This window comes from Poecilia mexicana, unplaced genomic scaffold (assembly GCF_051168715.1).
Source record: "Poecilia mexicana isolate PSO_F unplaced genomic scaffold, ASM5116871v1 scaffold_1, whole genome shotgun sequence".
Lineage (NCBI taxonomy): Eukaryota > Metazoa > Chordata > Actinopteri > Cyprinodontiformes > Poeciliidae > Poecilia > Poecilia mexicana.
In genome coordinates, this window is record NW_028263370.1 from 13,102,565 (window position 1) to 13,308,362 (window position 205,798).

General features: G+C 39.0%; 1 protein-coding gene across 2 annotated transcripts; it reads right to left on the reverse strand.

Annotated features, from left to right (window-relative positions):
* Positions 1-37,106: 37,106 nt before the first annotated feature.
* Positions 37,107-198,760, reverse strand: adgrl3.1 (adhesion G protein-coupled receptor L3.1). Of its 2 annotated transcripts, XM_014984400.2 has the most exons (25): positions 198,199-198,760; positions 176,579-176,659; positions 156,090-156,255; positions 148,831-149,044; positions 129,794-129,903; positions 120,104-120,118; positions 117,958-118,746; positions 96,134-96,544; positions 94,542-94,645; positions 92,888-93,073; positions 81,078-81,261; positions 73,008-73,130; positions 72,147-72,352; positions 67,225-67,401; positions 66,039-66,248; positions 62,842-63,062; positions 58,704-58,770; positions 57,520-57,611; positions 52,083-52,251; positions 49,728-49,907; positions 48,057-48,150; positions 43,603-43,731; positions 41,433-41,450; positions 40,593-40,895; positions 37,107-39,680 (listed from the first exon to the last, which is right to left on the reverse strand). In XM_014984400.2, exons 3-25 carry the CDS (start codon positions 156,247-156,249, stop codon positions 39,040-39,042), a joined length of 4,803 nt encoding a protein of 1,600 aa, XP_014839886.1. In that variant the 5' UTR covers positions 156,250-156,255; positions 176,579-176,659; positions 198,199-198,760; the 3' UTR covers positions 37,107-39,039. The 2 variants fall into 2 exon arrangements, with proteins under 2 accessions (XP_014839886.1, XP_087860985.1); XM_088004859.1 differs by lacking the exons at positions 41,433-41,450; positions 43,603-43,731; positions 120,104-120,118; ... (3 more) ...; positions 176,579-176,659; positions 198,199-198,760 and having other exon boundaries at positions 117,958-118,781.
* Between the last annotated feature and the right edge of the window lie 7,038 nt (positions 198,761-205,798).

Sequence of the window (205,798 nt, forward strand, 5' to 3'; positions counted from 1 at the left end):
AGTAAGTGAGCATTGATACAGAGGACATTCAGAGGAAAGAGTGGTCAGACCATTTTGTCTCGTTGATAACAAATCAAACTAAATGTTTCTAGCTTTAGGTCACCTACAATTACCAAATATTTTTGTATTTGCTGCATGTCATGACAATAAGATATAAATATCTTATTGTCTTATTTAAAAAAAAAAAAAAATATATATATATATATATATATATATATATATATATATATATATATATATATATATATTTTTTTTTTTATTTATTTATTTTTTTTATTGCTATTACATCCATTGCTTAAATACTCTAAGATTACTACTAAGCCTTTAAAGCCTTGCAAAAGCCATGGCACTGGCTTTGCAAGGCAAGTACAAATTTTAGGGGCCTGAATGTACCTGAAGATGTCACATTCATGTCTTCAAGCAGTTATACCCAAGTGTAAGCCCCACTGCACTGCCAGCCATCATGGTGTTTTGGGTGGAGGCAGGAGAGTCTCATTCTTCACAGTGAAAAGAGGACGGAGATGTGTTCTGTGTCTCAGCAATGGACCGGATTTGGTGTTACCACATGCTTATCAATCCTAAATTATAATTAAAAGACTTTATGAAGACTCTGTGTAAAGCTCATAGTCGTAAGTGTCATTATCTATAATGAAATGAGTCCTGTTACAAAACTGACTGGAAGGCCGCTCAGAGAAGAAGAAGCCATTACCCAGATGTAAAATAATAGCAAGAGTACAGTTCACAAATCTACTTTTTTATGAAGATATGTGATATGAAAAAAATAAATAAATGTAACGGTGTGGTGATAATGTCCACCATTAGATTTAGAAAAAATGGGGACGCATCATGTCATGGAGGTGTTTTGCTGACAAATTGAAAAAGATGCGATCATGAGGAAAGAACATTGTGGAACATATTAAGACATTGGCCTGAAAGTTAAAGCTCAGAAATCTGTATATGAACTTTAAAATTTGAAGAAAGTTCTAAGAATATATCACTCTCATTACATTGATATTGAGCATCAGAAAGAAGAAATAATTTTGTTTATCCTAACTGATCTAAAACAGGAAAGCACCCATCGCCTGAAGGGTTGAACAGTGTTTTTCACGAGATGTTGCTTGAGACGTTGTTTTACAAATTAAGACTGCTTTAAACTTCAAAATCATTCTCACTGGCCTCTCTCCTGTGTTCCTTGATCTCCATTCACTTATATGACCTTCAAAGAAGACACAGGTGGCCTATTAATTAGATAACTATTAAAAGTAATCGTTTGCTATATAAGGATTTTATTTAGACGTGCAAGAGCATAGCAAGTTGATATTCTCCTCCTTCCACTTCACACTATAGCATAAGCACTCTACAGTAATGTATCACATTAAAATGTCTATAGAATACATGGAAAAGTAGCAGACTTCAAGGTGTATGAATACACTTGCCAGACCCTGTAGAATTGACTTCCAAGGAAACAAACTGACAATTATGTTCCTTCAGTAACTTGGCCATCAAGGTAAGGGCGGCTTCTAGAAAATATGTAAAACTAAATAAGTATTAACCTTATGAAACTCAGTGAATGCAGGCTGATTTGCTTTGATGTGTTCACACAGGCCAAGGAGGTTTCTTTCCACATTTAGTTATTGTCGCAGCCCTGTTAGCAGCTAATCACTCTGTATTCAAGGCCAATGGTTACTGATGTGAAATAACATCCCATTGTGCAGGTCAGCTGTTGGGTGGTTGTCAAAGTCAGCCTTCAACAGAGGGTGCTCCGGCTGACTTTGAACACGCTGTGCATGCTTATTACATTTAATTACACTTTTGTAGTGAAAGAGTTTTGATGCATTTTGCCTTATGTTGTCCCTGAAACTCAAACAGAACAGAAATGAGTCATGGAAATCAATTATTCCTTTAATCATACAATCATTAATTATTCTCACTAGGCCTCCATTCACCCTGAATGTCCTGAAACCCAAGGAAAATCTGATCACTGCTGATGCTGTTTGATTGTGTGGTTTTCACAATAACCCACTGGGCATGTGTCCAAGTTCCTGAAAAAAAAAGAATAACTTTTTGAATGCTTCAATGGGATTTTCTAAACTTCAAGAGACATTAAAATTAATTATTTTTTACAACAAAAACAATGGGCTAAAGACCACATTTTTAACCTTTACTTTTAAACTGTATTCAGGCTTGTAGCTTACCATAGTTGCATTTTATTCCTTTATCTGACTAAAACCAAGAAATAAGCCACCAAAGAAAAAAAAAAAAAGCAAGTACAAGGCAGCCAGGAAAGGAGCGAGAAGTTGCTAGAAGTTGCTGACCTGCACCTTTCCCAGAGATTTAAAAGTGCTCTGTGCTGAACTCACTGTGCCTGTAATTGCCAGTGGTGAGTGACCACTTCTGATCAAAAACTGCAATTCAAACACCCTAAGACCCTGGCAACATGCAGGTTAGCAACTTTTGTACTCTGATGTGCACAGCCACAAGTGACTTTCATCGTTTTATTCATTAGAGCTTTAAGTCTTGTCTGGCACGGATCATGATAGATATAAAAATGTTTGTAGACTTTTGGAAATGTCAGTGTAAAAGAAAGGTCGACATTATCTACAATATACACACGTTGAGCAGAATTTAGTAGTTGCACTAATGTACAAAATGTTAACTAAGTGATCATTTTGTCTGATTCAGAATATGATTAAGTTTTCTCATAGCTTCTCTCTACTATGCATAAATTACCTGTAGTCCTTTTATAGATAATTAATGACCATTCAGTCAGGAACACAGAAAAAAAAAATCTGGTAACACTTTATTTGAAGGGGGTTGAATAAGACTGTCATGACACTGTCATAAACATGACATAACACCTGTCATGAACATGAATAAGCCTTCATGAATATTTATGACTGTTGTCATAAAGCGTCATTCGGTAAATTATGACACTTTTAATACAAAGTTGACATGATTCAAAATGTCTTTGTTATGACAACTTGACATTAACCAGGAAATCATTACTGTTTTAAACTTTGCCTTTAATAACATAAAGTTACCTAATTTTTAAAGTGCAATCAGTAATACTTTTATAACAAATTTATATCAGTAATGATTTCTTGGTTAATGTCAAGTTGTCATAACAAAGATATTTTGAATAATGTCAACTATGTATTAAAAGTGTCATAATTTACCGAATGACGCTTTATGACAACAGTCATAAATATTCATGAAGGCTTATTGATGTTCATGACAGTGTTATGTCAGTCTTATTCAACCCCCTTCAAATAAAGTGTTACCAAAAATCTTTTTAATACTTTCAATTAAAGATAGATAGAAACTGGAATTATATAACATCACCAAGTCAAAGGTTTACAATCACCCTAAATTGAGAACTGGCCACAAAATTCTAATTTCTTATAAATATAATTGTACTGTTGGAGAAACAGTTGCTTTTGTGCACAAAGGTGAATTAGTGCTTGGTTACTGTCTGCCCCAGATTGATGTGCAGATCAACAGCCACACAAAAGAGATTAGCTTTGCATGTGATGTAGCAAGTAAATCACAATTTGCATTATTTCATAGTAATTTTATTAAACATGCATGAGAACTTGAATAACAAAACAATGTCCTGTATCTGTTTCTTATCGATTCAGAAATGTACACATGCACAACCTGAAGCATGACTATAGAGACCTTATCTGTACGATAATAATATGGGGTACTGTAGATGATTGCAAGAGCATGAAAAGGCATGTCAGGGGATGGATTTATATGGACTGAAGCCTATCATAATTGCAGGCCTTGCAGACAGTCCCAAAACCACAGAAGCATTTATGATGAGTTGCTCTGAAAGCTTCTGCATCTATAGGCAAGAAATGCTTTGTGTCTTCTGTGCCCGATCTCTCATTGACATGACAGGAACTGAATCATCATCATTAAAGCACACAAAACAAACTTAGTGTATGTCAAATAGTGCCTTGTGTTTTTAAGAGGCTTCGTGCACATTTTTCATATTAAAATTCCATACTCTTTCAAGATTAATATTTCCAGTGTTCTCTGTGTTTTTCTGTGTAGTTTTATAGACTAAAACATTAAATGATTTACAAGAAATTTATCTCACATATTTCTACAGTGGCTTGAAAGGACCTACAAAGAAAACCGGATGCATGGACAGACGGAAGATGGCAGCTATGTGGAATTCATCAGTTTTTGATTGAGCAGTAATTTGTCTAAACTGATTCAAGTTATTTCTTATTCAATCGTCTTCACTTTTGTAAATTATTGCAGATAGTGATGAGCACACTTACACTAATCTACAAATATTGGAGCTAATATTTTGTTTAGCACTTTTAACTCACTTTGAAAACATTTAAATTAACTTCCCCTACAGCTTTAATTTACTTGGTTGTTTTGTAAGCTTTTCAGCTGAGTACAGTTCAAGTTTTGGTTATCAACTATTACAAGTTTTCACATTTATACTCATGCTCTTATTTTGAAGTGGGCGAAGACTGTTTGCTCAGCGGCTCCACTTACTCTCCTTACATTATACACCTATGGTGCAGAGCAGCAAATGACTTTTGATTCCTTTTCAGAAGCCTTCCCATAGTCAGTTAGACAAAATCAGCAACAAAGTTAGCAATAATAAACAACTGTAAAACTGAAACCTTGCATGAAAGGTTTGTTTTAAAGAACATCTTCCTTCAGTGAAATCACGCAGAAAGGTGTGCAAGACAGAAAGTTATCCTGTTTAGAGCAAAATACTATTCTGTAACGCGTCATTGACATAGGCATCAACATGATTGAATTTAGCTCTTTAGTGCCCTAGCATTAGCGTCCAGTAAATACTCGGTTTTGTATAGCACTTTAGTTTTATTGGACCTAATGTTTATGATTAGTATTTTAGGGTTAGAACAACTAACTTTTTAAATTGCATCACTGATTACAACAAGCATTCATTAAATATAAAGACATATTTCCACAAAGTTGAACAATAAAGTTATTCTAAGTGGAGAGAATCAAATGAACACAACTGCCAACACACACACACACACGCACGCACGCACGCACGCACGCACGCACGCACGCACGCACGCACGCACGCACGCACGCACGCACTCTCTCTGTCTCTCTTTCTCTCTCTCTCTCGCTCTACCCTCACTCCCTCAAATCCCTAACACACACACACACACGCACACACGTACACACACACACTGTCATGCTTGCCACAAATGCTACAAGCGTTTCTCAGTGAGGAAACTGGGACAAACTGTTCTGGAAAGGGAAAACCTCTATGCTCAAAGAGCAAATCTAACTGTTTGGCAGCCAACGAAGCGAACACACAGGCTAGCATGTGCACTAGAGTGCAAAGAAACACACACATACACACATATAGGTATTATAGGGCAGCAGACCACAGAGGCAGATGTAGAGTGGATGACATCGCCATGTAGAGAAGCTTTCTCTGTGTGCCCACGCTGGTTCCAGAGAAATAGAGGGCAAAATGGTTGAATTTGGCATAAGCTCTTAAGATCCAGAGGTAAACAGAATCTTTGCCCATGAAGTAAAATAGTGACCCAAAGCACTGAGGATGAGCAGGAAAGGGGAAAGTTTAAAAGGAAGTGAGATGAGATAAAATGGAATGTTCTAAAGATAGAAAGACATGATTTAGAAGTAGTAAAAGGGATAAGAATTGGGGTAGAGGAGGTGCAACGGTAGGAAAACAAGCCAAAGCAGAAAGCAAAAAGAAAAGAAAAGAAACATAAGAACAAAGGGCTTTCATAGTCTTATTTTTTTGTACTTTCATTTAATCTTTCTTTCTATGTCTTTCCGCCACTGCTGCTCTCATGGGAACTAAGTTAGGAGTTGTTTGAGCTGCTTGGAAGTGCAGCGAGTGTTTACCAATTTTGTGTGTGTGTGTGTGTGTGTGTGTGTATGCGTACCCATGAATGTGTGTGGGAGGTGGTAAACTGAGCAGGTGTACGTGGAGCCAAAGAGCAAGGATGATCACTGAGTCAACTATCGGCGCGTTTCGTGCGTGTGGTTGAGCACATTCTGTGTGAGCGTGTTTGCATGCAGGATGGTGAAAGAGAGGAAGGGTAATAAAACAGCCAACCTAAAGGGATTTGTCAGGAGAAATAGCACAGAGTAAATCATGCTTAATGTGAAAAAAAAAGGAAAAGAGAAGAACTTCAACTCCAATGTGCACACACGCACACCTGCACAAATACGGCAGAGGATTATGTTGATTTTTGTAAATTCCAGAGGGCACTCACTGATGCAATTATGCTGCTGATTGTTGCACGGTTCGAGGGGGAAAAAAAAAGTGGCTCTTGACAACTGAAAACATTGCACCGCTTACTTTTGATGTTTGGATCTTCACCTTGCTTAAACCCCTACACTGTTCCAACCACCATTCAGGTGTGTTCATGTGTGTCTTTTCACAAAAAAAAAACAAAAAAAACAAAACAAAAACAAAGCTTTAATTAGCACGAGAGAGCATATAGAATCAATCGGCACTGTTGTCATGGAGAAACTTGAGCCAGAGGTCATGTCAAGAAAGAATCTTAACTCCTTTTAGAAACGAGGAAGTCATTTTCACCATTGTGGATTCATTATCATACGACTGGGACGGGAACGCACAATTTGTCAAAAACTATTGCATATTAGTTGTCACCCAGATCATTACTTTAATGAGGTATAGTGTGGGTGCAGCTTCTCTTTTTCTCACCATTATTTACCAAGCATCACTTCACTCCCACTACTTCTCTTCTTCATCAAATATACCCTTCTTTGGTTAAAATACCTACACTTTCCATGAAAGGTTGTTTCTTCATTCCTTGTGCAAACACCAGCTCACTAACAAAACAAAATGGGAAAATATTGCAAAGCAATGCTGCATCTTGTGTTTATTCTTCAAAACTGTTTTCCTATTTGTTTTTTCCATGCAACCCTATACACTAAAGTAATTTTGTTTGAGCCTTGTACAGTACAAGCAATGATATTCATAAAATTTTGACTTTTGACCTGACAAAGGTCCAAGTAAGATCGAAAGGTTGTCAAAAAATACAGTGGAGTTCAAGAGTGTGGGCTTCTCTCGATGCACTTTTTTTTTTTTTTTTTTTTTTTACATTGTAGGTAACTATGGGGTGAATCAATAAAATACATTTTAAAAACTCAAAGTGCAATTTTACAATCACATGGCATGTCAATCAAAAATGTTGATTTGCGGTTGACCAATCAGCTGAAAGAGAGGATGTTTACTGTCAGCTAGAAACTCATGTGCAAGCAAGCCGGGTAACTTGAGATCTGTAAAAAGATGTTAACCAAAAATATTTATAACTTGTGTAATTATTTATGCAAATTACATGGATATATAAAACTGAGACATCCATTGGTCTTTCAATGCCATCTACAGGCTTGAATTACTTAATCTGATGTTGCAAAACAGCTTTTACTTTCGTGCCTTTCATCCTGTATGGACATGAGCTTACATCTGGCAGAAGAGTGATCTGCAAATGTTGCCCTGTGGAGTTTCTATACATCTTTACCAATGATTTCTGCTCCTCTTGCTGGCCACTTAGCTGCTCTCTGTGTTGGATTGTGTTGGGAGTTTCATGATGTTTGGCTTTCAAGGAGCGTTGCGAGGCAGCCGCACTTTCACTCCCACAGACCAACAGTGAGCAAGATGAGATGAGGATGCTGTGTTTCTCTGGGCTGAAAGGGATTTGACCAAATACTTGCATCATTCCATACAGATTTAAGAGTTTGTCTAAAAGAATCTGCTTTCAAAGCTCTCCGCATTCCCTCGTTCTGATTTGTAGTGGGAACTTGTTGGGCTAAAGTTAAATAAAAAAAAAAATAAGGAGCCCATCAGTACAAATAAAGCAACAAGGACTCCTTTATTAAATGCTGAAATTGATTGGGAATTAATTTCACTTCTGTGGGTCTGACGATCCATCAGAATGTTTTTTTTTTTTTTTTTTGCTGTTGTATGTGAATCTCATGCAGGTACATCACTGTTGTCCCACCGTCACCCAGAAATATTTAATTCATTTACATTCCATAATTATAATGAACCAGACAGGACCTGAAAATTCAGCCAAACACAGAGCATATTTTGAAAAGGTTCATCTTAAATGCGAGTCAGAAAAACTCCTCAAGAGCACCCCAGAAACTCCTGAAAGAAAGAGGACAGGTTAGTAGGTGTTAAAAACTCTAATCTAATTTTCAAAATCAAAGTTTTTAGGACTGGAATAAGGTTTTTGATCCAGGCAGAATACTCCTTCAGGAATTTATCAGCAGATGTAGGTGAGGAGCACATATTTTCTGTCAGAATCAGGGTTGTGGGTGTGTGAGAAGTGAGGGGATCAGTATTACCAAAGTCTAATATTAGTGAAATGTATTTTTAAGAAATATTTTTAAAAACTAGATTTGGTAAATAATTATTTCTCTAGCAAAAGAAAAATCCACTTTCTGCTTAACTTCATCAGAATAGGGCATGTTGTTAAGAAGCATATCTGCATTTGCTGGATTAAAAAAAAACAACAATGCAATGATGCCAAAACATATTTGCTCTTTTTATCAATACAATGTTCAGTATTAAAATGTTTATTTTTCAGTCAAATGAAATCCTAAAAGTGTTTTTATTGGCAGAGCATCTTAAATCAAGTTGTGTTCTGTAAATGAAATGATGCAGTCTTTGTATTGAAATGCTACTGTGACAGAGACAGAGAGAGACAACGAAGCAAAAGAGCAAAATCAACTCAAAACAGGATATTGGGGGAGATTTTATGATCCGTGGAGATAGAAGGTAAAATATCCGCTCTTCATGCATTTCTTGCAGCTTGGAAAAGGTCTTCAGCTTGCAGCCCGATAAAGAGGAGAAGAAGAACATCCTTCTTTCTTTAACTATGCTGTCTCTGGTCTGTAAGGCCACCTCTTATGCTTTTTGAAAGTTTGAAATTCATTTAGTAACGCTAATTAAAATGTAAGATTTAAATCTGATTCTCCTGATGCAGATGATTTAATAAGATGCATTTTGCCATGGGGTTCTGAAACACCTTGGGATGGAATAAAAACATATTTTTAAACGTTATTGGACAGATATGCTTCTACTTTATCGTTTTCTAATTCATTAAAACATGACCCTGGCTGTTAGGGTCACCCTTAAAAACAAACTCCAAGCAAGATCTTTACAAATGGCACATCGACAAACTTAATTACCCAACCTTCAAAGCCAATGATTAATATCAGCTTTACTATCTTTATTTAAGAAAAAGATTGCTGGTCTGGTAAGTCTAATGTCTGAGTTTTCATAATTTCAATTTCTTGCTTTAAGAAGCATTCTAATTATTGTAAAATGAGAACATTTTATTATTTATGTGAAAAACATTAACATGGCTAACATACAGGAAAGAAGGAATTATCTGTCACTTGCTCCCCACACAGTTTTTTTTTTTTTTTTGTATATTTAGTTGTCTAGTCAATACGGACAGCAAGGGAAGCACTGTAAGAATATTGCGTCATAACAAAGCTGACTGATGAGAGTGGAGTTATTATTTGTAACTTACGATTAGTCTCTAACCTAAAGGGCTGCTTCTGTTTTGTAGGGATTCTGGAATACTTTTGTCTATCACAAGTTCAAAACCTACATATCTAGGTAGGTCAGGCATCACCTTGATTATTCTAAGATGAGCAGAGACTCAGATTTTGGAAACTGTCCTGTTTTTGAAAACACACACAAAAAACAGTATATTAATAACGCCAACACAAAAAGGGATTACACCTTTTCATGAACATAAAATAAAGGTAAAATGTGTTTAAAAAATGTCAATTGCAGACTTGCAATTGACATCTCTTTGTTTGTTTATTTTTATTATTATTTTTACTTCAAATGGCGTAATTGTTTTGCAACAATAAGGCTGTGCTATAAATCATGCTATCAGTGCTCCGTCATATTTTTCTAACTATACGTTGACACTGTTAGGTAGGATAAAAACAACAGCAAAGAACACACTCAGGTTTTTAAACCCATTGAATAAAGGGCTGGTGTACCTCTCTGGTCACGGTGCAGCAAATATCTACCTGGAAATGATTAGAAAAGGTATCATATCCAGGGAAAACTGTGTAAGGTTCACATGTGACAGATGGGATGTGGGTGTTAGGATCTCAGCTTATGTGGTGCTTCTCTGAATGCTTAAACTGTAGGCGTTCAGTCGTTCTTACCTGAATCCTCTCGCTGTACCGACCTTCCCTTCTTCTCTCTTTAACGACGCGGTAAATATATGTGGCATAGTACGGCTAATTCACAGTGGGAGGAAGAGTGTGCTACTATGTGGGTGTGAGAGGGATGGATCTAAAAGACAGAGCATGAAACAAAAAAGTCTTAAACACATCAGATGAAAAACAGAGGGGAGCAATGAATTGTTTGAGACTTGGACATGTTTTAGTTATATCTACACTATTGTTTGTAGCATTTTTTTTTTATGTTTCAGTAAATAAAAACAAAAGTTTAACTGAACTTTTTTCACTTCATTCCACAGAGAATTTTTCTCTTTTTCATTTTACATTAAATTTTTTTATATTGCACAATGTCTTGAAGCAAGAAGATCCTGGTTTGTTTTCATAGAACAGAGTTTTAGTTTTATATCTAGTCATAATAAACATTCATTATACTGTCATAGTACACTGAACTGATAAATATTTCTTTTCATTACAACAATTATTTTTTTACATTTTAAGAAGATAAATTAAGATTCTGTCTTTATTCAAAGTCTTAAAAAGATATTTGTTGTGAACTACCCGGACACGATTACTACAAAAAGAGCCTGGTGAGTAGAATTCAGTGTTTCTACATTAAGACTTCAATCATCTATCACCGCAGTAATATCCCTTGAGTCCTATAAAATTCGAAATGTCTGCAAGAACTGGATTCTTAATTAATGTCATGCCATTAAGATGTGTGGGAAGCCAGCATGGAGTCAGCTAACAAAACAGAAGGAGGTCTGTACAATGCAGCAAATTCTCTTTGGGTCTAAAAATACAGAAACCAGGTGGAAAAACCGAGACACACTCAAATTTACAAACCATTCAAAGCAGCGATATTGTAGGTAAAAGAGGGAACTTGATCTGTTTTTCATTCTTTACATAAACAGCAACATGAATTAAATTTATACCTGGTTATTTGGATCATTTAACATCTAGAGAATAGATTAAAAAAAAAAAAAACATGCAGTCCAAAATCCCCTTCACATCACACAATGTCTTGAGCCAAGTGGAATTTAATGTCTAATCAACCAACATTACCAGTTTTGCTCCAGTGTGAAGATTACCCAAATACTCTCCTATGTACATCACATCCTGAAACATTATGCTAGGGATCTTCTCTACTCCGTATGCTTAATGGACTTTAAGCATTTCACTTCCGTGTGCTAGATCTCAGCCCCCAAGGATCTGTGGTATGTAGGTGTGACTTTCTCAGTTCTAAGTTGTTGCTGACCTGTGTTGGTGGACTCTCCTACTTCAGGTGGGACATGGGCTGAGTTTGTTGGCAGACAGTCTGAGGTCTTCAAAATTCAAATATTGAAGATATGGGTATTTTTGGATTGGACTTTTACACATTGATTTGGATTAGTTAACAGCATTGAATTTAACACTTTAAAACCAGAACCTGTGTTGCCCGTTTCTGGTGCAAAACGCAGGCAGGAAGCAGAGCTACAGCACAAAACGAGTGACTGATAGCAGACTCACAGCACGAAGGTCGAAGGTTGACATAAACTTAAATACATGAAGGGCAAAAATAATTCTCGTTCAAGCTATTTATCTTCTTGTCATTCATTTAAAATAACATCCACATAAGATTTAGTGGAGTGACCTAATCTGAGGTGGTTTATTATATTTGTCTGAGCAGAATAACTGGTAAAAAATGTTTTGCATTATTATTTTATTATTCCATTAGATGGTTGCAGTAATACATGTCAGGCATACCGTTGTCCCCCTTTTAGAAGCTGTAACTGTAACAGCCAAACATCATGTAACATGTAATCTGCCACGTGTGTAAAAATGCGGAAATGTTACAATACCCTGAAATAAATGCATAGAAATCTGAGAAAAGTGCAGATTGTCATTTGTGTTTCAAATGTCCTGCGTGTGGCATTTCTATGTCTGGCAGTTTGGCAAGCATAGCTTTTAATTTCCATGAGTTATTTCAGTTTTAGAAGTGCATGGCTTCAGATAAGCGGAGTAAATCTAGATCTTGCTGTCCAAATTCAGCCTGGCATGTTTTTGGCAGTTTTGTCTTCCAGGGTCCCCCATCATTTCAGCAGAAGTGGCAATATATGCAGTGATATAAATGGCAGCAGAGTTAAAGTATTCTTTGTGTGTTGGATGTGAAATGAGTGGCCAGAGTAAAAACGAATGAGTTGCCAGATGGACACTGGAGAAGATGAGGCTTTAAGAAGTTCAAAGATAGACTCTGTGTAGCTTCCTCGTAAACAATTTGTTTTCACATTCCTTTCCAGCACTGCTGTGTTTACACCACAGGAACTGAGAAACTTTAAAAACACACGTAGCTTTGCTGCCGGCCCTAGATCGGCAGCAAATTTCATCAACAGCTCAGCTTTTCCCTCTTATCGACTTGTCTTTGATTTTTGTCCCAATTACTGACTTTTGCTCCGATAATGTGCAGCATTTATTTATTTTTCATACCAGCCAACACTTCCTGTGTCTGCATTATGCCAGAAATAATGCCCACTTATAAAAACATTCATTATCTAACACTCCTATCCTTCCAGGGCTGCCCGTTGGGCAGTTTATACCCTGGACATTTTGCCAGTCCATCACAGGATATAAAGACATGTTAAGTCAAAGTCGTCTTATTTGTTCAAGCACGTGTTTCTTCATTCATGCCAAAGTATTCACATCCTTTGAACTTTACTACATTTTTTCACATTACTGCAACAAATTTCAACGAGATTTCATGTTAATAACATAAACTGTTGGATGATTTTGAAGTGGGAGAAAACTAATACATTGATTCTTCTTGCAGAAAATCTGGTGTGCTTTTGCATTTGCCCATTTTTACTCTGGTTTAAGAAACCACCCTGTTTCCTCAGGGCCCGCTGTTCTGAAGGTGTCCTTGAGACACAGACACACACCTAAAACAACTGAACTTTTAGCTCTAGGGCCTAGACTAGAGCCTGAACCTCAATGGTTGGTTCAGGTAGTTTGTTTTTTTTTTTTTTTCTGCATACAAACTGTTTTCTGTGATGATACTGAATGTGAATGTAAATGCTTTTCATTTTCAAAGCATGCCAGTAAAAAAAACAAGTTATTTTACTGGCGTCACTGATGAAAAAGAAAAAAGGTAGGCTGCTCCCTGAAACACCTGAAGCAATATCATTCTTTTTAATGCCACTTTACAATCTCCTTTCCTCTGTCTTATATATATATATATATATATATATATATATATATATATATATATATATATATATATATATATATATATATATATATATATATACCCAGATACCCTGCCGGAATAATTAGCTGGCCAATGGAAGAGATAAAGGCCACGGACGTTAAGACTCGGAAGCTGCTAACCATGCATGGAGGGTTCCACCCCAAATCCAGCACCCTGAGACTGTACACAAGCCGTAAGGAAGGAGGCAGAGGACTAGTGAGTGTGAGAGCCACTGTCCAGGATGAAACATCCAAGATCCATAAATACATCAAGGACAAAGCCTCCATGGACGATGTGCTCAGCGAATGTCTCAGACAATGGGGAACAGAGGACGAGGTGCTGGAGGAACCATCATGGGAAGACAAGCCCCTACATGGGATGTACCACCGACAAATAACTGAAGTGGCTGATATCAGGAAATCCTACCAATGGCTGGAGAAAGCTGGACTCAAGGACAGCACAGAGGCCCTCATCCTGGCCGCCCAGGAACAGGCACTAAACACCAGAGCAATAGAGGCTCAGATCTACCACACCAGACAAGACCCAAGGTGTAGGTTGTGCAAGGAGGCCTCTGAGACAGTCCAGCACATAACAGCAGGGTGCAAGATGCTGGCAGGGAAAGCATACATGGAACGACATAACCAAGTGGCGGGCATAGTGTACAGGAACATCTGTGCCGAATATGGACTGGAAGCCCCGAGGTCAAAGTGGGGAACACCCCCAAAGGTGGTGGAGAATGACCGAGCTAAGATCCTGTGGGACTTCCAGATCCAGACAGACAAGATGGTAATGGCGAACCAACCGGACATTGTGGTGGTGGATAAAGAACAGAGGAAAGCCGTTGTGGTGGATGTAGCAATACCAAGTGACCACAACATCAGGAAAAAGGAGCATGAGAAACTGGAGAAATACAAGGGCCTCAGAGAGGAACTGGAGAAGGCCTGGAAGGTGAAGACCACAGTGGTGCCTGTGGTCATAGGGGCCCTCGGGGCAGTCACCCCCAAACTGGAGCAGTGGCTCAAACAGATCCCAGGAACAACATCAGACATCTCAGTCCAGAAATGTGCAGTTCTAGGCACAGCCAAGATACTGCGCAGAACCCTCAAGCTCCCAGGCCTCTGGTAGAGGACCCGAGCTCAGAGAGGATGAAACAGACCACCCGCGGAGGGTGAGAAGGGAATTTTTTTTTTTTTTATATATATATATATACAGCAGCTCATAAGCAAGGAAAAGATAAAACGTGAGGACAGAACTCGAGGGACAGAGGTGGATAACGCAATGAGGGGGATTACAGGAAAGTGGGAAAGGAGAAAGATTAAAAAGATGGGAATTGGCGTGGTGCGAGTGGGTAGGAGATGAGAGAAATGGGCTGTAATGATCGCTCGCTGCTTGTCTCCCACCAACGGTGAGCAGATGTTGGACCCACAGGCTTCCACCAACATGGAGCCCCTAAAGCTAGTGCTGAAGCAGAGGCACCTAAACATCCTCCCGCTGTCCACATGCCATTTTCATATACATGTGCACGCCTATGGACATCAGAGAATGGACATGAACAAAATACTTAAAAGGTATAAGTTTTTAGCTATAGTAGTGGCTGCTGTAAAATCACCAATCAGATTGTCAATTAAGTTTTATGGCTTTAAATTACTCTCAAAAAGATTGACAAAGCTTAGAGCAAGATTTCTATATGTGCAATAAGATCCACAAGTGTACAACAACATTTGTAAGTGCACAAATGTGTATGGCACAATGAATAAATGCATATGTCAGCATTCAAATTTACAGGTTTCAAAACAGCACAAGCAATAATACACTATGCATACAAATTGGCAAAGCCATGTGCACAAATTGAGGAGACTAACTTGTACCACTTGACTACACCAAGAATAACAAATGAGTATTACATAAACCGGCCATTAGCAATGCTTAAAACATGATAATCATTATATCCTATTATTTACATGAGTTAAAAATAACCTGATACCTTTCGAAAATAATTAATCTGCATCACTGTAAATTAGAGTAAAACTGTATATGTGCCCTGAACACTGATTATTTATTGAGCCATTTATTTAATTCTGCATTTACTTTTAATTCTGTCAGCTCAGGCCCTCAATTCTCTCTTTACAATTATATCTTTCCTACTTAAAGTGCCTCAAAGCATTGCTAAACTCTCATCTGACTTTGTAATCCCAATATTGCATATCTTCTCGTCCACTGATCTAAAGGTATCTTTACTCTCCTATTTAATTCTTTACTCTTAATCATTTAAAATCCTAGTCCACTTGCAGACTGGTATTAAATAACCAAACAAGCAAACATGCATGCAACGGCAATGCACATGATCAACGACCCTCTTGCTATGTGCAAACAGTGCTGACAGCCTAAGCCACTCTGCAGCCTATATTGAAAACAGGATAACTTTTAGGTTGCCATGAGTTTTAGTGATAAAATTCTACAAGCACAGAAGCAGCTCTGCAAAGACGCAGTATGAGAGTAAGTCCTCTGTAGTGTGTTTGAGTAAATCTTTGACTTTTATTTGACTCCAAAAGAACTTGATAAAATTGAAAATGGAAAAAATAATAATAATAATATTTTTTTTTTTAAGTTGTGAAGTTTCAGGCTCTGGTTTCATAATCCAAGGACACGAGCTAATATATTTAAAAAAAAGTAGTAAACCCTTCAATCCCCTCCACACAGACACTCATCCTTGTACTTCTTTCCAAACTGAGAACTTTGAATTGACTTCCAGCGGGTCTTCAAAACATAGCATTTGTTGGAAAAATGGCCCTTGCAATGTGCCAAATACAAGGCCACACAAACACACACATAGACATGCACACTCAGACAGCAGGGGCATTGGGTTGATGAACATGTGGCAGCAGATGAGAGACCACAAGAGTCTGTGATAAATATTTGAGGCTTAGCGCAGCAGATCTTTGAGCCATCAGTCAGTCTGCAGATTCTGGGCTCACACTATGAACTTGTGTAGCTGTTGTGTATTTATGTTTGTGTGTACCTATTTATGATATTGCTTTGGATGCATGTGTTTCAGGCTGTCTATGAGTGGGATGGAGACACATTTTCAAATGACAGTTTTCTTATTTTAAATGCTACTTTCACAATTGTGCAAGCAGACTTTGTTCATAACTGACTCAATTTACTAGTTTCTCTAAGCACAATTTTCACTAAGCTTTTTGTTTTTGCTTTTTCTTTTTTTTTTTTTACATTTAAGTTTTCTTTATGAAATACATTTTATGTTAAGGTCAAAAAGCTGCTTTGTGGAATGTAAAGTAAAGCCAGTGTTTAATTGCTGTATAAGCAGTCCAAATGAAATCCTCCATGAAAGCTGTTGTCCACCTGTGCTAACTCATTAAATACACAAACAGAAAAATGACTCGCATAAATGGATGGAACATTAGATATACTGATACAGCCCAGCTGTTACAGCCTGGACCGCATATGTGCTCTGCCTTCATGCGTTATGTTACCATTCTGAGGTTTTTACTCTTTGGCACTCTCTCTTCCTCTCTATCATAACACAAGAGGACTTAAACATAAGTACTTTTATAATGCAAAAAAAAAAAAAAAAAAAAAAAAGAGTAAGAATACATAGCAACAATTACGGTCTCCCATAAGCTTAAAGGCAGGAAACACATATATTTCCACATATAAAATTCCTACTTCAAAAGCAATATATCGCAAACTGTAACTTTTTATTTCAAGATGTTTTGTATTTTTACCATTGTAATATGTTTGTTGACATCTGGTGACAATGACTAGCCAAATGTGATTTTGCCTAATTTCACTTTCAGTTAAAAACATTCATCAGGAGCGTTCAACATAGCGTCACGTGAGCAAGAGTTATTTTATTATTAGGTCATTGCTCAGATTATTGGACTGCAGTTGTGTCAGTTCTGGGCACAAGTGTGTTTTCCATGACATGTTAGAGGTGTGGCGCTCAGGATGGATTCTTTAATGCCCAAAATAAATGTGTGACTGCCTGGCTTAACCGGCTGTAACAAACTGTGTTTACTACAGAGTCAGATGCATAGCAGGGCGATGCCAGATGGTTATTTTCCTATGCCACTGAAATAAAAGGCAGACACACATCAGCAGGATGGAGGTGATAAAATATTTAATGGCTTCTGAAGTTTAGTAAGACTACTCTGAATGTGGTCAATCTTGCTGCTATCCGTCGCTTTTCAGCAGTCGTGACCAAAAGAATAATTTGTGAAAGATTATGTTAGGGTGTGTTAACAATCACATTTAAAACCCAGATTTAAACTTTTTAAAAAGATATCCCTTATTTTAGTCATGTCCGTTTTTATCAAACGATGGACACACGTTTAAATTTACAGTATCTCCTGCTTCTTTAACTGGCCTTACATTGGTGACCAAATGATAAATCAAAAAAATATTGTATGTTTGCACTCAATTTGAAATGAGATATAACCTAATTCTTTGAAAATTTATACCGATGGCTTCACAATTCTCTACATCTAATCTATTTTTCATTCTTTTTCTATTTGACAATAGGTGTTATTATTCTGCTGGCTGACCATGTGAAGTTTCCGTTAGACATGTACATGTATCTATTTTTAAAAACTGAATGAGAAATCTTTTGCAATTTGGCAACAACTTTAACTATCGCACCGCTATGCTACACCCAGGACAACACATTCTGTTAGCTTTTTGCCCTTGTCCTAAAATTAGGCAACATAGCTGTTCCTGGAGCCTTTTCCTAGTATTACAGTGTTTTGTTAAGCCTTAGGGCCTACAAGGCTTTTTGAAGCTCACCCAAGGTGCAGCTCAGCAACTTTTTAAAAGACGCATACAAACAGTTGCCAGAACCAAATAGCCTCACCTAGGAATTATAGGAAGCCTAAGAGTCATAACGAAGCAAAAACAAATCGTTTCCAGTTTTTGACAGACAGAACTATGAGGCATAGCTACACTGTTACTTTTAGTCCCAGTGTTTTTGCAGTAGAGGAAGTTTCATGAAGTATGAGAGGGGTTGTTTTTTTTACCTGTAATTTACTGACCACACACTCCCAGAAGAGTTGAAAAATAGGTTATTTAAAGACCTGAATGAGTTTATTGGCGTTTCTTGTCTGAGGAAGAGGCGGAGGACGAAAGAGGCATTAGCTCAGAGATGAGAAACTCCTTTATACATATGAGAATAAAATCCAAAGCAAACTTGCTTTATCCTTGTCTTTCAGGTCTGGAGGTCAAACAGCGGGGATTTCATTTCTACGTGGTGCAGAGGAAGGAGAGCGGGCGGGCAGGTTAGATGCGGATGAGTAAGCTGATAGTAGTGGTCCAGCTGAGGCAGGGCAGTCAATTGAGGGTCTATGAAGGCAGAAGGAGTTCAACAGTCTAGAGAAACAGAGAGTCAACCTACTGACTATATTGATTCACGTCTGGAGAGCAGTCAGAGCTCATCAGGAGATAAAGGAGTTATGAGGAAGTATGATGGGAGTTTCCCAGTCCATTGGGCCCAGGGGATCTTCATTCCCACAACTTTATCCATAAAATGGAAGAAGATATTGACTTGTTGTACAAATAACTGTTTTTGTCTCTGTTGACAATGATTATGAGGAACACCTAGTGCAGGGGTCTTCAATATTTGCAATCCATTTTTGCCCTCAGTCTAGCCACATAAAACTAATTTAAGACTCGTTACATGACATTTTAAAAAGGTCAACTTAAATATTGTTTAATACAATCAGGTCAATATATTTCAAAAATGTATTGTCATTTTTTAAAGAATCATTATTATTCATCTATTTTAAGGTTTTAAAAGATAGTAAAACAAACTTTTGAAAAACAAGCATAGATACATTTTCTTCTATTGGATGTTTGTTATTTTTGTGGAAACTGATGTAGAAAAAGTACAGTTTTCAACAAAATGACAAGAGCATTACGTTTCACTTATACGGTGGAGTCCATGGAATAGCAGAACTTGTTCTAGAACCAGGTCTTGTAGAGAATCAAGAAAGCTAGAGCTCGTGTCCTCTCTTGAACATGTCTCCTTTTTCCTAGCAATGCTTTATAATACATCTTTCATCGCTACCCTTGCTTAACAGTCTCTTTTCAGTCGGTCAAGTGATTAACTGTAGGATAATGTCCTTGGGTAACACTGTGCAATTCCTGACCAAAGTTTAAACCCCCACTGACAGATCCGACTGTAAAAACTGCATCCATGTGTGCATGAGACAGAGGGGAAATTGGGGTTCTTTATCCCTGAGTTTTGATAAGGGGACTAATGGAGCATGCGGTTGCCGTGGAAACATTTATTTGAACAGTACAACAACCTCCATTCCTCCACGCAACATATGCAGCCTACCCCCCTGACAAGCCACCCTCCCTGTTGTATAAGTGGGTACTTCACGCATCAGTGATTTGTAAAGAGGCAGTGGATGCAAAATGGAGAGTCTTTGGAGGCCACAGCAAGCATACTGGTTATAATCCTCTTCCTGCATGGGTTGAACATCCACAACATATACTAGTGACAGGAGGAGAGTGAGGCAAAGCAACAATTCATCAAAACATGCACAGTTATTGATGCAGAGAAGCTTACAATACCCTCCCAACTTCTCCGCACACACACAGAAACTTGGCTGAATTTCATGCTGTGAGCATGTCGGCAAATTTTTTAATATTGCATGGTGAATTGTGACTTATACATTCGAATGGTTCTTAAATTGCATTTAAATTTCAGATTAGTTGCTAAGTGAAAAATGTGTTGTCTCGGTAGCTTACTATAATGTCTTCATGTTTACTTTAGAGAGTCTCAGGGCATCTTGATTCCACTGGATTCCACAAGGGCAACAAAATATGCATCCCGTTTTTACACACATGCCTTTTTTGTTTTTAAAGATGAAATGGTTTTTGGAGAGCAACGGGCAATGCAGAGTCACTGCGTGTTTACGTGCGTATGTGGGATATCTTTTTGCCTATAACCTCAGTGGAAATTAATTACCAGTGTTTCAATTAGGCACATTCATCAAAGCAGATCATCATGCTAGCAAAGATTTATTCTAATGTCTAATGATGCCTCTTCAATTTCCTGTGTCAACGCCAACATTTACAGAACTCCTTCTCACACAAATATCTGTAGATTATTGTCAATAAAGTCGACTGCACCAGCTCAGCCCACATGCTCTATTCAAATAACTGTGATCCGTGCAAATAACGACAGGCAGATACATGACGACTCGAGCTTGTAAATGTTTGTTCCTCGGAATTGAGGCACACATTGCTGTCGTTAGGCCGAGACATTCAAGGCTGCGATCTTAGATGTTTTCGTAATAACCCCAGATCTCATCGAATCAGAAATTACAAATCTGCTCAAATTATCTGCATAAGAAATTACAAAAATTTAGTTTTTTTATTAAGAAAAAAAAAACAGGTTATGTTCTACTTTGCAGGCTCGTGCAAGAAACTGCTAGGAATTGATGTTAGAGACTGTTAGCTCCATTGTCACAGATTTCAGGATTCACTTTTTAGGTCAAACATGGGCAGGGGAGCTGGAGAGGCTGGAGAAGAAGATGCCTCCTGATGCTGCTGTAATAGAGTTCAGGGTTCTTTTGCAGAATGAAAAAGTCTGGAATTTGATCTTGGGTAGTATGGAATAAAATTATATCACAGTGGAAAAATCTTACTCTGCCATGTTATCCAGATGCATTCAGTGCATTAAATACAAGCACTGTGGTTGTGCATTGCCCCCAGCTCTGGAAAGTGACACCATGTCTCTGATCACACATGAACTGAAAAGCTGCTGGGATGTCTTGGCTTTGTACTTCATCACACTTGTTCTGCAACTGGGCAAGACCCTTTCACATCATAATGGTTATGGGTTTATCACTGCCTGAGACCCATCAGGAATGTCACACAGACAGTGACAATGGCTTCAGCCAACCTTCAGGTCATTTCTAGGTGTTTTAAACATGCATGTATCACAGAACTGTCTAAAATAAACTTTAGGAATGGCTTTGAAACTCATTGATGAAAATGATTTAGATTTCGTTGTTGACTTTCTTTAGATGGGTTAAAATGATGCTTTTTAGATCTTTTAGTGCTTCTTATAGGGAAGGTTCTATTTAATTATTTTCTTAACCACAGTTGAATGAAAGAGGTGCCTGTTTTTTTAGGTTAGGGTTGGTTCTGATGGCTTTTCTATTACTTTAAAAGTAAAATCCATGTTTTAACCCATTCACTGTCATGAGGGCACTGGTCCTAAATGTGTCTGCTTTCTGTCCACAGACGGTTTCCTTGTCTGAGATTAAGATTTGTTTGATGGTTTTACACATTTAACTATGATTTTTTTTTTTTTTTAAACAAACCTTTTCACAGGTTTGTATGTACAAAGCTGCACCCTCGAAGGCAGAGATAGTTCCACACAGCCATTTTGCAACACTCCAGGTATGTTTTTGATGCAGTGTTAATGTTATAACACTTTGTAAAGTTAAAACAGTCAATTTTACATAATACTGGCCTTTTGTGGGGACTATTTGTAAAAGCTGTTTCATATTTTCATTTCCGTTCATCAGACTCTGGATGATTTCCTTTCTAGAAATGTTGCTGCTGTCTCTTAGAAAGACTTGCCACAGACACCTTTCATGTTACAGATCCTCCTCCGTCTCCATCACAGCTGTTTCTGTAATTTGTCACAGTCTCTGCTTGTTCACTCAAGTACTTTTCATACTTCCACAGCTATTTTCACTTCTCAGAGTTCTTCCTTCCATACTTTGGTTGGAGCATTTCAATGTTCTGTCTTTTTCTTTTTCTAACCCATCATAAACAGTTGTCTTCTTCTCAATTTCAGCTTTTTTTTTTAAGTGTGAGCTGCAGTTTCAGTTGCTCCAAATCATATCTTAAAGTGTTTTTCTCCTTCTGGTCCTTACATGTTCTGGGTCCTCTGGCAGAATCTTTGCCTGAGACCGAGTATCAATACCTACACTTATTTCAAGATGTTGCTCTTCTAAAGTGCTCTCAGCTTTCTCCCTCATTTTCCTTTCATCTGTACATTCAGACTCATGCTGTGAAGCCCTTTTGGTTCACATATAAGTGCATCACCTGCATTTTAGAAATTTGTGCAGTGAGACTCTATTTCTTCCATCAGTATATTTTCTGGTTTTCAAGTGCTAAGATCTTCTCACCTTTTAAATTTAAGATGTCATTATGCCAACTCTGAGATTTCTGCAAGTGTACCAGGCATGTCACAGCTTCTTTATGCATAAAAGCTGGATGGAGTCCTCTTGTTTTAACCCATTATGGTTTGAAATTATTGACAATTATTTACACACACACACACACACATATGATATTTTGCTAGTATTGGATTTGACTCCCTACTGATTTGAAACACAGAGGAATTGTCTTCTGTCCATCCATGATGTTCATCAGTTTTGGGCCGATAACATCCCTGTTATGCTATGTTGAGATCTGCCAACTGTCAACTCACTGATATTTTCAAGGAAATAATTTTAGACTATTTAAATTCAAGTGTCTGAGCAATATGTGGCCTCAGTTTCCTGTTCTTAGCTGACATGAGTGACATCAGTTGTGTTTTCTGCTCTGCTATCCCATGTATACTGTATTCAGGAGGTGGTGCTGCATACCTAGATTGCAATGAGTGGTAGTATAATTATTAATCATAACTATATCCTCAAACCTATCTGCCTCTTCATCTCTTACAATCTTACAATATCTGCTCATTGGATGCTATGATATGATATTTTATAGACTATTTAAATAAAAGACAGTTTTTCATAGACTGTTGAAGAATTGGTCTGGGGGTAGTCCAAAACATTAGCAGTGTACAATTATTTGAATTAGAATATTTTATGTGCTACAGTACGTGTGCATGCCTCAAAATCTCAACATCACCTCTGCAACCAAATCTCTGACATAGATTGTTCTAAAACTACTGAGCTAAACTCACTGTTTTCTTCTGGTTGTTGTATCAGTATTCATTGTGTTCACTGACTGATGTGAGCCGAATCTCCTGTACCTGCATTTGTGGTGCTGTAGGTACATTTCTTTTCCCATGAAAATTTCTTTTACATTTCAAAATATTTCTCAACCTTTTTAGTTTAAATGCATCAGGATAAGAGCAACAACTTTGTTGAGGTTAAACATACAAAGGTTTTGCTTTTTACAATTCATACTAAAACAAAAACAAGTGTTTGCCAATTAACTATCATTAATAACAAAGATCAAAACATGCACTGGTTCATTCATTTTGGTAAATCTGACAATCCTGCTGCGAGGAATCCTCATATAAAAAGAACGTTAAAAGAATATTGCAAAACGAAATACACAAACTATACAACAATTACCTTTTAGTCAAACAAGCTGCTGTTAAAGCCCACCTCTGCAGCTCGCTATGTTTTACCATTGAGCACAGTGGGCGCATTGTTGCCATAAAAAAAAGCTTGAAAAAGAAAAGTAAAAGAATTTTCTCATTGAAAGTCAACGTTTTAGACAAAGAGCTCGTAGACAGCTAAGACTCTGGAAATTTCATTAAATAAAAGACATTTTTCTAAATCCAATCACCTGCTTAGCGCTGTTATAAACTTGCACTAACCAGATCTACCTTGTCTTCGACCTTTCAACCTGACTCACTAAAAGCAGTTCTGTCTCAGTTTGATGAATTTGGGACTCATAAAACAGAATGAAAACCTTAAAAATATTAACCACTCAACCTTGTACCCAAGCCCTCAACATTCACAGCTTAATAAAAGGTTTTATTCACAAGCTTGGATAAGCTAACAAGTAGAGCAGCAACGAAAGAGCGAGAGAGGCGGGGGAAAAAAAATAATACGTCTGAATTTCCTCAGAAGGTTTCTCTCTGAGCCAAGATGTTGTGTAGCCATAGCAACTGGCACTCAGCATCTCCTGGAGGGAATGAGAAGGGGATTCATGATTCATATCCAAACAACAGCCCAAGACTCCAAATATACTGAGGTAAACTGCCACCCCCAGACAGTCAAGCTGACAGCTGTGAGGAGGACGGGCAGAGCAGAAAACAAATAAACAAAAACAATCACATCCATCCTCCACATTCTTCGAGCTAGCCACATGACTTGGTCATTGTTCTCCATTTGTCTCTTGTGATTGCAGCCAGGTTTATTTTTCCTTCAGGACAAGCAATAAGTTTGTCTCGCCACTCAGACAAAAAAACAAAAAAAACAAAACAAATTCAGAAAGGGCTTTCCCTAATGGGCTACTTGTATCTCTACTTGTGAGCACAACTGCAATGATGCTGTATCAAAGAGAGATACGACGTAATCCCGAAGACAGCGTGAGCAACAACAGGACTTGGTTTTATGTTCTTGTATAAAATATAAGTAAATACAACTTGCAATTAAAGCTGCAAGTAACGTTGAAAATCCCTGACAACTTCAGCACTTCCACTGCAGTGTGTTTACGCCCTGGCTCGCCGCATACGCCTGCTTATCCAGTTTGCGTGTCACATGCTGCGGTCTCCAAAATGGCAACTAATTTGACGTAAAGTGGAAGAAAACAGACGCATACTAAAAATGATAAACATTTGGATAGACCTTGGAATCACTTTCAGAGCAAAGGCCTAAAAAAAAAGGAATATTATTTCAATGTAGGTAATATTTTTCCCGCTAAAAGCTTTATGGAAAGGTCAATAGCCCTATTTATACCATTCGCGAAGATTTAAGACCACCATATTCACTGCCAATGGAATCACAGTAAAGCAGATGGGAACTACTCGTAAACTGTACTTAGCAGACAGGGCAGTGGTGTTCTGTACCACAACGCCTGTGGTCCGGATCTACATTTCGAAAAGTCCCGCTGTTCTTGGAGTAAAATTGCAGCCGGGTATTTCTTGCCTCATTTTGGAAAGCAGCTACAATCAAGAGCCTGCTTGCTGGGTTCACTGTAAGGCAGCTGTTGTTCATCACCAATTGCGAGAAAAAAAAAAAAAAAAAAAAAAAGAAATACAAAACAAAACAACCAAGAAAGAAAGCTGAGGGATGGGCCCTCAGAGATACACCACATTTGGCTGTGGTCCTGCGTGGAGAGAAAGCAGAGAAAGATGGTGCTATTCTTCCATCCTGTTAGTCTCATGTTTTTTTTTTTTTTGTGTCTGCACATCATTCACACCTTGCTTCCCTCATCAGGCTTTTTCTGCTTTCTCTGCTTCTGCTCCTCTCGTTCCACAGTGTTACAAAAATTCATTGGATAACACCAGCAACTGTTTTTTTTTTCTTCTCTCTTTCCATTAGTGTGGTTGCGAGTGAGAGGTTTAAACTAAAATGCATTTGGTTCCTGATTCCTTTGTCTGCTCTAATGCAGATGTGCTCACGTGTAATCTATTTTCAAAGGGACAATGCCAGCAACAAGGTCATGGTTCTGCTATATCTGATGTAGCACAACATGACAGGAAAAGAGTATCTGATGCAAATTTTAACTACTTTAGGTAATCCAGAACTGAGGTAAGATTAACTTGGTGGATTTCCATCTCATCACGTTTTAAATCAGTTCCCGTTATGAAATGATTAACTTTGACAAGTTATTCCAACATATTTGATGTTTCTGCTGGCAATGTCTATTTATATTTCTTAATAAGCTTTGCAGAATATTTCCTGGAGAACAATTTAAGTAGAACAGAAGCTTAGATCACCAGAACTTTTATTTAACCTTCACACTTTAGTCTGATGCTGTGAACACATCAAGAACAAACTTGACAAGGGCAATGCGTGGGTGTGTGTGGGTGTTTTGTCAAAGTTTGTTCTTAGCTGTTTTTTTAGAATGTCCTCCGACGCCATTTTATAATTGGAACTTAGCTGTAGAGAACCACTTGCCTCAGAAATGATGTAAATGTCTCTGTTTGCCTGTGTTTTACTAATTCAAATTTCTATTGTGTGTAACTCCAATATATACCAACAAGTCAAATACGTTTATGGTTAAACAAAATTGCAGCAGCAGTGTTCTAAGCAATACAAAAATTGAAGGCAACAGGAAAATGTTAAATCACTAATAAAGATATCAACAGTGTGAAAAAGAATCAAATACAAGAAAAATAAATGGCAAAATTAAAGAGAATAAATTAATTAGTAGTCACATTCCAGGCAGAATAGAACAGAATAGAATAGAATAGAATAGAATAGAACATTTTTTTAAGTTACAGCTTTGAATCTTTGCATTATGTTTAATGTCAGATACTACATGACAGTAATATCTAAAATTCTGGGGCATGAACTTTACATTTAGCATTACTTTCAAAGCTACACTGATCAGGCCTTTAGTGGGTAGTTTTCCTGTTTTCTCTTGAGATCTGCTCTGTCAGTTTCGAATAAAATAATAAAAAAATTCTATAGGCTATGACACATGCACACTTTTTAATGGATACATAAAATTAGGTGCTGTGGGTTCTCTAACAAGTGGTAGTTTTGAATTCAGCTAAAAATGATTGCAAATGTTTCAAAGCATGTGTTCCTAACCTTTAAATGATTTTTGTAAGACATGCTGCATACTATTTATTCATGTGTGTGCAGCTGTACATTTGGTAGTTTTGTATTCACAAACGCCTAACCTGAAATGAGCTGAAGCAGAAGTTACATTGATTTACGTACTGCAGACATTTGAAGAAATCCTCAGTGGCAGCTTATTAGCCTATAACGGGACTCCAGACCAACTGGTTACAATGGTTCATCCACTGTAACCAGTTCTAACCAGCTCAAAACGCAAATTTGTAAGAAGCCAGACTGTCAACTTCATGCCTCTTACATGAAGTCTGAGAAGCCTGTTACAAGTTAAACAGCCAAAGGGAGAACTCTGAAAAGTGCATACATCCTGCTAAATGTTAACTGACTTAGCATTGCCTGCAGGCAGACTGATTATAGGCGACAGGTGAGGTGAAGGATTTACCTCACTTAGCATTATTTCTTTCTACATGTCACAGAGAGAGAAAAACAGCTATATGGAGTAAAGATATTTCAGCTGGTCAGTTTGATTAGAGCAGTATTTTTATTTGTTGACAGCAATAAGAAAGACTATAAAAATGTCATAGGCACAATATGCACAGACGGCCTAGATTATTTTTAGAGATACCAACCTTTATAAATTGTACACAGGAATTAATTTGCTTAGTCTCATATGCATGGTAAATTCGTCTCCTTACAGAATGGTGGTACCTTCTATTCCTGTCTGAACTTGGAAAAACCTAGAAGGAGATCGACATTTTTGCTTCTTTATTATTAGGCACTATCCTTCCATACAAGTGAGTCTTGGGGAACCTGCATAACATCATCTTTTACACCACTTCCCTCCATCATTGACCACAGGGAGAAAGTCAGAAATAGTTTCTCTGTAAAGTCTCACTTTAGTAACGGAGAAAGTCATTACAGGAACATTACTGTCTGGGTTTAAAATTCATTAAAGCGTCTTGCTACAGCAAAATGTTCGTGGGTGTCATGAGGGCTGACAGTACACCTTTCCACTTGCGCTGCCTTTGCTCCTGTGTGGACAAGCTGAATTATTAATTGAAAGTACTTCTCTGTTTCATCTGTTCCTCCTATTTGGTCTCTGGAATTATGACTGATTTTCGCATTTGGTTCAGTTTAATCAATTCTTTTGCAAGTGAAATGGGATCACTTTAAAAAGAACCATAAGCATCCCTTTGGGAAAGTAATTTGACATTGGACTGGCCTACTGTACAGGCAACCCCCCCCCAACAGCACACTGGCAGCAACCCAACGCCTATCTGTCAAATGCGCTGGTGACTAGCTCTCTCGCTTTCCCCAGCCATCGAGGAGATAGTTTAAATGTCAGTGTTTTTGGGCTCCTAATGTGTTCCTAAAATAACATCTACATGGATGAGTCGCCCCTGAAAAGGCACACTACAGAAAAGGCGTGCTGAATCTGACTCACAGCAGAGGCAGCAGAATCCATGCCATCCCAAAGCCAATTAAACATGCATGGGGGTGTATGCAACCTCAAAAAGGGAAGCGAGGGCACGGACGGATGGATGGATGGACGTACTGATGGGAGGAGTTGTCCATTCCTCCCACCTCGCAGCTCCCTCTGTTTCATTCCTGAGCTGAGGCTTGTTGCTTCCCTTTTTGCCGATTGTGGTGAATTATTCACGGTGACCTGTGTTTACCTTTTAAGTGTTTTTCTTCCACGGGGCGCTCACATGGAAAATTGAGGTGAAGAGACAATGCCTAAGCTGTGCTGTCTCACATGGACCAGACACAGATGGGTTGGCGTGGGCCTCGCTTTGTTTATGTGCGCTAGCAGCGGTCAGCGGAGGTCGTCCTTTTGCAGTTTAAACTATTTCTACACCGTCAGAAAAAAGTTAATGTGACTTAGAAACCTCAGTCTCGCAGCACATTAGAATTGTTGTGACTCCATCTCTATTTTATAGCGGTATATTCTTGCTCTGAAAGTTCAAACTTTATTTAATAAGTTAAATAAAGTCTTACTCTGCAAATGACATAATAACTCAATGTAAGGTTTAAAAAGAAAAGTAAGGTTTCAAAGCCAGTAACATCTATCGTATTTCTCCTGGGGTTGAGGTCAAAAAGGCAGGGGGTCGGAGCAGAGTGCCCTGTCTTGTTTTGGTGCACTCCTGCAGAACTCACTTTTTTTCTTTTACAAGAAAGGAAGTGTGTCCTTCAAAAAGTTAAGAGTTGGAAAGTAAAGTTGGTATCCTCAAAATCTAAAGCATTCTTTTGACTGCTTTTCTTGTGGCATTGTTTCTCAGTAATATGCCATTTAAATTTCATAACAGTCTACGGCAAATCCACATATTTATACTTTTTTTTTTTTTACCAAATAACCAAAAAAGTTTAGTATTTGCTTTTGTGATGGTCTTCAGTTTGTGCAGAAGGTTTGTTGGGATCCCAAATAGAAACAGAAATGTTATGGACGCCTTTCTGAGAGGTCCTTATTTTGCTTCATGTCGTATGGTTAAAAGAAACTGGCCTCTGTGTCACAAATTACTATTTAGAAGCTCCTACAAACTCCTGACTTCCTTCTTGTAGTTAAATTTTTTTTTAATGATTCAATCACATTTTCTAAAGAGTTGTCAATAACAGTGTGACTGGTGAGCTTGTTAAAAAAAACTATTTAACAATATTTCTTATAGATTTTCCCTCTGCGCAAATTAAATGTTGGACTTTTTCTAAAAAAAAATAGATAAATAAATAAAAATTGTGTATTTACTGTGTGTTAATGTTGAATTAACACCCTGGGAACTTAAATAGATTACATGCCTGTTGTACAAAATAATATCACAAGTGATCTTTGGTTGTAATAAGCTCTTATTAACTTTTTTTTCTAAAAACATGCATCAGATTATCTGATGACTACATTAACTCTAGTGCATTTGGTTGTCTGTATCTTTGCTGGCCTTCTAATGAACTGATGAATTTGAAAAGTGTACCCCGCCTTTCGCCTAATGACTGCTGGAATCGGATTCAGAAGAAATGTGCTCCAAACCAGGACGGATCTGAAGGGATGCGGAAATAGACCTGTTTTCCATGGCGCTCAACTGTGCAGAAGAAGGAAATGAGATGGAAACATTGAACTGTCGTACTTTAAATGGATGGGCTGGTTTTTTAACATTAAGCAGATTCACAGTTCGCCTTAAATGTCACACTTCCCTTCATTAACAGACGCCACATTGTTCGCCAGTTTCAAGATGGAGGATGCTTATTTCCATGTCATTTGCTCCTAGTCAATGGTAAAATCCAATCCAGAGGCGGAAATTAACATTTTCTTTTGCCAACTACAGTAGCTGGAGGAAGAAATATAAACTGGCTACTTGACTTTTTTGTTTCTTCTTCTTTTTTCTTTTTTTAAGGCAACTTGTTTCAGTCAGTTGGATATAATATCTGTCTTTTGTTATAAACCTGTCATGTGTGGTGGTTGAGAGGTGGTGAGGAGAGACGCAGAGACCCAGGGTGTGAAAGAAATGATGGATTTAATGAAGAGAGCTCAGACAGTCCAATACAGGCGGCACGGCAGAGAGTTAGCACACAGCTAATTACCGGTAGCAACTGAAAGAACAACGGACTGAAAACGAGAGTGGAACCAACACAGGACTTAACAGTACGACTGTGGTGGCAAGCAGACAAAAGACATACGACATATGTTTGACAAGGACCCGACAAGAGACAGAGACAACAGGTGGACTTAAATACACAGGGAGGGTAATCAAGGGAATGAGACACACCTGGGAACAATCAAGGGCTGAGAGGACAACACAGAGACTCAGGGAAACAGGACTAAACACAGTAAATCCCAAAATAACTATACAGAAAAACACGGTTCATGACAAAAACAAACTGAATTTTACTGAAAAACCTTATATTTAACTATCCTTAACAGATAGTGTAAAAAGAAAAAAATACAATGTATTTGCATAAATGTGAATGTCTAAATATGCATCCACAGCATTTCGGTTTATTTAACATGATACCTAAGAGTTTTTCATTAGTTATTTTATGGTGATCATAAAAATATATATATAAATAAATATTGGTAATAATTTATGCATTGATTTTATATTACTCCCTGTTTACAATGACTGCTATTCTAAGAAAAAAAATAAAAATAAAATAAAAAATCACAATCGTGTGCTGATCATTTTCAATTCTTATTTCTCACATAAGCTGCTTCATTTTGGTTGAAATCTCAAAATACCTGCTATCATTCACATTTTCCTGCTTTCAATGTCGAAAAGTAAAATCACTCTGAACAGAAAATTTATAAATTTAATTGCTTTTGCTTTTTTCAGCCACCTTTAAAACACTTCCAGGATGGTGTTTATCTTTAATAAAATTCTCAATTAAAAAAAAATATATCAGCAGCTGACATAACATCTGACTCATGTAAAGTAAAGTTAACATCTTTGCCATTATTTTAGGGGTTTACCTCTGCTATGACTTGAGAGAAAAGTCATAGCATACAGAAAGCATAGAGCTGCTGCTTCGGTCTTCTCCTCTTCATTGCTGTAGTGGAAAGCCCACCCATCCAAAAACAATAAAATCTATTAGTTTAGGTCGTTAGGGGATTGTTATGTATATAGTGGAGGAACAGACATTGTCACAGTCACATCCCCAAAAAGACACACAACAGCCAGAGAGCTGTCACAATGAAAATGCTGTGAAGCACTTTTCTGCATGAAGCATAAAACGTTTCCCTCTGAAGGAGTTAATCTTCACGCTGTCTTGAATGGAGCTCAGTTAAACAATGCCAGGAAGAGCTGAACTGAGTTCAACTTCATCATGTTCAAAAAAGCCTCATTAAGTTCCAAGTCCTCAAATAAATGAGCTTCCTTTATGAATGAGCGCATGTGAATGTGCAACACCGTGGAATGTGTAATGGGACAAAAAAAAAGTGTCAGAAGTGTTAAGTGCTTTATGCTGGCAACTTTTACTGTGTTTTATATGTATGGGAGCCGTATCGGATTGTAACGAAAACACAAGCTTATCCAGCTGGAATTCCATTTTGTTTTACTTCTAACTGACCTGGAAAATCTGACTTCCAATTACAAGTAGAATGCACCTCATTATTCAAGACCAATGATGGTGTTCTTTAAGGAGAGGCAACACCAAGATGTACTGGTGTTGAAACTAAACCTTATTCTTAGTTTGAATCAGAAATCTGACGCTGTGGTTTGTAGCCTGACCTAATTTACAGCACATTCTTAAATTCATCTTTATTTGGCCAGTTGCAGAAGCTAATTTCTAACCCTAACGTGATCCAATAGCAGGTTACACCCATCGTACAGGACTTGGTAAATAACACATAAACTGTCAATCCGCTTTTGCTTCACTCTCTGTGGGCTTCAACAAAATCTCGCAGTTATGATGAACTTTGAGATGCAATTAAAGCCTTCGAAAACATGTAAAAGATCTGTTTGCAAAAAAAAAAAAAAGTATGCATATTCATCTGAGAACTCATGAATGTCCTAAAGAGTACTTAGAAACTTCTTCTAAAGTGTATTCTGTGACATCCTGACGTTTTTTTTTTTTTTTCATCTTCTTCTCTTTGCCATGTCTCAAGTTTGGAAAATTGAAGCAACACTTCTGAATCTGTGCACTTCATAAAAGATTAGATTTTTTTTGTACTTTCTACTCTAGCTTTTTCCAAATGAAATTCACCGCATTTGAATTCCACAGGCTTGAAGAAATTATGAATTAATCATAAACAAACACAATAAACAGACTGATTCCCTTCAATTTAAAATCCTGCACATCATCGCATCCCCTCTGCCTTTGGTCTTTGAGCTGAGTGTGAGAGACATGTCACCTTGTAAGACATAACTGAATGCCTTCCCTTGAAGCAGCGAAACAGAGAGAGCAGGAAGATAACACAGCCAGGCAGCACTAACCGATCAGAGCACTCCTGCAGAGATATGACCCACATAGCCCAGCGCTCATTTAATCAGGCTGCTTCTGGCGGAGGAAAGAGCGAGCAGGAGGGAGGTGTGAATGTTAGGTGGCTTCACTTGGTTTCAAAGAAAAATATCTTTATAGAAACTTCATTTTCTACTTCCTTCCTTCCATCTAATTTTTTTTTTTTTTACCGTATTTTTTGTTCCCTACTAGTTCTCATTTTCCTAACTCCTGTTGCATTGTTATGTTCTTCAAATTTCCTCTGCATAAACTGAATCGGTGATCAAAGCAAATGAAAGATGGCAAAATTCCAGATACTGTCCAAGTGAGTGATGGTGTAGCTAGAAGTAAAAGGTGGGATGGATGGAGGTTTTTTGTTTGTTTGTTTTAATGCAGGGATGAAAACATATTTTCATTTTATTTAAACCAGTTTTGTAGAAATTCAGTTAGACGGTATAGAAATTCAAACTGGACATTTACACATGTTGTAATGAAAGGCGCAAAAAATTCTGTGTCTGACATAAAATTAGCCTAAACCTTTACTGATTTATGTCCGTTAGGATTTCCGCGACTATTTCTGTTTCATAAAATAGATGAACCTCCACGTCCCACTCCCCTATTGCTAAGGCAAGACGCCATAGAGATGCTTCCTTGTGTGACACCATGTAAAACACCATGCAAGACATCAGGAAACAAAATTGTGTACCTCCATATGTCTGTTTCATCCCTAGATGTAACTTCCACACGCCTACAGGTGTCAATCTGTTTAATCAATTATACAAAAGTATAATTACCACGGGAATGTCTAGCCATCACAGCATCCGTGAAGGAGACGAGTCTGGGGGCTGAGAGATAAGTGTGTTTTGGTGTAAAATGCTTGAATCAACCCTGGAGCAACGAAAAACACCTGGTGAACAAGCTAGCTCAATCGTCACTAGCCAAAGTGAAAATGTTCCATCCTTGAAATGTACTGAAAGGCCGCTCAACAAAGAAGGAGCTATTACTCCGAATGCAAAATATGTACCATGATGCAAGAGGGACTGGTGTGTTTTGCAATCATAAGGAGTATAGAAATATTTAATAAACATCTCGAGGTATCGCCTAGATTAGCTTTAAGTTTCTTGGTTTTTCATATGTATTCATGTCCTTTTCATGGTGTCTGTGTATGGAGAAGGCCCAAAGTGGAAGTGGAATCCAGGGGGTGAATAATGAAATAGTCTTAATTAAAGAAATCCAGAAACAATTTACAAAAATGTGGGATGAATACACAGAGAGCTACAGAAACCAGGTGACATGAAGCGAACAAGAGGAACCAGCAAGGAGTGAGAGACAGAGAGAGGTGGTGGAGTACTGGTGGAACAATGGACCGGGACTGATTGCTAATTGAGTGCAGCTGTATGGGGAGAGCAGAAGCAGGCTGAGGAAGAGAGACAGAAATGACACAGAAACAAATTTAAGTAAGAGTAACCAAACACAAGAAATTAAATAACATGGTCTCACCAAAATAACTAAAACGAGCGTGGTCACATCAATACGTTGCTTGCCAACTGCCATAAAAAAATTGAAGAAGGACTAAAATGAGAATGATCTGGTCAGAGAATAAGTAAGGACAACAGACAACAAATAAACCAAACTAAAAACCCAGAAAAACACTAAACAACCCAAGATCCTAACATTTTCAGATCTTGGTGACAGTCTTCAGTTATAGTTCTTTGTATAACTTAGTTCTTAAAAAAATATTTTATTTTGCTTATTTCCCTGTTGTTTAGTTCAGGATCAGATTATGTTGTTATCTCTAGCATGTAGTAGTAGCTTTTCCCTGCTCTTTGATTTTTGTCCGTTTTTGGTTTTGTGTATTTTGCTAAGTTAGAGTAATTTTTCAACAACCTGCCTCCTCTCTACACAATCCTGTGACTTAAAAGGTTCTTCCAAATGGACGATCACTTTAAACATAGCACAAACAAATAATTTATAAAGTGACTAAAAGAAAATGTAGATCTCAGTGCAGTAGAACATTTTTTTTGCAGAACTGAAGAGTTGTGTGCGAGTAAGGGTGGCAACAAATGGGCCAAAATTCCAGAAAACTATTGTGACATTTCGACATCTGAAGCATTTTGTCGAAATAAAACAGTTTAACCAGCAATTTGACCAAATTCTGCAGAAATGTCCAGCTGTGAGTTTAAAAAATGAAACCAAAATCCAAAAAAGTGATTTATTTTTTGTGTAATTTGGAAAATAAAAAGGAGGATCTTGGTAATCACCATCTAATGACCCAAGATTGGAAATGTTTAGCTTGATTTACTGTCTCACAGTAAGAAAAGAAGGTTATGTGTCTTTTTGCACGATGTGTGTGAGTATCTGGTTTCATTTAGATGTCAAAAGAATACCCATACAATTTTTTACAATTTGCTACAATACAATGAGAGCACTGTTTGTAATTCGCTTAACAAGTTGACAGCAGTGTCAGCAAAAAAATGGAAAGTGTATTTTCAGTTAATGTTTAAGTATCATTAAGGAATGTTTTGTTACATAAAGCACTCAATGATGCAGAGCCACGAAAGCTTGACGTTAAAAACACATTTTGAATGAACTTTCCCTCAATAATTATCAGACTTAGATAATATGAGTCTATCACTGTTTAACAGTTAAATTAGCTTTGTTTACCCTGTCAGAGAATTTTACTGTTATCTTTGAAAGTATATTTTCCATTTTCTAATTTACCCAAAGATATTACAAAATGTTTTTTTTAAAGGACAAGACAGCTGAATCTTTTAATCAAGTTTTCTCTTCTATCTCCCCTTGTATGTAAACTTTTGATTTTGATGACGTAATACATGCATTTCTGACATATTCTCTCATTACAGTGGCATTTAGCAAATAGAAATAAATGTGGCAGTTCAAACTGTTCTAGTACAGGACATGTTTGGTCTGATGTAACAAAAGTGTGTGTTTCTCTTTTCTTCTTTTTTTTTTTGGTGTATGTAAACTTCTGATTTCAAGTGTATGCGTGACCAAACCACTCTTTCCTCAAAAATCCTGGTATGCAGAAAAAAACCTGTTGAGGTTAATGGAAACATGGTTTCTCTGCAAGAAGGATTATGACTCAATCAGAGTCTTAGTATCAAGGGAGAAAGATACTGAAAGCCGAGGGATTAGAAACCAACACTGTTCAAGCCACGGTTACAACAAATTGCTATAGAATTAGTCAGCAGTCAGACCATCAAGGTGACCAGAAGTTTTGTGGTTTAATTTTTTTATTTTTTGTATTTTTGTTTTGTCTGCATACAGTTTCTTACAGCAAAAGAGACAGTTATTTTTTATTTATTTATTTGTTTTTGCTTTATTAAATTAAATAATAAATGACTGCGGTCCAGTGGTGTGTTACCATTTACACCTGCAGGTGACAATCAGGACTAAATCTGGCTCTGGAGTTTGAGTGTCATCAGACAGACATTGTCTTAGAAAAAATACATTTTGAGAGATTTCTGTAGTGCTGTTACAGCCTCGTGAGTAAAACATTACTATTATCTGTAGAAAAAAATTACTTTCAGGTGCTTCCATTCACTGCCACCATGCAAATATGAAGCAGGTTGGTGTGAAAGTAATTGGGGGAGGAGGGGAAACTGAAATCATGATGCATCTGAGCAGCAAAGCTGGTCAGAATCAGAGACCCGACTCTGTGGCAGACTAGCTCTCCACAGAGTTCTTATAAATATCTTGGCAGTTCATTAAAGTTTGCAAGCTAAATGTTTCATAACTTCCTCATCACATAAATTGCTCCCATAAAAGTAAAGTCTTCAAGAACTCGCATAGAAGCAAGAAGCCTCTACTTTTGTCCTGGGTGGCCACCATGCGTCATGCACCAAAGTTCAAATGCTTTTGTACAACTCTGGAAAGCACTTTGTGAATTTATTTCATCATATGTAAATCGTTTATAAATAGATGTCATACAATGCAAATCTGCCGCATGCATATATACCTCTAGGACTGCAAAATGCTACTAGAATAAGTTGCTTAATCTGATTATGTCTTGCCATGAGGAACGCTCATTTAAGGCACTCAAAAGATTTTGAGATATATAGGCTGTTTATATAAGCTACAAGCTGGGAGAGAGTAGCAATATATTTAAAAAGCACACCGCAAAATACTTACAGCTTTGACTCATGATGGTCATGGAAAAAAAAACAAAAAAAACAAACACTGATGGGTTTCTGTAATGTTTGAAATTAAAATCTAAATAAACGATAAAAGGACCCCAGACACAGAGAAACTCAAAGCTATGTCAGTAATTTATTTGTTGGCAAACAACTTTCACTGTTACAACAAATATTAGTTATGAGATCATTCAACTTGGAACCCATACAAAAAGAATAAATAATTATCAGTAATATTGTAATAATAATCATGATCGTAATAACTTAAAAAGAAACAAACAAACCCCAAAAAAACAAACAAACAAACAAACCCAGTGCCGCATTAAATCCGTTCTTCCCTGAAGCCAGCCTCCTTCCTTCTGAGCTTGTTTAGCCTTCTTTATAAACCAATAAACAGATAAATAAATAATTTCTTTTCTGGGGCAGAAATGAAGGGGGTTTGTGGGATTCATGTGCAAGCTACACTTCATACACATACGATTTCCCCTCCCCCTTTTTAATTAGTAAACATCGGCTTTCTGGGACTTTGGAAGGAGCCGTCGTGTGCATGGTCCAGTTGGAATCGTGGCACCTCACCTGTACTTTTACGGTAGCTCAGACAACGGCAGCTTTTATCCATTTTAAAGCAGGGCAACAATGTATGTCGGTTAAAAAAAACTTGGCAATAGAAATGACATATTTCATAAAGCATCCTAGTGTTACTATCGCGGTCTGTTAGGTCCATCTTTGTACTTCTAATCCGAGCTCCTCCACCCAGCAACGCAGCTCCCCTAAAAGGTACCTCCTCCTCCTTTATCACTTCATTGTCTCCATCCAGTTTTACATCTACACAGTGGTAAAGCATACAGTAAAAATTGATTTGCAAAAAATGTGACAGTGCCGTTGCTATAAAAAAAAAACAAAAAAAAAAAACAAAAACAGAATGTCATGTGCGTAGGGTAAATGCATATTAATTGAGGAGTGCTTTGTCGTATTTACGAAAGAATGACACGAAAAGATTGTTCCTTGCTCCTTCTGAGGTCAGTCCGTGACCAGAATATATTTCATTGTGACACTTAGGAACAGTCCCAGAGACACAAAGTTTGCAACGTAAAATCCAAAAATAAAAGACTTGCAACATTTGTATCTTTTATTTTATTCTGTACAATACATAAACAGCTTCTGGTTTCTCACAATCCTTCTGATGATGAAAAACCTTTACAGAAGAGCGAAGAATCGATGAAACCCTATATCCACCCCCCCAACTCCCCCCCTTTGTTCATTCATTTGTAATATTATAATCCGTCTTTGTTTTCTGTAGCCACTACGGCTCGCAGGAATGTTACACCAGCCCGTACGCAACTCCAGTTTTAGCAGATTTGAACAGGAAGAGAGAGTTTGGAACGTTGTGATATGGGCGCAGCTGGACTGCCAGAATGATATGGGTTTTGTCGTGGACGATCATTAGTGAGGGCATATATAATACATCCTTCACTTGACTGGCAGGATCGTGACGCCTCTTTGGGGAAAGTTTATCAGTGAAGGTCCTGCTCTACCCTCTCGGAATAAGAGTTTTGACAGAGAGACAGACACACAGACAGACACGCAGCTCCAATATAACCAGGGCTCGTGCCAACGTAGAGGTGTCAGTGGAAACTATTTGCTAGGATCTGCTAGAGGTCCATACCGGGGGTGGGGGGGATCTTGCGGGGCTACAATCAGTCCAAGTTTCCAAATTAAAGTCACAGATACATAATTGCAGAACCTACCCCCTCCCCGTTCCGGGTTGAACTTTCCATTCCTGCTCGATGCTCGCAGATTGTCTTTGGGACTCACCCTTTTCAGTTCGCACCATTTATGGCAACACGTTTTCTCATTTGACCAGTTTTTTTTTTCTTTTTTTTTGACCAGTGATTCCTCAGCCATATTGTCAGAAACAATTGTCGTGTCACACAGTGTATGAATCCAGGGTTAGGTCGGCTCCGTCTGTCAGTCGGCAACACAGAATGATATCACTTGAACTTTGAAAGAGTCAAACTGGGTTTAGGAGGGATAAAGGACTCAGCTGGCTCTATAGACTGGTGACCAGATGAGAAGGGTCCACTGGCGGCTCCTCTGGAGACGAATCGGACTCCTCCTTGCTCCCGGACACCATATACCCGTCGCTTCCCCCGCGGCCCATGTGGTAGTAGTTCTGCAGCTCGTGAAGGTGATTCCTGGAGCCTAAGTTGGGCATGCTCTTATAGTAAACGTCATCCAGCTCTGGAGCCGTGGCACTCTTACAGGGCTGGAGCTCCCCAGAGCTGTCCTCCTCTCCATCCGTCAGCCCGTTCATCTGCCCGTCGGGGAGGTCCGTCAAAACCGGCATGCTCGTGTAGAGCGAGTCTCTGTGGTTCGGCGAATGCGTGTGCTCGTCGGTGTGCTCATTGGTCAGCAGGGGGAAGAAGCTCTCGCTGGGCTCCTGGGCAATGCGCCGCTGCCGGGAGAAGCTGTGAGGAGGAGGCGGAGGGGGCGGGTGGCTGTCTGGTGGGGGGGGCCGCGGCGGCAGGAGGGGCGCGTTGGACTCCTCTCGGATGATCTCCAAACCCAGGTTCTCCTCGTGCGGGAAGGCGGCGGGGTTGTCCAGCACTATTGGACTGTTGTCCTCTTTACTGCTGCCCACACAGCCACTCACTCCACTGCTGGAGCTGCTGCTTCCCCCGGCCATGCTCCCTGAAAGAGCAGGAAGAAAAATACACTTTTAAAATCTACTGAAAGTCAGCCTGTTATAGAAAGATATAATGAAATGTTAAGAGATGGCTCAATAATTTCCACTTTGAAATAAATATCTTTTTGACTTACAGCCACATATTTCTGCAATGTAATCTCCTCCGTTATAGTGTGTGTGTGTGTGTACATTTCTGTTTGAACAGTTGGCATTGAATTTATTTTAATATTTTTGTAAAAAATTGCAACAGGTTGCATACTATCCTTTCTTTTTCCACTCGGCTTTCAGTGAAACCGCAGGATTTAAATTAAAAAAAGCAAATAAATTTTAAAAAAATCATACATTGTGATTTCCAGATTTTTTTAATTATGTATCTCACAGTGGACATGCACCTAAGATGAAAACTTCAGACCCCCTCCATGATTTCTAAGTGAGAGAAGTTGCAAAATTGCAAAAAAAAAATAAAAAATTCAAGTACTTATTTTCCTCGCTGTAACTATCATTTTGCAATTATTTCAGTTGCTAGGTACAACACATCAAAGTTAATGCTTGATGTGTTGAATAAAATGAAGGGTGCTTAGAGCTGTGCAATGTTTAAATATCTAAAAACAGTTTTAAACAAATCTTACCAATAAATGAAGGAGATTCATACATGGTGAAGACGGAGAAACTGAAGCTGCTCCGAACTACAGCTAATTTTGAAATATTCCATTAGCCTGTAACTGAAAGTGGGGTTTCCAGTTTTGCTTTAAACATTTGTGTTTTTGAATAACGTTTGGGCAGGAGAAAGATTCTATAAATGTTGTGTTGCTGGGTTTCAGAAGCTTCTGGGCTCTGAGGAGAGCAAAACCTAAAACAGTGGGTCCCTCACAACTGCAAAAAAAAAAAAAAAAAAAAAAAAATGAAACCACAGTTACCTCCGTTGGCCATATTGCTGTTGACCAGCTTGTTCATCAGGTTGTGACTGCGCTCAGTGGTGGCTCTCTCGTGGTTGTTGAGATAAGGGGGGATGTAGTTGGACGTCAGCTCCTTGAGGATCTTCTTCTCCAAGGTCGTCTCCTTGTGGTTGCTGTGGGTGCCGTAGCCGCCGCTTCGATCCAGGATCTGAACGCAGTCGCTCAAGTACTCGCTGCTGGCCATGCTGAAGTTGTTGGGATGGTTACCGTTAAGAGGGAGCGTATCCATGACACTCGCGTCTCTGGCATTGTTCAGGATGCCCTCTGAGGAGGAAAGAATAAAAAAAAAAAAAAAAGACGTGTTAGAATTTATAAATAAAATGAAAAAAGAACCCCGATCGCTTGAATGCTTCAAGTATTCATGTATTCATGTCTGAGAAGCTTCACAAGTCATTTTAGCAGTTAAAGTGAGCTCTTCGTGTAAAACAAGTTAAAAAGTCAGAGCTTTACTGCAATATCCAAAAATGTTTTCATTGTATATTTAATGGGGGAAAAAAAATGCTAAATATACTTCAGATGCAATGCATCTCAGTAACAATGCTGAAATAAATATATGCATTAAATGCATATTTTAAACTAATTGTATTTTCAAAGGTAAATAGGCTTCCTGTAGATTTCTATGAAAATAATCCAAATGACCAATGAGTGTGAAAAGATGTAATGAGTCTTTTGAAAAAGAAAAAAAAAAAAAACATTGTGAAGAATTATGTACATAATGTTTTTCTTAAGACAGCTCTAAAAGCATCAAAAGGGAATAAACAAAGTTACTGCTTAAGAGTTCAGCAGTAGTTCATAACGTACTTGTGTCCCGGTAAGGTGCTAATGGACGGCATGAGGGGGAAGAGAGGAAAGAAACAAATGTGTGAGTCAATTTAACAAGAGCAATAGTTCAAAATGAGATGTTTGTTTGATTGTCAATTCTGTAGTATTCCCTAATATTTGACTGGCTGCTTTCAAAAAGGTTAACCTTTGTTCACACAGATAAAAACATTAAAACAAACAAACAAAAAAACATCACAAAAGTGACAGTTAAAACTGAAACAATTGCATAAATGTACATGAGCCTGACACAAAGCATGCAAAGCAACATTCACAGCAAAAATCTGCAATAACAAAACATGCACACAAAAATCAAGGATACATCACGAAATATAAAGTGATATTTCTTCTTTCTGTTTTATCTTCCATTAAGTTATAATTGAGTTCTGTGTCTCTTATCTGCAGAGGATAAAGGTCAGAGTCATCTTAGTTTTGAGCCTCAGAGTTAAAGCTAATTGCTTATTAAAGCAGGGCCAATTCAAGAGTGAATATATTACTATCCAGAACAATGAACACCCAGAACTCATCCTGTGGTTTTGAGACACGTTTTTACTCATTACGTTTGCATGAGAGGTGTTGATGTTGCTACTATTGTTTTAAACAAAGTACATCTTTCTTGCTTTTTTCAGGGTCCATAAAGTTCCAACAGCAGGACAAATACAAAACATTAGATTATAGCAGGAAGTGCTTCTTGCACTGTCAGGAGTTGTTTGGTCTCTGACTACATTAAAAAGCTATGTAAATCAATCTGGCTCTACGTGACAGTAATTACCATCTAAAACTAATTTCCGCTACTGTCACCAGAGGTGGCAGCAACAGCCATAATGCATTCTGCCAGAGCTGCCAATGCGTCTTTTACGTCACTGTGGGGGGAATTTTGGCCAACTCTTCTTTTCTGGAATCGTTTTCATTCAGTCGCATTGGAGAAATTTAAAACATGGTTGATAGAGATCATGTCGCTCACATTAAAAATATAAAGAAAACTTTGTGTTTCAAGATGCTGACGACCCGAACTGGTATCTTTCTTCATGATGAATGACAAACTCTGACTTTGTTCTGCTCTGTTTTTTTTTTTTTTTGCAGGAACTCTTGTATGAGTCGTTGATACGCTCTTGAAGTAGGTTTGGGTGCCCGGCCACTCGGTGAAGAGTTTTCCACGCTTGTGCTTTTTTCAGTAGAAAAATCTGGCTGTTGCTATGGTTCACTGGAGTGCTAAAGACTTAGAAATCTCTTTGTAATCCGTTCCAGACAGATGGATGTTGACCTTGTTTTTTATTTTTTTATGGTGGTAAGAGACAGGGCATTAAGACCATGCTTTAATGCCTTGAAGGATGTTTTTTTTTTTTATTATTATTTCACATAAATTCTTTTAAGTGGATAAATTATTATCTTTTATTTGTTTTTATTTTGCATTCCTACTACTTTGAACATCATTTTAAAGATGCAGCTCGGACAAAAATGTCTCATAATTTGTGGTGTTGTGATTTTAGCCTACTTTATATTCTGAGATTGTTTTTATTTGTTTGAAAAAAAATCATTTAATAAGGGAGGAAACTGCATTTTCACAAAGAGCCAGATTGATTTAGATAACTCTGTCCACCTGAAAAAAAACGTATCATCTTTTGGAAACTGCTTCCTGTGTTTCTTTGTTATTTTCGTCTGATATTGAAATATGTTTGAAGATCTGAAACATTTAGATGCAACAAAAAAATATGTCCTGGGCAAAACTTTCTAACAGTACTGTAGTTTGGCTGAGAGAAAGAAAATGATAAACAACCATCTAAAAAAAAAAAAAAAAAAAAAAGCATACAATTCAGAAAATGTTTTACTTGGGGAGGATTTGCTCTTGAACCTTCTCATTCAATTATTCTACTTCGTACAGTCAATCTTAGTGTCCCTGTTTAAGACCTCTAGCAGCTTCTAAAAGATAATGTCAGTCTGCAACTACATTGGTGAAGTCACACAATCACAATTACACAGCATACATGCAAGTAAGTTGCAGTGCCATTCTTCAGCTCACATCAGAACCATAAGTCAGGTACTTAAACGCTTTTAAATAAGATAGCCATGCAGGAAAAAAAGAAAATAGGTATAAAAAACTGTAACAGAACTTTTAAAAGTTGAACATTCATAATAGGAACATTAGGCACACCTTGGGTGTTGTACATGCCCACGGCTGGGTTGTTATAGACTGCCGAGTCCCCCAGGAGAGTGTTATAAGGATTGTTAGTACCATGGGGACGAAGGAGAGCATTAGTTATAAGATGATTAGCCATGGCTCCTGGTACAGGCAGATAGAGAAAGAGAGAGGAAGAGCAACAGCCAAGGCAAGAGAAAAAGGAGGAGAGAGGAAAAGCAACAGCCAAGTCAAGAGAGAAAAAAAAAAGAGAGAGAGAAAAGCAGTCGAGTAAAAAAAAAACGAAGCAGAGTGGAAGACAGAGGTTAAAGGACAGAGCGTGTAGCCGTTGCAGAGTGGAAGTGAGCAAGAGGAGGAGGAGGGAAAAAAGAAGGGAAAAGTGAGATGGAGAGCGAGTGTGTGTTTGGAAGAAAGAGGGAGAGAAGAGGACACGTGAATCAAACGAGCAAACACTGTTTAGGGAGAAAGCCGAGAAAAAGCTTGACAAGTCATTCTTGCAGCCGATGCGTACAGGCTGAGTGAGGAGAGGGGATGGGAGACAGAGAGACAACGAGAGCGTGGCAGAGCTCAGAGCAGGCTGTGCTGCAGTTCAACACGCTTCAGCAGAGACGCATAAATACACCATAGCTAATGGACAAAAGGGTCACAAAAAATGTGCTATTTTTTATTTTTTTCCCCTCTGCTGCGAGACAAATCATGTATACATTAAGACACTGCATTTCTAAAAAATAACACAGAATACAAATGATCTGGACAGGCCGAATCAATTTCTTTTCATGCTGAACAACAACTGGCTCGCAAGCTCAGCCCGTAAGTGAGTGTTTGTCTTACGGCTAACAGAGACACTAAAACATCTAAATGATTTTTATATAAATCTCTGGCATGACAGAAGAATGTTTATCTCACCAGTGTTTGCATTAGTGAGTGCTGAGGTTGTTTGTATTTAATCTGCTGCAAGCATCACAGAGATTTTAATATTCTTGTTCCTCAGCTTGTGTTTTTTAAGATCTCTGACTGCTGAAGGTGGAGGCTGGTTGGGTTTTTGCTGTGACTGAATGCAGGATCAAATAAATTTCAACTGTTTTATCTTAAGTATAGCATATACTATATCATAGCTAACTTTAACCCATAGGGCTACTCTGCTTTGATCAATATTTCATTGGAACAAAACATTTTTGGGGGCATGGTAGAGCTTTAAAAACCCTCTCTTTTACCTAACTTTTTTCAAACAGCTTATTTTGTCAATATAATACAATAATATTTTTACCCCTATGGTAATATAGAATTTTTGTGCGTAATGGTAATGAGTAAATCCTGATCTAAAAACAGAGGGAAAAAGTAAAAACGATGCAAAGATAAAAGTAAAGTAACATGACCAACAACATTCAAGAAGTTCAACTCTCTGTGTCAAAAAGGACATCAAATCCTACTGACTTGTAGATTTTTTTTGTACTGGGGGAATCAAAATGATCCTGGCCTGAAAATGGCAGAAAGGCTCAAAGGAGTGCAGCAAAAATTTCTCTGTTTTACTTTATAACGGCTTAAATATCTGTCTGTTACGGAACATGCTGGATTTGACGTTTGGAGGGTTGTATCAAGTCAGTGAACAAGCTAAATTATCCCTATAATGTACCCTATAAATTAGCTCTGTATGCATTTCCTGGAGAAATGAACCATGTAGAAAATCATCCATACAGCCTGGACTCACAGCTGTCACAGATGACGGGTTCAAAAACGGTTCCAAAGAATTTCCTAGTCTGAAAAAACTTGATTCAGACTATTTCAAGACAGTTCATGGAAGAGACTTCGAGTGACTTAAACAACGCAGGCGAGATACAAAAAAAAAAAAAAAATTTTTCCCTTTCTGCTGTCTCTTTCTATACAATAATCTATGTTGCGTGCGGTCGCACATTATTTGTCAATTTACACGTTACCTCGGTGACGCAATTATCTTTGCTTGGATTTATGCTGTCTTCATCCGCAACCGCTGCCATTACTCAAACATATTTGATTGGAAAAATTCACACATCTCCAGGGAATAATCACGTTGTTATTAAGAACTACTTCTTCCTTTCGGTAATACTGTTGTCCTAATGTTATCAGATGAAGCGAGTATCCAAATGTAACAACTAAAAAGAGTTCTCGCGTCATGCAGCCGCAAATTTCGACGGACTGAAATAATTGAAAGTGATTCCACCTTCGCTCATTGTGTCACCCTTTCTAGTCATTTGGAAATGTTCTGGCTGAGCAGCTCCGTCCACCGCACTTTAAAAGAGTGAGAGCAGAAAGGAGGTGTGAGTTTCCTAAGCCCAGCCTCACTAAGTGCGTGATAATTCAAGTGCTGACACGCACCGTGCCTGCTTTAGTATCCATCTGTCATGCTAACAGCTTATTAGTGGCCTGAAGAAAGCGAGGGCCACCCCTCAACTTGGAGACTAACAAATGGCAGAGTGTGTTTCCAGTGAGTGTGTGCGTGTCAGACTGTCTGGTCATTTAGGTGTCTACGGCCTCATTACACTAGCCCTAAGCTGGTTGTGCTTATGGATTTTGCTACTATGGTCCATTATAGTGTCCTAGGCTGGAGTGAAGGAAACAGACAGCTCTGAAATGTCAGTGATACTTTCAGCTGCATGAGCTAAACCTTTGTGGAAAAGCTTTCTAATTATACTACTCCTAATTGAATACAATCAGCTTATCTAAATAACTAGATTTACCTAAGTGTACTGTAATTATTCATTTGCATATTGCTGCTGTGTAAACTACATAATAATGTCTTTAAAACGCTGAACGTTTCACAGACCAACACAGAGTAATGTAAATACATTTTTCTTTCACAAATGAAACTTTCTTGCAAATAAAAATAATAAAAAAATGGAGGTAAACATTTGTTTTCTATCCTCCAACACTCCCAATACCCCACAAAATAAAATCTAGTGCAAGGGTTTATCCACAAAAGTCGCCGAATCAATTCCCATCATCAAAAAAGGAAAGTGAGCGGCACAACTGCAACTCTACCAGCGCATGAATGTAACTTCGATTAGATTAGCATAAATATGCATTAGAACAAAAAGTCCAGAACCTAAATGCGAATTAGAATTTGTGGCAAGACATCACAATTGATGTTCAGGGCACTCATAGTGCAATCTGAGGTGACAAATACACAGGGAGAAGGTAGAGGAACACCCCAACAGACCTGCAGCTATAATTGCACCCCGTTAAAGGGTTGGCTCAGAGCAGATGAAAACAAATGCATGCTCCTTTTGTGAGTTTTTACCCACCCTTCTCCTTCCCATATATATATATATATATATATATATATATATATATATATATATATATATATATATATATATATATATATATATATATATATATATGGACGAATATGGACTGGAAGCCCCGAGGTCAAAGTGGGGAACACCCCCAAAGGTGGTGGAGAATGACCGAGCTAAGATCCTGTGGGACTTCCAGATCCAAACAGACAAGATGGTAATGGCGAACCAACCGGACATTGTGGTGGTGGATAAAGAACAGAGGAAAGCCGTTGTGGTGGATGTAGCAATACCAAGTGACCACAACATCAGGAAAAAGGAGCATGAGAAACTGGAGAAATACCAGGGCCTCAGAGAGGAACTGGAGAAGGCCTGGAAGGTGAAGACCACAGTGGTGCCTGTGGTCATAGGGGCCCTCGGGGCAGTCACCCCCAAACTGGAGCAGTGGCTCAAACAGATCCCAGGAACAACATCAGACATCTCAGTCCAGAAATGTGCAGTTCTAGGCACAGCCAAGATACTGCGCAGAACCCTCAAGCTCCCAGGCCTCTGGTAGAGGACCCGAGCTCAGAGGATGAAAGAGACCACCCGCGGAGGGTGAGAGGGGAATTTTTTTTTTATATATATATATATATATATATATATATATATATATATATATATATATATATATATATATATAATTTTTTTTTTTTTTTCCCCTGTACTTCATAATTATACATTACTTTGTGTTGGTCTATCACATTAATTCAGAAATTAAGACTTCTGTAGGGCACTGAACATTTAGTTATCAAGAGACAACCAATAGCAAGAAACACACACAAACTTTTTTTTTTCAATATTGCTTTACCGCACATCGTCCTTTTCGATGCAGATACCCCCTCCCCCCCAACTCCCTGCAGTACTAGCTTGCCACTCTAAAGGGTTGCAAATTGGCTGGTGTTCTATTTTTGACAGGAGGCTGCCCCTTTTTCTTTTCTTCCTGCAAACCACCCACAGAAGCTGCATTAAAAACAGGAAGTGATATTTACACCTTATTCTCTTCATCATCTTCGCTTCAAGGATACAATAATCAGAAGTTTGGACTCCCACCACTTTGCTAAATGACAGCTTATGCAGCCTCCAACCCCCCTGCTATTAGTAAAGTAGATGTAGTGACAGTGATGTGGAAGCAAATGGTAGGTATCCCGTGGTTACCTCTGTTGAGCGTGGCAGAGCTGTTGATGTCTCCAGTGATGAAGGAGGACTCCTGTTTCCTCACAGTGTCGTTCCACATCCGTCTGATGCGACTCTACACGTGGGAGAAACGAAGGGAGAGAGAAAGTGTTGGGGGACCGGGGTGAGGGCGGCGGGGCACGGGGGCAAAGGCAAGAGCGAAAAAACAGAAAGCAATTGTGACAGAGGGAGGGAGGGAGCGAGTGAGGGGGACGGGGCCAAGTGAAGGGAGGAAAGAAAGGATGACAGAAAGGGGAAGAAATCGGGTGAGAAAAGTGGAATATGATGTGCAAAACAAGGGCAGGAGAGGCAGTAAAGAAAAAAACAAAAAACAAAGCAAGAACCAACAAGAAAGGGACAAAAAGTCATGCATCAGTCTTGTTTTCACTCTGTAAACCTGAATGTCAGCAACAATGTCCATGTTGGGCGGGGTTTGGGTTATCTCACTTTCAAGCCAAAAGAAAATTCCCATTCAAAATCAGATGTTAGAATGAATTACGTTAAGATGCACAGTGTTTGGCAAAACTATTCACAGATCTTCTGAGATCTCCTGCTTTTATGACTTTACCACAACAAATTTTAAATGTGTTTTGGGATTTTAAATGGCACAAGAACCCAAAGTAATTGCATAATTGGGATAGTGGAAGGAAAATGCTAAGTAAAAAAAAAAAAAAAAAAAAAAAAAACATTTAGAAATAGCAAAAGTATAGTGAATTATTTGAATTTAGGTTCTTGTTGTCTGACAGCCCAAGATAAAAATCCAGTGCAACTAATTGTTAATAAGATCCACATGTGTATAAAGTAACCTCTGCATAAATCCTGTGAAGGCCTTGAAAGCTTTCCTTGCAACATCAGTGAACAAACAGAATAATAAAAACCAAGGAACACAACATTCAGGCCAAACATAACACTGTGGACAATTTAAAGTAGGCCAGGTTATAAAACAATATCTCAAGTTTTGGCTATCTCAGAGGACAGTTTAATCCATCATCAACAAAAGCATGTTGCGCAAATTCACATAAAGTACAAAGACATGGCTGTCCACCTAAACTGCCAGGTTCCACAAGGAAAACAGAAATCAGAGAAGCGGCAAAGAGACCTATGTTAAGTCTGCAGGATCTGCACAGATCCACAGTTCAGGAGGGAAAATCTGCCGCCAGTATTTTTCTCCATACACTTAAAAAAATCTGGCTTTGATTGAAACGTGGCAAGAACACATTGAAAGAACATTGTAAGAATAAATAATACCCTGAACACAACATTCCAACCAAGACACATGGTGGTGGCAGCACCATGTGGCGGGGGAATACTGATGGGAAGGGAAATGACGGTATTCCTGGAGGCAAAGCTGTCGGTCGCCACATAACAGTTTTCAATTCCGGTAGAGCCAGCAATCTGGTTGTAAAAAGTGTTAACTTTGGGGAGAAAGAAAAAGAAAAATCTTCCACTTTGCAATTCTCCACTCTTTTGTCCTAGTCTGTCACATAAAATAGCATTAAAATAAACTGAAGTTTGTGTATGAAATGTCATGAGAGGTGAGAAAGTTTAAGCGGTATCAATAGTTTTGCAGAGCTCTGTGCAGTGACATTCTTTTGACGATTTGAAAGTGAAAAACGACAGACCCAAACCCCTCATGGCGCGCTCCCGCCTCACCTGCGAGTCTGCTGTGCTGTAGCGTCCAGGTGTGCAGGCAGGTAAGCTCACCTGTGAGCCTGTGGAGTAGCGGCCTGGGGTCCGTGAGGTGGTGGTCTTACTGGAGGAGGAGATGGACGTCTCCACGCTCTTGCCGCTGCAGCAGTGAGTACGCAGACATTTGCCGTACTCTTTGCGCACCTAAGCACAAATGAATTGGGAATTCAGCAAAGTGAAAAAAAAATAAAAATAATTAAACTGACTGAAGTATGTAAAATGTTCCTCATTGAGGAAATTTTTTTTTTTCTTCTGACAAAGTAGGGTAAAATAAACACTTCTTTTACTCCTACTCCCTGAGTAAACGTTCAACCCATAAAAAGCAGACATTAAAAGATTAAATTCATAAACTTTTCTCTGCTAACGCTAACCCTAAAAAAAAATAAAAATAAAAAATAAAGCCACGTATCCAACCGAAAAGGAGACTTTCCTTGGAGAGCCGTTTGATGCATTTGTACACACAGAGCATCTGCACTTAGATCCCAATCAAGTTAGAACAAATAAAGCCGTAATTGATTTTTAACAAGCTTGTTGGACTGGCAGACGTGTCTTGCCACATGCTCTGTTTGAACAGCTGTGTGCCGAGTTGCTCCATGCATCTTGGAAGAAACTGAATTGGGCTGGGGCCAAAGAAAACCTCAGCACAGCTCTGAGGACATTCTCTCTGGATAGCTGATCCCATATCCCGTGTACATGTGCTTGTGGATATATATATATATATATATATATATATATATATATATATATATATAGTGTATGTGCATAAAAATCCGATGTCTTGATGTCTTAGCTCTGTCTAGAAGTTGCATGTAACTTAAGAAAAAAACAGCTAACAACTTTCAACAGTCCTTTAGGTCATTCAAACTGAAAGTATAAAGGAGGTTCGCTTTTGAAGATAAAAGGAGAGATAGAAGTTAATTTGAGCAAAGTAAAATATAAAAAAAATCAGTGTGCAACTGTTACAACTGCAGCTCAGACATCAAAGCATTATCAAAAAAAAAAAAAAAAAAGAAAAAAAATATATATATATATATGCATTTTGATATGTCTTTCTATGACTAAAGTTTAAGGTTTTGGGTTATGACTTTGTGCTGTAAAGTCATGGTCAATAGTCAGTGTGTGTTTACTGTGACTTGATTTAACTCTAAATTTGTAAAAAAAAATTTATCAGATAAAATTCAGTTGCAAATTTTTAAGTTTCTGAAAAAAAAAACAAAAAAAAAACTAACTTGCTCTGTGTGTTAAGCTGCTTATGCAAATGTTTCCTAGATTTCCAGGTTAGAGAACACGGAAACATTTCTCCGTAGAGCAGGAGAAACGTTGACCGGTGATCCAGGAGCAGTTTGGCGGTGTGTTTTCCAAGCACCGTGTCAACAGGTAAAAGTTGATTAAGTTGCTCAGGGATCAACGCACTGAATCTTTGGGTACAAATCCATTCTAAATCTTTTTTTTCTAAGCTAACTTTTAATAAATTAGATTCATTTCTCAATAATTTTTTTTTTAGTTTCTCATTTTAAAGCAAGCATCGTTAGCTGCATTAAAACACAATATCAGCTTAGTAATGAAAACTTAATTCAACTTGTAAAACAGAAAACAGAATTTTCAATGGCATTTGCCTCACCTTGGAATGAGATTGCCATGAAAACATGAAAATAATCAAACTGCCAAACCTTGACTGGAATATTTGATACTATTTACAGATCCTTGAAAGCTTCAGACCTTTACTCTATTTACAAAAACAAAATTAAATTGGATATGTTTTGCAAAAAAAAAAAAAAAAAAAAATATTGATTAAAATCTGGTCTTGTCTCTTTGCTCTGGACTCAGTTTTGTACAGTCATATTCAATAAATTCAAATAGGCGAGGTCAGTTTGTCAGATTGAAAGGTACCTTTTGAATATAACATTTCACTTTTCATTAAGCCCACATTTCATTTTTGAATTAAATGTGTGTTTTTTTTTTTAATGGGCTGATGTGAAATTTTGATTTTAAATGTCATGTTTTCATTACCGGCAAGAGAAAAAATAATCATGATTTACAGAAACAAAGCTTTCAAACATCCATCTGTGTGTAATTAATCTCTATAATGTGTTACACATAGTGATAAAGTTCCTTGAAGAGGTCTGCATTTGGTCTTATTCCTATTTGCAATAGAATGTCTGCACAGAAACTCCTGACAGAACATTTTCACTACACTGAAGCAGTGCAGTTTATGAAAAAAATAATTTAAAAAAAGAGTTTCTCAATGTAAAAACTTTTGGCCACGACTGTACTATATATGTTCACTTCTGTCAAACATTCCCTCTCCCGCCAACTCACCTTCTTCTGAAGGATGCAGTGGAAGATGAAGATGAACATGCCCTGCAGGGAGTTAAAAATGGTAAAGAGGTAGGCCATGATCACGGTGCTCTCGTTGATGTACATAAGGCCGAACGCCCAGGTCAGGCCCAGCAGACATAGCAGGGCGATGGCGCCGATCACCCACGACCTGCACAGGAAAGGGAAGCCATTGGAAATGAGCCATTCTCCATCAGCTGTAGTTGTGCTCCTCACGACTAAGACTCAGACTCGCAAAACTTTGCCTGCTCTCTGCATCAGAAAAACCAGTCAGCTGAGGCTGACGCATGTGGGATCAGGAGAGAGGGGGTCAGAGTGGGGTCGCGGGGAGCCATGACACTGTGGGAGAGGGATGGAGGAACAGTGGGAGTTTAACTTAAAAGAGTTACACCCTTACAAGTCAGAGTGGATTTCTTCGTTTAGATATCATCTCAGGAGAGGGAAGGAGGGTAAAAAGGCAGATTACATCAACCGCTGCTGTCAAAAACACTAAGTATTTTACGCTGTACTTTCAGCGCGTTGCAGCCAAACTCCACCAGTCTGAATACATGTCAGAAGGTTAAAGAACACTACTTTTAATGGGGTCCAGAGCTCTGCCTGTTCGACGCAGTTCACTTTCCAAAGAAGAGCTCCCAAGGCTGTAAACTTTTATTTTAAATAAAGGCTACAAACGAATGAGTCACAGGCCAAATGTCATAGAAATGCGGTCATGCCGAGGCACATCCAGGCAGGTGCTCGCATAAGTGTGTGTCTGTGTCTGTGCGAATGTGATTGGCTTCACGGGGCAGTAAGTAGAGGGACATTACAGCCATTACAAATGACATTTCCCTCCAAAGGTCAAACTTTTGGGTCCGCCGCAGCCGAGAAGATGACTGTTAATTTGATTGGCTGACTGGGCAGTGATCACCTCTAATGCGAGGGATAGAGGCAAAGGGAAGCGGCGGGGGTGGAGGTGCGGGGGGGACAACATGTGGAGGAAGATATTAGAAGAGCTATGAGGAAGGAAGGGAGACAGAGGAGGAGAGTAAGTGAGTGAGACCGAGGTGATTGATTCGATGTTGCCCTCTGTGGCACCATTCAGGCGAGACAGAACCTCCAATAAAGCTCGCCTGATGACCCTCTTCAATAACGGCTGCACTCATCTCTCTCTTTTATCCCACCGTTTCACCTCTTCCTCCAAATCCCTCTTGAATTACTGTTTCTCTCTCATAGCCGTTGCCCCAAATTCACATGCCAACACTGTTAACACACAGTGCCTTGCAAAAATATTCATTCCCCTGTATTTTATTGGGACCTGGTGTAAAACGGAACAAGAAAAAGTTAGTATATTATGCTTGTGAAGTGGGAGGAAAAAGATAAGATCAACTAATGATGGATGTGAACATCATTTTTATTTATTTATTTATTTTTTTTGTCTTGCCGCAGATTTTCAGTTTGATTTATGTTGGGATATTTTAATCTATTTATATGCATTGATCTTAACTATTGCATGGTATCACTGGCTCCATGTTTAGGGTCATTGTTCTGTTTCAACATTAACTTCCATCTCAACTTTTTGGAGTCTCATAACAGATTTCATTTCCGGATTTTCCTCTGTTTATTTCCATCCATCTTCCCATCAACAGTAAGCAGCCTCCCTGCTGGAAAAAAAAGAGTCCTCACAGTTTAATGCTTCCACTACTGTTATTTCACAGTAGGGTGAATGTTTTTGAGATAATTTGTGTTCCTCTACATACCAGCTTCCATGCCAAGAAATTTAGATTTGGTTTCATGTGACCAGATTACCTTCTTCTATGTTTCCCAAATGGCTTTTGGTAAATTCTAGGTAGGAGAATTTGCAGCTTTGAATGATCAATGACTTTCTAATTACCACTTTTCTCTAAAGGAAAGGTTTGTGGATTGCAGGGCTAATGGTGTTTTAGTCAACATATTCTCTCAACTGAGTTATGGATAAATGCCAGCTCATGCAGTGTTACACCTATGATAGCTTTTGGCTACTTCTCTGATTTATACTCTTTCCATCTTCTGATTCAAAAGTGCTAAGCATAATTTTCAAAGCTTGTAATAAAGTTTTACAACCTAATCCTGCCTTAAACATCTAAGTGTAAAACTTGACTGGTTTATTAAGTCCCTTCATCTTTATGAAGCTATTTGTCAGGCCTGAACTTGCTATTGCAAATGGTTATTGCAATTTGACTGTGTCCAATATGAGTATTGCACATAACTGACTGAACTATTTGTAAATATGAATGAATGAAGCAACACCCGATTCAGACTCCCTACGCCACGTAGTTATTTTGTTTACAACCTTTATAATGAAACAGTTTTGTTGAGATGGAAGCAATAATTATTTTCTTTCTTTCTTTTTTTTTCCACATCAGTTAGCTAGATTGCTCACTGTCTGGGGTCAAAGTTTGCATTAAACTCAAAGCAGAAAGACGTTACCACTGATTAGTGAAATGTTTCTTTATAACTCACAAGCTATATTATTCTAAAGTCTTTCTAACATCTTGCAGTCCAGATGGTTGTTAAATACTGTTCTCTAAGAAACCCTTCGACCCTTCAAAGAACAAGATGTTGAAGCTCTTGGTGATACTATTTAAGGATGTCCAGGTAAAGGGGACCGAATACAAATGATTGTAACACTTTTCATATTTTCACTCCATGTAATTAAGTCAGTATTGTATTTCTTTGCACAACTATGCCAGGTTAAATCCCAAGAACAATTATTGAAAATTGTAGTTGTGACAAAATGTGAAAACTTTTGCAAGGCATCATATTTCATCAGATGAAGTCAAATATTTGTATACTAGAACCTAATAAATCATAAATGAAGTTTATAAGGTATTTTGAATAGTTTGTTCAATCAAATAAAACAAAAACAAAATGTCTCACTTGAAAGACGCCTTACCAGAATCAATCCACAACAAAGATAACTGAGGGTGGCGTGAGATTAAAGAGACAAAGAAAACAAAGTGAAGAAAAATAAATTGAAGGTAAAAAGAAGAAATAAAAAACAGAAATTATGATGGTGATTAAAAGGGGGTAATAAATACTGAAATAATATAAAAAAGATATGACATAATGAAGCGAAAGATGATTTCACACAATTTAGACAGTTTTCACCATGACAGACAGACCAGGCTACGGAAAAACACAACACAAAAGTACAACATTTAAATTAACTGATTTCTTTTCTTAGTCATTTATCACATTGTACCCGTATTGCACGCAAAGATAAGCAGATAGTTTTCAATAACTTTTTGCTAAGCGTTTAACATAACACAGATTTCATAAAAGAATTCACTGAACTTCAGTAAAGACAAGTCATTTAGTGATTTATATTATTATCTGTCCAGAGCTCAGGCAGGCTTGTTAGCTTCTAGTTAAAATCCAGGTTGAATTACATTGAAGTTTGAACTTGAATTAAGAAATTGCAGAATAACAGGTTGGTACAGCCTCTGTAGAAACAAAACCCTCGACATGAGTTATGCAGTGTAAAGGAAAAACATAAACTCCTGGAAATATAAAATATGTTTCATTTAGACTTGGTACAAAACGTTGATCTGAGATGTACAACAGTCAGCCAGAAGCTATTTAGTAAAGCATTTAAAACCCCCCCAAAACAAAACGAATTCCCTTTTGTCACAAAATGTGATAAAGTTTCATTATTTCAAGAGTTAATCCAATTTTCTTGTGAAATTCTTCAAGAAATTGGAAATTCTTCAGACAGTTTGGACAGTCGAGATCAAATGGACGATCAGTTATAGAGCCACATTTGATGTAGAAATCAAAGACAAGATGTCTGCAGAAGCAACTTATACCCGCTGTAAAGCACAGTGGTGGAAGGGTGAGAATTGTGGCTTGTTTTGGAACCACAGGACTTTTATAAATTTCTGCAGCATAAAAGCCTCGAGTCTCTTTTCAACATGACTGTATATCCTTTCCGGTTCATGTGCTTTTACTGCAAAATGCACAGTTCACAAGGTTTAACTCCAGTGCACTTACGTAGACACGTTTGTAGCCGATTACTTGTTACCAGTCTAATTTAACAAAAACTAAATCTGAACGTTTGCTGCTCAGAGCCCTTATCTGGAGTATGTCCTCTAACTTTATCGAATTTCTACAGCCACGTAGGGTTACTGACTGCTACTGAGAGTGCTGTGCATTATATGCAGGTGGCCAGCACTTGTAACTTCATTAATTAGTCTTCACCTAAGCGGCAGACACAGCCTGGTGAGGGTCCTGAGGGTAAATGACACACTGTGTTTGTCCTCCGCTCAGACAGGTAAGCTGTCAAACATAGCCTCACACTCTCCCTGTTAAATATTTGTTGAACACAGCTTAGGTGGTTCTGAGCTTCATTACATCACAGAGGTAAAGACATGTTCACGCAACACTTTGTTTTACATGAATATTTCCAAGAACAAAAGGACTGTACTTGATTTAGAACATCAGTCAGAAGTTAGTGACAGATTTTCAGTTTTTTTTTTCCCCAGCCAATACCGAATCCAGCTGACTGTAATTTCACTTTAAGAAATACACAAATAAATAAATAAAAAAATAAAAAAGCATTCTAAATACTTTTGTGTCTTCTTTCTGCCAAAAGATTATGAATTATTAATATTGTGAAGAGCAACTGATTTCTGTGTGTGGGAGAAAGCATTTGCTATAATACGTTTAAAATTTTCAGAGACAGAAACAGTTGACATATTACTGTCCTACATGAGTGTTTAACACAGTCGGCATTAAATGAATCAGAAGTCCGGTTTTTAACAGTCGGACTTTTTTTTTGACAGTCGTTTTCCTTTTTAGTTCATTTCAAAATCTGTAATTGAAGTAAAGACAGAGAATGTAATCAAACTAATAAGGTTATTCTACTGGCAAGTTATGTTTTTGTTCCAATTTTATTTAGTGAAACAAAAAGAAATCGATATATAGTCTTTTTTCAATGTGCTACAAAGAGAACAGGTGATTAAACTTAAATATTTTACGCTAAGTGTTCACAAGAACTCAAGTTAATTTTACTCAACTTAATTTATTAAGTTTAATTCAATTACTTGTGACCAGTTAATACTTTTTTTTTTTTAAGTTGGAGCTCCATTATCTTTTTTTAGCGTGGGCAAGATAACTCAACGGACGTAAACATAATAAATTGCTCACACATTCAGCTGTGCCAAACAAACCATACACCTCCACCCTTTCATTACCCAACCCCACTCTAATTCCAAATGAAACCAAACACTAGAGCGGCATCAAACCTCTTTGCCAAGCAAACAGCCACACCCTGAGTCTATTCCCCAAAATGTCAAACTCCTTTCTCAGCATAAATTTATCCACCCCTGCATAATCCATCCCTGCTTTCAGCATAAGCCCTGCTGTGTAGAGGCAGACTGGTACGAGCAGGAAAAAAACTTACTTGATGTTGTCCAGACACCCGGAGTCTGGCTTGAGGATGGCCGTATGATGGAACATCTTATAAAGGGCGATGCCGAGGAAGATTACATTCAGCTGCAAAACACAGAAATCCAGGCGAGCATGTTAAGATCCTCCACAGTGACGAGACTAATTAAAAGACGCAATGTCAAAGGAGCAACTTACAACTCCAAACCAGCGCACATCATTTCATTTCCCTTCCAGCTGTAATTGGCTTGGGGAACACAATTTCAGCACACAATCAACCCACCTTTGTGTGCTCAAAAATACAGCAACTGGAGCTTGAGGGATAATACAGCAGTCATTACATCACTTAATGATCACTGTAACAATAGAAGCACAATTCTCGTAGATGGTGTGTTTTCGATTGGCCCGCTAATGTGTAGATGGGCTGCTTTAACGATGACTGCCTGGGCCGCTGCGCCACGGTCTCGGAGGCTGTCACCAATCAGATCAGGTCATAACGGTGTCATTTTCACCCGGGCTCTGCTCTTATTGCTGCTCTGACTAGATCGGCGGGAGACTGTCTGACATTTCTAACCTGACTAAAAAAAAAAAAATAAAAAAAAAGGGCGACTGGGCAACTGGACATGTATCCCATCGTTTCATTCTGTTTATATCAAATACAGTGTTTTATGTGTTGGATCACCTCACTCTATCTCTGTCTCTGTTTAAGTTATTCAAGTGGAATGTCTCCTCTCATAATAGTTTGCCGACTGCTGAGACTCATTCGGCGTTGTTCCTGTGGGAGAGCTGGGAACTATCTGGCAGCTCATGTTCAACTGGCATTACAGTCAAGCAGTTGGGTCAGGAGAGAAAAAAAAAAAACATCTCCTAGACGAAAAAGTAAATGCCTAATAACATCTTAACTTTGCCGAGTTATTATCATAATCTGTGTAACGTGCAGTGATTTGTGCTCTGTGTCCCCTCCAGAGATTTCCAGCTTGTAGGAATGTGTGCCTCCGTCAGAGCTAATCCGTGAATGGGAATTATTAAGTTGACACAAAGTTCCCTCCGCTTACTCTAACACTGCTGAGGAGCTCAGGCAAACCTTGTGTTGGATTAACAAACACCTTAATGTAGCCCTTGGCTCCTGCACCAGTATGCCACAGCCTCTCTCAAAGTGAACCCGGTGCCGTTTAAAGCTCGCATGCTTCGATATCTTACCATGATGATGAGAGTAGCGGGTCCTATGAAGCTCCAAATGAAGTATGTATCCAGGCGGAGCCAGCACCTGGAGGCAGGAACAAAGAAGACGTCATGCAGGGGAAACATAGCAGCTAACAGATGCATGAGCCATAACAAGAAATATTGGAGGGTAATAAAAGGACTAACATTTTAATCGAGTCTGTTTATCAATGCAGAGTGACCATTTTTAAAGGCTGAAAAGATATTAAAAATGTGGATATATTTGGTAGTCAAGTGAGTTGTAGATATCCTGGACATGTTCTGTTTAGGCTAACGAGCGTAAACAAAATGATGGAAAAAAAAACAAAACTTGAACTCATGATATCAATGTTAATAGCTCATGTTCACCAATTATTGTAAACAATTTTGCATGTGCAAAAGTCTGTAGCATTCATCTTTTTTACAAAGTCATTTGTTTTGTATGTGTGTTACTAAAGTGTCTCTTTGAGTTAAAGTGTCCTTCAGTCACCATTCGGCCTATTTAACCTCAATGTTCAAGGACGTGTGTTGCTATATGGGCACTGTACAAATATATAAATACAGCATAGCTTTGTCTTTCTAAATGTGTAGCTCTTGATTGAACAAAACACAATGTGTTCTCACACATTGATGTCATTACTGCAACTTCCCAAAATCCAACATTAGATAGATTACTTCATCCATACATAATCAATCAAATGAAGACGATTTTCGGCCTGAATCTGTGTATTCAGGCATTTCTGATTGAGTAATGGACTATGTAATCTTTAGCAGTTTCTTTTATATTTATGTGGGAAATAAAGTGTCAAGAAAATATATTTGGACTTTGAAAGCTTCCTCCATTACTGCTTTGGTGTCACCCATAAATACATCATATTATAAAGCACATTTTAATAGTAGACCCACAATAACTAAGAGCTGTTTTAAAAAGTCCATATTTTTTAGGGAACAACACATTCCAAATTATACTGGTCCTTTGTAAGTTCGTTAGCTATTTTACTTAGGGGTAGCATGGTTTTCATAGATTTTTTTTTCTCCTTTTGTAAATCCAGTAAAATTTTTGTGTCCAAAGTTTAAGTCAGCATAAAACAGAACAGTTAGAACCTACCAAATTTTAATGAAGTAATTGAAATCAAGTAATTTGAATAAGCATATTCCAAAAAGAAAAAAAAAGTTTCCTTTTTTTTAAGTTGGTAAACATCAACACTTTGCTATCAAATATCCAGCCCAAATAAAATGGACTGTAAATGTCAGAGCTTAAATTCTGTTTGTTTTACTAGTGTAAGCAACAAAACAAAATCGACCCCTGTCCCAGATGGCTGCAGACTGACAAAGAGTCGCTGCCACAGCCACCAGGGAGAGAACAGAAGACACAAAGTAGCCATACAGCAGCTGAAAAATGGGAGGACAAAGAATGGAAGTGGGTGAAAATAAAAGAAATAAGAGAAGTGCTACAGGTAGGAAGAAAATAGATGACGCACACATCTCAAAAATACATCACACACACAGATGGGGAGACGGCACGGGATGAGTACCTGTGATTTATAAACCTTTACTTCCCCCTCAGGGCTCAGATATATGACATTGCAACATACTGCAGCTGCTAAAATGTGACACAACTCAATTCATTTGAATACTGAGTTACTGATGTGGACCTCGCAAGGCTATTTATAGAGTCTGGGAATGGCTCTGAAGTTAAAGTGGAGAGCAGAGGCACGCAAACGGACACGCAAGATTTGCACGCAAACACAAAACCTGCATGAAAATACCGACACACCCTGCAATTTCTGACACTGAGGTTAGCTGCGCTGGCAAAAGATATACTGCTGTATGCTAAGGCACATCAATCCGAAAACATTTTCACTCATAAATCGCAGCAAGCAGGGGAGGAGAGGAGGGGGGGGGGGCAAGAAAATGTCCCACAGTGCCCTCCGCTGAGGTCAGGCCCAGCTGCTTGCAGAGAAAGATGGCGGCAAAATGGCCAACTGATTCATGACCAGCTGCTTTTGAATTATTAATCTTTCAATTTCCAACACATTAGTGAGCCCTCCATTATGGGTCCCTGACTGAGTCACAGAACCCTCCATTAGGGCTCCTTTGCCAAGTTAGAGCCACCGTTCATTATGGGATGTGAACGAGGGAGGGAGGGCGGGAGGGGACATATTCAGGAGTGACACAGCAGGAGTGATGTGTGATGTTTTCACATGTTTTGGTCTCAGTGTGTTAATGCTAAAAATGATAAGTGGTGTCATTTTCAAAGCTGGAGTGATAAATGAGTGATTAAAGTTGCTGCTTTCAAAGGAAAAGCGATTTCCAGTGAAAATAGTTCTGTCAGTCGCTTTTCAGTTCGGCGAGGGCCGACAGGCGCGGAGCTATTAAAAAGATATTTGGGTACAGTTTTACCAAAAACTACTAAGATCAAACCTTTAACGACACCTGATATTTCTATGACGCTCGGCTTCATTCTTCTAACGCACGCCGTGCCATTTATCTTTTCTTCGTTTCTCTTTTCAAACCTGCCGTCTCAAGTTTTCCACAATGCTTCGCTACCTAATGGGATGCAGTGAGATTATTCATCCAGAACTTGGCATTCAGACTCTCATTCTTTAATGATCACTCTGCAATGAAATATTGATCTAAGTGGCCTGTGAATTGGTGTAGCTTGATCGTTAAGCACAGCTAAATTCAGCCCCTCCCTTGTCTTTCGCTTTCTACGAGGCGATGCGGTGTCTGAGCCACAATAGGTCCCAGATGGAACAATAAATGTGAACATTTGGGCCAGTGAATCTTTTAAAGGTTATATACCTTGCAATATTTCAATATTTTAATTGTACTTGAGGGAAGATATTTTTTTTTTCTGCTAATACCAGTTGTTAAATTCCAACATTCACTTTGTTAATGTCCTGTTTAAATTTCAAACAGCCACAGAACGAGGGACAGCTAATGAGTACGTATACTTTTCCAAATGTAGCCTTATTACATCATTGAAACTTTAATATACTTTGTTGGGATTTTATGTAACTTTTATCTGGAAAGAGTTTGGCGTAATGATCGACCAACCAAGATGAGAAAGATCACCTGAACTGACCGGTGTCACCTGGGCTGGACTCTCTTGTGGTGTCTGACAGCTGTTGTGTGTTGGTCAGCTATTTCATTTTGGTTAATGGATAAAAATGGAAATACTGTCAAGTTTGTCAACATTTCTCACCGTCTCCCAGCAGTTCTGCACCGCAGTTTCTCATGAAGAATAAAATGTCTTGGCCAGAATGAAGTTTTATCTTGTTCTTGCAACCATGAATGAACCTACGAACGTTTTGCCTTCTGTACGCACCAGCATTTATCTGACCTGCAGCTGTTTTTAAGATGGTTCTACAGATTTTTCTTTAAAACAAACAAACAAAAAAAACTTCCACTTACCAATAATGAACGACTTTGCATTGGTCTACCACATAGTATTCACAGATTTTGGACGGGACACTCAAGTGAATCTGGGTATAGCCTTCGTAGTTTTTTTTTGTTGTTGTTGTTGTTGCTTACTTTGCATATGCTTCATATGAATGAGATGCATGCTGTTGTCTAGGAGTCCTGCAGCGTCTGAGGTCGAAGGTGTCAACCATACGTCAATACACGACCTTGTGCTTTTTAAGCACATCCTCATCCCCACCACTGGGTGCCCCCGCAGCAGAGGCCAGCCACATTTCGACACAGTCGATTGCAAACCAGAATGGACGTGTACACAGGCTAACAGTCCACTCTATCACCCCCTTTTCAATGCTTTCATTCGCACACTTAAGCCACACTTCTTTTGCTCCCTCCTTCTATCCTGCCTGCTAAATCCTTCCATATTCACACATTTTCGCTGTTGCGCTCACGCAGGCACTCTGTGGTGCATTCTCTGCTGCTCGTCCCCGTACTCCTCTCCTCTTCTTCATCCTTCTCAGCTTCTCTCCCCTCTCAGCCTCTCTGTATCGACTCTTGAGAAGTGCCAAAGCTTGTTGAGTCCACTGTGGCAGTCGCAGCCAAAATGACAGCAGGCACTCCAGCCTCAGCCCTCACTTCCCTCCCCCTTCCGTCCTCCTTGCCCCATCCATCCATTCTCCGCTTCACACCTCGCATTCTTCACCCCCACACTACTTACACTCGGTCAGTGCCGTAGCTCCTGTAGTCCACGGCGGCCGAGACGGCCACTATGACAGCTGGCACGCCGTACCCTGCCAGGTAGAAGTACTTAGTCCTGGAGTGTTCGCTCTCAAACACCTCCACCAGCATGATGTAGAGCTGCACCCCTTCCAAGAACATCCAGGTGAAGGCTGCCAAGAAGAAGAAATGTAGCAAGGCCGCAAAGACTGCACAGACAATCTGGTGAGAGAGAAAGAGAAGACTTGAATTATACTTGGAGTGGAAATACACACAGAAATATTTAAGCTGGTGGACGCCTGCACTGATTAGTTGGAGAGCAGAAAAATATACTGCAGGCGATAAGGATATGAGTCCGATTTAGAGCAGTAATTTATCATATTCACAAAAGGAAGAACATTTTTAGGGATGAAATTTTTTGCTGGCAGGGATACGGTGCCCTGCAAAAGTACGAATTCAACGTTTTCACATTCTGCTATGTTCCGACCACAAACGCGAGTGTGCTTTTGATGGGATTTCATGTGACAAATCAACACAACGCTGTGTGTAATTGTCGAATGAAAACAAAAAGGACACATGCTGTTCAGTTTTTTTTTCTCTTTTCTTTTTTTTTTTCAAATACGAATCTGAAAAGATTTCTTCTCCCCTCCTTAGTAAATACTTTGCTAAACCATCTTTCCATGTGTCAATAGCCAAAAGTCTGCTGGATATATTTTTAACAGCTTTGTACATATAAATGCTAAAATTTCAGCTCCATCTCACTCAGACTGGACTGGAAATCTCAGTAAAGAAAAGTCTCTTCACCGAACGATGCCGACAAGACATGTTTCACCATAGATGAAAATATTATCTCATTCTGCTTTGCAAAATAGCTCAAGCTTAGTCAGATTGTATGGATTGCTTCTTTAAACAATTCTTAATCCTGACAGATCTTAGCTTTATTCAGGTCTGAGCTTTGATTCGGTCGTTCTAACCAATGGGTTTCAAGCAAAACCTTTAATTGTAGTTCACACTTCACTTGCTGTCTACAACCTAAGAGGATACGTGAGAAAAGATACAAGAGAAATGTGCATTCACAGCTGCAGCCTGTGCTGATTGACCACATTCCAGACAAAGGTAGCAAAGCTTTTTCATCAAGAACCGACAAAAAAAGAAAAAAAAAAAATAGACATGAGCCGGGTTGGCAGCACTGACTTTTAGTCTATGACAAATATGGGTACAAAAGAGAAAAAGAAATTGCAGCAAAGTGACTCAGCGACTTTGAACTGAAGTAATAAAGCACAAGTAGGCTTGTCAAAATCCAAACTTGAGTAATTTCAGTTTGAATACTCTGTAGTTGGATTAATATGCAGGTTGAATTGCTGTACTGAAGGTGAAGAGTTCAGTTCAATTTGGTATATGATCAAATCAGCATACATGTTCAGCACTTGTCATAAGGAAAAGGGTTAAATGTAAAAAAAAGATGTTCTTTTTTTTTTTACAATAGAAACATACAAAACACCTAATCATGAACACATCTTTGTTTCCTTTACTTTATAAAACAGAACAAAATATCTGCATCTTCTGACCTAAGGGGTCTGACATGCACCAAAGTATAAAGTAAATCAGAAAAAAATGGTTTGTGTGTCCATTTGGGCAATAACTAATCCATCATGACAATGACCACTGTCAGAAATAACATTAAGAAAAGGCCTTTGAAATCTCTACAAAATGGAACTGCTTCCCACTGTTTTGATAGAGAAAGGTCAAGTGTGAAGGATTAGTTTTTATATACATCCAAAGCTTATTTTATAATAAGTGAACTTTTGCATTACATTCAAAATGAATCCGAGTGTTATTCAAATGTTATCAAGTAGTGTTTAATATCAGACTTGATCCCATAAAAGAGGAGTTGTGAAAATATTATACATCATGGGAAGATTTAATAGTATTACAGACTTATCTACTAAAAATACACAATGGTACAAAAAATAAAAATAAAAATTCAATAGCAATTGCAAACTTGAGTTTGGCTTTGCTCGGTCTCAGTAGTCCTTGACTGTAGCGGCTTGCAAAGAATAAACTTTTCAAGGTGCCACTGACAAATATTAACAATCAACACCTGAGAAAAAAAAAGTATTTTTTTTATTTTTTATTTTTAAAGTGCACTTTTATTTCACCTTGTGTTTCATACAGGCTTAATCTGCTCTTCAGCAGTGACGCATGTACTGGGACCTATTTTTTTAAAGTACGGTGCCGCTCTGGAATGAACGGTCAGTCGTGGGGTCACGTTTACAAAAATGTGCAGCGAGTGGCTCTTAGTTTTTGGGAAATGGTTTATTTAATGTTGTCTGCACGGTTAACAGGATAATGCAGTAAGAGAGAACGAGACTGCGGCTCCTTCAGCCTCAGGGAGAAGGTGACAAATGAAGACTGAAACACAGCAATGACATCACCCAAGCCAGCACATAAGCTTTAATAGATTATGAGGCAGGTCTGTGTAAAGAGCACTGTGTGTTGTAAATCATTTCTGTGATTGCTGAGAATGGATTTCAAACAGGCAAATTAAAGCCCTCGGCCTGCACATATTTATCATGGGTGAATTAGCTCGCCGTGTAAAGCACAACAGCTTAACTCTATCTAGGTCCTCAATGCTTTTATGAATTAGCTGGAAATTGTTGTACAACCAATCTGTCGTTATGTTTTCTTAAAAAAGGAAACCAAAGGGATTTTTGGGGGGAAGAACCACTACAGTAAATCCATCAGTTGGTAATGAGAGAAAAGGAAGCCGCCATGAGAAATGTTTGTTTATGATTATTTGATACTCAGGAGATCTAAGAAATGTGCTAATATCTATTATGAAACCAATGTCACGGTGCCAGTCAGATCTGTTGGCATCACTGTCGACGGCAGCTTGTGTCAATGGCACTTCAGAGTAAAACACATCTGCAGGAACGCTACTTATCAACTGACAAGCTTTTCACATTTTACTCCAAAGTTTTAGTCTGACCCTATAGCTGCCAATAATGCATTTATATGAAACCTAAAGGTTTTGGAAAGAATAAAAAGACATAATTTGAACCTTTAAGCAAAATATAAAGTCTACTTTTGTTTTATTTTCCTCTTTTATGTTCTTGTTAAGGAACAGAGGTCCTGAGCCTTTGGCCAAACAAATAATACGGACGTCCACACGCATAATAACAAGCACAAACTTCTTACTGGCTGATCGGCCTTGTTGATCCCGACCAGAAACAGTGACTCGGCAATGAACAGGCTGATGCAGAGGTTCTTGTGGATGGTGTTGCGGTCGCTCTGCAGGCCTCTGAAGAAGCAGAATGTGAAGATGCAGATCAGGAGGCAAACGAGCGACAACAGGATCCCGACCCACGTGATGACGTCCAGGAGCATGTCGTGCATGCTGTCTGCTTTCTGTGAGCAAAAGCAAAACAAGACAAGCCAGAGGGGGTGGGGGGGGAAAGATAATTTAATAACACGTAAACACACAGCCAGTATAACTATGTTTAACCTTGGTTTACTGGAAACACACGCGGGTCATGTTCTTGTAAGACCAGACACGCACTGACAGAGCGCCACCACCAGCCCTGGCCGGTGATCTGGTTCTGGCCGCGTGTCACCGAGCGTTCAGGGCCGCAGCGTTACGCCGCGCTGCACAGGTGTGCTAGCTCTATCCATCAGTGTCCTGCGAGCTGGCAGGCAGAGCAATGTTCACCGTAACATTGCAGTGATGGATCTACTGCTCAAAACCTCACACAGTGTTCCACAAAGGCCTGCCAAGCCAGCTCTGACCATGACCTCTTTAGATGTAACACACATCCGCGTCCCCACGGGGACAGAACCGGTGTCGCACTTGATCCGAAGCTGTGTGAAAAGAAGCACAACCTTATTGTAACAAAAGACGTAGGTGAAAAGCGCTTATTCCGGACTGGACGGGTCAGTAATGCTTTTATCCAACACCCACTACGGCTCACGGATATCAAAATAAATGCTCTCATCTTCTAATCAAATATCACTTTTACAGCAAAATGCGATCTGGAGCTTTGTTCCGGGTCTCCTGCACTAAACCAGAACTCTGAGATCCTATTGTCAGTATTACATAATATTTTGTCAGTCCAATGTCATCAACAGGCTTAACAAATCAATTTTAAAAATATTCTCTGCCAAGACAGACAGACCGACAGGCACTGAAGAGATCCAATCTGCAAAACACAGGTGGCCCGTGTCTTCTCCTCCTTTGTTCTTCCCAATCTTTTAACCAGCTGGCCAGCTGTTCGTTACGAAATGATGAATAACTGACCTCTCGGTACCCTCCCCCCTCTGCCGTAACTGGCTGGCGAAGCAAAAGAAAAAAAAAAAAGAAAAAAATAAAACTAAAGAGCATACGTACCTTGACCTCCACGTGAGCCATGAGTACTGCAAAACTGGTGAGGTGGGTGCAGGAGCAGCTGGTGTGTGTGCGGTTGGTGGCGAGCAGTCGGCAGTCCTGCGTAGACCAGAATCCCGTCATGGTGCGCTTGGAGTAGCTCCAGAAAGAGCAGTTGGGATTGAAATTCTTCTCTGACTGCTGAAGGAAAAAACAACAACAAAAAAACAAAAACAAATAGAGATTGTGATCAAGAGAAATCCAAAAACAGACAACAAGAAGACGAGAGAGGTGGGGGTGGTGCAGCATGGCCAGGAAAATAGTATAACACTAAGATGAAAAATGTTCCCTTCTTGCTGATTTCTTCTACTTTTTCTTTTATTTTGTTAGACTAGCCACACCCAGCCTTAATTATTGCCAGACCCGTAGAAGCAAGACATGACTCCAACAGAACCTATGTGACAACAAGGAGAACGTTAAAAGGCCTTAAAAAGAAATACATCACTCTCTGATCTGAAGTCTAAATCTTCTATCTCTCTGGAAATGGTTACAAAGCCATTACCAAGGCTTCATGCAAGACACAATGAAAGCAATTTTAAACAAATGGAGAAAATATGAAACAGTGTTGAGCCTTAGTCACAAGTGCCTGGTGTGCCAAATCACACAAAAGACCCCAGAAGCATTTCTAAAGCAGCCATGTTTCTTCTCAGCTAAGGTCAACGCTCAGAGATCAACAATCGAGCACAAAAAGCCATCCATAGTAGGGGTCTGAGGTATAAACCACTGCTTACCAAAACCAACCCATGACCACAACTGTTAAAAGAAAACATTTTGAAGATCGTATTTTTGAAAACAATTCTGTGGACAGGACCAAGTCAGACTTGTTTATTGTGACATTAATATTTATTTGAGACTCTGAAAGACTCGAGTGAGCAAAAATTAGAAAAGCAAAAGCAAAGGAAATCTGTGTATGTAGGTGGCTGGAGAGCGCGAGGACGCGGCGGAAGAAACCGGAGGAGGAATTACACAGCGAGTCACACGCACACAGCAACATGACAACAAACAGAAGAGACAGAATGCAAAAGTGCAGCAACAAATAAACAGAGCGCCATGGCAGGAGGTGACAGCCCTGCAGCCGCTGTCATTGTGCGCCGTTCTGCGGCGCAGGAGCGGCTTGTGTTGTGTAAACTGACGACGTGTTTGTTAGGCCTATAAAGTTGCTCTCGGAAAGAGCAAGTGAGGAGTCTGCTGCTGCCAACAAGCTGGGTCACCAACTGGACACACATTTGCTTGTTGAATGAGAAGCACATAATGAAACCCTGGTGCAGACCATCATCACCGAGACAATATGGACTTCAGTCTGTTAGAGTGGAAGAATCTTCTTTTCTCATCCGGAGAGTGTCAAACACAGTTGGAGTGAAACAAAAGAACTTGAAAATGTATAGCCTAACACTCATTCAAGAATTAGAAACTGCTTTTATTGTCCCACAGCAGGTGTTTGTGTGTGTGTGTGTGTGTGTGTGTGTGTGTGTGTGTGTGTGTGTGTGTGTGTGTGTGTGTGTGTGTGTGTGTGTGTGCGTGCGTGCGTGTGAGGAGAGGAGGGGGAATTCAGCTGTAACAATGGCATCTGATTCATAGCTTAAGAGCAAAGTTATTCTCACCAATTCTTTTTTAAGAATATACTTAAGTATAAGTCCATGTTTCACGACAGAATGCAAAGTTCAGTCATGTGCAAAAATTTTCCATGTTGGTTTCACCTGACAACCTACTTCCACGTAATTTATTGTGACCTCTAGTTGTGGGGAAAAGCTGGATTTTTACATCTTTCTTCAACCAATCTGTTGGGTTTTTAGATATGGGTGACAGAGCACTTGTCCAGGGTGACATCAGGGGTGAGAAGCCTTTTTAAAAGCCTATTTTAAAAAATGCCCTTTTACCTCTCAGTTAAATAAAGTCAGTATTGCACTTTTTGCATGGGTAATTTGTGGGAAATTTGCACTCTCCTTTATTGAGTAGACACATCTCATTTGCTGGTGACATTACAGGAAGCAGGTTACCCGACTGGGTTTACTCAGTGTGACAATCACACAAGAACCATAATTAGTTGTAATAATGCTTCTTTCAAGTGATTCTCCAACAAGAGCTGTGGTTCCCTGCAGCTCCTCCAGAGCTTTTAGCTCTTTTCTAATTAATGCTCTTCTAGTCCAGCCCGTCATGTAATCCACTATCTTTTTATTTTCAAATAAAGGATCGACCAATGTGAAATGATAACAAGTTGGGATGTTGTTTCATAACATAACACTGGTTGGATATCTCCATAGCTACAACCCACTGTTGTGCTAGTTGGTCTTCATTGTTTTGGACTCTATAAGGCCTCAGAAGGCATTTGATTTTACTGGATTGCATTTGGATTTATCAGAATAAATCTGTGCTGAGAAAAATGAGTAAAAGTTTAAGTGGTATGAAATGTTTTGGGATGCATTCCCAAAACATTTACCACACATTAGCAAAGAAAAACATGACGTTTAAGTGTTGTTTCTCTCTGGCATAACAGCACAATGCAAAACACACACACACAAAAAAAGGAGTAGAGTTTCACAAATTAATTTTTCTGCTGTCGTATGTAAAGGAGCCTGGTGGGCACGCTATAGAGGACAAAATATAAAGGACATACTCTAGCATAAATGCATAAATAAATGAAATATCTAACTGAAGTTTGTCCTCTCCTCTGTTAAATTCACACTCATACAAGCATTTTGCATATAAGATTGTCTAATCTGGGGGGACAATTTAGAGGGGTGATATTATTGAAGCAAAAGAGTATCACTACATCCACTTTTAAAAACTTTGCAAAAAATTTCCAAAGATGATCGGAGCCTTCGTAAAGTTTCGGCTGGTGAAATCCTTGCAGTGGAAATAATTGCAGTCTGTGAACACAAAGGCATCTGAAGGCACCGCAGACACTTGCGACGCATTCCCTCGCTCCTCTTATCACCTCACCGAGCAGATTCATAACACCTGGATATACAGAGTGTGTAAGTTCTGAAAATAATATATATATATATATATATATATATATATATATATATATATATATATATATATATATATATAAAAACAAGTTTGAGATGGCACTGCATAGTCATTATGCTCCATGCTCCAAATACAGGTCCTATTAATAATAATGCACAGCTAGCTTGTTCCCCCAACTGTATCAAGCATCATGTTACTATTTTCTAATTTGTGTGAGGGAAATCACTGATTGTTGTGATAATCTCTGCATGTTGTGAAGAAATATCTGGAAACAAAAGCCTAAAAATAACGTTTCAGTAACTCTCGCGTATAATGCCAGCTGACTGAGGTAAATTAAGAATGGGGTTTTATGGAAATTTCCAAGTTTCCTACTCTATGAACGTCTACATTTCAGTGTCAAAACTTTTTCAAGACGTAAAATGTGAGTGCCTCACTCACAGTTTGAGTTTGAGATGGGGGGGAGACGCACACATGAGGATGAGCCACATGTTTTTGATTCTGCTCTTCTTGAGGGAAGAATTTATGAGTAATGGCTCTTTATTTCAAAGAAAAATAACTAATTTGTTAAAACAAAGAAGCACAATCTAATAGGGATGAAATAGAAAAATGTTAAAAAGTCACATCTGTAAAACTGTTAAAATTTTCCTCCCATGCCGTTGAATTTTATTGAGATGCCAGACAAAGCTGGACTGACTGGATGATTCTCAAGCTCGTGGAACCACTGCTGTGCACTGCTGGTCAGCTGGTTAATTTATTCCAATCCAATTCAATCCAGCCAGAGAACTGACTTAAATCTGATGAAGGGAACTAAAGATTAGGGTGATGGCAAGCAGAGTTGTTGCTCTTCACTTTAGATAAATTGTCAACAAACCAGTGGCAACATTGAAATTGCTGGTCAACAATTTTAAGGTTTGATTTATGTAATGCCAGTAAAGATTTTTCCATTTATCACTCAGAAGCGTAAATATAGCTAAAATCTATTTTTGGCTACAAAATGTAAATGAAAATAAATCATGTCTGGTTGTTCAAAAAAAAAAGAAAAAAAAAAAGCTGATGCACCTTTTGCCCGATTTTATTATCTCAGAAAGATTAAGAATTATTAGCCTTAGGATAAATAAAGAGAAAATAAGCACACTGTTTTATAAAAGACCAAAAATAATATAAAATATCTAAAAGACAAATGAATAACCTCAATTAGTGTTACAAGCTTTACAGAGGAAATAGGTGGTGTTTAAAAAAAAAACACCAGGAGATGAGATGAGGAGGATTTAATGTCTGACGACAGCTGGTTTTATAGCTTCGGTGCTGCCACAGCAAAAGTCTGATCCCCTGTTCGCTTCAGTCTCGTCTTGGGAACGGCTAGAAGCTCCCGATCAGCAGACATTAATGATCATAAAGGAGGGCTGGGTGTGTGAAGCATGTTACAGAGGCAGGATATTGAAGTTCTTTTACATTAAATAGATTTTTGAAAGGAAGTCTACAAATTTACTGAAATCACACAGGAAGCCAGTGATTGTGATAAGTCCAGTGAGTTCCTGGAAAACTCACTGGAGCTGAAAATATAAACTGTTTACAAACAACAACAACAGCAAAAAAAAAAACCACACACTTGGAAGCAGCCAACCTTGAATAACTGACTATTTTTTATTCAGGTAGCAGTTATCTTAAAAAATATATTGCAAACTCTAGTGATGAAAATCCATTGTTGGGAAATAAGAAACGCAGTGTTCCTGCTGAGATAACCAGGCAAAAAACAGAAAGAAAGAAAGAAAAAAAAACTTTTCTTTCTCTTTGTGCAAAACAACTGCAGGAAAGTATATTTGATGTGACAGCCCTTCAAGGCTTGTTCTCTTCAGATACCTTTTTTTTTTTTTTTTTTTTTTTTTAATTCTGCTGATAAAGCCCCCACTTACCTGCAGGTGTTGGACAGTGAACACGACGGGCTCAGAAAGGTACACCTTATTGCTCTCCTTGTTAATCGACGCTGTGATGACCGGAGAGTTCACGATAACGGAGTAATTTGGATAGACCGCCTCGCTGCTCAGTCTGACGCTGGCATTCTCCGTCGGCAGGTAGGAACCTAAGTTCCTGTACAGCACAAAAGCCATCCTGATCTCACCTATGAGAGAAGAGATGGACAAGATGCTCTCAATATATGTAAAAAAAAAAAAAAAAAAAAAAACACTGGATGGAACCATTTAGTGGCGTTTTTTTTTTTTTTTTTAATAGATGTGCATAGATAGTGCAACACAGTTGCATTATCTATGCACATCTATGGCATAAGCACCACCACTGTAGAGTTTCAAAGATGTAAAAAATGTTTGAAAAAAGAGCAAAAACACACAAGTGGACATATTTAAGATAATTCTCACCATCTGCCTTATATGCTAAATTAACCATGACATGCTGTTTTAGGGAGGGGTTACTTATTAGTGCTGTGAAATTTCCCAGCATATTTCCTGTTTTTTTGTCTCTGTTAAGTGTTTCAGTCCTCAAATTTTAACAACAAATAAAGATAATCACTAGGTTGATCTACAAAACTCTTCTTCCCTTCACAAATGAACATAGCGCATAGAACTAAAGCGTATTGACTTTTTTTCACCAAAAAAAAAGGAAAAAAACAAAAAAAGCAAGCATGCACTTTTAAACATTTATGGTAAACAGTGAATGTGTTTACAAAAGAAACCAATGATACTCAGTTAAGCAGATGTTGAGAAGGGTCACAGATGCCCCAGCAAGAATTAGAGAGAGAGTCCATGAAACTTGTCTTGTACCGTTTCTGCCGTGCTGCTTCAGAGTGCTGGCTGACAGCTGGATGGCATTTCCATGTTGCTCTGACTGAGGAAACGTCAGATCTGCAAGGTTTCCATCCGTGCTGAGCCTGGCTACCTCCAGCTCTGAAAAAAAAACAACAACAAAAAAAAAAATAACATACACCTTAATGTCAAATCACTGCTTTACACATGACATCATCTTTGCTCTACAGTCTCTTGTAGCAAGCATGTTTTCTCACAAAGTGCTTCAAAGTAGAACACAGGCTTGAATCCTCGAGCAGTTTCCAACTTTTTCTAAAGAGCTAAATAAAAAAAATAAAAAATGCTGACATACTTTAAAGAGAAATAATGAGAAATTTTATACTTCAAACTGAAGCCCGTGTCTCCAAGCAACTGGTCTGACACATTGAGGTAGATTACCCTGCCTCTCTTGTACTGTCGGAATCTAATTTCACAATTCTAGTTCGTTAGCACATTCCTGATTACAACCGTGTAAAGTGTTAGATAAAGTTTCTAATTAAGGACTAATTATACCTTTGGTGTATTGCTATCTTGTGCTTCTGAGTGATTTGGTGATTTAGCCTGCTGCTTTTTATGGTGAAAACAGCCCTCTCAGATCGAGTAAACAACATGGCGACAAGTCAGATAAAAAACAAGAGTGCCTGGATGAGAAGCTAAAAACGGGTAAGAAGTGCTGGGGGGAGGTTGGAAATAAAAAAAAGAGAGGAGAGGAGAGGAGAGGAGAGAGCAGTCAGAGAAGCAGAATGGATGAGATGGGAAATGAGAGGATGCGTTGAAAGGAGAGGACTGGAGTGGAGACAGATGGAAAAAGACTATAATGTTTTGCAGAGTTTAATAGATGGGGCTCAGAGGAAAGAGATACCGAGGTGCAGAGGAGAGAAAATGGAGGCAGACATAAATACAGACAGTGATGCACAGAGAAAGAAAGACACACAGGTGACGTGTCTGTAACTCACACTTTCACCGAACCAAACCACCAACAATACGGTGCCATGCAAAAGCATTCCTGGATGTATTTTGTTATTTTTTTGTGATTTTATGTGACAGATCAACACAAAACAATGCAACATTTTAAAGAGGAAGGAAAAAGGATGCATAGTCTTCTACTCTTCGCACATGAACATATAATTCTGTGAAATGACTTGGGAACTGAGACTATTTGGAAGAAGATACTTTGATTTGATTAGAGCCAAATATACTTTTATGGCTAAAACAAAACAAAACAAAAAAAACAACCCCTAAGCTCACGATCTCCACTATAATAAATGATGGTGGCAGCATCATGAAGTGAGAAAGCTTTTCTTTAGAAAGAACAGATAAGGTGATTTGAGTTGAAAGGAAGATGCATACAACTACATAAAGGTTCATTTTTAAAATATGAAACCTCTAAAAGATTGCAAAGAAACTGAGAATGGTGCATAGATTCACTTTCAATCAGGACAAAAACATACAGCCACAACTACAATGAAAAGCTGTACCCTGACACCCCAAAATAAAAGTCAATGTAAGTGATATGAAAAAAATATTTGTACGTGTGTGTGGTGGCGAGACCTTTGCGTTGCTGTTCACAGTCTTATTGATACTGAACTATTATGCAAAGACAGTAAGAAGTGCACAGCTAGTAGACATGCACCCAACAGGAAAGACAAAACATGGACAAATTATTGATTCATGGGCCTGAAGACAAATGGATGACACACTTTTCAGATTAGAATTTTATTTGTAAAGAAAAGATTGAAACCATGTATCCTTAAAGTTATGCTTTACATTGTGTTAGCTTGTAATATAAATCTAAAACAAAGTTGGCTGTTCTAACGTGAAAATAATTCCAGGGGGTGTGAATACTTTTGCAAGGTATTGCAGGTGCAAGCAAACACTCTCACATGCACCGTTCCCCACGGCCAAACTGATCGGCGGGGTATCGAAACATGCTGGGTCTAATCTAATTAAAACATCCATGTCATGACAATCCTCCTCCTTAGAAACACACTTGTTCATTATCGTTATCACACACGCACGGGCTGTTACCGCTGTGTTATCCCTTCAAAATCACTGTTTTGCTTCTAATAATAACACTATTTATCTGTCTGCCTTGTACCGTGCCTCAGTCACAATCTCACACAATAATATCACTTACAGTTGTTGCAGCAGAATCTCTAAATTGCGTCAAATAATTTATTCTTGTCACTCACTCTCATCTAAAGGGCTTGTTAGGAAAAGAAAGGAGGATGGGGAATGTGGCGGGGGATGAGCTTAAAAAGTGTAAGGGAAGACGGAGGCACAAGTGAGGAAGAAGGAAGGGAGGTGCAAAGATGACAGGCGGTTTGGGGCTGATTATGAATAGAGGGGGAGAGATAATCATGGAGGATCTTCCCACTGGATTAGCTGGAAGGGAAGATTAACAACACAAAAAAAAGGAAGAATGTGGAGATGATTTTTACCCTCCCCGCAGCCCACCAAAAAAAGGCATATTCTTGTTTGAAGTTCATGCAGTAGCCTACATTTTGATGAGTATTTATGTAACAATATTTATGCGGTGCATTTGGGGAAAAAAAAATTGGCGGAGATGGGTTGCAGGAATTATATAAGTTAAAATTAGGTATGGAAGTAAACTGCTGGACAGAGCTGCTGCACTTAAAAGGACGGTGCAGGAATTTTAGCATTAAAGCACCACAGTTTTATCGTGTCATTTTAACAAAACATAAAACTAATAATAATAAAAAAGAAATAATTAGGATGTGTGAAATTGCATGTTTTGTACCCGTCTAGAGTTTTAGGGTTGCCATTTTAATTCATTCCTTCTTTAACAGATAACGGTGTAGTCAAATCTGCGTGTATATTTGAGCTTAGATTAAAACAACACGAATCATTTATATATTAAAACACAAAAATTAAAGCAATGTGTTTAAGTTAGTCTTAACAGTAGCTATAACTGAAGATGCTTAATGGACACAACATCATATTTTTTTCTACTCTACAAATCAACAACCCGGAAAGCAGATTTTTAGCTTGTGAATTAGTTGTTTTCACTAACTCACTGAGGAAGCTAATTAACTAATGAAGTTAATATTATTAACCCTTCCACTGTCTTTAGAGATGACATACCCACGAGCTTTTAACTATAGCGTAGTTTGGTGGCGTTGCAATGACCTCGAGTGGACTTTTACAAAGGTTTTTTTGTGTGTGTGGTTTTGGGAACTGACGGTCTGACGGGACACTCCCGGCTGTCTGACTGTGACATCTGCCGTGCTCCTCCTGTGCGACACACCAAGACAGCGGCCTGAGTTAGTTGTTTATTTTACTGCAAGTCATGCCAACCAGACTGTAGCTGATATAAGTTTCACGAAAGTGTTACCTTAACTACATAATTTTTCAAAGCGCCGAATGTGTTTTTTATAAGATGGTAGATAGTTCGGATGTTTGACCTTGTGGAGTCATATTTAAAGTTGTGAAACGGGAGCTCTTTTCTTCAGTTTAATTCAGTTAGTTTACATAACACCAATTAACAACAAATGTTTTCTCAAGGGAGTTTATCATGCAAACGGATACAATTTCATACAGAAAAATAAATTTTCTGTATCAGTCTCAGAGAGAGGCTACATAAGGCACTCTGCGTTATCTCTGGCATTTCATGAAAAACGGTTAAAAACTAAAGAAATAGAAATGTTTTGTTCCCAAAATGGGTAAAGTGTCGTACCCTGAATGTAGCTTTCCATGAAGTGATATTTTGCCCTAAAAAATTCAGATGGTTAATCAAAGATTGTTTGTCTTTTTTTTTTTTATTTGCCCATGACAATAAAAAAAAAAAAAAAAAAAATGCAGACCCACTGCCACGTACTTCCAGTTCCTGTATAAATCAACATCAGTTTATGTCTATATCACCACTCAATAGGAATGTGGCAAACCTTTAAAGGTCTATTAAATGTGTTCACATAAATCTCTGAGAGTTTTCAGATTGGAGTTGTTTGAAGACGCCTCTTGGACTAGTGGCTAGCTGCATGCAGCCCCTTAGACCAACTAATCTGGATTTATACGAAATGAAGATGGCAAGAGAGTTATCTGCTGTAGGTAAGATATTAACAGTCAATAACATTTTCACAGATCCTCACTTCAAAGTGCCCAGACTCTTCCTTTAGCACTAATCAAGAATTTGACAAAGTCACGTAGTAAAGGACAAACTTTGTGGAATCTTATCTGTCTGAACAGTTCGTCTCTGACTGCAGTAATGTAATCACCATGCTGTGTGACTTAAATAGCTGTAATATCATTGCTTACTGATGTAAAAGTGAGCCAGAAAAAAAGGCCTCAGAGCATCATTTGACATTCAACTGCCACCATCACCCTCAAGCATGCACTCATCCAGTCTTCTTCTTCTCTTATCATCTTCATTTTCCTCTCTTCTCCTGCTCCTCCTTCGTAGCTTTTCATCTGTGACTGAGTAGCGCATAAGCACTCTGAATTCTAGTAATAGGGGATGATGTGAAGGAAGTTTTTAAAAAATATCAAATCACATTGGAAGTAAATATGAAGATAACTAGGAGGGGGGATCTAAGTGGGTGCGAGTTGCTGGTCTGGGCTCAGATGAAATGAAGACTCCCAGATATATCGTCTCCTAAAGGCATGAAAAACAAAGAGGAAGCAAAACTCTGTTGTGCCGCAGCCCAGTAATGACATGATCGGGCGAGAAAAGAGATTAGGGAAGAAGAAGAACAGAAAAAAAGAAAAGTGGTGTGCACAATGCCTTAATAACAAGCTTTGTTCTCCTTTGTCAATTCCGCCTACGAGCAGAGGGCAGAAAATATGGAAATAAATAAATAAAAATGATTGTCTCCAGCAAAATAAGCATGCCAGCCTCAAGGCCAATATTTTTCCTTCATTTTGTTAGATAAGTATCTCAGTGGGTTTGACCCTTTAAAACATCTTGATACTGACCTCCGTCTTGACAGCTTTGCATATTTACTCCTCGTAATAAAGCAAAGCATGGAAACCTTTAAAGAGGCGATGAAAAGCATTTTGGAATTTTTTTTCCCCTCTCCCTCAGCTTGCTGCATGACTTGTTGTGCATGTAAACAGGTCTACTGAATTACAAAGCTTGAGATCCAAAAGGGAGGGGAGTTAGTATCTCTTTTTACTCACATACCTCCGACATTATGTTTTACGTCTTATGGCACAACAGCTAAAATTTAATACATTCCACGTGGAATTTATTTGACAGACCAAAACGAAGAAGAAGTGCAAGGTGCAAAACCTCCATAAACCTTAACTTCTCCTCATAAAGCTTTCTCCATTTCTGCCTGTTAGATTACTAATTAAGTAAATCTGTGAACGCAGTCGGCTGAATGTATTAAGGCGTATCACAGCGAAAGGTTTGCATACAAATACACGCAATGCCATTTACATTTTATTTGTAAGTAAATATTGAATAGCAATCATTTTCTTTCCACTTTCCAATGATGTGCTACTGTCTGATGTCCACGTTAAACTCCCAGCAAAACACGTTAAAGTTTGAGTTTACATCATAACAAAACGGGAGAAGCTTCACTACCTTTGCAGGACATTGTAAGTCATCATGAATCAACTCTAAAACAGCCAGTTTAGCATGAATGTCTGAAAGAAATGACTATGTACCTTGCAATCAATCAGCAGATCAATAAGGGCCGACTGGGCCGCTAAGGCTTTGAGGAGACTGCTAAAAACAGCATTTCACAAAAATGATCTGCAATAATGCACAGGATGGTGATTTTTTTAATTTTTTGAAAGGAAACGCATTTAAATCAATTTTTGCTGACTTCTAAAACAGTAACCAAATACCTGAAAGTACCATCATTTATTACAAAGTGGCGTATTATACATATGTAAATGTATCATTTTCAAATTATTTTCAAATTAATTTCTGTGACAAACACATTCACACTTCTGACTTTGAAGGGCCATGTTAGAATGTTGCTGGTTGCATTAATTGATAATTAAAGGTAAGATTGAAAGCTGCAGCATCAGATTTGCAGAAATAATTTTATATTTACTGAGTACTGATTTTGTTTACTGCACATTGTTGCACACCTGATTATGTTAATGTACTGTAATTTACAGTAGAAATATTAATGCCTGCAATTTTAAATCAACTAAATTCCCAAGCTATTTCCATGTAAAACAAATAAATGAATTTCACAGAACCGAGAGGAGCAATCATTTGACTATAAAACTCCTCTTTCACAAGCCTCGTCTTCCCCCTTTAGCAGCCGCGGAAAATCTGCTGAAGCACAGCAGAGAGACCACCTAAAACTGCACACGTGTTCTGTTTTGTATATTTATTGACTACCTGTCACGCTGTGTTATCACTGACAGCTTCATGGGGCTCTGTTTGTTTTGTTTTGCTCTGCCCCCTGCAGAATATGAACTAATTAATCATGTTATTAGAGCATTATATTTTACCGCTTTTGTTTTTGTGTACCATGCAGCTTAGCCCTGTGTGAATATTTGTCTTTAGTTTCCCAACCAGATCCACCACAGAACAACAGTATCATCTTTCCCAGCTTTCACTTAGAGAAATTGAATTACGAAACTCGAAATAAAAACACTACGGTCTATTAAATTCTGAGTTTCTCTTTTAATTTAAGACTATTTAGGGGTTTTAGGTTAATTTGTGAAACGTAATTAAGATGGATGAAACATCAATATCAAGCCGGAGGATAAACCACGATGTGGATATGACACCTGTTAATGCTGCTTCCTGATATGTTACTATGATGATCCTTTTTCCCGTAGTATGTGAAAGGAATGTCATCCTATTACCTTTAAACACCAGGAGGGGATTCACAAAATGTTTGAAAGCAGTGGTCCAATGGGGGGGTTGTTGGATTGCACTGAATATGCCAAAAATAGTGAAATAACTATTTAAAGAGTGTCCTTTTCTCACATTTAATTTAATGTATTTAAATAGAGAGGTAAAACATAAGCTAATAGCATGTTGAGATAAAAACATAAAGATTACAAAGGGGGACATCTGTCTGAAGTTTGAATTTCAAAACTCTGAGTGAGTCAGCTTTCTTTAAGAACTAAACTTTTCACCAAGACTTCAAAGACATGAATCCTGTGACCCAATTATTCAGTGACCTAATAACAATAACAACAACTAATTTCATGCTACACTGTGCAGACACCCTGTCTGTGCTTATGTAGGTTCACCCACCTCAGCATATCAAATGATTAAGGTGATGGAAATAAGGTAGCCCGACCTACTTTTTGGTTATTTCAGCTGATTGCTATTTGACCACATGGAGCAAGGGGGTTTCAGACTCCAGTCCTCAAGGGCCGGAGTCCTGCAACTTTTAGATATCTCTTTGCTTCAGCTCACCTGGCTCCAATGTAAGTTCATTAGCAGAGCTCTGTAGAGCTTGACTGCATGCTGGTGAGGCAGTTTAGCCATTTAATTCAAGTGTGTAGGCCAAGTACTACATCTAAAAAGTTGCAGTATTCTGGTCCTCTACGAATGCAGTTTGAGATCACTGGCATAGAGACTCGCAGAGCCTCAAACTTTCATCCCCAGAAGGTCAGTTGTGAGGATCAAATGAAAACCACTGCTTTGATGCCAAACATTATAAAATTTCCTCCAGTTCATATCATTACTTTAGGATGAAATTACTATTAAAATAAAATTTTGTAAATGTACTATTAACATCTTCAAAGTTTTTAGTTATTCCCCAAACACACCGTCTCAGATGATTTACTGTGGTTACAAGATGGAATCAAAGTAAAAAAAAAAAAAAGTAGCTACTGCATCCATTAAAACTCGCCTGGTGTTACACTTTTCTGTATTTTGAACTTTGTGACCAAGCAACTTCACGGATGTAACCTACTTCCATTTGTGACCTTGTGAACTAGGACTCGTCAGACGATTTTAACATCTTTTAGCAAAACTGCAATGATATCGATTGAAAATTGGTAAATGTTCCAAACAGTTCTGCTTCGGGGTTGACCCTCCAAATCGTTGAGATCTGTAGGTCCAGCTCTAAAGGGTTTTGTTGAAAAGGAGCCGTAAAATGTACTTACGGATGTAGTCGGTGGTCTCCTGCACCGTGTCAGTCTTCAGGAGGTTGTCGGCCAACATGAAAGCACCCGTTTCCACGGTGTCGAGGAGTAGAGTGGCTGAGTGCAGCTGCTCGCTGGTGGGCAGCTCTTTCCACGCCGCCTGAGCTCTTGGATGCAACAAATTATTTACCGTCTCAACCATCGCCTGGGGGAGCAATAAAGACACAGGGGTCACATAGCTGAAGCCAGTGCTGACGCCCTCACCACTTTCAGTCAGTCACGCGGCATGTAAAAATAAATGCAACTATGACTATGGCAGAAGCAGCGCTGCTACACCCCAAACTACTGAAGCCGGGAGTTGTGAGAATGCAGGAGAACGTTGATAAATTACAGCAGTCAGGAAGATACGATGGCAGCAATGCAAATATGGCATTCCCATGCAGATATGAATAAAAATTAAATAAATAAAAAAGGGGGAAAACTAAAATGTTGTATGAAAAGCACATTTTTAGTACCCACGCTCCTTTTTTTTGTTTTTTTTTATGAGAATAATCACAGATGTTTTGAAAATCAAGCTTGTTAGTTGATTGCAATCACTACGTGTTGACACCCTAAAACTCCTTTTTCTTCTTTTAAACAAAAGTCCCATTCACCAGTTGGAACAATTATACTGTGGGTGTCAGAAAGAAATTGGAGGTTTTTTTTTTTTTTTTTTTGGTTCACATCCAGCGGTGTGATGCAGTTTTGAATCCAAATATATTATAGAAGACCGAGAAGAGGTTTTATGCCGAACATGAAATGTTCTCCACCGTATAATACTTGCTGTGTTTTATCTTCAGCTCACATTTCCTTATAGTCTCAAGAAGTCAGCTCCTGCTTTTCTTGCATAAACACCACAACACGCACACGCGCACACACACATCTCAGGAAGGCCCAGGGAGAGATAAAGAGACAGAGAGAAAGGAGAAGTGGTGCAGAGGTGGGGGTGGGAAAAGCCATGGGAGAACGATAAAACAGTCCAGTGAGTCCATGGTGACAGGCGTCCACCGGGAGCAGGAGAGGCAGAGAAGCAAATACAGGTGCTATCAAACACACACATCTCACACTCCCCTTTGTCTCCTTATTTTCTCTTGATCTGTAAACCAGCCCTCACGCAGACGCACAGCTCATCTTTAACTCAGTTTTCAGAGGCAGGGCAGTGAGAAAGCGGGAAACGTAACACAGGTGCTATTAAAGAAGCTAAAAGCATCTCCGGCAGGGAATTGACAAGGGCAAAGAAACGGATTGCGAAATGTCTTTTTTTTTTTTTTATCTTTTGCCGTTTGCACATCCAGCGCCTGACTTCCTCCTGATCCCTGCCTGTCAGTTCACAGTGGAAACGAAAAACAGGAAAATTAGCTGCAGCAAGTGTTGCATTTTTTGTATTAATACTTGCAAATGTGCTAAGATATTTTAAATTTTTTTCCAGGTTTGGTCATGTCGCAACCCATTGAATGTGATAGACCTTCGCAAAGCAGTGTACTCTGTGAAGTGAAAAGAAAGTTGTTGTTTTTTTTATTTTCGGCTTACTGCAGCCTTGCACATTAAGAAACTGAAATATTGGCTCACACTTCTGTGTAAAAGAGCCCAAACTGTGACTATAGAAAGCATCTGCAGACTGTAACTTTCCTGTCTTGTCACAGATTGACAATTGGATTTAGGTCAGAACTTTTATTGGGCCAGTCTAACACATTAATTTAATTTGATCCAAACCACTACAGGGAACGTTGGGTCAGGATGAAGTGTTTTGTTAGTTTTCTACCATATGTAACTTTGCAACTTGAATGCTTCTTTGTTTTATATTCTTCTGGTCAGCTCAGATAGACGGCCAAATGTTGGTAGGTTGGCCAGTTGAAGTATTTTCTTTACATCTTCAGAGAATAGAGTGAACAGAGCACTGAGATTTTCAAAATATGGGAACATTATAATTTAACCCTGCTTTATTTCTGACCTGTCTGCTGTCTTTGTTGGTCTTCATGATCATCACTATGATTACCCTCACAGAATAATTGTACTTGCACCAATATAAAAATACACACAAGTGATTTCTATGGGAAATGCTCCAGGTTTTTGGCCGGGGTATCACATTCATTCATTTTGTAAACCACAGTTATGTGCCATGTTGTGTTGTTCTAGCACATAAATGCCACAAAAATACAGTTACGTTTTTTTTTGCAAGGTATTGCAAGAAATTTACTAAACATGATAAATGAGAGCTAATTCAAGTTTTTCTGTTGGTTTAGAAATGATCCTGTTTTCCTTTTTGGGGGGTGTTTTTTGTGAGGGTTATACCTACACATAAATACAGTAAAGCACAGACACACAGACAAACACTGCTCCCAACAAGCTAATATGATAATATTATGTCCTCTTTTAGCGCTAGCAGCTAATTAGCAGGGATGCATATCGGATGAGTTTGGGAGAGCTACATGTAAACAAAAACTAATTAATCCACTTCTTCAGCAAACAGCCGGAAATAAGGAGCAGTGGATGTTCAGCACACTTGTGCAAACTTGTTTCGATCAACATCCTGTCAACACAGTGACAGACGGCTGCAGGCTTTCAAGCCCTTTAAAGAAAGTTTTGACATTATTGCAGCTACAGCTGTTTTTTGGTGTCGCTCTGCCAGTGACTAACAACAAATTACAATGCTGCCATTTAAAATCAGTGCTTTGTGTTGGGTGTCATCGCTTTTATTTTGGTGTTTTATTTCCATAGTGTGTCGTTTGTTTTATTTCCTGATGTCATTTTGAAATGATTTCCATTTCTCCATACATTCTGTCTACATTTGCCTCCTATGACTATGACAGGTTTGAGTCACTGATTGATTTTACAATCTGCTGTAACATATACAGTATGTAGTCTGCATTGTTTTCCCTGTCAGAGTCTCATCAGTGTTATCATCTTATTGTTGTTCTGACAATTGTTTCCCATTTCCTGCACCCTGAGATTTTTAAAATGGCAATTTCCTGCACCTGGAACACCTTTGTTTAAGTGTAATTTGTTTAAAAAGAAATCAAAGTTTGTTTATTTGTTCTTCACCAGCCTGCATCCAGCCTGATAATATATATATTTTTAAATACTACATTGCAGTAATAATGATGAATTCCTACTTTTACTCATTGTAAAATTAGTTTTATAGTTAGAACTAAAAAATACACACAGTGGTGTCACAAACGTAGAACTGAAGGTGAGTGAATTCTAAATGTACTTTCTCAAAACAATGAATCAAACTGAATATTTTATTTTTATTTTCAAGTCCAATATTCTATAAAGATATTGATTACGCAAGAGGAACTGTCATTTTTAGCTTACCTTACAACACATATTATTCGATGAAACCTTTACAGCTTATGAGAGCTGTTTGTACTTATTGGTAGGTAATGTGAACGCAAACAATTGTTAAAAAAAAATCACAAATTATTTTTTTCATTGATTTTACAATAAATATTACATCAGATGTTGCTTCTGACAGGTTTTGTGGCATTAGATTTGATGTTGGGTGAGATAATTGCTTTCAGCATTACATGTTAGAGCGATTTGCGTCTGCTGATTATTTTCCATCTAAATCTGTACAACTGTTACACAGGAGCCATTGTGACTAGTAATGTGTAGGTACTCAGAAATGTAAGGTGAATCAAAGCAAATCAAAGTTTGCTTCCAGCGCCTGTTTTATTCTTCAGTTACACATGAATTAGTTTATTTTCCTTTAACTTGGTGCAAGGACAAAGTTCACGCAAATGTTGCAATCTTGTAGTTTACTATAAAGTATAAAGTACATCGTCGTGCAGTGATTTACATATATGCCTCACTGCGCAAATACCAAAAAAGGCACAACAGGCAAAGATTGTAGACATCAATGCCTATGTCTCAAGTATGTACAAGCTGGAAAAGATAATTTATGTAAAGAAAGTTCTCATATTTTTAGTGACAAATTATATAAATGAGACTTGAGAAAGTGTTTTCAACTCTTCTTTTAAACATGCAAAAGTTGGAATAATTTACAAGATCAGACTTGTTTTATGAGACTTTTTCTAGATCAACGCTCCTTGAGATTCTCCTGCAACTTCTAGCAACTTGTGGAACCCTGCAGAACACTCTCAAGCTTGTCCCCGTTTCTTCCCCGGGGCTACTCTCGAGTTGTACATATTTAATTTCTTTCATCCATGCTAATCTTGTTTTAGTTGATTCGGCTGCTTTAAATTTTAATCACGGTGATTATTCTTAACTGCTTTTAGCATTTAACATTCATGTCTTTTTCATATCTTTATCATGACTGTTGTTCGAGTTACTTCCCGTACTGTCACACTGCTGTCCGGAGTTCAAATCAGAGCCGTGTGGCATGCGCTGAATGGGACGGCATGCATGTGCCTGTGGTAATTTGTGTGTGTCTGTGTATGCAACTGGGGGTGTGCACTGCGGGCTGAGGGGAAGCATTGTTGTGCATCATTCTGCTCCACTTGCTGTTCAGTAGCTGCCCAGGCAAAGAAAACAGATCGAGGGGAAGACGGTCTTTACTGTGGCCATGGCAGATATGAGAGCTTTGCTGATGCGTCTCATTCTCCATTACGCATGCGGCTGGCGTATAATGCTCACAAATGCTCACACTGATGTGTTAGCGATAACCGAGCTTCTCTACTCTCATTAAACTTCTCTTTTCTTCTTGCTGAACTCACATTTTTAATTTCATCAATGTTTTTCGCCACTGAAACGTCACTAACCAGCACTGAGATTACATCTGTAGAAGCAGGGGAGTTAGGTAGGGCAGAAAGAAGCGATGCCATTTCCTTTAAGGGCTAGACATCTCAGTATTAGAAAGACAGACACAGAATGAATAAATTTGCGGGGTTGAGTCGGAGTGTGTCTAGGAGCTCTGGTGCCGTCGGTGACATTTCTATCGTGCACAAGTAGGAAGACTTAGGGGCTAAAAGAGACAGAGGGTTTTTTAAGGGGTTCTTCAAAGAGGGGGAGAACTCTCTGCAGAGACAGATAAGGGGAGCCCGTTAGGAAGTGCGTGTTTCTTAGTGAGACCACGAAATTCAAGAAAGCCGTGCACATCTGTGAGCACATACACACAGCCTCATGACAGTAAATGGGGCAGAAGTGAAATGCTTTGAGGCGTAGGGGTAATCCAGCGTAAACAGCAGCGGCAAGGCAGACTAAAACTGGGCTGGTTGACTACTCCCAACCACCCAAGGTGAACTTGGGCACACAAGCACATGTACAGTATGCTGTACTGTGTAAAAGCCCAGAGCTGGGATGTTAGAAATATGCAGAGGCAACAAGAGAGGAAAGATGGATCTTTTTTTTTTTTTTTGAAGTTGCCTGGTTGAGATGGGACAAAGTGTGAGGATGTTTTCATCAGTGTTCATCTGCTATTAGCTGTAGGGAGTTTGAAGGAATTTTTTTGGTAACACTTTATTTGAAGGGGTGTGCATAAGACTGACATGACACTGTCATAAACATGACAACATCTGTCATGAACATAAAGAAATCTTTATGAATGTTTATGACAGTTGTCATGAAGTGTCATTCGGTAAATAATGACACTTTTAATGCAAAGTTGCTCTAAAAGTTGCATTAAAAGTCCATTAAAAGTGCCAACTTTGCATGATTTTGTAAATTGTGACTTAAAGAATGTAATAGAAAATTATCTTATAGAATTTTGGCATTATTTAGTGACAATATTCAACAGTGAGAATTAAAGTTTTTGTGTCTTTTTAAAAATATATGTAAATACTGTAAATATAGTTATTAGTGTAATGTAACACAACAAATAATTTTTATTTTTTTATTGTACTTTACTCTTATAACAATTCCACTTTTAAAGTATGGATTGTCAAATCGTGACCTTCTTCAACTGACTTTTAACACTCAGCTACATTAGCGTTGAAGAAGACTCCCTTAACTTTTAAGTCATTTGTGTGCCAGCAGTTTGTCCACTCAATACAAAATGGAAGTAATAACAGAAGCAACAACTGACAAAATATAAGTAGTTCATGAGCATAGGTAGAAAATGTTGCCATGCAATGCTGGCTAACAACTTCAAAGGTGATATAAAACTGTTTAATGTCTCAAGTTAAAGGGTTACTTCACCATTTTGACAGTCAGAAATGCATTTGATCATCTCTAGTTTAAAATCTAAATCACCTAAAGTGATTAAAACTGGATGAGATAATTCAACATGTAAATTAGATTCTTTAAAAAAGTGTATGACTTTTGAAACAGTTGCTGTATTTGTGAAAATGATTTTTTTTTTTTTTAAATCAATGTCTTTTGGCTTTAAGGCCACCTCAGAGTGAGACAAACAAGATGATTTTGGAAACATTTTTTTTAAAGCAAAACAAAACAAATGGATTCTTAGTTTTCCTGAAAATTTTGTTAAAATTTTGTCTCAACTTGTGAGCTGGATGTATTATTTTACCCCTAGACATCATGAAGCTTTAAAGTCCTCTCCATAACCTAATACTGTTTTTGCTCCACTCCTCTTTTTTTTCTTGCTCTTTTCTCTCACTTCAAATTCGTCCTCTATTGTTTCTCTTGCCCCTCTTCTACCTGGCTGGCTACCTCCTTCTTTTAGCGCATCCTAAAGCATCAAGGCCTCTCCACACCACCAACTTCATCATGGGTAAATTGCCAATTTGGTATACATGAAACGAGTCCCCAGTTACCCAAAACCAAATGACCGAGGAGGGGTAGACGAAGTGTAAGAAGTGGAGAGAAACAGAGAGAGAGACAGAGAGAGAGAGAGACAGGGGAGGGAATTCAATTATTTTTTTGTCTCTATTAAGAATGTAGACCTCCTGCACACTCTCCTCACTTGGCAATTAGTGCCACGGATAATTAACGAGGAGAGGGCAGTGCCACACCACATCCCTAATCATGCACATTTCTATCTGGCAGAGTAAAGAGCCTGTTGGTATAATTTTGTTTCACATAACCAAGGCTAATCATATAATCGATCACTCACAGGCCTCCTCTTGCTGCACCTGAGGCGTGTGCTCCAGTGTTTGGATTCAGACCTGCGCAGAGTTGTGCGCGCGCTGCCGTTTCCCCCTGAAATGCAGCCTTATTTGGCTTAAGGAGACGCATTACAAATGCCTGACTGTTGCGATGTGACAGCGAAAGATTATTGTTGAAAATATATTTAAATATTTGTGGTGCTGCGTGTGAACGCGTGTGTGCGTGTGTGTCATCCTGCATATACTCCTAAGCCATGTTCTATGATGTGACATTGCTGACTGGTGCTGACGTTAAGACTTTTCAGGGGAGTATGGAGGAAAAAAGCCTGCATCAGGAGAAAAAAGAGCAACCCCATCTACCATGTGTTTGCGTGTGTGTGTGGGTGTGTGTATGCGTGTGTCAGTGGGTGAAGAAGACAGAAAGAAATTCTCTATCTACAGGCCATGCATGTGGATTTTGGGGTCCTTTGATCCGCTGAATAGTGATTTTGTCTTGTTTTTTTGTTGTTGTTTTTTCTCGATGTTGACCAGATACATTCTTGAAACATGTTAGGTTTTCTGTTAGCCCACGGCGTCGACACAAACAAGCAACGGTGCAAGAACACCAACAAGGACAAAGTGTAATTAATTCAGAGCCACAAAAAAACGGGAAGGTATTATTTTTAACACAGCGAGGCCGTGATCGAGCCGCACTCAACGGGGTATCCATCATGTTCCGATGTTTCTCAATGTGTGCTACACACACGGCATTTCGAGAAATGGAGATGGATAGCCAGTTATTTGCTCCCAGACAAGCCTGTGTGCAATTCTGCTGAGATAAATGCAACCAAGATGAGCTATTACTGATATTGATCGTGCCCTCTTATCGGTGATATGTTTTGGAGCAAAATTAAAAACCAAGGAATAATAAACCCAACGAAGAAACAGTCGGATACAGAGATGCTGAGGTGCCACTAAGTCAAAACAACAACAACATTGCTTAAGGATGAGAACTTGGATTTATTTTTGGTATCTGTGTATTTTAAAAATGAATTTGGAGGAGTTGAGATGTCATTGTATCGGTAAAACACACAGCGACTACTGTTGACACGTAACTCTGCTAATCACTAGCATTATCACAAACTGTCATCATTTTGTTTTTGTTTTAAAGGCGCTGTTTTACTCCTACCAACACAATGTGATGTGCTGCTAATACAAGTAATTATTGACCACTTAGGACGTTAGGGCTAGACATTTTTTTTTAAATTCTGTTATTAAATCACTTTTATTTACAGTATCTATGTATTAAAAGTTTTCAAAAGATTTGCATGTAGACCATTCTTAAATTAACAAGAGTTAAACAATCCAATGATATAAAGTTGCAGCATTGTATTTTAGTTTCTGTGTGATTTATTTTCGTTACATTTGAATTACACAATGGTTAAAATGTGTAACTCAAACTCGACTCAAAAATATTTAGCATAAAAATAGCCATAATTTCTACATTTTACATCAGGTTTTTAAAGGATTCTCTTCTATGTACATTCTACCATTTTCAGTGGTTGAAATAAGTGACTTTTAAAAGGCCTTTTATTCTACTAAAATGTCAAGGTTGTTACTTTAGAAAATCAATTGTTCCTTTTAAAAAGAACAAAAGAGAACACTTTGACTCAAAACAAAAGACAAACTGCCCAAACCCTTTTTTAAAATACAAATTCTGAATTAAAGATAAAAATGTTTCTTTTTTCTTTTTTTTTATTAATTGCATTAATTACCAGTGCCAAATATATTTGATAATCTTGAGTGTTTTAAGGAAAATAAGAGCCAGAGAGACGTCAATGAACATATCTGAATTTCTTTCTTAAACAGTATTCGGAACCGGCAAAAAGAAAATTCAGACTGGTGCATCTCTAGAAGCTGCAGCACATGATTGCATTTCATGTGAGGTGGTGTCATGTGCAATAATACACACACAAGCAAATACACACAAGCTTGCATGGAAGATGACATACTGCAAATTAAAAAAAAAAAAAAAAAAAAAAAAAAGAGTATAAAATAATTTATCTTCAAAAAATAGTTTGAATGTTCTCCCTGTGCATGCATGGGTTCTCTGGCTTCCTCCCACAGTCCAAAAACATGACTGTTAGGTTGATTGGTCTCTCTAAATTCTCCTTAACTGTGTGTGTGTGTGTGCGTGTGCGTGTGTGTGTGTGTGTGTGTGTGTGTGCGTGTGCGTGCATCATTGTTTCTCCTATCTGTCTCCCCACCTCTTGCCCGTTGACTGCTGGAGATGGGCGCCAGCGCCACATGCGACCCCACAAGGCAAAACGTGTTGTATAATGGATAAAAAATAAAAATAAAACAAAACCCAAAGACACAAGGGACAACGGTGTTGCAAAGTAATTAACCAAACCAGGAAATGGAAATACCTGTGTGAAAAACCTGCAGGACCTTTCTCTCTTCTGAAGCTGCAAATTCAAACAATTCAGCTGTTAGCAGTGCAGCACCTCTCACCTATTATACACACATGCAAAAGGAGGTACACTAACTTCATTAAGAGTGTGCAAAAAAAAGAAAAGAAAAACACTTTGGTGGCCAAATTGTATGCTACTCAGTCTCCCACCCCTTATTGCCTTTTCTTCTTTCGCTCTAACATATTTATCTTCCTGCTTTTTTCCCCCCTTAAATATTGACTTGATCTCTGCATCTACTGTCAACTTAATTGATGCCATTAATTACAGAGTCCTTCATGCGTGACTGGTCAGTTGCCTAACATTAATAAGCAAGCATCCCAAAGTAATACATCATTCAGTTAGAAACAAATAACAACGTAAAGCATTTTTATAAACAGAAAGAAAAAGTTAGGTGTAAGTGACCGGAAAGGGCTAATTTTTAGCTTGACTGGTTTGTCTAGTGTCTGTCACATTCAGTATTTAAAAATCCACTTTTTTTTTCTGTTTTGTAAATACAATAACACATTGTGGTCTGAAACATGAAATTCTGATTTTTTTTTTTTAAACAATTTCCACATTTGATCTACTAAACTTAAAAGAAGCAATCAAAAAATAATTCACGATCACAAACGTGAGAAAAATTATCCTTCAAAGCTTTCTCTATCTGGCATTTTCAACTGGCAGCCTTATAAGGCAGCACTGACAGACTCAATTTATACAAGTATATTATTGAAACGTTAATCCATGTCAGTAACTGAAGTAAACAAATGGAGCTCATATGTCGTAGGTTCATTACATGTGCAGTGATAAAGTTCAAGCACGTATTGTACTTATTTTTATTATTAGAACTTACATCAAACAAAAAACCCAAAATGTAGTAATTACATGGGAGCTTTTTGTGTTTTAAATGAATTTTTACCATAGAATCGTTATAGCATCGTTCTATAGTGAGTTGACTCTTAGAGCCAACTCATTCAAAAACAACACATCACTACAAGTAACTTGGATTGTGAGCTCATCTTCCTCCAGGTTACGGGACCAAATCATAGTCATAACAAGACTGAGCAGCAGTTCAGTCCTTTTTCTCCGTAGCACTTTAAGACACTTCTTACACGGCCTCTGGTTCAGGAGTGACTTATAAAGGAAATGTCCTGTGTACATCTCTGTTGTCTCGTAGTGGACACCTTGATAATCTCCTCCACAAGCTCTTCAGTGGGTTCAGCTTTGCAATCCTCTCAAGCCTGCAGTATTTCTGTTGCCTTAGCACCTTTTTCGACAACACTTTTTCCATCCACTCAACTTTCCAGTAATATTCTTGGAAAGAGCACTGCTTCGGCCAGATCCTTTAGAAATATTGTTTTTGAGGCTGAACCTCCTTACGGATAGTGTCAGTGATTGTCTGCTGGACAACTGTCACATCCAGAAAGTCATGACGATAACATGACTTACACATTAATTCTGTCTCAAAAAAGCTACATTTTTATTTGTGTTATGCAAATGAATTTGGGTTTTTTTCTTTAATCATAATTATCAAAATTTACAAAAAAGAACTTTTTCAACTGAATTACTGAAATAAATTATTTTCATACAATTTTGTAACTTATAAAGATGCAACTGAAGCCTTTGTTGACAGGATCGTTATTTTGTTTCACTGCTGCTTTACTCATTCAGATAGAATCCATATATTTTTTTAAAGAGCCAGATCTTTATCAAACAGTTTCTTCAGAGAAATTTCCAGATTATTTTGTGAAGCAAACCGTTAGTAATCAGGCAGTTTTAAACAGTCTATCTCATGGCTAACTCCACTGCAAAAGTATAACTTAATGTGATTGCTAAAGAAGGACAAAATTTCAATTATCAACTCCCTCTAAATAGTTGCAGCTCAGCGACAGAGGTTCATTTAATGATCTGTATATTCTCTCTAAGGGCTCTGCTGTGTACTTTAAATGTGGATAACTGAAAGATGGCTTTATTAAATGTTGGTCCCGATCTGTAAAGAGAGTGGAAGTACCCTGCCAAAACACTAAAAACAGTTATCTGTCTTGTGGTATGTCGAGCAAAACTTCATACAAGAGCCACACAGTGAAGAGGATAAAACAGAAACGCTAAAAGCAGTTATTTATCATGTGGAGCTCTACATTGTTATGCCTGCTACTTCATCAAACTCTGCACAAAGATGCTTTTTTTTTTTAGACAAAAACAAAAGAACATGCTATTCATCTTTCTGTTAACTCTAAAGGACCCTCCTCCCCTATCTGTTTCCCTTTTCTTACTCCTCCATATTTCTTCTGATTTCCTGTCAGCTTGAGTTGCAGCCCAATAAATGCTGATGCCTGTAGAAAAGTCTATTTTACTCCATCACTCTGTACATGTTCACCCCTGTGTCTTTAGGCAGTACCTTGGTAAGGCTGCGGGCAGCACTGTCCTTGCCTCCGGGGGTGAGGTTCCTCAGTTGGACATCCAACAGTTCGACTAGCTGGGCCATGGCCCGGACTGTGGATGGCACATCGCCAGGACGCAGAAGCCCTTTGGTCTGCTCTGCCAGCTCCTTGGCCACAATCGCTGCCGTCTCGCCTGAGCGAAGCTGCAAGCCAGGGAAGGACGGCGGAGGGAGGCGGGGGTGGGGGGGTGTGGGGGGACAAAGTGAAAGTAACAGAGAGATGGATGGCAGTTGAAAAAAAAGGAAAAAGTTAGACGAGGTGAGAAGAGAAGGGGAAAGTTCGGCAAAGGAGAAAAAGTTTGTAAGAGTGTCAGGTGAAGAATAGCAAGAGAGAGAGAGGAAGGTTCCAGCAAAATGACAGATGGAAAAAAACAAGACGGAAGAGGTAGACGCAAATGTGAAGGAATGGAGATGATGGGAGAAAAGGAGGGAGGTAAAAAAAAATGTAAAAGGTTAGCTTAAAATTCACTTCATATAGGGTGAAAACATAAGACCGGTACAGCAGAGACATTTACATACATCATGCACACACTGTACTGTAAGTTGCTTAAGAAAACATTATATAAGGAAAAAACACATTTCCAGTTCTACAATTCCCTGCATATGGCAGCTTTTCCAACAGTGGTCTGGATGGATGGATGGATGGATGGATGGATGGATGGATGGATGGATGGATGGATGGATGGATGGATGGATGGATGGATGGATGGATGGATGGAGAGGAAGAATAAATGGGTCAATGAATGAATAAATGAATTACTTAATGAAATAGTGTATTTTTTTTTTTTTTTTTTTGCAAATACAAATGTTGTTTTACATCCCCAGCCAGGATCTTTCCATCATTTTACCCAGAACAGAGAAATATCTAGATCCAGATTTTCAGACTGAACATGAACTCTGTATTTGAGCTTCACTGGTACAAAACAGATTTATTTATTTTTTTAACAAACTGGGAAAATAATTTAACAGCAAAACATTTACCAAAACAAAATAAAACAGAACAACTGTAGAAAACAAGCAAAAAAATACTGTTGAAAGAACTTTTTTCAATAGTCTCTCTTTCAGATGACCGCTCCAAAAATGTAGATACATTTTAGAATTGACCTAAATTCTAAAATGAATTTAGATAAATAAACACAACTGATAATCAGGTGGTTTTTATTTCACTTCACCATTTTGCGGCTTATTTTTAAACCTTATGGTCAGGTATTTATTTATTTGTTGTTTGTTTTTTCTAGTGACAACTGAAAAAAAGTTTTATTCAAAACAAATGAAAATGTATGTCGTTAATGTTCTTGCAAGTTTTAAACGCAGGAATGTTTTTCATTCAACAGTGAATTAATAAAGCTATTATCTAATTTGTCACTTCTGATAAAATCTCATTGTGAGTTCAAGACCTCCTTAGACATTTCTTGTTCCCTGCAGCGATGTAATCTCTCAGATCTCAAACAAAAGTTAGGGCTAAGGAAGAATGATGAAGCGATACAAGGCCTAAATCTTTCCCTGTGGTCAAAGCTTCGGCATGGGCGAGAAAAACTGCTTCGGGGTCTTTAGTCATAAAACAAGCGTATCGCTGAGGGCTGACCGAGCCAGTGGCAGCATTCAGACTTACTTTCTGCATGATGTGGTTGACCCAGGGTGACGTGCAGTTGCTAAGGTCAGGGCCTTGGGGAGCCCAGTAGCCCAAACGGGGCAAGCACACATATGTGGCCACGCCTGCAAGACAAGAAGAGCAAACAGGGTGAGACAACCATGACATTCTCCAGAAGACAGGAAAGCTGTTTGGCATTTTGGGGTTTGCAGTGTTTGGCTGTATCAGGATGTAAAAGGGCTACAGAACCTTGCAAGGTGCACATGCTTTATGTGAAAGACCAACACAATCTAATGCAAACTACTGAAATATGTGCAACTTCAGTGGCATTCATCTTTTACTTCTATGGTACAGCTAAATAAAACAAGTGGGGAAAAAATGCTTTCAGAAGCCACCTAATTAAAAGTCCACTTAAGGCTGACAAGCAGCCAAGGCTAACACTGAAGCTCTCCAGCTCAGATGGAGGAATCTGTTAACATCTAGAAGTTGTGTGTTCCACAAACTTGGCCTTTGTGGGAGAGCATTGGGGAAAATCTATTTTACAAAAAAAAAAAAAAAAAAAAACCCACAAGAAGTCCAATTTACATTTTCACCTCAGCCAGTCCTGGGGACGTACACATGTGGAAGAAAACGCTCCGGTCAGTGACACCAAATTAAACTTTTGACCTACATGCACATTTTATGTGAGGCCAAAAACAAAATATGCAGAACCTTGAACACACCATCACCACGAAACACGGTGGTGGTAGCGTAATGTGGAAGCCAGTCAGAGTTGATGACAAGATGGATGGAGCTACATTAATACATGGCAATCCTTAAAGAAAATCTGGTAGAGGTTGCACAAGACCTGAGACTGGAGCAGACGATCATTTCATCTCCCAGCAGGACGACAACTCAACCAACAAACCAGAACTGGTGACCATCAGGAAAGGTAACTGACGGTCCCTCTACATCTGGTCTGACTGCGCTTCAGTTAAGAGCAATGGGCCAAAAATTCAGTCTCTATGTGTGCAAAACAGCTAGAGACCCGTGGCTGTGATCAGCTTTTTATTTGTTAAAAAAAAAATTAAAAAACAGTTCCTTCACTTCACACAGTACTTTGTACCGCATAAAATTCCAATAAAAGTTATTAACATTAATGGTTTTGGCAAAATGGGACAATGTTCGACAGGTATGGATATAAAGACATCGACCCTGAGCCATTCTATCAGAACCACCTTAACTCCAATACGTGTTTTATTAGTTTCTGTAAATGAGTGGATGCAATTCTCCTGCCCACACACAATATTCTGCGCTGATCTATTGGCAAAAATATTTAGCAAAGATAAAACGTCTGTCTGTCTGTCGTGTACAGTCATATTTCTGGCGAGTGGATCTGGAATCCGACGGCTGTTAGCAATCGAGTAAACAGCCACTGCAGTTTCCTAATTGAAAATATTTTGATTTATGTTAATGAGTCATCCCCTACATGATTAAAATTTTGGGATTAATTTGGTTCGTGGATAATAGTACCTGCTGCTGCAAATGCAGAACCGTATAACTCAGTTTGCAAACACTGCACACACGCACACACAGAGTTCCTCATGTGTTTGTGCCCCATCCACCTCACTCACCCAGAGTCCCCACAGGGCAGGGCTGCTTGGCTGTCTGGCCTTGCTGCGTCCGGGGCCACGATATGTCTGCAGTCACCCTCGGAGTGCAGAAATCCTGGGGAGGCAGCGCAGGCGGCTGTGGGGCCGCTGGAGGGACTTGCACGGGAGGGGATCGGCCTGCTTTCTGGTTGGTATCTGGGATGTGATTGGAGTCGGACGATGCACCTCCAGCCGGGACCAGAATAGGCTGGCGGACTGTGGTGGTTGTCCTGTACCGCTGGCCAGGGGACGTGGTGAGGAGAGGTCTCGGGGTGGTGTAGTAGGGAGGGGAACGTGTGGTGGTGGCACGGCTGGTGGAAGAGGAGGAGGAGCCTCCCCCGCCTCCTCCTGCCCCTCCACGATTGGGTGGAAGCATGGGAGGTGGGCGATAGTCTGAAAGGTGGAAAGACGAAGTAAATTAGAGAGCTTTTTAAATGATCCTAAATATAATGCATCCAACTTGTCTTATTACTTTATTAAACGCGAGCCAGGTTGCTGAGAGTAACACGTAGCAGATGAAACAGTCACTAAAATACTGATCAGGCAAGAATTTGCATCAGTGTGAAGTGGTATAATATGGCACGATTTCAAACACACTCACAGGGATTCATTTACAAACCAAAAAGTGCCGTCACAGCAAGTAGCTCGTGTTTCTGATGACTTTAAAATGTTCCCACGTAATTCATCAGATTTCAGTGCAGGAGACGTCTCTAAGCATTCAATCAAATAACAACAAAACGGGAAAAAGAAAAAAACTTCAAGCGTCTGTGTGTGGGACCTACACAAACACACACTTTAATCTGTAATTATTTCAAAGTAAATCACCAAGTGCTAAATAAGAGCAATGATTGGTCTTCTCTGGAACGGATTAGCAGTCTTCCCTGAGGGAGCAGTTCACAGCAGTGGCTCTCGCAGCCTAACTTGGCGGAAAAAAAAACATTCTTTCGGCGTCATGCATGATTCACGATGCGAGGACACTGCAAGAGGCAGGGAGGCTACTTAAATGCATATGGCACACTCTTTGTTGTCAATATTTCATCGTAAAAGGACTTAATAATTCACACTGACCCTGTTTAGGGGACAGTTATAAAGAATGGATGGATAAGAACGAAAGAGTAACAGAAACCGTGTGTTTGTCAAGTGTTAAAGCTCCACTGTTGATCACTGACATTCAGATGTTCTTTAACATCACTGTGCAACGTTGCACACAGACGGGCTCTATTTGTCATGTCTACATCTTTAATGATAGAAACAACCTTTGCATATAAAACACTTAAAATTTTTGGCACCCTTACATAAATTAATCTCATACTTCATTTCTGTAATATTTAGATTTGTTTTTCTTTCCCTTGCTGCCAAATCCCAAGTTTGATGGCAGCCTTGTTTGTCACAGTTGTTTTAAACTGTTTTAGCTATTGTTTGTTGACTTCGGTGAACATCTCCCTTACTTTTCAGTGGTAAGTTCACTTTTCTTTCCCATTATTAAAAGTGGTTAAGAAAAATTTGCCTGCATGTCACGTTATAGCTACACTCTAGTGAAGAGGAAATTATTAGTTAAACATTCCTCAACCATCCGATCAACTTCAATACATGAAAGGTACCTGAGTTACAATGAATTTAATCGTAATAACCATGTAAATAAAATCTCATTTTCCCCTGTCAGCTGTTCAGCTGATTATACATTGCAAGTTGAAAAGAGATAGTAGATTTTTACGTTTTTCCAACCTTAAGGGGTCACATTGTCATTAACTGCCAGCTAAAGGTTTGTCAATATTTAGATAATAAAAAAAAGAATACTTTACAAAATATATATACATATATAATATATATATAGGATAACTCACTTTTATAGATGAAAAGTAGAGAGGGATGGCATGTTTCCTCCTATTTCTATTTTTGAATATTGGGGGTGAAAAGAAATTGGGTTCTGAAAGTCATATTTACGATTTGCACCCAGTCACTTAATAAAACTAAATATCTGTTAAACATTGATTCATTCATGTTTCATCAATTCTGCAAGAATCAATGGGTCTTCGTTTATTTCCTCCGAAAAACAGGAATTCTGAAATTATTAGTTAAAAGTTCCTTAATATATTATGTTCACTTTGATCAAAATTAAAAAAAGTAATTCTAAATTTAAGAAAAGCTTCAGTTGTATTTATCCCTAATTTTTTAATATGCATGGGAAATTCTACATATACATGAAAAGCTGGTTGGGTTAGTATGTATGATTATCTTTAAGTTTAATATGTCAAATATGGGAACATATGATAAATGTGCCCTGTGTCCTACCATGTGAAACCCAAAGAAACAAACAAAAACACGCGAAATCCTAACTTAGAGTTCCTACAAAATCTAGTTAACTTGAAAAAGTTACAGTTATGATTAAATTATTACTAATAACCATGATGATTGGCACATACAGATATATATATGAACAGTATGGAGGGGTAGTATATTTTCCTGTTTTTCTCATTTTGAAGAGTGGCTAAAAAATTGAGTTCTGTGGAATGTGATATTTACACCCGAGGGAAGTAACAAGCCATGAAATATTAATCAAAACTTCCTACACACACAAAAAAATATATATATATAGAATACTAAAGCATAGATTGAAAAGTAGCATCAGTTACTCTATAACAATAGCTATGAGTGCCACTATTTATAGCAGCAGTGATGTGTTCCTTAAATTGGGATGTTATTGCCACATTCCTAATGTACTTACATTAATCAGATGAAGTGCATCATACCCTTGGTTCAAAAAGTCAACAGGAATATTTCATTATTAAATTTTTGTTGAGCAAATCTACTCTAACACTACATGGCAACCAAACCCAACACACTGTATGTGTCTGTCAAAAATAAAGAATGGTAAATATGATCATATTCAATGTTTTTTTTTTTTTTTTTTTTTTTTGCTAAAAACAAATATTAAATAAATGTTGTTGTTTTTTTTTTGTTTGTTTGTTTGCAGTAATTGTCCATCAGCAAAGCAAGTCAAAAAATGTCCAAGAGAGATTCTGTGATTAAACCATAGCTTTATTTTGGTCCCTGGTTCCTTTTCATATTTTATGATACTAACTACTTTTATGTAAATATAATATAAATACCTATATATATCTAAAAACCGTGGCCGTGAAACCCACATCTTCTAAAGTGCACTTAAAGGCAACGAGAAACGCAGCAGGAGTGAAAGCAGCAGGAGTCCTCCCGGATCACAAGGACAGCGGTGCACAAATTATCAATGTTTTCATGTCGCGTCAGTGCAGCATAACTTCCAGACGTAATTAGATAGACCCTAAACATAGACGATTCGTTGAAGATCGTCAATGACGCTTCAACACTTAAGCTATATAGTTTGCAGCCAGAGGAAAAGTCAAGCTTAGTCACCTGCTGCAGCTGTAAGTCAATTTTGAGGAAAAGCGGAAAGAGCAGCACTTATTTTTCTGTCCACCTGCCGCATAGTGTCGATCGCAGTCACTGACAGAGTTGTCAGCTCCTAGTGGGGTGTCTAGAGAAAAAGGGCATAACTGTATAAATTCCACCATTACTGCTCATTACAGCTTGCCATAAAGTTGCACATATAGATCAATACAAGTTTTCAGTGTACAGCAGTGTGTGCTGGTGGGGCTTAATTAGAGGTAACAACATCAGCCAAATCTGAAGGGATTGTATTTCTGTAAGGCACGCTTAAGGGTATTCACATAATAAGTTTCCTTTTCCTGTACCGATTTTTTTTTTTTTTTTTTTTTTACCTTTTTTTAATGTCTTTTCTCAAATCTTTTTGCACCTTTGTTCCTTTGGGGTTGATGGGAAGGTGTGAGAGTGGAGAATGAAGTGTGACTTTGTGTGGTGCTAAGAAAGAGCGGGTGTTTATTTCATTTAACCGTGGACTGGAAGCATTCGCTTTCTGTGGATTTTTTTTTTTTTCCCCCCCCTCCAGTTCCGTTAAAGGTGCTGTTCATTCTTTCCGTCTGCCTGCCTGACTGGCAGCCTTTGTAACATCCTGTTACGTTCTGTTCTCCAGAGCTCGATGGAGTGTTTCTGCACCTAAACCGCGTCGCTTCGCAAAATCCTGAAATCTCTGCTGCCCCTGCCTGGCACGTTCTCCGCGGAGCGCTGCCATCAATCATCCGCGGCAGCCGCGGCCCAGCTGTCAATCTGCCCCGTGTTTGTCTGAGTGAGTGTACTTATGAAGCAGAGGCTGTGTGCGACTATCTGGACTCAAATAGGAAGCTCCATTAGGGGCCCTGCCACAACAATAGGCGAGTAATGGTGTGTGTGTTTGTGTGTGTGTGTGTGTGTGTGTGTATCTGAGGTTGATGTCTGCTGTCATTTGAGTACAGGCCAGAAAACACAGCGGCTGGCAGCTTACCGGTGTGGTAAAACAAAAAGTCTGAAAGCATCACAGACGAGGGTCCTCAGCACTTCTCCGCCAGCCAATCTCTGTCTCTCCTGCTTCCTTTCCTCATCTCTTCTCCTGGCATTATTTTTTGTCGCTCTCTCAAAACTGTCTCTTTCTTCCCGACACATTCTTTGCTCCACCAAAATCAGCTTCTACGTTCATCAACACCACCTTTCGTGTCCTGAACGCTTTTGTTTTTTTTTGTTTTTTTTTTCTGTTGCCACTTCCCTTGCACTTTTGCAGCACTTTATCTTTCAGTGTGATGAATTCATCACTCGCGTCTCTCAAGGCTGTAGGGAAACTACAGGAGCATGACATAACAGGTTCATGAAACATTTATGGAGAAGAAGGCTAGGTTATACTCATGAGGGCTGACATATCTGCCTGCATTTAAGCGTAGGAGGCCTTGGGTAAATGCCTTGTAACAGTCTCAGCTTAACGTAAACACTCTCCTCTTTGCCAAAACAGATGACACACACAAAAAAGACATTGATTCAGAAAAAAAAAAAGATTTTGAATCCTATCTATAAAAAACATATGGCTACAGATGAAGTAAAGAATAATAAAAACAAAACAAAACAAATCCCTGAACGGGAAATTCTTTGGTATAGACTTGTTGCTATCTCATATGAGATCAATATGTCTGTAAAATGTGATTTTACACAGTTAATTACAACATTTAATACAATATGGCAATGCCAATCAACATTTTAATAAAATATGAGGTACTGTCCAGGAATGAACTTTGCATCCCATTGATTAATCTTTCAAACAAGATCATAAACTTTTTATTTTATATTATATTTAGTTCAGCAGCTGTTTCATATAACACCAGTTCACAAGAAATGTCAACTTTAGACAGTTGATGGGTTAAATATTAACTACTGCTAAATTAATAGTATTGATTATACAGCATCCAATGCAGTTAAGATTTAGTCAAAATATGTATAGTTCAATTCCATACTAAATATAAAATAGTGCAGTGAAAGTCAACTGATTTTAAATAAAGAAAAAATTATAAAATTAAAAGGACAGGAACATTTTTTTAATGAACCCCAGATTTTGGCATCGGCTTGTCTTCCCTGGCGTCGCTCAGGTTTTTCCAAGCATGTGGCAACAGTGGAAACGAAGCTGAACCAGTCTCTGAATGAGAGGCCATTTTGTCCCGACTGGCAAACAATGGACGGGAAGGGAAGACAAAAACTGGCACGAGGTAATTTCTATGCTTAGGACAAAGAGAGGAAACACAGTAAGTGGCAGCAGGAATATTTTCCATGGGGAAAAACAGAATATAAGGGTAATGGCAACCAGGCCAGCTGACAGCCTTGAGCCTGAGACGAGATAAGCTGAGATGAGTCCTCGTCCACTTCAGTCTGTAGCCAGCAGATAATAGCTAATATTTACAGTAGCGATTGTGACAATACAACTTATATTGCAATATTGTCAAGAGCTGCAATAAGACTGTTTATCATATGGTGAGAAAATTACAACTCAAAAAAATATTTTGGCCATTTAATTAAAAAAAAAAAAAAAATCAATTAACATTCAAAGCAAAATAAATCTGAATGAAAACAGTTTCAAACAAATAAAAAAGCAAATGTTTTAATGTAATTTTATTTGCAAATTTCTTAGTCTATTGTGTTTCCCTGCACTGGAGTGAGCCCAGGGGAAGGTGGTACAGCGGCAGGCAGTAAACTTGTTCCCAAAGATGTCATCTGTCACCACACCGGAGGGGCCACATAGATGCCGTCAGTCAGTCAGTCTGAGAGGCTAGCACATCTCGCATGCACACTGACATTGCGTGAACCTGTGAATATGTGTGTGTGTGTGTATCTGTGTGAGTGTGAGACACTGTTTCTGTGTTTGTGTAAGACTGCCTGTCTCTGCCTCTGCTCTGTTGCCCAGAAAGCTCTTGTTGGCTTCTTGATTGGTAAACCGAGGGATCATGAAATCCACAGACGAAGACGAAGAAGAAGAAGAAGAAGAAGAAGAAGAAGAAGAAGAAGAAGAAGAAGAAGAAGAAGAGGGGGGCTGGGGGTGCAGGTGAAACGAATTTCCCCTGGCAAGTTTTTTTTGACTCCGTCAGTTGAAAACCAACAGACAGGCAGAAGAAGAAGCAAAGGAGACAAAGACTAGAGGGATTTGAACTAAGACAAAAAAGTTTTGCAGAAGTGAGATGAAGTGTCTGTTCTGCTTCTTAATATCCATGACGGTAATAGCTTATATATAGGGGATTTCCTCTTTGCATTAAAAGTGGTGAGAGACGGCTACAGCAAGGTAAGGTCAAAGTGATCTAATTAGGAGTTGGAGTTTGCATGGAGAAGGGGAGCTTTCTGGGCGTAATAGCTGTACACACACACACACACACATACACACACACACTAAAAAGGGGCTGCATACTGTGATAACACACATCCCCTATGGCTGCAGAGAGCACACAAATATACACCCAATAATACAGGAGCTTACATTTCGCTCCGTCATACACACACTTTAACAGAAATGTGCCTCTCAGTACGAACAGAGCTTGTGGCGAGTGGCTCAAGCCTGCTGATAAGACAGAATGCACTTCAAAGCAGTGATGCTTTAAGATAAAAAAAAAAGAGGAAAAAAAAAAGAGCACCCCGACTAACAAGGACAGTTTTAAAATGGCTGCCAGGCAGCAGCCTATTCCACAGCTAACGTTTCCCGTATATAAGCCAACGTAGCTGTTCAGGCCTGGTGGCCTGCCTGCCTGTTGGTCTGAGTGAGTGTCATCATCCCCCTGCTGCGGCCAAAGACACCTGCAGCAGGTTTCCCAATTACATGTTTCTATTATAATCCGAGGAAGTCCCTCTGTTCAAAAGACAAACAACTTTTTGTTTCCACCTTTGTTTCTCTACTTTATAAGAAATCATGGGCTGGGTTTTTTCAGACTTCTGAAATTTATGCGCTACAATCTGAGCTATAGTATTTTGCAACTAGCTCAGTGGCTAATGAAAACTTCTCTCTTCTTCACATTTCATTTTTTTTTTTTTTTTTTTTTTTACATTTCATAACATCCGAGCAGCACAGCTAATTTGGCGTGCTATGCTACATGTTTGTAGGCCTGTCGCAATAAACGATAAATCAATTAATCGCACGATAAATTAAACCTATCGACTCATTTTAATTATCGGCTTTATCGTCTCTTCCTGCCTTTTTTCTTTCTCTTGATGACACTGAATGAAAAAAGGCTCAGCTCCGGTGTTCTCCACTGACCCTCCCTTCCTCATTTCCTTAGTGTAATGTCCAGCTCACACTACACGAGTTGTCGGCCCATTTTCAAAACCCGAGACCACACATTAGCCGACAGAAATCCTAGGTAAAAACAGTTCAATCGGGTTCAATTGTGCACTGTGGTGTCCAGCCACATGGGCACAAAATAATGGCTACAAGTCCAGTTAACTAATTTTATAACCAGACATTAATCAATGCTTTACTACAGGGGTGTCAAACTCCAGTCCTCTAGGGCCGGTGTCCTGCAGTTTTTAGATGTACCACAGGTACAAAACACTGGAATGAAATGGCTTAATTACCTCCTCCTTGTGTAGGTAAGTTCACCAGAGTCCTGCTAATGACTTAATTATTCTTTTCAGGTGTGGTGCAGCAGAGGCACATCTAAAAGTTGCAGGACACCAGCCCTCGAGGACTGGAGTTTGACACCTGTGCTTTACTAGAATCTACCTGTGATGGATGTGGCTAGAGTCAGTGTAAAGTTCTGACTGAATGAAAATCATTATAACCCATTTATGTCACGTTAACGAAGAACAGCTGAAAAGTTACCGGGTTTATCAACTGCGGTAGCAATTTAGCTCCAACTCCTCTCATTGTCATTTCTATATTCTTTGCACGAAATGTTGAATAAATATTAATGTTGTTTCCACATATCATCTCCGGGTTGTGCCGTGTCAGTTGTTTGGGATTCCCCTCGTAATTTCCCCTCAGAAAGCATGGAGGAGAATCCGCGCTTTCTGATTGGATACCCGTCACATTCAACAGGCTACGTTAAGCTCATAGTCGGGGAGAACCGCCGATTTAGATCGGAGCGGCTACGACCGAAGATCTACCGTAACACACCACACACTGCAGGATGATCGGTTACGAAATCACCAGCGACAATCTTGGATCGGTCAACGATCTAAGATTCATAAGGAGAAAATGGGGGCAAAAAATCGTGTAGTATGAACTACTGCATTAGGTAGTCGGATGTGCCCATCTTCTTTATTTAAATCTAATGATTACTGGAGGTCACATACAGACTTCATAATCTGCACTCTTATGGTTGAATGCAATATTTATTTCCACTTTGGCTTTATGTTGTTTAGTTTTTATTCAAGTATGTTTTTTGTTAATGGAGACTGAGAATCCATTTTATTTTTGTTTTTGGTTGTTTTGTTTATTTAGTTTATCAGTTCCAGTGTTATGTGTTCTTTTGAAAATAAAGTGTATCTATAGCAGGAACTCGCATGCATTATTAGTAATTTCCATTAAATCAGTGTCAAAAGGTCTTGAAACAACATTATCGTTTATCGCAATAATTTTTTAGACAATCGCTCAACAAAATTTGTTATCGTGACAGGCCTACTTGTTTGCATAATTGTTTTTAGCTTCCTGCAGTGCTGTGGGCTTCCCTTCCACTCTATTGTCCTGGCTTGGCCTGCTTGCTCTGGCATCTACTGTGAGGCAGAGGAAATGCTGCGCAGGGGCCAAATGCACACAGAAGGTCTGGTTGGGGCTATCCAATTGATAAGGACACACTACAAGCAAAGAACAGGTGCAGCAGACTCTCCGAAGCACAGTTCAGGCTCTGCTGAGACGGCTTTGTCGCAATCTATTTGGAGGAGAGAGAAGGATGGGCAGGGAGCGAGCGGAGGCGGAGTGGGGGTGTTAGCATGGGTGTTGAGCACACACCAGCGTATAAGATAGGTGTATTGTGAAGCAAAGACTTCTTATGTCATAAATAGGATGCATAGTATTGAAAAGTATTATTTTTTCCTTACAACCAATGAAAGTTATTGCATAGTCTTAAGTGTTTTCTGTTGTTGGAATTTTATGTGACAAACTAGAGCATAATATTGAATTGGTAAGAAAAATGCAAATTCCTATTTTTTTACTAGTAGAAAGCTGAAAAAAGTGGCATGGATATATCATAAATATATAAACCTAAACTGAATGGAAGGGGACTATGGACATAACTCATCAAGCCTTTGCCTGGATCATGACTTGATTCAGGTCTAAGGTACCATGAACATTCTGTGAAAGATAAACTGTGACTATCCCTTAGTGGAGCGATCTCCAAAGTCAACTTTGGCAATGAAGTAAATTTTTCTTGGCCTCGACAAGTGCTGGGAACATGCATCCCCTGGACAGAGGAGCAACTGATGTCGTTTACTCCATAAATGGAATTATTTATGTTATTTACTGGAGAGAGCCAAGGCAGAAGAAGTCCGCTAGGATGAGAATCCATCCCTCTAGCCCTCTTGCCTTCAGGACCTAATTCCTTCGAGTGACCGCTCAAAATCAGATAGAGATTACTTTTTCCAGAGAGCAACTTGGGGAGTCTGATAAAAATCTTAGAGCTTAAATCAGCTGAATGATAAGGTGCAGAATTTTTAATTCTTTTAGCCAAATCATTTTTTTTTCTGATAAATAGAAGTGAATCGCTTTATTGTTTTTATTAACGTTCGTGTTATTTTAGCTCGTTATTCCAGTTTCCCATCACTAATCACCTATAATCATAGGTTAGTTTGATTGATTAAAAATGCACACGTAAATTCATGTAGTAGCTCCTGGTGATTCTTCTCACAGTCTAATGTTGGCATTTTTGAGGGGTAAACAAATTACGACGTTAAGAAAAAGGCTAAACTCCTGGTCATTTTTTGAGGTAGTATAATAATAGATCATTTAGAATTTAAAAGAATTCACATTTGATAGAATAAACAGTGGTGTAAATGAAAATACTTTTGTAGGCAAAGAAGATGGATTCTGATCTTCTTTGTGTGTTCCCTACATGGCTTGTGGCAAACTGAAAACTAGTTTTAGCAACAGGTTTTGTATTGCCATTCTCCAAAAGTGAAATCAACTAATAGTTGCCCGTTTTACATTCTTTCACTTGAGCAGTGGATCTCTGCTGTTAGCATTCCTGACACGAATCTCTTTGCTGTTTCTTGGATTATTGCTGTCCTTGACAGGCCTGTCAGTTTAGGTGGCTGCCTGACCATCTCTTGATAGATAATCCATGTCATGAAATGAAAATAAAAATGACTTGAAGTTTGTAACTGTAATATGACAAAATGTGAAAAAGCTCAGTGGATATTAAATCTATCCTCAGCTGTAACTTTTTTTTTTTTTCCAAATAACAGCAATCAGTTGTTTTCACCACCATTATTATAGGAATCAAGCTGTCACTAAGCAACACTGAACTTGTTTGTAAGTTTAAAAAGATCCCCTTCAAGTGCTAGGCGAGTAGCAATTTGTCTTCCAAGTGACCACACATCGCAAAAGAATACACAATCCATACAGAGATTAGATATCAATCCGTTCCCAACTTTTCCATTACGTTATCCTTTAGTGCCGCGGCACCAACAACACTGCAGGACATCCTGGGAGCAGTTCAGAAGCTTTGAAAGAGCAGGAGCATTCACATGCCATGGAAAAAAATGTCTAAGCAAAAGATTGTAGGTATAGTGAGACACCTTTTAACCAAGAAAAAGTATTAGCAACCCCATCCATATTTATTCTGAATGAACCGTAAAGAGATTAACGATGGCAGAACTTCACTTACTGTTTGGGTATTAAGGAAACGAGTGTTGCAATAGATAACAGAAAATTGCAACAACAAAAAAAAACAACAAAAAAAAACAACTAATAGAGTGTGGATATGGACAGAATTCACGCAGACAAGCAAGAAAAGTGACAGGGGTTAGTCTAATCAGAGAAACGGTTAGTCTAATCCAGTGAAAGATGGCCTCCACTTTAACCATTAACTGCTGTTGTTCTCTCCACTTAAGCCTGTTTCCAGCATTCCCGGCACTGCTGCTGCTTGATTGCAATCTGTTGCAGAGTAGGAGAATGGACGAGAGGCACGAGCAAGGGGGGAGAGAAGGAAACAGGGTGTGTGTGGGGAGTTTTTATGGAGAGGGTAGGGGGAGGTTTTGTAGTAAAAGACAAGGGAATGGGGTTTCCAAAGACAATAGACATTCTCTGCTCAACTTCCTCAGGATTTCGACCATTAAGAGTTCAAGAGTGAACACTTAAATTCCTCTAAGCTAACAAAGTGGCAAGTAAAGGTCATAATTATTTTTGTAGGTGAACTAAAAATAAGTAAGATTATAGTCGATGACAATGACTACATATTTGCCTAAACATTGCAGTATTGTTGGAACTGGACGTATTAGAAAATAAGTTCAATCTGTTTTGAGTTTAATAAAAGCTCCACATTGTAGAACAGCAATAACGGGTTCCGATAATTAACATAATCGGTAGGATGTAAATGAAAATATGGTGACAGTTGTTAGGATTAAGTTTGATATGGGACATAAGTCACTGCAGGATAAAAAACAAACAAACAAAACGGGTAGGACGTTCATATTTTAAAGTTTCGGGGGTGAAAGGCAACACATTGACAACTGTACTTGATGTTTACTTTTAGGCAGCGGTTTAATTCTTTGTAAGTTTTGTTCAGACTACAGTTTTACAAAAACGAAGCACACTCTTGCTACTTCCAAATTATTTTAGAGACAAAGCAGCAGCCAGGGCTGCTAATTAAAATATTTGGATAACTGGTAACCAGCAGGTGTGACCGGCTTTGCAAATGTTGAAGTACGCTCCAGGTGTGTTGGTCTGGAGCGCACAGTTAACACAGTGCCAAGGAGGGAAGGCTTCGCAGCGGACCTGGATTTTAGGTCATTTCCACACTATTCAAAGTTCAGAGCAAATATTCCCAAGAGAAAAACACCTAAGGCAACATCTGATATAATCAGGAGTCCCAGCAAATTTCCCTAAAGCACAGACTGTGGAATGCTAAGAGAAATTGAAAAAAAGTCCTGGACTCAGACTTAAAAACACAATTAGAAAAGCGAAGCAAATACGGCTTGTTTGTAAAGCACTGCCAGGAGAAAGGCTCTTCTCTATTAAAACAATATGGCAGCACAATTCATGTTTCCAAATCCGATTATCCGAAGCACACCAGCAAATATACAACAGGCAGAGTGAGACAGAAAAGAGCGAAGCAGCTGAAATGGTGCGGTTAAACTCCAGACACAACCCTGAGTGAAATGCTGTTGACGGAAATTGCTGTCCACAAAGATGTGAGACGGATAAACTTATACAAAAAACACCGACTTCCTGGTATTTCTGCTACAGGTGGTTCTGCAAACAAAGGGGTGTACCAACTTTATGGCATGTCTGTTACTATAATCGTGGACAATATTACTACACAGAATAGTAAAGATTTAATCCAATGTTATATAGAAGATGTATTTTGGCTTTAATGGTTATATGTTTATTTCCTCAAGTATTTTTGTGTGGTAATTCACTTTTAAAAAAAGAGAATTTTGGTCATTCCTGACTTTCATCTGCAGAACTTTATATAGAATTTTCTTGAATGTTGTGGCTACAGAAATAAAACTTAATTTGCGCTTGTCTTTTTATATTGCTTTTTATTATAAAGTCTTATATCATATATATCAAATTGGAACGCGACTTGTGTAACATTAGTAGGATATGATCTTTTTTTTAAAAGGTAAATAGTGCACTATTTACCTTTTGAGAAGAGCTATGCAAATACTTTATTATTACCACCTTTATTAACTTTCTTCCTACAAGTCGGGTCAAACATGGCGATTCACAATTACTTTATTTTTATTCTAACTCCAGGCTTTGGTTTCTGTACAGTAGAACATGCAAACCTAAGTACAGTATCATCCCAAAGGGTGAGGAAAAAAAAAACACTGAAAGAAAACCAAATAAAGCATTTTGTACAACTTCAGCATATACCAATTTTCCCAGATAGAAAATAACAGAAATCTAGCCCAGTGGGGTAGTTGTGGAAATAGAAAAGAGAGAAAAATGCAAAGTGGGGAATAACAGTGCGTGTGAGTTGGCATGTTCGCTGGTTTAGTCCCGTTCGCCCCACCCATCTTCAAGATGCAGAAAACATGAATAATTTTGTGACTTTGTTGGGAAAACTTTCTAAAGTGTGGCAAGGCAGACTCGAGGTGATAAATTATTCAGATGTTTCATCGGAGCCATGCTGCTTGCGTAGGGCAAAGTCTCTATAATATGCACGTAAGAAGACATGATGAAACAACTCCATAAACAGCAGAGAATAAGTCAGCGCTGGGGGACTGCAGCTGGAAGAAAGGGGTGATGCGAAGACAAGCGACTTTGACTCTGACTTTACATAGGCACTCATGCACCAGGCCTCTATAATATATACATCTGAGGGTGCTTGATGAAACCACCCTGTGATGCTGGATAGGAGAAGAGAAGGAGGGCAGATTATGCGTGAGATAGGGATGACATAGGAAAATGAAAAGAAAAAAAAAATCATTTAAAGAGAAAGATGCATGAGACAGAGAGAGGAAATGTTAAGATTCCTGCCATTGTGAGTCTATGTTTATGTGTGAGAAACACAGGGAGAAAGAACGGGGATTTAACAGCAAAGGAATAAAACACAAACAGACAAGGGAAACAATAGATGAAGAGAGGCACTTTCCTTTTTTTTAAAGAATCTAGGGAGAAAGAATATACATTTTAAAAAAAAGATCATATCCTACTCCATTATACAGCTGCTGTTTGTTCTGAGATTAAACTTCAATGTTATTTGTTAAACCATTGTAAATTAAACATGTAAGGTGTCATGTGACTTTCTTCTGGTGTTTGATTTCATTTGCTCACAGAAAATCTCCAGAGATGTATGCAGCAAAGAAAAGCAGAGGTAAATCAGTTTGAGACTGTTTTTCAATCAATTCAGCTCATTCTGACCAGTGACCGCCTGCTTGGAAATTCAAAGCATCTGATTTATGAGCTTAGCATGCTTAAGTGTTTCATGGTTGCAGTAACAGCAAAGACTCTTTAGTGTTAAAGTGGCTGCTGAGTGACTGTGAGGTTTCTAAAGTGAAGCACAGATATGTGAAGTTCAAAAGGACAATGTATTTTGAGATATGCCTATGTTTCAGTCAGGTTGCAAAAGAGAGAGCAAGACTCCTGGCAGACAATAGCCTGTCGTTTTAAACTTTCAGCTTTTCTGATGGAACTTTCTGGATTTTTAAACATGGCCGCCTTTTGGAAATCTTGAGGTTTAGCTAAAGACTTACAATCTCAATTCACTTGGAGAATGGACAAAATTGTGGTATCGACTATACTAAACATGCTAAACGACAATACAAGATGCTAACGAGACTTTTAAAAAACTCACCAGTATCAAATAATGTTTTTATTTTAAAACGGTGAAATGCTGCTTTAAAATGATTGCTCTATTGTGAACTTATGTGTCTTACATTAATATTGTAATTACATTACATTAATATTGTTCTGAAAGAAATACGGTAATGGGCTCAACTTAAAACTAGCAGCTTAAAACTTTATAACGACTGATGAGTGTAAACTGGCTGCAAAATTCTCTCCGGTAAATGTGCTTTTATTCCTTTTAGTCAGTTTTTGTCGATACTTTACCCTTTCAGACCTTTAAACACGTATATATATGTCAGTATTGTGCTTGTCTAAATTTATCTAACAAGGTATTGTAGTAATAAATAGTAAATAAAGTATAGATTCATTCTCCATGCACTACTTCTCTAGCTTGTCACACGTTTGTTTCAACACAGTGCTGTCTTTTAAATGGGAGAGTCGAGGAGAAATTAAATTATAGCCATCTTTGGCAGCTTAACAATCGCCACGTGTGCTTTGTTAATGGAAAAATTCCAAAACAGACAAGACTTGTAAACAATAGGAAGAACTTTTGGGTGCCCTTTAGTTTAGATATAAACAATTAACTAACAGCTTGCACCAGTCACATAGAGGTTAGGGGGTTATTGCTTTACACAACCAGAGAAATCTGTGTTCAGTCTCCCACTGAGATGTTAATGAAAACGGTTTCAACCTTAGAAGCAGCATGGAGATACTGGTGGAGTTGACACTACTGCAGTACAGCTTCAAACCCTAAAATGTCCACTGTTAGTCTATCAGATACTGTCAGGGAGTGGTGGTTTGAGAGATGGTGAGGATGAACGCTGAGACCCAGGTTGTGAAGAAAATGATGAATTTAATGATGAAAGGCTCAAACAGTCCAAATACAGGCGGCACGGCAGAGAGTTTAGCACACAGCTAAATACTGACGACAGACTGAACATGGTGCAAGCTAACCAGGACTTAAACAGTTCTACTGGAGAGCCGACACAGACAACAACTGACATAAGACGAGGACCCGACAAGAGACAAAGACAACAGGTGGACTTAAATACACAGGGAGGGTAATCAGGGAATGAGACACACCTGGGAAGCAATCAACAGGAAAGACGCAGAAACAGAAACTCACAGGACATAAACTGAACACAGAAAAACCTTAAAAATAAATATACAGAAACACGGATCATGACAGATACTGTATTTAGATATTTGGATTAATCCCTTCAAAACACCTGATATTGATGGATATCTAAGGCTATTTCAGGTGATTGGTTGACAAGTCCTTGCCATTATTTTGCCCAGAAAATATGTTGAAAACCACTAACTTCCTACTTAACTGACAATAATTTTTGAAATTATTACTAATCAAACTAAGTTGAAGCCAAAATAGAAAAGTTTGCGAGATATAAGATCCAACCCAAGAAGCACATACGTAAAACCTTTAAAGGGGGTGCACGCTCTTTTTACCTTCACTGTCGTACTTTTAAATCCCTAAAAAAACGTGGAGGATACTCCTGGAGGATGCTTAGTCAGCTGTTTAACATTTTGGTAATGATAAACATATAGGCATGACAGAAATACATTTTTTAATCACTAAGCATTCTGACTTTGTGAAACATAAATATACTAAACGACTGATAATGATTATAACTAATGACACTTTTTTTTCAGATCTATAAGGAACAGTCAAGGACTCCTCCGTCTGGGACTGTTTTTTTTTTATTTGTTTGTTTTACTGTATAGCACAGTAAGTGATTTGTGACTTTGAGTCAATGGGTCTATTGCCAGTTTTTTACTCCATTCTGAACCTACTCACACAAGTTGTTTTTTCTCAAACTAACAGTGGTCACACACACACACACACACACACACGCACACACGCACACACACACACATGCACACACACACATCTAAAAACTGAATTTCAATTCAACAAGCTACACTGCCTCTGATACACAGGCAATTCTATATAACTATCAAATGAGGAGTCTGTGCAACTGCAACACACACAAAAAAAAATAGTTCTCTGTTGTGGTTCTTTGACAGAGGCAAGCTTCATTACAGAGATAAAGAGAAGCTGCTGTATAGTAAACCAAACTAACTGCCAAAAAGATGGATGGAAAATGCTAGGGTTTCTTAGCGATTTCGTAATGAATAGAAGGAGAATGTGGATGAAGGCCATTAAATATTTATTCTCTAATATTTTGTGGAATAGTTTTCATTGACAGAACACCATGCAGAATGCATTTCAAAAAGATATCCTTACTATCCTTACTTAGTTGTCAAGCATGTCCCAGACTCCTTGGCATACAGGAGTCTCACTGCAACCAACAGGTAATGTAGTAGAGAAAATGCATTAATGCACTTTCTCTCAGTAGAAAGCTTTGGAAATATTATTTATAATAGAAATAGAAATATTTTGGGAAAACTATATGTTTGTTGTCAAAACATTTTTTTCTTAAAACCATATTTAAAGAATCTGAAATTAATGTATAATATTGTCCTCAAAGTTTGAATAGCTAATTCAATAGTTTTTCTAATGGAAGAAGAATTAATTACAGAGTGAAGGCTTCATTAAACTCAAACTGTGTTTTAAATTTAAATTGAATTCAGAATTATCTAATACCGGTTTGATGAATCCAATGAGTTCACATTTTAAAGTAGTGATGAACAAATGTGTTTCAGTTTCACAAAATAAAAACAGTAATTGCCCACTAATGTCAACAAGCTGCTCTCATCTGGATTGTGACCAAACAATTTAAAAACTGAGGCTTTTTCAGGACTTATCTTAATCGAATTTTATCAATTTCATTTCACAAGCATCTGAACATATTCTTATTATTATTTAGTACCATGTGAATTATAAATGTAAGATAACAATAGTCCCTCTTTTCTCTGTGTTGAATTTATTTTGTCCATCCAGTTAAAGATTTGTATTGACTTGACTGTCAGTGATAGATTAGTCACCTTCCAATTGGAAGGTTTTTGGTTTAATTCCAGTTTCCTCCTGTCACATGTTGATGCGTCCCTAGCCAGGATACCTAACCCAACCCAACCCAACCCAACACACTATTTTACCAATCTGTGCAGAAAACCACTATATAATTTGAGTCAGATTACGATTTATCACATTGGTTTTCATGTAGAAAAGAAAAGATTAGACGTTAACATAACAATTAACTTTACAAACTTGTAAAATATCCTCATTGGAAGCTTACCTGTAATCCCAAGCAATCTTTTCTCAGTGCAAAGTAACCTATTAAGGTTTAATCAGTGTAGGAAATTTCACATTTAAGGAGGATGATATGGTTGCCATAGTAATGACAAAATAGTCCTTTAGTTTAGAATTGACAACAAATGCTAACTTATTATCATTTGTAGCTAATGGCCATTTTCACAGTGCTTGCAATCATTTGGATCTTGCATAACCCTTTGATGCAATTTTTACAAGTTTATTAAAAAAAATATCCACAATCTATTGTACAGTAAATACGGTTCAGTCCAAAAGGTCTGTATCTACACAGGTCCTAAAATGTACCTACCAGAACTCTGGTATTTCACCTGTTGTGTTATAATGTTTCTGTAACCTGTCGGAAACTTCCGTTCAGTTTTCTGGCATTCTCTTTGTACCTGGCCTGCTAAATTTAAGTGTGCCAAGGAAACTGTGCTCCTTTTCCGGCATGCCGAAACCGAACAATCCCAGAGCCTCAGAGGGAACTCTTTCAAACCGCCTGCCTTTGTTATCTAGCTGGGTAGACACAACTAAGTAATTGGTGCTTCTCTGTTGTTGCCCAATTACTCTCTGTCCTCGGTGGCCAACCTCGTCTCTTTCTTAGACCATGGCCCATTTCCTGTCTCATTTCATATCTTAAGAAGTCCACATAAGCGAAAACAAAAACAGGGAGTACATTAGGCTATATCAGTAATGAGCTGAAACATTCTGAAAGACCCTTTTCTCACTATGTTTTCTGAATAGACTAAGAAAAAGGAACAAGAAAAAAAAATGCCAAAGCTGGAACATGGTAAGTTTGCTTTCAGCGTTTAGCTCAATGCTTCACGCATTTGAAGGGAAAAAAATGACATTAGGAGGCTTTCTTCTCTTCAGGTTTCACAGGGATAAAGACCACACAGTAGTGTCAACATGCAACAGATTAAATCTTTGGAGCATTGATCAGTCGCTTTATTTTCTGGAGAATGAGAGAATCATGTAGTTAAGGTAGTTAATTTATTCTTTGTCCTCCCTAAGTGAGACAGGGGAACGAGGACGCACGTAAAAAGAGTGATGTTCTCAATTGATTGTATGTATTTATCTCCGTCTGGTCAGCACTCTGGCTTGTTGCTATGCACTGGAGGTCATTCTCCACACTGAATCCCCATTGATCTCCACTTTAGAGCCTCCCGAGACACTGTACGCTCTATAATAGGTATGATGTCACCTTAATAATGAATAAACACTCATGAACGAAACAGCAATTCATGCTTTAAATATATTATTGCGTGTGCATACTCATCATTATGCACATCTACAAACACACTCACAAACAAGCACATTTCTACAGCATAGTATCACACATACAAAACCGCTCACACACTCACACACACTGATCGGTAGAAACCAAGTTTACAGCTGTCTCTCTCTATAATTTCTTGTACTGCGCTGCCTAACTGCATGTAAGAGCATGTGTTAATTCAGACATCATTTAATAAGACACGCAGCCAGACTGCCTTGACCACTCCATAGAAAGGTGCTGAAAGGCAATTACGCTGGGCAAATAGCCCTTTAGGCTCCTGGGGCCGAAGCCCTTCCATCCATCCAAGGGGAAAGATGAACAGGAGGTCGAACTTACAACTCATACCAGAGCTAAAGTAAGACACGATTTAAGTTAGACAGTATTTTTGACCTTTTCAGACAGGCCCAACAGTGCCAGTTGAAATATATGTACAGATGTAGACATGCAAGTGGAAACTTTTTTTGGAATAGATAAAGAAAAAAAAAAAAAAAAAAGAAAAAAAAAAACTTCATTAATAACATTTCAACTAAATTGAAATCTTAAGTCGGAGGACAGGCCCAAGCAAACAACTGCTACCGTGTTTCCCCGAAAGTAAGACAGTGTCTTACTTTCTTTTTATCCCCAAAAGCCCCACTATGTCTTACTTTCGGGGTATGTCTTATATTGGAAAAAAATTGTCGAATTTTTTGTTTTAACCATAAAATTAACATTTATTAACAACCTGAACAGTATTGTATTCACCACAAAACAGTTTTATAAAAGGAAGTGCCAAGAATGTCTTGTTACAACATTGCATAACATGTAAAACAATGAAAAATGGTAAGAACGAACAGTGGAATACTGTGCATTACCGTATTTTAAGCAGGAGGCGGCAGTGACAAGTGCAGGGGACGGCGCGGTGACGTATGGAGAGGGGGACGGCGCGGTGACGTATGGAGGGGGGGCGGCGCGGAAGTGGGCAGGAGGCGGCGCTCATTAAGATCAGAGGGAGGTGGCAGACGCGGCAACGTATGGAGAGGGGGACGGTGCGGACGTGGGCAGGAGGCGGCGCGCAGCTAGATGAGGTGTTTCCCCGAAAAGTAAGACATATGTCTTACTTTCGGGGTACGGCTTATATTAGCCGACCCCCCTGAACCCCCCGATATGTCTTACAATCGGGGGTGTCTTACTATCGGGGAAACACGGTAACTAACTTTGTGTTAAATTCAACACAACTGTAAATCTGGCAAACAAATCTGGATTAAGACCAATTTGTCATTTATGTCACACAGAGTGATGGTAATTAGGGTGGTGGCAGGATTTAAAAAAAATATCTGAGGCTCTGAATGTTTAAATGTGCACCTGATATCAATCGTCATAGATCTCTACTGCTGTGGGCTTGTTTATCTTAAAAATTAACAGAAACTATGTTAAGTACATGGCCACATACTTAATTTGAAATACCAGATTTGAAACAATCACTAGCCGGCTTGTCGCACTAAACTTGTGAATTATCTGGGGAGATTGTGCAAAGAGTAATAGTCAAATCTAACTTTATTAAAGTCTGGGGCTAGGAGGGCGTGGCTTTGTAAAACGCAGTGCGGCTAATAAAATGTTGAGTCTGAATTATTTATTTTAGCAAAAAGCTCCAGAGTTTCAAACTGTGATTCAAGTTGTGTCATCTTGTGAAATAAAAGGTGAAGACTTACTAAACATCAGTCATAAATTAAATTGGCAGATAGTGGTGTTTCGATTTCCCCTGCTATTTTGGAACTGAAAAAATAAATATCAAAGTTCTGCTTTCATAATATTAGATAGACCTTTGCAGAGTTCTTAAAGCGCAAAAAGTGACAGCAAACTCGTATGAATGGAGCTAAAGAAAACTATAATGAACGTCAAGCAGAGGCTACAAGATCTTTCATCATACACATATATTTCTGTTCATCCTCCATGCAGACGTTCTGGGCTACATTCTGTACGAATGCTCAACGGTCATGGGAAGAGAAAGTTGGCGAGTGGAAAGGTGTTTGAAGCTCAGCATAGCCCTGTCTGAGCACTAATCTTCTAAAGGCGGAGATCTAGGTAGATTTTTGATGTCTCTTATTTCTAGAAATAGCAACACGACTGATAACTCTGTTCCAATAGTATATCAGGGAGCAGCAGTGAAGGTACACTGGAGCTGATTTATTTGTCATTGGGATGTATTTTGAGTTCAGAACATGTGCACTGTAGATTGCAGGGAGGAGGTGAAAAACAGTCATAAGTGAGAGTCATGGCAGCACAGATGGAGCAATATTTTTTTCTACTTTTTCCAAGTAATTTCACAGAATTAAGTACTGAAAGAAGATCAGTGCCTATAAGCATTCCATATGTCACAGCTGAAAAAGCACTTCTCAATAAAATACCTCATGTGGAATCAAAAATGACAGAAGAAACAAGAAGAGATGCGGTTACTGAGGGACATCCTCCATTGAACTTACCATTGTTGCCAAAGTCCAGTGAATACTTGACCACGTGGTAATTATTCCACACATACAGCAGGTTGTCTCTTGGGTTGTAATCCACTGCAGCTATATACTGGTAGGAGTTAGGGAATGGTATATTAACTGTTGTTTCTTTGCTTTTGTCCGTGTTGTACATGTAGTCAATCTTGTTTCCTGTCCCCTCATTGTCGTCATCTTCGTACACGGTCTTAACGACGTACAGAACGCCGCAGATCATGAAAGCGTTGGACGCAGAGCGCTTGTCATAGCTGGTGTCCCAGGAGCCCTCGATGCGAAGGGTGTAAGGGTTAAGCTGGCTCACCACGATGCGTCCGTTGTTCTGTTCTGTTGCGTAGATCACCCACAGCCCGTTTTCATCCACAGCAAGGTCGATGTCCGACTTCCCCCCCCAACGGTACGGAGAGGTGTCATGGTAGTTGGCGTTGGCGATGATGGCCTCGCCGCTTTTGATCCGCGTGCGAAGGTCGAACTTTACGATGTTGCGGGTGCGCTCTTTGTTAAAGAACAGCGCACCGTCGTAGACCACAAAACCGGTCCCATCTACTCGGTGTGGCAGTTTGTATGTGGTGGTGGGGCGGCCTGCAATGAAATCCTCTTTGGACGAATACTCAGTTAGCGTGTCTGTGCGGTACGGGGTCCAGGGCATGTAGTATATCTTATCAGAGGCCTGAAGCGGATCTTTGCACCAGGCACCTGACTGGTGGTCAGACTCAAAGAGATGTTCACTTTGGTACACTCCTCGTAGAATGCCCGGGCACAGAAATACTGAGGAAAAATGAGGATAATTACACATTACATAAGCCTCACCCACGCAGTGATATGTGTCAAACATTTCCTGACAAAGTTTGTGCTCTGTTTTTCTTCACCGTTATTGACACTATAAGAGTGGCAGCCTGTTACAGCAGCTTCGACCCTGTTTGAGGGTTAAAAGGGTATATTTTGTTACTGTGCTGCTGTAATAAGTTCATTTCTTTACTGTGAGATTAGTAAAGGATTATTCTATTCCATTCTATTCTATTATTACTTGGAAGTTCTTGGAATAACTGGTGCCCTGGACAACCCTCTACTTCTGCGGCCCATGGAGTTCCCCATCGAATCCCACCCCACCAGTGACCGATCGTGAACATAAACATTACAAAAGTTGTTTTGTTTGGTACCATTTTGCACTACTGACAAAGCTTTTTTTTTTTTTCCAATTGTCACCCTCAGGACCATGCTGTGCTCGGTGGTGAGCCATATGGTCCATGTTAAAAAAAAAAACAGCACTGATTGCAAGTGAATGATACTTGCATTGTTAAAGCAGAGCAGCACCATCCCTTACTTTCAACGTATTACATTCTGGTATCAGTTATGTGATAAAGAGAAAATAGCACCCTTTGTTCTACTTCCACTCTTTCCTTCGGTTCCCCTTCCTCGCTCCCTCCTAAAGTCCTGATTAGCCTCACAATGCGCCCTCCGCTTCTCTCCTTTTCTATTTCCGTCAGTCAGCGCCAGTTTCAGAAGCGGGCACATCTTTGATCGTCTGCTGTTTTTGCAGTTGCTACAATAACTGTTTTCCCATTCCATCCTCAGCCTTCCCGTCGAGGAATACTGAGGTCATGTTTTATGAGGGATGTGGGACATGGAGTCAATTCTGGGAAGCCGTTGCAACCAATCATAGAGGTCTTTGTAATTTAACTGGAATGCTGTCACATCAGCGCGGCAGATACAGACATGCCAGATGTGGCAGATGGGGGTTTTCCTATTCTTCTTGATAGAACAATTCCAGATTTCACACGAAAGCCTGGGAATATTGATTGAACAGTCACTGACTTCTCAAAGTACTGGCGTCAGTTCAGCTTTTGAAATAGTAAATGTCAATGTAATTCTCTTCTCAATGGCTCATTATAAAAATGTACTCCAGTGGCAAGATGGAGAAGTGACATTTCCCACAATAGCATAGAATAATCCGACTCAAGAATATGACTAATGAGATGCAGTGTTTCTAATTTTCCACCAAAGGCTGCTTTGCTACAGACGGCTATCTTTAAAGGAAATGTCCTCTTGCCAAAAGTACAACGCATTCAGTTTGATCAAAAAGTGACACGCACACCCTGATTTTGCACGTGTTTGATTGACTTACCTTTTTGTTCGACTTCTGCATGAGCCACAGGCAAACGATTTGAAGAAGGAAAAAAATGCAGAGAACAAGGTAGAGAAAGAGACAAGAGACAAAAATAGATTAATGATGCAATAATAAGGAAATCACGATAATACAATCTTGGATCTCCATAATCGTCCTCATATTTCATCCTAACCTTGTGAGAGTGCCAGGATGCTCTCCATGTGTGATTGGTAATAACATTACATAAGCGTCTGAGGAGGCAGCACTGCAACAGGAAAGCTATCCGACAAGATTGCATCTCGCATATGTTGCACACGCATATGGAGACGGGAAGCAGAGATGCACATGGCAGACAGATGCGCACAAAGATGGAGAGGGGATACCCGGATGAAGCAGGAGCTTGGCACAACATGGGGGAAAGCACAGGAATGTTTTTGCTGTACCCCTAGTGGTCTCACCCCTTTGTGCAGAACAAAACAGAGCAAAACAAAATGACCTGAGATAATGAGCTCTTTAATGTATGCTAATAGCAGCAGAGCAATGAAAACTAGAAAATTGATGTGATTAGTGGAATTGCATTTCAGTGGCCTAGCCAAAAGTGCTACATAATAGTGCTTTCTGATCCACAGTGGCCCAGCTGGTGATTTGTGAATGGCATGTCATTTTTGTGAGTATGGGTGTGCAAGCATCTGTGTGTGTGTGTGTGTGTGAAGGTGGAAGCTGATTTGCTTTAACCACAACACTAGAGGTGTAATTATTCATCCACCTCATAGGATGAGACAATGCTTGATTTTGGGTTAATAAGTAAAAGGCAAGACAACATTTAATCAATATCCAAAATGAGAATAATTTTCACAAATCAAAGACTGTTAAAAATTTAAAAGAAAAATCAACCCAGGTCTGACCAGTTTACACATTGCAGTTTTTAGCTTGTATAATTCTAAGGAGGCCCAATAATGTCACAAAGCATCTATAATGCTCTCTTTCTATCTTTGTAATTTTTTTTAACAAATAAACAATATTTTTCTATATACAAACCTTTTGTTTTAAACACATTTGCTGTAAAATTTGTAAAGAGCTATTGACAATGAAAGTGTAAGAAGTTTCCTCTGGACAGTTTTTGCTGGTCAATCACATAACTAACTGTATTGACATTGTTTTTGTTGTTGTTTTTTCCATCCTTTTCTAATTCTTATTGATAAAGTTTTCTTAGTTGTTCTAGTTATTTGTGTGAATGAAAATGCACAAATGACTACTTCTAATAGATGTTTTCTTTTCGAACTCTGTAATTCTTAATAATTGTTACAGCTGCATCGAACAGATTCCAAACAGCATATTGCTGCCCTTTCATCTGTTCAAACTGATTTATCCCCCCCCCCCCTTTTTTTTTTTAATATAAATTTGTTGTTATTTGGCCAATGGTAGGAGCAAATGTCAACCCAACAGTGATCTCTGAATATTGGAAGATCTCATAGTATGAGATCTTGGTATACTATAACTCCAATTCTCTTTCACTGCTCAATCTGCAGAGCTTCACAGCACCCTGCAGTGAAATGTGCATACTTGCAAGAAAACCTCTTAAACATATGAATTTCATTCCACCTTGGTCCCCGGGGAACCCATGTGGAATGTGAACATAGCAGAAAACCTAATCCTGCAGGCTGTGCCCCGGTGTCTTTCAAGACTGTTAGAGACCTGCTGGATGGAAGTAGTCCCCTGAGATGAGAAAGGAAAGGAGAGAAGAGAAGGAGGGGAGAGTCCTCAAAGGAAAAAACATTTCGCAAAACTTCTGCATGACACATGTTTATATATAGTGCACATGCACCACATTTCTCTCCATGCATAAATTCTTCAACACACCAATGCCTGAACTCATCACCAAGAACAAGACAAACACAAATGCATGTCACACACACACACACACACGCACACACACACACACACACACACACACACACACACACACACACACACACACACACACACACACACACACAAGCGCGCGCGCACACATGCAACCATTAAATCCTTGGCTCATGAAAAATGCATGGTAACTGGTGCAGCTTAGCACAACTCCAGATAAATAAGCAATCTCTGGAAGAAGATCGTGTTGATGTCAAAACCCAACACAAGTGTGCACATGCATGTGTGCGTGTGTGTTTGTGAGTCGTTTTGAGTTAAGACATAAAATGGTTCGCCACATGCAGGCACCTCCCTCGTGAGAACTAGGAAGGAAAGCAGATAGCCTGTCTGTGTAGCAGGGTGGGTGTGAGTGTGTGACAGAAGGACTGTTATCTGTGAATTTAAAGGGACAGTTAAGGATTTTTGAAGAGAGGTTCAGATTCTTGGTCGTAAGCAGAAATGCACAGGTCCGAATTTTGCTTTGAATATGCAAAATTCAAAGCAATTTTGCATATTCAAAGCTGAATTGTGGTTAGCTTAGGAAATATTACAAAAACTTATTTTAAATCAAAGATTTATAAAATTTTAAAATCCAACACATTTTATGACAAAAGCTGAAAGTTCCAAAGGATAGAACATAATAGCATATTTTGTTCCAATATGTGCAGCCTTCCCATAATCTGCTGAATGTCTCACTCTGTCCTGAAGCTTGACCTGCTCAGTGGCTCCATTGGTTGCTCAAAGTAGTCAGTCCCTGAAACTAAGTTAACAGCTAGTCTAAGAGTCGCCAAGATTTCAAGTAAACACAAAATGGTGTTTACTTGAAATCTCCATAATTATTTTTGCCACTGCTTTGTTTTTACATCAGACAGTTGAAATGAGTGGAAACGTTTTACAATGTTCCATTCTGAAGTTTTTCACATAGGAAAATCATTGGCGCTCCATTGATGTAATTACCAGCTACTGCGTAAATTACGAGTTTAAAAATAATAGAACGGCATTAGTAAAATCATTAGTAATTCTTATAACAAAGCTGAAAGAGTTGAAATAAGGAATAAATCTGCTTTGGTCTTCTCTTCAGCGTTAGCTTCAGTCAACAAATATGTGTGCACATTGAATGAGAAAGCAAAGAGAGTTATGAATTTTACCCTTTTAACAGAACCTCTCTTCAAAAATCCAAAATTATTCCTTTAATTTAAATCCACTGATTCAACGCAAAGGGAGACTTTGTGGGGCAGAGGACTGAAAGAACAAGGCCTTCAAATTACAAAAGGATCTGAGGCAGCCTCCCATACACAGAGCAAAAACATGCAGAGTTCAAGGTTGCCAGCAACTAATAGATTTCAAATGAAAGTGTGGCGGACAACAAGTATACCAAATGGCAAAGAAAATGTCAAACAAATGCCATTCAATTTGTACCGCGCTGTGTGTTTCACTAGATTAATGGACGCCTCTGCTGTGGAGCTTATTGCAAGATTTTATTTTTTTTTTCCAGGTGTCTCTTGCTTTAATCTCTAGGACGAGGGTAAGACATCAAGCTTTCTCATAAGATCACAGCCGTTCATTTTTCTGTACAGAAAATTCGACAATATATGTCAGCGAGACATCTGTTGAAACCTCAAGGTTTTGTCAAGGGGGGACTGCGCACGGAGGATGATGCAAAGAGATGAGACATTTTTCTCCTCCGCTGTTAATTTAGCTACTGAGCGTAGCTAAAAAGAAGATGAGGGGAGAGAGAGAGAGAAAAAAAGAGCCGTGACAACTTTGCAAGAAAACGTCCTTAATTCTAAGAGAACGTCAACAAGAAAGCAGCGTCTGTCAGTGTCTTCCCTAACATTATTCAGAACTGATTCCTGCAGAGGAAGAGGCAGGTTTTTATCAATCCACTATCTCTGACAGATCATTTGCAGAATCATTTATTGTACCTTCGCAGCTACAGAATAAAGCATGCTCATTTATTCTGAGCAAAGGTATGAATGGATATTAGAAAACATTAGCAGAATAATAGGGATGTGTCACCTGTCTTGTGTCTCATTTATTAAAAATCCTCTCGTTCATTAAAATCTGCACTACAATATTTTCGACCTGGGTGAAAGGCTCTGTCGTGGATGCCATCCCTATTACCACACTTCTTTTCTGCTTTGTCCTGTGTGCACACAGAGAGACACAAGCAGTGCTACCCTAACTGTGCTGCAGTGTAACGATAATTAGCATTTTTATTGAAAACGTATGGTTTATTGAGAAGGTGTTCGTCTTAGAGCGGAGACGATGTGCGTGGGATTCGTGTGAGCCGTGGAGGATGTGTGGCGACAGCAGCCTGAAAGCGATTATCGCTGATCTCCAATCAGTCCAAGGCCCGGGCCCAAGGTCATATCTGGACACGGCCATTTTCTGCTTTGCTTTCTCCATTATTCTACCCTCTCCCACCCCGTTGTCCTCGCATCCTCACCTGCCATCCTGTTTCATTATTTCACTACGTGCTTTTCTCCTCGTCCGTTCTCTCCATTACTTCCTATGTATTTCCAGCACTTACCTCTCTCCCCGCTTCCCCCTACCCAGCTCTCGTGCGCCGTCTTTTATCAGTTAATTCGTTCTCTCTGTTCCTCGTCTAACCCATTTCCCTCTATCTCTGTCTCAGCTGTCGCGCCGCCATCTCTCCCTCTGTTTTCTTGGTTCCTTTCCCATCTTCTCTTCTCTTGCAAGGAAACAACTGCAGTTTTTGCCCAAACAAAATGCGCACACACTTAAACAAGCAATCGTAACGGTGAGTGACTGTTTCCAGGACAACACACACACACACGCACACGCACACACACACACACACACACACACACACACACACACACACAGCTCGTCTAGTGTCATCATGATGAAGTTATTCCAAAGGTCCAACCCAACAGAAGTCCTTAATTGGCCAGACAAGAAGGTTGATTTTATCTTTTAATTAGCTTTCCTAGTGAGCCAAGTTCTATTGTTTTAAATAGACTGCATGGGTATTGCATAACATATCACTGGCTTTCCTGATTAATAATTCCTAATTGCTTTATAACAGCACTGGAGAGAACAACGGTATGCTGAATGAAGATGAGGAAATGGATAGACATGGCCCATGTGTCCTCTCCTATTTTAAAGATACCATCAAGCGGTGTAACCTTTTTGTTCCACTACCAAGAACAGTTTCCACTAGAAGTACAGCTGGGTAATAAGACATGGAAGCCAGGTGACCCTTTCAAAGGGTGAATTCACGTGAGTTGTCCATTTGTCTTTCGAAATGTGAAATATGAATATGGGAGCAGCAGCAACATTTTGTAATGCAACATTTACAGCAAAACATAAAGTCAGATAGAAGAATTGTCCAATAAATGTTACTCTGTAACTGAGAAAGTAAGTCTTAAAGGAATTTTTACCAGTTTTCCACAAAAGTCTCCCTTGTTGCTTCATCTCCTCACAGATTTTTTTTTTTTTTTTTTTGCAAATTCCCCTCGAACTTCTTTTGATTTTCCTGCCTCCAACCTGTTGATGCATATTCAACAAATTCAAAGGATCAAAGCCCTTGCCATATGCCTCATCTGGCAGTCAGAGTTAATGCCTAATTTATCAGATTTGCCTTAATAATACCTACATATATATTATATAATATGTAAAATAATTTCCACTTAATTTAGAATCTGCTTGAGATAAAAGGCAAATAATTTATTTTCTTAGTTATATAACCCAATATATTCAGTGTTAAAGGATCAATATGACTAAGGCTACACCAATCATCATTTTGTTGTTTTCTAAGATCAGACCCATCCATGTATAACAGTTGCCTTGGTGAAGCACTTTGTGCAGCACTGTGCTAATGGATGTATGGATATTTATAGAACGCCTGCAGTGCTATGAGCGAGTATACACAGGTGGCTAATTACTGCAGAAGCTAGCTGGCTAGTTTGGCACACGACCACCACACACTCGTTCCACGGTGAGCCGGAGAGGGGGAAAAAAGAGACGGCACTCGATTGTAGATTTGGAAAACAGCCAAAAACCTGCAGAGATGAGGAGCGGTGAAGGTAGCACCAGCCAAAAAATGTTGATGGAATAAAGAGGAGGGGGATGAAGGTGCATCATTTCACTGAAAACTGAACCGAACATAATTGAATTGCCTGTTTTACAACCCACTTTGAGGATTGTTTACGCTATCTGTGCAGTTGGAAACAACTCCGCCTGACTGGCAGTTGTGAGGGAAAAGTGCATCTGCAGTGGGAAGTTGTGTCTCTCTGGAGTTTGGCTCATTTTCTTTCTGCACACTTAGTTTGTGATTAGCAACGGTCGCCCTCAGAGATGATTGCTAGGTGAGTCAGATGTTTACACAGCGCCACCAGTGTGCCTGCCGTCCGGGGAGACGCACTAAGAGTTATGGATATCCCCTGATGTTGCACTCATTTGATTGAGCTATAGCTGAACTTGCCTTCCAACATAATAATGATTTATTAAAGTTGGACCTTGCGCTCTTTTTTAAAAAGTCAACAGCCTGAGCGCACTGTCATACATTTCACAAAATAAGCCATCTCTATTGAATCAGTTTGATGCATGGCACCAATTTGGAGATTTTTTCCCCACTTAATGTCTTACAAAACATATATCTGGCAGCAACCGCCGCTGACAGAATTGATTTCCTGCTTTATGCATGCTGCGTGATGGTTGACAGCTGAAGCTCCAGCCTGAATGTCAGCTTGTTCCAAGATTTCCACATTATTACACCTTTCAAAGAAAATTGATTTCATAAATATTTGAGGAATGCAATACCACGGCTCTCTGCCATGTAAAGGTTGAGGTGTTCTCCGACAGAAACATCTGAAATGTGGACTCCCGACACCCAAAGACTTACTTAATCTTTAAACAACATGATTCTTTCTTTGTGATGTTGTAAACATTTCTCCAGGCTAAACACACCCCCAGGAGCAATGCAATGTATCATGGTGCTACCTGATCCAGACTGAGCACTTTAGACAGAGAGCTGAAGATGCTAATGCGCCGTCGACAACAACTCTCTCCTTCACAGTCCTTTCGCAGGCCGTTTCTTCATCTCTCTCACTACGACCCCGCTATCTGTCAGCCGAGCTCTCTAATGACTTTGTATCATATGCTGCCTATTTTTGCAGAGAGAAATTGTACCCACACTGACCGACTGTTCATCAGATCAGAGCGTAACTCATCTCCGATTGATCTTACTCTGCCGGTCTTTACTGCGAGAAACCCATTAACTAAGTATGTTTGCCAGGCGGTTATTTTATTTATTTATTTTTTTCAAAAGTGGGAACGCCCAAGATAAGTCCAGAATGACTGAAAGAAGGCTAAAAGCCCACAGAACGCCGGTGTGCGCATGGGCGTGAAACAGATGTGTGTGCGCACATGCTTGGCGGGGCATTAAGCAGGTATCAGGTTGTGTTTCCATCTGCTCCAGAGAGGGCTCTGATAGTCCTATTATTTAATCTGCCGGTCATTCTAGATGCCAGGCAAGAGCCGTTTAGCTCGACATAATTGAATGCTTCAGTGTGGGAGATCACCTTGGCTGTCTGTGTGGACTGTAGTGCCAAGACTGTAAGATGGCTTTGAGACAAGGACTTTAAAAGTGTTCGCAATTTTGGAAAAAGTTACAATTTCTTTTCAACAGTCAGTGTTGCTTAAGCTTGGGATGATGCAAATGTCTCAATGTATGTAAACCTCAAATAAAAATACAGCAGGTTTACAAAAACTCAGGTAGAAAATGTAAAATAAAAATATTTAACATGATCCACCAGCTTCTGACTCAGATAGAAACATCAGTGTACATTATGTTGACTAATGCAGTTGGCGTAATCTTATGCCCAACATTTATTTATTAGTTTTATTTCAACTCTTAAGTAGGAATCTCCCCTGGAAAGAAAACAGCTATAGAAGATTTGAAGAGCTTACTTTGAAAATATGGTGAAATAGCTTTCTTTAAGCCAGCTGACAATCAATGTGCAGCAATAGGTGGGTTCAGGGTAGCCCTAACTTATCCAATCTTTCATACAGGAAAAAAAAAAAAAAACATTGTATTTGCCATCGTATTAAAAATGCTTTAAAGCGATGAGAATGGTGTGAAAGAAAAGTTTTACTCATGGTGCATCAAGCCAAGTTTACTGGTGGAAATAACTGAAGCAGGATCTTTTTCTGATCAGCTCAAAAATGTCCTTCCAATGAGTCAGCCTGGTTAATTAGCTTTGCCATAACTTGGCAATAACAGTACAGCCAAAGTGCAACATGTAAATTGACAATTATCAGTGGGTGCCTTCAAAACTCACTGGACGCATCAAATTACTAGTTCTGAGCTGTGGTTAGATCATTGATCGTTCTGAATAGAGCAGTTTCGACAAAGACTGTTCAGCACCTGGGGCTTGGAAGATTAGCCGCCTAACAGGGGACACTGTGTGCATCACACAATAGATGGTATAGGAGGTGTATTTTTGAAATGACAAAACACATCTGATCTGGCTGCCCTGGTATGAAATGATTGTGCCAGAAAAAGTTGGGGATGAAAAGATCATCGTTTTTAAAAGCACAAAATAGCAGAGACAAAATGAGGAGCACCTATTCTCCCTGTGCAACCCACTTTTTTGGTTGGCCGTCATCTTAGTATTTATTCCAAAATCTAACAAAGTGTTAAGACCTATATACTTGTTATGGACCAATATAACTTTTCACATTATAAATTTCTGTTTGCTGCTACAGTAGCTGGTATAATACAGAAAGCATAAACCAAACAGATGTTTGCCAAGTTTTTAGGAAGTTATGGTTTCAAACCATTCAAGTTTTCCATTTCTCCCAGAGAGGCTGGACATTTTGGACATTTCTGACTATCATATGACTATGACAGCTGTCCTTCTACCACTTGTTACTGCTACGTGGCTGGCTAAAGAAAGGCTCCTATACAGGCAATTTAATTGTCATCAAAGTACGTCAAATATAAGGGAAAAGTTTTAAATCATGTATTCCTATTTCTTACTTTTTATCTCATAAAAATATACACTTTTAATTTAGGTATATGGACAAACAAAAAACAGCTGAACAAGCTATAATAATAGGTAGCCGTTTCTGTTTCTGAACAGTAACCGCAAAACGGCAGCACATATTGGAAAATTATAAGATTTAGCTTTCTAGTAAAGCGGATGCAGAGAAAGCATTTTGCCAAAGCTTACGGACAAACCCTCCTCACTGAGAGAGTGTAAAATAAACATCAAGGACAAAAAGATGTCTTTAATCCGCTAAGTCTCCATGATGATCCCCTTTGCATTCATTAAGCTCGGAGGGGTAACCCAGATTTTGGATATATTTTAGGAAATTGCGAGGGGAAAAAAAGTGTGAAATTATTAAAGAAACCTCATGGTCATTTACCACATGTTCACGCCGTCTCTGTTTAGTCTCCTTCATCTGGCCTCACTCAGGATGGAGACATTTAACCTCCGAATAAAAATATATGTTTGTATGAATTAGATCAATGCGACATATTGCATCTACAAAGTTAAATTACAAGAATGAACAAAAAACTCAAAATGAAAATTTAGGATAAAAAATATAAAAAGCAAAAGAAATGTAAGCGGCAGTCAGAATTGTGATTATTTTCACCACTAATAAAAACAGATAATTGCCATTATTTCATAACTTGTGAAAATGGTCCTTAAAGAATATTTAAGTGTATAAAACATACAGAACGAGGTGCTATCAATGAAATGCCTGGTAGTCCAGCATACGTGACTCATTTTAGGACAGGAAATAAACAATATATGAGATTTTGCTACTTACTGTAGGGAACACATTCATATTGAACCTCCAGGTATTTGTATGTCCCCGGACACGGATCAGGGAAAACATCAGGCCCTGCCACCACGGCACACTGTGTACGGTTGTTGCATCTGTAAGACAAACATGAGTGGAAAGTTAAAAAATACAGCTAATCAGTTTATGTTTTAGAATTCTGAACACGGAGCTGCACGATAGATGATGTAACACAGTAGGACCACAGCGATGTATTGTTAGGCCCACAGCTGCTTAATAATATTTTTCACAAGAACAATGAGATACATTTAGTGGCCGTTATAAGAAAAGTGGTTTTTTTTAAAAAAAAACAACAGCAATTTATGGAAATGAAGAAATTGAACGATATGTAAATTATAGGTTGGATAATTAAACTTAAGCCAAATAACTCCAACACAAAGAAACTTGATATATTGAAGTATGTTGCAGTCTCAAATGATTCATCCAACTCTAATCTCCCGTGTTCATTTCACACAGGCTGATTTGAGCTACTCTTAGTAGCCCAACCATCTGGTATAGTTATTAAAGAAAATCACCAAGGTCAGTTTTAATGAGCAAGGTAGAAGGTGAAGTTTCAGTGTAATCAAATGCTCCTATAGCCATAGCAACTCCTGTGTCTCTGAATAGTGCAAAGAAGGAATGGAAAGACACAGTGCTGCATGTGCTTTTTAGTGTGTCAGTACGCAGTTACTGTCCCAGTTTTACCAAGAAAAAGTTAGATTTGTGGAACAACAGTGTGCAGGAAGTGTCAGTGACAGAAGAAGTGATAGCTTTCACTGAAACACAAACTACTACTAACACCTTTGCCAAACCAAATTGAATATTCCATGTCTGTGTAGCTGAAACATGCACACTTCCGTCTAATTCTCTGTTCTCAAATAAATGCCATGTTTGTGTCTTTGTGAACAGATTTTATAAATATGCAAAATCTAAAGAAACGTTTCTCAAATGTAAGCTGGAACGGCTGTTGTTTTCCACACCTGTCACCAATCAAGTAAAATTCTAAAAGTAAGGAGAGTTCATATATAGCACCATTCACAAAATAATAATAATGAAAAAAAAATACAATGTTCACAGTGAAATCATGCAAATACATCAGAGACATGAAATATATGATTGACAAGGATAGCAAAGGCAACATGAAAAATTATATATATATATATATATATATATATATATATATATATATATATATATATATATATATATATATATATATATATATATATATATATATACCATCAGTTTCTGTTTGGATAATTTGAGGTTTTATGTATATATTTTTATAATGTCACAAATATGCTCAGGAAGTCATTCAAAGCTTTGGAAGTTAAAACCATGATAATAAATTGTAAAAAAAAAAATAATAACTGGTAATCAATGGAGCTCAATCTAAACATAACTTTTCCATACTCTTCTTATCACTCTAGTAAGGCGGTCCTTTGGTTCAGTTTTCAATCAGTCAGCGAATCATTTAATCAAACAATTTAACCAATAACTACGTTTTTTTTTGTTTTGTTTTGTTTTGTTTTTTTGTGGGAGTTAAACAAAATACAAACGTACACAAAACCATCAAACACAGAAGAAAAGCCTGAACTAAATAAATAATAGAAAAACAATATTAGACAACTCGACTAATACAAAATACAATGTACGACCACATTCCACATTTCATACAAACTAAAGACAAGGACTGGTAAAAGACATTAGAATAATTTTCTTAAAAAGGAACGTAAGGCACAGATAATTATGTTCCGTTCATAATTTACTTTATTTTGAAGTATTCATCTAGTGGGCCCATGAGGAAGGGCATTGCCAAAGCCTGATGTTGCCATGAGCATGTGTCATTGCTGGGATGGTGTGTTCAGAGTGATGGGCAGGGTTAGCTGTCCTCACACATAACCTCACTGCATGCGGACCAAAATGTTTATGTTTGACTGCATTTAGTGGTTCGGGATATTTGCCTTTTGTTTTTATTTCTATATTTACTTTTTTACATTTATTTTACTCTCCTTTTATTGTGATATACGTCTTCCAGTTTGTACCTTGTAAAGTTGAGTGTATACGGGTAACATTTAGCTTCATTCTTCCTCTGTTAGTAAAAGCCACATCTGCTCAGACGCATACAATTTCATGATGCACTTCTCTGCATTCATCGCCCACCCCCGACATTCAGGTGTCGTTTCTGTTTAAGGCCTCTTTATGTTTTAAATGTAGCAGACCACACACACGCTTACTGGTACTTGTGAAGCAGACACTATAGTAATGAAATTATTGAGTTCACTTGTACGCAAGATGGCCCACAATGGTTGCTGAAGAGCTGTTCACAAGGACACTACAAGTGTGTCTAAGCGTGTGTGTGTGTGTGTGCATGTGTGTGTTCAGCAGCAAGAACAATAACCTGCCTTTAAAAGTGTTTTGACCCAGACTCTGGATAATTAATTCTAATCACCAAGGGGGGTGGGGGGGGTTCTCTCCTTTGACACACAAAATGTAAGTATTTCTCACTCCTAATAAAGCAGGTAATGTAAGACAGCACACTTTCTCTGTGTGCATGTTTATAAGCATGTACAATAAGGTGGGCAGTGATAAAAATGCACACATCGGATTTATGAGTAGGTGTAATTAAACAAGCCACGCAAGCAAAGGTGATTTATAGGGGGGCCTGCTGGTGCCCATAATTTATCATGACAGATATACGTTATAACATTAAAATGCTCTTCACACTGAAGTGCCACTTTATCTCAATGGTACTCCTTGATTTAAATGAATTATTGAAATAACACGCATGAAGAATACGTTATGTAGAGAGGACAAAGGGGGGAGATATGAGAAGAAAGGGAATATTTTAAGATGGGTTATTAACTATATTTTTTTTTCCTCTGAATATTCCCTTTCAATTAGTTAAACTGATCTTGCTTTCCCTCTGTGCACACCTGTCAAACAGACGACATTTACATTAGAAGCAGTCAGACTCTCCCATTGAGATTTTTTAATGAGCATGTTGGATCCCTCAGGTCTCCTTTTTTCATAGTATCATTCAACAATTAGAATAATGAAATATGCATGAGAGATAATTTGATTTCCAGTGCAACATGCATGAGTGAGAAAACGAACATTGGCTGCGGACTACTTGCCGTCACGTTCGTGGTGCTTCCTGCTGACCAGTTTGTCAGTGGTCAATTGAAGGGTTACTAGAGTTTAAAAGGTTCAGACTGCATGTGTTGCCACGTCTGTCATATTCTAATAACAATACATGTCCCTCCTCTCTCTCTCTCTTCTTTTTTTTTTCTCGCCTCTGTGCTTTTTAATTTCTTGCCCCGGTGGCTTCATCATCGGTCACCTGTCACCAGTGCAACTTGTGGAGTGAGGAGTGGGAATGGTATAAAAGTGACATGCTGCCACAAGTTTGCTCACAACTCCCACAGATGAACACAAATACCTGGGACACGGTGGTGAATCAGAGCACAAAATGCCGTTTAATGATCTCGCATCTTTCCCATCATGAACTAAAAAAAAAAAAAAAACAATCCATCTGCTGCTTTTGATGTCATTTCACCTGCTGACAAGTAGGAGTAGGAGTAGGAGTGCGTTTCCTCCTACAGGAACGGGATTGATATTAATTATTTCCGTACTAAGTCTTTAAGGAGAGGGGATGTGAACACTGACAGCACAGAGGAAGTCAGCTGCTTTGTAAAAGTAATGTCTTGTTATTATAGAAGGAGGAGGGAATATTCCGTCTGAAAAGCAAGGATCCAACAGAATTGGCTAGTACAACCTTCATGAAGACCGTTTTATTCATTGTGGAAATTCCACCTTGGTTTTTTTTGGATAAACCAATGTGGCCTCTGTTCATAAAAAACCTCTTCATATCTTTGTTTTGTTTGGTATAGAGAGTGTCCACACCACCAACTGTAACATTTATAGAGAGGGGCGGGGGAGCTGTAGCAAACTGTGACATTCACAAAACATTAGGTTTTTTTGGGGGGCGGGGGGACAGAAAGGAGAATTTAATACTTTGATTTGCGTCTGGTCTACACCAGAACGAGACAAAGCAAAAGTGTGCCTGAAAACCGAATCTAAGATTACATCCCTTTTAGCTATTGCCATTTTTTTTTCTTGTGTTCTCATGTTTAAAATCTTGTCAACTGCTCATTTCAGTTTGCTACAAGAAAAGTAAATGACTGGATTTATGTGGACATGAACCTTTTCACTAATAAATTTAAAAAATAGGCCATGCACTAACGGAAGCTGTGCATTTTTGTGCACATATTTCTGCTTTATGACACTGCAAAAAAGGATTCATGGCAGACTCACAAAGCACTGAAGGTTATTGACTAAATAAAGGGCAGGGAGCAAAGATTTGACAAAATCCCTTGTGTGCTGTATCTTTTCCCAATCACTCCTCTCTCACTCCGTCTATTTCTGTCTGCAGCACCTTTCATTCCTTCTTCTCCACACACTTTCTAAGCCAAGATAATAAACCAATTTTTTTCTGCCTTTGTCTTCATCCTTCCCGTCTAGGAATTATTCCTCTCAGTTCCTCCTTCTTTGTCTGTTGTTCCGACTATCATTCTTTTCTCTGTTTATCTGTCCTAAACCCACTTAGCTGCAGTTTCCGAAATCACACACACACACCGATATATGTGGTAGGCCTCTTATTGCTGCCTCCGTTCTCTGCCTTCTTCTTCTTTCTCTCTCCGTTGCCTTAATACCTTTCTGATCCCTGACTCCCTCAGGGCGTCATCTTCAGCCTCCCTCTGTTTCTCTCACAATCCCTCCATCCTCAGTAAAGCCCAAGCTGACGTCACCGCGCTAACGGAGCCAGTACCCTGATTCACATCCAAAAATGACTCCCTTATGTCCCCAGTACCTCCATCGCCTTCTGTTTTTTTTTTTCTTACAAAAAAAAAAAATCTGCCTGTCCTTCAGTCAAGCAGAACACCAAAACATCAGCAAAAACTCACAATTTTCATATTCCACACATCAAATAGATGCACAGATCATCCATGCACAACCCCATACACCTTTACAACCTATTCTCAACACAGTTCTTTGTCTTTTCCTCTTTTATGTTAATTAGCATGACCACATCAAAGAAGGCTGTGCCCTGGATACGGACTTGCCTGCTGTTTTTTCTTTCACACAAACAAACCATTCACTAGCAAAGTTGAGCTGTGGCGAGCGGGGAATAAGGAGGCTGTGTTTCTGCAGTTGGTGCTGCTGCTGCCGTTATTGTCTCTGATGTTTCGGCACAACTCCTTTCTCTCTTCATGCCTTCCTCTCCCTTTCAATCATCTGTGCGAATATAAAGGACCATGTCACTGATTTGACGAGGCTGTCAGCGGCGGACTGAGCCCGTGCGTGTGGCAACATCTGTGTCTGAGCAAATGTCAACCTGCGAGCAGATATACAACACAGAGAGGGCATTGTGTTTGTGTGGCAGCCTGCGCACGTGAAAGTGTTAAAAGAAAAAAAGGACAACCATGTGTAATTACAGGACAAGTAAGATGCAAAACTAATCCTGATGACTTGCGAGAAGTTTCTGAAAGTTAAGTGTGAGGACCAAAATGAAAGCTGTATTCACGTCAGACCAATACGGATTCCCTCCCAGAGTCGTCGACCCCAAGAGTGTGAGCACACACAACGCATCCAAAGCCTTCTGGAATAGACCTCTCTTAAGTTATTTTGTTAAATTTCCACACAAACAACCCAAAGGCTTTTATTGTTTATTATTGTGAACACTGTGTACGCTGCTATTAAATGTTTCTCCTTTGTTGTTTTTGGAAAAAGTCTGTGAACACTAAGATGGAACTGTGCGAACATGACTTCAGTAGAAGTCAGTAAAACTGCCTTTAAATACATAATGCAGTGATTAATTAGTCATTAGTTTGTGATGAGTGCGCTATATCATCTGTAAGTCTGAAAACTGAACAAGTAATTTTGTTCTACATGCATACACATAAAAATATTCGGACAACTGGATCTAATCTTGGAAGACATAAACTTGACATTTAACTTTTAAACAATGAAACCAAAAACGTATTTATTTGACATACTTAAATGCATACATACTACTTGCTGCATTGTTTTTTTTCTTAGACAAAACAGCAAATAGCCCGTCCAAAACAAGAAGAAAAACCTTTTATGGTTGTTGAACAATTTTAAAAGTAAAAACTAAAGTGGTCCTTTTATTAGGTCCCTTAAATAAGACAATATAAGAGCAACCAATTGCCTTTTGATGTAAATTAATTAATAAAATGAGTCCACAAGTGTGTAATACACTCTAAGTATAAGTACAGCTGTTCTGTAAATGACATCACCCTGAACACAGCATCATCCGCATTGTGAAACATGGAGGTGGTAGCATCATGGAGTGGAGATGTTTGTTTTCAGCAGGGACAAAGCAACTGCACAGAGTTTATGGGTTGATGGATGGAGCTAAATACAGAGGCAACTGTGGAAGAAAATCTGTTACATTGAAAAGTGATTCTCCAAAGTATTTATTCAACGAAGTTGAATCGTTTTCCAAATCACATATTTCAGATTTTTATTTTGGGCATAAATACTATTGCAAGTCACTATTTAGAATAATCTCAGACATGGAAAAATGTTTTATCCTGGGCGCAAATCCAAGACAAACGTGATGCCAAACTGCAGTGTATAACAGCATAAAGAGATTCTCGCTTAATTAAATAAAAATTAAAATGACATCATAATCCATCCGGCCATTTTTTTGTGCCTGCTAGTGCTTGTTGCAGATAGTATGTTGCTTATCTTTAGTAGTCAGTGGGGAAGCTACAGGGTGGAAAATGTAAAAAAATATATATTCATAACCACAAACTATATTTGATTGTGTAATATGTTCCATTACTGTATTGCTGAACAATCTTTTGGCTCCTCTTTTCACGCCATCAGGAACACGGATGGTGAAGAACACAGAGAAATCTCTGGGTGGGCCTCCCTTAGAGAGTTGTGCAATGTTCTGAACATGCAATATAGATTCCTTGTGTGAATGTCACCGACTTTTTCTTGCTTTTTTTTTTTTTCTCCCACGCTGCAAAGAGACCTCCAGAAAACAGATTTGCTCATAAACTTATGGAAGAAGCATAGTCTCATTAGAATTAGACTGGTTTTACACACAAACTGTTTATCCAGTGAAATTGCTTATATAGCTTATGTTTGCTTTATATTAGCATTAAAAATTTCATCTGCAAAAATTCTAAGCTACAAAATAAACATTTTTATTTGCATAAATTCAGCAACCATGTTGTGACCTTCTGGTGACCCAGGCTACAGCCATCGGCACTAGATGGAGTCCAGTAGCTTTTAGCCTTTCAAATTTGGCTTCATTGGTCTGGGTCAGAGGTGTGTCTCTTAATGTCTAGCTGTGTGAACCAGCTAACTGTTTGAAACCTGATCAAATTTGATTGGCTAACAGATGCTTGACTTGACTGATTGCTTTGGCTTGAGTCACCAAAAGGTCACGACATTTGAAGGCAACTTTTTTTGCAGGCGAAATTTTAACAATGGTATATTTGTTGGCAAATTCAAAGAAAAAAAAAATCGTTTGCATGATTACGCAGGACGAAAATTCAGTGTTATAATTCAAGATTGTAGTGAGACTACATGATGTTATCTGTCCAGCACGATGGTGATTCTAAAATCACAGCCTAGCAAAGTAGCAGTACTCAAATGGAAATGGTTTAGACACATTTTTTTTTTTTTAACTACCTCATCAAAGTCCAGGCCTACATCCAACTGAACATCTTCGATGGTGCTTGAAATCTGCTGACTACAGTTGGTTTCAATTCAGACTGATCTCGAGCTATTTGAAAAGAAGCTGCAAGAGACGCATCCCAAGAGACCTAGAGAAGCACTTGTTGTGAGAGATGGTTCTACACTGTTCTTCCACTTCACATTTATGGACTACTTGGAGCTGCTCCGTCACGTTAAGGCACAATAAAATACAATGAAGTGGAGCGTGCCACAAGGAAAAGTGTGGAAAAAAAATCCATGACCTCTAAATTGTTTTGACAACACTTTTCAAAATAACCTACTAACCTGTATTAGTCTATCAAATATGACCAAATATGAGGAAAAAAAACCTGAAAAAAGAAAAAAGGCATGCATATTTTTACAAGGCATGGTATGTGGGGAATTATGCAAGAGCACATTTTAGAAGGCTCGACATAGGGGGAAATGATCTGAAAAGATTCAAAGAGGAGTTTAAAGCAGTCGCTGTCAGAGCATGATGGGAAAGCATATTAACATGTTTGCCTTGCAACCAAGTGTGTCTACTCTTTAATTAAGAACGCATTAGAGATTATGCTATATACAGCATATATTCCAAATAATTTATTTGTTACTTCCAGAGTAATGTGCCGGGACGCAAATTACTGTGAGAAAAGTAAAGCAGAAACTATTAAATAAAATAGCTAATAAAAACATTACATTCACATCCAAAATGCATCCATAAAATGACAATTTGTGTAGCACTATAATGATACATAACATTTTATTCTTAGCAAAATTTAATAAAGTCTCTTATGTAGAGACAAATTTATTAAATAAATTGATAAATCCCAAATCAAGGATGCCATAAATGAGAGGAGAACAAAAGGGAAGAGGTGACGACTCAGGGCTCCTTATGCCCAGCGGGAGCTGAGGAAAGTCATTTGACAGCAGAAAGAGTTACAATATCTTGCTACAGGAGAAAAAGCCACTGTCTCCCCCTCGCCATCCTCTATACACTACACACATGAGATTCCTCCACTACTGGCCTCAATTCTGTCTTATTGGATCCTGATGTGGTTATAGACACATATTCAGAAGGGCTCTTCGGAGACGGACAACTGAAGTGATGGAAGCGCATTGAGAACAGGAAGTGGAAGGAGAGGAGCAGCGGGGAGAGAGAGATAGACAAGGAATGTCGTAAGTAATTGAAGATTGATGCAGGGTTTGTGATTGACAGAAGGGAGAGATAGGGAGCAAACCAAGGGGGCCGGTGTGTTTGTACACGTCTGTGTATATGTCTACCTTGGGGGATGTATGGAAGCAGATGCATCACACCTGTACCAGACCAACCACACTCTACTGATGAAGAAATGACAGATCTGTCTCACTTTTTGTCTTCCTACCCCCTCCAACACGGCGCACACACACACACACACACACACAAGTGAGAGCAACACCAACACAGCGTGTGGAGCTCACTGAATGTGTCTCTGTCAGCCTGTCAGACAAACCACAGGTAAAATAATGTTGTTTTCCCAACAGGGAAAACTTTGAAATGTGTTATATTATTAATATTTGGCTGGAGGAGGCCACCTTCTCACATCTGTCACATGTTTTCTTTTTGTTAGATTTCTTTTCTTTATTTAAAAAAAAAAAAAAAAAAAAGCTTTTCATGCCCTGAAATGCATGTACGCACACACAGTGACTATATCACATGTATTGCTTGCTGGATGGTTTGTAGGGTGTGTAAAACCAACCAGCATCACCTCCCTGCCCTGTCCAGCTTCATGCATGACAGGATGCAAAATGAACTGCCATTTGGAAGATGTGAGCGATTAAAAAGGGCTGCTGGAGAGATGATCAGCGATCACTCAAGTCAGGCGAACAAGAATTGTAAGTTAAACTTCGATTTTCAGTCTAATCCATCAATCTGCAGTCAGCCTAGTAACGCCAGCCTCATTTCTTTGTACTGAAGAGTTAAAAACATTTAGGACAATCCACTCAAAAAAAAAAAAAAAAAAAAGCAAATCTGATGCAATAAAATTGCTGTGATGAACTGAATACATTTTAATTGGGTTCATTTTGATCAACATTTTTTTTATTAGTAAATTATGCAAGATTAACAACTAAGAGACACTTTAAAAACTTAGTAAAAAATTTTGAATTATTGTTTTTAAATGTACTTGTACAGCTAAATTTGCTAAATTCTAACTACCATGATTATTTTGCTCAACATTTTCATCCTCTAAGGATTTTTTTTTTTCCACAATTGCATCTATATCCTCAAATTAAAGGTTGGATTATTCTAAATATCCAGGTAGAAACATTGTGTTTGCAAAGGTGAACTCATGAAAAGGTGTTCCACACAATTTCTAAGAAAAACACTCAGCTCGGTATGTTTATCAATTATTATCTCTTATATCAGTGAACACAAACAAAACTGATTTATAATATTATGACATGGTATGGTCTATCATGTAGAAAGGCACCAAACACAAACAAAAACACCTCATCGTTCCATCCTTCTGGTTAGACTGACAGCCAAGTACAGGTTTTTTTTTTTAGCTCCGCCGTCTCTCCCCTCCACCTCTCTCCTCTTCCAGTAGTAACCATGGCAACCTCCATGTCGTCCAATTCCAGGACACACTTGGGGAGTCTTCCTCTTTATTTTACCTAGGCACATTCCTTTGCTTAGATCCCAGTCTTTCGCTCTTTATTATGTTTGCTTGTGGATTTTTTTTCCACTTTGTACAATAAACAGATAAGACGATCCCATTTAAATCTAGCTAAAGGCCAAGAAAGCCTCTAAGTCTGTATTAATTCTAAAGATGCAGAGCCTACAAAGAAGGAGGTTATCCTCTATCATTGCTCAGAAGCAGAAAAGAAGTGAACTGTAGGACTCGGTTCAGTCTTGCCTGATGAAAGCACAGAGGTTTCAGGATGCAGCACATTTGCAGAGGAGCAGGCTCCGAGGTAGGGCAGGGTGGGGGTATCGCTGCCTAGTGTTCTGGTTTGGATTTGCGCTTCAGTGACAGTGTCAAAGTATCAAGTCAGTCAGGTAGTCAGTCACTGTCGACACACAGGCAATGTCCAGGCCACTGATTCACGCTCGTCGTCTCCAAACGTGTCACACTTTGTGTGCATTTGCGTTTGAGAGGCAGTGGAAGTGAGCGCTGTCTGTGCCGCTCGCAAGCCTTTCTCAGGCAGCCATGTAGCTTTGCTGCTCAGTGAAGCACAATAACTAAGGTTAGCAGAGCTGCAGTGACAGAGGAACAGGGTCAGACAGCAGAGACTCTGCCATGTGAAAATACAGAGGTTTAAGAGGAAAAAAAGGGGCCCAGTTGTCATTCAGTGGGCGAAGGTATATCTGCTTGTGAGTTTAGAAGAATGTCTGCGGCACCGTTATCTTTTGCTTGATTGCAAAACAATCCTGTTGACACCAGAAGGAAATTTATGTATGTGCATTGCCTTTATAAAGGGGTCCACTTTTTTGCATTGTATCACTTTGCAACCAAAAATCTAGATTTTTTTTTTGTTGGCGATTTTATAGAACACTGCAGCAAAAAAGTGTGCCCAATGAAGTGGAAGGAAAATATTCTATGGTTTTAATATATTTCTGAAAACAAATTTCTGGTAATTGCGGTGTGCGTATTTATTCAACCCCTCTGAGTATTGACTCTAAAGGTGGTTTTAGAGTACCACCTTTCAGTGCAATTATAGCTGCAAGCCTGTTGCAGGTATATTAGGTTTGAACAACTAGACTTATGTTTGCCCATTCTTAGCCAAACAGCTCGAGTTTAGTCCGAGTGGTTGAAGAGATCTATCCATGTCCCAATAACTTTGACTATGTCATTCAAAAAATATGTAAATATGTTTGAAAAATGCTGTGCATTTCAGCATTTATATTTAAGTATCTTCTGAAATGTGTGCACCACGGTATGCATGTGTATGTTCACAACTGTGTGTATGTGTGGGGGCCCTAATTACTGCACTGAGCATGGGTGACAGTTGGGCCCCCAGGGTGCTGCAGGGCATCCCGTGTAGCCGTGGTGACTTTATGAGGGTGGCAGCACATGCACGTAGAATTGCATACACCATTACACACATACACACACATATTAAGTAGGACATTTCAAGCTATGACCTCATTCAGTGGGAAGCAGGATTCATAGGAGAGGCAGGACAGAGGCGGAGCGAATAGATCAAAAAGAAAAAGTGAAGAATTTTTAAAATGCTACTTATTTAACTTTATGAAGTCCTTTCATTTTTTTGAATGAATTGAACTGTTAACTTCAATGATAAAAAAAAAATCACGAATTTTAATATTCATATTCACAGTAAAACATTTTTTCCCCCAATCTCTCAGAGTGGGCAAAAAAGTAAAAATTTCTTCATGAAGGAAACTAGACTTCTAATATTGTCTATCTTTTAAAAAAAAACGAACAATAAAAAAAACATTAACAGTTTTTCCCAAATCCATATTTGCAAATATGTTGCGTCTGCTTTGAATCTAAGCAAACTAAAAATGTTCATTTTAGATGACTGGGGCATTGGTTGTATTGATTCTGATCCGTCGCAAAAAGTAAATTTTTCCCAGTCTTTATATGCAAATTGGTAGATTTAGAATACACAAAAAAAGCATCTTCAGTTATTGGAAAACAGCAAAACAAGAAGAAATTTTGAACCCATCACACCAAGAGGAAATGCAAGAAATGGTCAGAGATAAACTTGCAATAGCATGTTCAAAAATTACATTATGAATTGAAGTCAATGGCACGAAAACATGGACAGCACACTAAGTGCTCCATTTGACTTAAAACACGGAAAAAACATGGAAAGACAAAAACAAAAAGAAAATCACTGTAAAATTCACAAACTGGGAAAATATGCGATATTTATGGAATACCCTATGCTTAAAAAAAAATTTACATTTATACAACAACAAAATTGAGCAAATATTACCCTGCTGAACTTAAAGAAATTCTTTAGTCAGCCAATACAAAACAACACCCATTCACACAGCAGTCACAGCTTCAATGTAAAACTTCAATTTAGTCAACGATATTATTTTTTATGGCTTCAGTCACAGAGGTGGAATAATGATCAAAAGTGTAAGATTTATGTATGGCTTGGTAACGTTTATTTATGCATCATTATCTGCCCGGCTTCTCTCGACTTCTCCTCCGTCTTCTGCTTTTACAGGAGATGGATTAGACTCAAATGGGGAGGACAGATGAAGTGCAGATAAGCCTGGGAAAACAAACCCCCTAAAAAAGCGACAAACCGTATGGCGTAGCCCGCCGGTAACATTCTTAAACTGCAGTGCACGGCTAACACTAGATTGCAGTCAGCGATTCAAGTGGTTTTCTATAATTCAGAGAGTCAGAGGGAGAGAACTTCAGAGGTTTCTTTACTGTGTCCTGTGTGAATGCTTCAAACGCTGCTGCTGCAAACTTACTAACTCATACACGCTCAAAAGCACACTACTGTGGGATGTGCACCTTCGAAATACTCGGCCCGAGCGTGCATATGGTTAAAAACATTTTCATATAAGCACAATCAACCTGAAGGTTTGAAGGCTGAGACTTAGTTCTTCAATGCAGGAACACATGAGAAACTATTTCAGTTTCTTTGAAAGTGTACATTTTTTTTGGACAACACGCATGCGTGGGCTCACAGGGCGGTGGCATATATATTTTCTTTCGAGCCACAGAGGGTTTCATCTGGAGACTTTTAATGTCTGTCTTGGTGACGACGGGGGCGAATTTGGTCGATATGAGCCCAAAAACCATAGAAACAGCATATTAAATCCAGGAAACATGCTACAACCTTTAGGCCCCCGGCCTATAGCCCACCTTTGCTCATTGCCTGTGAAGGAGGAAAAAAAGTGAATGTAAAAACAGAAATGGAAGTGAAAGCTAAAACAGATGGCGATGGAGGAAGGGAAAGTGACAGCGAGGGTGAGAAATGGGGGAGTGTAAACCGATTTGAGGAATGAGGAGTGGGAAGGAGGAAAGAAAAAAAGAATAAAAAAAAAACTGGAAATGGAGTGACAAAAAAAATGAAATATCAAGAGGGTGACAGATAGGAGAATATTAAATGAAGCATGTTGCTATTTAACACTTCCAAAGGCAAGGAAAAGGGCCAAAAAAGCACCCCACCCATGTTTTTCCTGTCGGAGCTTTTTTTTTTCTTCTTTTTGTGCTGAGGTACTCTTTTGGAAGGCATGGAGGGAGCTAGAGGAGGATGGAAAAGAAGGAAGAGGAGAGCAAACAAGGTGACAAGGTGGTATAGAGATGCCGGGGGAGGGGGAAGGTCTGTTTGAAGTCTAAAAGTAATTTTCTAACACGACAGCTCTGGCAGAGGTAGCAGAGAAGAGTTTACGTGTCTGCGTGCACAGTCTACACATCCTTCAGGCTGGCCACATTTTTTTGGCCTCTAGTGTGGTGTTCGTGGGATTAAGAAGACGAACGTGAAAGAGAGAGAGAGCGGGCTAAAAGGTGCTTGGTTCATGAAGCACTTAAGTATCAGCGAGGGGCAGGGAGTGCGTCGTGAAGCACCTATACGCCTTAAAAAGTAATTTTGATCTGAACAAATCACTGTAACTTGGAGGGTTTTCAACATTTTTTGCGTGCAGCACTCCCAGCTATGAAATATTGCCCTAATATACAGCCGTCCAATCACACCCCGACTGTGTCCAACTGTGGCAGCTTTGAGAGCTTTAGTGAAAAAAAAGGAACATTTATTTTTCTTGGAAAACATGCATGGACCTGAATGGAAGAGTGTTGTTGAACTTGGGGGAGCTTAACAAACACTCTAAAGTGGAATCATATGTCCTCAACAGAGATGCACAAAGAGTCAGCTGGGGCCTTGACAGTTTCTAGCTGGACTGCTGACTGCGTGCCAGGAGACTAAAAAGTCCAACTCTTTTTTTTTTTTTTTTTTGATTTTCCAATGCACCATACTATGTCACAAGCACGCAGTTCACAAACTACTCAATTAAGAATTTGTTAATTCTTAATTAAGTGAAAAACATTTAAAGTTAGCTATTTTCAGGGAGATTTTGATTTTTGATCTGAACAGTTCCTATCAAACTAAAGTCGCTGAATCCCTACGTAAGAAGTTATTTAAAAAAGAAACTTACAGTGTGGTTACCACATCTGCTCATTCAGGCAGATTCATATAGCGATGAAGTTCAGTTACTGTTGGACATTTCACTCTTTCATCGTGTTTACTTTTGAAGTGTTGGTTATTTCATATCCAGCTGTCTTGTTTAGAAAAAAAGGCAGGACTGAAAAGGGTTTTTAGTGGAGCCTCAAATGATATGGAGGTCCTTGTGGGTTTAGTATATAAAAAAAATTTAAGCCAGAAAAGCACTGTTTGTTATCCAAAACAGAAAGCAGCCAACAACACTACACATATTTAGAAAAGACATATACAGTGCTACCTACAGTATAGGGTCTCCTCTCCAAATCATTGAACTCCATGGCCACAGGTGTATAACAACCAGCAGCTAAGCAAGCAGAGTGCTCCAACATCTGTGAAAGATTGGACTGCTCTCAGGAACTCGGTGAACTCCAGTAAGGTACCGTGACAGAACGCCACGTGTGCAGTTAGTCCAGTCGTCAAATTCGTTCGCTGCTAAATATTTCACAGTCGACCGATAGTGGTATTATTTAAAAAAAAAAAAAAAAAAAAAAAAAAGGATAGTGATTGGAAACAACAGCATCTAAGCCACAAAGTGATGGGCCACTAAGCATAACAGAGCAGGCTCAGGAGGTTTCGAGGTCCAGAGTGTGCAGGGATTTTCAACCTTCTACAGAGCCGGTAGTTACAGACCTTAGAACTGCAGAGGGAACTACATGGTACAAGGTTTCATGGCCAAGCAACTGGAGTCAAGCTTTGTAAGTGCGTGCAACAATTGGATACAGTTGTGTAAAGAATACCATCACTAGACTGTAGAGCAGTGGAGAAATCTTGCCTCCCTGTATGGGAATCCAGTGGGCAAGTATGAGTTTGACGGTTGTCAGGAGAACGGCACTTACCTGACCGCATCATGTCAAATATAAAGATTGGTAAGGCACATATTTAATTATTCACTTAAAAGGAACAGTGCACAATAATTTATTATTTTTGTTCATTCTGTATGTGTCAAATCTTGCGAAATTTTTATACTCAGTCCCTCGGTAGGTTGATTGCATGCAAAACGATTATAGTATGGGGAATTGGGATCAGTCCTGTAGTTACACTGAAATCAACTCCTAAAGCATCAGCGTGCCAATATATTTTGGACAATTGTGTGTCGCCCCATTCAGCTCTAACATGATCATGCACCAGCATACAAAAGCAAGGTTCATAGAGGCAAGAGTTTGATGAGAAAGAATCTGACCAAGCTAGATCTTAATGTTGCAGATTAAAAAGTCTAAAGAAAATTCAAACAAGTGGAAAAGTCATCTACAAAGCAAATCGTCAATAGCGAATTCTTTAAATAAATATTTGGAGCTTCAGTTTAAAAGCAGATAAAACAGACCAAGTCACTGAACTAAGGCCAGTGTACCAGTAAAACAGATTAAGCTTAACTTTCATGGCCAAGGCTTCATTTCCCCTTCAACCTAGTGTATCCCAATGGGGAGATAATCTGGTAAATGCAGCAGTATCAGGTCCTTTCTAAGTTGCCTGAGAAGTCTTGTGAGACTCTCTAGAGATATGAGGCTTTGATATCAGGACCAATTATGCGGTGCGGGCACACACATGTACACATATACACACGTTCATCATCACACAGCACTTGTGCGCACGCTTCTCCCTGGCCTTCCAGTGCGGCAGAGGAGAAAACAAAGAGGGAATACGATACTTTGGAAACACTGGGCAGGCGGAACATGCTCTGATTTTATCAGCCAGTTGAGCTGAGCTTGAAAGCCAGAGATGATACAGACACAGAGGGAATGATAGAGTGGGATCCAGACAGGTTGAAACAGACTGAGTAAGGAGCGATGCGAGTGCGGTGCAGGACTGGAATTCACAAAAGAAAATATTCACGGCAATGTCTGCAAAACCCATAAAAAAAATCCTTTAATGTACATTAACAAGTTATCAGATATGTGCATGTGCATATGCTGACTGTTATTTGCTGTGTGCATTTCTTCAAAACAGGGCTTTGAGCGCATGAGCACACTTGAGCCCTGTTGATTGCCATGCACATACAGTACTCAGTGCATTAAATAAAACTTGCCAGCAGCGACGCGCATTCACACATTCTCACCTCAAATATAGGCGATAAACAGTTGTTTCCGGTCTAAGTCACCTCCGCAGAGGATCCCTCCAGATTAAGTTTGGCCTCTGGCTCTGCTAATTGGAGCTTAAAGTCTGGTGTAGCCCCTGGGTGGAACATGTTGTGTGTGTGCGCGCACGTGTGTGTGTGTGTGTGTGTGTGTGTGTGTGTGCGTGCGTATTCCTGCATATAAATTATAGATAGAAAGGGGGTTGGCTTGCAGGAGAACGGCCACACAGGCTGCAGCAGCCGGAGTGTTTAGTGAGACCAAGCCAGGCCAAAGTAATGCCCATCACAACACCAGCACATGTCAGAGGCAGGTGGTTGACCAGAGACACGGAGGAGGGAGGAGAAGAGGCGCAATGACAGCAAGTAGTAAAGCAGAAGAAAGAAGAGGGGAGGAAATAATGGGGCAGTGGGAGGGGGGACACTCAAAGTCAGAGCAACACATGATCTGAAAAATCCAGAAACTAATGGCGACATAATTGAATTATGTATATCCAGACATTCTCATTAGAGAGAGCCCTGGTTTATTATTGCTATCTTTAGTCTGGTAGTATTATCCATTTAGTTCTGACCAATATACCTGCTTATTAGAGAACGGACTGGTAGTTCAGCTTTTAATAGAGACTGATACAGACCACAGGGTTTTGAATGACAACCAAACTAACCAAAAACTCCTTCTAAACGCTTAAAGCTACCAAGTTTGAGGAATGTTTAATGTGTTCACATCTATTTTAACACTGTTAAAAACTCAAGTACTAAAAGAAGAATTGGAGCGCTGGAAGAATGCTTCATAATTATTGGTACCCTCATTGTGAAGTTGTATAGTGATTAACTTTTCTTTTTTGCACAATCTCTCACTAAAATCTTTATTTCAAGGAACATCTATGTAAAATGAACCCTGGCACTGCACTGTGTGGTGCTCTAGAGGACACCATGCAGTCTTTAACTTAATATGTTTTAATTGTCCCTCATCAAAAATCCCATCTTCATTGAAAAAAAAAAAGTTACATTGTCATTCAACAGAATGACAAACCTGAAAAATGCTGTAAACCTACATAGAAAATGTTAAAGTTTGCCTACAGCAATAGATGCATGGTTTTCATCCCTAACTGTATTCTCCATTTATACTTCAAGGTCTTATTTTTCACATTTATGTTTTATTGGCGCCAAACATTTGTCTTAGACCAAAAACAACGAGGTAAAAAAACTGAACTTACTATCCATGTGTTGTCTTACATGGTAGAAGTATCTTCTTCAAAGGCGTTTGGTGAAGAACAAACCCCGTTTTTTTGGTTTGACTCTCCAAACTGAAACCACTCTGACTGAATCCTACTCCAGGAGAGATTCCGACAACTCAGAGCTGCTCAAGAAGGAAAATAACTCTCTCTTTAACTGGCTATCCCATCACTTGTGAAGTGATAAAAACAGAGCAATTGTTCAATAATAAACTGATAATACTCTGCGAAGCACTTTATGACCTTCAATCATTGAGCTGCCCAACAACACAGTTGATAGACGAGGTTTTCACACAGATGAAGTGAGTGGGGGAGAGGGTGAGCTCACACATCTCCATCCGGTTTCTTTTATGGTATTGTGCTGCAGCAAGTCTGCAAGACACAGAGCTCATAAGTTACACTGCCTTAAGTGCATTCCACTTCACCTTTGGCTTTCTTTCCATTTTATTTTATTTTTTTCATTGGTAGTTGTTTCTTAGCTGTTGTTTTCTGTGATCTTCTGGGAAGCAGATTAACATGTAGGTAGATCTCAACATGTAAAAACTAACAGTTGACAGCACACACTTACTTTTGCTCTGATCTCGTTGCCTCAAATAAAGCAGCTGGCATTAATGTCCGTTCTGCTCTATCCAAGTGGCGCGATTCGAGATTGCACACTGCAGCCGAGCATACCGTGCAGCACTTGCGATCGACAAAGCAGCACGTAACAAATTACAACTGAAGTTTTCTGGATTTGTCCTGCAATACAGGGAACTCCACAATGATTAAATACTGACCTCAGTGACATGATCTTGTACGCATCGGGAAGGTAGCATCGGGTGTTCTCCATTTGGGCGGGGTCCGAATCACAGATCTTGTCATCAGTGCGGCCGTAGTTGGCGCTTTCGATCATGATGACATCCGTGCCAGGACAGCGTAGCTCGATGGGGTACGACTCGCAAGACAGTTCCCTGCGTACCACCGCCATGGGGATGGGGGCACGGCCATAAACTACAAACAAACACACAAAGGGTTGAGGTAAGATGTTATTTGGATTATTTTTTTTTTTTTGTCTTTGCCTCAGAAACTGTGAAACAAGACATGTCAAAAATGCTGTTCCTCATTTTTCCTGCACAGTTTAAGCGAAGGCTTAAACTGTGCAGGACTAAACTTTCTTCAGCTTAAGCTTTATTTGTTCACCTGCAGAGAGACGTAATTATCCACATTAAGAAACATGAGAATTGCTAAAGATTTATATCATAGCAAGTTCCTTGTGAAATGGATTTGTTGGCTGCATTTTTGCAGTCAGCCGTTTCAAACCAGGGATGGCCAAAGGTGAGCAAAGTTTTTTTAAGGGGTTCATACATAGATAAAGGAAAAAAATTCTGCCATGTGCATCTAGCCATCTCTTAGTGACAAGGGGTCACACTTTGTGATTTGATCCAAATTTCCTGATGAGTCCATTGAAATTATGAGATGAAGTGAAAAGTAACATCTGATTGTTTTTAAATGTAGCTTTGATTTTTCTCCTAGCTACATTTGAGAAAAAAAAAGAAAAAAAAAAAACTTAAAACTTTTTTTTGTTGTTTTTTTTTTTATTCTTGCACATGTGCTGTGATTCATCTCCTCCAGATTTTGGCTATCCATGCATGGAGGTGAAGCCGGACCACTATAGTTGTTATGTGAAACAGTGGAAAGCATTGCTAAAATCATGTTACCTAAAGTACATAAAGAGATACAAATGCTGCTGTTGGTCTGGATGTTCCCAGGGATTTAGGATTGTTGTGGTGCAGTTCACAAACTGTTGTCCTTTGTCACTCCGAGCAACAACCCCAAGAGCTTTAGCCGTCTTCCCCTGATAGATTTATGAGCCGAGGTGTTGATGTGTGTTTTTCCATCACCTAACCCCTCTGAAATAATAATGTAAATGGTGCAAAATTTAAGCTCAGAAATGCTACTGTGTCTCAGGAGTCATTTCTTTCTCAAAAATCATATTTGAAATGTGTTTTGCTCTAGCTAAGTAAACAGACACATTACGAATTTTCACATATGGAGAAATAAATAATTGTAGACTAAATCCGGATCAAACTGGTTTGAAACATAAGTAAGTGACTCAGATGTATCATTCTGTTTGGTGCTGATAAAATAAGCTGCACATGGACATGCATGTGCGTGGACGGAGACTTCCACCATCAGCGCACACAGTCCTACGACGTCCCTAAAAAGCAAGACACGCCACCATTCTCCTTTCTCTCCTTGTGACGGTTGCCATAGAAACCTTGTCCTCCCTCCCTTGACTCTTTCATTAGCTGGAGGAGCGTCATGGTTACACATATGCAGCAAAGAATCTGAATGAGCTCAATGACACTCTGCCTGAGCTCAACTTAATACTGCCCTTCACCACGCCGCCAATACACACACGCCCGCGCGCGCGCGCACACGCAAGGAGTCGCGGCCACACATGCATACAAAATGCTCTGAGTGATGGAATGAAGAGGAAGAAATTCACAGCCATTGTCAATGATATCCATGTGGTTCCGCTACCTGCGGGCATGGAGCTGGTAATGGCAGGCTCTCGCTTAGAGATAGGACTGATATATAAGTGACATTTACTGAAAATGTCCTCTTTAATGAACACACACAGCCATATACACGCATGCACACACGCACGCACACACCCACACACACACGCACACACACGCACACATAGGTGTATCACCGCAGGCCATGATTAGACCGTAAGCACACATTCAGACAGGATGTGTGTCTCGGTAGCAGGTGAAGCATTGATGGTACATCAGGGGGTTTCTACGCGTGTGTGAGCACGGGTGCTTAAGGCAATGGGTCGTTACCGCAATAAGTGTTAGTTTGTTACGTTTTCTCAATGGTCACATCATGGCTGCCTCTGTATGAATCTATATTGTGGAGAAAGGGTTAAGTGAAGCGTGCAGGGATCGATTGACAGTACTGTGAGGCAGCTGTCTAGACTAGCTTTGGATGTGATGTCTTATGGTGTTGCCTTGCTGGGTCCACACTGGGCAGAAAGCAAAGATTAAAACACAAATAACACAATTACGCAAACAAATAACCCACAATACTCGAGCCTGAATATTTATAAAAAGATGTATTTATTTGTGCTATTATTTCCTAACATTTTTTGCCTTGCGAAAGTGTTCATTTTTGTACTTTGCACATTTGGTCAGATCACAAAAGCAAACTTCAGTCTCCGTCAGGAAACACTTTGCCAACCCTTCCTGGTTTACTCCAAACCCCCAAATTAACTGCATTCGCCATTTCTGTGAAGACCCATGTAGTGGAGAAATACTTTTCTTCAGCAAAGGCAGAAAAGTTGGTAATTGGATGGGACAATGGACAGAGCTAAATAAAGAGAATTTCTGAAAGAAAACTGAAAAAGGCCCTGCAGTTCTCGTCGCAGCTGCGTGATGAAAATCGTGAAATTTTGTTCTCTCCCTCATGTCGTCTGCCGCTTCTTGTCACAACCCCTGTGGCAAATCTTTCACCCCATTCACCATGTGGAGCTATTGTGTGATTGGTCTAAATGTCATGGGTGTGTTCATTAATGTGGAAAGCAGCGTTTCCATGAGCTGCTGCACTGACTGACTGTGTAAAGTAGGAGGGATTGAAGCACAGATAGAATATTTAAATACATTTTCTCAATCAGAGAGAAGATTTTGAAGAGCAAATGCTGGAGGCCGTGGGGAAGCATGTATTAAAATAAGCTCCTCTTTCTCATTTCTTGTGTCCTTCTCTGAACTTATGAACTTGTAAAAGTCGTTCCTCTTTGTACCGATCGCTGTGTTCATCATGCCATTGTAAATCACACACGACAAAACACCATGATGTTACCGCAGCAGAAGGGGGAGCTCGTCTCGGTGCGTCTTTTGGGCCGTGAAAATGTGCGAAAACAACCATCCGAAATCCACATGATTGTGCATCAACAGTTCGACTTCGGTCCGACCATGCTGGGCCCTTAACAGTACCAAAAAACCCTTAATTATGGTGTAGTCAAAGTTAATTTCTAAATAGAATCGAGATGCTATAGCAAAACATGAAAATAATCGATTGACGACAAAGATGCTATATAACCAATCTAAATGAGCATGAGCTATTTTGCAAAGAGAAATGTGCAAGCTTGTCTCTGAATATGCAAAGCTGGAACAAAAGTAACCCCAGGATCGTAGCAAAGGGGGCAGAATAAAGTGCACACCTAACTTTTCAGATTTTAAATTGTACGACAGCTTTGTACAAGAAGATTTTCTACCAAACCAGTTCCACTGCTATGTTTACTTGGCACCACTTCTCTCTCTCCGTCCTCATTCCCAGGCGACCTTCATAATTCCTTCTGTAAACATTGTTTTTAGCTCCTGTTTTCCGGTGTTGTTGGGTCCAGTTACAGACCAGCTCACTGGGAATGCTAAGCGTTCACAGACACTGCTTGCTATTTAAAGCAGAGTGTTTATAAATGAAGTCAGTGATACTAGGGCATCGGTGATACGATTTGTGAATTTAAACCTGCTGCACAGATCTTCACAGAAAACCAGTGGCTGCCAGGTTGTGCAAAACCAAAGTGTTTGATTAAAAAAAAAAAAAAATCTAATAACTTATTCTAGCATCAGTTCTGTTTTAAAAAAAGTATAATAAAATCAGATTTATTTGAGGCGCTGCTTTTGTGGAAAAGACAATTGCGTCCTTTTCTAGCACTTTCATTTGTATTGGCCTGTCACATAATAGAATAAAATATATCAAAGTTTGTTGTTCTTACATGGCAAAATTTGAAAAAATGTGAGTTTGTGAACATCTTGGTTAGGCACCATTTTAACAAGAGGTAAATAGATCAGCTGAAAGTCTTATTTTTATACACATAATCAGGCCATGTTTAACCTGTGAGAATTTAACAGCATTACAGTAATTTAGCTGTCAGCACTTGAGCCATTGGACATCATCTGTCTGACCACTCAGATCCTAAAACCATCTACTTATCTCACAACATATCATTTGGCCGTGGACTGTCATTTCAAGCTAAAGCTATATGCGGACGGAAGGAAAATCAAAGTATTAATACGTACTACACCAATATGAGTGACATGCCATCTTTACTCCATAGGGCTGTTGGTCCAAACCTTTGTAGTTACAACTTCTGTGAAGACTTTTCTACAAGTTTTAGGAGTAGGTTTATCTTATTGCCCATCCTTCCAGAAGCACATTTTCATGGTCGGACAATAATGTTGGATGAGGAGACTTGGGTTTCGCTAATTCATCTCCAAGGTTTTATTTTGGGTTCTGGCCAAGACTGTGTGAAGGGGACTCCAGTTTTTACGTACCAAATTTGTTCATTAATGTTTTCAGAGACCTTTCTTTGCCTTCTGGTGTGCAGTCATGTTACAACAGTAAAGGGTCACCCCAGGACTGTTACAAGCATGAAATTGCACAAAATGTTCCGACTTGCTGAAGGGTTATCCTTTCACTGAAAAAAAGTAGCTGAATTCAAATCTCCCCCCCAAAAACAGCCAATTTATAAACAGTTCAAGACTTTGCAAATTAATGAAACAATCAGTATTACTGTTTTTTTTTTTGTTTTTGTTTTTTTTTGTTTTTTTCAGTACGAGAGATTGGTTTTGGAGGGTTAACGTAGATTAAGTTATGTAGAAATGTCTGGCAAAACCTTTACAGCACCTCCCCTCCTCCCAAAGGCCAGCTTGGCTAACATACTTTGGAAAGCATTTACTTGAAATGTGGTCTATATTTAATCCCTTTAAAGTTAGAACAATAATTTCATAAGAATTACACTGAATCCACAGGAAAAGTGAATATCCAGGGTAATAAAATTGTCATCTAAAATGATCAAGTTGCAATAAGATGAAGTGAGCTGAAAAGCACTCAGAGCAAAAGGAGTAAAATTTCCTGACTGTCACAGATAATCCTGCCCCATCCGTTACCTTATTCTTTATAGTTTCACAATATCTCCCATAAGTCCAATAACAGATTGTTCAATCTGCCTCCGAAGAGCTCCCGCCACACACATTTCACTTCATAACAAAGAACATTCAGCTTTTTGATACAGAAGCATTACAAACACATCCACTGACGCACAGACACCAGCTCCCCATCTTTCTCTTCATCTAATAACGTGTGAGCCGTGAGTGCACGTTAATGTGTCTGTCATTAGTTGTGCAAGTGGCGACAGAAACTTGGCAGCCGTGGACGGTACAGACAATCTTATTCAGTTGCTCTCCCTGCCTCGAAGGGAGTGCGGATGAAACAAAAGGATATTGATTTCTGCATTTGGGCCAAGAACAAGAGAGTGGCGAAAGAGCTGAAAAGATGGAAGGAAGGAGAATGAGAGGGTGAGATGGAAAAAGCAGAGAGATTTAAAAGGTGATCTCTCATTTGAACTGTCAAAGTGTCGGTTGAAAAAAATGTGCATCCTCAGAGTAAAAACAAAGAACAGCACATTTTCAAAAGTGAAAGGTACTTTAAATGAAAAGACTGGAAATATTAATATCAGGGTTTCCCCCAGAAAACCTGCCAAGCCCGGTGGTCGGGTTCTAAGGCAGTCATTCATCCAGCAGCCTGTCGTGTTTTTGAGTTAAAAATAGTTTGAAGTTGACAGGAAATTTGAAAATATCACTTGATATTTATGTGTTATTGAAAGATCGGAGGATTAATACCTGAACACCAACTATAAAGTCTTGGAAAATGCAAACAAATAAACTTAAATAAATAAGCAATGCTTAGCCTGGTTTGGGCACAAGTAAAGCCTGGTGGCCCGCCAGGCTTATAAAACACTGTGGGAAACCCTGAATATTCAGTACAAACTCTTTTTGAACAGGACATCACAATTCCAACAGTTAAAAAAAACACACAAAAAACATAACAAAAAGTTGAACTGATATATTAAAGAGAAATACAAATTATATTATGAATGGTTTTTCACAGAGGTAGTAGTTTTGAATCCAACAGGAAATTAAGATTTAAGGAAAAGGGTAAAAAAAGAAAAATATAATTTGTATTTGACCTCTTTATTGGAGCCAATTATGATCTCCAGCAATTTGATTTATATATCTCAATCAATCGCAATGACAAAATAGAAACTTTCCCAATTCTTTGAAACAGTTGGCTTAATGCATACGTTTTCTGAAACTAAAAATATCAAATTACCTTCAGAAACTGTATCTAAGTTCCCACCTTTAAATATTGCAATGTAGTCAACTCATTTAGTTGCGGTTCTTTTTCTTGTTTGTTTCATAAATACTCTGAACTTAGAAATGTGCGTTTTGCTATGAACATTTTTATCATATGCATGTTTTGTGTTCACAAACCTGTGATAATGACAAGACTCGGTTTGGTGGAGAAAAGGGTGTGTTTGCTTCCGTGTTTTCTCAAGCAGAACACTTTTTGTTTCAGCTAATCCTCACCCAGTATAAACACCCCGATTTGCATTTGTCGACTTATTCTTCAGACACTGATGCAAATGCCCCTGACTGAAACTCATCTCTTGGTGCTGAAGCAAAGTGTTTGTGTGCCTCGAGTGGCTGCCGACTTGGGAAGACTGCGTGTTTGCTTGCGTGAGTGTGTGTGTGTGTGTGTGTGTGCGCGTGTGTGCGTGTGTGTGCGTGCGCCTGAGAGTGTGTCTGAAGAGGGTCTGTGTGGGCGCTGAGTATTTCAGCATTTAAAGTATTTCATCTGTGTGGCAGCAGGCGTGTGAACAAGCACACAGTGGGCAAAGTGTGATTGACAATGGCCATTAATGGGATTAAGTCCAAGTGGGCCAGAGCTCTGTTTTTGGAGTCTTTCAAGCTCACTGTCACAGGGGAGAGGAGGTAATGTGGACATGACCTACTGGGGCTGCATCTGCACAGCTCACGTGTGCGTGTGTGTGTGTGTGTGTGTGTAGTATAACTGTGGGTTTGGCCAAAGTGCACAGTAATAAAACAGAGGATGATGTATATCATTGCAAATTATATTAAGAGCTAAAACAGTTTTGAAAACAAAACTCTGCCTGTTGAAGACTCATCAATCTGAGCTCGTTGCTTACCTATGGCGATGGGCGCGATCAACGCCGAGATGAAGATCAGGCATCTGGCCCACATGGCGTCTGATTTTGACCTGGAAGCGGACGTAGAGGTGCTTCCTGCTGAGCCCAGGCGCTCGAGTGCCGAGCTGCTTCTTTCACAGCTCAGTATTCCTGACACCATACAGGCCTGCAGATCGACACAGAGAAGATTTGCTCAGTTGGATGTCATATCAAAACACAAGAAGATGCTCTGTCGAAGAAGTTGAATCCCTGCCCCACCAACAAGAGCGCCCACCCCCGCCAAGAAGATCGTCACATATGGTAATTGTAGATGTTCACAGTTAATGTTATTGATTTTATCAGTCTTTATAAGAAAGGCCAGATGTGGGCAATTTCTGTCCCTATGTGGTAGCTTTTCTACTTGCCACACATTTCAGCGGGCAAGACGCTATGCGCACCAAGCATCGATGGCTAGACATCCATGAGCTCATCGCAAAGTTCACAAAAGCAGGACAAAAACACATGCATGCTTCTACTCTGTCACCGACACTCGCTCGTGCTGAGTCAGGTGCGTTCCCTCCCGCAAGCAGGCAGAAAGCACACAGAAAGAAAGCAGGTAGTAATATCTGTATTTTTAAAATGCCAAAAAAGTGTTTTAATTCCAGCAGTCTGTTCTCCTGCGAGTGCAGCAGGAGTAAATGTTATTATTGCTGTAATTAAAAGAAAGTAGGGGTGCACTGATTGCAGTTTTCTGGCTGATTACCAATATTTAACATAAACCTGATGTATATCGATTTGTTTCTGTACTAAACTCAGCAAAAAAGTTGCACAGTTGGCAACACTAGGCTAGCTATTATTAAACACAAGTTCAGGTTTATGCCATATCTTTGCCAGATCCCACCCCCCATATCTCTTAAAGATTGCTGGAATAGATGGTGTTAAAACAATTTGGTGCTGGAATGTTGCATGGTATGTTGTCATGGTTGAACTCTAAAGGTAAAAAATGTGTAAAAAGTACCTGAACGCTAAAGAAAATCCTCAAAATAAATGATTAACCTCAAATAGCAAGCATTTTTCAAACCGCTAGCTTGCAGGGGCAAGTCAAGACACAATATGACAGAAGAGAAAATAATTTAGAAATTACAAAGATTTTCTATACATTTTTATTTTAAATTAAATTCAAATATCCTTGCAGGAGGAACAGGACGATTTGTTGCTAAGAAATATGTTACAAGGAAAACAGATCATATGCCAATACATACACAACATATATAATAATATGAAAGAGATCCAACTCTAAATGCTCACTGTTGATGTTCTATCTGTATCAAGATTCACTCCACATCAGCATCAAAGTGTGAAATACATTGATGTCCCGATCTAATTGTTCATTTCATGGTCCATTAGCAATAAACAATTATTAGACGATGGTCTCTGAGATAAGTTGTAACAGTGACAGACTGGTGAGGCTTGTTTCCACTTCTTTTTTTATGAACGGATTAAAGCAGGCCAACATTGTTCAATCACTGGCTCACTCGCCCACTCAGCAGGTAACTCAACTGCTTTGTGTTCGCACCTTCAAAGTCACCAGTTTTAATCATGGAATATGGGATATTTACACGTTTAACATACACTCTGCAAAAAGTATATACACATACTTTTTTTTTTTTCCAAGTATGCACAAGGATCACAACATTGTGCAGCTGTTATATAATGAACCTAGTTATGTTTCAAACAATTTTTTCATAGGGATGGTTCAAAGGCAGCAGAAGTCCTATTTTGAGCCTAAATGGTCTCCATTCTCATGGGAACCTGGACACAGCCCCAACTAAGCATTCATGTCAAGTTTGTGTGTGTGAGACTTTGAGAGAAAGAGAGGCAGCAGAAATTTGCAAGAGCTGGGGACAGATGGAACAAAGCAGACAGCCTGAGCCATGGGAAATAAATCATGTGTAACAGAGACTATTGATCAATGTGGCCATATCATTTTGGCCCAGAAGAGACTAAGACAATATCAGGCTGTCTCAATCATATCAGAGCTGTGAAGTCAAATAGCTTCTCAGATATTTTTCAGAACTTGAAAACAATTTTAGTTGCATAAAGAGAATGACTCAGATGCAAAGGGGGAAAAAAATAAAAGCATTTATTCTGCACACTTGACAGACGGATGTGCCTTTAGGCACGTCTGTGCTGAATCTGAATCTCTCAGAACAGACGACACAAGGCATGATAAGAGTTGAAAAGTTATCTGGATTTTTTTTGTTTTTGTTTTTTGGATGGCAAACGAAATCCTTGAAATTGTAAATTAATTTAAGATTATTATCATGGATACTCACGCTAAACTTAATTTCAGCTGAAGCTGAACAGCACAAGAGGAAATTTGATTTGCATTCCGTAACAAAGCAGTCCAAACATTTTATGAAATCAGCAGTTTTTTTTTTGTTTTGTTTTTTTAAAGAACTTTGATCATAATCTTCCAGCTCTGGAAAATGTTTACTTTTGCTTTTCCTAACTTTGTAAAATATCGTTTTTTTGTTGTTGTTGTTTTTTACGTTATTATTATTATTTTTAATGAGCTTAAAAATATCATGTTTTCTGCTGTCAATTTCTGTGATGAGAACCCAAATTGAATACAAATTGGTAAATTGATGAAGCATCAGAATAAGAACTCACAGGACATGTCTGTGTTGAAAATAGACATGGATTGGTTACCATCCAAACCCGTATAATTCTGTAAGTAGAAGCTTCCATGTGAGAGAGATTTCATTTCTGCTAACAGTTCTTGACAAATTCCTAATTGCCGCCAAAGTGATACACTCACAATAGTGTCCCGTGTATTATTCTGGCTTCTGCCTAAACGGCCGAACAAGTTGCCCGCTTTTGATTGATTGGTCCCTAACTCGGTTGAACATGAGCAATCTGACCAGCTGTCCCTGGCTAGATAGAGGAGCTGTGTGGTAACATATGGCTGGATGCCACCCGTCGCAGCATTCCATCCACTGTTTCATAATTCAAAAGCTATTCCATCACTCTTTAAGCTCCACCAGCATCCCTCCCGTCGCCTAATTAACTCTTTCATTTTCTTCTGTGCCCTTGTTGTCTGTGGTGTCCTCACAGACAATAGTGCTCTAATAGCCCGAAGCAATCTAGGACTAAACCAAAGTCACACCACTGTAGTTGCGTAAATAATTCAGCAGCGCTGCATTCGCCCATATGCTGAAATAAAGACATAAAAAGATGTTCCATCTGCAGAGTTTGTAATAAATAGACAAAAGCTATAGCCCCAAAGCATAGCCATGTGTTTCTAACCTATTTCTGTTCATCATCTTAATGTGCTGATTGGTTAAAATATTATGAATAAACAGGCACTAATGACGCCAATTATCAGAACATATGTGATGTGTTTACACTGTACTCACCAGACTGCTGTGAAATTAAGCTCTGGCAAAATCATTTGTCTCTGTGAACCTTATAATTTGTAAAAAGAGTTAACAAATAAGGGCAGGTCGCTTGGAATAAACTCCACATTTCTTTCTGCTGAGCTAGTTTTACTGTATCTCAGTGGAGCCACACCCAAACAGAGAGGAGCAGAGCAACACATCAACTAGCATCCAGGACCAGAACAAAAGAATGAGCCAATCCTCGATTTAGGGTGTTACATGTACCTGCTGTAACGAAAGACCACACATTCAAACCCAGTTGAAATGAGTTGGCCAAAGTTTCTGAACTTTCTGAAATTGCTGACATACAACCAAAGTCATTCAAAAAGAGTGGGTTGGAGCCCATTTTTGTCATTAGAGCTCCCTTAATCCAGTGTGGTTTGCTGCTGCTGTAGCCCATCTCCTTCCAGGTTTAACATGATACTGTTTCACATACGGTTTTACACATATTTTTATTGTAAATAGTGGTGATTTTAAGGCCTTACCCCCCCCCCCCATTTTGAACCACTTTGTTCATTCTCCTCTGACGCCAGCATGGCATTTTCATCCATACATCTCCCATTTGGCTTTTTGTTTGTCTTTTCAGACCAACTTCAGTGAACCAGTGAGAAAATCAGCAATTTCTAAAATCTCCAGATCAATCTGTCTAGCACAACAACCTTGCCATGTTTCAAAGTCACTTTCTTCCCCATTCTGCTGCTCGGCCTGAACTTCTGCTCGGCCTGAACTTCTGCAAGTTGTCTTCGTCAGTTTGATGTCATATGATTGGCTGAGTTAGTGTGTGTTGACATTAGCAAAAAAAAACAAAAAAAAAAACATATATGAGCCTAAAACAAACATGAGGTCATGGTGCTTCCTAGCTTTGCATGCACAAGTGATACAGTTTTAATGTCCCAATTTTTTCTGCTCCAAATATTCATTTCCTACAGGGTCGACATAACCGGAGCTGTCACTAAGGTCGCAAGACTAACAGACTCGGTTGCATCTATGAATGAGCTAATTGATGTTGGGCTAATTCTGTGTGTGTGCCTGTGTGCGTGTGTGTGTGTGTGTGTGTGTGTGTGTGTGTGTGTGTGTGTGTGTGTGTGCAGTCCCCTAACGAGTACCCTGGCTGTCAGAGCGCTCTTCACTCGGGGATTCTCGTTTTCACTAATGAGTGCCGACCGGTTTGGGCTACCTTGTCAACATGCGTCATTCTACACATGCACATGCATATGCACTTGCGTTGGTGCGCCCTGACTTGCACATACAAACTTTCACACATAAATGCTTCTCGCTTTATTAGGCTGTGCTGAACACCCCAAGTTGCCAAACACAGCTTATCAGCTGTCCTAATGTTATATTTGTGTTTTAAGCTGTGCACTTATATAAAACTAAACATAATGAGCATCAGTAATGGCAAAGTTCATTTTTTGTAGTTGGCTTTCTGGAAAGGTCCCTCCTTTAACAGTTAACATATTTTCAACAGAGTCGAGAAAGAACCATACCAAACACTTTATCCATTTCAACACCTGTTTTCATGGGTAACTGGGGTTAATGACTTAAAGAAAACCAAACTGTGACTGATTATACAGTAAGTCAACATTTAGGTTCCAGAATGGCAATGACTTTAACTGTACTGAAAGATTGCTAAATACCACTTGGGGAGTTACGTGGGGGGGAGGGCTGCACACATTTGAGCTTGTATGTACAATTATGACCCCGTGCAGATTAGAGAAAACCCACAAAAATATTAATCTTTGTGCCCATTAATTTTTTTTTTAAATATATGTTGTCTATGCTTCAAATCTTGAACAAAACAAAAGCTCAAATAATTCAAGAAACAAAAAGTGTAGAATCCTTATAGTTTCTATATATCTATATAGCTTTCTGACAAATCTGTATAGATTTCTGACAAGGATTATTATTCTCAGTGAAGCAGCCCCCCCATAACATAACTCACAAAACCCAAATCAAATAAAATTGAAAAGTTCAAATTCTTTTTGCAAGATATCTACATTTATTTCTCTGTTCTTTTTAACAAGGCAAGCAAAACTGAGCTTATTCAGAAGTTTCATTAGTTGGCATTAATCATTTAAATCCCTAACTTTGAATAAATTATTAAAACAATGCAGTGTAATAAGAACTATATTGTGCCTTTCATGAAAAAAAAAACACATTTGCATGCACCTCTTTAAGAGTTCTAGTTGCCCATGCATTTTACCTGGCCAGTTTGTTCTGCATTGTGCTACAATTGAGTCAGAAAGCACTCTGCAGTTCATGCATGTTTTTTTTTTTTCCCTTTTCGTTTTCCTTCACTTTGTCTTTTTTACCTGTACTTCTCACTCTTTAGTCTCCTCAGTTGTTCATTCTCTGCTTGGTTGGACAGAGAAGTTGGTGCAGAACAAAGCTCAAGGGGTTATGCACCATGTTCAGTAAAATGGCATGTGTCTGCCAAGCTATGGTAAATTACCTTCGGTTGGCTTGCCAGGTAAGTTTAACAACCTTGGACCATTTCTCTGTCAGTGAACGCCTGCATGTTTTTTGGTTAAAATCAGAGAGGACAGCTGTTTCCTGGGTAAAGACTGCACTAATGGGTAAAGGTGACATAGCAAATAATCATCAGTGTAGGTACGGAGGGAGGAGGAATTTTGATTGGGAGTGACTAAACATACACATATGGACACACACAAATTAGGTAGTTATTTTTGCAACGGGGACATGACTAATCAGGAGAAAAACTAAGAAGTCTGGCCTGTGAACTGTAATGAGGTTTATTCAAATCCTAACAATGTACAATTAATCACAGCCCTGCCCAGAGTATGATGAATATTTTCTTTTTTTGTCAAAGTCTGTTTTATGCTCTAGCTGCTGTGCCAGACAAAGTTATTTTTGTTATTATTATTTTTATTATTACAATGAACCCCAGATATAAAGGTGAGTGCCTCAAGCTAAACAACTGGTACCTATCCGTGAAAATACAAGTTTGAACCCAACAAAAATAAAATAATGTAAGAGGTAGGGAAGCACTGTTGTTTTTCTAACAATTAAAGACTTTGTGACGGTTAGGCTGACTCACTGTTAGAAAAGCAATGACCCCCTTAAATAGTACATTGGACAGCATAAAGGCACTCAGCATGTTAGGCGCAAAAGAAATGGCTTAATGAAGCCAGTAGAAGCACAGAGTTGTAAGGTTCTATTTAAAATGCTATTTTCGATTATAGTCAGCATTTGACTTTGGCTAATTTAGACTGTGTTAGAAATGTAAAAACTTTGCATATTGGTTTTGATTTTGGAGACGGCTGGTTCCTCTCTGAACATTAGGAACATCAGGTCAGGAGTGGTACCGGGGAAGGAAGTGCCAACTAGTTCTGGCTGGAAAAGGGCGCTGTTCTAACATTAAGATATTAGTTAAAAACCTTAGAATGAGATCAGACAAGATAAATGTAGAGTGTTATTTGCGTAGTAATTTCCTGCACTAAACAGCTACATCAGAATACATAGTATAATCCATGGTATGACATAATCATTATCAATATACATTGTCTGGGCACTGTTCAGAACAATGGGGATTGAATTCCTGTCCAGTCTGACCCAGCTGGTTGTATATATCTAAAGCACTGAGTCACAGAAGATTTTCCACAAACCGTAATATCCGGACTGTAAGCCACTACTTTGTTTTCCACACGCTGTGAACACTGCGACGCGGCTAATTTATGGCTGTCTACCAATGGTTTTCAAAAGACTGGACTGCTGTGTGGTGAAGAGGACAGCACAAGCTCAAGAGTTATCGAGAGCAACAACGAAAAAGAATAAGGGTGTGTGTGTGTGTGTGTGGGGGTGTGTGTGTGTGTGTGTGTGTGTGTGTGCGTGTGTGTGTGTGAAGCCAGGGACGCCTGGAGGATATTATCCGAGGCCAAGCACAAAACAGATCACCGCACCTGACCCACATGAACACAACCGCGTCTCCAATCTGCATCATGCGTGTGGCGCGCAAAACCACCACAGTGCACACAAATACAGGCCACATTTGAAAGATGCACACGGCACACAGACATGTTGAACGGCGCGAGTGAAGGTCGATCAATAACCTTCTCTTGTGAGAGAGAACAAAACTTTAAGTAGATGTTTTCAGTGGAGTTACAATCTTGAGCTTCTACACTTTCTAGTAAATCCACAATGATACTGCTCTTTTGTAACACCAAACAATTAGGGTTGCCAAAACAATTCATTGGCTTAACAAATGGAATATTTTACACTGTTATTGGTTATAATTTTCCAAACTTTATCAGAAAGAACCATATTTATTTAAAAGATCTGCAGTGTCAAAAATGGGATTTGGCATCAAGTATGACATTTTTGTATTGTAATAACCATACTAGCCACAATAATCTTTAACATCAAATGCCCACGGCATTTTAAAATGTCAATCCCTAATGATTCAGGATGTTTTACAGTCTTAGTAATGCCCTTCTTTACAGCAACTAAATTTGGGATGACCTCACCTCTGTAGTTTATGTAAGTGTCCACCACAGATTGGCACAAACATGTAAACAATGCATACGTAGACAAGTCAAACCTAGTGTACACTTAAAACTGCAAAGGTCTTTTCAAATTAATTCTTAGTTTCCCTTAACAAAATAAAGCTAAAATTAAAATTAAATAAAGCTAAAAAAGAAAAAAAAACAAACAAATGATTGTCATGTAGACAAAGCAAAGTGGGACAGGACAAATTCTGTGCTGAGAGAAACTAACTGGCAGCGAGCTGCCCCTCAGCATGACCAGAGGCTCAGAGGAAACATACTGTCAGCTCCAAAACAATATGAACATCTTGGGAACATGGCCACAGCATGTATCTGTTGTGCTTCAACTTAAGGATGGGGAGAGGTCACACACATGGCCCCCTCTGACTACATTAAAATCACAATTAATGACAAGTTAGTGTTTGTGCTGGTCAAATCTTAACTCGACAAGACAAACAGTCGTGTCAGCTTGTGTCTTTCACTCTGATTCTGTATATCTTACTGAAGCAGCGGAAAGCAGCACGATAGCATCCCACTGGCAGCATCCCAACATGTACAGTAGGCACACATGGGTGAGGGGCAGTTTAACTGTAGGAATGTGCATACTTGTCATCTGTGGCCTAGAGACAATCTGCCCAGTGATTTATTTCACGCAGCACTGTTTGTAATTCTTTTGTGTGGCTGAGTTGAGCACTAGAGAACCACAGAGTGCTAGAAAGCAGCCTGGAAGGCATGGGTCACCCCAACATCTGTGGGACATGTTTTAGTCATTATGGTACAAACGCAATGTCCTCATTTCAAAATCTGTGGTAGGTAGTGGTTACCATCTTTTAACCTGGGATATTTAGATTATAGGCAGAATTGTGCAAAAGTATTTATGCATGTTACATCCACCACCCCCACACACACATTTTATTAATCTATTTTTATTTGAATTTTATGTAGCAGACCATCACAAATTAGGTCATAATTGTGAGGAGGAACTATAATCACAGATGGTTCTGTAAGGTGTGGATGACGTATGCACTCGGCTCCCTTTAGTCAATAAAGCTACAAGATTTTTAAGTCTTCTGGGGTAATCTATACCTGCTATGCAAATCTAAATAGTCCATCTTTCTCTGCAAAATAGCTATATATATATATATATATATATATATATATATATATATATGCATGTGTGTGTGTGTCTAATACATTTTTACACAGCAGACCATCCTTTGCCTCTGTGTTTGACATGCTATGCATCTGGGGAAAGCTCCTGCTTTGACCGGACCACTGCAGTTTCCGCATGGCTGCCTCTGACTGCTCTGAGGACGCTCCCAGAAATCCAATGCACTGAAACCACCCTGAAAATCCTTCGCCAACAACCTCGTTGTGCAAGGCACATCCGTTTTGATTCGTCTCTGCCTGCCGGCTAGGCACCACTTTCTGTTGCGCTCTGCTCTGAACTTTCAAATGCTCCAGTCTAATCAACTCTGCACGCGCTGCCTCCCTCATGAGACTAGATGGGCTGAGGTGGAGATATGCAAGGAAACACTGCGAGGGGGAGGAGAAGCGGAGCAGATGGGAGTGTAGGGGAAGGAAGAGAAGATGGAGGATAAAAACGGAGGGCAGAAGATGAAATAGCATAACATGCAGAGAGGACCGGGGAGGAATAATGATCAGAAAAATAAAAGTGGAAAGATGGATGGATTAATCAAGGCAGAAATGATGATGATGATATAAATGGGCAGGGGAGCAGGAGACAGTGAGGCACATGCATTCCAAAAGGTAAGGGTATATGAAGCTAATTTTAAAATAATGGAACAGCATTTTCCCCAATAAAATGTTATAAAAACAGTCCTCAAACATCAGGCTGGGATACAATACAAAAAGTTTAAGACTCAAATAACACTGCGTTTCTTTTCGACAACCTTTGGTATACTTACTGTGTTACTGTATAAGAAGTTTCTGTCATTCATGGAAAAGTGTTTTGGCTCAGAGGTGAGGTGGTTGTTTCCAAAGTTAAGAAAGAGAATTAGAATGCATTACAGAAAGCTGGGTTTTACTTTGTTCTAAAATTATTTCGATCTAACCATAAGGGTCCAAAATCACTTATGGTTAGATCTGTCATTATTTGAGTTTAAGCTTAATTATTTAACTTGGACAGACCACATTTATCAACAATAAAAAAATATGTCTCATTGTAAATATGCAGCACAATAGCTACAAGTCATCCATAATCGAAAGGCATTTAGATTTATAATCCAAATGTTTCCAAGCTTCCGAGCTTCTGCCTCACAGAGCATCTCTCCCCCTATCTGCTCTCCTCTCAGCTCCTTCAGACTAGTCAGCAGCAATTAGCAAACACCTATTGGAACTGCACATCTGCTGAAAGCTCATGATATGAGCTACTTCTCAGTGCAATGTATGTAAAAACGTTGTTAAAGGGTTAGTAGAGGAGCCATGTGACGACCTTCTGTAGGCAGAGTTTCAGAAACAGCAAGAGTTTTTAAAGAGACAGAGACCTAAGTTCAACACGTTAAATTGCAAAGTCAAGTTTTTTTTAAGTCATATTTGATATATAAACAACTGAAGGTAGCATACTTAACTTGATTAAAATACATAACACTGCCTCTTTAAAATTCTAGAATTGGACTTTCCAAACTTTCCAAAAGATCCTCTTTAACCCTTGTGTTTACAAATGGGGTCCAACCGACTCCACACCCATAAAACCTGTAGCATTTGCCACAGTCCTCGTACGCACAAGGGTTAATAAACAATATTTTTTTTACTCAGTGTTAAAAATTCATATAAAAAATTGGAACATCAGAATCCTAATATTTACTGGTAAGGACTTTTGGGTTAAAGTTGGCTGAAAGTTTATTTTCTGAGAAAAAACAACAGCAGAAAGTTAAAATCCATGTTTGTACCAGTGTGAGACATAACGGGCTCAGGGAATGTTGCCTCTGTTCACTTCTAGTCCCCTTTCACACCAAGTTCAAACATCCAACCAGTGATACTGAACAAACATTGAACTAGAAGAGATCTTTTTTTTTTTTCCCCTCAAAGTCCTTTCTCAACTTCTTCATCTTTCTGGGATTGTCTGTGGGTTTCAAGAAGCACAGAAACTTTCCTATAAAACTTCTTATTTCACAGCCATGGGAGCAACTAGGAACACAATGAAATTGTGCTGATCAGGGATATAAGTACACTGACGTCTCACTTCTGCTTCAAAGGTAAAAGCAAATGTCACTTCAAATTTGAAATGGAGATGCATAAGTCTGTTGAATATGATGTTGTCGGAACTGGAGCCTATTACGTTACATCTGCCGCACAGGCCAACTCAAATTACAGATAATCTGATTGAAATACTCACCATGATGAACTTTACACTCTGTCCCAGGTAGAAACAAAGCCCCTTACGCTGAAATGTATTTGAGAAGCTGCTCTGCTCTGCTGTTACATATTAGCCAATTCCAATTTACAAAGCACTGTTCAAACTATCAATTATTGGAACGATGGTGGTAGGAGTTTGTCTCACAATCGGTGGGTTGCTGGCTTGATCCCCACTCCTTCCGCCTCTGTTGTTGCCACCATGTGTGAGTGAATGGGTGAATGACTGAATGTAGTGTGAAGCACTCTGGCGTCCTCTGGACTTGACAAAGCTCTATGGGGGTACAGGACATTTATCATTTTAAAAAGCGGTATGGCACAACTGGAAACTTTCCAGGACAAGAAAATAATCTAAAGAAATGAGAAAACAATGTATACTTCTACTTCTACTTGCCCTCAGTTTTACATAAAATCCCAATAAAATGATTTGAAGTTTCTGCTTGTGAGGCGAAAAAGTTCAAGGGCTGTGAATGAATATTTTTTGCACAACACTGCACATTTCTAAACCTACGATCACATGTAGTCACACAGATGACGCTGCAGTTTTCTACAAATAGAAGAGAGTCACCCATAAGGGGGGGTGAAACTAATGGTTTACAAAACTGCCTCTGATACACTCAATTATGTCAGCGAGAGACGCATTGATGTTGATTCTACTGCCACAGCCGTTATTCTCCTCCCTTTGATTCGTCTGTCTTCTCCTTCATACCACCTTCCCTCTTCCCTCCGTCGCCATCTCCCTCCTCCCCTCTGTCACTGTGCTCTGAACCCAGTACTGTCAAAATGGATCCGTCAAAGCCGTGCCTTAAACCCGGAGGCAGCATTTATGTGCACATGCGATTGTATTTGTCAGAGGGGGGAGGAGAAAGTCGTCCCGTACAGTACAGTAGGAAGAACTGCCACCTCAGCAATGAGTGATGGTGCTTTGATGAAGGAGGCAGAAAAACAGGCCAGATGCAAGACTTGTGGCATACATTTGAACCCCCATATGAAGCAGGCTTCATATGCAAATATCCTCAAATCTCTAAATAAATAGGAGCTTCATCAACTATCAGTTATTCTTTTTCAAGTTCTGGACCTTTCGTTCACGTTCATGCAATCTGTTTTCAATCCCAGTTTTCGGTTCGGTGCGTTTCTTGTGCCGCGTCCTCCGTCAATGCAGTTCCTCTCTGCTGCTCAGTAAAGATGATTAGAAATGTTTACCGCTCTTCATGGGCTCCTCATCCTTTGTTTTGCATTTCAAACTAACCTTACTTGAAAGAGATCGCTCTAGTCTAGATAACGAGACTGCTTCTCCTATCCCTCTAATAGGACATCCAAATACCGGCTCAGAGAAACGCAAACTTCCAAAGATTTGCTCAGAATCAGCAAACTTCAGATCCCAGTGATTCAGTAAAGTCAGGCAAAGAAAAAGACATTCCTGCATAAGACATCAAGCACCCAACCTTTTGCTTTTGCAGTCGTGAACTGTATCGAGGTCTTGAAATATTTATTCAAATAGGCCTTTCTGGGGTGCTTACCAGGCTCTTCATGATTCAATAATACATAAGCATCAACACTGGTGTATAAATATAAAAGGGGGCACTTAAGCCTGGATTGTCTAAATGCTGAGAAAATGGCATTGAAAAAACAGATGGATAAGAGGGAGATACATTTGTTTTCAGACTGTCACCTTCACTTATGCATAAGAAAACGCACACTGGTGGACTCATAAAGAATACCCCTCACTCGCATATCACAGAAGACATTGAATGTTACAGTCCTTCTGAGACCCTTTGACGGCAACAAAACCGAGCACTGTGATGTGAACATAACATCCCGTGACGGATGTCCACGGTGAAGCGGGAACGTTTGTCTGCAAATACATTTGTTTGATGTTGCGTTTTTAGTTCTCTGGGAACAAAGGCAGAAATCTGCACTGAGGAAGAGAATTTTCTTCAAAGTTTGCTGGGACTGAGGAGGCCCAGCAGTGCGCTAGGAAGAAATGTACCTGGAGCATCAACATATGAAAAAAAAAAAAAAAAAAAAGATAAAAATTAAGAGTTATTGCTATTCCCTGCAGGGTTGATCCTTGTGTGTAGGCTTAGAGCATATATGTGGTTGCCACATAATTGGACTGAATTTCTGAAAGTGATCAATCTGAAGAAAAAACCTGTATGTACAATAAGAGAATGAATACACTGGAAAAATGTTTTAAAACCTCACTGTCATAGATTAAAATTATAATATTAAAATAAAATAAAATAAAGTAATTAATACTTAAACATTATTGTTAGTAGGATCCATTAAAAAGTTTAATTTTCAATATACCAAATTTCCTGACAAATATTTAATGATACAGGCTTCAATTGATTAGGAGCTGCATGAAATGCATCAGTTCAAAATGATATTCAAAGGTACTTGAAATGTTAGCCCGCAGCAACGGTGTCACTGTTGATTGCAGGGCAATGTGGTTATTTGCACACACAAAGGCCACAACTGTTGCATTTCTGAGGAGCTCCATCCTTCACTTCTTGCAAATTGATGAGACAATGAGCTCCTGCAGGATGTATGGGTGGCGATTTTGATGCAATCAATGGGGACAGCGAAGGTAAACACAGTACTAAATGTCATCTGCGGTGATTGTGCCGCCTCGGCATCGCCTCGGGTGGGAGATCCAAATAGCCAAAATCAATAATCTAATCATTTCATATTCAAATCACACAGACCTGAGGTCTGGATCTTATTGCAGTTTCATATCCCTGGTGGGCGGATGTGTTCCAATCAGCAAACCAAAGCAGGCAGGTGCACTGAAAATACAGTAATTCAGCAGAGATTGAAAGTGGGATCACAGTGATTAAACTGAATTATTTAATCTGACTTTCATAGAATTACATGAAAGACATATGTTTTCTCTTGGTTTTCAATATTTCTTTATCTTTATTGTGAATTATTGGTGTATTGAGTAGTTTTCTCATGGCATTCGATCTTGATGCAAGTGCCACAAATGAAGCAAGTATATCTGGTGGAATAAGTCTCATCTTCTAATATGAGCCCACATCTGAAGCTCAGTATTTTAAACCTAACAGCCTGTATATATGTTTGAGACTCTTAGAAAAAAATAAAGGAATCAGTTCTTGAGTTTATTTAGTGATATGACAAAGTCGACTTGTATAAATTTTTTTGGCTACTTGTGTCAAAATGTGCAGAAGTATATGTGTGTGCATATTTTTATAAGATATTGTGTATAATAACAGGGTAAACTGTTTAAAAAAGTTTCAACTTTTTCTTGTTGAAACACTTAAGAAACTAATTTATAAAAAAAAAAAAATCAGAATGTAAGCCTTCGGTAATTGGTTGCTTTGCAACACACTGCATGTTCTCACAATAAATGAAACATCTGCCATCTCTGGCCAAGACGTACAGTAAACACAAAAGTGGACTTTTTCTGCAAATGTAACATTGTGTTTTTGATTAAATTTCTGTTGAAGGCCCCTAAATATATCAACAATCTCTGTAGTGGATGATAAGGATAATTGAACTGGTAAACAGACACATGGAGGGAAAACATCTGTGAGAGCATCTGCACATTGCTGTGCTGAGCCCTTTAGAAGTCTACATTTACAATATACTCTACATGATTAGCACTATCCTGCAAGCAAAACACCATAAGTGGGAAAAGGCACCGGTTAGGAAGAAAGAACAGGACTTACTACCATGACTTGTTTTCTTCAATAAAAGCGCTTCACACAAATAAGGCGGCTAATCCTACATGGAATATGGTGTGGCCCTGAATAGCTGCTTTTTCCAACTTGTTTACAAAGAGCATCTCTGTAGGCTATTCCCAGCTGATATGTGTATGCAAGTGTACATGTCCTGGAGGTTGTACCAATGCACTCAGGTGCCAATGCACTGTATTTGTAAGTGTCAATATGTGTGTGTTTGTAAATGAATTTTAATCTGAGTATATACGTGTCACTTTGTGGTGTGTATGTGTGTGTGTATGTGTGTGTGTGTGTGTTTGTGCTCCCTTGCTGCTCTATGCAGATCTTAGGAGGAAAGAAAGCGTACATAAGGGATTGACTTGTATCTACGGAACAGTCAACAAGTCACAGACTAAACCAAGGCAAAATGGGAGAAATGGTAATTACTGGAGTAATATTTGCAAGCATTTGACACATATTCATAAATTATCAATGGATAATCTCCTTTCAACCATGCTTTGACAAAACATGCCTGGGTTTGCATGAATGACACAGGGGAAGCAGCTGAAAGGAGAGAAAGACAGATTACATTCACACATTGCCATCATCACACCTGGGAGCCATGCAGTACAGTTGCACTGAGCCGCACCGCTGAGCAAAGAGCCCCGCCACTGGAAAAGTTAAAGGTTAAGTGCTTACGGGGCATGGTCCTGGTGGTACTTGTTGGGGGATTTTCGAGTTTTTCAGCAGCGAGATTTTCACAGCTGCAACACAACCAAGTCTTAAAACATGACCTTTCAGCGTGAATCCAATCTCCTCTGGGCTGATCTGTTACCAAAGGTCAATACATCCCCATTCGAGCTAAATACAGAATTGTTATCTTTTGACGCATTTGTATGCCTATTATTGTCAGCAGATGCCTATTAATGCAAAATGCAGATTTTTATTTTTTTTTTAACATAGTTCATCTGATGTTTTTTTTTTTCTTCTTGTGAAAGTATGGAAGTTTTATACATCTCATCAGGGTACAATCTTAAACTAATATTTTTATTGGGACTTTGTGTGAATACAAAGTAGCACATACCTGTGAAGAGGAAGTAAAATGATACATGGGTTTCCAATGTTTCAACAAATACAAATCTGAAAGTTTGTGTTTACCCCTCTTTACTTTGGCATCTATCATTTAATCTCATCATGACAACGCATGTTGTGGGATTAAAAATAAAAATGTTGAGGAAAAAAAACTGTTGCTTAAAGAAAGGCACAAATATTTCTGTTTGTAGTGTGCCATGAGCCACTGTAAGCATGTGGAAGAAGGTGTTCAGGTAAAAGGTAGTCTTTTTTCCTTTTTTTTCAGATTTAACAGCCTAAAACTAACATTGCACATGGTGGTGGCTGCATCATTCTGCTGGGATAGTTATAGTTATATGGGATCGCATCTGCCAAAGGAAAACAGGTCAGTCATTGGGGAGACAAAAGGAGCAAAATCCAGATCACTTTGACTAATCTTAAGAATTATAACGTATTATTTTGTAACAGAATATGATCCAAATACTAATAAGGCCTAATAAATTCACAGAAAATTTGTGTCTGTATGCAAAAAATTAGTAAATAAATATTTACGCCAAATGTCAAATTTGTGAATGAAATTTAATGAAAAACTCAAATATTTCTGATCTAAAATGGCTTGAAGAGATAAAAGTAATTCTATTAATTCCATGAATATTGCACAAAGCCATCTCATTTCTTAAATAAACAAATAATGTCCCCCCCAACAGGTAGACAGACACAGAGACATGCAAACAGATCTGCATCTCTATTGCATCCTGTGTCAGATCGAGAGTTTCAGAGACATCTGCATCGTTGCCCGGCTTTGAGTTCATGTGGTTTGCACACGTCTGTTTGTGTGCATTTCTCCACACAGCCAGGCTGCATCTAATTGCACGGGTCCATCTGTCAACTCTCAGAAACAGGCTTCTGTCTTACAGGCACAAACAGCACAGACGAAAGTACGCCAGCACAGAAAACACGCATGCCACAAGTGGCAGCCTCAAAGCCCTCAACTTGGACCCTGGACAATCTGCAGCCTTTCTGTGGCAGCTGTGTGGATGGCATTGACTGGCAGGGTTTACAATATGGGCTCCATCTTCTCGGGTCATGTTGTAAAACAATAAGCGTGCATTCAATGGTGGGGTGCACCAATAAGGAGGGTATGAATGGTAACTTCCCGTTTGTGTGCACAGGTTGTTTTATTAGAAAAAATAAGTAAGTATGGGCACAAAGAGCAAGGCCTCCAAATTGAAATAATGATATTTCAATAACCTAGCCTTTTAATGCAATGATTTAATATTTATTAGTAGAGAATATCCTAGAAATTTGAAGCTATTACTGAAATTGTGGTCGTATTTACCAACATTTTTGATGCTAAAATTCCAGATACATTATTTTATACAGGTACTTGCGTTGTTTTAATAAATGTTTGTCAACCTAAAGGTAAATTGGGTGTGCACAGTGCCTTGCAAAAGTGTTCATACACCTTTAGTCAAGTTACAACTTCATCAACTATATGCATACAACCAGAGCTGCAACAGAATGTCTTTGATTAAATTATATGCATGTTAGAGAACGGCTTAGTAAAGTCAGAGCCTAATTTGTAAAGGATGATGGGCAAGCAGATCAGTTTTTTTTTTTGTTTTTTTAAATGAATCTGGCAGTGGCATGCCACAAAGGATGCCTGAAATACTTCTAAATGCAACACTTTTTAGAACTTGCGCCATTTTCCATCTACTTCACAGTAATATCTGCTTATTTGCTGTAGTCTCTCATATACTACCCCAACAAAACGTGAATACAGTGTGAATACTTTTGCAAGGTACTGTATATCACAAGTGAGTGCAACATGCAATTTCAGAGCGTGCTAATTTACTTATCTATATGCATTGTGCTGCTGCGTGGACTCACTTAACATCCGGCGAGTACAAATTGTATTTCAGTCTGAGCTCTCATTAGTAATGAGGTAAATGTAGGTTGTGTACGTGGAGCAGGAAACACCTGTTTCTCCCAGGGACAGAAACATACCCTCCACCACCCGAACACAAAGAATGACATATCCCATTTCCCACTGTTCTTTCTTCTCGCTCATTGTTTCGCTGAATTAAAGACAAAATGCAGCTTTGATATCACAAAGTTAGCTTTTAAAGCAAGCATTCAGAGTCATATGAGAGCAGAGGAAGGAAGGAAGTAAGGAAGGAAGGCAGGCATGCTGGTTGAGAAATCCTGGACAAGAAGTGTATGACAAATGAAATCACAGTGCTTGCAAAAGTATTCATGCTCTGTGAACGTTTTTCAACCTAACTCTACAATTTTTTCTGATTTTTTTTTTTCCCCAACACTTAAGTATTCCAGATCATCAAACTAATTTTGAATGATGGTTTCAGCAATTAATGGAAAAACATATGCAAATCCCTCTTTGTTAAATTGCAAATAAAAATAAGAGTAAACACTTAATTTCATTAGTCACACAAAGGCCTAATTTCTGCTGGACCCATAGAATCAATAAATCCTATAAACAGAACTTGTCCAAAAACATGCCTAAAGCTTAACAGAGTCTACAAAATATGTCCAATCTAAAAAAAAAAAGAACAAATAAGAAACAAAGTAATTTATATCTACTGATTTGGATAGTGTATGAGCACAATAAGAGTCACTCGCCAAATCATAAAACAGCAGTGAACTGTCCCAGCAATCCCTTATCTACTAAAACTGCAAAAAGTAACTTCTAAAGCACATAAAATGTTGCTTACCTCAGTTAAGGAGACAAAAAGCAACACAAAGGCATGTCTCACATTTCATTAAAAACATGTTAAGGAGTCCAAGGACATTTGGGATAATATTCTGTGGACTGATGAGACAAAAATAAAACACTTTAGAAAATATGTCTCCCAGTATTTAAGACACAGAACATCAGAGAAGACAGCGTTAGAGTCTGCTTTGCTGCTTCAAGACGTTCACAACTTGCTGTAATTGATGGAACTATAAATGCTGCTCTGTATCACAAAACAATGTAGGAGAATGTCTGACAATCAGTTTGTGACCTCGACTTCAACGGCAGTTGCGTTACGCAGCAGGACAAATATTCAGATCGGTTTGGATCTTTCTTTTTTTTTTTTTTTTACCTCATACTAAACAAGAAAACAATGATTTGTACTTACTCTAGTCATGTTTAATATTAAAAGAAATTTAATGGTTTGCAAAAATTAGATGCGACAAAGGAAAAGAAAGGAAATATGAAAAGGGGCAAAATCTTTTCACAATAATGTATGCATGCCACACTTTTCAGAGTTTTCTTTACTGATAACTTAGTAAAATACACTGGAGTTTGTGTTTGGAACATGACAAAATGCCGAAAGTTAAAGGAGTAGCAATAATTTTGCAAGACTTGTCGAGGACTGCACCACATTTTCGGAATGCAGAAAAAAATCGTAATATTAAGATGCAATACGGACGAAATCTAAAGGTAAAAAAAAGAAAATGCCTAACGCTTGTCTTGAACGGCACCATCAAAATGGACATTTTGAGGCCTGTGGTGAAACACGCTTGAAAATTAAACCCACGAAATATCACCAAAAGAAAAATGCAAAACCACACAGTAGGAGAAAGTGAGCAGCCTGCTTTCACATTACTCTCAGCCAATTCAATCAATACAGAATAGGATCTTGCATGAAAACATGACCTCTGGGTTTTTACACAGCAAAGATGCAATATATTTCTCCTCTTAGTGAAAAACGGACGTCAACTGCTGCTCCCTGGCAAGTGTGTCAATATCAAACAACTGCGCCTCCCTCTATTGCCAATAAACTGATTGTGCAATTCATCAGCCAACTCTGGGAGACAGTATTCCTAATTAAACGGAAGCTCGTAAATTCGACATTTTACAGGTCTTGCTCAGCTTGTAAATACAGTGTAAATAAGTTGTGGTGAGTGGCTTCATGGGCAGATGAAGGTCTGCGTTCGTGGTAAAACTCCTGCTGATGCGTTCAATGAACAGCAGGCCAATTGCAATTAGAACTCTGTTTTGCTCCCGTGCTTCCAGTGCGTCTCTCCTGCTCTTTTTTCTGTCCTTTGCTGCCTTCACGGCACGCCGCGCGTTCTTCCATATTCTTTCTGAAGCCTGGTCGAATCAGATTGGATTAGCACTTTCAGAGGACACATTTGTTCGGGCCAATTAGAGCACTTCCTGGCACAGATGGAACCCTGAGGTCTCTGGGGAAAACCCCGGGTCGCATTTGGGTTCTAAAAAAGCATAACGCATACTGTAGAGTTTGCAAAAAAAAAAAAAACACAGCACCAGCTGTGTGTGTGCATTTGCTTGGCTATCCCCTCAGGCCTAAATATGGCTGTTGTAAATAAAAATGCATTCTGACCTGACCAGCGTACCTTGGTAAATATGTTTAAAATTGTTACACAACCACACTGCATGTATTTAATACCCCCCACACACATATTCTTACCTGATAGTGTATATCTTCTTTTGTTGGAGGGAAATGAAACTGCAGAGAATCACATCTCAGTGGCAGCAGGACGTCCTCAACCTGGAGAGAGGAGCGAGGGGGGGGGGGGACACAGAGAGAGGAGGGAGGTGTTATTCAAGCTCACTGAACTGAAGTCCCTGTCATTTTTCACAATAGAGACAGATAGCTATAATATGTAGTGAATGTGGGGTGCCATGTGAATAATGGCCCCATCCAGATTGTGTGAATAGCCATAACCCACTCAAACACAAGAACCAGACGGTTCACAAAGCCGCTGCGGCTCGCAGGGGCGCCTGTTTGGTGTTTACGCCGCCACGCTTGTGTGTGTGTGTGTGTGTGTGTGTGTGTGTGGGTGTGTGTGTGTTTGTGTGTGTGTGTGTGTGTGTGTGTGTGTGTGTGTGTGTGCTTGTGCGATCCGCCTCGTAATGACCTCTTAAGTGTTGGGATATCAAAGACTGTAATGGTCTACCTCTGTTCTCCCTGGCAGTTTACTGAGGGGAAAGCTCTCTTGTGCCATGATAGCTTGTTGATATGGTTAGCATTTCTCTGTCAAATGCCAGGGACGAGGGGAAATTGGTAGCTCTGTTTCACGGATGCAGAGACAGACTTTCATATCTGAAATGGTTTGCATCCTCTTCCAATTTTGTCATGTCATTTTTCTCTATCGACTTCGGTATCTGTTCTGTTATTCTTACCAGTGTGTCTCATTCTATCTTTACAATACATGGTCTTGCAAAAGCACTGATGCTTTTTGAACGTTTTCATATTTTGTCGTGTTACAGCAACAAGCATATGCGACAGACCAATATAAAGCAATGCGGGATCATGAACTGAAAAGGAAATTATATATCGCTTTTAATCTTTTTGGCAAAACAATATCCTGAGTGTGGTGCACATTTGTATCTAAGCCCATTTGCTTCAACAAGCAGTCGTGTACTTCATAAATCTGGACTTTATGTAAGAATGGTGAGACAGAAAACATGTAAAGGATAGTGCTGTAGTAGGATGAGACCAAAACTGAACTTTCTGGCCTGCATTCAATATGATATGTGTGTACTGGAAGATTAACTCCAGACATCAACCACAACACTACATTTCCATGATGATGTGTGGTATGATGATCGAGCTGCAGGAGAATTCTTCTTCTCCAGGATCTATGAAGCTGGTTAGTTAATTAGAAAATGGATGGGTTCGTACTCTTGTTGTACACTCATTTCATTTGGCATTTGTTCTTTTTATGAACACTACGTATTTCATACTTTTCTGGCACTTACTTCTAAAAACTTTTGAAAACCATGCGTCATATTTTCCCTTCCGCTTCATGGTCACATTCTGCTTGTACAGCCCATCGCATAAGGTTCCAATAAAAGTTACTGAAGTTTGTGATAACATTTTTAAAAAGCATGACTACTTGTGTTCCATTGATCTGCTTGGAAAAACCTGTCATTGCCGTAATTTTCATCAATCTTTAAGGATAAACATTTTGACTAGATCTCTAGGATTAAGCTCAATGCGTCCCTTCTCAGCGTCTGCTTTGTGCACAGATTCGTGCTCATCTCCTCTGGCACGACAAATGCAGTTTGTTCGGTTCTGTGTGTGTGTTTGTGCTCAGTGAGTGTGCTGCTGTTTTTCTGGGAAAGATGATGCAGTCCAGGAAATAGCGTCTATCTGTATGCCCTTATTTTCTGGCAGTCTTTATCTGTGAGCCAAGGAAGAATGTTCCAGGCACACACACAAATAAAAAAAATAAAAAAAAAACAAAGCAAAAAAAAAAAGACAAATGTAAAATTCATACACACACACATCAAGATCAACAATCTGGGCTTGGACTTCTGTGGCGCTCCAGGGCAGGGCTGTGCAGTAACTGGGTCTATTAGGCAGCACAGGAGGCCAGAAGCTGTTTCTCTGTGTTAGATGCCTTCACAGATTTCTACTTATATGTGTGATCATGTGTAGGCAGGCAAATATAAAATGTAATACGTATGCTCGCTCTTCGATGCAGCAGAATCACCACGGGCAAGAGATAATTAGTAAGAAATAACTTAAGTGATGAGCACCCCCCACCTATGCAGCCCATCCACGCTTGTCTGACTTGTTTCTCTCAGAAGACAGTATGCATTATTCACATCTAGCTGGTTAACAACAGTGGCATCAGTGCGGAAGGAATGGAGGAAGAAAGGTGGAACAGAAGTGGGTTCGGATGCAGAAGAGAGAAACTGAAGGTCAAGGTTTGCGTAAGCAGTGGAACGTGGAAAAGAACGAGATTTTTCATTAAGGCTCGTTTAGGCGAATAAGTAGGAGAGGGTCAAAGATGCAGCCACTGAAAAGTCCAAGCGTACACCAGCGGCCAGCCACCATTTTCCTAAACCATTGTAAAGGATTTACTCAATAAAATGTAAGTCGCTCTTCAACTGTCGGAGGGCACAACTTTTCAGAGTATACCACAGCAACAGCTTTATGGAAAAAATTTGTTAGATTAAACCAAGACACACACCAGAAAAGCTGCCCTTGGAAATACATTCATACCGAAAGAATTCAAGCTTAACAATCAGAACTCGTACTGAAAACCATCGCAGGAAGGAGTGCTTCCTTTTCGAGAGGGACCGTGGGGATGTAAAACCAGACTGCCTGTTTTTGTTACATGTAGGCTTATTGTTGCAGATTAGAAATTTTCCAGTGGAAGTAAATAGCTGGCAACACAAATAAGGGAACAAAATATTACATTACAAGAACTCATTTCCTTTTAACATAGTGTTTTTGTCTTAATGGGGTAGCTCAGTATTTTATTGCTAAAAGTGTATGGATCAGTCATATTCCTTCTGTCTTTACGTCATAAGATAGATTACTTCCAACTGTTAAACATACCACACCCAAGACAAAGACACCCTCTGAGGACTGATGATGTGTGATGTTTAAGGTCAGAGTAACCATCAGAGAAGCAAGGCACTATGAAAGTTAATAAATTAGGATTCACTTAAGATGTTTTTATTTGAAATTTATTTTGACTAAAAAACCTGGTTCACACAAAAGATTCATTGGGAGAGGGCCACCAATAACCTGTCTTTCTGATGTAAATAATCACTGTCCTCTCTCTAACCAACCACCCAATGCAAAGTGACAATGGTGGGAAAGTTCTCGAAACACTGGTCATATAAACAGTTGGCAACTGGAGCCGTTTCACAATAGTAGAAATTCGCTTTGGGCTCATCCATACGGCTATAGCCTCAGTCTCTCGGTAAAAGTAGTTCAAGAATTATTTTTCCTAGTTCAAATTAAGTTTAAAGTCTTTGCAAGGCAGGTCCAAGTCAACTTGAAAATCTTTTGCCCAATATATATATATATATATATATATATATATATATATATATATATATATATATATATATATATATATATATATATGAATTACTGTCTTTGTACAGACCAAGTTAACATGTATTTATCCACACCTCCATTATATACTGAATGAATAAGGGTTTAAAGGGTTTTTTCTTCTCACACTGAGCTGGAGCTTTTTTAATAACATTGGGAAACAATGGGGGGCTATTATCATAAGGCCAAAACACTGTGGCATTTCTTGCTTAGTTAACAGAATCTCTTATTGTTCTAGTTCCACTTTTATCTGTAAACGGAAACAGAAGAGTCCGTTTCTTTGGGTGCTTTTTTGATCTTGCTAACCACATCAGTCTATCTGTTGTCTTCTGTTTCTTTCTGCTAATGTATGCTTTAAAGCTACCAGTAGTATGTGTTACAATCTACAATCATATATTTTTTAAAAGTTTAAAGAAAAAGGAAAAGTCCAGAAACAGGTGAGCACTTCAGCTTTTATTAGGAGCTTATGAGGGCTACTGGAAAAAAGGGTTTTGGTCAGGGTGCTCTTGCCTTACTGAACAGTGGATAGATGAGTTTTTCTTTCCATTATTTTTCCTCTGTTCCTCTCGGTTCTTTCTTTTGGAAGAAGAGTAGGTTTCACACGAGACACGCTCCACATTTTCCCACAGGAAAACAATAGTGTTTTCTATTGTGAGAAGCAGCGGTTGGATCACTGTCCCACATCATCCCCATTATTCATCAGTCCTCTGGATGTAATTAGGACTCTGCCATATGCTTTCATGATCGTTTTTCATGTATTAGCCTTTGTAATTATGCCATAAACCAAAGATTGCATCATAACAGTCTAGGATTTTTGTCGATGCCTGTTGGTGGAGATTTATGGTGAAGCTGAAGCTTTCTCTGAAAGGGTGGAGCCTCCTAATGTTCATTTAAAAACCACAGCTATCCCCTTGGTCTCTAATTCAATATAAGCATAAAGAATATGGAGCAATAGTATGCATGCTGTACCCAGGCAGAAAATGAAAGACTCTCGTCCATGTGACCCATATAGATCAGTGGAAGGAGACAAAGAGAGAGTGTGAAAAGAGGAAGAAAGGAGCAAATGATAAATTAAAAGTGCTGGTTGTTCAGCACTTACCAGAAAGCAAAATGTCTTGCTCGTGCAAGCAGCTCTCAGCGTGTTAGCTCCTGCTTCCAAGCTTCCTATCACCATGTATTCATTTGTTTCGAGGGCTGGTTGTGCTTTCAGAATTGTATAATTACAACAGAACCTATTCTCTACAGCAGAATACTGTAGAATTTGTAAAGTGGGCACCGTTTCTGTCTTTTTCCTGCTATACATCTCTATGTATTTATTGATTATTGCATTTATGCCTTGAATGGAGAAGATGACTATTTGTATGAATTGAACTTGATTCTCAGGGATGGTTGCTAAGGGAGTAGCCAGCATTTTTCAATGGTGGGGGGCGCCACTGAGAATATCAAAACAGATTGGCTAGGCCGCCTGCCAGCCGGAACAACAAGCATAAAGAATATGGCACACTGACTATAGCTGGTCAATTATTACCCTGTTCAAACCACATTCACTGTTAAGCAGAAGGATAACTGTTTTACTAAAATTTATCCCCCTCTGATCTTTCATGTTCATATCCAATGAGTATTTAGAGTGACAAAAAAGAACTAACTAACTCTCATATTAAACATGTAAGCTAGTGTTTATGTTGAAAAAATATTTAAACAGGAAGGTTAAGATTATGTAGGCTTACAAATTGAGTAATTTTCGTATTATTTTACTGATTCCTTCAAGTGTCCAATTACTTTTGATTACTGAACATCTAATTCAGAAAAGTTAAGGTGGAAAAACTCAATAAAAAAGGACTTTGTAACTAAATAATATGGATTTAATAATGCCACACCACTATTAATCAGGTACCCAGTCCTGAGCAGAGATTGTACAATGCTTGTGATGCATTCAGAAATCCAGACTCCTACACACAATAAACCAACCATAGCAAAAACCTTGGTAAATTAATTTTGTACAAAGATAGCTTTGTTAAAGACCATATTGGTCAACAAGTACTTCACTTATTCTATCCTCCAATAAAGATCTTGAACCTACATTTTCCCTTTCACCTATGACAGATCTTCTATCATTTATCGTCCTATCTGAGTAAAAGCCTTCAAAAAAGGCCTGTCAGCACACTCAAGCAGAGGATGCAAACACTTTTTCATTTTTTTTTTTTTTTTAGAAAACAGGCACGTGGCCCGTTGTTAGTTATTGCTGCAGGCCCACAGGCTATGGTCCTAGTCATCTGTCTTTGTGTGACACTATCAGGTTCCCTTGCACAACGCAGAGGTGGTAAAATGACTTTATTACACAATGTGAAAGATACTTCAGGGACAAATTGCCAGTGAGGCATCCACACCAAAGGGAGCATGGTGCTTTCATCTGAAGACAGTTGGACCATGTCAGCCTCAGCCTTGTGCAGTCTATTCTGCAATCGCACATTGTAAATGTGCTAAAAGGAACCCAGCGGATTTGAGAATTCTTCTTGTCGAGCATTATTCACCAGTCAAAAGAATGAACTTGGGAAAAGAAAGGTGCTAGATTTGCACCTGAAGGCTGTGTGGATGAATTAAGAAGGTGGAAGGCAAGATGCAAAAAGGAACAAGTGACAAAACTTGCATTACCATACCATTAGCCACTGTTAGAGTGCCTTTCATTTTGTTAGCAAATAGCCACAAAATTCAGTTACTGTGAGGAAGTAAGGCAATAATGATGCATGTTATTCCAAAACAAAACTTTTATAACTTACAAACTGAAAAGTGTGGTGTGCATTTGTATTGCAGGCTATCGCCTTCCTATGTATCTTTATTAATAAATATAGTCCATTCCTTTCTATGGAAAAGTTGCAAATTGAAAGCAATTATCTTAAGGAAGCTCAAAAAAGGGCAATTTTCAGATTTCCCTAAGCTACCGACAGCAAACAAGATCCTTACGTCCATTAAGACTCAATGTTACATTTAATGGTCATCATGAGGAATTTTGTGTGTCTAAGAGAATTCATTTTGCATATCAGTATGAAACACCATTCCCCAAAAGAAACACAATGGCACCGGTATCATTGTGTGGGAATCTTTTTCTTCAGCAGACACAGAGAAGCTGGTCAGACTTGATGGGAAAAAGGGTGAAGCAAAATACAGGGTACAAAACACATTACCCTTAAACATACAGACATGATGAGTCTAGTCAAAGTAAAGACAAGAATCCATTTGACAATCTGTGAAAAGAAAAAAATCAGGAGCAAGAAACTTAATCACCAGAGGTTTAAAGCTGACAGAGATCAGCGGACCCTAGGCAGATGCAACTACAACAAAAGCTAGTTCTACAAAACATTGACTCAGAGGGACTGGACACAAATGCCCACAATACTTTACAGATATTTAATTTAAAAAAAGAAGAAGAAGAAGCAAAAAAAAAATCTTTGTGCTGATCTTTCAAATAAAATCCAAATAAAATTCACTGAAGACTGTGGCTGACAAAATGTGAAAAGTTTCAAATGTTTATTGTTTATACTTTTGTTCAATCAAGCATGACCATGTAGTCATTCTTTCCTTTCTTCATCCTATCGCACTACACGAACAGCTAAGCTACAGATCAATACTCTCTGGCACATATTCTCACTCCCAAAGACTCCGAATGAAAATGCCATTCGATATCAATCAGCGTCACAGCCGGGCCACAAAGCAGGCACAATAAATGACAGCGTTGTTTTCCAAATTTGCCATCAAATGACGAGTCCCATCAACGTGCTTCAAGTCAGATCTTTCGGCCTGGTTTATGCTGAAAGGAACCAGATGAACAGGGAGTGGAAGATGTATGTAATGCAGTTAAAGTAAAAGCCCAGTAAGCAAGAAATTTAAGAGGGGCCAAGGGATGATGGTATTACAGCCGACGCTGATTGCAGACAATCTGCTGAAGAAGGGAAAGATATGGAAAATATCATTGGCTGCAGCATTGGGGATATGAGAGGCGGGCAAGTGCTGGAAAGTGAAGAGAAAAAAAAAAGAGTAAATTGCATCTATTCAACAACATGCTGTAATAAACTACAACAAACATTTTACTGTGCGGCGAAACATGACTGTTAAAGTAATTGAAGGCAACACTATTCATAAAACAGCCAATCTAGACTTCCCCTTACAACTGTCTTCTGCCTCGGTCTTTTATTTGCACCAAGTCCTTAAACAGTCCTGTGTTTTGAAACCCTGCGGTAGTTTCCTCCATTGATAAGAAATGCCGTCTTATACTCCATGCCACCGAGAGGTTTATGCCCTCAGCCCCGCGATGACCTCATTGTTCACTGCCCCATAATTCAAATCTGATCTGCTGTGTTGCATCACATTGTGTGTGACTCATTTCCATGAAGCCCATTCTCCAAACAAGTGAGGCCTCCTTGGCACGCTACAGTAAACCGACAAACAAAAGCAAAGAATTCCCCATCAGTAACACTGGCCGGCTGGCTTCACACACAGAACAACACAGAAATGCTTCGTTTAAAAGGTACCGGACTGGGAGAAGGGGGTGAGCACTATTGCAAAGGCCTTCCTGCAGAGACCAAAAATAATCAGTAGACCTTTGAGCGAGCAACTTACAATAATTGATTCGGCATTCGCTGTGTTTTTTTTTGTCACCCCTGTAAACATACAGCTGCAGGCAAGTCCATGTGGGGCCTCTGAGTATCTGATCTTATGCACTCAAATTCAAGCGTGTTTGTTTAAAGGAAAGTGGTTGTTGTTGATGTGCATCACATTAATGTGTGGAAAGAAATGCATGCATGTATGTGTGTCTATTGACTGGTGACAGCTCTGAGTGGTGCACAGGGAGGTGAAGGACATAGCAGACAAGTGTGGAGCAGGGTATGAATTTCTTTTTTTTTTTTTTTTTTGTCTTTGTGAAAAAGGAATAGCCTCTGAACTAAAGGCTTTACAAGAACAAAGGCGTTAGTAGCAATGCATACCTATAGTGGTGTGAAAATGTACCTGTAACTTCTTGTCACACTTATATGTTTCATACAGTATCTTCATATAAATGTTAATATCAGATAACGAGGACCTGCATGAATACTGTGCATAATGCAGTTTTCAAACGTTTCCAACGACTGACATGAAGCATTTTCAGTAACTGAAAATGAGATTTACTTGCATGTCTACAGAGAAATGTTGGCCCACTCTTCTTTGCAAAACTGCTTTGCTTCAGCCACACTGAATGTTTTTTTGAGAATAAAAAACTGAGTTGATTACTATTTATTTTTTTAATTATTTGGAGATTGACTGGCTGGTCTACTATGGATTCTTATCTCCTTGTTCTGCCCCAGGCTGGATGTTGGAAATGTTTTAATTAGTTTTAAAAAGTTCTATAGTATTAATTTCTCTGTATTTTATTTTGAAGGAGAATTTTGAGATAACAGTACATTGTGGGTAGCAGAGGCAGTTGCAGTTTGGAATACCTGTTTGTAGAGAGAAAGCCTGCCTGTTAATGTATGAACTTCACCTCCTGTGTTGTCAATCTTTTCTTACACCTCCGAAAACAACGGCTGTAAGTTCAATCTGTGTTCTGTTTGGTGTTATATGTTTTGTTAGTTTATTTTGAGATTGTTTTCCAAATGTGTTTATTGTAGAAAAGCCATATTTTCATAGTTTTTATTTACATAGCAACGTTTGCTACGTGACTGTTTCTTAACTGCAGCTCAGGTTAATTATATTCAGACTCTAGAAGTTTATTCTGTGTATTTAGAGCTGATGCATATTTTATTTTTCTTTCTTATAGTTTCACTCAACCTTTTATTGAGCTTTTCCACACCACTGCTCAAAGTTGTGTCAAGAAAACGTAATAAAGGAGCAAGACGCTCAGCTTCCTGGCTCATGAAATTGAGCTTGGCTTGCTGTTGATCTACGTTAACATACACAGAGTATCTAACACGTAGTGATAACAGTACACTCCTCCAAACCCAAGCGACCTAAACTTATGGCATTTTCCTTCAGGATTTTTTTTTTTAATAGAAAGCAAAAATTATGTTTTCATCAATTACAGCAAGAATGAAGTAACAAAGCAGCCTCGGGCTATCACTATCGCCCCTATGTTTGAATGTTGGTATGGTGTACTTTAAAACTCCCACCCCTCCTCTTCATATATACGTGGCTGATTGACAGTGTTAAAACCCTCCTGGTTGTTACTGGTCGTTCCTGGAGTTTTTCTCATATCATTTGTCTCATACTATGCGGACAGGACATTGTGATGGCTTTAATAAATATGTTAAAAAGCAGACTGTTTATAAGAGTGCCATATTGCAGCTTTAAGATGCTGTAGTTGAGATTTATAATTTAATTAGCTTTAATGATGTAACAGTTAAAATAGTTTTTAGTTGCTTATGTACAAAATGCATAGTGAAATGATTTATTCCAGTCATGTCTGTTTTCGATCCATTTAGGATCGATTTACATTCTTATCCTCCAACCAACAGAGATGTCTTCAGATTCTTCAAATGTATTTTTATATGTATATATGCATTGTGTATCATCTGTAAATGTTATGCAGCAAATGCAGTAATACTTCCAAAGTCTGCTTTTTTCATTTGCAAAATCCTGAAAGAACCTACTTTATATTCATTAGGTTTTCTTTGTTGTATATGATGGTTTTGAAGCATCATATGCCCGCTCCAGTCTATTGTTATTCCTTTCCCAACACTTACACAAAGTTAGGTGGCATTTAGGCATAAGCTGGTGCGAGATGCCCATGGTATGTTGTGCGTATCTCAACCCTGGTCCTCAAGGCACACAGCCCTACATGTTTCAGCTGATTGCAGTTCAGCAAACACCTGTCAACTGAAATAATTTGTGCTGAAGCAAGGGAACATCTAAAACATGCAGGCCAGTGTGCCTTGAGGACCAGGGTTGTGAAACACTGACCTGGAGGAAAAACCAACACAGTACCAAGAGTATTAAAACTAACACAATTAGATATAATGGCTACAATCCTAAACAAAGTCGTTTGATTCCCGTCCTCTGACGATTTCCTGCATGTCTTTCCTTTCTCTCTGTGCTCTCTCTACTGTTGAATACAGAACATTAGCACAATAAAAACTGTAAAAAAAAAAAAAAAAAATAGATCCACTTTTTAGAATCCAAAATTTTATTTTTTAAGTTTCCAGCTACTTTTCAATAGTAATCTATGACTTCTGTTTCATTAACATGTAAATCAAAGGGATGTAAAAAAAAAAAATCTCAAACAAAAATCTCTTCATAAGGACATTGTAATACTGAATTTTAATGTAAAACACAATCATTCACTTTCAATACCTGTTTTAATCCCACTTAGACTCATAGGGTAGTTATGGACGGGCAATCTGTACTGGGTATAAACCCAAGACAGATTGCAACACAAGAAAAACAGCCACATACTTACTCCTTTGGGTCAGTGTGGAGTCACCAATTAACCTAACATGCATGCAAAGGCTGACCGAGTACACAGAGGAAACCCACGCAGGAAGGAAAGGAGGGGGGAAGAGGGGTGACATCTAAACTGCATAAAGAAGTCCTGCACAGGCGAGATGGGATCCACAGACCCTCTCCTATGAGGTGACATTGCTGGTGCTTTCTGTGGAACTTTTCATTCTAATCATGGGTCTGAAGATGTGATAATTATAGGGTTGTACTTTAATCTTAATTAATCACTTCTGTCATTGCAACTCCTCTATTCTTGTGTGTTATTTGTTTGGTATAGCTGATATATATCTAATTATAAGCTGGGTTTTCTTTCTGTGTTTTTGAAACGTGTTTAATTCAGTAAATAGATTATCTAATTAAATCTGTGAAAATTTCTGCTTTAATAAGCCCCTTCCTTGTTTTAATGTGACAGGAAATGAGCTCTTTTGTCTTGTGCTAAAAAATATCTGACTTAATCAGTAACGCTTGTGAATCTAAGCAAGAAACAAATTATCATATGTCAGTCGAAGGACCAGTTTGTCTTTATTGCACAACAACCACAAACCTACATGCATTTTAGTGGGATACTTCGGATACATTAAGTCAATGTGCGTCATTGAGAAGTGAAATGAGAATGAAACATGGTTTTCAAATCTTTTACTATTAAAAATCTGAGAAGTGCGGCATGCATTTCAGACTCCAAGAGGGAATGTTGTTGTTGCAATCACATCTGCAAATCTCTTCCAGCTTTGGCCCGTTATTCCTTGCATAAAAAATAAAACCACTCAGCTAACTCAGATTGGATGAAAAGCCTTGATGCACATTTGATTTCAAATCTTGTCAAAAATGTTCAATTCGATGAAAACCTGGACTTGGACTGGGACAACTTTGCACATGGGCATGCTTTGATCCAAATCAAGCCGTTGTAGCTCTGGCAATGTGCCTAAGATTGTTCTCCTGCTTGAGGGTGAATGTGAACCTCCAACCCCATGACAAGCTTTTTCGCCGCCTCTGGCAGATTTTCTTCCAGAAATGTCCTGTATTTAACTCTGTTATCTTCCCTGTTGCTCGGACAAGCTTTCTACTACAGAAATCCATAGCATAACGCTGCCACCAAATTTTTTTTCAAAAAGAGGCATCATTTGTACAGGGTTTTCTCCTCCATGTGTACCGTTTTTCATGTAGGTCATAAAGCTCAGTTTTTGCCTCCTCTAACCAAAGCCTCTTTTTTCAGGTGTGATTATGAGGCTTGTGGCAAGCTAAGGGGAAATTATTTTGGTTTTCGTCCAACAATCCAACAATCTTGGGATTCCACCACAAAAGCCAGATTTATGGACTACACAATTAATAGTTGTTCTGTCAGCAGAATTTTCCACCTGAGCCGTGTATCGCTGCTCTTTCTTCAGAGTCAGATGGGCCTCGAGGCTGCTTGTCTGATTAATGCTCTTAGGTGTGCGACTGTGTTTTGGTACGTTTGCAGTTGCCCTGTTCATTTTACATTTTCAGATTATGGATTTAGCAGTACTCTTTAAGAGGGCCAATGCTTGGACTCGAATATCTCACCCTGCTTTAAATTTCTCCCCGACCTTTCTGCTGTGCTGCTTGGTTTTTATGATGCTGTCCGTTCTCTAATGGTCTCTAACAAATCTCCGGGGCTTTCACAAAACAGCTGGATTTATGCTGAGATTAAATTCATCGTAGATGGATTCTGTTTACTGATTATATTACCTTATTTTGGGGTATCAAAGTTAAATGGACTGAATATAATTGCATGATTGAGATTGTATTTGTGAAAACATGAATGAAACAAATATAATTTTCCTCCCGCTTCCCAGTTCTGCACTACTTTATCTACCTAGTCAAACCAATGTTGGATATGCATTTTTAACAATTTTATATATCTGTTTGATGTATGACTATTGTCTTGTTTTTCTTCTTTTTTTGAGGGAATTAGAGAGGAGGGATTTGTTTTTTGCTGTCGTATTCTTTTAACGTGTTATTTAGAAGTGTTCTCCTTTTATGATTTTGATGTACTTGCGTTCTGTTTCCAATTTTACTTGATTCCTATAAAGTGTCCGAGTGTCTAGAAAAGTGCTACGCAAATACAATGTACTTTTATTATTATGATTATTATTAATATTATCATTATTATTAGCATTTATGTATTATTTTCTGTTTGACAGACACAATATAAAATTCATCAGGGCAGGCAGATTCAACCATCTGTGCGAGCCGTTTTTACCGTTTACCTTGAGCTTCACCGCCTGATGTTGTTTAAAGATTCGATTACATTGCACTGCTTAACGCTGCAATATCCAGTGAGCAGGAAAACAAGACGGATCACTTTCAGCACCTCACAAATAGCTCGTAACACCTGGCATTAGCGGGCAGTCGAACAGTGAACAACGTGGAAACAGCACAGAAACTACAGACCACTAAAAAGCTGAGGTGGGTTGATTTTAGAGCCCTTAAAAATCCCTACAGAGTTAGAGATTTCACTGTGGAGGGCAGTTCTAATCACAGTCACTCAATGAATGAGTCAGTCCACAGTTGGTTTCTCCCTTTTCCCAATCATAAAGAACTACACTCTGGCCGCATGGTGAAGAGAGCGACATGGATTTCACGCATAAAGAAAGGACGAATGAGTTAAGGGCCATGATGGAAAATGCAGAGGAGTCTGGTTTCTTCTTTAAGAGAGGCGACGGGCAGGAGGACGGATATGTTAACACATGACCAAGTACTTTAGGAGAACGAGGAAGCCAGGCAAGAATCTTGGATTATTATTTTAATATAGGAGAGAGATGTCATCTAGCACAGGAGAGGCCTTTTGAATTAGGTTAAGCTCGGCACTCAAAGGAATCAATCAAAAGGAATCATCATGGCTTTATGAAAAACCACTGAAAGAGCAGTTAAATTCTACAGCTGTGTTTTCATTAAAAACTAATATCATTATGAAAGCAGTTTTCTTTTTACAACCTATGCCTCATGAGTGATGGTTTATTTGTGCAGAGAGCTTGGTTGTCTCTGCGGGCATAATAAACACAACCTAATGTTTATCTAAGAAGCTCTCTGACACAGGCCTTTGGCTTGCCAAGCATAAATTAACTTAATACAAAACTGGATATGATGAAGAACATTTGAATACAAGAGTAACCTGATCATCCACAAAGTGAGTCACCTTCCCCATCTCAAATCCCACCACTGCAAACAGGCAATGTCCTCTACAGTGACCAACCACCGCATCACCACGACAACCATGTCTCTTAAGCACACAGTCTTTATTTTCATCATCTTCATTTTGAAGATAAAAAAAAATCCAAGCTAACAACTGAACCTAACTATAGTCAGGGCCTCTTAAAGCATGTTGCTCCCACCGCTTCAAGATCTGGGTCTACTCCAACACCTAAATGTAGATTTTTCCTAAGCTATCCTGATTCAGGAAGGGTAACATCTAAGGCTCACCCTTGAGGCAGTCGCACAGCAAAGAACTTCCACTAAAGAGCAGCACTTCCACTAAACAAACTGAATTGTATTTTAATGTGGTTTTATGTGATATGTCAACAATATACAGTTTCTGCTGTACGATGAACGAAAATAAATTATCTTATTTGTTTATTTATTGAATTGAGGCAATGTTTTGTACTTTGTAGAGCCGCAATTCCAGCTGCCAATATTTTGGGGTTTTGAACATCTGGAGACTGAGATGTTTGCTCATTTCACTGCAAAACAGCTCAAACCTTCATCAGATTGGATGAAAAATGTCTCCAAGTATCAGCTCGCAAGTCTCTTGCAATTTCCTTTGTCTTAACTTGTCCTGTTTACTGTATTTCAGGCATACTATATAAAGAAGGTTTCCTAGATGTGCCAAGGCAGATTTCCTTTATAGAAAAAAAAGAACATCTCAAGACAGAATCCTAATTGCGTGATTGACTTTATTAAATAAAAGCAACATCTAACATCAAAGTAGGTGGCCACAATGCTATAACAGTGACCTGTGTTTGCATACCTTTCAACCATTTTGATTATTTATGTGATTTCGGGTGGGTGTAGTTGAGTGATATATGTAAAAAGAAGAGAGTACGTGAGCGAGTATGTCACCTGCAGGAGCACAGATGTAAGAGTGTTGAGAATGGTACAATGCCTGCAACGCAGCACCCAAGAGCAGCAACAAACAGGTGGCTCTGATTCTGGAGGGCAGACAAACACAAGGCATGACCACGGGCATCCACACAGAGGTCATCAGTGAAGCACACAGGCAGCAGCCTCTAGGCCAGAGAGGCATGAGACAGAGAGCCCCAAACCCCCCAAACAACCACACGGCCATTTCTTCCTGTGCTAGACAAGCCAGGGACCCAGTCCCTCCAGTAGCCCAGGGCCTTCACTAACCCCAGTCACCAAAATGGCCCATCACCAATGGGAGATCCCACTAATACCCCCCAACATGCCGAGCAAGCACCAGGCCACCATGGCAGCTGGAACTGGCCACATTTCCATCCCACCTGTAGAGCAACCCCTTAGAGGTCAAAAGGAAGGGAAGCTCACTGGAACTCAGCATAGCACTTGTGGTCCACAGTCAGTCCAACACGTCCCCAAGAGTCATAGGCCATCAATGGGACCCCACTACACTGGGACACGGCCCAAGCACCCACACAAAGAACTCCACAACATAGGGAACAGCCCCCTGCTATCCTTTCATGATGTTGGGAGACACCTCCAGGTCTTTCTCTCACCTCCAGTCCCCACCACACCAGCAAAGGTAATGGTGTGATCACCCCACCTCAACACCCCTGAATTTGAGAATGGATTAAAACATGGTTTGTATGGTATAGGATTCCCCACTGATTCCAGTCAGTCAAGTCCCTCTCCAGCCCCAATCAAAACTATACGTGTCTCGAGTGTATTAAAATTGTTTCAAAATGCTGACAGTAAACTTTATTTATTCTTTATTTACTAGGTGATTTTATGTTGAAGAGTCAGACTAAAGAGACTTGAATACAAACAAGCGCTGCTTTTCAGGTTATCTAAAATAATAAAAAATAAAAAAAAATGCTTGAGTTTCTGTTCAGTTTCACATTATGTGTCACTTCGTGTTAATCTATTTTCTAAAATCCTCCCAAAACACAATAATGTTAGTGGTAACAGCATGAAAAAAAACTGTAAAAGTTTAATTTTGCACTTTACTGTAGTTCCTCATGTCAGCCTTGTTAAAATAAATTGAAAGCAGCCAGGAGCCTCCAGACAGCAGGCTGCAGACCCTGGCGAGGACAACAGACTACAACACCCATGCTGACAGAGGCTTCCTTTATGAGATGGACCTGAGGACACAGAGAGCTGCTTACTTTCCTCAGCCCCTTTGTCTTTACAGGCAGATATAGAACACAAAAACACAGCAATGTCAGCATAAGTTCAGCAACCTTAAGCCTATCTCAAGCTCTTATCAGCTGGAGGCGGGAGGTGAAAAGCCCTTAGCTTTAGAGGCAGAATACACTCTAACCTTGAAGGATTAGGTAAGGGTGCAACATTATCTTCCAATAATCTGATAACTGCAAACAGGATGCACAAACACAAAAAGAATGCGTCTGTCCAACTCGTTCAGTCAATGTCAAAGCCAAAGACAGGATGATAATTTGAATAGGTCAAAAATGGTCTTCAGAGTATCAGCGAAAGCACAGAAAATATAAAGGCTAAATGCAGCCTATCACCATCAGGCAGACATTATAAACTCCCACTCCTGGCAAAGTCCCAAAACCCACACAGCTTGCTGAAATGTTGGCTAAGCCCACCTTACTTTAAAAAAAAAAATGCCCGCAATCACTTCCAAAAGAGATAACATTTTGCAATATTTCTAAGGAGTTGTAATCAGAAAGTTCAGTAGACAGCTCCCACACACTTATGAGAAGCTTAATCACCCCAAAAATAATATCCAACTTCTTTCTCATGAATGTGGGCACTGGCAGGAGCCAACGCTGCTGGTAGAGGAGACCTGCTAGCCGGAAGGAGGTGGGCTTGTGCTTTCCCGTGCTGTCAAGCGAGGAGAAGCTGTAAACAAATTATTTGTAGGACAATAGGATAAAAAAAATACGCCATTTATATAACTCACTGCAAAAATAGAGGATACTATCAGTGTTTTTGAAAGATGCTTTTAACTCCTGTATTTATGTAGAATGATAACTGCTACTTGTAACATATTTATGGAGGATGAATGGGTAAGCTAAATATTTAGAAATAGCAACAAAAAAAAGTTTTTTGTTTTTTTTAATTTTCAGTCATAGTTTCTGGGTCACCCGTGAATCTTATACCACCGCCATAAAACCTGGGTCATTTTTTACATCTTCAAAAAGGTTCACATAAGACAAAGATGACCTGAGTAAATGCAAACGGTGTCTCCAAATCTTGATTTCATTAACTGAGAGGGAAAAACTATCCAAGCAAACCTGGCAATATGTTACATCCTGATTTTATTGACCAACAAATAACTTTCACAGAAAGAATAGACATCTAACAATCTGGAAAGGGAAACAAAATAAATTTGAGAGTACAGCAAACTATGCTAAGAGCATCTGTCCATAAATGGAGAAAACTCACACCAGAGCAGAACATTCACATAAGAGGCCAGCGAACCAAAATTACTCCAAGAGCAAATTGTTAACTATTTCAGAAGGTTGCAAAACAACATCTAAAGCACTGCTTCAGTTAACGTCACTGCTGAGGATTTAATACCAGGAAAAAGACGTGGTAAAAATGTGATCCATGCAAGAGTGAAAACCAATACTGACCAAAATTAACACAAATATCTATCTCGCATTACCTTAAAACATTTTGATGATTCCAAGAATTTCTGGAAAATTTTTGACAAGACAAAAATGAAGTGTTTTGGATCCAAATGCATGCAGAAAAATACTAGTACAAAAAAAAGAACAGTGGTGTAGTCAAAGTCTGATTACACCACTTAATTACCGTAGATATGCTACTAATGCTTGAAAACTTTATGTTGTGGCTGAATTACAAATATTGTGCCAACAGTAGTTGGCACAACCAGTTATTAAGCAGGTGGCAGGAACTTTTTTCAAATAAAGCCATGTTGGTTTGAATGGTTTTTTTTTTCCTTTACAATTTAAATTATGTAGAAACTGCATTGTGATCTCAATCTTGAGGTCATTCTTGTCTCAGTCTGTTAAATTAAAATTTGTTTGATGATCTGAAACAAGTGTGATAAAAAAGGGAGAAACTGAGAAAATCTATAAGGGGGAGTGATATATTTTCAAAGCAGTGTGAGAAAGGAATGTGAGCCACTTTTTTGACTGAAAGCTGCAAATTTGCCAACATTTGTTTCTAAATAATTCTTGGTAAATCAAGAGTTTAGGATCTGCGGAGCCACTAAGCTGAACTAACAGCACAAATGCTGAAATGAAATTCTCTCATTACCCCTTGAAAATGCAAATTGACTGTAGTAACAAGCAGTTACAGTTGTAACAAAACTGATTATGTGCCTGCTTGTCTTAATATTCTTGTGTGCATTTCCCAAACGCTGTCTGTCTGAGATGAATCATGTTGCCTGCCAAGGTTTATTTTCATTATCTAGAGGTTTTTGTGTTAGCAGAAGATGTTTAACAGACGATCCCTTGTTCCAATAACGACCTCCTTCCGTTTCACGGGTAGATATTGTTCATGGAATCTTCCAAATCTAAACCAAATGTATTTGCAATATTAACAGCTCTGAACAAAGGAGACTGAGGTCTTCAAGTCAAGCAAAAATGATCTGAATTAGCACAACCGCCGGGCTTCACTCTTTTATTTTTTCTCCTCAACACGGCTCTTTAGCCGTCTCCTGCATCATAACAGAAAAGAAGCAGTGACCTAATTTATGGGAGGACAGACAGACCTACAGTAAGCAGAATGCTTGAAGTCGGCTGCTGCACATCGTATGCTTTCAGGGGCTGAGAAACATTGGTGCCACATGAATTTTGTTACCGAACACGACTCTGGTTGTTCTTTAACAACCCCGCGCTCACACTTGTCTGTTTGACAAACGTCCTGCGGCTGGCTCTTGAGAGGCTATCTGAGCCTGTCAGAAAAGTAAACCATTTAGACAAGATAACACGAAAAACTATTAAAGCTTATCTTTCTCCACTGTTTGAGACAGATTCAGAAATCAGACACACACACACACACACACACACACACACACACACACACACACACACACACACACACAGACATGCATGATGAATAGAGGCAGAATTTGGAAAGAAGTCAATTCAGTCCCTTCCTAAAGTATTGCAAGGCTTGAACTTTTTCACATTTTGTCACTTAGCACAATGTGGTACATTATTACGAAGTGGAAGGTTTGCAGACCCATTTTATTCTGATGCCCTTAAATAAAATCCAGTTCAACTAATTGCCTTGCCCCACAGTCCCCATGAGTCAATACTTTATAACCAAGTTTTTCTGCAATTACATCTAATTAGGCATGAGGTTCCTGCTTATTATCTTATGTGTTTGTCACTATTGGCTTTGCAGACCTACAGACTGAAATGGCTTTCTTCTTTGCAAAATAGCAGAAGCTCAGTAAGATTTGCTTTAGAGCATCTGTGCACATCAATTTCCAAGTCTTGCCACAGATTGTGAATTGTATTAAGGTCTGGACTTTGACTGGGTCATTCTAACATTTGCATATCCTTCAATCTAAACTATCCCAATGTGGCTCTAGTTGTATGTTCAAAGTCTTATGGTGACTCTCCACCCAGTCTCAAGACTTCTGCAGCCTTTACCAGTTTTTCTTCCAGCAATCCCCTGTACTTACCCTCATCTTTATTCCCATCAACTCTAAGATTCCTTACTTTTTGTGATGAAATACCAACCTTCCAGCCTGATGCCACCACAATGTTTTGCAGGAGGGATGATGCATTCAGGGTGAAGTCTGCAGATGGACTGCACTAATATGACTAATATGACTTTATGTTGCATTAGAGGCACCAGTGTGACAGTACTTCCACTGGTAACTTATTTTAGCTAGGGGTGCACAATATATCAGCACTGACATCGGTATTGGGTAATATCAGCAATTTTTTTTTTACATACTGGTATGTTCCCGATATGGACAACTGATATTTATTTTTGTCTTGTTGCGATCTGTTTATGGCCAGGGTTTCCCCCCCAAAGTTGTCAAAACAGTAATAAAATATATGTGTAAAAAAATTGTTATTGACCATTTCAGTGATATTAATATCGCATATCGGCCCAACTTTTCATATCAGTGAATCACTAAATTTCTTCCAGCAATTCTTTACATCATCACATTGCATAATTAAATTTGTGTGTGTTGTGTACTGTAAAATAAAGAAGTTAGAGGAAATGTACATAAATAAAAAATAGATTTGGGGGGAAAAAAAACAAACAATTAAATACTTCGACATTTGAAGTTGAGCAGTGTCAGACGCAAAGCGTCCTGATCCAAATCCATTTATCTACATTCAGCCCGTCTAAAGCTGTAAACATTTCCAAGGAAATATGCCTCTCTTTTAGCCGATATGGTCCAACAGGCACCGTGTAACATGATAAAATGTGACCACTTTCATTTTTGCTCAACAGATTCCTCTGTGGCGTCTTTCTCTGCTGCATTGCCCTGTAAACATATTATCATCCATCCTGCTTCCCCTTGGATAAGATCTCCACAAAGAGTTGGAAAATTTGTTGCTAAGAGCCATTTGGATATTGAGGGTAATGTGATTCAAATAGGCCAGTACACAGCCACCCAAGCAGACTCTCAGACACCAGGGGTGCCTATTGAAGAGGGGAGGGCTTTAAATGGCAGCTATCTGCAATTATTTGTCTGCCAAATCACTGATTAGTCGTCCAGTCAATCATTAGTGAGGAATTAAAACAGGATTAGGCGAGCAATACTTGTTACTCAATATTATCAAAACTAATTCTGAAGCAAGTGACTGGGTTTTTCTTCTCTCTTTTTTTTTCTGCAGGAGTGTGCCACCTTCTGTAATTTACTGTTATACACCAAGGTCATCTGCTAACCTAACCTCCAGATGCCTTCCTATTGTAAATATAATCAGTGTTTTCTTTACACCCGTGAATCCGCATGATTGACTTGTGCTGCCGTGCGCCGGCCTCTTGGATGCCGCTGATCCCAAACACAGTGCCATTATTTTTCTCTCGGATCCTCTGGACTGCGGCTGACAAAAACCCGAGCACGTCCCCGAGCCGTGCGAGCTTTACTGCATTCCCATATCTGAACACGCGAGTGACAGCCGCATAGAATAAGAGAACCCTTAATAAGAGGCGAAGCCTTAGTCTTGCCATCCATCATGCCAGTACATGTGATGTGTAATTGCGCCCTGCAGTGAGGCAGATACATGCGGCTGTACAGCACCAGAATAATAACGCGTACACACGCCGAGGCCGACGGGAGCTGTCACGGGGATAATGTGATTGCATTGATTGGGATCCGGAGAGGTAATGGAGGGATCATCGCTTATTGCTTCGAGTCACATCCGAGCGACGCCCTTACGCAGACGCGATCCCCCGGACAAGCATCCTGTGCGAACCCGTGTTTAACATGTTACCCACCGAGAGGCCAGCTCTGTAAGCGCAATAATCGCAGGCCACATTCCCATAGGCATCCAAGTCAGCGCTGCCGTAGAGCATCTCAGCTCAGATGCACAGGTTGACATGCAGCCAAAGGGGGTCTCAAAGACGCTCACCGCTCATGTCTCCGTAGATCTGCATCATTTGAGAGGGAATGATAAAAAAAAAAAAAAGTGGATTCTTACCCAATCACCAGCAGCAGGGATCTCAGGGCAAATATGTACACATCCAGCACGGAGAAGAGGCGATGTTTCTTAGCAGGCAGCTGGACGCAAATATATCTTCCTAGTCGGTTTGTTTCACTTGATGATCGCTGCTTGGACTCCGACTTGGTGCAAAAAAAAAAAAAGGGGGAGCCCGGACAAGTGTTCCTCCAGGAAGGGATGGGGATAAAGCTATGGCTGCGTGCTTAGGATCCCGATCAGGAAGGAGAAAAAAAAAAAGCTCTACTCCGTCCAAACGCTCTACAAGCCCAGTAGAGAGCTAGAGGAGGACAGAGGCGTATCTCTCTCCTTCGCTCTCTCTCTCTCCTCCTCTATCCGTCTGTCTGTATCCCGGTCCTTCCCTTCTTCCCTCCCCCGTCTCTCTCCTTATGTTCTTAACTGACTTCAGCTGAAGTCCACAGGCGCAACGGAGCAGAGGAGCAGAGGACCGTGGTCAGGAAGCGAGAGCAAGAGAGAGAGGAGGGGACGGGGGGCGGGAGGGTCAGAAATGACAAACCAATTTAGGAGCGCGGCGAATGTTCGGCCGATCAGAGCGCAGCCCCGGCTAGAGGAGCGCTACGTCGCAGGCAGGAAGGCAGGCAAGGAGGGGCGGGCAGCGAAGGGGGCTGGAGGGGCGGGTGGAGGGTTTTGGAGAGAAGGTGATGATTCCTGCCTGGGGGATGCAGGAAGGGAAAAGAGGGAGATATGAAGTGGGGGTTTTGTCTGTCTAGTGGAAAACACGGAACTGGACCCGACACCCAAATCTTTGGACGTAGAGCTCCACCTGCCGTGTGAAAACGCGCAGAGGCTGGCCAAAAAAAAAAAAAAAAGAAGAAGAAAAAAAGTCCTCCGGCGAGAAAGGTGGACGGCAACAACAGCTCCACCTTACAGACCGCGTCACTGGACACCAACGAGTCTCCGTCTGATTTGTTGTTGCTCCTGTTGCTGCTTTGTGGAGAGAGATTGTACTGCCTGTGATCAATCGAAACTTCACTTTTCAACGTTTTGATACATTAAAACTTCGAAAGTTCTTGTCAGTCAAGGAAAGTAAGGTATTTTGAATTTGTATTTATTTATTTATTTATTTACAAATGAAAATCAGATATGCCCAGGTTTCCTGTCCCTGCTGAAGAAACTCATCACCACAGCATGATGCTGCCTCCACCATGTCTCACAGTGAGACATGGTGTGTCCACAAACATCGTTTTGCATGCATGCCAAAAAAGTTGAAACAGCCTTGATCGATTTTTGTATACATTAGTCAGGATGTTATAATCACACAGCACTGAGATCCAGCAAAATTAGGAGTCAGAGTTTCCCCCAGAAAACTTGCTAAGCCCGGTGCTGCTAGGGCAGTCATCCAGCTGGCCGCCCTGTTATTGAGTTAAAAAATGTTTAAAGTTGACAGGAAATTTGAAAATACTACTTGTTATGCATTTTTGGAAGGCTGGAAGATTAATAACTAAACACCAACTACAAAGTCGTAAAAAAGGCAATAATTTAAAAAGAAACTAAGCTAAATTAACATTATTTGACACGGGCACAAGTAAAGCCTGGTGGCCTGCCAGGCTTATAATATGCTGAGGGAAACCCTGGGGGTCGAGTAGTGAGGGACTGGACATTCTGATGATCACAACAGCAAATATGGTTCAATAAGGTTTTGAAACTCAAGGTTTTAGGCAACAACTTTCTTTATAAATGTGAAAATGAACCTAGAGATTGGCTCCACAAATCCAGTTTAGGAATCAAAATGGCGTGAGAGTCATGCCTCAAAACCCACGAGGAAATATGCAACGAGGTGAAAAAGTTGGGTGAAGAGAAGACAATCAAGATTAGCTCTGGAAATGAAAATTTATTTATAAATTCACGTTTGAGGCAGGCCTAATTGAATAAACAAAAGGAAGCTCTGCCTGGAAAGGTCAAAAGCATGAAAAAGTGCAGACTATAAACAACCTACAGCCTTTCCGTGATTATTGACCTATAAAGAATGAATGAATAAATAAATAAATATATAAAACGCATTTATCATCTATGCATGTTCGTTTGTGTCGATAGTCTAAACACAAACTCTAAAATAGAACAGGCTAAAATATAAATATCTTTCATTGTCCAGTGGGAACAATAAATCAGTATGTGTAACACCAGCATCAAGGTATGTAGATTCACACAAAAGGTCCAAATAAGTTAAACATCCATAAAAATCTATATTTACAAGAACAACAATATACTGTACAAGATTAAAACAAAACAAAAATATCAGGAATAGAAATAGCACACTTAGATCCAAGGGTTGTGCAACTGACTGAATGAGTGTTGCATGGTTATTATTTGTAATACCTAAAAGTTAGTTGTTGTTTGTAAAAGAATTGGGTCGCTTTCACCAAACACTGGGTCAGAAACTGTGACTCAGTTTGTTGACATTGTGAAAAGAGCAGCTTCGTCATTCTTCACGGACCCCGGTGTCGAAATCAACAGCAATCTGATGAGACTACACCAAACCTCTTCCACAGGCCAAAATAAGACATTGCAAGATGGTAAATTTATGTGTGGATGTGTTTGAATTTCGATTTTTTTTTTCCCAACTCAGAAATAAATTGTCAAATGTCTTATTAAACATAATGAACCTTTTGTCTGTTGGTTGTAATCTGTTAATTTTCACTGCAGACCAAAACTAAAAATAATTCATGTTATTACTTGTCATTGATCCAGGTCAAGGATTATTCTCATCAAGGTTCTCTACACCTAAACCCTGCTTTGTTAAATTAGTGCTGGCCAAAGAGAAGAGGAAAGTAAGCTGCTGTCCATGACATGCCCTGACGAGAACTTGACCTCCCACCTAGAATACAAGTCCTAAACCTTGAAACTTGTAACTTGGTAATAATAATAATTAAATAAATAAAAGAAAAGAATAAATAAAAATTGTAAAGCTATTTTAAGTCATTCAAACTGTGAAAAAAACTGATGAATGTGCTAGCTACAACTAAAATGACTAAAATATAAATAGACGTGATAGATAACAGTCATTTTCTCTGGTTTGTAGGCTTTCTGCTGCTTTTGTCTGTGGTGGTATCACACTTCATGTCTGCTGCTGCTGCTGCTTCTGCTGCAAATTAATTAATACATGAGAATTTTCTGTGTGTGCTTGAAAGCAAAACCAATTTAAATGGTTATGCGTTCCCAACTTTACAGTCTGCATTGAAATGCTGCCAGGCCAAATGAATAAGCCATTGAAAACCATTGTCTCCACAATTTATTGACTGCTATTTGGAGTGTTTACGAAGTAATGTGATCTGAGTCATGAGGGTCAAGTAAATGATTTAGTCAATTTTACTACTGGCTAACAAGAAAATCCTGAATCGATAGAGGAATTAAAAGAAACGCATGCAAATTGTTGAGCTTTGCCCAATTAAAAGGTATTACGGGTGTATTTCAATAAATATGAATATGTTCAAAAATTGTATTTATTTCTGTACTTCCGTTCAAATACTGAATATCCTATGTACTTACAGTGACCAATAAAGATTTTTAATATAAAAATGTGGACCTACTGAGAGGATTCCAGGTAGGAACATTTATCCTCTCATCACTTGGTCTGGGCTCATTTTCCATGAATTACTGTAACAATACAGCTTGATATAGAGATGCTCAAACTACGGCTGTACATTGAAAGGATCCACACGCAATTACAAAAATGTTACATATTTTCTTATACTTTCAAACATGGAGGCCACGTCATCAACCCAGCAATGCATGCTGGGTCTTGCCAGACTGGAATCAACAGAGTAAACACAGGAAGATTAACATTATTACCAAAGTTGGTTTTTTTTTTCTATCTTATTGCGTTTGACCGGTGCAAATTTAGATAATGCCATACTGTGTTGTTGTTGGCTATAGCTTGAAAAAACTAAACAAACAAAAAAAAAGAGGCAAGTCTTCATTCCTTCCCACATGAAAAAAAAGAAGATTGCGATTGACAGGAGCTGTTTGGAAAACAACTTCTGAAAGACCTACATTTGTGCTCTCAACACTTCTCTCAAGAAGACTGAGTCAGGTGGTTGTTATCATAGACATAATATAAGAGGCATCTTCTGCTGTTTTGGTTGAGCAAAGTAGGGGGTTCGACCGCTCCAAGATGGCCACCGTATTTCCTGCGCCGGAGCAGCCAATGCGGGGTCTACTCTTATATTATGTCTATGGTTGTTATCCTCTCAAGCTAGCCTGGCCATTGCCTTCCTGTTAAGCTTGTAACTCAGCTTAATCGACAACTGCTGTTTAAATAAAAAAAAAACAAAAAAAAAAACAGCCACAACAAAACTCTTAAATAAATAAACCTGGTCTTATGTGATGTTCTGCTTACACAATTTGGTGGGTTTTTTTTTTAAATTGCCAAGATAATCAGTGCTTTTCACACTTTAGCCTGTGGCACAAAAAAACAGGTGCTACAATTATAGTAGCACAGGCATAGACATAATATAAGCATAGACGCCTCATGGACTACTCTGGCGCAGGACACACGGCGGCCATCTTGGAGCGGTATACCCTCCTACTTTGCTCAATCAAAACAGCAGAAGATGCCTCAGCACTGAGGGATATTGTTGTTCTGGTCGATGGATTATTGATGTGAGGGCTCCACAGACAACATTTCACAAGTAAGATGGACATATTATTGTGTATATATTGTGATTAGAATATTACTTTACCGTATTTATGTCCATCTCTAACATTGACTTAGATTATCTGACACAAGAGCCTATATTAGAAATGAAACAATATAACACATGTTATAAAACTTATATTATGTGTTATAACATTCACCGGCAAAGTTTACACAGGTGGTAAAGACTATTATTTATATTCTTTCACTCTGTCAAAAGTAAGATACATCCTAAATCTTCCGTTTTTGTTTTGAAAGTTTCCTAAAGACACGATGTGAGGAAGAAGAGGGAGATATCTATAAAGAGAGACGTATTCACTGCAGCACGGATGAATCTCACATCGGATTTTGGACTCGTCGGCTAAAACACACACACACACGCACACACACACACACACACACACACACACACACACACACACACACATATATATATATATATATATATATATATATATATATATATATAAATAATTAAGTATTAATCATTATTTATTTGTGCCATTATTAATCTTTATTTATTAGTGTTTGTATAGTTATATAAAATATGTATTATTGATATTACTAAATAATTTATTAAATAAATTATGAACGGGTGTGTGCTTTGTAATATGCTCTTCATACATCGATATCAGAATATTCAATTCCTATTCTATTGTTATAGCCACTAAGCATATTTAAATATGATGAACTATGTATTAAAAACATACTTAAAAATACAATTGTTTATAAATGTTGCTTTGATAGATGTTTGAATATGGTTTCCAGTAACAAAAAGTGTGTTATGATCGATTAAATCCGATGATACGTCATTGTGCCTGCTAAACACATAAGGCTGAGTGGAGTGGTGTACCGCTCCAAGATGGCCGCCCTAAATCTCGTCAGCGACAATAGGCGAGAGCGGTCCATGAGGCGTCTATCCTTATATTATGTCTATGAGCACAGGCACAACCACTAGAAGGAAACAAACGCACCATGGAGGAGGTTCCCATTGCCCATTATAACACTTTCATCCTATTGGCTGAAAAGTTGCCAGGCGACAGTACTTTTTTTGTTTTGAGAGAGAGCAGAAAAGAATTCGCAAGAGCAGAGAGGTTTGCCAGCAGCGAGTTAATAAGTGTAGATTGAAGCTTTGAGTGCAAGCATTACAAGTTTTGAGAAGAAACACATGAAATTCTGTTTTCAAGCTGAAAATGTGTGTTCTCTACTTATGGCAGTAAAATTCCCCCATAAATGCGCATTTGAAGGAGACAAGGGCTGAACAAGGGTGGGAGATTGCGGTAAGCTTCATAGCTTCAAAATGGCCTATATAAGTCACAGGCAAACATTAGCAATGTAAAATTTACAACCTCTACACAGTCCACGCCTCCAGGAAGCAATCGTTTTTCAACAGCTGAGAGCCCATACCCTCTGTATGAAGCAAAGTGTACAAAGGGTCGGTTTTTTACCAGGCTACTGGCAAGTTAAAACCAAATGCCATACCAACTGTCTATCCACAAAACGCTGCCTGGCGAACAAAATAAGCTGGGAGAAACAACAGAGGCAGGGAACGCTGGGAAATCTTTTAAATAACAACGAAGCTATTGCCACCGGTACGGAAAGTGAAATCATGGATCCTAAACAGACAGACAGTACCTGTCATTCATCGTTTCATTTACGAAGCTAAAGTTGGCAACATCAGCACAAACACCAGCTTCTTCTGCAAACTCCTTTCTCTTCCTCTCTTTCCTCCTCCTCTTAACACCTTGTGATTTCTACATTGCCACTTTTCAGTTTAAATTGAAATGGAATGTTACTCATTGCTGTTTTAGCTGGACGGAGTTAGCACTAGGCGAACTAGCCTTTCGTTTACCCAGAATGCATTGCAGTTTATACAACATGGCGAGGTCCGTAGGCAGTATTTTTTATAAAAAATTATAAAAACAGCCTATAGTATTTAACTTGAAATATTTCTCAAAATATTGTTGCAACTAATAGTGGGTCACTTTAAGGACGTGTGAAGGCCAAATAATACGTTTGATTCTGCGGTGGACCACTTAGCTGATAACTCCTCACATTATCACTACCTGTGGAAATTTCACTTGGACTTCACACAGCTTTAATTCTGTGCCTCTTCACTTTTCTGCCCTATACTTTGAACGTATATTCAAATAGCAATTAACCAGAAATAAATTTTAACTCTCCTAGCAAAACAGACATTCTTAGGTCAACTGGTGTTCTTTGGTTTCTCAGTTTATGATTCATGTTTTAACACCCTGAAAAATAAACAGGAAATCAAACCAATCCAGTGATGGATCCAAGGTTTAACAAACATTATGCTTTCGGGTTGTTTTGAATCCAGGGAGCGTTTATTGTTTTATTTCTTCAGAATCTATCTGTGAGGAACACAGATTATCTATGAAAACTGAAAGAAAGAAAGAAAGTATAATACCATTTTTTAATGATATGTGTCACACCGTTCTTTCTCTTCAGTCTGCAGGGGATGAGCTCTTTGTGCTTGGAGATCAAAGGGGGTGTGCATGCGCACTGCACGACGCGCTCTCTTGACGCTCTGACTGGACTAAACGCAGGGAAATAAAGTGCTCATCTGTTTTTATTGGCAGCTGTGGCGCGTCTCAGACCGCTGTCGTAACTCGATCCACCGGAAAAAGTGGTTCGGTTTTCTGTAAAAGTCCATCTGTACCATCAGACTGACTGACTGCTGAAGGTGGAGGGGATTCTCTCAAGGACCTGTTGATCGTCTGCTACAATGGAGGTGAGACGGAGCACTGCGCTGCTTCTGATGTCCGTCTGGTTGTCATAGTAATGGAGCCAAATTGCCTTTGTTTACAGAAGCAGCTTCGCAGATTGACTAGCAAATTAACAGCAGTTGGTTCGCAAAACTGTTACCGTAAGCTAGACCAGTATTTTTATTATTTTTTTCTTAGA

Bases quoted from the DNA above. Each gene is read 5' to 3' on its own strand.
- adgrl3.1 (XM_014984400.2), bottom strand. From the start codon at position 156,249: ATGGTGTCAGGAATACTGAGCTGTGAAAGAAGCAGCTCGGCACTCGAG. The intron at 63,063-66,038 runs GTAAGAAGTTTG...CTCTCTCACCAG, and splicing joins TCAACAAGGCCGATCAGCCA to ATTGTCTGTGCAGTCTTTGC. The intron at 48,151-49,727 runs GTGAGGCGGGAG...TCCCACGTGTAG, and splicing joins ACAGCACAGCAGACTCGCAG to AGTCGCATCAGACGGATGTG.